Source organism: Oryx dammah, unplaced genomic scaffold, assembly GCF_014754425.2.
Source record: "Oryx dammah isolate SB20612 unplaced genomic scaffold, SCBI_Odam_1.1 HiC_scaffold_13, whole genome shotgun sequence".
NCBI classification, from domain to species: Eukaryota; Metazoa; Chordata; class Mammalia; order Artiodactyla; family Bovidae; genus Oryx; species Oryx dammah.
Window position 1 is genome coordinate 59,850,628 of NW_024070197.1, and position 287,168 is coordinate 60,137,795.

The following is a 287,168-nucleotide window of genomic DNA, read 5'->3' on the forward strand; positions in this document are numbered from 1 at the left end:
GATTTTCATTCGTTGGTCATTTAACAAAATCTCAAAATAAACCTTCCAAATAAATTGCATAAGAATTAAGGGGTTAAATATAAAATTATAAAGCAACAATTTGGATTTTAATTTAAAAGTAATATAGGTTCATTGTAAGTTGGGGGCAAAAATCAAAGGATCTAAAGAAGAGAACACAAATCAATCATGATTCAACCACCCAGGAATTTTCACTATTAGAGGGTGTCTTGTCTCCCTGCCTTCCAGGATGCAGTGTATCCATCCATCCATCTTTCTATCTCTCTAGCTCGCTTTGCCACACCCCATGTGTGTATCATGTATATAATTTTATTGCTATCCCCATTGTATAAAGTCGTTTGAAACCTGCTTTTTTCATCCAGCTTATCAAAAACACCTTTTAAAATCTTCTGGTTATGTTTTTAATTATTTTGTTGAAAACCCCATAAAATGAACAAACTTTAAACATTTTACATAATGAAGTGCTTAAAGTATCAATAACACTTTTTCATTTGATTAAATAGTCTCTGAAAACATCCTCTTGGTTAACTACCTGAGTGGATGAGCCACAGTTTTTACACGATAGCTCTGCTTGTTCCATGTCTAGCTTATTTCCAATGTTTATGCCAAAATAATAAACATTTTTCTATATATGTCTCTGTCTGAGTTTTCCCATTTTTGTTTTTTTTTTTTTTTGTCTGTGTGAATATTTTTGTTACATAGTACAGAGAGAGATGTTAAGTTTAATTTTCTTAGGATAGATTTGGGAAAATCACTGGGAAAAAACAAAAGACATCTTTTAAAGGATTTTATGCACATTATAAAATTATTTTCCAGATAATTTGTACCAATTTGCACTCCATGAGAAGGAAATCAGAGTATCTGTTTCAGTTCTCTTTTGCTAAAAAATGTTTGACTTTTAAGTTTAGTTGATTTGATAAGCAAAGAAGAAAATCTCATTTCAATTTGCATTTTCTAAAAATTCCTGATTAAGCTAAACACATTCATGTCATTAGTCATTTTTATTTATATTTTAGGTATTAGTTAAAGTTTTATTTCCTATGTAGGTCTTGTTTGAAGTGTCTGCATTTTAAGTCAAATTTTTCCAATGGAATTTTGAGGCTTTTCTTGTAAATTTTAATGAGCATATTTACTAGTTTACTTGTCTTTTAAATTTATTGACTGATTTTTAACACATGTTTTTGGATGGAATGCTCTGTCCCTAGTCTTCCATAGTTACTTTAAAAAATGCTTATGCCTGAGCACATCTTAGTGACACTTAGAAACAGATACTTTCTTTCTAATCTTCAAATACTACAAATTGGATATTGGACTTCTCTGTTGGTGCTCCCATATTTCTTAGAAAATACATACGTCTCATATTGTTTGTCTCTCTGTCTTCTCAGTTTGTTTTCTTGGAGATTTCCTCAATCTTCAGGTTTTTCTGGGGTATTCTTTCTTTGTACATGTTTTATGGATATTATAAGTTTTTAAAATTTCTTCAAAACCTTATTAAAACTTTGCTTTTTAGTTATCTTCTGTTCTCTGCGTCATCTTTATCTCCTCTAGGGTCATTTTTCTTTTTCTCTTTATCTTGTCTTCTCTAATTTCTATCATCAGCTATCTCATGATTGGTATTTAATATTAAGCTAGGGCTCTGTGTATCAAGCTGGGGTTTGTGCATGGTGAGCTTCACATTTGGGTGGCCAGAGGCATCAATACCAGGCTCTTCTGTTGCTTTTTCCTTTTTCTCTCCCTCTCCCTGGCCCCCTCACTGCTGATCCCTGGATTTCAATCTGTCTCAAGTTCTTATCTCAGGCTTTATTTTCAGGAGAACCCAAGAGTCCTCAGTAATTTCTCTTCCATCCCCTTCTTTCTTTGTTTTTCTATCTTTTCTGAAGACTGCTCTTCCGTTCTCTTTCATATTATGGAAATACCCTTAGAGACAGTGTTTGCTCTCATGTTAGTGTGAGCTCAGTAAGGAGAGTTTTGAGTATGCTATTAAATTATTGATATTTTCTATCAATGCATTTTAAAAATTGCTTTTGAGTTTAGAGTGCCTGCTGCTGTACTCCTTTTGAGGGTAGGATTTATATCAGTTTCTGCCTGCTTTATATCCAGTCTGCCTGATTCAGAAAATGTTTGTTGACCAAACAAACATACTCTCAATGTCCTTTGGTCAAAGGTCACCAGAAATAAACCTGAAGTTGAACCAAATAGGATTTATTAACTTGCTACTAATATGATGAGGTAGAATGCGTTAGGAATTGTGGGTTTTCTCTGTAAGAAAGAGTTACAAGGCTTGTGTTATTTGATGGTGGGAAAGTTCTAGGAAGCTAGAACTCTCTTCATGTCTAGGGCAAAGCCCTGGATGGATGCTGTCAGGATGTAAAGATAACTCTGTGATTACATATCTTAATAATTTCTAACTATTGATAGCAAGCAAGTGGAACAAAGCAAAGCCCAAACTAAAATTGTAAAGAAGTAGCAGTCACTTATATTTGCCAGGAGAGGTGATATTTGGTCTTCTTAAGGCGTGAATGAATATTACTATCATTACCACTTTTTGTTTGAAGAGTGTGGTGGTTTTTGTTTCTGCTCAGCCCTGATTATGGAGTGATCCATATGGAGTGATCATGTTTGTTTTGCTCCATTACGATCATTTCCCTAATGTTGGGGTTCTGTGAAATTGTTTTTTCTCAAGAAGAATATATCACAACCTTCTGCCAGTACCAGGAGGCTCTTACCAACACCAAGACATGGCTGACTGTTCCAGCCCAGTCCCCAGATGTCAGGACCTGCCTTTCTCTTTCTCAATCTTAATGAAAGTTCTTTGCAAATTCTGATGTGATGTAATGTCCATGCAAGTTTGCTAGAGAGGTAGTATTACTATATTATTGATGTCAGCAAGTTTTAGAGTCTATTACACTCAAAGTTTGAACTCTGGTTTTTCCATTTGCCAGCTGTGTCTTAATTCTATTAAACTATCAGACTGTTCCAGCCCATATAAATGGTGATAATGGTCCTCATGGAAATCTTGTATAAGATAGTCATTGATAGAATAGAATAGTAAAGCTTCTGGCAGACTGATCCCCAATAGACACATTCCCAATGTATCTTCTCTTCCTATCCTTTCTTTTCCCAGCTTTAATAAGAACATTCTCTTGAAAAACTATTGTTCCTAATAGATCCACCTGCCCTTGAATAGCTATGAAAACACCCCTCCCCACAAACTTCCTTTGCACCTCTCCTCCATCATCACCACCATCTTCCTCTTAGTCCTGCTTGTATGGTTGGTTTTCACTCTGGCATATGGTTGGAAAGCTGAGAATTTGTTTTCCCCAATTCAGATTTGTATTACATGTGAAATGTTTTGAATCTTTATTTTTTGTTTTGCTTTAGAAGGCTGGTTATAATTAATCCTGCTGTGCTTGCAACAATGGAAAAGCTGATAGACTCTTTAGAAGCTGCAAAAACCCAAACACAATCTAAAGTATTTTCTCAAAATAACGTACTTGTGACAATAATGTGTTATATTTAACTTTGAGCATCACCTTCATGGGCATAATTTTAGCTAATTAAAAAAATACAGAAGGGTTTAGAAAAATGGGTGTGATCCTACAATCATGTGACTGAATTTACAAACAGTGTGTACATGTAACAGCAAATTTGCTCTGGTGCTTTTGGGGTTGCACCAGAACCATATTCTGAGAAAGGATTTGAGTGTAAGCATTCCATGTGGGACAGGATAGTTGAGATAGGAAATGTGAAAGTGAAAGTCACTCAGTCGTGTCCAACTCTTTGGGACGCCATGGACTATACAGTTCATGGAATTCTCCAGGCCAGCATACTGCAGTAGGTAGCCTTTCCCTTCTCCAGGGGGCCTTCCCAACCTAGGGATTGAACCCAGGTCTCCCACATTGCAGGTGGATTCTTTACCAGCTGAGCCACCAGGGAAGCCCAAGAATACTGGAGTGGGTCGCCTATCCCTTCTCCAGCAGATCCTCCTGACTCAGGAATTGACCTGGGGTCCCCTGCATTGCAGGCAGATTCTTTACCAGCTGAGCTCTCAGGGAAGCTGAGACAGGAAATGGAAGACAGCTAATAACACACAATCGCCGTCAACAAATCTTGTGACCACTGGGTCTTAACTTCAGAGGAAGCCAGTGTGGAACAAATACCTCCACGTAGCTCTCCTGAGATGGAAGCACCTGGAGCACCTATTCACTGATTTCCTGAAGTCATTGGTTAATAGATGCTCCCGAGGGTAGCAGAAGCCAGTACTACTGTGGCAAGGGTCAGGGCGTAGAGTTGGAAACCAATTGCTCCAATGCTGAACATAAATTTACATTTGGGTCAGAAGTGACCTGATCAGATTGTCTTCTTGCAAATGGCTGACAGCTTTTGAAGACAGACTTTCAGGGAGTAGCCATGGTTGATGAGAAAGACCAGGATTGAAAGCCGAATGGACTTGTTTCCAGCTTTCTCATGTCGGCCACATCACTTGACTTCGCTGGGCTCTGGCTCCCTTCTGTCTTCCGAGGTCTTAGCCAATGTCATACGCAGGCACCATACCTGGTGTGGCGAGAGACACTTCCTAGGCACTCGAGAAGTTGTCATTTACTTTTTATTTTCTTCCCAGTAAAGTAAGGTTTTTTGCCATCAAACACATGAAATGATGCCCCATATGGCTAATTATTAGAGGAATTGCAAATCAAACCTGCAATGAGGTATCACCTCACACTGGCCATCATCAAAAAGTCTACAAATAATAAATGCTGAAAACTTGTTTCAAACTCCATGTTCTCCTTTAGTTTTCTCTCAATCAGTTCTGAAAGCTGTTGCTGGTGCTGCTGCTAAGTCGCTTCAGTCGTGTCCGACTCTGCAACCCCATAGACGGCAACCCACCATCCTCCCCCATCCCTGGGATTCTCCAGGCAAGAACAGTGGAGGGGGTTGCCATTTCCTTCTCCAATAATTCTGAAAGCAGATGGGGCCAAATAAACTTTCTTTTCTTCTTTTATTTATTAAACTATAGTTGATTTGCAATATTATGTTAGTTTCAGGTACACACCTTCAGATTCCTTTCCATTATAGGTTATTACAAGACAGTGAATATAGTTCCACATGCTACACAGTAAACCCTTGTTGTTTATTTCACAGAAATGATGTGTTATCTATTAATCCCATACTCCTAATTTCTTTCTTCCCTTCTTCCTTCCCTTTTAGTGACCATTAGCTTGTTTTTTATGTCTGTGAGTCTGTTTGGGAAATAAGCTGATTGTATTGGTTTTCAGATTTCACATGTAAGTGATGTCATACTTACATTTGTTTTTCTCTCTCTGACTTACTTCACTTAGTAGGATAATCTCTAGTTGCATCCATGCTGCTACCAGTGAATTATTTCATCCTTTTTATGGTTGAGTAGTATTCCATTGTATATATGCACTGCGTCTTTAGTCATTCATCTGTCGATGGACATTTAGGTTCTTTCTGTGTTTTGGCTCAGAGAAGGCAATGGCAACGCAGTCCAGTGTTCTTGCCTGGAGAATCCCAGGGACGGGGGAGCCTGGTGGGCTGCCATCTATGGGGTCGCACAGAGTCGGACACGACTGAAGCGACTTAGCAGCAGCAGCAGCAGCAGCATGTCTTGGCTATTGTGAATAGCGCTGCTGTGAACATAGAGGTGCATATATCTTTTTGAATTCTAGTTTTGTCCCGTTATATGCCCAGCGGTGGGATTGCTGGTTCATATGATAGCTCTATTTTCAGTTTTTTGAGGAGCCTCCAAACCGTTCTCTATAGCGGCAACACCAACATACCAACAGTGTAGGACGGTTCCCTTTTCTCCTCACCCTTTCCGGCATTTATCATTTGTACAGTTTTTAATGATGACCATTCTGACTGGTGTGAGGTGGTACCTCATTGCGGTTTTGGTCTGGGGCTTCCCTGGTGGCTCAGACGGTAAAGAACCTACCTGCAATGTGGGAGACCCGGGTTCAATCTCTGGGTTGGGAAGATCCCCTGGAGAAGGGAATGGCAACCCACTCCAGTATTCTTGCCTGGAGAATCCCATGGAGAGAAGAACCTGGCAGGCTACAATTTGCATAAAATTTAAAAATTAATTTCTAGTCTTTAACTATTTTATTTTAATCTGAAATGCAACCCATCTCTGTGTAATGGGGAAAAATCAGGTAATATTAAAGAAAGCATTTATTTTGCTTCCATTATTTAGATAAACAATTTATAGCTTGGTTAAAAAATATATCATCTTCTTAGTTAAGATGTAATTATGTCCCAAGATCTTCTAGTTTAAAAAAAAGTTACATTTTTTTATAGAGAAACCTGAGAAGATACAAGAGCACCTTTAGGACAATAATGACCAAAAGGTTTAACAAAATGTTTCTTTTTAAAAAATAATTTGTTTTAATTGGAGGATAATTACTTTACAATATTGTGATGATTTTTGCCTCAAAATTGCAACCTTACTCCCACGTTTCGAGATCTGGGACAGTCCAGTTTTGAAAAGAAGTATATAAGCTTGACAACAGAGTGGAAGCATATAAAAACTACAAACCTATTGAAGTTTTTCCCCATCAGAATCACTTTACAGATGAAGTTTCACAGACAAAATTTTGTATGAGGTCCAGACAGTGTCCAGCATGATTTTCAGGGCTAACAAGCAAAACTGACTGTGCATTTTTGCAGTTTGTCCCAGGCTACTTATGTGTGTTTCTTCATGTGTTCCAATGATCTCCTCTGTGGCACCTCCCTTGTTTGCTTAGCTTCCACTTCCAGCAAACAAAATAGCCAAGGGTCTCAGCTGCTTTGTGGTGCTTCTGGTTTCATTCACAAGCTCTGCTCACCCAACTGCCTTCCTCCTGAGTTAGAACCCTACCCCTGTGTTGGGCTGTAAATCACAGATGGACTTGTTAAATAACACAAAATGTAACACACGACACTTCTCTCCCCCAGCTACCAATTTGTCTTGCTCTTTATTAGAAGGTCCTGGGATGGGAAATCCTCTAAGATGTTGCCGAGGTCTGGGGGAGTTACGTTGCAGGAGGCTAAAAGGTCTGGCTGCCAAGAAGGGGACGAGAAAAATAAGTGCAATTTTATGACTTGGCTCTGCTGAGATTTTAAAGTGGGAGGACTTTCTGAAACTCCTGCACATTTCAGCAGGTAAGAATTCAGCTTCCAGTTATGACTAGGATCAAGAGATGCTTGGAGTCTTAGCAACCTTCTTGCCAAGGCATGGCTTTCTTTCTTTCTTTTTTTTTTAAAAAAAAATTTCTTGCAGTATATTTGATTTACAATGATGTGTTAGTTTCTGCTGTACAGTAAAGTGACTGTTACACATATACATGTATCCACTCTTTTTTAGATTCCATTCCCATACAGGGCACAACAAATGTAGAGTTCCCTGTGCTATGAGTGGGTCCAAATTAGTTATCTATTTTGTACATAGTAGTGTGATTATGTCAATCTCAGTCTCGCAATTTATCCCTCTCCCCCCTTACCCCCTGGTAACCATAAGTTTATTTCCTATACGTATAATTCTGTTTCTGCTTTGTAGACCTATTCACTTGTACCCTTTGTTAAGATTTCACATACAATTGATGTGATGCTTGTCTTTCTCTGTCAGACTGACTTCACCTAGTATGACAGTCTCTAGGTCCATCCACATTACTGCAGATGGCATTATTCTGTTTTTTTGTTTTTTTTTTTTTTTTATGGCTGAGTAATTCCCTGATAGCTTAGCTGGTAAAGAATCCGCCTGCAATGCAGGAGACCTGGGTCTGATCCCTGGGTTGGGAAGATCCCCTGGAGAAGGGAAAGGCTACCCACTCCAGTATTCTGGCCTGGAGAATCCCATGGCCGGTATAGTCCACGGGGTTGCAAAGAGTCGGACACGACTGAGCGACTCTCACTTTCACGTCAATATTCCATTGTTTATATGTACCACATCTTCTTTATGGCTTTACTAAATGGTGGATTTCCAGGTTCTGGTTAAATATAATCAAGGGTGAGAGTTCATTCTTTCTCCAAACCTCTTGAATGAGGATCATGCTCTCTGGTCGTAAGTGTTGTAATAAAAAGCATAATAGCTGACATTTATTGGGAGCATTTTTAATGTGTCCTACCCATCCTAAACTTTCTGTTTGTATTATTTATATACCGAGAAAGGTACTAATGCTATTTCTAGTTTACAGACAAGGAAACTGAAACTCACAGATGTCAAGTTATTCACCCAATGTCACACAAGTTCAGATTTCTTAAACCTAGTCTCTAAACTGGTCTCACGTATGGCCCAAATTCCTACTCATTTTTCCAAGCGAAGCCAAATTTCTCCTTTTCATCCTCTCCCATCCCTTCTGTGTCTGTTTTCACAACAAGCACATAAGCCTCTTCTCTTTCTTACCTTCATCCTAAACCTATTTACAGGACACATCTATGGACCAGCGCCTTTACAAATACCATCTGCTGCTGCTGCTGCTGCGTTGCTTCAATCGTGTCCGACTCTGCAACCACGTAGACAGCAGCCCACCAGGCTCCCCCGTCCCTGGGATTCTCCAGGCAGAACGCTGGAGTGGGTTGCCATTTCCTTCTCCAATGCATGAAAATGAAAAGTGAAAGCGAAGTCGCTCAGTCATGTCCGACTCTTCGCAACCCCATGGACTGCAGCCCGCCAGGCTCCTCCGTCCATGGGGTTTTTAGGCAAGAGGACTGGAGTGGGGTGCCGTTGCCTTCTCCAACATACATCATCTGGTTTAACCAATATGGCTGTCCTATGAGAAAGTTGCTAATACTTTCATATTTCAGAAAAATAACTTACAGTACTTTCTGTGCTCCCGGTTCTATGCAGAGATGACCAACAAACCCTTCGGCTCAAGCCTGAGTTCATCGAAGGGAAGGACTACCCTTGGTCCACAAGAAAAGATTCATTCCCATCTCTTCATTTGTTAAATATTGGATTTATTGTCTGGACAGCCTATGATAAAACCTTGGCTAATCATCTCAGAGTTGATGAATTTTTCGTGTACTTTGGGTGTTATTCACTTGGCACTTAATATACAGAGATATGCTTTTGCCAGGAACATATGTGGAAGATTCAGGCAACACCTGATTCCTTTCTGGGCTGTGGTTTGGCAGATCCTGATGTGTGAAATTGTTGTATTTCAAGGAATACACACTGGTTTTCTAGAGGTGTCTTCGATTCAGTTCAGTTCAGTTCAGTCGCTCAGTCGGGGGATAAAAAATGAAACACTGAAGTCTGTTTTCCCCTGTCCCCTCTTTGCGGGTCCTAGAAGTTCATTCTGGACTTGGCTGCTGAATCATATTCTGCAGTCCCTCTCTCTAGCGATGAACAATCTCTGCAAGTTTCAGGTCAGCGTGCAGAGGTAGTAAGTCATTTTCCCTGCTGCTTTTCTTGGATTCCCCCAGCAGGCTAAGCGACAGGAATTTCCCCTGAATGCATAATTTACAGTCTTCTCACCGATGATGGATTTACAGTTTCATGGTGAAAATGAAGCCCTCATCCCAGCTACCAACTGCTTGGCAATTACACTTTTGGAAAAAGACATGTATTTAAAATCACATTAAGCTTATTTTCCAACCTAGCTTTGCATTTCACAAATTACAAACTGTTTATGCTTACAGTTAAAATATTGGATTAACAAATTGTTAATACTTTAAATATTTTGATAACTCCTTGATAATGGTAAAGAGAAATTGTTCAAACAGGAAGAATCTACTGCAGATTCTCTTTTCATAGAACTTCATGATTTAAAAAAATGCCCAAGAAATGTACTTTGGCCTTAAAGTTTAAAAATCCAATATAGACATCATTTTAAATGATTTTTCCCCTTTAATGTTTCCTGTCATTAATTGACATGTTTATTTTTCTGTGTTCATCTTGAGATCAGCCCATATGTTCTTTAGTATATCATGGATATACACACCGTGGATACTTTATCATTCACCACTCAAACAATATTGAGTAAATGCATTCTGGGGCGGGGGGATGGGGGGAAGTGAGCTGCAAAGTGGATTTCTGTACATTGAAGTTCATTTTCTTATTTATTCTCAGCTTAGAGCAGGGACTCTCTCCTAGGAAAATACTGAGATCCTTCTCCCCCACCTACCACCCAATCCTTGAAAGCAGAGCAGCTCATAAGACTGGAAATAGCTCACCCTACACAGTGCAGAATTGTCTTGTATCAATGGGAAAAATATTTTCCTGTCCTTTATTCCTTCCTTTCTTCTATCATCCTAAGGACAGTTCATCTAAGCCAGAGTTTCTCGGCCTCAACACTGTTGACATTTGGGACCAAATACTTCTTTGCTGCAGGGTACTGTTCTGTGGCCTCTCCCCACTGAACACCAGTACCAACATCCTCTCCAGCTATGACAACAAAATATCCCCCCGACATTGCCAAAATCACCTTTGGTCAGGGGCTTCCCTGGTGTCTCAGACGGTAAAGAATCTGCTTGCAACTGGGGAGACCCGGGTTCAATCCCTGGGTTGGGAAGATTCCCCTGGAGAAGGGAATGGCAACCCACTCCGAGATCCTTGTCTGAAGAATCCCATGGACAGAGGAGCCTGGTGGGCTACAGTCCATGGGGTCGCAAAGAGTTGGACGTGACTGAGCAGCTAACACTGACTGACTGGCCTTTGGTCAAGAACCACTGGTTTAAGCTTGTGCTTCCTTCAGCATCTGGAGTTAGTAAGGGCAGCATTAAGAACCCCGTGGGTTGCTGGTTAGCTGAACTTGTGTGGTAAGGGTCTGTGTGTCAATGATTTCTCTTGGGCAGTGGTTGATGGAGAAGACAGTATGGTATAGTGGAAATAATACTGCCCTTGGAGTAGGCACCCCCTTCTTTTTTTTAAATTAATTTTTATTGGAGTATAGTTTCTTTACAATGTTATGTGTTTCTACTGCATAGCAAAATGAACCAGCCATCTGTATACATATACCCCTCCTCTCCTTTCAGATTTCCTTCCCATTTAGAAGTAGAGTTCTCTGTGCTATAAGGTATGTTCTCAATAGTTATATATTTTACACATAGTGTCCCTATCTTTTAATTGCAAAGTCTCTAACAGTTTTCCTAACCTTTCTGAGCCCAAGTTTCCTTTTCTGTAACCTGGAGATAATCATCCCTGCATTGATACTCCTGACTCAAAGTCCACTGTAAATATTTAAAAAAATGATGCATATGAAAGGCCTTGGCAAACCCTAAGGGGTTACATAAATGGGTCACTTGTCCAGCAATATATTGTCAGGTTGTAAATGCAAAAAAGATCATGACAATACATTCATTAAGCCCAACACTGTTTCTTCTGTTCTGGCAAAGCCATGTAGAAATTACTCACATGCCCAAATTACAGTTTTGCTGAGCTTCAAAACAAATGCACACGTATGAGTGCATATAATTCGGTGATTGTATAACTTGGACAACTATTTAGAAAACTGGGGAAGAATGGTAAAATCTGAATTTGACCATTTCTAGCAATGCTTCAGAAATCCTACACAGGGCTTATATATGTCCAGAAGTAAAGAAATCAGGCTTGCTCTTCATCAGAATGAACTCCTAGTGCACTGTGGAAAACAGTATGGAGGTTCCTCAGAGAACTAAAATAGAGTTACCATATGCCCCAGCAATCCCACTCCTGGGCAAATATCCAGATAAAAGTCTAATTTGAAAAGATATGTGCACCCCAGTATTCACAGCAGCCAAGACACGGAAGCAACCTAAATGTCCATCAGCAGATGGATGAATAAAGAAAATGTGGTACGTATATATGGTGGAATATTACTCAGCCGTAAAGAATGGAATAATGCCATTTGCAGTTACATAGATGCACCCAGATATTATCATACTAAGTGAAGTAAGTCAAAGACAAATATCATATGACATCACTTATATATGGAATCTGTTTTTTTAAAAAGAGTACACATAAACTTATTTACAAGAGGCATAGAAAACAAACTTGTGGTTCCCAAAGGGAAAAGAGGAGAGGGAAGGATAAGTTAGGAATATGGGATTAATAGATACACACCACTATATATAAAATAAGCAGTAAGGATTTACTGTATAGCACATGGAACAATATTCAATATCTTGTAATAACCTATAATGGTAAAGAATCTTAAAAATTATATATATGTGTATACACACACACACACACACATACCTGAGTCGCTTTGCTATACACCTGAAACTAACACAATATTGTATAATTTTTTTTAACAGTATAAATTTTTATTTGCTCAAGAAAGATTTTCTCCAATGAAACTATTAAAATTATAATCAACTGCTGTAATTGTATAATTTTTTAAGAAAAGATGTCTTTGGACTTCCCTGGTGGGCCAGTGGTTAAGACTCTGTACTTCCACGGTAGGAGGCCTGGGTTCCATCCCTGGTTGGGGAACTAAACTCCCCTGTGCCATAAGGGGTTTTTTGTTTTAAAGACTTTTTACTCCAAATGTAGTCTCTACTGCTGTCTTCCAAATTAACTGAAGGGAAAATGGCCTGGATTTTGCCATCTCCCATCTATTTAAAGCTGAGGGAGAGCTTCTTGAGAACGAATGGTTACCACTGTGCATTCACAGTTTAAAAAGACAAATCTGGGTTCAAATCCTGTTTCTCTGTTACTACTGGGAGGATGTCAACATGAACAAGTCACAGGAACTGTATAGCCATCAGTTTTCTCATTCATTACGTGGAGATAATAATGCATATTTGGGGGAGCTGTTGGGAGGATGAGAGGAGAAAAGAGCGTTAAAAGGCAGATGACTAATACCACAATAGGTACTCCTCAGGCCCTGGACTGTTTCTATGAGCGCATGGTTCTGAACTTCACACAATTGTAAAGGCAAATATGAGCGAGCATTTTATTCTTAACCCCAAACTTTCTTCATGTGACTGAGAGAGCAGAGAAACAGTCCATTCTGGTCATTCATCACTATTAACTGCACTTGTGTGGAAAAATAATCACAGCCCACCCGCCTCTTGACAATCCATGTCCCATGTTGCACCGAAGATGGGACAGAGCCTCTGCGATGGGAGGGCTTTGGAAAATTTGGAGGAAGAGACTTCTGGGGGTGCGGGGCAGTGAGGGGAGGCAAGGCCCTGAGTCAAACACTGCCCAGGCATCAGGTGCGCCGGGAAGCATTTCTGTGTGTTGTTTCTTGTTTTTAAGACAAAAATGAGTCATTGGGTGGTCAGCTGCATTCAACTCTTCATCTTCTGGGTGGTGGTTGTATTCTCTTTGTAGAGCTCTTTGAGGCAGAAAACGTAGGAAGTGCAGGGAAAATTCAGTACCTATCCTCACCTATCCCAATAGACTCCTTTGAGGACAAATATTTTCTCTCTGTGTGTGTACGTGTGCGCACGCACTCGTATCTAGTTGGTATAACACACAGACCCTGGAGTCAGATGGCCTGGGTTCGACTTTGCATCTTATCAACTCCATGTCTTGTTTTAGTTACTTCATCTTCCTCACCCTCTATTTCCTCTTCTTTCTAAACCTCTACTAATAGAAGCTACATTAGAGCACTTTGGGGGAAGATTCAGTGAACCAAGATATGCATAGTATATGGCACAGAGCCTTTAATAGATGTTTGTTGTTGTGATTATTTCACACGGCTTTGTTGTTCATGTTCCTGGAATGTCCTCCTTCCTCCCAGAAACCTACCAAATTCCTATCATTCTTCCAAACTGAGCTTGACTCTCGCCTCCTTAGAGAGGTCATTTCTGTCCCCACCGCCCTCTCCTTTGGCTCCCAGAGCACCCAGGGCTCATTGCTGTTTATGGAGTGTCTGTTGGACCATGGATCTGAGGATATGAAGCTCTGTAAAAGGTGATTGGCACAGAGCAGACAGTCCATCAGTAAATGCATGGACGAGTAAGTATGGAGGATGGTCCCAGTGAATTCTGTTCAGTTGATTCCATCAAATGGAAGGAAATGGATTGAGGCTAACGAGCAGGCAGTTCCTCCAACTGACTGTGGAAGAGTTTAAGAAATTGGCTCGGCAAAGGCATGCAATTTTTTACATTCATATACCTTTAAGAGAGCTAGCCAGCTAAACCCAGAGCAACAAGGATGCTAATTAACTCTGATTAGAGAATTTATTCTCAGTACTTTGTAGAGGAATAGATAATTGTAATGTTTGTAGTGAACAAATCACTTATTATCTCTTTGAGGCATTCCCTCTTGGCTAAGCGCTCTTTGATCATGGAGACACATACACACAGGCGATCATGTATTAGTTTTACATATGAAAGCCTTGGGTTCCTTTAATCCTTATGGGACAGAAAGATTTATCAGTGGAAAACAGATCTGAACCCTTCTGACCTCACCTCGACACAGAAATCCTTAATTCGGGTATAACGACAGGCTGGAAAGAGCAAATGCTTTTAACTAACGTCAACACACTCTGGCACTCTTTGTAATTAATCAGGGCAGAAAATTTGCAGACAAGAGAGTAACATAGGCCTCTGCAAGTCATATTCCTGTCTAATCAGCAATAGCACACACTTTTTCTTCACTCCACTTGGCGTTTCAAAAGGACCATCATTTGAAAATGACAACTGCTATTGTTAGGAATCACTGGAAACTTGGTCAGCCTTTGAAGACCTAGTGTTTATTGTTGCAGGCAAGGAATGGTAATGCACTTTGGTTTCAATTAGTTATCCCAAATAATTCCCCCCTAGAAACCACTAAATCCAGGCCTCTTACTGTGACAAAGCCTGTCTCCATTAAATCTACGTATTATTTTATAACAAGAGAGTGTAAAAGCATGAAAAAATGATGGCTGGGAATATAAATAAAAAACACAAATGTAAGAGTGGGAGTGTAAAAGTGAATGATTTTATTCACGTGCTCAAAGAGGCTGGCTCCACATTCCCAGCACGTGTGACTACAGTCCCCACCATAGTGAGAAGCCATCAGGCTCTCACCGGGATAGAGTTTGAATGCTTTTGCAGTCTTATAATGAGTTGGTAAATCCACTTAAGACGACATCTTAAAGGTAGCATTTTTTTAGTGAATCGGAACACTTGAGAATGGTTCTCAGATTTCTAGTTAAGCCATTTTTATTTTATTTTATTTTGGCCACACCACATGGCATGCAGAATCTTAGTTCCCTGCCCAGGGGTTCAACCAGTACCCTTTGTACTGGAGACACAGAATTTCAACCACTAGATGCCAGAGAAGTCCCAAGAGGTTATTTTTAAATATCTTCCGTTACCTTAGATCAGCAAAGAAACAGTGAGACTTGGTAGAAAGACTCACCATGAAGAAGCCCAAATGTTAGCTTTAAGGATGTTATTTATATTTATACTTTAAAAGGGTCTCAGGCTCTTAAAAAATCAGGGTAAAAAGCCCCCTCTGTAGGTTTCTTTGGGGATCAAACGGTATTGTACTCATAAAGAGTCAGAACACAGTAGACACTAAATGATAGTGGCTGTTATGTTTTGTTATAACCATGAGCAGCTCACGTGTATTCTAGGTAAAAGGTAGTGTCTGTAAGAATAGATTAGAATACATGGGCCAGAGATGTCAAGGAAGTGGGTTGTGTGAACTCAGATGTCTTCTCTAGCTTTTCTGTAGAAAGTGCTGATGGTAAACTATTTAACAACGGGTAGAACGTGGGCACCACTCAGAGTGGATGCTGCTCTCATCTCTGGGGGATGGGAATTGGGGGCCATCCGGGCCAGGCTTTAACCCTTCGGTTTCTGGATCACCTGGAGATGTTGTTTGGGGCACCAGGGGCATCTAGGGGCTGTAGAGAGAGGGCAAAAGCCTTGGAGGAAGTGACTCTTCATCAGACCACTCGGTTTCTATCAGATGTAGAAGCATTTCAATCCTTAAGTAACCAGTACAGACTTATCAGTGCCTATTGGCTGTGAAGAAGGCTGAGCGCCGAAGAATTGATGCTTCTGAACTGTGGTGTTGGAGAAGACTCTTGAGAGTCCCTTGGATTGCAAGGAGATCCAACCAGTCCATTCTGAAGGAGATCAGCCCTGGGATTTCTTTGGAGGGAATGATGCTAAAGCTGAAACTCCAGTACTTTGGCCACCTCATGCAAAGAGTTGACTCATTGGAAAAGACTCTGATGCTGGGAGGGATTAGGGGCAGGAGGAGAAGGGGACGACAGAGGATGAGATGGCTGGATGGCATCACGGACTCGATGAACGTGAGTCTGAGTGAACTCCGGGAGTTGGTGATGGACAGGGAGGGCTGGAGTGCTGCAATTCTTGGGGCTGCAAAGAGTCAGACACGACTGAATGACTGAACTGAACTGAACTGATTGGCTATCAGCCTTGTCTGTAGAGGAACTAATCATGAAAATACTGCCACCCAGGTGCCATCCGAGTCCTGTGACATGTGCTGTGTTACACGGTATGAGCTTAAGTCCATGTAAGGCTGCTGTGGCGGGGAGGGGCGACTTGTGAAGGGCAGGGAGCAGACTGCCAACTTCTGCTTATAATGGGCCAAGCCTGGGACCTAGACCTGACTCTGCTATGCTTTGCTTAAGTCAGACGGCTGCTGAGTTCGGATTCCTCTATCTGCTTGGGGCCCTTCGCAATCCAGAAGCTCCTGTGATTGCATCGCGTGGCAGCGCCACCTTCAAGATCACAGTTCATGGTGCCCAGGTAGGACTGGCATCACCTTAAGGACATTGTGTGCTCAGCTGCTAAGCTGTGTCTGACTTTTTGCGACCCCACGGGCTGTAGCCCACCAGACTCCTCTGTCCATGAGATTTCCCAGGCAAGAATACTGGAATGGGTTTTCATTTTCTTCACCAGGGATCTTCCCAACCCAGGGATCGAACCTGGGTCTCCTGCATTGCAGGCAGATTCTTTACCATTGAGCCCCCGAGAAGCTGTGAAGGACGCTGAACACAACCCAAATGCACAGCTTACAATTACACTTATTGGTCCTGCCTCCTCTTCCAGTCACGTTTCTTGTCCACTTTAGGATCCTTCTCTTAACTCCCCTGGTTGGAGGTCTATGTGTATGTACACGAAAGAAGGCAAGTACTGTAGGGAAAGTATGCTTTTCTTCCCCCAAAATGTTCAACAATTTTTTCTTTCTAGCTCTTTCAGCACTTTGTTGCTTGCCTCAAATTTATTTCTGGTGAGCAAGAAAAAAGGGAAGAGGATACTGAGCTGATACTCAAAATATTTTCTTTGGCTAGTAGGTTGAAAAAGGAAGACTAGGAGTGTAAAATGGTGCAACCACTTTTGAGAGCTGTTTCACACTTAATTGAAAAGTTAAACAGTCACATACACTACAACCCAACAATGCTACTCCTAGATACTCACCCAAGAGAAACACAAGCATACCTTCACGCAAAGACTTGTGCATAATGGTTCCTAGAAACTTTACTAGTAAACACCCCCCCAAAGGGAAATAATTCATTAAGAGATGAGAGGATCAACAAACTGTGGAATGTCTACGTAATGGAATACTACTCAGAAAGGAAAGAAGAGTGAAACAGAGACATTCTGCAACATGGATGAAGGTCAACAGCAGTATTTTAAGTGAAAGTCGGATGAGAACGGCTACCTGCAGTATAATTTCTTTTATGTGAAGTGTCCAGAAAGGGTAAACTCCTATAGAGATCAGTGATTGCCAGAACCTGGGGTTAGGAAAGCTGACTGTGAATGGAGAAGGAGGGAAGAAGTCTACACAGACTCTGCATTTTATGGCCTGTAAGTGACAGCTCATAAAGTTGATCTAGAATATTTGCACAAACAGTATTCAATGCACAAAAAATTTAATAGTATATTTTGTTCAGGGAGGCTGTGTACATGTTACCCAGAAAGGACCTGGAAAATTGCAGGCTCTCAGCTTGTCTTCCCTCTCCTTCATGGTCCTGCCAGCCTCCCACGCCCCTCCTTCCCTGTGTTCTTCCTCCCTCTTCCCTTCTCCATCCATCCATCCACCCCACATTATTTTCTGCTTGACAATTCACCAGTGCTAATCTTTGCTAAGGTGTGAATGGCCAACAGGTGTCAATGTGCAGTCGCTCTCAAGGGTCTCTTAATGAGGAACTCTTGAGATGGTCTCTCTGTGGCCTTTGTGAGGGATTGGTCCCTGGGGATAGAATTTTTTTCTATGTCATAGACTTTGAAAGAGGGCTGTTATTAATTAGCCCAATGTATTCTTGGCTGGGGAAATGTAACCATTTATTTAGTAGAAAAACAGACATAAATCTCCAGATAGGCACTCTGTATTAATCAGACAAGTGGAATTTCAGGCTTTATTTCCCATGTTGGCTCTTTGTTGCTATAGGAGGGAGGGTAGCATTTGTGGAAAGAACATCACCTTTTAAGTCAAGCAGACCTCAGTTTGAGTCATAACACTGCTTGTTAGCTAAGTGACAGGGAGCTCTGAACTTTGCATTCTTACCACAACTTGACATTTGGAAACCAAGCCTGAGAGAGCGACGTGAGCTCGGCTCAAGAAGTTCACCATGAAATAAAGAAAAGTCTCAGTCTCCGGGGTGAAACTAGAAACTCGTGATTGTGGTGCTCACTAGTCCGGGGACATCCAACTATTCTACAGGAATAGTGTCTGAATCTGTTGGTATTTTTATTATATTTTTTACATTTTTATTTATTTGATCTTGGCTGTGCTGGGTCTTCATTGCTGGTGGCCTCTTCTCTCACTGCGGCCAGCAGGATCTGTTCTCCAGGTGTGATGCACAGGCTTCTGGGGCACGTGGGCCTCAGGAGTTGCAGCATGAAGGCTCAGTGGTTGCAGCTCCTGGGTCCTAGAGGACAGGCTCAGGAGCTGTGCCTCGCGGGCTTCGTTGCTCCGCGGTGTGTGGGATCTTCCCAGATCAGGGATCGAACCCTTGTCTCCTGCCTTGGCAGGCGGATTTTTTTTTTTTTTTTTTTTTTACCACTGGGCCACCAGGGACTCCCCTCCTATGATATTCTTCATTAAGGTAATACAGACACAACCAAAAGTGAATTATAGTTAGGTTAGGTAATTGTCTGATTAGTTGCTTTGGGCTGGAACTAAAGATCCAGAATGCTTGTTAACACTTCTCACAACTGACAGTCATGAAGCACTACTTTGTTCTTCCAAATGTGTCTTGATGTATACTGTTCTGATAATCACAAAGGCCCATTGAGGAAGGGGTCTAATGATACCATGCATCTCTATTTTAAAGGAAGTAACAGGAGCCTCGGTATGTTAAGCAGTTATTCAAGATGCATAACTGGTTCATGGAGAAGGCTGGCCCACTTTCCTCATCTTCACTGAGCACTTTGTCACTGAATAATGCTCTCTGTCCTGCCAACCATGGATTTCCAGTGTCGTCCCTTGCTGTGGTCTTTGTGGTCATCAGCCAGGGCCCTTTGGGCTGTGTTGGACATTACAGGTCTGAGTCACATGTCACACACTAGGACATCTTTGCATTCAGATGCAGAAGCATCTTTGTGGCGCTCACACACCAGATCTTCCTGGTTTGGTGAAAAGCACTTGGGGCTTGGCTATAGCAGACAGACTCAGGTCGACCTCCCTGTCCTCATGTTCTCTATCTGGATTGTTGCTGTTCAGTTGCTCAGTCATGTTTGACTCTGCAACCCCATGGACTGCAGGCTTCCCTGTCCATCACCAACTCTTGGAGCTTACTCAAAGTCATGTCCATTGAGTCAGTGATGCCACCCAACCATCTCGGCCTCTGTCGTCCCCTTCTCCTCCTGCCTTCAATCTTTCCCAGCATCGGGGTCTTTTCTAATGAGTCAGCTTCTCTATTTGGATAATTTTATGCAAATTTCTTATCACCACCAAATCTCCATTTCCTCATCGTTCAAACAAATTCCATTGAGAAATGAAATAACATATGCACAACTCCTGGCCTGGAATAATCGCCAACAAATGATGACTCACCTTTTCTTCCTCCCTTCCTACGCATTCCTGGCCAGGCTTCATCCTACAAGAAAAGTAATCGTCAAGAGAGAGAGGAACAGGGTCAAGAGGGAACCTGCTTCTGCCTCCTCCTCGGGTGCTTTGAGAGATCTTTGCAGTTTATTATGGTTATTTTCTGCCAATGTTGATAATTTTGAGGAGTTTTTTAAGATGCAAGAATAGCTTTTAATTCTCAGAGGAGAGGCTGAGGGGAAAAATGAGACAGCTGGTTTGTTTTCAGTTCTCCATTGAAACAGCACCTCTGCTCCTTCTTGCTTTGTCTGCAGAAGGATTTTGCTCTTCTGTTCACGTAAAGATCAAAATTTAACCACTGATTTCTCTCCAGGGAAGACTTATCAGAATTTCTGGAGGGTCTGGGTTGGAAGCGTTCCTTCTCTCGTGAGCTGGAAGGAGTTTGAGAGATTAGAAGGCACAGTCTTTTTATTTCACAGATGAAGAAACCACTTGGAGAAGGGGAAATGTCTTGTCCGAGTTCACTCGGGGAGAAACTCAAGCAACCTTTTGGTTCCCTTGAAACCTGAGGAAAAATAATGAAGAATAAAAATCCCAGGGGTGATTCTTTGACATCATCTAATAAGCCTTTTTAATCACTTTATCAAAATTGGAACGTATCCAGAGGAAACAAAGCTCTTTAGAAGAAGTTTAGAGTCAGGACTTTTACTTACTTCTAAGAGTGATTGCTAAGCACAATTAATTTACTTTGCAAACCTTTTCTTTCTAGAGGAAGGCCCATGGATGTACTTCTAGGGAACTGTAAACCTCTGTAGAACTTTCTGTGTTTTTCCTGATGAGAGGGTCAGTTAGATTCTAGAGCCCCCAGATTCAGCCAAACATAACCTTCCTTCAAAGTCTGTTCTACAGGATAACAAAGAGACAATTTCTTGAATATCTTTGGTTTTTAATTCGAGAAACTTCTGGACATTTTTTTGTTAGACAAGCTTAAAATCAATTCATGTATGTGGTCATCAGTGGGAACTGCAGAATGTGCAATGGAAACTCCAGTAACTCATCTCCTCTCCTGAAGTTTGATTGGGCAGCAAAGAAGAATCTAGTAGAACCTTGCCCCTCACCTTGGACCAAGGGTCCATCCCAGGACCCTTGTCCATAGTCATCAGCAACACATCACTTCTGGCTACATGACATTACTTCCCCTCTTACTCAGCCTTCTCTTTTCTTCCTCCTTTAGGAAGTTTTCCAAGGGCATTTTTATATCACAAATGATTTATTTACATGGTGATTTAAAAATTCTACACTTAAACAATATGTGACCACAGTGTGTGTGTTTGTGTGTTTACCTTACAGACCACTCCAGTGTTCTGTCTTATTCCTGTCTCCTCTCCTAGGGCTGTCTTTATCCAACTTGCCCTATTCTTTTCAACACAAGAACCAATGCCACCTGATATACTTTGGGAATGATTAATCCATGGACATTTTGGATACTGGGGGCTTCCCTGGTGGCTTAGCAGTAAAGAACCCGCCTGCCAAAGCAGGAGACAGGGGTTTGATCCCTGGATCAGGAAGATACCCCGGAGAAGAAAATGGCAACGTAGGCCAGTGTTCTTGCTTAGAAAATCCCACAGACACAGGAGCTACAGTCCATGGGCTCACAGAAAGTCAGACACAGCTGAGTAACAGAACAACAGCAATAATTTTGGATACCTCATGTTTTTATTGGTAGTGACTGGAGCTGTGAAACACAAAGATGGACCAGATATGTTTTTTGGCTGCCATAAGGATTACAAGTTCATTTCCTGTCCCCCACCATTCACCAAGCACCCGGGATGCTCAAGGTGCTGGGGATATGAGAAAAAAAAAAAAAACTCCACTAGGCTTGCCTTCAACCCAGCCACCGTGTTCTGCGTATGTACGTTACAAAACAGGTGACTTGGATAGTTTAGGTTTCTCAAAGTCTGAAATGTAATTAGCATTTCTTATTTGAAAGATTTAAAGTGTGAGGAGCAGGGCGGCCTGTCGGCTGGTCATGATGAAAATCCCTTATAAGCTAGAGGTCCTGCTGAGGAGCCGTCCTCTTCAAGGAGCCTTGGCCTCTGAGTGTCTGCCAAGATCGGCAAAATCGGATCTCATAAATCTGTGCTGAGTCACCCTCCCAGCATCACTCTGGCCCCCCAAATTGGCAGGTCCGTGTTCCTTCCCCACCATCAGCTTGCCGGGAACCCCGCCTCTGTCTGCTGAGCTAGGCGTCTGTTTTCATGCAGGCTTCTGGGAAAAGGCTGGTGGTGTGTGGCTTGTCGCAGGTCCTGGAGAAAGTCCAGCAGCCTTGTTCATTTTTCTCCATTAGGTCTTTTGGCCAAAGGATCCGGTAACTGTGGATCAACTTTACCAGGAGAGCATTTCCACTTGCCAACGTGTGGAAGGTCAATTTCACAGCCGCCGCCTTCACAAAGGTATGGAGTCCTGTATAGCCCATTAAGCTTCTGAAGAGAGATCGGAGGGGTTTGATGGGAGAAATAGGATGTAGGAGAGAGCTGGCAAGAAGCTCCTTGCCTCCAAAGTAGAGCTCTAAACACACCAGCCAGGCACATCCCTTGGTTGTCTACCCACTGCCTGCCTCCCATCTCACCCCTAACTTCTCCTCTCCTTGTTCTCCAAACTTCCATTCTGAACTAGGGTTGTACCTTGGTATCCCTGGGGGATTTGTTCCAGGAGTCCCTCCCCCTCCACCCATGGATACCAAAATCCAGAGACACTTAGGTCCCTTGTATGAATGGTACAGTATTTTCATATAACTTATACACATCCTCTTGTATACTATAAATCATCTTTAGATTACCTATAATACCTAATACATGCACATCTATATAAGTACTTGTAACTACAATGCAGATAGTTGCTGGCACATGGAAAATTCAAGTTTTGTTTTTTTGGATTGTCCTGGAATTTTTCTTAAAATATTTTTTGGTCCGCAGTTGGTTGAACCCCTTGTGCAGAACGCAGATTGGAGGGCCGACTGTACGCCCATCTTGTTTGTTCTCAGTGCTAGGACTTGGCACGTGTATTAGCTTCATCTGGACGGTTTTCCTCTTCCTATTTGGCTAACTCGTGACTCTCTTTGTATGTTTTCTGCAGACCTTCTTGAACCCTTCAGATGAGATAAATATGCTTCTTCTGTGCTCTCGTAACCCTTGTTCTTCCCCTGATAGAAAATGTCTTTATCCCCCTTAAGGCAATTGCTTATTTTTCTTTGTAAACTCAATTGTTTTTAGTGCAGAATTCAATAAGTGCCTCTTGGGTATGTATGGAAGTAAGATAAGATACTGGAAGATATCTTGTGATATGGAGTCAGTATTTGAACCCTGTTTTCCTGCTGTGTGAGCTTGGGTATATTACTTCATGTCTCTAAAACTGCTTCCCTGTTTTCAAAATGGTTTTGGTACTGCCATCCTCGTAGGACTGTTGTCAAGATTAAAGGAAAACTTTAAGATGCAATTGATATGTTTTTTTTTTTGCAATTGATATGTTAATGGCATAGATGGCAGTGATAGTTTTCTTGGGTATATACTTATCTCCAAACTCATCAAATTGAACACATTCAATATGTACAGCTTTTTGTATGTCAATCATACCTCAGTAAAGTGGTTTAAAATAGTAAAAGGAGATAGTGGACATAATATAATGGATAGATATTATTCATAAATATTAAAGGTCCATTTGTATGGAATGGGCAGCAACAATTTTAAAGACTGTACCTCATCTTCTAAAGGGATAAAGGAAACAAGATCCTCAAAGGTAGGCATTATAGAAGTTAATCAGAAGTCTTAAAAGTAAGTAATTATTTTTATAAGTATTTGCTGAGCGTCTTCTGAGGACCCAGATCCAACGCGCTTAGCAAGCCTTTGTTGCAGTTGCTCAGTCCCTAAGTTGTATGTGACTCTTTGGGGACCCCACAGACTGTAGCCTGCCAGGCTCCCATGAAGACAAAGGGAGAAGACAGCCATCAATAAGCCAAGGACAGAGGCCTCGAGAAAAATCGGCCCTGTTGACACCTCGATCTCAGATTTCCGCCATCCAGACTTTATTAAGCCCCCCAGTCTGTGGTTGTTATGGCAGCTCATGTGGCTTAATTGTGTCTGACTCTTTTGCAGCCCCGTGGACGGCAGCCCACCAGGCTCGTCTGTCCCTGGGATTCTCCAGGCAAGAACACTGGAGTGGGTTGCCATTTCCTCCTCCAGGAGATCTTCCCGACCCAGGGATCGAACCTGTGTCTCCTGCATTGGCAGGCGGGTTCTTTACCGCTGAGCCACCAGGGAAGCCCCCATATGCACTATCTTGGCACAATTACTTTGCAAGTTAGGAATTAATATCTCCATCCTATACATGAGAAAGTGTCTAGAGGAGAGTATGCAACTTTCCCAAAGCCACGAAAGTTGTAGACTTAAGCATCTGGACCCGTGTCTGTCTAGTTTACTGTTTCACAATCCAGCCCCTCCCAAGGGAGCTGTGGCAGTATCGGCAGGCATTTCTCATTGTCACAGACTAGGGCAGGGGGCGCCACTAGGGATGCAGCGAAACATCCTGCAATGTGTGTGACAGCCCCTCCCCACCCACGGAATTATCCAGCCCCAAGCTCCAGCGGTGCTGAGGTCCAGAAACCCCGGTCTGGTTTCACTGCACTGAAGCTTTCCTTCTTGGCCCCCAGAGATAAAATGACATTTCATTAGTGTGACTCAGACCATGTGCAGTCATGTAAGAGGGCAGCGCCATTTCAGAAAGTCCTTTGCACCAATCAACTCAAATGACTCTCGTGCCCTCTATGAAGGGACGGAATAAAAACTGGCCATGTAGACATTTACACACTGAACAACCCTATGAGAACTTTGGCCTGTTTCTGGTTGTAAAGCTCCCCACCCAGGATTCTTGGATATAGGAGGGCTGTGGAGTGTTGGAAGAAGAAGGAATCCAGACAGAGGTTAGCTCCACCCCCTGCTCTACTTTAGTGGCTGATCATCCCTGGGAATCCTCACTGATCTCGCAGCATCCCTTTTCTGTATCTGCAAAGTTGGGGTGTTGATGGCTGACCCCAAGACATGCAGATGGTGTGGTATAGGCAACAGAAGGGTTACCCCAGAACACGGCAGGCACGCTGTAGGGCTTCCGTGTCCCCCCAGTGAACACGCCCCTGCTTCGTCCCCACGCTTCTTCTTTGTCAGACACCTATCCTCTCGGCCACGTAAGCAGCAGGCAGGCCCGTCTTTGCAGCCTGGCCTCGGTCCTGACTCCAGCATGAGCTTGAGGAGGTGGTTATATCTCTTGGCCCAGCAAAAGGCTTTTCACTGCCTAAGATTGTTGGCCTCACCACTTCTTTCCCTCCAAAAGGGTGAAAAAAAAACAGGGGGGGGGGGGGCGGTGGTTATGCAGACTGCATCCTCTCTGTGGGGAGGTTTGGATTACCCTAACATGGACTTCAGATAATTAAGGAGAAAAAATAAAGTTTCATTTGCCCTGGTGTACTTCTCTGCTTGAACAAGTGTTCCTCATTAACTAAGTAATTTTTTTCACCCTGAATGGCAACTGCCTCTTCACACTAGCACAGAGTTCCTCATCTAAAGAAGTGTTTTAAAGAATTGAAAGGGAATATATTTCAAGAATAATGGTGAATTCATTGTTAGCAGAAGAAGAGAGTCATCCTGGATGCAAACTGCAGGCATGGACTCCAGCAGCTGTGGGCACCAGCTATGTGATCCGGATGAGTTAGTGTCCTTTCTGAGAGCCAGAACTCCTAATTCATAGAGGCCTTTTCAAGATGTTCCTAAGTCTCTCAGAAGTGTCGCCATCCTTAAGCAGTTGCTCAAGTACCTCACTGTATTATAGATATATGGCAGTCTAGGTTTCCCTTTTGGCTCAGCTGGTAAAGTATCCGCCTACAAGGCAGGAGACCTGGGTTCGATCCCTGGATTGGGAAGGTCCCCTGGAGAAGGGAAAGGCTACCCACTGCAGTATTCTGGCCTGGAGAATTCCATAGACTGTATAGTCCATGGGGTTGCAAAGAGTCGGACAGTCGGACACAACTGAGTGACTTTCACTCACCCAGGGAGTTGAAGGTGTTGCCTCAGTAACTGGGACTGGTGGGAACGGCTGATCAGCATTCAGGATGTTTCCCAGGCTGCATTGCCTGCGGATGCATGAGGTACCAGAACGCTTTCTGATGGACCGCATGGGAGCACCTAGACTTCGTTTTGGAGCCAGGAGACAAGAAGGAAGATGTTCCTCTAGACTCCTCTGTTCAGTGTTGTGGGGGCTGAGATGTGACCCTACTTGCCAGTGAGTCTGTCAAAGTTTCATGGATGTTGGCAGCAAACGTGGTATTCCTGGGTCAGCGACCAAGGACTTCACGACTCCCGGCGTAGCAAGCTGTCTGAGCTCTGTGTTTGTGTCCACTTCCCTCGCCCTGGCACTCACAGGGCAGTGCGAGAGGGCCAGGTGACACGTACACCAGTTGTAGGGTTTGTCACAGAAGCAGAAGCTGATCTTTTCTGCTGGATAGTAAGCAAGCTGCCCCTTGCTGCCACGGGAGGTATTGTCTGTGTCTTCTGAATCTGTCTGCTGGACATCCTTTAGGAGATGCCGCATAAACAAAGGCAGTCAGTGCCCTTGCTCACAAGATGTAAGACTCGTGGAAGACTGCCTCCTAATGGACTGCCTACTCCTGCTCTGTGTTCAAGTTATAAAGCACTATGAAAGTGAAAGTGAAGTTGCTCAGCTGTGTCTGACTCTCTGTGACCCCATGGACTGTAGCCTACCAGGCTCCTCCGTCCATGGGATTTTTCAGGCAAGAGTATTGGAGTGGGCTGCCATTTCCTTCTCAAGGGGATCTTTCCGACCCATGGATCGAACCTGGGTCTTCCGCACTGTAGGCAGACACTTTACAGTCTGAGCCACCGGGGAAGCTATAAAGCACTATAGACGCAGTTTAGAGACCACTAAACTACTCTGCTCTCCTCCCTTTTGCCCAGCCCCTGTCCTGCTTTTAATTCAGAGACAAGAGTATGGTGGAAAGAACACAGTCCTTGGAACTTAGTGCAGCTGAGATAGCTGGTGTTCACACTTTGATCTGCCTCTGATTCATGATGGAGACTTGGGCGAGGGACTTATTACTTCATATTTATTTATTTTATTGTTTATTCAGTTGTGCCGGGTCTTAGCTGCGGCATACAGGCTCTTTAGTGGTGGCATGAGGACTCTCATTTCCGGCGTGTGGGATCTGGTCCAGGATCAAACCCGGACCCCCTGCATTCGGAGCACAGAGCCTTAGTCACCCGACCACCAGGCAAGTCCCAAGAGCAAGTGGCTTATTATCCCCGAGACTCAATGTTTTCATCTGTGAAATGGGGTTAAGAGTGCCTACCTCACAGGGTATATATGTGTGCATCTAAGAGGTGCTGAGAGAATCCTGCCTGTATTTATCACCTGCCTTGGCATGTGACTGCACTCTGGCCCTGGGTCAGTCAAAAGAGGACCAGATGTTTTCTTGTGTGGCCCTCATCTCTTCAGAGAGCATCAGGGTAAAGGCTGGCCTGAGAATGAGTGACATGTAATATTTTGAGCAAAGGTGCACAAACAGAAGCTGGCTTTCCCCAAGCTTCCCGCTGGGCTCCTTAAGGAGGAAGCTCACATGTCATCTTGGTGGGAGGCTCGTAGCGGGCCAACCTCTCCTCTTCCTCAGTCAAGTAATTTCTTTGATTTTTATGTGGAGCTAATATCCTCTGACCCGGGTATTCCTTTCTCTTTTGCACTAGGCCTCGATTTATCTCATGCAGAACGCGCTCCGCACTCCCAGCCTGCTCCTCCTCACTTATTTTCCCCGTCGTCTGCGCCTCCCCCGGGCCTGGCCCTCAGATGGCTCCCACTTGCCTCCACCTTTACTGTATCCGCAACTTATCAGTCACTGTCAGCGCCTTCCCCGCCTTCCTTCCCAGAGACGCCTGTCTTTCTTCACTTTGGAGGGCTGGGCGGAGCGGGAGGCGGAGAAACCGGACCTTCTGCTCCATGCCTGGCTCTCAGAATGGAGATAGCTGAACTCTCCTCCACTGGCCTGCTTCTGCTTTACCGATCCCTATTGTCTTTGATTTCTCAGGCAGGGCAAGGCAGATTGAACCTTTGGCTCCTTTGAAGGGTCCAGAGTCAAGAAGACTTAGAGGGCTGCTGTTGGCCAGGGCTCTGGCCCTACCTTCACCTTAATGAGTGGCCCTGCCCCATGAGTTTAGCATCTGTTTCCTCAGGTTCCACGTTACCATTCTGGCTGGTGACTGCACAAGGAGAAAAGGACACAGCTTCTCAGCCTAAAATCTCCTTTTTCATGTTTAGCTGGTCAGTCGTGTCAGATCCGTTTTTCTGACAACTTATGAGTATTGGTAGTGATGGAAAAGGAAAGTGTTAGTTTATTCAACAAAACGAATCGCCAGTTTATCTATCTCTCCATCTCTCAGTTTATGTATCTCACTACCTATTTGTCTACCTGCCCATCCATTCATCCATCATCTCTATATATCCATCCATCTATCATTTTATATATTTATCTACCTATTTGCCTATCAATCTATTTATCTGTCTCTGTATTCAGTTCAGTTCAGTCGCTTAGACATATATGACTCTTTGTGACCCCATGGACTGCAGCACGCCAGGCCTCCCTGTCCATCACCAACTCCTGGAGCTTGCTCAAATTCATGTCCATCAAGTCAGTTATTTCATCCAACCATCTCATCCTTTGTTATTACCTTCTCCTCCTGCCTTCAATCTTTCCCAGCATCAGGGTCTGTTCCAATGAATCAGTTCTTCACATCACGTACCAAAGTACTGGTGCTTCAGCTTCAGCATCAGTCTTTCCAGTGAATACTCAGGACTGATTTCCTTTAGGATGGACTGGTTGGATCTCCTTGCAGTCCAAGGGACTCTCAAGAGTCTTCTCCAACACCACAGTTCCAAAGCATCAATTCTTTGGCACTCAACCTTCTTTATGGTCCAACTCTCACATCCATACATGACTACTAGAAAAACCATAGCTTTGACTAGATGGACCTTTGTTGGAAAAATAATGTCTCTGCTTTTTAATGTGCTGTCTAGGTTGGTCATAGCTTTTCTTCTAAGGAGCAAGCATCTTTAAATTTCATGACTGCAATCATCATCTGCAGTGATTTTGGAGCCCAAGAAAATAAAGTCTCTCACTGTTTCCACTGTTTCCCATCTATTTGCCTTGAAGCGATGGGACCAGATGCCATGATCTTAGTTTTCTGAATGTTGAGCTTTAAGCCAACTTTTTTTACTCTCCTCTTTCACTTTCATCAAGAGGCTCTTTAGTTCTTCTTCACTTTCTGCCATAAGGGTGGTGTCATCTGCATATCTGAGGTTATTGACATTTCTCTCGACAATCTTGATTCCAACTTGTGCTTCATCCAGCCTAGCATTTCTCATGAGGCACTCTACATATAAGTTAAATAAGCAGGGTGACAATATACAGCCTTGACATACTCCTTTCCCAATTTGGAACCAGTCCATTGTTCCACATCCGGTTCTTACTGTTGCTTCTTGACCTGTATAAAGATTTCTCAGGAGGCAGGTCAGCTGGTCTGGTATTCCCATCTCTTTAAGAATTATCCACAATTTGTTGTGATCCACACAATCAAAGGTTTTGGCATAGTCAATAAAGCAGAAGTAGATGTTTTACTGGAACTCTTGCTTTTTCGATGATCCAATGGATATTGGCAATTTGACCTCTGGTTTCTCTGCCTTTCCTAAATCCAGTTTGAACATCTGGACATTTTCGGTTCATGTACTCTTGAAGCCTGGCTTGCAGAATTTTGAGTATTACTTTGCTAGCATGTGAGATGAGTGCAGTTGTGCAGTAGTTTGAACATTCTTTGGGGCTGAAATGAAAACTGACCTTTTCCAGTCCTGTGGCCACTGCTGTGTTTTCCAAATTTGCTGGCATATTGAGTGCAGCACTTTCACAGCATCTTCTTTTAGGATTTGAAAGAGCTCAGTTGGAATTCCATCACCACCACTAACTCTGTTCATAGAGATGCTTCCTAAGGCCCACTTGACTTCAGACTCTGGGGTTTCTTGCTCTAGGTGAGTGACCACACCATTGTGTTTATCTGGGTCATGGAAATCTTGTTTGTATAGTTCGCCTGTGTATTCTTGCCACCTTTTATTAATCTCTTCTGCTTCTCATAGGTCCATATCATTTCTGTCCTTTTTTGTGCCTTTATTGTATCTCTGTGTTGGACATTCTATTTCAGATGACCTAAATATTACTGATTGAAACAATGGCATTGAGGATGAATGTCTGTATACTCTGTTCTTTTATTTCTGGTGAGGAGATGTGTATGGTTCAAAGTTTTATGGACATTCATTAGTTTCCAGCTTCTAGAAATTCCTGGCATTCATGGCATTTGCTCTTTTGCCAAACATGGAATATCTATCCTGTGGGTTTCAGATCAACACTAACAAATAGTGATTGGCCAGTCAGGGTTTTGGTATTAGAATCTTAGGAGAGTTTTGGTGTTAGAATCTTAGGAGTCTCATTCAGAACCTTCTATTAACTGGAAGCTTTTCTTTTCTACTTCAAGAAGAAAGTTTCATTTTTGCTTTGGAGAAAGGTACAAAGCAGTTCTGAGGTCAGGGCATTTCTCCATTCTTTTGTCGGTGAAAGCGAGAGATGGCACGAAGGATCTGGCATTGCCGCAGTTCTTGTGAGAAGAGGCAGAATCGAGACATGCTAGCGGTGGGTAGCAACAAGTGGGAGAAGCCACTGCAGAGCAGAATAAAGAGGGAAGAATAGAGCAGAAGAGGGAAAGCAAAGGGAACGACAGCCGTCGTGGAAAGCCATGCCTTTATCAGAACAGTACTAGGGAGGAGTGCTGGGCCACGGGGCAGGGCAGGGCAGAAGGCTCACTTTCTGAGAAGAGTCAGATCTCAAGTGCTGAACTAAAGCTGCCTGAAATCCTGGTTTCACTGGTTCTGGAGCAGCACAAAACCCAGGGTGGCTCAAGTGACCCTGTCACACAAAGAGAAGGGGTATGAGGTTTAGAGGTGTGAGGTTGCAGATCTGCCCTTGGGCACTATAAAATTAAGAATTGTTACATGGGTTCATTGTTGTTTTTTGAACAATATCAAGACAGATTTTAAGCCATGAGTGTAGAAACAGAATAGGTTGCTGGTGACTTATTGAAGCACTTCATTTCTGGGAAACATCCATATGAGATGTGCAGGGGTATTTTTTTTTTTTTTACCTTAGGCGTTTTATCTAATGCCGTACAATGGACAGTCACAGCAGTACTTGCTGAAGGAATGAATACCAGGACCAGACTATAGGAGAAGTTCCCAGTTATTGATTTGCTTTCATCTTCAGTCTAATAACGCTTAGTTGTCTGGGTCATTTTCTAATAGTGGATGAGGTGAAATATACTCTGAAATACATTGGAGATTCCATTTCCAAGATGATTCATCGTACTGTAAGTTTGTACTTTAACGATTACAGAGAAACTTGGCAAGAAAGCAATTCTTTAAAGCATAATGATAATGAATCGAAACACCATTGGCCTGAGTGTTTAGCTTAGGGAAGTGATAGCTTCCCTAAACATAGGGAAGCTATCCTAACCAGACAGAGAAGTTCACACTCTGGGAACCCACCTTCCGATTACAAGGATGCCATTTTTCTCTTTGCCTCTCACGTTGGAATTGAAGTTCTTTTGAAGACAGATGTATCCAATTCAGACTCTTAACACATGAAACACTCTGAAGAGTCAAAGGTGTTCAGGTTTCTAATTTCTGGGTGAATATGTTGGAACGTCTCACCAACTACAGGATGGCTGGGTACTGCAAACATTCCTGCTGAGGTTCAGGCAGCCAGAAGTTCAGTTGGTATTTGCATGAGCTGAAAAGAAAGGTCAAGGTGAATCGGGACTAGCTTGAGCACTAGGGAAGGGCTTCTCTGCTCTTTCATGTACTCTTCCCAAGGGTTCACTGAGCATTGCTGGGGGGCCCTGTTGCTGTACCCACAGAAGAGGAAAACACAGCTAAGCACCAAGGGCTACAGAAGCACAGTGTATGTAGCTGCTTAAGTGTCGTAAGGATTCAGAGAAGGCTCTTAAAAGGAAGAGTTGTTATGGATGGACTGAATCCCTGTGTTCCCCCACCAAACATATGTTGAAGCCCTACCTCCACTCCCAGTGGGATGATATTTGATGATAGGGATTTTGGGAGGTAATTAGGCTTAGATGAGGTCATGCGGGTAGAGTCCTCATGATGAGTCCTTCTAAGAAGAGGAAGTGGAAAAGGAAATGGCAACCCACTCCAGTATTCTTGCCTGGGAAATCCCATGGACACAGGAGCCTGGCGGGCTACAGTCCACAGGGTCGCAAAGAGTCGGATAGGACTTAGCAGCAAAACAGCAGCAGCGAGAAGAGGAATAGACACCAGAATACCCTCTCTCTGCCAGAGGAAGTACAGCAAGAATATTGCTGTCTGCAAGCCAGGAAGAGGAGCCCCACCAAGATCAAATCCTCTGCCACTTTGAGCTTGGACTTCCCACCTTCCAGAACCATGAAGAATGAATGTCTGTTGATTAGCCCACCCAGTCTACGCTACTGTGCTGTAGCCCCTCAGCAGACCAAAGCAGGCTTAGCTTTTGATTTCAGTCTTTTAAAGATGCAGATACGTTTAACAAGCAAGAAGGAATATTTTTAACAGAGAGGAGAACACACGTAAGGGAGTGTGGACAAGCACAGCATGGACATCACATCTAACTCTATCCTCTTTGTGACTGGATGATATGGTGAGAAAAAGAAAAGAGGGGTGAAATGGTTCCAACTGTGGAGAGTTTCTGTGCCAACCCGAGGAGTGTGACTTTGACTTACGGGCGGCTTAGTGGGTTTCATCCAACCATGCCACACCCCTAGTTTACTCTTCTGCATCTGCACCTACATTTCTCATAGTAATTGCGACAGGGTGAGCTGAGGACAGCTTATTTATCTGTTTCTTCCACTAACAGAGAATTCTTGAGATCACAGATTGTATTTTTCTTTTCCTTGTGGGGGTGGGGTTCCAGGCAAAGCCTAACATCTAGTACCGTTGTTGTGTGTGCATGTCCAGTTGTGTTTGACTCTTTGCGACCCCATGGACTGACTGTAGCCCACCAGGCTCCTCTGTCCGTGGGATTTTTCCACGCAAATATACTGGAATGGGTTGCCATGCCTCCTCCAGGGGATCTTCCCGACCCAGGGATCGATCTCGCATCTCTATGTCTCCTGCATTGGCAGGCAGATTCTTTGATGCTAGTGCTGCCTGGTAGGAGTTCAATAAATAAGTATCCAATAGGTATTCATGTCAAGACTTGGAGGAGAGTTGACATCTCGACGGGGTCCTGGATAGAGCTGAGAGGAGAGCTTTGGAGGCAGTGAGAAAAGCAGGCATGATGGCCATAAAGCCTGTAGACATAATGTGTTTGAAGACAGAGAAGGCTTATAGAAGGGGAGTGGTCTATGGGAATGCTGGAGATATGGGGCTCGAATGCCTTATATGGAAATGCATTGATCTCAGATTCTTCCTTTGCTTCAAATGCATTCCTACAGCAAATAGTGATCGTGGCAGGTGGCCTTGTAGATGGCCCCCTAGGGTTCCCAGTTCCTGGTACTCACATCCTTGGATGATATTCCTCCATTGAGTGTGGGCAGGACTAATGACTTTATTCCAACAAATAGAATATGGCAGAGGTGGTGGTAGGTCACTGCGAAGGTGATTTTATAAGTAGATTGTGATTGCTTTCTCACATTCTCTGACCTGCTTCCTTGCTTTCGTAAAGCAGACTGCTCTATTGTGAGTTGCCCTCAAGGTGAGGCCTTATGGTGAGGCCTTATGGCAAGGTCCTGAGGATGACCTCTTGCCAACAGCCAGATAGGAACTAAAGGCCATCAATCCACCATCCTCCAGAACTAACTTCTGTCAACAACCACATGAGCTTGGAAGACAGTCTTTCTCCAGTTGATCTTTCAGATGAGATCTCAGCCCTGGCTGGTTCCTTGACTGCAGGCTTATAAGACAGAAGGCCCAGCTATGCTGTGCCTGGATTCTTGATCTATACAAACTGTTGTTTTAAGTCACTAAGTTTGTGGTCATTTGTTATGTAACAATAGATGACTTTCACACAGTGATGTTTCAAGGTCCACTGAGACAGAAGGGAGTTTATGGGACGAGATACAAGCTTCAGGGTGGCCTAGCCATTCATCAGCTGCTTCCAGGAGCTCTGGGCCTGGCAAATTTCTGGGTGTGACCCTGTTGTGATGTTAGCATAGACCCACGGCAGACAGCTCTGGCTTTGTGGAACTTGGGAAAGAAGCTTCTCCTAGAATGAGTCAACCACTCCAAATCTTTGTTCCAACTCTCATGATCTCTAATAAGGACGTCTTGTGGGATCTTTTAGCATCACACTGGAAAGGAAGCACCTGCTTACATTTAGCCAACATAACAAAAGAGCAACTGCTGTCAACCTAGCCTAGAGGGTTGAAGCAAGAACTTGGCAAGACCAGACAGAAGAAGTTTAAGACAAATATCACAGAACTCATACAGAAACTCGGTTTTCCAGTGACTCTTTTCTTGGGTCTGAAAGAGTCTGAAGATAAATGCAAATAGCAGAGGTCTTTTCCTCTTTCTCTTCTGTTCTGTCTCTAAAGTTCAGTGGAAGGGATCACTCAGGACTCAGCTTACTGTATAGTATGGCCTGAACTTGAAAGAAAACCAAAAACCTAGTGGATGCCAAATATTTCTTCCTGATTCGCCCTTAATGCACTTCTGAACTTGCCTAAAAGGCTGAGTTTCTCTATCCAAATCATGTCTAGTTGATACCTTAACATTTTAGTTGGAGTTTATTTAGAGTCATAGGGTTTGAATTTCGCTCCAAGTGAAGTATTTGGCTCTGACCTGTGTTTGGGAGCACGTGCTGGGGAGCTTTTCCCCATATAGCATATACGTAATTGCTTTGATCGCTTTTATATATTAGGGTTTCAGGTAAGACAACACTTGAAAAACGCAAAAAGACTTATAGTGAGACAAGAATAATAATAAAATTTAAAGTGCTCCCGAAACCACTGATTTTGAGCATCTGCAAAAGGTGCGGGCCCTTTATACCATGATGGAGTATACTTAACTCAATATTTAAAGTATACTTATTAATGTAATTTATTGAGTGCTTACTGTATACTGTTAGTAGCTCAGTTGCATCTGACTCTTTGCAACCCCATGGATTGTAGCCTGCCAGGCTCCTCTATCCATGGAATTCTCCAGGCCAGAATACTAGAGTGAGTAGTCATTCCCTTCTTCAGGGGATCTTTGAGACCCAAGAATCAAACCTGGATCTCTTGCACTACAGGTGGATTCCTTACCATCTGAGCAAGTGGCTTTTAGTAAAATCAGTCACGTTTTCTGCTTCCATTTAATGTAAACAAAAGTTGATCATCAGCATTTATATACTTAATTTACATACTGATAGCTTAGGTTAAATTCTAGAGGGTTTTACCCTGCCATCTATTATTGACAATTTTCAAACTCTTGACCAATATGTAAAATTAGTCTTGGTTTACCTAGGTCAAGGGAAACTTCTATTTAGATGGCTCACTTCTTCCAACTCGGACTGTTTCCCAGTTGCTGTGGACAGCGTTCATCCTTTGAAAAGCATGAATATCTGCTTTCCTATATGGAGATCATGACTATCATGGATTTTTGGGGTGGGAATCTGCCACCCACGCTGTACTTTCTTTTACTTTCTATTCCTCCAAGGAATAATTGTGAATCAGAGAATAACTATATGGAAATCAGAGCTAAAACAGCCTATAAATCATGCTTGTCATCGTTTCCCCAAACTCTAGTTGATTTATGATACACCCTAATGCTTCATTGATATGGCCACACCATTCTCATGATATGAAATCACATACGAACACCATCAGGGACCACTTAAACACTATACAGAGGGAGAACTAAAAACAAAACCCAGTCAAAGTTGGAGAGCTCTGAGACAAGTATGGGATGCAAAAACACAGGAGTGGAAAATCTGGGGGAGGCTGGAAATAAATATGCACATTGCAGAGAGCAAGGAGGGCAATCCTTTAGTCAACATGGGGTTATCTAAGCTAATGGAGAACGAAGGGGTTCACACCAGTGCTGAGATGATCGAATGCTCATCTCTAGGTACAAAGATGTCCCCCATGACTTCGTCCTGGGGCACTCTGCGTTGGCTCTAAGCCAGGGAACAGTCAAGATTAGCGCCCAATCAACACTGAGTGAAGGTTTCCCTTTGGCAGCAAAGCATGTTGGGAGAAAGCTAAGAGGAAGGAAGTGGGCTAGAGGAAGTGAAGCTGACCAATAGTCCTCCTCCACCCTTTTCTAAGCTAGGCCTTGGAGAGCTGAGGACGAACTGGGAGAATTGCCCCATATCCTTGTCCACCCAGATTAAAATTGCAGAGCTGGGATTCAGCTTCCAGCATCCATCAGCATTGCCCCAAGAACCCATTTCCTCTGATGAGTCAGTCTTGAGGCTTGCTTTCCAGTGGAATGTACTTCATTAAAATAAAATCTCCAAGTCTCATCTATTCCAGAAGTCTGTCTGGGGTAATTTTCTAAAATACTGCAACAAAGAGAAACAGTCAATGATGAAGTCATGAAGGGAGCTAATGGGAAACCTAACTGTCCTCCTTTTGGGTTGCCATGAATTTTCCCTCCCTCCAGGGCACGTCCGGCACCCACTAAAACCCATCACAGCAGCTCAGGAGCTGGGCAGAGGCACAGAGAGGAGGCATCTGGGTGCACTTGCCTTTGCCAGGGCAGCCCCGTCTCTTCCAGCAGTCTGTCATTTCCAATTGTGAATGATTTCACCGGTGATGATTATTGGGAGATGATTCCACACTTGTGGGTCTTCTCCCTTCACATATTCCGCCTCTTAATTTGTTTCATTTGCCTGGTTACTTGTCATCACTTCAGAAGCTGAGCAGAATGTCTTGGTCAGATGAGTTCAAGTCCTAGCTCTGTTTCTTAGGAGCTATGATCACGTTAGCTAATATTCTGAGTCTCAATTCTCTCACCTGTAAAATGGAGATCATAATAGCTGGTTCGTAATGTACTTATGGGAATTCAGCAGATATAAACAGTCTGGTGTGTGGCTCAACATTCAGTAGGTATGTAGTATGACTCTGTGTGTGTGCACGCGTGTGTATGTGTGCACGCATGTGTGTGCATCAGTCAGGGTTCTCCAGAAAAACAGAACCGATGGGGTGTGAATATCTTCCTTCTGTCGACTGAAAAAAAAAAAGCACAACATGAGAGCTGAGAGTTAAATTTTATTTGGGGCAAAATGAGGACTGCAGCCCAAGAGATAGCACCTCAGGTGTCTCTGAGAAACTGTCCCAAAGAGGCAGGGGGGAAAGGTCAGTGTACATGTGATTTTGGTGAAGGGGGAATACATACAATCAAGCATATATTTTTCCAGACAGTTTCTACTAGTCTTGTGAGGCTTTGGCTAGTCAAGAGGAACAGTTGTTACCGCAAAGGATTTCAGTACTTTTCTAGATACAGGGATATACAAGAATTGGGCTCATAAAATCAGCTCCTGAAACTATCTATCTGAAGACCTGTCCTGCCAGTTTTTTCCACATCCACAGAGTGCCTCATTTCTGCTTTCCACCCTGAACTCCTTTCAGGGGTTGTTGAAGGTCAGCAGCTGCAGTAGCACATGATTTAATCTTTAATCCTTGCAGAGGTAGATGGCAAGTGCCAATTTGTAGCTGACATTTCTTTTCTTTTCATCATCTGTCTAATCTGTCACCTAATTACCTAATCTATCCTCTATCGGTCTAAACTATCATCTATCCATCGAGGTATTTTTTTAAGGAGATGGCTTATGCAATTGTGGAGGCTTGGTGAATGAAAAACCTGCAGGGTAAGCTGGCAGGCTGAAAACCCAGGAAGAGTTGCACTTTGGGTCCAAACACAGACCCGGCAGAGTTCCTTCTTTCTTGGGGGAAGACAGCCTTTGTTCTATTAAGGCCTTCAACTGATGGGCCTTCAACGCCCAATCACATCATGGAAAGTCATCTGCTTTAAAGTCCATCACTTTAAATTGTTAATTTTGCCCAATAAACACCTTTGCAAAAACATCCTGAATAATGTTTGATCAAATATCTGGGCACCATAGCACAGCCACACTGACAAACGAAGTCAATCATCACGATGCACATGTATTTAAAATTAGGACACGTAGGGCTCCTTAAATGCATCAAATAATTATATGCATCAGATACTCATAGGCTTCCTAATAGCTTTAGAGTAGTCACTGACTTTGTGTGGGAAAAAAAAATTTTTTTTTTCAGTAACTCTGGCCGGTCATTTGACCCCACATTTTGGATCTTTTGAAATTTATTCCACTCTGGTTGTCTGATTTGTCCATGCCAAATCTTGAGTTAAGCAAAATCTCCTCTCTCCTGCTGACCTGAAGCAAATTTTTTTTTGGAGAAAAAACAGAAAAATGAAGCATGTCTAGGCAGAGATAGATGCTGAAGAGAAAGTAAACCCAGCCACTCTTTCCTCAAAGAGACATGTGATTGTTCTGGAACTGTAAACTCCTCATTTTGGCTTTGTTGGCATCAGGCCATGGCTTTGATGGAGAGACCAAGTGGCTTGCTGGTTCCTTGAGGTCTATGGGACTTCTCGGCCTGGATAGTGAGCTATCCACTTTATTACCACCCTGACCATGTGGAGTGTGTTTCCCTATCATGGTGGTCTTTGGACCCCCTTGAAATGAGCCTTTTACATATATAACAATAGGCTCAGTCAAAAAGATTCTCACACCTTCTGATAGAGTCACATACGTAACAAAGCCATTGTGTATTGTGGGTCTTAATCTCTATAACTTGCCTCTTGGCTTTTGAGACGTGCTTCTTGGCTTTTGAGACGTTCATCTTGGCTTCCTCACTTGTCTGTCTGAGATTATGGTGTCTCTTGGTGTCACTAAATTATATGTCTTTGACCACACCCTTGAGCTGCTTCCATAAAGAGATATGCTGAAGGAAATGCTGTTCTTCCCTGGCCCTCCCCATTCTTAGGGATTTTCAGGCTCTTCTTGATGCCAAAACCCATCTTGGAAGATGCGACTGATATGGAATGAGACAGGGCAAGTTCGATAGACAGGTTTTTAGATAGTTTTGGTTGCTGTAAGACAGTTATTCCAGATTGACCACATTTCCATATATTCCGCTGTGTGGGAGGTTTCCCACAGTCCCACATCGCAAATGTTCTTCTGGTGTAGTCAGTGTTCCTACCTTTTCAGCTATTTCCATCTCTTTTTAGCATGCATGTGAACAAGGGAAGATTTTCTCTCTCATCTGCACACGGCCTCTCACATGTTTGGGCCATTTTCCTAAATTGCCTCTGTCTTTCCTACAAGGCTGCCTAACAAACTCTTACTCATCCCACAAAGTGTAACTCCTGCCAGGGTGCCTTCCCTAGAAGTCCAACTACTGTCTTCTCTGTGTTTCCATAGAATCTATATATGCCTCTATTATAGTTCTTTGCAGATGAGTGTAATTATCAGGTTTGTGTTTCTCTCCCTTCTACACTATAAACTCTGCAAAGAGGCAACGGGGAGTCTTCATCTTTGAATCTCCATCATCTGGCACAGAGAACAGCAAGAAGATCTTTCACAAAAGTTTGTTGAATGGACAGATGTCTGGAAGGAAGGAGCTGTGTGACGATCTCAGCCAGTCAAAGTTCTAAGGCTGACTTTACCACCAATTTACTGTGTGACACTGAGCAATTTGCTTGCTTTCTCTGGTTTTCCTCATATGTCAAAATGAAGGTGACTTTTAGTTGATAGGCAAGTTCTTTCCAGTTCTAATAATCTGTACTTCCAGCATGCTACTAAATTTCTATGAGGCAGGTAGCTTCCAAACAAAGATTCCTCACTTTTGTATGGTCTTAGCATCCTTCAACAAGCCCATGCTGTTATACCACCTGGGACCCAAGAAAATACCTGGCTCTTTCAATGATGTATGTTTACTGCCTGATTCACTGGGATGAGAAAAAGCAATATTAAACTCTCAGAAAGCCTTCTCTTTAGAATTCACATATCTTGTGAAGGCAGCTTAGCAGTATAGTCAGCACCATATATACCTTGGTGATACCAACAGACACCAAAATCTGAGAAATACAAGTGGGGAAGCCAAAATGAGTGGATCAAAAGCCAAGGGGCAAGGCATGGAAAGCAAGTCTTGAGACTCATATACATCCAGTATTGGAAAAGACCTAAGGTCAGTGGCTTCACCCTGGAACAGACATCTTTTCCCAGTGGAAAAGATGTACCTACTCGGCTCCCCTCTGCGATGTTAAGCTCATTACATGCTGAAGCAGTCCATGCAATTGTTGAAACACTGGAAAGGAATGATGGTCAAATTCTACTCAAATTCTCCCAAAGCTGGAGCCCACATTGTTGGAGAGTGAAAACAGCTGTGGTCTTAGGTACTCATATGCTCCAGCAGTTACAAGTGTGTGTTCCACAACTAATTGCCATGAGCACTATCGCTGAGTGAGCCACATGCCAACTGTGTGGCTTTGTGCACAATGCTAAACCTCGCTTGACCTCAGTTTTCTCACCTGCAAAGTGGGGGTGATTGTAGTATAGCTATGAGGTTTAAATGAGATGATACATACAAAGTGCATAGGCAATGATTAGCATAAACCAATGACATTTACTGAAGACATACTACTTCTTGTAGCACATCAACTGCCATCCAGAGGCTCTTCATGTTTCTTTCTTCAGCCGATTAAGACAAACACCAAAATATGTAGCCATCACATGCATAAAGATTGTGAAAAGGGGGTTGCATTTGGAATCAGAGTAATTGGTTCCAAGTCTCAGCTCTCCCAGTGTCTGGGTTGCCCTTCATCAGTCATTCTGGGTATCAGTCTACCTGTAAATGTAATTTTCTTAAAAATTTTTAAAACAGATGAATGCATGTCTATGATAATTTTTGAATAATAAGTTCCATTGCTTGTTTTCCATGATCATAATGTGTGAAACTTCCTAGGCTGGAAAAGAAAACTCAGAGCTTCTGGTTATTGAACTGAACTTGTTGCTGGGTCAATGTTACCCATTTTGTAACAGCCTTGAACAGCTTGAACCTTGAACTTTCCACATAGAATAAGTTGCTTGAACAACACTAAATCTAAGCAGTAAGATAATTTAAAAATCATTCCAAGTGTGTGTGTGCGTTTCCCCTGAGAAAGTCTGGTCTACACATTCCCATTTTCCAGCCTCCTCACAATACTCATGTACCACAAGCTAAGAGTTACTGTCCTGTGAGTCCGTGCCAGTGAGGAGGATGAACCTAGAGCCTGTTATCCAGAGTGAAGTGTGTCAGAAGGGGAGAACAAAGTTTATGTATTAATGCGTACATGTGGAATCTAGAAAAATGGCACTGATGAACCAATCTGCGGGGCAGGAAGAGAGGTACTGAAACAGAACAGACTTGTGGACACAGCAAGGGAAGGAGACACTGGAAGGAGTTGCGAGAGTGGCACTGAAACGTATACCTTACCGTGTGGGAAGCAGATAGCGAGGGAGAAGTTGCTGTATAATACAGGGAGCTCAGCCCAGCGCCCTGTGACAGCCCAGAGGGGTGGGAGGGGGGTTCAAAAGTATAGGTACAGGGGCTGTACGTATATTTATGGCTGATTGATGTTGTTGTATGATATGACTCAGCACAACATTGTAGAGCAATTATCAGTTCAGTCAGTCATGTCCGAATCTTTTTGACCCCAGGGACTGTAGCACACCAGACTTCCATGTCCTTGACCAACTCCTGAAGCTTGCTCAAACTCATGTCCATCAAGTCGGTGATGCCATCCAACCGTCTCATCCTCTGCCGTCCCCTTCTCCTCTTGCCTTCAATCTTTCCCAGCATCAGGGGCTTTTCCAATGAGTCAGCTCTTCGTACCAGGTGGCCAAAGTACTGGAGTTTCAGCTTCAACATCAGTCCTTCCAATGAACACCCAGGACTGATCTCCTTTAGGATGGACTGGTTGGATCTCCTTGCAGTCCAAGGGACTCTCAGGAGTCTTCTCTAACACCACAGTTCAAAAGCATATATTCTTTGGCCCTCAGTTTTCTTTATAGTCCAACTCTCACATCCATACATGACTACTGGAAAAACCATAGCCTTGACTAGACAGACCTTTGTTGGCAAAGTAATGCCTCTTATCCTCCAAAAAAAAAAAAAAAAAAAAAATCACTGTCCTAGAAGCTCTGAATTTTCTTTTCCAGGCTAGAAAGGTTCACCTCATTATGCTCATGAAAAACAACCAATGGAAGTTGTTATTCAAAAATTATTGTGGACACATGTTCATCTGTTTAAAAAAATTACACAAGAAAATTACATTGGTGGGAACAGTGGTGCAAAATTTCATAAGCTGTTTTTGTAGTATATTTAAAAATAAGTGAAAGTCAACTAACAGTGGAATAAAAGCATGGTGGGTCATGATCAATACTCATTATCTTACAGAGCCTGGGCACGCACGGTATTATGGTGTATTCATATCCTCCACCCAACAAAGAATTGAAAAATCATTAGCCCACAAAAGTTCCATCTGTCCGTAGTGTCTGCAATAGTTTTTCCTTCTTCTCCACCCATTCATCAATGGCTGCATCTTTCCCGTCTTATCGGGATCTACTTTACCCCACTGCCCATCTCAGACTGGATTTTTTTTTTTTTTTTAAGAGGCTTGCAAATACCTGGACAATAGGCTTTGTGAGCTGGATGGCTTCTTACTTCCAGTCCGCCGAGACTGCATCTTTGCCCCAAATTTCCTTAGCTTCCACCACACACACCCCTACCCCGCCCCACCAAAGGAAACAATAGCTGTCAGCCTCACCAAGCTGTGTGTTTCTGAGATGCAGCTGAATAATCAATTACTGGGTGAGTGTATCTGAGTTTTCCCTGGCTGCCTTCCATGTGCCTTCCAAACTTCAAAGTGTCCAGGAGCAGGTCTGCAGGGCCCTCCTCCCAGACCTTCTCACCATCCTGTCTGTCACTCATCCCAAACCTCCGAGGCAGCTTCTGCCATCACCAGCCACAGTTTCGCTTGACCCATCCTTTCCACAAGGGGTCTGGAAAGAAAGACCACTGTTCCCCCGGAAAAGGGAGGAGCTGGAAAGGAGATGCGGCGCAGACAGCAGCATCTGGCAACTTTGTGGCTCAGGGCAAGAACCAGAAGCTATGAAATACAGACTTGAAAACAGGTTTTCTTTTCATTTTGGTAAGTTAAGTGGCTATGGTACAACAATGCAAATAGATCTGAACTGTGAAGACCTGTGAGGAAGCAGAACCTTGAATGCACTCCTGCTTGCATGAGCCCAGAGCCGGACACAGTTAGGAAGGGCAGGGTGTCTGTGCTTCTGGTTGTTTGCGGAGTTTACTGTAAGAAAAGTCGAAGAATATCAAGTGACTGAACAGAGGCAGCTTGCCAGCTGTGAGAGCAAGCTGGGAAACCACTTAAGGAACAGAAAAATTCTTGTCTGTGACGACGTCCAGTTTTTCTGAGTGTTGGTGTGGATATTTATGTCACTCTGGGGAAAATGATGGCACAGATCGAAGCCCTTATAGGAGGGTGGTTGGTGGGTGGATCAGACAGCAGGTTGTAATGGTTCGATTGAAAAACAAACACTGTTTATGTAACAGGTTGTGCACCCAGGCCAAAAGAGCCTTGTTAGGACAACATTTGCTAAGATGTATAGTTTAACAGTTTTTGCATTTTTCGCTAGTATTCTTGGGCTTCCCTTGGGGCTCAGCAGGTAAAGAATCCACCTGCAATGCAGGAGACCTGGGTTCGATCCCTGGGTTGGGAAGATCCCTTGAAGAAGGGAAAGGCTACCCACTCCAGTATTCTGGCCTGGAGAATTCCATGGACTCTATAGCCCATGGGGCCACAAAGAGTCGGACATGACTGAGTGACTTTCACTTTCACTTTCAAGCTGAGGATTCAGACAGACCTGTGTTGAGCAAGTTGGGTTAACGATTCTCAAAATCAGCCAGCTCTAGAGAAAAGCCAGACTCAAGGGTTTTCATCTGTCAAATGGGAGCTCTCCTTGTTCCCTTCACAGAGGTCTGGGGTGGAGGCAAAATGAGATAATTACCAGCTGCCCAATAGTGGGATTTTAAAAAATGTATTGGAGCACAGTTGCTTTACAATGTTGTTAGTTTCTACTGTGCAACGAAATGAACCAGCCATCTGTATACATGTATACCCTCCCTTTTGGGCTTCCTTCCCATCCAGGTCACTGCCAAGCACTACACAGGGCAGCTGTGCAGTATCTTCTCAGGAGTTGTCTATTTCATACACAGTACCAATAGTGTATGCATGTCAATCCTGATCTCCCAGTTCCTCCTACCCACCGCTTCCCCCCTTGGTATCCATACATTTTTCTCTATATCTGTATCTCTATTTCTGCTTTGTTAATAAGATCATCTATACCATTTCTCTAGATTCCACATATATGTGCTAGCATACGACATTTGTTTTTCTCTTTCTGGCTTACTTCACTCAGTCTGACTCTCCAGGCCCATCGATGTCTCTGCCAATGAACAAACTTCATTCCTTTTTACGGTTGAGTAATATTCTATTGTATATACGTGTACCACATCTTTATCCATTTCTCTGTTGATGGACATTTAAGTTGCTTCCACATTCTAGCTATTGTAAATAGTGCTGCTATGAACATTGGGTGCATGTATCTTTTTGAATTCTCTGAGTATATGCCTAGTAGTGGGATTGCTGGGTCATGTGGCAGTGGGATTTTGTTTGTTTATTCAGGGCTTCTAGAAAAAGTGATAAAGTCCACTAGGTAACATTATGTGTTTGAAAAATCTTTGGAAGGAATCTTTTTTTTTTTAGTGTCATTATTTGGCCTTTTTTTGCCACCTTATTTTTTTAATTGAAGGATAATTGCTTTACAGAATGCTGTGGTTTTCTGACATACACCATCAAGAATCAGCCATGGGCACACCCGTATCCCCTCCCTGCTGAAGCTCCCTCCCATACCCTCCTCATCCCACCCTTCTAGATTTCCACAGAGCCCCTGTTTGAGTTCCCTGAGTCATACAGCAAATTCCCATTGGCTATCTATTTTACATATGGTATCCTTAGAAGGTATAATAACAGCAAAAAGATTATAACTATAAACCAAGGACATAGTTACTGAGTTTCCACTAGATATATACAAGGCCCTGGGAACTAAGATTTCTTGCTATTTCATGCATCATAAAGCGTAAGAAGCAAATTAATTGTTTCCTAGGTTGAAACAGTGGAGGGGAAAATAGAGGGTGACTACTAATAGAGGGTGGGAGGTTTCTTTGAGGGTAGCAAAAAACGTCTAAAATTAGGTGATGGTATGGGTTGTATAATCCTCCAAATATAATTAAATACAATGAAATGTACACTTTCAGTGGGTGCACAGGATGGTGTGTGGAGTATATCTCAATAATGATGTTCAAAAGCAATGGAGAGAAACAGGATAAAGCTAAAAGAAACAAGAACAAAGCAAACAACCAAAAACAAGCATTGGGCAGGAATATACCATATTGGCTTGGTCCCTATCCCTATGGAGCGTCACGTCTTAAGGAGCAGCCACACATTTGCTAACTGGCCACATAAAGAGGGGCCTGGATAGAGAATAAATGAGTGTAAATCAACTATGCTTCAATGGAATAAATTTTTTAAAAAGAAAAACTGGGAATAGGGCCATGATTCTACTGTAGCTACTGGAAATCACCCCATAATAAACAGGTGCCTCTCCTTTGAGCAGTGGTCCTCCCTGAGGCTAAAGACTTACAGGCTTCATCACCAGCCAGTTTTGGCCCTGGGACTCAATTCTGGCCAGTGGCGTGTGAACAGAGGTCATGTGGACACGTTTTCACGTCATCCTCCTTAGAGCAAGATCTGCTTCCTTTTCTACTCTCCCCGTGGATGGGAAAACAGCTCCAACCTTGTGAACTTTGTAGATGGCAGAACCTCAAGTTGGCAGTATGACCTACTTACTGGTCTAGGAAGCCTCATTGACTTGTATTATTTCTGATGAGAAATCTGATACATCCTTATCTTAGTTTTTCTGTCCATACAGAGTTCATTTCCTCTGTGGCTGCTTTTAAGAGTTTCTGTTTATCTCTGATATAAGCACACTTTGTTTATGATTTTGATGAGTTTAAGCAAGTTTTGATTGAGATGTGCCCTTGTATAATTCTCATGTCTCTTGTGCTAGGGCAACACTGAGTTTCTCAGATCTATGGAATATAGTTTTCATTCAACTCAGTTCAGTTCAGTCGCTCAGTCGTGTCCAACTCTTTGCGACCCCATGAATCGCAGCACGCCAGGCCTCCCTGTCCATCAGCAACTCCCAGAGTTCACTCGGACTCACATCCATCAAGTCAGTGATGCCATCCAGCCATCTCATCCTCTGTCGTCCTCTTCTCCTCCTGCCCCCAATCCCTCCCAGCATCAGGGTCTTTTCCAATGAGTCAACTCTTCACATGAGGTGGCCAAAGTACTGGAGTTTCAGCTTGAGCATCATTCCTTCCAAAGAAATCCCAGGGCTGATCTCCTTCAGAATGGACTGGTTAGATCTCCTTGCAGTCCAAGGGACTCTCAAGAGTCTTCTCCAACACCACAGTTCAAAAGCATCAATTCTTCGGCGCTCAGCTTTCTTCATAGTTCAACTCTCACATCCATACATGACCACTGGAAAAACCATAGCCTTGACTAGACAGACCTTTATTGGCAAAGTAATGTCTCTGCTTTTGAATATGCTATCTAGGTTGGTCATAACTTTTCTTCCAAGGAGTAATCGTCTTTTAGTTTCATGGCTGCAATCACAATCTGCAGTGATTTTGGAGCCCAAAAAAATACAGTCTGACACTATTTCCACTGTTTCCCCATCTATTCGCCATGAAGTGATGGGACCAGATGACATGATCTTTGTTTTCTGAATGTTGAGCTTTAAGCCAACTTTTTCGCTCTCCTCTTTTACTTTCATCAAGAGGCTTTTTAGTTCCTCTTCACTTTCTGCCATAAGGATGGTGTCATCTGCATATCTGAGGTTACTGATATTTCTCCTGGCCATCTTGATTCCAGCTTGTGCTTCTTCCAGCCCAGCATTTCTCATGATGTACTCTGCATAGAAGTTAAATAAGCAGGGTGACAATATACAGCCTTGACGTACTCCTTTCCCTATTTGGAACCAGTCTGTTGTTCCATGTCCAGTTCTAACTGTTGCTTCCTGACTTGCATATAGGTTTCTCAAGAGGCAGGTTAGGTGGTCTGGTATTTCCATCTCTCTCAGAATTTTCCACAGTTTATTGTGATCCACACAGTCAAAGGCTTTGGCATAGTCAGTAAAGCAGAAATAGATGTTTTTCTGGATTAAGTTGGGATAAAAACACAACTGGCCATGATCGCTTCAAGTATCTTCTCCCACGTATCCTGTTAATTTTGCAGAATACAATCACACATCAAATAGGCTGCTTGAAGTTGTCCTTCAGTTCATTGATAATCTTTTCTTTTTCTCTTTTTTTCCTCTGAGTTTTATTTTGAAGAGTTTGTTTTGCTAGAGTTCCATGATCATTAATCTTTTCTCCTGTTACATCTAATCTGAAATCCATCTCATCCAGGGTTTATTTCATCTTATATACTATAGATTGCATCTCTACAAGTTCACTGTGGGTCATTTATCTATATATATATATATATAAATGTCTTTTTCAGTCAGAGTCATCTTCAATTAAAACCTAACTTCTGAACATCTGGAATATAGTTATAACTGCTTTAGTGTCTGTGTCTGCCAGTGTTAAACATCTGTGTTGGTTCTTGATCCATTTCAGCATATCGATTAGTCTCAATTCTGGCCCTATTTTCTGGTTTCATTGTGGGCCTGGGGATGTTTGGAAGCCAGCCATTGTAAATTTCACCTTCTTCGGTGATGGATAGTTTTGTCCTTCTCTAAGTGGTTTTGAGAGTTTTATAGGATGCCGTGAAGTTACTTGGGAACAACTTGATCACTTTGGAACTTGGCATGGATGGTTTCCTAGGCAGGTCTGGAGCAGCACTCAGTCTAGAGCTAATTAGCTCCCACTGTTAAAGCAAGATCTTCCTCTCCCCCATGCCCCATGAAGTATGAGTTCTCACTGGGGAAAAGGCCATTATTCCTGGCTCTGTGTGAGTACCAGGCAATGTTCCCTTTAATGCTTTCAGTGGTTCTTTGCCTGTCTTAGGCAGTTTTCTTATAGGCTTGTACTGAGTTTTACTCTATGGAACACGCAGGAATGAGTATCTCTTTGGGGGCTCTCTCTAAGTGCAGCTCTTCTCTCCCTGAAACTCTGCCCTGCATATACGAGTCCTGGTGGTCTGCATGCTGCAGCCGCCTTGGTCTCCCTGGACACTCAGCTCAATGGTCATCTAAAGAGTTAAAGGTTTCTCCAGGGTTCCCCCTCATCAGAAGCAGACTGAGGCAGTAACAGCATGAGCTTCATCTATCTCCCACTTCTCAGGGATCACTCTCTTTGGTCACTTGAGGTATAATGCCTTAAAAATAGTTTTTCTGTATATTTTGTCTTTTCGTTTGTCAGTTTTTTTTTTTTTTTTTTTCAGGTGGGTGGGTAAATCTTGTTCATCCATCTTGTCTGGAAGTAAAAGATATGCTTCCCAGGATCTTATTTAATCTTATCAATGAGCCTTTGAAAGAGCTAACCCCACCCCCATTTACCAGAAGAATACGAGGTTCAGACAGGTAGCATAACCTGTCTTATACCGTTTGTAAGCAGTAGGGCCCGGATTTCATCCCATTTGTCTCTTGGAAAGACTTGTTTATACAAGTCCATGTGCTGTGTATTCCCATCACTTAAAATGCTCTAGGGTGAAAGGAGAGGAATTGGGCTTGAAAATAGGCTCCAAGGTACTCTTTGGAACCCCAGAGGCCAGTTCCCTGCTCCTTTAGGACCTGGACATTAAGTCAGGATGGAAATTTGAACACATGGTCCAGACACAGGGACACTGGCTATCATCTCTTCCTTTCTCAGAGCAATCTTCTAGCTCAGTGGGTCTCAAAGTTGCAAACAAACAAATGAACTCTTGACTGGAGAGAATATGCAAAGTCTTGAGTTACGAAGAAAAAATTGAGAAAATAAAGAAAAGACTGAAAATTAAAATACTTGATTCTGGCATGTGCCCCCAGTAAGAACCACCAGCATCTAGAAATTAATCCTTCAACATGGAGAATTTCATACTGAGTGAAATTATCCAATGAATGGCTCAGCAGGTAAAGAATCTGCCCGCAGTGCAGGAGACACAAGAGATGCAGGTTCGATCCTGAGTCAGAAAAATCTTCTGGGGGAAGAAACGGCAACCCACTCCAGTATTTTTGCCTGGACAGTCCCCTGGACAGGGGAGTCTGGTGGACTACCACCCAAAGTGTCACAAGAGTCAGACACAACTGAGCGACTAAACACACTTGAATACAAGTGAAGGTGTACCATTAATTTTACTCTCAACACTCTCTTTTCTTCCTTGGATGTGCTCCCCTCCCTCCCTGTGGGGCAGCTGAGACACAGTCAGGCATATCCTTCAGACCCAGCTGAGCATAAGAATCGCTTTCCTCCAACTGTGGCCATTGGCTTTTAGTTCCATGCCCCGAGCTGAGACATTCCAAGTTCCTCCCTAGGACTTTGTTCATCTAGGGCTGGAAGAAAAGGGTTTTATCTGTGGGGACACAGAATTAGAAGACATGAATCTGAGTTATCTGGGAGCCATCTCTTAAACCATGCAAAGAAAACTTGTGTGCAGTAGAGAGGATCTGATGACAGGCAAGAGAAGCACAGCCAAAGACTGGAGTACAGCAGGGCTGGGGGTAAGACATCAGAAAATGTAGGTCCTCAGTTTACCCGTTCATCATCTCCAGGTCCCACAGTGCCTGCAGCCAGTGTTTGGACCTCCCAGTTGCCTGATCTGGTAAATCCTATTCTTTTTTTTTTTTTTATAATTTATTTTTTTTTTACTTTACAATTGTGTATTGGTTTTGCCATACATACTTTTTAAATTGGTTTCTGCTAGGTTTCTGTTACTTCTGACCAAGAGAGTCTTTGTGCATACAAAGGCGAATTTACTCCATTCAAAGACTGTGAATTAGTAGGGGAGCTGGAACGAGAATGCTGCTGTTTCAAATACCCTAGGCAAGAGCGACACTTTAGGACCTCTGTTTTTTTTTATGACAGGGTGAGCAAAGGCTGCCCCATGCACACAAACTGATGGTTTTTATTGTTGTTGGCATGTATATGTCAGAACCATAGCAGCTTAGTACCAGCTCATGCTAGAGGCATGGAAGATTCCTTGCACAACGTGTAGGGAAAGATCTTGTTACAGTCTCCCTTTGAAAGATGAAGAAGCGGAGGCTTGAAGAGGTGAAGGGCCTCAAGTCCAGAGCTGGTCGGTGTTAGAGCCAGGATTCTCGAGTGAGGGCAGCCTGACTTCCCAGCCCTGCTCTTGGGAGCTGCACTCTCTTGCCCCTGAGCGTGTGTATCCGAAGCCTTCTGCTGGAGCACCAGGTGACGTCAGGAAGTGATCTCTGGCTCGTCATCAACAGTCTAGTAGGAATTTTCTTTCCGTATCAGGCACTTTCATCCAGATTGCTTCCTTGAAGGATGAAAGAGGAAGTCTCACATCAGAGTAGAAGAGGAGAGAGACACAGGATTGCTCCCCTCTTTTCATAGCTCTTCAGCCAAATGATTCCTCATTTGATGTTGGCATCATGTAAGAGAGTGCCGGTCAAGACAGCTGAGAGTGAGCTCTGGTACACAAGGGAATATTCATAACATACTCTTCCAGAAAGATGTATTATCCCATCTCAGGTGTCATTCTGGCAGAATTTACATGTGATTCCTGCTGATCTAACGAATTGGAAACAAATCAATGTGCTTTTTCTTCAATGACACCAAAGCACTTATTTTTAGAAAATTGTCAGTTGCCCTGATTATCATCTGAGAAAAGAAAAGCCCAAAGGGAAAACACTGAGGTCAGTGCAATCTTTGCAGTGTTCCGTATCTGAATACATACACAGCATCCATGAGTCAGTCATATACATGTCACTCTCAGTGGAACGATGCCTGTTTGGACAAGTGAGACTGGGAAGCAATTTTCCTTAGGGTCATTTCTCATCTAAAAAAAAAAAATTGGAGTTGGGGAGAGGTGAAAACGTAAGTGGACTTTTAACAGTCAGTGGGACCAAATCTAATAAATAAAATGACACAGACCCCTCCGGCATTTGTTGTAACGGCTTTGGCTTTTATCAGCAGTAGGGTTCAGAACAGTCTTGCTGGGACAGCTGAGGAGAACTCAGTAGGGGCTGCGTGTTTAGACAGGGTGGGGCTGGGAACAGTCACAGAAGGCCCACCCTGGGTCTGGGCTGTGGGAACAGTAAACACAGCGGAGACTCCCATGTCCCAGGGAGGAAGAGGCCATCACCAGGCACTTGGGAAGAACAGAACTGCAGGCTCTCCTGTGGCTTCGGGTGCTCCTCCTCCCTGAGCGCATCGGCACGCGTCTTTCTCACACACCAGATGGTCTCTGCCTCGGAGCCGGCAAGCTGGGGCTCCTCCTCTCCCAGTTGGCCAATACCTACAGGCTAGAGTTCACAGGAAGAGTGGATTTGGAGCTGAGCAGAGTGGCAGAGTGCCCCAAACCTGCTTGGGCAGCTTTACTGGGCAGACGGTGAACAGGGAGCCATGAGTCCTTGGGTTGGCTCCACTGCTCACTATGTGAATCTGGGCAAATCTGATGACCTCTCTGAGCCCCAGGAATCTCATCTGAAAAATGAGCAGGTACCTCCTGAAGAAAAACCTTTGAGATGCTCTAATTAAAACAAGCCATAATTCTAAAAAAAAAAGAGAGAGAGAGAGAGAGAAAGGAACTGCCAAGAGACCATTGTTCTATTGTGTGTAGAATGTTCCAAAGATTCAAAATTCCCTTCATTTGTTTTTTGCCCTCGGGTTGGAAGTAAAGGAGCAAAAAGTAGATGAGAGGGAAACAAGAGAGTCCCTCAGGATTTGTCCAGAAGACCCTGTGTACTAATATTTACTTACTATTTGTCTTTAAATCAATTCACTTTTTTTTCCCCACAATAGAAGTACTTACAAAGTAATACTTATATCATTTGCTATAATAAAATTTTAAACATTGTATTATTTTCATTGTATTCCCCTCCTCCCCCATTACCTTCTGATGAGACAGTGTTGCCTGCCAAAGGTTCTAGCCCCAGGCTTGTTCTTTCTTTAATGCTTGCTAATCTCTCTTTTTAATGGAGAGGTATTAAACTCTACTAGTTCTGAGCCAAAACGCTTCCCGCTGGTGCAACCAGCAAGTAAGAAAAGGAGTCCCTTTTCAGCTCTGTGCAGTCCTTGAGATTTCACTGTTAACTTTGTTCATGTGCTTCTGAAAATCATCTGAGTCTGAAAATCACTACCAATGGTGCCTAGAAACCATTCTCCACATTAGGGAATGGAGACTGCAGGTTCCCCCATGCCTAACCAGAAGTCCAATTCAACAGTTTAAGCCTTGCTGGGTGAAATCAGTCCTGGCCATTAGAAGGATTTCCTTGCAAAGGGCAGGATGCCGTACTCTTATCACCATTTGCTTTGGTTTTTATACAGGTCTTCCATAGAAAGTAATTATTCTCAAACAATTCTGGTCTTGTCCAATACTTCCTGGAGAGTGACAGAACAGAAGCCTCAGTCGCTAGGACCACGCTTTTGGACAAGCCATCCCTCTGAGCCATTTTGGAAACTCATCAAGCTTCTTGGGAACTGGCAGAGCTTACATTCCTACATACCTGCTGAAGTCAGGTCCTTCCTAATCACACAAAACATATGTGAGAAAGTCCACAAATTGTCAAAATACTATACGCAGCAGTGAAACTTAGAAGCAGAGAGGTTTGATAGAAAAATTCCTGTTATTCTTTCTAAATAGTACACTTTAATATCAGAGTGTGTTGGTGGGCAGTTGAGGAGGATGATACTGTGAAATGTTTTGTTGATAACGGCAGGAAATACTGCTGATGGGTAATGAACTTCAAGTGAACAGGAATGCAAGGATGTGGGTCTTCAGGACTGTGGCTGCTATCTTTTCAATTCTTTTTGGAATTTCTGGATCTTTCTTTGTTTTTTCCTAGTCTAATCAATATTTTTAGAGTATTTTACCCAACAATAGAAAAATACACATTCTTTTCAAGTGTCTATGGAACATATATGAAAATAGACCAAACCACAGACCTGTTTTCAATTCCTGAAGGTATGTTGCTTCTTTAAATTTAATTTTTATTTCATATTAGAGTTGAATTGGGGCTTCCCAGGTGGCACATTGGTAAAGAATCTGCCTACCAATGCAGGAGATGAAGAGACGTGGGTTGGATCCCTGGGTCAAGAAGATCCTCTAGAGTGGCAAGCCACTCCAGCATTCTTGCTTGGAAAATTCCATGGACAGAGCGGCTTGGCGGGTTACGTCCATGGGGTCACAAAGGGTCAGACATGACTGAGCGACTGAGAATAGTTGATTCATAATGTTATTAGTTTCAAGTGTACAAGCAAAGTGATTCAATTATTCTAAACATATATCCATCCTTTTTCAGTTCTTTTCCCATATAGGCTATTACAGATTATTGAATAGAGTTCCCTGTGCCGTGCAATAGGTCTTTGTTGATTATTTTATATATATATATATATATAGTGTGTGTGTGTGTGTGAGTGTGTGTGTGTGTGTGTGAGTCCCAAAGCCATAATATATCCCTGAATATATTCCCTGGAATCTCTGAATCTTAATTCTATGTTCAGCTTTTTGGGGAAGCACCACTTTTCTTCACAGTAGCCTCAGTATTTTATGATCGCATAAATGATGAATGCAGGTTCTAATTTCTCTGTACTCTCACCAACACTTACTATTTTCCATTTTTGATTATAGCCATTCTAGTAGACATGAAGTCATATCTTTGTTTTTTTTTTTATGTACAAATCAAGCATTTATTATATAAATAAAAGCAGCACACTTTTATTTTCTATTTAAATACCATACACGAGATTTAAAATCACATTTGGCAGTGTACTGCAGGATGCTCAGACTTCACCCACATCACTTTGGATTTCTTGGTGTATCTCGTTATGCTTTCCATCGTCCACTGGAACAATTAGCTCAGCTTCCGGACGAAAAAGCATATCTTTGTTTTTGATGTGCATTTCCCTAGTGACTCTGTTGAACTTCTCTCCATGTGCTTGTTAGCCATGCATATATCTTCTTTTGAGAAACCTCTACTCAGGTATCTCAGCAACTGTTTAATTAGGCTGTTCGTCTTCTTGCCTTTCCCTGATGGCTCAGCAGGTAAAGAATCTGCCTGGAATGCAGGAGACACAGGAGACATGGGTTCAATCCCTGAGTCGGGAAGGGATCCTTTGGAGAAGAAAATGACAACCCACCCCAGTGTTCTTGCCTGGGAAATCCCACGGACAGAGGAGCCTGACGGGTTGTAGTCCATAGGATTGCAGAGTTGGACATGACTGACTATGCACGACCTGGCCAGTCTTCTTGTTGCTGAGTTTTAGAAATTCTTTATGGTGAGTACTAAGTCGCTTCAGTCATGTCTGACTCTTTGCGACCCTATAGACTGTAGCCCTCCAGGCTCCTCTGTCCATGGGATTCTCCAGGCAAGAATTCTGGAATGGGTTGCTATGCCCTCCTCCAGGAATTTTTATATATTTATTTTAATATATATTTAATATATTGTATGTATTATGTATGTTAAATCCTTACCAGATATATGATTTGCAATCCCCCAGCCCCCATTTTTTAGATTGTCTTCTCCCTTTCTTAACAGTACCCTTTGGCACCTGCTGCTGCTGCTGCTAAGTCACTTCAGTCGTGTCCGACTCTGTGCGGCCCCGTAGACGGCAGCCCACCAGGCTTCTCCTGTCCCTGGGATTCTCCAGGCAAGAGTACTGGAGTGGGGTGCCATTGCCTTCTCCAATCCTTTGGCACCTAGAAGTTCTTAATTCCGATGAAGTCCTATTTATCTATTTGTGGGTGTTGCTCATGCCTTTAGAGTCTGTATTAGTTTGCTAGGGCCGCCGCAACAAAGCACCTCTGGCTTTTTGTTTTGCCATAGCAAAAACACATTTGGTTTCCTCTGAGATCTCTCTTTGACTTGCAGATGGCTGCCCGCTTGCCACCTCTTTACCTGGCATTTCTCTGCACACACACATCCTGATGTCTCTGTGTGCCCAAATTTCCTTCTCTTGGAGAGATGCCGGTCATATTGAATGAGGGCCCACCTGTACAACCTCATTTAGCCTCTGTTACCACTTTACAGATTCTGTCTCTAAACAGAGTCAGATTTTGAGGTATCGGAAGTTAGAGCATCAGTGTTTGATTTGAGGTAGACACAATCCATCCCGTGACAGAGCCGTCACTAAGAATTCATTGCCAAATCCCATTCGTTGAATTTTACTTTCAACAGATTTATTGACTGCTTAGCCTATGGGAGATAATGTGCCGGATACTAGACACACAGAAAGGCTCCTGCCCACATGAAGCTTACTTATCTGTTAAAGGAGACAGGAAGTAAATAACAGTAGACAGCAACAAGTTGTATGATGAAAATAAAATAAACATACATTTAAGAAAAATAAATGCCAGAATATAAGAGGATAAAGAGTGACTGGAGAAGAGAGAAGCTAGTTAAACTGAATGATCAGGTGTCAACTCTGAGGAGTTGATATTGCCTCTGGTTCCTGCATGGCACCCCACTCCAGTATTCTGGCCTGGAGAATCCCATGGATGGAGGAGCCTGGTGGGCTACAGTCCATGGGGTCACAAAAGAGTTGGACACGACTGAAATGACTTAGTGCACGTGCGTGCGCGCGCGCGCGCACACACACACACACACACACACACACACCTGAATGATTAGACAGGACCCCTGATTGCAAGCCCTAGGAGAAAATTCAGTCTTACTCCCTTGAAAACCACACTCATATCCATACCACTTGCCCATAGTAGCAGAAGCAAGATTTGCACTCATGTCTCCCAATTTCCTTGTATTATGCATTTCAAGATTAATCACTCATGTTTGAACAATTGGGTAGTTTATCACTAGAAGGAGAAAAGGTAAAAGGTAAAAAGGGATGTGATTTCTATTTATTTATGGATCAAATTTAAGGAATCTTTGGCAGCCGTGAGGGGGGTAATCAAATGACATATTAACTTGAACAGTATTTTGACAAGCTGCCGTGGAATGTAGGTTCCCAGAATGACTTAAAATCAATAAACAACATTCCTTGCTGGGGAAGGTGGCAGGCACGCTAATCAGCTATCCTGGAAAGGAAAGCAATGCATATATTCCACGCTCCAGACCGAGGGCGGGCCACAGTGGGATTTCTGGGTGGCTGAGGAGAAACAAGAAGATGCAAGCGCACGGTCTTTGGTGAACTCGCCTGATAAATACCAAAAGGATGGGTTGACTCTCCTAGTCCCCAGTGCCCGACAGCAAAACATGGCGGCAGCTCAGTGTAGAAATTACACTGCACTCTTGCAGGATTGCGAGGACCCCAGCCCAGTTCTCAGCATCCTTCTGAGACCAGACCACACTCTCCTCCTTGGGAAAGCACCACCCAAGGCAGATCTGTGCAACATGCTGCCTTCTCCCACAGCTCACCTCCCAAGTCACTGCACTTCCCAGCACAGTCTTAGCACACTGCCGAATATAAAACAGACAAACAGCAAGCACCTACTTCAGAGCACAGGGAACTCTGCTCAGTACTCTCTAATAACCTCTATGGGAAAAAATCTGAAAATGAGTAGATTTATGTATGTGTATAACTGAGTCACATTTCTGTCCGCCTGAAACTAACACAGCACTGTAGATCAAGTATACTCCAACATCAAATTTAAAAAGATTTAAGAAAACAACAAATAACAAAGAGTGGGAGTAGATCCTTCAAGAGAGAGAGGGAGGGAGGGAGAGAGAGTTTATTTTTGATTCCCTAGCAATCCGTCTTATTTGCACCATTTTCTAACTTGAGCAGGAAAGACAATGTCTTTTTGGGATTTTTGCTAAATCTTAACCACCATGAACTCCACCACTTTGCCTTCCTGCCCCATGCAGAATGTTTTAATCCCAAATTCATTCCTCCAGCTTTTGCACATAGCATTTTGTACACTCAGGACATTTTTCCATATTCTGCCTCCTTTCTCTGTGGGTTTTTTTCCCCTTGTCCTCCACAATTACATGTCTCCGAACATAAGGGCCATGTCTTACTCATCTTTGCCTCTACCACTCCCTCTATCATGCTAGGAACAAACACATTCTCCATAATTTGTCTTTGGTTTTTGTTTGTTTTTTTTTTTTTTTTTTAGTGGCAGACAAATTCAGTGAATTTTAAAACTGTTTCACAGTTTGCGTTTAAAAAATTGAGAGCTGCGCTTGTGGGTTTCTGCATAACTCTCATAAACCAGCTGTCTGATAAATGTACAAAGTAGATACTGTAGAAAAAATGATGTAAGGTTGTCACATGAGAAAATCTAATTGCCCTATATCAAAATGAGAGGAACAAAGCTAAGTGAAACAATTTTTTAAAATTTACTCACTGGGGAAATTGATGTAAGAAATGTCTACTGTCTAGCCATCTACAAGCCACAAATCTAAGGCTTGATGGGACAAATATTCTACAGAGAGAAGGGTCTCCATTAGAATTAAGCATTTGAAAAATGAATAGTATGTATAACGCAAGAGTAGTTTTCAGCAATATATTTGTGCATGAGCACTATACGTTATTTTAAATATAAATAGTAATACAGTGGGGCTGCCCAGGTGGTGCTAGTGGTAAGGAACCTGCCTGCCAGTGCAGGAGACACAGGAGGCCTGGGTTTGAAGATCCCCTGGAGGAGGGCAGGGCAACCCACTCCAGTGTTCTTGCCTGGAGACTCCCACGGACAGAGGAGCCTGGAGCACTATGGTCAATAGAGTCGCAGAACCAGACATGACTGAAGCGACTTAGCATGCGTGCATGCAGTAATGTACCAGTGCACTAAGAGAAACGAAGATACTCATGAGAATACTTAGGCCCAATTCTCTGTCTCAAGGGAATTAAACTCAAGGAAATAATTAATTCAAGTAGATAAAAGGTAATTCTTAACTAGTACAGATGAGAGTTTTTCAGATTTATACAAAAACTGAATTTAAACATTATAATTGCTAGTCTTTCAGTGTTTTAAGATCTGCGTTATGATCCAGGTAGCTGATGTAGCCAACTTTGCTTAATTCTCCCGCTAGGGCATGAAACAGCACCAACAGGGATGTATTCTGATACTACTATAAAAATGCAAATGTAAAAGTGTATCAGTGATTACCAAATATGCTGGTCTGAAATGAAGCTTCATGGATCTGTCTTCTCACAGCAAAGAAAAGAGCAAACGTATTTTTGAAAAGAGGAAACTTTCCTTGATAGGGAAGAAGATAATGATCACATAGAGAAAAACAGGTATCTTCCTTCAGGGCTTGTGAAAACAATACGGAGATCTGAAATTTCATTAGCGTACTTTTCTACAACCTTTGAATTTTCGTAGAAACTAGGAAAGATGCCATTAGATTAGAAATATCCAAATGTTCTAAAGGGGAGACTGTCTATTGAAGTCATGTCCCGAATGCGAAGAAGCAACTTAATCTTTTTAAAAGGAAGGAATCTCTAAAGAGCCAGGTGCCTCTCATTAGACTGAGGAGTATTTACAAAGGTATGTTGATTCTACAGCAGCCTGTTTTTGCACCAAAATAGCTCTACATACATATCAGTGGTTTTCCTATGAGGCTGGTGGATCAGGGGACAAATGCGTCTTGGTGTCAGAGAAGGACTTGATAAAGTTGCCCTGATGGTTGTGTGTGCAGGATTATGACATGGGAACTAGATGCTGGGACCTCTGAGTAGAATCACAGATGATTGAGGAGGTTGATTAACGACTTCTTGTCAGCTTGGTAGGAGGTCTGCAGCAGGGTGACGTGGGATCACTCCCTTGGCTCCGTCTTATTTGTCATTTTTTTATCAGTTACTCGGGTCGAAAGTATGCTTCTCACATTTTCGGCTGCCGCAGAACAGGGAGGGATTGCTAATGGCACAGATGACAGAAGCAAGGCACAGGGAAATCAACAGGCAGGAGAGCTGTTCAAAAATGGAATGCAAATTGGGAGAAACGGGCATCTTGCTGTGGCGGCTATTTGTCAGATCAGTACGTTTACCATGGGAGGCATGAGAGTTTAAACTGAAAACAGTCAGGGATGTTTATGTTGTGGGGTCTGATGGGTCTACCTCTGCGTCAGAATCCTCCCTGGAGTTGTGTTTACAGATGGGCGCCTCTCATTTCAAGGGGTTCATTAAAGAGACTAGAGAGAAATCAGAGAAAGGTGAAAGGCAGCAGGAAGCCGACAGCACTAGCTTGCTATTCTGTAGTATGCTGGGAACTTTATATATTTTATTCCCTCAAAGCCCTACGATGTGTGTTCTGTGTTCATCAATTTGCAGATGAGGAGACAGGGTCAATTTAAGGGAAGTTATTTAGAGATTAAAGAGTAGCAAAGGGCCACACTAAGATTTGAATCTAGGGCTAATAAGTTGCCTAACCATAAACTATTTTCTGCTCCAGAGAAGCCATCCAAATTCATTGAGGACACAAGCATTGTCTACTTATATTTTAAGCCTCAGCATATGGAAGAGGAAACAGACTGAACGATGTGGGTTTCCAGTTATAAGAACTAAGGTATTTGTTGCAATTTTGTGGAGCAACTAACTCCTGCATAGTTTTTTTAATATTTATTTATTTGGCTGTGCTGAGTCATAGTCACAGCACGTGAGATATTTTGCTTGTGACATGTGGGATCTAATTCCCTGATCAGGGATCGAACTGAGGACCCTGCGTTGGGAGCTCAGAGTCTTAGCCACTGGACCAGCAGGGAAGTCCCTAATTTCTGCTGTTTTTAAGGAAGAAGTATGACCAAGAATTATCCCACCATGCAAAGACCCATGCACATAAAACCTGAATTTCCTTTCACTGGAGCTCTTGAAGCAAAGAATAGAAGGTCATCTGTCATGGATATGTGGAAAAGATTCCTGACTCTCTTTCTGAGCTCAAAGTCTTGCACCACCCTTTCCAGCACAAAAAATTCAATGAGTGAATAAGCCAAGCCCACAAGAAATGCAGCTATACTCAGAAAGGACCAATTTGCCAACTTCTCTGCTTTAGTACTTTTGAGCTCCTGCTGTTTAATCCCATGTAACATTCCAGATTGCTGGCATTTTATTTCCAGCCCTACAACTCACTAGCCCTGTGACTACAGATCAAGTTACCTACCTTTTTCAGGATCGTTTTCCCCACATGCAATCAGGGAGGAGCATACTGCCTTCTTCAAACAGTTGTACAACCATCAAGCAAGACATTTATTTTTTAAAATTGTAAGCCACCACCCCCAGATCCTAGCAAAATCTCAGTCAGTGTTAATGATAGATAGTAACAGCTTGGTGACCATAGCTGTGATCAACAGAGCTTACGTTTTCTTGTTCTTTTCTTTCTCTTTTCTATCTTTTCTTTCATCCAGCGAGGATATCAAACTGCTCGAGGAGGCGGTTTGAGGTTCAGATGGGCCAGAGGAGGCTCTGCCTTCCCTCTTACTCCACTGCAGAGTTTATCTTAGAATTGAGCCAGCCTCCAACAGGCAGAGGATCAGCAGTTCTGGACAGGGACCCAGACATTTAATTCCACTGTGTTTCAGAACAGAAGTCAAGAACCAGCATCTCCTTCCACAGGCACTTTCTATCTTCTTGCTATCTTTATTCTTGATCACTGACATTTATGTGTGAAGCATGTTCATCTTAACATACTCAGCTGGTTCGGAAGTGTGTAACATACAGAGTGGGAGCCCCCTGTCCTCCGTGTACTGACCCACCCCATTCCCCAACGCCCACCTCCACACGTGCACACTCCCAGTAGGAGAGCTTGGTTGAGAATGTGATGTGTTATCCGTCCAGATTTCTTCTCCTGTTCAGCCACAAGGATCCCCATTTCCTATTTCATTTATATGTTCAACAGTCATAAAACATTGCCCCTTTCCATATGATGACTATAAAGACCAGAACAGGCTATTCTTCCAAAGACAGTAGCCATTAGGGTTGGAACTGTGCTCTAAATTGGCTGATCCTTATCCCAACAAAGTCAGTCTTAAGGTTGTTGAAACAAGACTTCTGGCTTATGGCATAAAGAATCATCAAAAAGATTGTTAGCAAAATTGAATTCATTAGTATTTGCTTTGAAGCTTTTACATTGAAGAGACAATTAATTTATAGAGCTCTGTAAAGAAGTGTATAGCCAAAGGCTTTATCATCCAAGAATGTGTCATAACTATTTTCTTTAAAATGTAAGACAAAGAATAACACAAAGTTTTTAAAGGGGTGATTTAGATATTTGGATATGCTATGTTTGGAATAAAATGTGATGTGATAGATCCTCAATTTCTAGCTAGTTTAGTCTTTTCCTACCACCAACTCATGGGAGGGGTTCAAAACACTGCAATTCAGGGGAAGAAAATATTTGTCTTTCTCCATAACACCTCCTTTTTTGGGAGTTGTTTATTTAATAATCAGAATCAGACTTTTTTTTTGCGGTCTTGGCAAGTGGCTACCAAATTTAGATCCATTCTGATTTGATTAATTGGACCACAGAGAAGACACTGGAGCAGAACTGACTAGAGTTTCCTTATTTTGAAACTAAACATTTGGCTTTGCTGCATTTTTTTTGCCTGTATACATGTGACCACAGTGTTACATGTTCCTAAATCCACTGTTGAATTGAGAACACTGTGGGTTTTATTTGTGATACCTTCTCTTCCTGATGGATAACTTGTTGAATTTTAAATTCCGAGCTCACGGCACATGAAATGTTCAGACTTAGGATGACATGTCTGTGATGACTTGTCTGTGATGACATGTCTGTGATGGGTCCTTGGTGTGGCTGGCGGGCCCTTCCATATGTCACAGGATGCCATGTGATCAGGTTATGCAGACCATGGTTTCCCAGGCAACTGAATCAAGCCCCATGGGGATTCCTTGGGAAGCTGAAATCAAGCCCCATGGGGATTCCTTGGGAAGCTGAAATCAAGCCCCATGGGGATTCCTTGGGAAGCTGAAATCAAGCCCCATGGAGATTCCTTGGGAAGCTGAAAAAAGAAGTTGGAGATGAGAGGTCTGGAGCCACTCCATCTCGAAGCAATTGTTTGCTTCCTTTTGTCTTTCTCCCCAAACCCCCCATCATTCTACCTGAGTGCATTGTGGGGAATGCACCCCATCACTCATGCTCCAGAAGGTTCTTGGACACACAGAATTATTTCTTAATTGTACAGCTTTGAGCTTTAAACTAGTAAGATATTTACATTAGATAAAATAACTTTAAAGTGGATCATGGTAATTAGCTCATTTTTCTTAGTCCTTAACAATGATGATAACTAACACTTTATTTTCCTTCAAATTCACAAAAAGTTTCATATCTATCAATATCTATCTGTGTAATGGCCTGATCGTCCTTGACTTTTTTTTTTTTTCCAACAAGGATGAAGAATTATTATTTGTTGACTGGAGGGAGAGAGAGAGAGAGAGACCTACAAAACTGGCTCCTGGTTCATGTTTAAAAAAAGAGCTTAGTCTGCAGTCTGATAAGCCTTGTTCTGAACCCCAGCCTCATCATTCACTAGTCAAGTGGCCTTGAGAAGTTCTTTGACCTTTCTGTGTCTCAATTCCTTTCTCTGTACAGATTTTTCTTTGCAAGCGATGAGCTTGTGCACAGCACTTGGCATAATCCCTTCTGACATACGAATTACAGAGCAATACTTCTTAAGAGAATAGTCTCATAAAAGATAGTCTGATCTCTCTTTAAAAAAATACTTGCTATGTTGAAATCAAGCCTCGGTTGTTTTTGTGTTTTTTTTTTTTTCCTCCCAATTTCTTCAAAGAGGATTAGAGGCTCAAAATGAATGCCCAAGGTTACTGGTCAGAATGAAAAACTCAAACACATTCCCCCAACCCCTGATTCTATTACCATAAAGTGGATCTCAGTAAAATAGTCCTTTGAGAAAAAGGAGGGATTGACTCCTGTCAATAATTTCAAAACTAATATTAAGAGTCTTCTGTACCTTGCTCAGGGCAGGGGTCACTATGGTTGCTGCTCATTGCTATGTATGAAACATTATATCAGTAATTCTTGGATAGAGTGCCTGATTTTTGGACTGCTTTCCCCAGTGTTTTACAGATAGAGGAACTAAGGCTTGAAAGGAAACAGTAGCTGGTTCAAACGGCAGAACCCAAGCCTTATTAGCGGTGCAACCTGCCCTACCTGCCTCCTTCCCCGTTTCCCCCTCCTCTTCTTTCTTCTTCACGTCATCAAACTAACCTTTGGGGTCCCTGCAGGATGGGTCCCGAGACCTACTGTCTTCTCACTGTAGACTCCGTGGCTTCCCCCCGGGACACACATGTGTGAGTCACTTCACGTTTTGATATCTCCAGCCCGGATCTTTTCTCTGAGACTCGACTCCAGGCATGTACCTGTCAGTCTCAAGAACAGTCCAGACTCAACATGCGAAAAACTCCCTTCTTTGTGTCTCACCTCTCACCTCACCTTGTCTGAAACTTGAGGCTCCTCACTCAGGGTTGTCACCTCCTTGAACGACACCCCCATTCCTCTAGCTGTGAGGCCAGAAACAGAACTCTTCCCGCCCGCCCCCCATATCACTGATGGATTTTTTTAAACTTTGTTTTTTTTTTAAATAAATTTTTATTGAAGTAGAGTTGTTTACAAGGTTGTGCTAGTTTCTGCTGTACAGCAAAGGGAGCCAGCCCCCTCTGTTCTGGATTTCCTTCCCATTTAGGTCACCGCACAGCACGGAGCAATCCTCTGTGTTCCACAGTGGGCTCTCATCAGTTATCTATTTTATACACAGTAGTGTGTATGTTGGAGAAGGCGAGGGCACCCCACTCCAGTCCTCTTGCCTGGAAAATCCCATGGATGGAGGAGCCTGGTAGGCTGCAGTCCTTAGGGTCACAAAGAGTCGGACACGACTGAGCGACTTCACGTTCACTTTTCTCTTTCATGCATTGGAGAAGGCAATGGCAACCCACTCCAGTGTTCTTGCCTGGAGAATCCCAGGGACGGGGGAGCCTGGTGGGCTGCCGTCTATGGGGTCGCACAGTCGGACACGACCGAAGCGACTCAGCAGCAGCAGCAGCAGCAGCAGTATGTATGTGTCAGTTCTAGTCTGCCAATTCATCCCACCTCCCCTCTTTCCCCCTGGTGTCCATAGTTTGTTCTCTTCGTCTGTCTTTCTATTTCCTTTGCAAATATCATCTGTATCATTTTTCTAGATTCCACATGTGTATTAATACACGATACTTGTTTTTCTCTTTCTGACTTGCTTCACTTTGTGTGACAGTCTTTAGGTCCATCCACATCTCTACAAAGGACCCAATTTCATTCCTTTTTATGACTGAGCAATATTCTATTTTAAATCTCCACCACGTCTTCTTTATCCGTTCGTCTGTTGATGGGCCTTCAAGTTGCTTCTATGTCCTGGCTATTGTGAACATTGCTGCAATTAACACTGAGCTGCATGTGTCTTTTGGAATTACAGTTTTCTCTGGCTATATGCCCGATAGTGGGATTGCTGGGACTCTTTGCAAACACCTTTGTCTCCCGACCCCGTGGGATCAACTCTTCCCAGGAGCCTTTCAGCTCCTTCCCTGTCTCTAAACCTCCACCGTCACCCCCTGGCCTCCCAACCTCATCTGGGGCCTTGACAACTTCACTGCCATCCTAAGTGGACCCCCACCCCAAGCCCCTCCCCACCCATCCTCCGCGTCTCGATCACTGCTGATCTTCTCACGTTGCCCCACCCGTCTTCAGACTTTTCGGTGGATGCCATGGCTCTCCTAATAAAGACCAGCCTCTTAGCACAGCTTCAAGCCTCTTCTGTGCATCCCGTCTTCTCATCCTCTGCCCTTTGGCCTCTGCGTGTCAGTTGCCGTAATATTCTGTCAGCGCCTTAAATGACCCTCCTTCTTCCCAATGCCTTGATGCTTCTTCCTTTGCCCATAAAGCCACCTGCATCCCAAAGTTTACCAACCTAATGTCTGTGTTTCCTTTTTATTTCTAAGCAGAGCTCCCTCAGTGAAGCTTTTCTTCATCTCCCATACTGAATCAGGTGTGTCAGTTTTATTTATAGGAACTTAAGTAACTGGTTCTTATACACTCACTTGTGTATAAGTGATATCCACTCTCCTGGCTAGAATATGAACATGTGAGAACAAGACTGTGTGCCTTGAATTACTGTGACATCTTCCCATGCCAAGTCCAGAGCCTAGAACATAGTAGTAGCTCAATAACTATTTGAACCAGCACGCTGTGATGAAGCAGTTCTTACAAATGAAACTGTCTGGTGTTTTAGTTATTGCTGAAAACACAGTCACTGTTTCCAGAGCAGGGATGCTCACACTTTAGCGATGATCAGGATCACCTGCAAATCTTGATAAAACAGAGTGCTGGGTCCTATCCCCAGAGTTTTGGATTTAGTAGGTGGGGGTGTGTGCAAACTTTGCATTTCTTTCTTTTTTAAAAAAAGACTTATGTATGTATTTTTGGTTGTGCTTGGCCTTCACTGCTGCACATGGGCTTTCTCTGCTGCAGCGAGTGGGGCTACTCTTCATTGCAGAGTGTGGGCTTCTCGTTGTGGAAGCTTCTCTTGTGGAGCATGGGTTCCAAGGCTCCTGTCTCCAGTGCCTGTGGCACATGGCTCAGTAGCTGTGTCTCACGGGCTCTGGATCAGGGGCTTCAGTACTTACAGCATGTGGACTCAGTAGCTGTGTCTCATGGGCTCTGGATCAGGGGCTTCGGTACTTACAGCATGTGGACTCAGTAGCTGTGTCTCACGGGCTCTGGATCAGGGGCTTCAGTACTTACATCATGTGGACTCAGTAGTTGTGTCTCACGGGCTCTAGACCGTGGGCTTTGGTACTTACAGCATGTGGACTCAGTAGCTGTGGCCCATGGGCTTCGTTGTCCCACAGCATGTAGGATCTTCCTGGACCAGTGATGGAACCCGTGTCCCCTGCACTGGGAGGCAGATTCTTATCCACTGTACTACCAGGGAAGCCCCAGAACCTGCATTTCTAATGCATTTCCTGGCGATGCTGCTGCTGCTGGTGGTGGTCTGGGGACCATGCTTTGAGAGCCACTGTGCTACCCCATATACATTTTTGGAAGACAGTTTTTACTTGCACATAGTCCAGACATTTTTGAGCAATCCCCCTTTCTTCATTTACTGCTCTAGATAGCACAGCCTGGGATACTCTGGGGGGTGGACAGGTTTGCTCTTTCCTAGATCTGGGAGAAGCTTCCCCAGTTTTCAGCAGCTGTGCCTGGTGTTGCTCAGGCCTTCTGCATCCAGCAGGGATTTGCTTGCTAGCAGGACTCCTTACTCTCAACAGGGACAAGTGTCTGCAACTGACAATAAGTGGAGAGGGAGGTTGGGAAGGCTTAGGTTTCAAACATCTTTCACCGAGGAATTAGTTTTAAAGAGACACACAACAATAAAGCATGCTCTGAATCCAGACAACATCGTTCACAGCAAGCTTATACCCTCTTCCTCTGGCTCCCTGCCAGCCTGGAGCCAGGTGCCTCTCCTGGATCTGAGTCAAGCGCCCTGCGGCCACCTACAGAGCGCTCAGAGAGGATCCTGAAAGCCCCTAACCTCCATCTGCCCCGCTTGATCCCCGTTTCAGGTCCCACCAAAGGATTCTCAGCTGGCTGGCCGGGGTCCAGCAGCTCAGACATGCCCCTCCCATCATCCCTGTTGTCCCAGGAGGGTGGGCATAGCCCGAAGGAGAGGGGTGACAACCGGACCACCTCCTTTGCTCGGAGCTCATCTCGGAGAGGTGTTGTTTACACATGATTATGGTGTTTATAGCTTCTTATCCTGGGCCTCATGGCTTCAGAAAAAAAACAGAAGGGCCAGACAATCGAAGTGGAGATACAGATTGTGATAGGAAACAAAACCGCAGACTAGACCTTTCAGGGGCAAGCTGGGGTGGAGTGAGAGGGCGTGTGCACAGAGCAGGGCAGGTGTCACGTGTCCTGCAAGCAGGTGAGCGCACTGATTCCAAGACGGGAAGGTAAACAGATGCTCCAGCTCAGTTCCCAAGATCGGCAGGTGGCACACTGCTCGCCCGAACGGCGTGTGTTTGAGGACACGCGTGTCTAGTTGAACCGAAAGAGCATTTGTGAGTGTTTTGGGGGGAGAGGGAGGCTGTGCTGGAGCAGCTCTTGCTGTGGAGCACTGCTTGAGAGCACGTGGGCTCAGGGGTTGCAGGACTCGAGCTTATCTAGCCATAGCCTGGGGGCTCAGCTGCCCCAGAGAGTGTGGGATTTCCACTCCCCATCCAGGGCTTGAACCTGCATTCCCTGCATTTGAAAGCAGACTCCTAACCACAGGACCACTACGGATGTCCCACGGGTGTTTCATGAGACATTTACTAGACGTCAGCGTGGTGGCCATGGGAACACCTCTCACAAACATTGCACCGCGGGAAAGAGAGCCAGCTAAGCAAGGGCCCAGCTGCCGTGCCCTGAACCCCCTGGCTGCCTTCCTGCCAAGGCCACGCTTCTGGTGGGCTGCCTTTAGCCAGCAGCCAGTGCAGCGTGACACTAAAGCAGGCTCATCCCTAGGAAACACAAGACACACCTCTGATGGCTGGCTTTGGCTCAAGGCCTCTTCCAGGGTCTTTTGGAGGCTTCCTTAGGAGCTTTCTTAGGCTGCGCAGTGGGCTTTCCAGGTGGCTCGGATGGCTCACTTCCCTGCAGTGTGGGAGGCCCGGGTTTGACCCCTGGGTCGGGAAGATCCCCTAGAGAAGGAAATGGCAACCCACTGTTGCCTGGAAAATCCCATGGATGGAGGAGCCTGATGGGCTACAGTCCAAGGGGTGCAGAGTCGGACACGACTGAGCGGCTTCACTTCCCTTTCTTTAGACTGCACAGAGGTCTGAGCTGCTGCCCCTCCACCACCTTCCTTCTGTCCTTCCCTGGGGGTCAGACCCACATCAGGGGCCGAGGGGTGTTCCCGACTTCCTGGCTCCTCCCGTTTCTTTTGTGAAAGGGGAGGGTGCAGAGAACTCTTCACGCATGTGGAAAGGGAGAAACGTTTACTGGAAAGGGGTGGATTGAGATTCTGAGAAGTAGAGATGCTTCTTTTGTTGGTTGGTCCACACTCTCCTCATCAATAGTGTCTGTCGGGATTCTTTGTTCTCTGCCATCCACTAAGTCTCCCCAACACACACACACACACACACTCACACTCTCACACACACACACACACACTCTCACACACACACACACACACACATACACTCTCACACACAGTCACACACACACAAAACACACACACACTCACACACACTCACAAAACACACACACAGTCACACACACATACACAAAACACACACACTCACACAACACACACACACACAACAGACACACACACACTCTCACACACACACACTCTTACACACACACACTCTCATACACAGTCACACACACACATTCACACACACACACTCTCACACAGTCACACACACACACTCTCACACACAGTCACACACACACTCACACTCACTCACACACACACACAAAACACACACACACACTCACACACAGTCACACACACTCACACACACACACAAAACACACACACAGTCACACACACATACACAAAACACATACTCACACACAACACACACACACACACACACTCACACAAAAAACACACAAAACACACACACACAACACACACACACATATACACACACACATACACTCACACACACTCACACTCACACACAACATACACACACTTACACTCACACACACACAAAACACACACACACACTCACACTCTCACACACACTCACACACACACAAACTCCCACACTCACACATGCTCATTCTCCTAAAAAGGATCTTTGACAGAGGTTTATCATCCCTGGGGAATCATTTGGTATTCAGGATTTCCTGTAATCACAGACCCTTTTTAGACGTCCTGTCTTTTCTCCTCCCTCAAGTGACAGTCTAGCACCTCTCAAACCACCCACCATAGCGAAAGTCATTCTAAAGATTCTAGCCTTGAAAACCTACAATATTTGTGGAGTCACTAAATAAAAAAGATTACATAAATAATCTTTACAACACCCCTATGAGGTAGATACTATGATTCCTAATTGCTTTTTCTCTGGTAGCGATTGTATGCGATTGTCAGGAATCATAAAACCTGAGCCAGATGCTGTGCTGCCTTAGGAAAATTATGTAGCCTAACCTCTATGGACTTCTACTCTATCATCTGAGATGATGACATTACAGAGCTAGCGTGAGGATTGTAGGAGATAAGATTAGAAATGTGAAGAGTTAACATAGGACCCTACATCCTTTAACGTTCATTGGGTGTTGACTATTATTACACAAATAATTATGGTAAGAAAACAGGCATGGGTTTCTCAACTTTGGCACGATTGACATTTTGGACTGGATGAGTCTTTGTTACGGAGGTTCTGTTCTGTGCACTGTGGGATGTTTAGCAACACCTTGGCCTCTGAACAATAAATGTCAGTAGCAACCCCTAGCCCAGTGATGACAACCCCCAATGTCTCTAGACATTGCCACATAATGTCCCCTGGGTAGAGGGAATGTCCTCAGTTGAAAACCACCATTTAAGATAGAATTAGCATAGCCCCTCAGAGGTTAAAGCGTCTGCCTCCAATGCGGGAGACCTGGGTTCGATCCCTGGGTCGGGAAGATCCCCTGGAGAAGGAAATGGCAATCCACTCCAGTATTCTTGCCTGGAGAATCCCATGGACCGAGAATCCTAGTTGGTTACAGTCCATAGGGTCGCAAAGAGTCGGGCATGACTGAGCGACTTCACCTTCACCTAGATCTCAGAGGCTTGAACTCCAATAGGTTAACTGTCCCACTTTCTTTTAGCTTTTGGTTTAATTTTCTGTGCCATGACAGAGTGAAATGCTGTAACCCAGCATGACCCCCTGGGACCTTCCTTGGGGAGCCCCCTCTCCCAGGCCCTCTGCTTTAGCTCCTCTTGGAAGCACTGAGACAATAGTATCTGATGTTGCCTTCCTAAGTTGTTTTATAGATGCTAAAACCACCACCAAGTGGAAGGTTTAGGTACTTGATAATCATGAGCACCCAGATCACGATCTGAGACTGATCAGATCAGTAGCCCCCAAACCTGCTGCTGCAGATTAACCCCAGGGACGCCACTCTGTTTTCTCACCATCAACCAATCAGAGAATTGTGCACAAGCTGATCAGATACCTTGGGATACCCCTCCCTCACCTGGCCTTTAAAAACACTTTTGCTGAAATCCATCAGAGAGTTCAGGGTTTTAGAGCACAAGCTACCCCTTCTCCTTCTTTGTTGTTGTTCAGTTGCTAAGTCATGTCCAGCTCTTTGTGACCCCATGGACTGCAGCACGCCAGGCCTCTCAAACTCATGTCCATCGAATTGGTAATGCCATCCAACCATCTCATCCTCTGTCATCCCCTTCTCCTGCTTTCAATCTTTCCCAGCATTAGGGTCTTTTCCAATGAGTCGGTTCTTTGCATCAGGTGGCCATAGTATTGGAGCTTCAGCATCAGCCCTTCCAATGAATATTCAGGATTGATTTCCTTTAGGATTGACTGGTTTGATCTCCTTACTGTCCAAGGGACTGTCAAGAGTCTTCTCCAGCAGCACAGTTTGAAAGCATCAATTCTTTGGTGCTCAGTTTTCTTCATGGTCCAACTCTCTTGCAATAAACACTGCACTTTCCTTCAATCCAATGTCAGTAGATTCGCTTCACTGTGTATGGGCAAGTGGACCCAAGTTTGGTTTGATAACAATCTTGAGTGTTTAAAGATCAAACAGCAGGGTCATCAGTCCATTGCGGAGGGGTGGGGATAGTGTGGAAGGCTTCCCATTGAGAAATCAGAGCTCAGGCTCCTGTCAATCATGGTCTCTTGGGTCAACCTTTATGAATGGACTCTTTCGGTCAGTCTGAACTAAAGATGAGAGGATCTGGCTTGGTTTCACTCCTAGCTCCATGGTTGAGAGAATGGATTCCAGCTTTTATATTTTAAAAGTTTACAACAACAATAATTTTTTAATCTTAAGCTCAAACCAATGGTTAATCTTTCTTCCTTCTGAGGGAGACGACACCCTTCAGAGCCCTGAGGAAAGCCACCTCTTTCCAGCTTCTTTTTGAGCAGAGAAGGCATCTGAATCATCAGCACTTTGGTAATTCTGTTCTACTGAAGAGTGAAGCAGGGAATGAAGGACCTCCTGTTTCTGCAGGATCCATTCATGAGTTATTTGATCTGCTGGGGTAGGTCAGGCCTGCGGTGGAGGCTGAATTATTCCAAGCAAGAGATGGGAGAAAAGGAGAGGCCAGGAGAGAAGAGAAGTCTTTGGATTTAGGGAGATCTCACACCACTGGGTGGGTGACCTGGTGACTTGTAAGAAAACAATATCTGCTTTAAATCAGCTTAGGCCTCCATGATGTAAACCCCTCTGATGCTGGCGACGGCTTAATCACGTTGTGGATGCACGGCATGCCACTGAACTGCACAATTTCAAGTGGCTGAAACGCAAATTATATGTTGTGTGGACTCGCGATGCTTAATTTTAAGCCCAGCTTGACTGGGCTAAGGATGCCCTGATAAGCCATAAGACACTATTTCTCGGTATGTCGGTGACGCTGTTTCTGGAAGAGATTATCATTTGCCTGGGTAGCCCAGGTTCAGAGATCAGCTCCCACCAATGTGTGTACGCATTGTCCAAGCCACCAAGGGCCTAAAAAAAAAGAAAAAGTCCCCCAAGTGGAAGGAAGGGTAAATTCCTTCTCTGTGCTTGAGCGGGGACATGCACCTTCCCCTGCACTTGGACATCAGCGCTCCCGGTTCTCAGGCCTTTGGGCCAGAACTTAGACCCTGCCTGCGCGCCCACCCACACCCAGCAAGTTCCCGGGCCTTCAGGCTTGAACTGTAACTGTGGCAATGGCTTTCCTGAGCCTCCAGCTTGCAGATGGCAGCTGGTGGGACTTCTCAGCCTCTATAACTGGGCGAGCCAGTCCCTCGTACGAACTCTCCTTCTGTGTTTCTGTTTGTGTCCTATTGCTTCTGTCTCTCTGGAGAGTCCTGACCGAGACAGCATTTTTCCACAATCAAAAAGAAAAAGCATTTGGGTCTCCAAACTTCAGTGACAACTGCTGCACACACAAATGCCTTTCTTGAGCGGTTTTGGGCAAACAAGAGGTGCTGGGTTCCATGTCTGGGTTGATGCAGGACAGGGGAGAGGACAGTGGATGAGGGGAGAGACGGGAATGTGGAGAGTTCAGGAGGAGTCAGAAGAAACGTGTGGAGCAGATGTCTAGAAGTCTCTCCAGTTCTGGCAAGACCACTCGACTTCCAATAGCATTCAGTACAGAGGGTTCACGGGTCACATCACTGCGGTCACATTCTAGGGGACCGGGTAAGTCTAATCATCTGGCTTAACATAAAGATGGAGTTAAAAAGATTTCCTGGTGGTCCAGTGGTTAAGACTCTGCATTCCAATGCAGGGGGCACAGGTTCAATCCCTGGTCAGGGAACTAAGATCCCACATGCTAGGCAGTGCAGCCAAAAAAAGAGAAAAGATTCACAAAGACTATAATCTATGTGCTAGCTTAGAGTTTATCAATCGCTATTTATATTACCATCCTCACAGAGCTGTTGTAAGGGTCGAAGTTAAAGAGCTGTAAAAATCTAATGCCTACTAATTTTAATGTCTGAGGCTGCCTTTTCACACACCATTTCCTCTCTTTGCTCCTGTTCACGTTTCCTTGTCTTTACATGATACTGCATCCATTCAACAGATAATTGTCCTCAGTTGTGTTCCCTGTGTTTTTGTCCTCAGTTTCCTCCCTCCTCTAGCGGGCCTCAGAGTTTTGCTTCTCTCAACGGCTTTCCCCATTCATCTGAGCATAGCTATGCTATCTTGCCTCAGGCCCGTGACTTGCCTGGGTGAGTATTCTGGTACCCAGAGATAATCCGGGTGAATTATGAGTGTGTGTTACAATGTGCTGCTGAAAGTTCAAGATGAATTTGAAATGCTGTCCATTCCCAGCGGTGATCTTGTCTGGCTAAGCCTTCAGGGATGGGTCTATGGACATCTACTGCTAGACCCCAGGAATATAGTTCTTTCCTCCACTGAGGCCCCCTGGAACCTGAAATTCCTACTGGCATGATGGGGATGGGGGGATATTGTACCCCTGGTCCAAGGCTTCCTTTTCAGTCACTCAGTCACGTCTGGCTCTTTTCGACCCCGTGGACTGTAGCCTGCCAGACTCCCCTGTTCACGGAATTCACCAGGCAAGAACACTGAGGTGGGTTGCCATTTCCTTCTCTAGGAGATCTTCCCCACCCAGGGATTGAACCCAGGTCTTCTGCATTGCATGTAGATTTTTTACTGCTTGAGCCCCAGGGAAGCCCTTCATGCTTCATGCTACCCAGTAAAAGATGCTGAGATGGACCTTATATGTGTTTCTAGAAAGCAGACTCACTTTCAAATTCTGCCACTTGCCCAGATTTTGTCAGTGCTGGGGGTGGTGGTTGTCTGACTCTCTTGAGACCCCATGGACTGTAGCCCACCAGGCTCCTCTGGCCATGGGATTTCCCAGGCATGAATACTAGAGTGGGTTGCTGTTTTCTCAGTAGGGAATTACTTATTTCTTTGTGCATTAGACATTCTCACTTTCATTTTCTAGATTAGGCAACTATGCTACAGAATACTCTGATATTTCTGTTCTTGAAATAGTGCTTGCCCTACTGTAAGCAACCAGTTAGTGAGAGTAACTTTGATTATCATTATCATCCCTGCCATTTCTTTATCAACCAAACTCGAGGCTCTGTATACTGCAGTGGAACTTTCTGAGACACACATTTGCCTTTGTTCTGTTTTCCTAGTTGTACATTATTAACAACGTATGATATCTTTCATATGTAAAATCACAGTTTTCATTGGGAAAAGAGATGGCCTCGTGAATGTCATGTTTTGTGGGGTCAATCCCTAGGCTTGTGAGTGAGAGAACTTATGAGATTCAAAGAAGGATGAAGGCTATCTATGGAACATGTGTTCAATGGGTACTTATCTTTTGCGTGGTACTCACAAGCAAGGAGTAGACTCCAAATTCATGCTCTTCTGAGGAGATACTGCTTTTCATCTGCCAGCGGACGAGGGGGGAGGATGAAGGGAGAACTTGACGCCCTTGCGTTGTCTTCCTAGCTGTCTCACTAGCTCGGGAACTTTGGCCAGTGACCTCACCTATCAATGAACACCAGTTTCCTTCTATGTTAGAGGAGATTGGAATAACCCCTTGGAGTGTTGTTGGAGGATTAAATGAGGAACCCTATAGAACATTCCCTGGCATAATGTTTGGCCCAGTGTAACTCAGGAATATGAGTCCCTGACTCCCTTCCCCATTCTGGGCGTGATGGTGGCAGTATCCCCACCACTGCTACGATTATTATAGCTCAGCTGCCCCACAGCAAGAGAGCTTCCAAAGTTTTGCTAAGTGTGTGCTATGTTACACTCCTCTGATGGATTATGTCCCAGCTATTGACAGTGATGGTCCAGAGCATTTTAATACCTGCAGCGTATGCCATATATACTAGTAGTTACACAAAGCAGTTCACTATATCAGATGCAATCTCAACTATGCAAAATGGGCTTTCAGAAGGAAGATACTATGTTATCTGTAGTCATCTTTGAGGGGCGGGTGATAAATTACTTTCATTCTCTCATCATACTTTCTTTTTCAAGGTTTTCAAAAAGAATTCGTATTGGTTTTGTCACTATTCAAAAAAAAAAAAAAAACACTTATTACTGTTCTTAGAGTAAATCAAGATTTGCAGACACTCCATGCTAAGTCTGCTTTTCAGCTCTGTGGTGTATGTGGCAATTTATCTCCTTTTTTTTTTTTTTTAAGAGGGGGTTTGTTTTTGTTTTGTTTTTGTCTGCATTCCCTTTCTGTGCTTTTTAGACCAGAGAACTATTTGCTAATGAGAGCAGTGTGTTCAAAGCTGTATGTCTGTGAGAGATCTTTCATTTACTGTACAGCTAACTCATTGGGCAAAGCAATATTTAGGCAATTCTGAAGAAGGGTTGTTTTTTTTTTTTTTTTTTTAAGGCATGGGGGGGCATGGGGGTGGGGTGGGGGGACTCAACTGTAATGATTTTCCTCTGTGTCATTTAGCAGTTTTCCAGGGCTTTTCATTACGGCCACGCTGGGCCATTTGAGGTGCCTGCTTTCTAATCAGCCCTGGCCACCTTCCAGTCAGCCTCGGCGGAAACTCACTAGGCACAGGGTTTAATTGGGGCCACCCACCATGGAGGAGCTTCCCTGCTTTGTCCAGGGAGATGGAGGCTCTTAATGTGATGCACATAAAAACGTCCAGGATTGCAGGCCAGGCACCAGGGCTCTGATGTCCCGAGGCTGTTATTATGTCCCAATTCAATGTCAGCTTTTCAAAGAGACTCCATCCAATCGTGGGGGAGGCTTGACCTCTCCCAAAGAGAGCACTAGAGAACACTGGGCTGCAGACTGGACACAACCCCGATGTTTGGAACCTCCCTGAATAGATCCCAGGAGGCTTTAAACATTCAAAATCTCCCCCTCCCTGTCCTTTTTACGATGATCCCTCTGGCGTCTTGGATTCCTTCAATTAATTCCTTGCAAAAGCTAGTGGAGTTCCAATCGCTGGTTTTAAACAATCTGCCCCTTGAAACGGTGTCTGGCAGCCTTGCGGACATGCCAGCCTCAGGCGTGGTGGGGCCCAGTCACCACACAGCTTCTGGAAAGAGAACGCCTGTGTAACAGGGTGCAGGCATCACGGAGCGCTCTCGGCAGGTGGGTGAGTGTGTCATCGGGCAGCAGGGCCTCAGGAAGCCCAGCTCATGGTGGTTTTCGCTGATGCAGGTAAACCAAGGGAGCCGCCACCTCTCTGTGGGCTTCACATGGGAAATGTTTAATTTGGATGTGATTACGTCATCTGTAAGCCTTCTGTCAGCTCTGCTTCCCGGCATAACAGAGAAGGATCCTAGAAATTAAGAGTAGACCTGCTTTGGCCTCCTCTAACCACGAAGCAGGGAGAGACATGGAGTGAGGCAGAGAGAGATGAATGATAACGAGGCTGCCACTTATCAAGTGCTTCATCCAGCCCCTCCCCTGATGACCACGGTGACCCCTTTTACGCCCTCCTCCATGCCTGGGAGACAGCGCTATTTTTAGTGCCATCGTGTAGATGGGGAAACTGAGGCAGGGGACTACCTGCGTTCACCCAGTAGGTGTCAGTGTTGTATCCATTTGACTCTTCTGAAAAGTTCATGTGTGCACAGCCACCTGGGGACCTTGATCTCATGCAGGTTATCGACTGGTTCAGGATGCGATTCAGGTCCGAGGCGGGGTCTGAGATGCCGCTGGTCTGGGGACTGCACTCTGAGCATGCAGGGAACAGACAACAGTCTTAACTGGCTGCATTTCAGATTCACCTGGAGCCAGGGACCTTTAAAAATATTCCTGATGTACATTCAGACCCAGAATCTCTTGCAGGGGTCGGGGGGTGGGGGGCAGCCAGTGTGCACCCAGGTTGAGCACAGTTAAAATGGTCAGGGTGAGCCTCAAGCCCTTTAGACTTACTCAAACAGCAACAAATCGTCAGGTCTGATTAGGAAGGGAGGGAGAGACCACTGTGTGTTGGAAGGGGAGGAAAGGAATAAAAATGAGGCCAAGCTGGGGAATAAGGGAGGGGGTGAAATCAGTCAAAACAGCTGGCACTGGTTGGCAGGCAGACCTGTTGGGTGGTGGATTTTGTTCCTCGCAGGAGGCAGCGTTGATAAGGTTGATAAGGTTCCCGGGTCCAGGCTGGCCCAGAAGGTGGGATAGAGAGCCTGTCTCAGCAGGCCAGGTTGTTTTCCTTCCAGGAGAGGAGATTTCAATTCAACAACATTATTGTGACTTTTGGGCTTCCCTGGTGGCTCAGACAGTACAAATTCCACCTGCATTGCAGGAGACCGGGGTTAGATCCCTGGGTTGGAAAAATCCCCTGGAGAAGCGAATGGCACCTCACTCCAATATTCTTGCCTGTAGAATTCCTTGGACAGAGGAGCCTGGTGGGCTACAGTCTACAGGGTCACAAAGAGTTGGACACCACTGGGTCACACACACACACACACCATGAGTTTACCCTGTTCTTGGTACTGGAAACAAAGATTACAGGAGTGTCATCTCTGCTCTAAGCAGCAGAAGAGGTGGTGGGGGTCGGGGTGGGGTCACAGCCTCCACGCTTGTCTCATTGACCAATCAGAGGCCGAGGGAACACAGGGAGGTGGGTCTCGCCCAGCCCAGCCCAGCCCAGCTAGGATGATCAGGGGAGTGTGTCCTGGATGAGACACCCCATTCTCTAAGTCTCGGGGTGACACGCTGAGGGCCTGAGTTAAGGCAGTCATGATGAGGATGAAGGGCTAATCCAGAGGCATTTCTAAAGCAGGTTTGGTGACCAGTATATCCCCCTTCCCATCTGAAAAACCCAACAAATTTGTGGATATAACAAAACAGAAGAAGAATCACAGATACAGAGAGCAAGCTAGTGGCCTCCAGTGGGGAGGAGGGTGGTATAGGGGTTAGAGAGATGGAGGCACAAACTACTGGGTGTGAGACAGGCTACAGGGGTGGATTGTACAATGTGGAGAACACAGCCAATATTTTGTAATAACTTTAAATGAAAAGTGAGCTTCTAAAATTGTATTTAAAAAGTTTAAAAAGTTGATCAGTGGAAAAAAAATCTCCCCCTCCTCAGTTTGCCTCCTACATCTGAGGGAGGCACCCAAACTCCCCAGCTTGGGATTCTGGGCAGATGGTCATACACGGAGAGTGACTGATGGTTTATGTCTGGCACGTTGCTGAGTTTAGGTGCCTATGATACATACACTTTAAAATGCCCAGTAAGTGGCTGAGAGTATATATTTAGAGCTAGGAATAGAGATTTTGGCTGGAAAATGAGATCTGGGAGCCACCAGCACACCAGTTGGGATTTGTACATCCAGGAATGGAGGCGGTTCTCTTAAGAGAAAAGACAAGGGGAGGAATGAAAGTCTGTGGACACCAACATTGAAGAGAAAGCGAAAAAGTGAAAGTCGCTCAGTCGTGTCAGACTCTTTGTGACCCCATGGACTGTTGCCCCCCAGGCTCCTTTGTCCATGGGGATTCTCCAGGCAAGAATCCTAGAGTGGGTAGCCTTTCCCTTCTCCAGGGGATCTTTCCAACCCAGGGATTGAACCCAGTTCTCACACATTGCAGGTGGATTCTTTACCAACTGAGCCACCAGAGAAACCCAAGAATACTGGAGTGGGTAGCCTATACCTTCTCCAGGGGATCTTCCTGACCCAGGAATCGAATCGGGGTCTCCCGCATTGCAGGCGGATTCTTCACCAACTGAGCTGTCAACATTGAAGGGACAGAAAAAAAGCAGGGGGATTATTTGATGGAAAGGTTCCTATGCAATATTGCTCTCTACAGCATCGGACCTTGCTTCTATCATCAGTCACATCCACAGCTGGGTATTGTTTTTGCTTTGGCTCCATCCCTTCGTTCTTTCTGGAGTTATTTCTCCCCTGATCTCCAGTAGCATATTGGGCACCTACTGACCTGGGGAGTTCCTCTTTCAGTATCCTATCATTTTGCCTTTTCATACTGTTCATGGGGTTCTCAAGGCAAGAAGACTGAAGTGGTTTGCCATTCCCTTCTCCAGTGGACCACATTCTGTCAGACCTCTCCACCACGACCCACCCGTCTCGGGTGGCCCCATGGGCATGGCTTAGTTTCATTGAGTTAGACAAGGCTGTGGTCCTAGTGTGATCAGATTGACTAGTTTTCTGTGATTATGGTTTCAGTGTGTCTGCCCTCTGATGCCCTCTTGCAACACCTTCTGTCTTACTTGGGTTTCTCTTACCTTGGAAGTGGGGTATCTCTTCACGGCTGCTCCAGCAAAGCACAGCCGCTGCTCCTTACTTTGGATGAGGGATATATCCTCACCGCCACCCCTCCTGACCTTGAACGTGGAGTAGCTCCTCTAGGCCCTCCTGAGCCCACGCAGCCACTGCTCCTTGTCCCATCACTTCATGGGAAATAGATGGGGAAACAGTGGAAACAGTATCAGACTTTATTTTGGGGGGCTCCAAAATCACTGCAGATGGTGACTGCAGCCATGAAATTAAAAGACGCTTACTCCTTGAAGGAAAGTTATGACCAACCTAGATAGCATATTCAAAAGCAGAGACATTACTTTGCCAACTAAGGTCTGTCTAGTCAAGGCTATGGTTTTTCCAGTGGTCATGCATGGATGTGAGAGTTGGACTGTGAAGAAAGCTGAGCACCGAATTGATGCTTTTGAACTGTGGTGTTGGAGAAGACTCTTGAGAGTCCCTTGGATGGCAAGGAGATCCAACCGGTCCATTCTGAAGGAGATCAGCCCTGGGATTTCTTTGGAAGGAATGATGCTAAAGCTGAAACTCCAGTACTTTGGCCACCTCATGCAAAGAGTTGACTCATTGGAAAAGACTCTGATGCTGGGAGGGATTGGGGGCAGGAACAGAAGGGGACGACAGAGGATGAGATGGCTGGATGACGTCACCGACTCCATGGATGTGAGTCTGAGTGAACTCCAGGAGTTGGTGATGGACAGGGAGGCCTGGCGTGCTGCGATTCATGGGGTCACAAAGAGTCAGACACGACTGAGCGACTGATCTGAATCTGATCTGAAGTAAGAAAGGGAAAAACAGGACAAGGTAATGACCTCGAAGCTGAGCAGGTGATTTTTTGAGAAGGAGACGGTGATCGTGAATTTCAAATGCTACAACACTTTAAAGAAGACACACTGCCAAGGGTTCGGGTTCTCTTCCTCTTTGAGTGAAAGGAACAGGCCCACACATTTCATGTCTCTGTATTCTTAAATAGCTTTTGTCATCTCATGATTATGAGACGACCCTTTGGAGGCTGGCCTTGCTGGGGACAGTTTCAGGAGACTGGGGGCAGAAGCAGTGAAGGGTGAATGATGAAGGATGTCATGCCTGTACCTTCACTGGCAGGCTCCAGCCTTTTGACAGAGCACCTCGAGAGACGGGAACGCATGGGAAGGAGGCTGAGGAAATGGATGTGGGGGAATGATGAAATCAGTAATTTAGAAATTGAAATGCAGTACACAGCAGTGGAATGAATGAATGAATCAATCTCTGTTCCCAGTCACTTTCCCAAGCCAAGAGAAGAAAAAACCTAGAAGATTGCAACCCAGCCTGGCGGTGTGGATGGTCATGTCCTGTCTGGGCTTGAGTTGAAATGAAATCCAGTAGGTTATAGACTTCTTAATCCTGTCCCCAAAGGATTTAATAGCCCAGAAGGGTACTCTTGCCCTAATTTGCATAGCTTCCAAATTTTGGCTGCTTTGAATGCTGGTGCAGAAGGGTACATATGCAGAGAAAGACAGATCATATGATATCGCTTACATGTGGAATCTGAAAAGATGATACAAATGAATTTTACAAAACCAAGGCAGATGCACAGACTGAAACAAACCGATGGATGCACTCTTTTTGAAGGCACACCCAGGCACTGCATCTGGGAGCTGCAGCCCTGAAATTGAATGAAAGATATTGGGATCCAGCCTGGAGTTTGGATGAAAGAATATTCAGATGGCATCCGTCTCTGAGCCACAGTTCACAGCCTCAGAAAGTGGCACGTGAGTGAGTGAAAGTTACGCAGTTGTGTCCGACTCTTTGCGACCCCAGGAACTTTTCTGGGCCAGAATACTGGAGTGGGTAGCCTTTCCCTTCTCCAGGGGATCTTCCCAACCCAGGGATCGAACCCAGGTTTCCCGCATTGCAGGCGGATTCTTTACCAGCTGAGCCCCAAAGGAAGCCCAGGAAGTGAAGTGGCTACAGCAGGAAAGTTCAGAGAAGTTAAAAAAAGTGGGGGAAGTGGGTGGTGGAGAACAGCTATCATTTATCAAGCACAGGAGGTTTGGGGTTCTGTCTCAGACATTTTATACATTTTATTTCTACCATGATGAAAAAAAAGATGTAAAATAAGGATAGTTCACCATCTGTGAGAGATGAGCATGTAAAGACTTTGCATTCAAGGTCACATAACAAAAATACAGGCTACTTTGAAACCCAATACAGACCAACAGAAAGGGGAAAGGAGGTGGAAAGTATTTTCTTGGCTGAAATGGTGGTGGTTTAACTCAGACAACCATTATATCTACTACTGTGGGCAAGAATCCCTTAGAAGAAATGGAGTAGCCCTCATAGTCAACAGGAGTACAAAATGCAGTACTTGGATGCAATCTCAAAAATGACAGAATTATCTGTTTGTTTCCAAAGCAAACCATTCAATATCACAGTAATCCAAGTCTATGCCCTGACCAGTAACACTGAAGAAGCTGAAATTGAACTGTTCTATGAAGACCTACAAGACCTTCTAGAACTAACACCCAAAAAAGATGTCCTTTTCATTATAGGGGCCTGGAATACAAAAGTAGGAACACAAGAGATACCTGGAGTAACAAGCAAATTTGGCCTCGGAGTACAAAATGAAGCAGGGTAAAGTCTAACAGAGTTTTGCTAAGAGAATGCACAATCATAGCAAATACCCTTTTCCAACAGCACAAGAGAAGACTCTACACATGGACATCACCAGATGGTCAATACTGAAATCAGATTGATTATATTCTTTGCAGCCAAAGATGGAGAAGCTCTATACAGTCAGCAAAAACAAGACCAGTAGCTGACTGTGGCTCAGATCATGAACTCCTTATTGCCAAATTCAGACTGAAATGGAAGAAAGTAGGGAAAACCACTAGACCATTCAGGTATAACCTAAATCCAATCCCTTACAATTATAGAGTGGGCATGACAAATAGATTCAAGGGATTAGAACTGATAGAATGCCTGATGAACTATGGATGGAGGTTCGTGACATTGTACAGGAGGAAGTGATCAAGACCATCCCCAAAAACCTAGACGTCCATTGGCAGACGAATGGATAAGAAAGTTGTGCTATATATACACAATGGAATATCACTCAGCTATTAAAAAGAACACATTTGAATCAGTTCTAATGAATGAGGTAGATGAAACTGGAGCCTATTATACAGAGTGAAGTTAGTCAGAAAGAAAAACACCAATACAGTATATGAACACATATATATGAAATTTAGAAAGATGATAACGATGACCCTATATGCGAGACAGCAAAAGAGACACAGATTTATAGAACAGAATTTTGGACTCTGTGGGAGAAGGTGAGGGTGAGATGATTTGAGAGAATAGCATTGAAACATGTATATTACCATATGTGAAATAGATCGCCAGTCCAGGTTTGATGCATGAAACAGGGCACTCAAAGCTGGTACTCTGGGACAACCCTGAGGGATGGGAGGGGGAGGGAGGTGGAAGAGGGGTTCAGGATGGGGGACACATGTACACCTGTGGCTGACTAATGTCAATGTATGGCAAAACCACCACAATATTGTAAAGTAATTAGCCTCCAATTAAAATAATTAATTTTTAAAAAGACCATCCCCAAGAAAAAGAAATGCAAAAAGGCAAAATGAAAAGGCCTTAAAAATAGCTGAGAAAAGAAGGGAAGCGAAAAGCAAAGGAGAAAAGGAAAGATATACTCATTTGAATGCAGAGTTCCAAAGAATAGCAAGAAGAGATAAGAAAACCCTCCTCAGTGATCAGTGCAAAGAAATAGAGGAAAACAACAAAACGGGAAAGACTAGAGATCTCTTCAAGAAAATTAGAGATACCAAGGGAACAGTTCATGCAAACATGGGCTCAATAAAGGACAGAAGTAGTATGGACCTAACAGAAGCAGAAGATATTAAGAAGAGGTGGCAAGAATACCCAGAAGAACTGTACAAAAAAGAACTTGACGACCAAGATAATCACAATGGTGTGATCACTCACCTAGAGCCAGACATCTGAAATGGAAAGTCAAGTGGGCCTTAGGAAGCATCACTATGAACAAAGCTAGTAGAGGTGATGGGAATTCCAGTTGAGCTATTTCAAATCCTAAAAGATGACGCTGTGAAAGTGCTGCACTCAATATGGCAGCAAATTTGGAAACCTCAGCAGTGGCCACAGGACTGGAAAAGGTCAGTTTTCATTCCAATCCCAAAGAGAGGTAATACCAAAGAATGTTCAAACTACTGCACAATTGCACTCATCTCACACGCTAGTAAAGTAATGCTCAAAATTCTCCAAGCCAGGCTTCAACAGTATGTAAACAGAGAACTCCAGATGTTCAAACTGGATTTAGAAAAGGCAGAGAAATCAGAGATCAAATTGCCACATCCATTGGATCATCAAAAAAGCAAAAGAGTTCCAGAAAAACATCTATTTCTGCTTTCTTGACTACACCAAAGCCTTTGATTGTGTGGATCACAACAAACTGTGGAAAATTCTGAAAGAGATGGGAATATCAGACCACCTGACCTGCCTCCTGAGAAAGCTTTATGCAGGTCAGGAAGCAACAGTTAGAATTGGACATGGAACAACAGACTGGTTCCAAATAGGAAAAGGAATATGTCAAGGCTGTATATCGTCACCCTGCTTATTTCACTTCTATGCAGAGTACATCATGAGAAACACTGGGCTGGATGAAGCACAAGTTGGAAGGAAGATTGCCTGGAGAAATATCAATAACCTCAGATATGCAGATGACACCACCCTTACGGCAGAAAGTAAAAATCAACTAAAGAGCCTCTTGATAAAAGTGAAAGAGGAGAGTGAAAAAGTGGGCTTAAAACTCAACATTCAGAAAACTAAGATCATGGCATCCGATCCTATCACTTCATGGCAAATAGATGGAGAAACAATGGAAACAGTGACAGACTTTATTTTGGGGGGCTCCAAAATCGCTGCAGTTGGTGACTGCAGCCATGAAATAAAAAGATGCTTGCTGCTTGGAAGGAAAGTTATGACCAACATAGACAGCATATTAAAAAGCAAAGACATCACCTTGCCAACAAAGGTCAGTCTAGTCAAAGCTGTGGTTTTTCCAGTGGTCATGTATGTATGTGAGAGTTGGACCATAAAGAAAGTTGAGCACCGAAGAATTGATGCTTTTGAACTGTGGTGTTGGAGAAGACTCTTGAGAGTCCTTTGGACAGCAAGGAGATTCAAGTCCATCCTAAAGGAGATCAGTCCTGAATATTCATTGGAAGGACTGATGCTGAAGCTGAAACTCCAATACTTTGACCACCTGATGAGAAGAACTGACTCATTAGAAAAGACCCTGATGATCGGAAAGATTGAAGGCGGGAGTAAAAGAGTATGAAAGAGGATGAGATGGTTGAACGGCATCACCAACTCGATGGACGTGAGTTTGAGCAAGCTCTGGGAGTTGGTGATGGACAGGGAGGCCTGGCAAGCTGCAGGCCATGGGGTTGCAAAGAGTCAGACACAACTGAGCAAGTGAACTGAACTGAACTCAGGGATGAAAGGAGCAGGTACAAGAATCCTGATCTTAAACTGGAGCATGTTGATTTTCCTCTTCTTACTTGATGGAGTTCATTTTTACAGCTCAGGAAGATGGCTGTTGACAAACCCAGGCTTAATTACATATTGTGACAACCCCAGCTGGAAGATGGGTTCATTCTCCCAAACTGGGGATCAACAGCAGTGATAGTAGGTCACATGAGTCCAGACTCTACCTTTTTGGCCAATGATTTTTTGCCTGAAAGAAAGTGTTGACGTGTTCAGGCCTGTCTAAATCATGGATCAGAGGCTTCCCTGGTTGTTCAGTGGTAAAGAACCTGCCTGCCAGTGCAAGAGACACGAGTTCAATCCCAGGGTCAGGAAAATCTCCTGGAGAAGGAAATGGCAACCCACCCCAGTCTTCTTGCCTGGAAAATCTCATGGACAGAGAAGCCTGACAGGCAATAGTCCCTGGAGTTGCAACAGTGTCAGGCATGACTTAGCCACTGAACAACAAACCATGGATTAAACCAGAAGAAAAGAGATGGAGATGTTTAGGAGGCAAAGCACTGTCTCCAAAATTCAAAAATTGAATCAAACAGCAAATCCTTCCGGCTCATCACTCCATCAAGGATCCAATCTCAAGCCCGTCCTTGATTCTTTCTGTTATTCTTTACTTCCTCCATGAATAAGAAATGAGTCACAGGCATTCCAGAAGCTTTCAGTGCTGTCGGCTAGGCAGCAGCACTGGCATTCACATGGAGGTGTAAGTACAGTGGGCTGCAGCTACGGGCTTGTAATCTATTTAGTTACATCAGAAACACCCAGGTGTTAGTTCAATGACAGACGTCTGGGCCGCGTCCCAGCCCCGCGTAATTGGAATATGCATGGCGATGCCCGGGAATGTCAGTTCTAACAGCTGCCCAGATGTTTCTGATTAGCAGGGGTCGTTCCCTGTCTTGGCCATCCCAGGCTTTGGGCAGATGGGCTGGTGTTAAAGACGTGAGTTCGGGAGTCACGGGGGCAGGTGTCTAAGTCTGCGTGTGATGAGATCTGATGGCGGACGGGAGCGGATACTTCAGGTTGACCAAAGTCATTTCCCTTTCTCATGCAGCCTGAGCTTTTCCAGAGCTTTTGCAAAGTACATGTTCCGCCCTTCGCTGCGCAGAGAGTGCAGAACTTGGCCTCGAGTTTGCCTGTGGGAACAGGGAGTCTAGTTGTAATGCTGCCTCTTCAGCCTGGGGCAGACAAGCTACTTTTAATTGTAGGGCTTGGGAAAAGGCTGAAAATAGAGCTGGGGAGCAACTCATGTAGGCAAAGCAAGGGAAGCTGAGACGAATAGAGGAACCTCATCAGAGGGACAGGCACACGTGGCAAAGAGAAGAGATCAGCGCCGATGTCCCAGGAGAGCGCCATGAAAGACTGGACATAATTTGAGCTGAGGGAGCAGTTGGTAATTCCTAAACTGTGCTTGTGGATAATCTCCTGTTGCCAACAAAAATCAGCCTATGCATGTCATTTGTTGGAATTTCACTTTTTATTTCGTGCAGTAAAGGAAACACTTTACCTATCTGGATGTGTGTGTTAGTTGCTCAGTCGTGTCCGACTCTTTGCGACCCCATAGACCATAGCTCACCAGGCTCTTCTGTCCATGGATTTCGCAGGCAAGAATACTGGAGTGGGTATTCTCTTCTCCAGGGGATCTTCCCAACCCAGAGATTGAACCCGGATCTCTTGCATTGCAGGCAGATTCTTTACTGTCTGAGCCCCCAGGGAAGTCCATCTTTCTGGGCTTCTCCCCATCTCCACTGCTTCTGAGGACAGTGTGGTTAGCTGCACCTTGTTTCCTGAGACACTGGCCAGAAGGCGGCCCCCTTGCCTCTCAGGGTTCACAGCTTGAAATCCACGTCCATCTCTTTATTTTTCTTTTTGGCTACTCTGTTGAAATAAGTCAAGTCCTGTTCTCTGTTTCTCACGTCTCCCGTTCTAGGTTTGGACACATGGCTTTGGACATCTTACTTTCTACAGGAAACTGTCAGAAATCTGTTCAGTAAAACCTGCAGGCCACTCAGGGCAGCTGTAAAACTCCAGAGGAGAGACAGCGTTCCTCCTTGGAAGTCAGCTGAGCGGCGGGTGGAGGGGGCAGAGACGAAATGTTTCTTTCTTTCTGTGGGGGAGAACCTTGCATCCTACTACAGCAGAGATCAAAGGAAAAGTGAATCACCAACAGAGATCACTGTTTATTTCTTGCTCTGGCCAGAAGGAGGTGCTTGACTTGAAGCATATTATCTTGGGGAAAAAGGTTAAACTGATGTCCGTGTAAAAAGATGAAAAAACAACACCCAGAGCTGTGCTGTTGATTTTAAAGGATGGAAGTGGTGGTGATTGGCCGGGGGGTGGGGGTGGATGTTCTTAGGTGTGCCTCTTCATGTCCACTTCCCTACCATATCTTCCCGTCCTTCTTACAAGTATTTACTGAATGCCCGCTATGTGCATGGCTCTGGGCTTAGTTTGACAGAATACACTGAGACCGCGATTACTTTCTCTTTTCCCCATTGGTTCCTGCAATGTTTGTGCCCCTGCCCCTCACTCACATAGTGAATTCTAACGCCCAGCGTGAAGGCACTGGGAAGTGAGAACTTTGGGAGGTGACTGGGTCTTGAGAGCTGAGCCCCCATGAAAGGGATTAGTGCCCTTAGAAAAGAGACTGCAGAGAGCTCCCTGGCCTCTGCAACCACGTGAGGACACTGCAAAACAACGGCCGTCTATGAAGCAAAGCAGGATCTCACCAGACACCAATCAAACCTGCTGGAACCTTGATCTTGAACCCCCTACACTCCAGAACTGTAAGAAATACATTCTGTTGTTTTTAAGACACTGAGGCCGTGGCATTCTGTTACAACAGCTCAGATGGCCTGAGATGGATTAGTATGAACTTTAGACACTCTTTATGGTGTCTTAGAATTAAAGTTTTAAAATCAATTCAGATTTAGGCTTCCAAATATTTCAGAAGCTGATTGTTGTTTTGCAATCACTCGGTGTGTCTCACTCCTTGTGACCCCAGGGACTACAACACACCAGGCTTCCCTGTCCTTTGCTGTCTCCGCGACCTTGCCCAAACTCAGGTCCAATGATGCCGTCCAACCGTCTCACCCTCTGTCGTCCCCTTCTCCTCCTGCCCTCAATCTTTCCCAGCATCAGGGTCTTTTCCAATGAGTTGACTCTTCGCATCAGGTGGACAAAGTATTGGAGCTTCAGCATCAGTCCTTCCAAGGAATATTCAGGACTGATTTCCTTTAGAATGGACTGGTTGGATCTCCTTGCAGCCCAAGGGACTCTCAAGAGTCTTTTCCAGCACCAGAGTTCAAAAGCATCCATTCTTTGGCACTCAGCCTTCTTTATGGTCCAACTCTCACATCCGTACATCACTACTGGAAAAACCATAGCTTTGACTAGATGGACCTTTGTTGGCAAAGTGATGTCTCTCCTTTTTAATACGCTGTCTAGGTTGGTCACAGCTTTTCTTCTAAGAAGCAAGTGTCTTTTAATTTCATGGCTGCAATCACTGTCGAAGTGATTTTGGAGCCCAAGAAAATAAAATCTCTCACTGTTTCCATTTTTTCCCATCTATTTGCCATGAAGTGATGGGCCTGGATGCCATGATCTTAGTTTTTAGAATATTGGGTTCTAAGCCAGCTTGTTCACTCTTCTCTTTCACCTTCTTCAAGAGGTTCTTTAGTTCCTCTTCACTTTCTGCCATAAGGATGGTGTCATTTGCATATCTGAGGTTATTGATATTTCTTCCAGCAATCTTGATTGCAGCTTGAGCTTCATCCAGCCCAGCATTTCACATGATGTACTCTGCGTAGAAGTTAAATGCTCCTTCGCTATTCAGAACTGAAAGGACCATGGCTCCTGACTCTCTGTCACCATCTAGAGGCAATTTATACATATTGCAGGGCTAGTTCCTAGAATATAGAAAATCATCCCAGAAATCTTTGCAGTCTCGTGTATTGGCCCTACAGAAGAAAGTGGGCCCAGTCTTCTGCAAACGCACAGACACTTTGTCCTAAGTGTGGGAGTGCTACTGGCATTTAGTGAGTAGAGGCCACAGGTGCTGCTCAATATCCTACAACGTGTGGGACAGCCCCCACCCCAGAGGATTATCCAGCCCCCAAGGTCAAAGGTGCTACGGGTGAGAAGCACAGGCAAAAAGTGTTCTCTGAGACTCAAGCCCTGACCATGGAAAAGAACGTCTATTCTTGGCTGCAGAAAAGCAAGACCAAAGAGGGTGTGTATGACTTCGTACAAAGGTGTCTCCCTGGAGAAATGCTGATGAGGGACACGGTTTTATTGGGCTGAGTGTGGACAAGCCACATACCCCTCCAACTTTTAGAAGCACTGAAAGTCACCTCTGTCCGAATCATGTGCACCTGCTGGCTGCAAACACGTATGTGGGCCCAAGGCCAAGTCTACCCAATCAGAATGCCCATGGCTGGTGCCCCAGGCCTCTGCATTTCCAGCCAACATCAGGGATGACTTTCGTGCGTGTTCCAGTTTGACATAGAATGGATGAAGTAACAGGAATACAGAGTATCATCTAGTTTTTGTTTAACTGTTATTTTTATTTTTTTAGTTGTGCTGCACAGCCTGTAGGATGTTTGTTTCCTGACCAGGGATAGAAGCTGCACCCCCTGCAGTGAAAGCACGGAGTCTTTTTTTTTTTTTTTTTTTGACCTTTTATTTTGTATTGGGGTATAGTTGATTAACAAACAACGTAGTGATAGATGAACAGCAAAGGGACTCAGCCACACATGTATCCATACTCCCCCAACTTCCCCTCCCATCCAGGCTGTCGCATAAAACTGAGCACAGTCCCGTGTGCTATACAGGAGGACCTTGTTGGTTATCCATTTTAAATATAACATTGTGTACATGTCCATCGGAAACTCCCTAACTATCCCTTCCTCCTATCCTTCGCCCAGCAACCATAAGCTCATTCTTGAAGTCTGTTTCTGTTTGACGTAAGTTCATTTATATCATTTCTTTGTAGATTCCACGTATAAGGGACGTCATACACCATTTCTCCTCAGTCTGACTTAACTTCACTCAGTATAACACTCTCTCGGTCCATGCATTTTGCTGCAAATGGTATTATTTCCTTCTTTTAAATGGCTGAGTAGTATTCCATTGTATATATGTGTCATATCCTCTTTATCCATTCCTCTGTCCATGGACATTTAGATTGGGTAGCGTGGAGTCTTAGTCACTGGAAACGGAAGAAAGTGAAAGTGTCACTCAGTCATGTTCGACACTTTGCAAGTTCATGGACTGTAGCCTGCCAAGCTCCTCTGTCCATGGAATTCTGCAGGCGAGAATAATGGAGTGGGTTGCCATAACCACTGAACCGCCAGGGAATTCCCTGATCTTACTTTTAAAGCTCACTTAGAAAGGGCTCAGGAAAAAACATTCACTTAATCCTTGGCATTGGCCACCCAATGCGGCCACACTTTGGCCACCTGATGTGAAGAACTGACTCGTTGGAAAAGACCCCTGATGCTGGGAGAGATTGAAGGCAGAAGGAGAAGGGGACAACAGAGGATGGCATCTGTCAATTGACTCGATGGACATGAGTCTGAGCAAGCTCCAGGAGTTGGTGATGGACAGGGAAGCCTGGCGTCCTGCAGTCCATGGGGTCACAAAGAGTTGGACACGACTGAGCGACTGGACTGAACTGAACTGAATCCTTGGGAGAGCCTTTGGCTGTATTAATGTTTACTCCTGTTTTACAGATTATAAAATACAGGCCACAAGATCTTTAACAGATTGTTGTGAAACACAAGTGATTTGTTTAACCTGGATTTGTCTCACTGTGCTCAGTCATGTTTGATTCTTTGCAACCTCATGGACTGTATCCCGCCAGGCTCCTCTGTCCATGGGATTTCCCAGGCAAGAATACTAGAATAGATTGCCATTTCCTCCTCTGGGAGATCTTTCCAACCCAGGAATTGAACCTGTGTCTCCTGCATTGGCAGGCGGATTTTTTTTTTTTTTAACCACTGAGCCACCTGGGAAGCCCTTTCCAAAGTGTCCCCCACGCAGAAGGTGTATCACTTTCTCCACTTTTCTAGCCCCAGGTTTAGATTTTTACTGACGCATTTCAGGACTCTGAAAACACACACACACAGATACACACATACTGCTCTTAAACCTCAGTTTCCTATGTACATTACCCCCAGGCCAACAAGGTCCCCTTGATCTGACAGTCTACTGTTCCTGCATCTGGCCTGTAAGCCTTCCATCAAGGCAGGTGCTATGTGCTAAGTTGCTGCCGTCCTGAGTCTTTGCAATGCCATGGACTAGGGTGCCATGGACTACTCGTTGGGTGAGCGAGGCCATCGTGCACCTAGCCGTGCACCAGTCTCCTCTGTCCATGGGGCTTCTCCAGGCAAGAAAACTGGAGTGGGTTGCCATTTCTGCCTCCAGGGGTTCTTCCGGACCCCGGGATGGAACCCTGGTCTCTTATGTCTTCAGCATTGGCAGGCGAGTTCTTTACCACTAGCGCCACCTGGCAAGCCATGGCAGGTACATTTCCTACTTGGGGACCTTCTCTTAAGCTGACAGGCAAGACAGCACTCCTCTTTTCTTTATAAAACTGATCTTTGGTCTTACTTGAAATGTCAGCTCCTCACAGACATCTCACAGTCACACACACACAGTTTTAGCTCTCTCCCATCCCCTAACTACATCAGATTCTGCTAGTCTTCTCTCTAATTGAGGGGCCCATTCTTTTTCTGTAGGGGCTCTGTGATCATTTTTGTTCTCAGATGGTTGAGTTACCCCTCGAGGGTCTTTTCCATTAGCCTGTGAGGAGGATATATTTTGTTATCCCTGCCAACAGTGGGGATCAAAAGATCAGCTAAGTGTGGTGAGTACACGACTGGCACAGCGCAGATGGGCTGCACGTCCGTGGCGAAGGCAGCGGCTCACTTCGGAGGCTGTGGGGTCCGGGGCCAGTATGAGGAGCTGGAAGCGCGCTCACTGGTAAGGCAAGGCCACCGCCGGCCAGCCTGGGTTTTCACACGCCGCAGCCTTTACAAGGCTCTTGCTTGCAGCCCTCCAGGCCGCCGGAGATGTGCGAGTTGCCGGGACTACTCGTTGGGTGAGCGAGGCCATCGTGCACCTAGCCGGGCAGTTCCTCCTCCCCATCAAGGGGTTAGCGAGTCTCACCTGTGCAAGGAGAGGGCCCGTGGGAAGCGAGATGAAGCAGGGGAGGGTCCCTGGCCCTTTGGAGGCTCTGAGAACGCTCCGTACCTGGGCTGTCTCGCCAGACTTGCAAAAGAAACGTCTGCACAGGCAGCAGAGTGGCGCCCCTCACCTGAACGGCCCCCTCCCCGCGCTCGGCTCGTCCGTCCCCGCGCTCCGGTGACGCTTTCCCAGCTTGGCCCAGGGCGCTCCCCTCCCTCCCTGGGCGGCCCGTCCCTCCTCCTCCCCCTCCCTCCCCTCCAGCCTCCCCTCCCCCTGCGCCCCCTCCCTCGGAGCGGGAGCGGGGAATCCCACGCCCTCGCACCAGCCCGGGGGCTCGGACGGGCCCGGGAGCCGCTGGTCGCCAATCACCGTGCGGTGGAGAGGCGGGCGCTCGGCTCCGGCGCGCCGGGGGAGCCAGCTGGCGCTGCTGGCCCCGGGAGCCTCAGACGCTCACCCCGACACAGAGGGACGCGCGGACCGCAGGGCGGGCGCGGACACAGCGCCCCGGCCGTCTGCGCTCCGAGGCGCGCGCCCGCCCCGGCCCCGGGGCGCCCCCGGGAGGAGCAGGAGGCGCGGCACGAGCCGGCACCGGCGGGCGGGCGGGCACCGGGAGCCGGAGCCGGGGAGTCCCGAGGCGCCCGGCCCGCGATGTGAGCGGCGACGGCGGCTCCCACCTGGCGCCGCACCTGGAGCGCCGCGCTCCGGGGCGGCGGGGAGAATGCGCGCCGCCCGCAGCCGCCGCGCCCGCCCCTGACCATGGAGTGCGCCCTCCTGCTCGCGTGCGCCCTCCCCGCCGCCCGCTCGGGCCCGCCGTGGGGGCCGGCGGCGCGCGGGCGCGTGGCTAAGGCAGGTGCCGGGCGAGGGGCGCGCCGCCGGCGGGGAGGCCCGGGACGCCGGCCCCGCCGCGCCCTCACGCGCCGGGTCACCTTTTCCTTTGCAGGCGCTCCAGCTGTGCTGCCTCTGCTGCGCGTCGGTCGCCGCAGCCTTAGCCAGTGACAGCCGCGGCGGGGACGGCAGCGGATTAAATCACGGTTCGTATTCGCCCCCTCCCCGCTCCCAGAAGAGCTTTTCCAGGCACTTTGTCCCTTCTTTCCTTCCAAAGAAAGACAAAGTAGAACTCCCCTCCTCTCCCCCACGTGGCAGGTGTGCGCGTGTTCCTGGATACACGGGTCCTGTTTGGAGAGGGGGGATGTGGCCAGGACTTTGAATTTATCATGGGAATCAGGGCCTCAAGCTGCAAGTCGCCTAAAGGAGAAAACAGCCCTTTCCCCCTTTCCCTCGTTCACAGACTGGTGGTTAAAAAAAAAAAAAAAAAATCTGTGCTGCGGTGAGAAATTAGAAAGTGAATGGACATTGACCAGGTGGCTGATATCAAAAGGCACTTTCTCCATTTCCTTCTTCTTTCGAGAAAGAACAGGTCCCCTTCTTCCTCCATCTTCACACCCCCACCTCCCCTCTCCCCCACCTCCCCTCCCTCACCTCTCCACTCCTATTCCTTTTATCCTTTCCCCATCTTCTTACTCCCTTTTCTCTTCTCTTGTATCATTGATTCCCAAAGATCACCAGAGGAAAGCAGGTAGCTTCTCTGGGGGGGGGGAGGGGCGAGGGGTGGAGGAGGGGGGTTGCCTCTTCTGAGGTTTCCTGCCTGCAAACATCCAGAACACGCTTTACTTCTGTTATTTATTAACTTCTCCCTGGCACCTGGAAGGAAAATCCTTGTTTCCATTGTTCCCATCAGCTGCTGGAGAAGAGCTAATTCCTGACCCAAGGTTTCTACAGCAAGACCTTAATGTCCAGCTGGGGTTCTGTCACTTTTTCAGCCTTCCAGCGGCCTTACCTCCTCCTCTCGGGGAATCAGGGATCCTTTTGGGGAGGAGAGGATGGCAGAGTCATGGAGAAGGCTGTGCCACCCAGGAGTGGGTGGGTGAGGGGACCCAGGAGAGCCAGGAATTTGCCCTTGAGAAATTCACCATTTGTCCAACCAGAAAAGCTGGCTGCAGTTTCTAAAACAACCCTTCATTGTTTCATCACGGCCAAATGGCTTGAGATCCCCTCCATTCCAGTCGGCACCTGTAAGCACCTCCTGTTAGGCAGCCCTTGGGCGGATTAATCAGATCACTCACTGCAGGGGCTCTGACTGCCCCTCATCCCTTGAGGCACTGGATATTACCATCAGCCCACTGGTTCACCCTCCCTTTGCAAACAAACCAGCAGCAGGTGTCTGGGAAGGGGGCTTTGCAGGCTGATTTGAGGAAGGCTGGCTGGATAAGGCTCCTGCGTTTTCTCCCAGCTAAGAGCAGGCAGAGCTTCAGGTGGCTTTGCACAAGGAGGTAAGAATCAACATAGCATAGAGACTGTCTGGAGCCTGTGTGATTTTGACAGTTAGGTTTTAGCCTGGGGGAGGGAGGAGGTGTTTTCTTGCTGTGTTTCATCAAAAAGTCTTGTACACGGAAAGCACCATAGTAGAGGTTTTGAAGGGAAGTGGTATGTGTGCTGCTCAACTTTTTAAGGTTCAGAGAAAAACATTTTTTTCAACTGCTTTCTGTTACGCATGTCAATTAGATAGTATTTCTAGTTAAAGAAGTGAAGAAAAAATGGGAAGGATGGCAAGAACATTGTAAGAATGGGTTTCTCAAGCAGTTTGAGTCTCAGATGATTCATGTACAGAAGAACACCATTGAAAATTGCCATATTGGGATTTTTTTTTTAATTCAAATATAGGACCAAAAAGAATATCACTTATTGATCCCTGCTAGCTACAGGGCTTCTGTTCATTCTTTAGCTTTCTTTCTTTCCTTTTCAGTTGTTGACTATTTTGGGAAAAGGGAAATTCCTCTTGCTTTTCCTCCTCCAGTAACCAAGGACCCAAGTGACTCAAACATGCCTCTTAGTTATTTGGAATCTTTCTAAACACTATCCAAATTAGTTTCCCATTCTGTGCCTAGAAAGTGGAAACCCAGAGTGTTTTTTAATGCGCAGAGGGCATATTCCAAGTCACTTTGTGGACGATACTTTTCAGTTTCAATGTCCTGTGATACAAAACAGTGTGCTGGCCTCTTTTTTTTTCAAGCAGCAAATTGTTGTTTAACTTATGCTCTCCTGGACAAGCAGCAATTAGTGCTGCTCTAGGGAGCAATGGGGAAGGTATTTTTAAACACGTCTTTCCAGGTGTCCCCTGATCTGACATGCCCCCACCAACATGTCTGAGCAGTTTTCAACATCAGACGTAGAAGGAAGTCCTGACAATTCCGAGGCATTTTTATGTATCCACTCTATTTTATGCTTACAATTAAATGGAATTGTCCCAGAGAAAGCTCGCTGTAAAACATTCGGTGATACGAGTGCTGGAGTTTTATTATCACGTATAATTAATATTGGAAGCATAAAACGGCAGTTACTTGTTAATTACCTGAGATTTCATCTCAAGTTACTCAGCGCCATGAGCTATATTTGAAATTCAAGCTCTGTCCATCTTCCTCCCCTCCGCCCCACCCCCCACACAAATACTCCCAATGTATTTTAAACAGAGGTATTATCTTGGGGGAAAGTTCCTTTCTTTGACTTTATGGCTCCATGGTTATAATATTGTCTCCTCCAAGTCGACTTTGATGTGTGGATGACTCCATGACGGATATATAAAAAATCCACCTCTCTCTGCAGACCGTGGACGTCGTGGCATTTTCCACGAACATTCTTGACGTTCAGCAAGACGGTGCTTGACTCTTAGTTTCTGGAGGAATTACTGTGGCGGAGCTAATTGTCAAGATCACAAAATTCTCCCTGTCATGAGCTGCTCTGAGTGATATATCGCCTAGGTGCATGGCAGTGGAGACAAATATCTTTCAGCTGTGCGTTGCTCACTGCCAGCCTGTGGGAAAGGGGCCCCCGGGGCGTCCTGGGCTCGGGTGCTGACAGCCAAACCTTTCCCATTGCAGATTACGTCTTTGTCACGCCAGTAGAAGTGGACTCGGGCGGGTCATATATTTCCCACGACATTTTGCACAACGGCAGGAAAAAGCGGTCGGCGCAGAGTGCCAGCAGCTCCCTGCATTACCGATTTTCAGCATTTGGACAGGAACTACACTTAGAACTTAAGCCCTCGGCGATCTTGAGCAGTCACTTTATTGTCCAGGTACTTGGGAAAGATGGTGCCTCAGAGACTCGGGAACCCGCGGTGCCGAGATGTTTCTATCAGGGATTTATCAGAAACGACAGCTCGTCCTCCGTCGCTGTGTCTACGTGCGCCGGCTTGGTAAGCACCCCGACTCCCTCTTGCGTTTTGTGTAACTGGAATGAACAGATGTCTATAATACCGAGCGCTCTTGCAGCCAGCTCTGCATATTCACACTGTCAGCTCTGATACGTAGAATCTTCTCAGCTGAATTAATCTAAGCTGCTCCCAGAAAAAGAAAATCTAATAGAACTTCAATTACCATTTAAGAACGTTCTTTTGATGTTTATTGGTCTGGGCCTCTTCATTCTCCATGTTTGAGGCGATCCCTGAGGAAATTAATTTGATGGATGCCATTCGCTTTGGAAAGTCTTTGAGAGACCAGGCTTTATATAAATCTAGCAAGCTGCATGCCTCTACACTGCTCTGACACAAGGGAAACTGTTATTTAATGCAGGAGTACATTCACAGCCCTGAGAAGCCTGACCTTCCCTGTGGAAGGGAGGCCTCTTGTTTTCTTTCCACTAATCCGTAAGTGTTGTCCTGCAAGTAAGACATCCTTTTAGAATGTGATGTGGTGTGTTTGGGGGCCGGTGGGGTGAAGTGTGACATCCGGGAAGGCAGGGCATTTAAAAGCATTCGGGACAAGCAGTATTGCCTCCTGTGTAATCCTCACTGTTGAGCTCAAGACCCGTAATATTAGTATAAATGATACTTGTCTCAGGATTCAGGCATTTGTGCATTAGTAAATGGCGATTTGGGTTGATGCCATCTTGTGTTACAGTTGGGAAGTGTCTGTAACTGACAGAACTGTGTGTGTGTGGTGTGTGTGTGTGTGTGTTGAGAAGCACAGTGGTCTCGCTCTGGTGTGGCTAGAAGAAGGAAAATGGGAGGAAAGCTCAGTTCAGCATGTAGTTAGTAATATACATGATACGCTCTGACCGAGCAAGAGGGTGGGGCTTAGGCACTGGTTAATGAGGACTTCCATATTCTTGGCTAGCTGAAACTTTATTACGTTAACTTTTCCCGCTCTCTGCGCCGCCCCCCTCCCATGTTGTGGCTTGACACATAACTAAAACGGTTCATCAAATCAGAGTTACAATGTTTTGGTATGGTCTTTATAGAGTGAAGCAAAGATTTAACAGTTCTCAACTAAGCTGCATCTGTTTAAATGAATGATACAGCTTACTGGTGACTACATATTCTAACCTGGTTACACACACACAGGCAGCACACACACAGGCAGCACCCACACCTGTGAATATATCTTGTGTTGGTTGGTTGGTTGGTTTGGTGGTGATGAGTCTCCTGACCTTTTGGAAGCATCCTCCTCTCTTCTATTTCAGTATCCTGACATCTTCAGAAGAAGGTCAGGCCCTCCATCACAGTGGCTTACCCTACCCCATTCCACATAACCCAGCGGTTAGGAGCAGTCTGTCCAAGGTCATTTTCACACTGGCCCTTACTAGAAGGGCCTCGGGCAAGCTACGAACTTCCCTGTGTCAGCGTCTTCATCTCTGCAGTGGGAATGGCAAGAGGGTTTACACTTCAGGGCTGTGGGGGTGACGTGACTTCCTACATGCCAAGAGCTACAGCAGTTCTAGGAAGGTGCTTAGGTTCCTCACGTTGGATGAGCTCAGGATTCCACTCTCTGTGAGTGATAGGAAATCTGATCCTGATCATCTGATCCCGTATGCATAGACGTTGGGCTGTTTCTCCTAAGAAGGAAATTCACTTTAGAACAGGGAACAGAGAGCCACTTCATATGTAGAAAGAAGCAGGCTACACAGTTTCATCTTTGGGATGGAAGTGAAAGAAGTCCTCGGCAACCGCATCTGCCTGTGTATAAGGCCAATATACAGGTTTTCGCTGCATGCCAGTCTGCTTTTGTTTGTTTTTATGTTTTAAATTTGATTTTTATTTATGTTGGACTGTAGTTTGACTTACCAATGTTGTGTCAGTTTCAGGCATATAACAAAGTGATTGAGGGTTTTTTATATATATATACTTTGGCCACCTCATGCGAAGACTTGACTCATTGGAAAAGACTCTGGTGCTGGGAGGGATTGGGGGCAGGAGGAGGAGGGGATGACAGAGGATGAGATGGCTGGATGGCATCACTGTCTCAATGGACGTGAGTCTAAGTGAACCCCGGGAGTTGGTGATGGACAGGGAGGCCTGGCGTGCTGCGATTCATGGGGTCGCAAAGAGTCGGACATGACTGAGCGACTGAACTGAACTGACTGATATATATATACACACACACACATACAGACATACATACACGTTCTTTTTCAGATTTTTTCCCATATAGTTTATCACAGAATATTGAGTAGAGTTGCCTGTGCTCTGCAGTAGGTCCTTTGGGATGGAAGTGAAAGAAGTCATTGGAAACCACATCTGCCTATGTATAAGGCCAATATTCATTTGTTTTCTTTGCATGCCAGTCTGGTTTTGTTTGTTTTCAAATTGATTTTTATTTTATGTTGGACAATAGTTTGATTTACCAATGTTGTGTCCGTTTTAGGTGTATAGCAAAGTGATCGAGTTTATATATATATACACACACACATATACATATACACATGCATTCTTTTTCAGATTTTGTCCCGTATAGGTTATCACAGAATATTGAATAGAGTTGCCTATGCTATACAGTAGGTCCTTTGTGATTATCTATTTTATGCATAGAAGTGCATATATGTTAATCACAATCTCCTAATCTTTACCACTGCACTACCTGGGAAGCCCATACAGTTTTTCCTTTGCATACCAGTCTGATTTTTGTTTGTTTTTATTTTTTAATTCAATTTTTATGTGTTCAGTCACTCAGTCGTCTCCAACTCTTTGCGACCCCATGGACTGCAGCACACCAGGCTTCCCTGTCCATCACCAACTCCCTGAGCTTACTCAGACTCATGTTCATCGAGTCAGTGATGCCATCCAACCATCTCATCCTCTCTTGTCCCCTTTGGACTATAATTTGATTTACAATGTTGTATTTCAGGTGTATAGAAAAGTGATTGAGTTATATGTATATGTATTATCCATTCTTTTTCAGATTTTTTCCCATATAGGTTATCATAGAATATTGAGTAGAGTTGCCTGTGTTATACAGTAGGTCCTTGTTGATTTATCTGTTTTATACATAGTAGTATATACATGTTAATCCCAAACTCCTAATTTATCTCTGACCCCCTCCACACCTTTCCACTGTGGTAATCATAGATTTGTTTTCCAAGTCTGTGAGTCTTGGAAATAAGTTTGTATCATTTTGGATTCCACATATAAGTGGTATCATATGATATTTGCCTTGTTCCTTCCAACTTACTTCATTTACTATGATCATCTCTAGGTCAATCCATGTTGCTGCAAGTGGTATTACTTCATTCTTTTTTTATAATGACAATATAAGTTGAAACCATGGAATTCACATTGTTTCTTTTAACAAACCAGCCACATATACTTAATTAACTTTACTTCTCTAGGCCTCAGTTCCCTCTCCTGAACCGTGTGAAATGATTTCTAAGACTACTGCCATCTCTAGGCATCTGAGTCTAATTATCAGTTGGTTTACCCCATCAGGGCCCACTAGATATGGGGTGGGGAAGGTATCAGGCTTATCTCTCTTGCATCACACACCTCCCCATGTCCTGCCAAGAAATGCAAAATATAAACCCATACAGCCATCCTTAATCAACCAAAAAGAAAAACAGGGAAGAGGATCAAACCCCAAATGAAAAAGTTGAGACACTGCTCTGTAGTAATTTTTGTAACTTCTATTGAAGTATAGTGTATATACAGAAAGGTGCAAAAATCATGGTGTACAGCCTAATGAATTTTCACAAAGTTCACATCCCTGTAACCAACAGCCAGATCAAATAGGACATTACCATTGCCTGGAAAGACCACTCCCCATCCTTCATCCCCTTCCAGTCACTGCCCACCAGAAGTAACCACTATCCTGATTTGTAACATAGCTTGATGTCATCTATTTAAAACAATTTTACTTAAGAGAGGGGGTCATACAATATTCCTCTGTATGAATGTTCTGTGTTGTTTCTAATTGTTAATGGCTGTTGAAATTGTTTCCAGTTTGGGGCTCTTGTGAGAAGTACTACCAAACATTCTTGTCTCTGCCTTTTGGTAAACTTGCAGACATATTCTGTTGGAAACATACTGAAGACGGAAGTTTCCGGGTCATAGGGTAAAATATATGTGTTCTCCTTTGCTCGATTCTGCCAAACGGCTTTTCAGAGTGGTTGAACTAATTGACGCTGCCGTCAGCAGTGTGTGAAAGTTCCAGTTGCTTCAGATCCTTATCAACACTTGCTATTATCTCTCTTTTCCATTTGAGACACTCCCACTGATGGATGTGAAGCAGGACCACATTATGGGTTTTGTTTGAATTGTTCTGGTGGTTAACGAAGTCGAATCCTTTCCTATGCCTACTGGCCACTTCTATACCCTCTTCTATGCTCTATTAATAGATCATATATGGACAAGCAATCATATATAAGTTTTCTCTGTTATTTGAAAGTAGAGTCTTCTATGAAGCCTTCTGTGAGCCACAATGACAGAAGCAAAGAAGCAGTTACCTTAGGACACATCTTGGTAATGAGTGCACAGAAGAAACTGGCATGGGGCACAATGGCCCACAGACGCAATTCAGAGCTACAGTAGCTTGATGCACAGGTGCTGAGTGGAGTTCCCGGAGGGGGCTTGGTGGTGCCACTTCCCCTGCTGGGGGTGAGAGCTGCCTCTGTAAGGGCTCACTGGAAAACCAACAGATGAACACTCATCGCCATTTTTACTTTGGGGTTTTTGTTTTTGTTTTTTAATGTCTTTTGTAAAAGCAAAGTGGTGTAAAGCAAGCTTTTGAAAGTGGGGCATTTCTGCAAGTGTCTTCAGCCCAAATTGTGGCCCTTTTCCCTTTCTTTGTGAATAGAAGCAAGAATTCTGAGCAAAAACACCTTTGCCAACTTATCTTTGGTAGCATGGCTGTACCTCTAACAGTGCTGATCTGCGTATGAAACACTGTTGAGGGGCAATAGTGAGCGCTGGGAGATGACTTGAGGCTCCGACTGAGGAATCACCTCACTGAGGAGACAGAGAGATGACTCTTCTTCCCCCTGAAATGTCTACATCAGAGTTTCACTGAGAGTGGGGCTGGACAACTGGCAACAGAATGACTTTCAAGGTGCTGGCAACTTCCTAGAATGCATCAGTGTGTATTAAAAATGTAAGAAGTCACCTTTAAATAACAGAATACCGACAGGAAAGCTAATCATTCTCTTGATGGCTAGGAATCCCGGGAGTGGCTTAGAAAGGGTGGAAGGGTTAAAGTGTGTGTGTGTGTGTGTGCCTGTGTGTGCATGCAAGCGCGTGCGTGCACACACACTCCCTCAGTCCTGTCCAACTCTTGTGTGACCCCATGGACTGTAGCCCACAAGGCTCCTCCCGGCAAGAATATTGGAGTGGATTGCTGTTTCCTCCTTCAGGGGATCTTCCCGACCCAAGGATTGAGCCTGCATTGGCAGGCAGATTCTCTACTACTGATCCACCAGGGAAGCCCAAAGGTTTTAACAGTGAAATATATATGAATATATATGCATGTACACCTACTCCAGTAAGGATTTCTCAAGCAGGGAATTTAATAATTCATAATTGAATTCTGTTCAAAATATTGTCTTAAAATGTACCTGCCCCCATGATAGTGAGTGAAGTCGATCAGTCGTGTCAGACTCTTTGAGACCGCATGGATTGTAGCCCATGAGGTTCCTCCATCCATGGGATTTTCCAGGCAAGGGTACTGGAGTGGAGTGCCACTTCCCTCCACGATAGACCTCATTTTATTCATAAGTTCAGTGGGTGGTTTGTTGTTGTTCCTCAGTTGCTGTCATGTTCAGCTCTTTGTGACCTCATGAACCGCAGCACACCAGATCTCCCTGCCATTCACTCTATCTCAGAGTTTGCTCAAACGCATGTCCATGGAGTCCATGATGCCATCTAAACAGCTCATCCTCTGTTGCCCCCTTCCCCTCCCACCTTCAGCCTTTCCCAGCATCAGGGTCTTTTGCAATGAGTTGGCTCTTCGCATCAAGTGGCCAAAGTATTGGAGCTTCAGCATCAGTCCTTCCAATGAATATTCAGGGTTGATTTCCTTTAGGATTGACTGATTTAATCTCCTTGCAGTCCAAGGGACTCTCAAGAGTCACAATTCGAAAGTATCGATTCTTATTTACTTGGAATAACCCATCAAACAGGAGTTGCAAACTGCTATTTGTGAATCCTGCCTATCATTATTTCTGGAGGTGGTGTTTTTTTAAATTTTGAATTTCAGCAGGATCTAACTCTCTCCAGCCCATCACCGCCCCTTACGCCTGGTGGCCCTACAGCCTGTGAACATTATCTGAGTTTGCAAAACTGTGTCCCAGAATCTCAGGGTTGCAGATGAACTGGATCTAATCACCCTCTGCCATATGCATACGTTACACTATACCCAGCTTTCCCTGAGTACCACTTAGGTGAAATGCTTATCGCATCCAGGAAGCCCATGCATTGTCAGGAGACCCTTCATCTTAATGTTGAACTACATACAACCTCTCTTCTTATGACTTTCCTCTATTTTGTTTTCTGGGATGGTAGGAGAAACCTGTGTCTTTCTTCCTGCATATGAGGAGATCTAAGATATGCATCTGCCCCCAAGAGTGGAACTTTTGTGCTCTTTTTTCTGGAAGACAATAATTTTCAGAGTGTGATCAGCTACATTAGCTTCACTTGCATGCATGTGTGCTCAGTTGTGTCTGACTCTCTGCAACCCTGTGGACTGTGGCCCACCAGGCTCTTCTGTCCATGGAATTTCCCAGCCAAGAATACTGGAGTGAGTTGCCATTTCCTCCTCCAGGGGATCTTCCCAACCCAGTACTCAAACCCATGTCTTCTGCCTCTCTTGCATTACAGGCAGATTATTTACCATTAAGCCATCAGGGAAGCCCCAGCTTCACTTGAGGTATTGAAAATTTCAATGTCTTTATGTACAACAGAAGGTCAATGAGACTGAGCCCAGGAATATGTGTTTTTTAATTATCCAAATGATTCTAATACATACTAACATGAGAGAACCATTGGCTTAAGACATTGAACATGTAGGCAAATTGTTTTTACATTTGCTGTTGGTCTGACAGAGTGAGCCTGTTTCTAAAACTTAGTAGAAATGTCATATTTGGAGAACTGACTGGAAAGCTTATGTCCTTCAATTATTGATGAACTTCTGCTATGTCAGGCACTGTTTGGAGTACACGGTGGAGAAAGCTGCAAGCAAAGGAATGCTGTAGGAACTTCCCTGATGGTCCAGTGGTTAAGACTCCATGCTTCCCCTGCAGGGGTCATGGGTTTGATCCCGGGTCAGGGAACTAAGATCCTGCATGCCATGGGGGAAGAAAAGGTGGATGCTGTATTCTGCTTCATAGCATTTCATTCCAAGGGAGAAATGGAGTGGAGATGTGAGACCCAGAAATTGCTATTTGATTTTGAATTAAGCTATTATTCAACAGAGCCCTGTAACAAATGGTTCATGGAGTGTGGTTTTAGATTAGCATGTTAACAAGTCAGAAACACCCTGTGTTAGAGGTTTTGCCTAATCTGTTTAAACGTTTCCCTAACTAATTTGATCATGGAACCTGTTTTTCAGGGAACCTCTCTTCATAGTCTAGTAGATTTCTCTGGTAACCCAGATGGTAAAGAATGTGCCTGTAATACAGGAGACACTGGGTCAGGTAGATCCCCTGGAGATGGGAATGGCAACCCACTCCAGTATTCTTGCCCGGAGAAGTCCATGGACGGAGGAGCCTGGCTGGTTACAGTCCCTGGGATCACAAAAAGTCAGGCAGGACTAAACAACACACTCAGTGGCAAGAAAATCACCAAAGCAATGATTCCTAAAAGAGCTATTGTAATATTATGTATTGATTTCTGACTCTTAAGAGGTGTTGAGGCATAAAAGGGTGGTTTCATGGCCATATATTCCCATAAGGTTTGGGAAACTTTAAGCAAATGTCCTTGCTCTCATACATTTCTCACCTTTTAATGTGCTCACGTGCATGGTGCAGCTCCAAGAGGTCGAATTTTGACGAACTTGATGACTTCCCTGCCCACCTCCCTTTTAAGCCACACTTCCATCAACAACTTACCAGGGTTCCAGGCTTCACCCTGGAAGAGTAATCATTAGGTCTAAGATGATTTGCACTTTAATAGTACCTGATGAATCCAGTTACTATGTCCACCAGTTGGGAAAATGCACCTCTTGATTGAGGAGTCTGGAGACTCAGCTCCATTCACGACATGAAGATCCAGGGAAGAGGCATGCAAAGATGCTCCCTATGTTGCATTTCCACCCAGATCTAATTTTTACCTCTGATTAGTTACCTCTGCAGCAGACCTGGCTGGAAAGAATGGTAGAGAGCTGTGCTGTTCCTCTGGCGTCTTCTATCCAGTCTCGGATTAGGCTGTAGCCTCAGCATCACATCAGGGGCTCGGAGTGGAGTGGGTACCACAAGGTCCCTCCAGCCTTGGTTGCAATTTCGTCACTTGGTTTTCGTTTCTTGTTGCTTTGTTCCCAGCCGTGAAACCATAAGTGGTGTTTCTCCTCCATGGCTGGCTGCCCTCTTGTCCCCATTGTCTCCTTCCTGGTGGTGGTCTTTTTGGACTATGACTGAAGGGACCATTCTTTGGAGAGCCTGGGTCCCTGCAAGGAGCTTTGGAAGCAGTTGGATTTCAGTGGGGACACTTTGATCTCGCTCTTTTTTAGAAGTGTTTTATGACTCAAAGTTCCACCATTGAGTTGCTGTTGCTGGCTGCCCGGTAGCCTTTAGAAAGCTGATTTCCATTCATCAAAGGGCTGAAGTTAAATGACCTTAGTCTAGACAGGCAGAAAGAAAGCAGAGACTCTCCTGCTTTGGGAGGCCTCATTAACCAGCAGAGGTTTGCTGCCTGACACACACCCTCTTGCAACTTTTCAGTCATGTGAGAGCATCACGTGAAATTAAGGATTAGACTGGGTTCTATTTACAAGTTTTTGAACACCGGCTGACCCAAGTCAGAGATGTTTTCTTAGATTTTGACTTGTTTCATCAATGGCTAAAAGATTTTTTTGGTGGGGGGCGGGCCTCTTTTCTATAGGCCCTCTTCAGACATGGTTTGTGAAGATGATAATTTGCTCAGAACAACACTTTTTGCAAAATGGCAGCCAGTCTCCTTTTTTTTTAATTGCCAAGGTTCTTGCCAGAGAGCAGGATCCCCAGGCTGATCTGAAGGGTGCTCTCATGGGAAGGCAAAAGGCTGATCCTTCCTCCCTGTGTGCTCAGCCTGTTAAAGCATGGCTGCTGAGCATCAGTCTCCCAAGCACCAGAATTGTGAATCTTAGGTGCTGCACCTCAGTTTTCTCATCTGTAAAGTGGGCAGTGGTGACTGCCTCTTTCTCTCTCAGGATTGTGATGTTTTATGATGAATTCCTTCCTCGGTTACTCTTCTTTTACTTGTAGCTTGCTTTTTTAATTGAGTTGTAGTTGGTATACAGTGGGGCTTCCCTGTGGCTCAGATGGTGAAGAGTCTGCCTGCAATGTGAGAGATCTGGGTTCAATCCCTGGATCGGGAAGATCCCCTGGAGAAGGGAGAGCCAATCCACTCCAGTATTCTGGCCTTGAGAATCCCATGGACAGAGGAGCCTGGTGGGCTACAGTCCATGGGGTCACAAAGAGTCAGACACGACTTAGAGACTTAACAACGTGGGCTACCATAACAGAGAACCACAGACTGAAGGGCTTAATGCATTTTGGATGGCGGAAAGCTGAGATCAAGCTGTCAACAGGGTTGATTTTTCTCAAGGCCTCTGTCCTTGGCTTGTTGATGGCTGTCTTCTCCCTTTGTCTTCATGGGAGCCTGGCCGGCTACAGTCCGTGGGATCGCAAAGAGTCAGACACAACTGAGCGACTGACACACACACACTGGTGAACAGTATTATAAAGTTACAGGTGTATATGACAGTGATTCACAATTTTAAAAGGCTCTAGGCTCCATCCCCTATGTTGTGCAGTATGTCCTCACAGCTACTTTTATACATAAGAGCTTGTACCTCTCACGCCCCTTGCCCCCCAACCACTGATAACCACTAGCTTGTTCCCTATGTCTGTGAGCCTGCTTCTTTTCTGATATTCACTAGTTTCTTGTATTTTTCAGATTCCCTGTGTGATATCATATAGCATTTGTCTTTCTTTGTCTTACTTCACTAAGCATAATACCCTCTAAGTTCGTCCATGTTGCTACAAGTAGCAAACTTCCATTCTTTTTGAAAAGCATTCCATTGTGTGTTTATATGTATGTATACACACACACATACATACACACGCCGTTTCTTTATCCAGTCATCTGTTGATGGACACTTAGATTGCTGCCACATCTTGGCAGTTGTAAATAGTGCTGCTGTAAACATTGGGAGGCATGTATCTTTTTGCACTAGTGTTTTTGTTTCTTTCAGATATAGACCCAGGAGTACAACTGCTAGGTCACATGGTAGTTCCTTGAAGATTCTTGACTTTGGTCTAGGAGAGGATCTAGGAAGGAAATGGTCATTGAGACTCCTGGCCTGGAGCCTTTTCAGGCTCCTTAGAACAGGAAATGAGCCCTTGGATGTTGGCAGTCATGCTGGTGAGAATCCTGGGGATTTTATGGGGGAAGGTAGCTACCGCTTGATCAGTGATGAAGACATAAAGTCAGAAAATGGGAGGAAGATAAAGAATCAAAGAGGAAGGAGCTAAGAAATCAATAAAGATTGGGATCAAGGCACATATGATAAATCAGGGCAGTGGGGAATGGCTTTGAGCTCAGACTTTGAAACCCCAGTGCTGGCCTTTTCTATGTGACCCAGGTCAAAGTATTTACCCTCTCTGGGCTTGATTTTTACTGGCAAAATGAGGATAATGGTAGTTCCTTCCTCAGGGGGTTATGGATGCTTAATCAAAAGAAATAATGCTCTGTGTACAATGCTAGAACAGTGGCGGGCACTTAGTAATAACATGGGTGGTGGTGAAACATATCAAGCAGTAATTGGTATTATTAGTAGCAGAATTGGCTAGTGCCAGTCCTCCTGAGCACCCACAGGGAAGGAAGTTTTAGCCTAGATAATAATAACAGTTTATATTGATTGAGCACATATCAAATTTTTAAAAACTGGAGCCATGGAGTAGAAGATTCAGCTAAGACACAGACCGAGACCTTTATGATATTTAACTATCAGTTGGCATATTGCTATTCAAAGTCTGAAGTAGCAGTTTACTTCATGTACTTCAGAAAGACCTGGGCACTTTAGGAGGAAAAAAAAAAAACCCTACATATATTTATGCTCCACCTCTGAAAATTCAGGAGGTCCTGGGTAGAGCCTGGGTGTCCACTTAAATAAAGGCAGGAAAAGCTTCACAGATTGTTCTGGGGGCACCGGAGACTGTGAATCGTTGTCCTAAAGGAGTCTGCAAAGAAGCTTGCCTGCAGGAAAGGGAAGACCAGTGGGACGTCCTCTGGGAATTGCTTTTGCTCTTGGAACGTATCACACCTTCCAAGTGTCATTGGCGCTCTGTCTAGCGTGAGCCTGTGTGTGTGCTCTCAAGGCGGCAGGCAGGGGTCGCTGGGGTGAATCCAGATGTACAGAGGGTTCTTGGTTCTGTATCATAGAACTCTTCAATGGCAAGTACAAAAACTCCATCTTGAACTCACTTAGGCGTAAGAAAATGTGTATTTTTGGCTCTGGAGCAGTCTTTCTCATTCTTCCTCCTGTCTGTCTCTCCGTTTCTCCGCCTCGCTGTTTCTCCCCGCTCACCCCTTCCGCCCACCGCCGACCCCCTTCCTCCGCCCTCCTGCACTGGGATGACTAGCTTCCAGCAAGGCTGGACCCAAGCTACCAAATCCCATCATCACCGTCCTCTTTCTGTCGGCCTTTCAGCTCTTTCTCCTCCTGCTTGTTGCACCTCCACGTGCAGGACCCCCGAATTCCAGATGTGATTCAGACGCTGCCCTGGGAGCCTGGTGTCACACAGGACTTGCAGTGACTCCGCGGTTGTAACTGACATCATACGTGGGAACAAGCACGTGAGGCTCTTGGCTTGGTTTGCTCTCTCACCTGTCTGTAAGCCTCAGAGGGCCCCACTCAAACCCTCTGTGTCCAAGCAAGACTAAATCTGATTTTGGACTGTATATTGGCATGTGAATTAGTGCATAGAAGGCGGTCTGGGATGCACAGTAAGCCAAGGGCTTCACAGTTACCTGTCAGTCTGAAGCTCTTTTTGAAACCAGAGTTGATTCTTTCTGTTGTGTGTGGCCTTAAAATGCACACACATTGTGTTAGTCCATACTTCTTCTGAAGTTGTTTTTTTTTTTTTAATGAAGGAGTGCCTAAAAATAATGTGTCTTTAAGTTCCTTGTTATTCTCTTAATTCCTGTATATTTAATCACACCCTTATAATTAATGTTTGTTTCTAGTTTGTTTGCTATTGCTGAAAAAGTATGCATGTAAATGGGTCTTCTTAGTTGTATGCAATTCTATATTTTATGAGAGAGACAGAAAGACCCACCTTGTGAAAAGCTGGGATGCCAAACAGGCGGGATATTAGCTATGGCCAGAGATGGACTTACTGATATTGGCATTGATATTGACCCAACACCATGCTCACCTTGGTTGTATAACGTGCAGGGTTACGAGAACTCGTTTCGTTTCGTCTTCCATGAGCCTAAGACAGTCACTTAGGAAACCAGTTGTCTCCAGCAGAGCATGCGTGCTGGGGAAACTGCATGGTTTCCCACCGTCAACAGTAAACAATTTAAGAGAAAATGGTACTGATTAATTCCCGAAGGCCAAGTATAAACAGGACTAATGTTAACAGTGCACATGAAGGCTCTCAGGACCCAAAATATTTGCCTGGACTTCCTACACATCCCTGTCCACAAACCTGGGAGCTCCTCCTCGATTAGATCAAGTCATTCCCGTGGAAATCGGTTCCCACGGTTTTCCTATCCAATTATAGGGCCGCGTTCACTCAAATACCATAATGCAAGTCTGGTGAGCGTGTTCTGTCTGGACTACATGCTCACCTCTCCTGAAAGGATGCCTTTGATGTATGGGAGGATTTCAAGTTCAGCTGAATTCTTTTGATTGCTTATTCATGCCACTGAGCTTTGGAATATCTTATCTGCCCTTATTACCACTGCAAGTCAAGGGGGCATGCTTTCCAGTATAAATTATAAAGTGCACATCACTAATTTACTAGAAGGCAGCTATGCGCACACCCTTCTTTAGAACCAGCACTTGAAAGGGATTGAGATAAGCTCGTCAAAGGAGATTATCTCTCTGACGATTTACCGAGTTCTCCCACAGCGCCGTGCTGTTGCAGTGTCTGTGGGTTCATTCTGCTACTTCGCAGTTCAACCCCCTTTCGTATTTTACTCTGTCACTTGCAGGAGGCGAGTGAAGACTTACCCCAGATGAATTTCTCTGTGGATGAATAAGGCACACAGTTTTTATTTCCCGCTCGATGCCGAGTTTAGGTCTATTTTAGGCAGCACAGAGATGCGGCCAAAAGAAAATATTGCTGAAATGCATTCTCACTCTTTAAATACACTAATGTATTTCCCTAAGGCTTAGTCTTATCTCGGGGTTTTACAGTCATTGTTTTCCAGTAAAAGGCATTGAAGTAAAATGAATTCCAATCCCTTTAAAAGATCCTTTACTCGTGGTGAAGCAAATGCTAATTTCTGTTTAATGGTATATATTTAACACTGTCATTTGTGTTAAAATAATATCAAGATTAATGAGTCTTAGCATATAGAGCTTTAAAAAATACAAATGCCTAGATCCAGTTGAAAGCAGAATGGCTGCGAATGGGGGCCAGACACCTATGTTTTTAAAATACTCCCCAGTTTTTCAAAGACTCCCCAGTTGATTCTAATGTGCAGTCAAGTTTGAGGAGCCCTGCTCTAAATAAATGTCCCCAGAGGCTTTAGAGATGCTATCACCTTAGAAATGCTTCGTGCAGTAGTTTAAGAAGGCAGGATGGTATGTTAAAATGCATGGGATTTGAGAAGTTTATCTCTTTCACTTAAGAGTTAATGTGATCTCTGTGAAATTATCCTTTGTAGATACACTTTATTTTGAAATAGTTTTAGATTCACAAGCAGTTGCAAAGATAATAGAGAGTTCCCATGTATCCTTCACCCAGCTTTGGGACATCATCAAATTATCTGAGAATCTAGTTTCTTTGTCTGTAAAGCAGAGATGAAAAAACAACAACTTCAAAGTGAAACTGCACACTTCAGGTTCAGACTTGAACCCAGGGGTTGGGACTTGAACCCACTGTCTTTTCATTGAGGTCACACACCTGGCCTTAGGACTTAATGAAGCTTGAGTTCCTTCTCTCATCACAGAAAGAATTCAGTGAGAGACAAAGTGACAGGTAAGAAGTGGATTTATCTAGAGAGATACCTCATAGACAAAGTGTAGACCATCTCAAAAGGCGCGAGCGGCCCTGGGAGACACACACTCCAGACAGCGTGTGGGCCATCGCAGAAGGCAAGAGGCCCAGAGATACAGAGCTGTTAGTGTTTATGAGTTGGGTAAGTTCATAGGCTAATGAGTGGGAGGATTGTTCAACTGTCTGGAGAAAGGGGCAGAGATTTCCCTTAAGCAGTTGGGTCAGTGCCCATTTTTTGGTCTTTTATGGTTGGCCTGGGAGCTGTCGTGGCGCTGGTGGGTGTGTTGTCTAGCTCGTGCTAGTGTATTACAATGAGCCCCTGATGAGGCTCAGGCTCCACTAGAAGTCGAATCTTCCACCATCTTGGCCCTCGCTGGTTCTAACCAGGTTATGTTGTATCCTCAAGGGCTGTGTCATTCTTGTTCCCTGCCCCCTTTACTCCTATTTGAAAAGGGTTACTGTAAGAATTAAATGAGATAGTGATAAAGTGTAAAAGCTGTGGGAGATAGAGTTCTAAGTGGGCCCCCAAGCTTCCCAGCCCTCCAGTGATTTGCTCACTGGTGCTAATTTAGGTGCTGCTGGGAGGGGATTTTGCAGATGTGATGAAGGCATCAAATCACTTGACCTTACAACGGGGATATTGTCCAGGTAGGTGTGAGCGATCCTATGATCACACAGAGTCAGGAAAGTCAGAGAGCATCATAGCTAGAGGGATTTGACATGTGAAAAATTCTCCATGGCTGGTTTTGGAGGCGGAGGGGACCACATGGCGTCTAGTGATGACCAACCAGGAAATGAAGCCTCAGTTGTACAAATAGAAGGGACTGAATGCTGCCAACCACCTGAATGAACTTGAAAGCGTCCTTTTTCCCAGAGAAAGGAATGCAGCCTGGCTCAGGCAGGAGCCCTGAGCCTAGAACCCAGTCACACTGTGCCCAGACTTCTGACTTGCAGAACTGTGAGCTAATAAATTGAGATTATTTTTAAGCTGCTAAATATGTGGTATTTCTTCTAGAGCAGTAAAAAGAAAGAAAAACAAAGACAGAAAATGTCTAGAGGGCTTCCTCTGCAGCTGGTGTGAACACGTGATGACTCCCTTCCCATTGTAGAATCTGGGTGTCTGAGATTATCCATCAGCTCCTCATGGAGCAGGTGGGATAGTGGGGTTGAAGAGAAGAAGCAAGCATCCTTTGATATTCACTGTTCACAGTTGTGCAGTAAATTGTGATATTTAGCCCAGGGCTTCTCGGCACACCATTGATGGTATGGATGGACTCCTGGGGCTCACTGCAGGGGTGGGGAGGGGGTGGTCCGGGACATTGTAGGGTTCTCAGAAGCATCCCAGACCTCTACCCACGAGATGTTGGTAGTACCCCCCTGGCTGTATCCAAAACTGTTTCCAGACATGGCCAGGTATTCCCTGGGGACACCAGGAAGAACCAGTGATACTAAACTATCACAAACTGGCCTCTTTAACAGAATGCATTTGTGTAAGTCTATTTTTTTTCAGGGTATACTTGTTGATCTCAGTGCCATGAAGAATAACGATGTTAGGTACTTCATCTACTTTGGAGGAATTTAGCTAGGGAGACCAAGATGTATGATATATGGGGGCTGCAGAGTGAATTGACTGGAGGCAGAAAAACTGTCTGGAAATACATTTAAAAATGTGTATTTGTTTTGAATTTCACAGAATGCCAGCCTACCCTGCTGAAAATAGCTGGATCTCTGTTGGTGCAAAGATATCTTTATAAGAAAATTGACTCTTGCATTCTTATGCAGGAGGGAACCTAACCATGGAGGATGTAGGTTAGAAATGTGGATTCTGTTTCTGAATTTGCAGTTGAGCTTAGACAGAAGTTAAATATCCTGTGTGTTCTCTTGATCTATAAGGTTGGGGGCAGTGGGCAGTTCTGGGGATGAAGTGGGAATGTTCTCTGTGTTTTGTGATTGTGTGTTCAACCATTATGCTGAGAAAGATTGAGGGCAAGAGAAGGGGCAACAGCTGGATGAGATAGTTGGATGGCATCACTGACTCAACGGACCAGAGTTTGAGCAAGCTCCAGGAGATAGTGAAGGACAGGGAAGCCTGGCATGCTGCAGTTCATGGGGTCGCAAAGAGCCGGACGTGAGTTTGTGACTGAGCAATAACATTCAACCTAGGAACCTTGTAAAGATATATTAGATCTCTCTATGACCTGCATGGAATTGGGTGATTTATTATACATTAATTTCTTAGTACTTGGAGAGGCAAGGTACTTGGGGAAGTTTGGAGCTCTGTTTTTTTTTTTTTTTTAATTTTAACTGGAAGATAATAACTTTACAATATTGTGGTGATTTTTGCCATATTGCCATATGTTGAAAGAGACACAGATGTAAAGAACAGACTTTTGGACTCGGTGGGAGAAGGTGAGGGTGGGATGATTTGAGAGAATAGCATTGAAACATCTATATCACCATATGTAAAATAGGTGACCAGTGCAAGTTTGATGCATGAAGCAGGGCACTCAAAGCCAGTGCTCTGGAACTCTGTTTTAATTGGAATGCTAGGAAGGAACCTAAGTTTCTCATACACAGAGATTTACCAGCTTACCTGATCATTGAATCTATTTCTGTCATCCCTTCTTTGAATAGACCCTTCATCTAAGAAGGGTCCTATATAATTTGCAACATTCTTTAAATTACTCAGTCTCTTTATAAATATACCAGGTAAACAAAGCCAAGGTCACTTCAGGGCCTATATTTTTAGCTCTCAGTCATGAATTTGGAGAAGGCAATGGCACCCCACTCCAGTACTCTTGCCTGGAAAATCCCATGGATGGAGGAGCCTGGTAGGCTGCAGTCCATGGGGTCGCTAAGAATAGGACACGACTGAGCGACTTCCCTTTCACTTTTCACTTTCATGCATTGGAGGAGGAAATGGCAACCCACTCCAGTGTTCTTGCCTGGAGAATCCTGGGGACAGGGGAGCCTGGTGGGCTTCCGTCTGTGGGGTCGCACAGAGTCGGACATGACTGAAGCGACTTAGCAGCAGCAGCAGCAGTAATGAATTACTAGTATTTCTTCTCTCTTTCTATTTTAGTATTTCTTCTTTCTCTCTCTTCCTTCCTCTTTTCCACCCATCTACCCATCCTTCTGACCCAAAACATTTATTCCAAATAAATGTTTTGTGTGCCTAAGTCCTATCATAGATTTTAGAAATACCAAAATGATAATGTGGATCTTTAATCCTAGGATATTCTGTTGTCATTGTAGGGAGGACTGGTGGCAGGGATATATAGACACATAAGGACAGGGTAACAATGTAATTGCTAAGGTGTGTTTAAAGAACCATGAGAGTGCAAATAAGGTAAGACATTTTTCTTTAAAATTTGAGTATAGTTGCTTTACAGTGCTGAGTTTCGGCTGTACAGCAAAGTGAATGAGCCACACATATACATATATTTCCCCTTCCTTGGATTTCCTTACCATTTAGATCAGCACAGAACACTGAGTAGAGATCCCTGTGCCATACAGTAGGTTCTCATTGGTTATCTGTTTTATACACAGTAGCATAGTGTATCTCTTGACTTCCTACTTTTGCATTCCAGAATTTCATTCCTATAATGAAAAGGACATCTTTTATGGATGTTTGCTCTAGAAGGTCTTGTAGGTCTTAGGAAGTCAAGAAATACCTGGAGTAACAGGCAAATTTGGCCTTGGGGTACAAAATGAAGCAAGGCAAAGGCTAACAGAGTATTGCCAAGAGAAAGCACTGGTCATAGCAAACACTCTCTTCCAAGAACACAAGAGAAGACTCTACCCATGGACATCACCACATGGTCAATACCAAAATCAGATTGATTATATTCTTCGCAGCCAAAGATGGAGAAGCTCTATAGAGTCACCAAAAACAAGACCGGGAGCTGACTGTGGCTCAGATCATGAACTTGTTATTGCCAAATTCAGACTGAAATTGAAGAAAGTACGGAAAACCATTAGACCATTCAGGTATGACCTAAATCAAATCCCTTATGATTATACAGTGGAAGTGAGAAATAGATTCAAGGAATTATCTCTGATAGACAGAGTGCCTGATGAACTGTGGATGGAGGTTTGTGACATTGTTCAGGAGGCAGGTATCAAGACCATCCCCAAGAAAAAGAAATGCAAAAAGGCAAAATGGTTGTCTGAGGAGGCCTTACAAATAGCTGAGAAAAGAAGAAAAGCAAAAAGCAAAGGAGAAAAGGAAAGATATAAGCATCTGAATGCAGAGTTCCAAAGAATAGCAAGAAGAGATAAGAAAGCCTTCCTCAGTGATCAATGCAAAGAAATAGAGGAAAACAACAGAATGGGAAACACTAGAGATCTCTTCAAGAAAATTAGAGATGATACCACAAGGACAGAAGTGGTATGGACCTAACAGAAGCAGAAGATATTAAGAAGAGGTGGCAAGAATACCCAGAACTGTACAAAAAAGATCTTCACAACCCAGATAACCATGATGGTGTGATCACTCACCTAGAGCCAGACGTCCCGGAATGCAAAGTCAAGTGGGCCTTAGGAAGCATCACTACGAACAAAGCTAGTGGAGGTGATGGAATTCCAGTTGAGATATTTCAAATCCTGAAAGATGATGCTGTGAAAGTGCTGCACTCAATATGCTAGGAAATTTGGAAAACTCAGCAGTGGCCATAGGACTGGAAAAGGTCAATTTTTATTTCAATCCCAAAGAAAGGCAATGCCAAAGAATGCTCAAACTACTGCACAACTGCACTCATCTCACACACTAGCAAAGTAATGCTCAAAGTTCTCCAAGCCAGGCTTCAACAGTATGTGAACCATGAATTTCCAGATGTTCAAGCTAGAAAAGGCAGAGGAACTAGAGATCAAACTGCCACATCCACTGGATCATTGAAAAAGCAAGAGAGTTCCAGAAAAACATCTGCTTTCTTGACTACACCAAAGCCTTTGACTGTGTAGATCACTACAAACTGTGGAAAATTCTGAAAGAGATGGGAATACCAGACCACCTGACCTGCCTCCTGAGAATTCTGTATGCAGTTCAACAAGCAACAGTTAGAACTGGACATGGAACAACAGACTGCTTCCAAATGGGGAAGGGAATACATCAAGTTTGTATATTGTCACCCTGCTTATTTAACTTATATGCAGAGTATATCATGAGAAATGCTGGACTGGATGAAGCACAGCTGGAATCAAAGATTGCTGGGAGAAATATCAGTAACCTCGGATATGCAGATGACACCACCCTTATGGCAGAAAGTGAAGAAAATGTAAAGAGCCACTTGATGAGTTAGGAGAGTGAAAAAGCTGACTTAAAACTCAACATTCAGAAAACTAAGATCATGGCATCCGGTCCCATCACTTCACGGCAAATACATGGGGAAACAGTGGCTGACTTTATTTTTCTGGGCTCCAAAATCACTGCAGATGGTGACTGCAGCCATGAAATTAAAAGACACTTGCTCCTTGGAAGAAAACTTATGACGAACCTAGACAGCATATTAAAAAGCAGAGACATTACTTTGCCTACAAAGGTCTGTCTAGTCAAAGCTATAGGTTTTCCAGTAGTCATGTATGGATATGAGAGTTGAAATATAAAGAAAGTGAAGTGAAGTTGCTCAGTCATGTCCAACTCTTTGCAACCCCATGGACTGTAGCCTACCGTGCTCCTCCGTCCATGGGATTTTCCAGGCACGAGTACTGGAGTGGGGTGCCATTTCCTTCTCCAGAGGATCTTTTCGACCCAGGGATCAAACCCAGGTCTCCCGCATTGTAGGCAGATGCTTTACCATCTGAGCCACAAGGGAAGCCCGGTGGCTGAACGCCAAAGAATTGATGCTTTTGAACTGTGGTGTTGGAGAAGACTCTTGAGAGTCCCTTGGACTGCAAGGAGATCCAACCAGTCCATCCCAAAAGAAGTCAGTCCTGATATATTCATTGGAAGGACTGATGCTGAAGCTGAAATTCCAGTGCTTTGGCCACCTGATGTGAAGAACTAACTCATTTGAAAAGACCCTGATGCTGGGAAAGATTGAGGGCAGGAGGAAAAAGGGGCGACAGAGGATGAGATGGTTGGATGGCATCACCGACTCAATGGACGTGAGTTTGAGTAAAGTCCAGGAGTTGGTGATGGGCAGGGAGGCCTGGTGTGCTTCAGTCCATGGGGTCACAAAGAGTCGGGTGTGACTGAGCAACTCAACTGAACAGAACTGATCATAGTGTATATATGTGAATGCCAATCTCCCAGTTCATCTCACCTCTTTGTTTTTTATGTCTGTGTCTCTGTTTCCACTTTGCAAATAAGATCGGTTCAGTTCAGTCACTCAGTCATGTCTCACTCTTTGCGACCCCATGGACTACAACACACCAGGCTTCCCCGTCCATCACCAACTCCCAGAGCTTGCTTAAACTCATATCCCTCAAGTCGGTGATGCCATCCAACCATCTCATCCTCTGTCGTCCCCTTCTCCTCCTGCCCTCAATCTTTCCCAGCATCAGGGTCTTTTCCAAATAAGATAATCATTTTTCTAGATTCCACATACATGTGTTAATATACCATATTTTTCTCTTCCTGGCTTACTTCATTCTGTATGACAGTCCCTGGGTCCATTCTTGTCTACCAAATTTTGTTCTTTTGTATGGCTGGGTAATATTTCATTGTATATATGTGCCTCATCTTTTTTATCCTTTCCTCTGTTGATGGACATTTAGGTTGCTTCCATTTCTGGCCATTGTAAGTAGTGCTGCAGTGAACATTGGTCGGGGGTGTCTTTTTGAATTATGGTTTTCTCCGAGTGTATTCCCAGGAGTGGGATGAGACACAGTTTTAGTGTGATGGGCAGGCTATTTAAATGACCCCACTAGCTTGTGAGGATATGTAAACACTGGTGATCGTATACATAAGTCCAGGTAAGTGTCATCGCCCACAGGTCAGTTCAGTACCCAATTCCAGCCACTTACCACCTTCATTGTCACCACTGTGACCTGAGCCACCGTCATCTGAATTCCTGCAGCAGCTTCCATCCTGCTGATGCTCTTTTAACTCATATTCCTAGAAGCTGTTTTTCTCAAGTAGCCAGGTGATTTTACCTTCCTTTCCCCACCAGCGAATGGCTTTCCATGACCCATGGGATGCAATCCAAATGTCTTACCAAGGCCCTGTGTGGTCCGGCACCCTTGGCCTGAGGTCCATTCTCTCCTTCCGTCATCTGCTCCACCCCAGCCCTTCTGATGTCCAGGCCCTTTCAGCATTCCCAGAGGCCCCCACTCTTGTGCCTGCACTTTGTATGTTCTTCGCCCAGACACTCACCCAGTTGCTTTTACCACTTCCTGGCCCTTCCGTTCTCTGTGCAGAGGTCAGTATTGCAGAAAGCTCCTCCCTGACACCCCATCACGCACCATCCCCTGACCTTGCTTTATTTCATTCCTTCTCTTTATCACTACCCGACTGACTTGTTTACTACCTTGCATTTCTGCCTTCCCCTCTTAAATCTGGGTTCCAGAAGCCTGCAGCTTCATCTCTGCTGCTGCACAGCTGTGTCTCCAGTGGCCGGAATAGTCTCTGGCACATAGTAGACACTCGATGACCACTCATTACATGAATGCATGTACTTAATATCCTGGTGATTTAGAAATAGATACATCATTTCCATGTTTGACATACATCATGAATTAGATATTATGCATGTGTGCAGTCATTGATAATACTCATAAGTTATATGTCTTTTTATCCTTATATCAGATTAGAGATATAGATATAGAAACAGCACTGGTCACCTATACTTTTTTATCTGCCCAGCATCCCTTTCCCCAGTCTTTTGGTGAGAACATTGAAGTTTTCCTTGGGGACGAACCTTCCTTACCTGCACCTTGGAAGTGGATGGAGGTGACTTTGTTTTCCAGTTAGAACATCATCTGTCCTTGACTGCAATGATTGACTCAGGGACATCTAACAGCATCAGAGCCAATAAAAATAATTCTGGGGCACCCGGGGAAAGCGAAGAGGATTCCCTCTAACTCTGGAGGGGCAGCCGTCTTGTCACCTAGAATAAGGTCATCACAGCCTTGACGTCCAATTATGCCTGAAATGAAAGTATGTTGGCCTTTCCATGAGCCATAACTCCCCACCCCCCCACCTTTTTTTTTCCCTTTTTTCGGTTAATCTAATTTAACTCTTCTTACTTTGAACTGAAAGTCCTAACTACGATAGGGTTGAACAAATCCTGGACACTTTCTATGAAGAGCTCATAGACTCCCAGAGAACACAAGTTTAAGGCAAGCAGGCATTCGGCGTGAAGTAGCTGACGGGCCAGTCATTGAGCAGCTTGCCTTACACACTTGGTGATCAGCGTTCATTGTGTGCAGCGCCCACTGCACAGGGTCTGACTGTCTCTAGAGCAGTCAATATTTGTTCCTTACAGTGCATGTGGGTGCATTGTCTAGCTTGTTGATTCACTACTTTATCTGTCAGTTGTCTTGTTGCTACACACCTCTCCGTGTCTGCCGACCGTGACTGCACATGGCTTCCAAGCAGCCAGTACAAGTGAGCACATTAAATGCCTGTCAGTGAGCAACTGGAGGGAGACAGAGCCTCCACAGCTGGCTTAGAGGATGACTTCACACTGTGAAACCACTTTTCAGTGATTTGTTGGGACGATGACATGTGGGACAATGTTGTAAACCAGGACTGCTTATTGATGGATTATATGGTTCCACGCTCATATGCCATTCATTTGTGTCTTTGAAGATATTTATTTTGATGAATCTAATTTTAGTCTGCAGTGGATTTTTAATTTTGAGATGCTGACAGCAGAAGTGGTTTTTTCTCCCCCATGTAATCTTCTATTTCTTTCTTTCTTTTTTCTGATGCATGGAATTCCAATTGTGCTTTGGCACAGTGCTGTTTGGTAAAATATAATGCAAGTCAACATGTGTCACTTCAAATTTTCTAGTACTCATGTTAAAAAGAAGCAAAAGAAATGGATGAGATTTGTGTTGGTATTCTATTTTATTTAATCCAGTATATCAAAAATGTTACTGCAAAATATAACTAATACCAAAATGATTAATGAGATACTTTATTTTTATTTTACACACAAGTCTTCAAAATCAAGTTTGCATTTTACAGTTACTGCATGTTCAGTTCAGACCAGCTACTTTACAAGTGCCGGTAACAGCTACTGTATTGAACAAGATAGGGCTATTTGTCTTCTATCTTGAAGCTTCCTAACATACCCAATGAGAGCAAACCAAAAGGATTCCTTTTCTACTGACTGGTTGGCTAAAATGCCAAATTCCCCACTTTAGATCTACTGAATTAGAACCTCTGAGACTGGAATCCTTGACATCTACAGTTTCAATAATTCTCATGCTCACTACATTTGCAGAATCAGTGAAATTGAAAAAAAAAAAAAAGATAGCCTGGGATAGGAATGTACGGCATTCCTATGTATGCTGTAGTTAATAATGTAGTTAATAATATATATCATGTCTTTGAATGTTGCTAACAAAGTAAATCTTTAAAAAAAAATCATTTATTTGGCTGTGCCAGGTCTTAGTTGCAGCATGTAGGATCATTTGGTTGAAGCTGCAGGATCTTTACTTGCAGTGTATGTATTCTTAGTTGCTGTACGTGGGATCTAGTTCCTTGACCAGGGATCAAACCCAGGCCCCATGCATTGGGAGCACAGTGTCTTAGCCACTGGACCACCAGGGAAGTCCCAGAGTAAATCTTAAAAGATCTCATCACAAGAGAGAAAACGTAGCTGCGTGTGGTGATGGACATTAACCAGATGTATTGTGCTGAGCATTTTGCAATATATACATATATCACATCATTATGTTGTATACCTGAAACTAACATAATGTTATATGTCAGTTATATATATTAGTTTAGAAAAACATTGCCAGGCTCACCAATTTGGAAAAAAAATTCTGTTTCCTAGAGAAAATACCTTTTTCATACTTCTGAGTTGTGATCAATTAGTGGGTCATGAGTCAATTTAATTATTATAACAAACACTCGCAATGGCACCCCACTCCAATACTCTTGCCTGGAAAATCCCATGGACGGAGGAGCCTGATGGGCTGCAGTCCATGGGGTCGCTGAGAGTTGCACACGACTCAGTGACTTCACTTTGACTTTTCACTTTCACGAATTGGAGAAGGAAATGGCAACCCACTCCAGTGTTCTTGCCTGGAGAATCCCAGGAACGGCGGAGCCTGGTGGGCTGCCATCTATGGGGTCGCACAGAGTCAGACGCGACTGAAGTGACTTAGCAGCAGCAACAGCAGCAGTGAGAAAGGAAATATTACAGAGTAGCATAAAACTAGTGTAAAGAAACAATACCAGATTACTGATGTCTAGGAAGTGTGGTTCCTAAAATTTTTGCAGTGTGGACATGTATGTGTGCATACAATGAGGCAGCTTATAAAATGCATGCGGTGTGTATGCCAATTTTTTTAGACATGGCTTTTAGTCAAAATGGTTTAAAAAACACTGTTACAGAGCATTCATATTTAATGGCTATGATATAGTGTGTCATTGTCCCTCAAGAAAGCAGTATTGTGGATGCCACTTAGATCCAACCCAGACAGACACTGAATTGTGCTCTGGTAACATTCACAGAGGTGCTGCCCAGGTAGCACGGTGGTAAAAATCTGCCTGGCAAGCAACAGACACAAGAGATGCTGGTTCGATCCCTGGGTCGGGGAGATCCCTGGAGAAGGAAATGGCAACCCACTCTAGTATTCTTGCCTGGGAAATCCCATAAACAGAGGAACTTGGCGGGCTACAGTCCATGGGGTTCCAAGAGAGTCAGACATGACCAAGCACCACCACCACCATAGTAACAGCAGCTATGGGGTCATTGGATAAATGTCTTTTCTAACACTGATATGATAGGTCTGAAAAATTAAGTACATCTCTATACATTTATGCCATTTTTTTCTTTACTCCCATCATGCAAGCAAGATTTCCATTAAGCAGTTGAACAGAAATGGAGCTCTCGTCTTCTCCTGTTAGCAAATGCTTGCCTTTCATAGCCCAGCTTTTAGCTGAGCTCAGATTCAAGACAAGGCTTGTTTGACCAAGCAAGACCCGTCAGAGTGCTTTGCCGTAAATGCCATAAACGTGTTGATTTAAGGGTTTCAGTGTATACTGTAGGTCATCAAGCCCTAAACAGAGCACACAGTTTTTGATCTGAGGATTCAGGTCTCCATTGTAAATCTGTCAGCCTCGGCTGTTGAGTCAGCTACTGAGGGCAGAGTGTCTGTGGGGCTGTTTATCCTGTCATATCAGCTTAGGTGAACAGTTTTGTGTTATTCTCTGCAGAGTTAAGCCAGCCCCCCGTTAAATGCTCCTTTTGACTCTAATGTGGTTCTTATCTCTGCTTTCTGCTGTTGTCTGTGTCAGTAGGAACAGGGCTTCAGGCCATGTAGCTTTTTACTAAAATATTGCCATTCAGTTTACAAGGTGATTCTGAAATTCTGCATGCCTCTTCTCTCCTTGAGAGAATGTTTCCATTTTTTGCTTTATGGAAAAAAAAAAAAAAAAAGGAGGGGTGGGGGAAACAGCATAAATTAGAAAAATGTAGGAATCATGAATTTGTAGTTTAGTTAAATTTTGCAAAGTGGCCACTCATGTAGCTGTCAGCTATTAAATAAATGGAATTTAGAGGGTCACCAGCACCCCTGAAGCCCTTATCTGTCCCCTCGCTACCTAATTGCCTCACTCCTCAAACACTGTCGTTATCAGGATCTCTATCACAGAAGATTCCTTTTGCCTGATTTTGAACCTTGTTTAAACACACTCCATGGAATGTTCTTAGTTGACCAGCTTCCTTTTGTTCAGCAGTCTGTTGTGATAGCCACCCATCTGGTTGTACACAGCTGTCAATTATTTGCTTGCTTTGCTCCAATATGTGATGCCATTATGTTAATTGCCACACTTTATTGTTGAGGGACATTTGGGTTGTTTCTGGTTTGGGGTTATACAAGTAATGCTGCTGTCAGAATTCTTTTGTAGGACTTATGGTTTAAACGTGTAGTCATTTCTGCTGGACATCTAGAAAAATGGAATTTCTGGGTCATAATATATAGCAGGTGCAAATTCAGCATCATTAGGACCTGCCCGTTTTTGCAGTGGGCCTACCAATTGACATTGTTCCCGTGAGCTGTATATGTGTCCCTTGTTCCTCATCTTTGCCAACACTTGGTGTTGGTTTTTGTTTTCCTGTCTTTTTTCATTTGAACAAATCTGGAGTGTGTGGAGTATATCGTACTGCAATTTTGCATTTCCTTAGACCTTTAGATATCCTTTTATCAAATATCTCCATTGGGGTTGGTTTTTTTTCTTTTTGCCATTTTTCTATTGGTTTATCTGGAGATGGGAAACTCTTGGATAAATGTATTTCCTCTACCTTTCTGGGTCATCTTTTCATCCCATTCATGGTTTCTTTTGACAACATTCTTAATTTTAATGTCTCCCGATTGATCGTTCTTTGGCATGCTATATTAGACCCCTTTCCTACACCCAAGATCATAAAGATATTTTCCAGTGTAAAATTCTAGAAGCTTTATTTACCTTCACACTTAGTCTCTACTCTACTTGGAATTTGTTTTTGTGAATGGTATGAGGGGTGGGACAATATACCTTTTCTTCCCAGTTGGAGATATCAGCAGGCACTGTTCCTTGCAAAGATGATTCTTTTAAGTGTACTGTGTGGAAGTGGGATCTTTCTTATGAATCACGTGATAATGTATGTGCTGTTCTGTTCCTTCTCTATTTTATTCTATTTTTAAGTCCTTTTCTAATACCACACTTCATTGGTTATGATAGCTCTCTAACTTGTCTTGATATCTATCGATAGTAGTGTAAGTCCTACATCTTTATACTTCAAGACTGGCTTGGATTGTTTGCACCTTTATATGCATTTTAGGATCAGTTTGCCAGTTCCCCTTGGAATGCCACTGGGATATTTGCTTGGATTATGTTGCGTTTATAGGTTAATCTTGACAATGCTATTTTTCAATGCATAAATATGGTGTATCTCATTTGTTTAACTCTTTAAGTTCTTTCAGTAATGGTCTGTAATTTTCATAATAGAGGTTGTTAGATTATTCTTCTTGACTGATGTTTTCAATGCTGCCTAATATTTGCACTTATTTCATTTTCTAAACTTTTGCTGTTGATAAGTAGAAGTGAAATTGATGTTTGCATATAGAGGTTTGTCTGGAAATCCTTCATTTCTCAATTTTAGAAATTTACTTATAATTTTCTCACTTCTTTATATGAAATCATTTCTTTGACCGTTTCTCCCTATCTTTTTGAATTTATTATTATTTTATTATTATTTTGCCTCTTGCAAAGTCAAGGACCTTATGAATGATGTAGAATATAAGTGATAATATTAAACGTCTTGGTTTCAGTCCTGATCTTGAGGGGGTAATATTTTTGCTCTTTCACCAGCATGATGTTAACTGTAGGTTTCTTTGTCTGTATACGTCATCAGATTGATAATGTTCCTTTTATTTGTAGTTTGCTAATTTTATTTTTTTTAATTTAGCATCTGTTGAGATCATATGAATCTTTTTTTAATTAAACATATGGATTTCTTCAAGTATTAAGTCAACCTTGCTTTCCTGAAATAAACTTATACTTGGCCATGATGTACTATCACTTTCAATCATTGCTGAATATGATCTCAAAGTATTTGTTTAATTTTCTTATGGATGTTTGTGAGAAAAATTAGTCTGTAACTTTTCTTATTACATCCTTGGGTAATGAAGTTAGGCTGTTTTCATAAAATGAATTAAAAAAAATTTGCTACTACTTTCCTTGGGTTTAATTTGCTATTTTTTTTGTAATGGGGAATCTTAGGTCATTGCTTTGTAACCTTTTCCTTTTCTAATATATGCTTTTAAAACTAATCTAATGTATGCTTTTAAAACTAAACATTTAACATAAATATTACTTTATCTATACATCACAAATTTTAATATATTAAATCTTTATTGACATTTATTAAAAATATTTTATAATCCCCTTTGGATATCATTTTTAACTCAAGGATAATTTAGAAATGAATTAATTAATTGCAGACATTTGGAGATATTCAAGTTCTTTTTGCTTTTGATTGCTAATTTAGTTTCACAGTGATTTTTAGAACATCCATCCACTTTTCCACTCTTTGAAATTTATTGAATCTTGCTTTATGGTCTAGGATGTGGTCATTTTTTGGGTTCAAGATAACTGTCCCCTATGTATTTGGAATGAAAATGAATTCACTTATTATCGGGGCTTCCCTGGTGGCTCAGAGGTTAAAGCATCTGCCTGCAATGCGGGAGACCTGGGTTCGATTCCTGGGTCGGGAAGATCCCCTGGAGAAGGAAATGGCGCCCCACTCCAGTACTTTTGCCTGGGGAATCCCATGGACGGAGGAGCCGGGTGGGCTGCAGTCCATGGGGTCGCAGTTGGACACAACTGAGTGACTTCATTTTATTGTGTGTACAGTGTTTTATTCACCAATTCTGTCAAGTATGTTAACCATGGCTTCCCTCATAGCTCAGCTGGTAAAGAGCTGCCTGCAATGCAGGAGACCCTGGTTCGACTCCTGGGTTGGGAAGATCTGCTGGAGAAGGGATAGGCCACCCACACCAGTATCCTTGGGCTTCCTTGTGGCTCAGCTGGTAAAGAATCCACCTGCAGTGTGGGAGACCTGGGTTCTATCCCTGGGTTGGGAAGATCCCCTGGAGAAGGGAAAGGCTACCTACTCCAGTATTCTGGCCTGGAGAATTCCATGGACTGTATAGTTCATGAGGTCGCAAAGAGTCGGACACGACTGAGCAACTCTCACTTTCACTTTCATATTAACCTGCTAGTCAGATCGTTTCTGTCATTACTGATTTTTCTGGTTACTTGACTTGTCAGCTTTTGAGAGATGTATATTAAAGTCTCTCATTGTGGTTGTGAAGTTATCTGTTTTTTGTTAGTTTCACAAACTTTGCTTTATTTTGAATTTCTGATACAAATTTAAATACAGATTTAAATTTTTTATCTTTTCCTGATCAGTTAAGCTGTTTCAAACTATAAAATGTCTCTTTTTATCTATAAGTAACGCTTCTTGCCTTAGTCTATTTTTGATTAGTACAGCAGCAGTTTTGTTTTGTTAGATATATTTGTGGTATAACTTTGTTCCATCCTTTCACTTTCTACATATTTTTGTCCTTAGTTTTGAGGTGCGGTATTAATTTATTAATTTTTAATTGAAGTATAATTGGATTACAATATTATATTAGCTTCAGGTATGATAATTTAGTTACCATGTGTCACCATACTATTATTTAAGATATTCTCTATGCTGTACATTTCATTGCCCATGACATTTATTTTTTAACTAGAAATTTGTATCTTTTATTCTAAAATGAATCATTTATAAACAGCACATAGTAAAGTTTTTAAAGTTCATTCTGATATTTTGTTACTAGTTATTTGTTTTCAGATTGTTGCATTTTCTCAGCTTTGGTTTTTCTTCTTTCTCACCTTATTTTGGGTTAATCGTTATTTTTATCTCTACTGTTCTATTTTCTCTTTTTCAGCTTATTAGATGTGAATTATTTTTAATTCTTATAGTATTATCCTAGAGATTTCAACATGCATCTTTGATTTGTTAGAGCCTAACATAAATGAACACCTTTAGCACTTCAGTTATATTGTAGTTGAAATCCAACTGCCCTCTACTAGGTTATTATTAAGTATTTTAATTTTATATATACTTTATACCCAATAAGGTATTATCATTATTGCTTGCAGCATTAATATTCATTTAGATTTACCCACATGTACCTGTTTCACTTCATCATTCATTCTCTCTTATTTCCATTCTTCCATCTGGGAATAAATATGTGTCTGTGTGTGCATTTGTGTTGTAAGTGTGTGTATTCATTCCTCTATAGTATGCTTGAAGAAATTGCGTTAATATTTATTTTAGTATACATCTGATGGTGACAAATAATTCTCTCAGTGTTGATTTGTCTGGAAATGTGTTTGATTTCTGTTTGTTTCCAGTGGATTTAGAATTCTAGGGTGGCCAGTATTTTCCTTCAGCTCTTTAAAAATGTTAATCCATTATCTCCTGGCTTCTATTTTTTCTATCAAGTCAACTACTGTCTTTCTTACTGTTGCCTTTTTAAGGTAGTATGTCTATTGTCTTCATTTTAGCTGTTTAAAATATTTTTTACGCCTTTAGTGTGCAGCAGTATTACTATGCTGTGCCTGGATACTTTTTTCTTTTTTGTTTAAACTCTTGGGACTTATAATGCATCTTGATATGTGGTTTGAAGTCATGTTCAGCTTTGAAAAGTTTCTGATCATTATCTTTTCACATGTTTCATCTGCCTTATTGTCTGACCTCCTCCTCTGAGGCTTGAGTTGCATATATAGTACATATATATTTTCATTAAAATATACCAGTAACATGTATACTAAACATTTTCTATTTGCCTGTTTTCCAAAATGTTAATCCTCCTTTCAGCTGTGTCTGAATCTTTCTAAAACACATCTGAGTTCTTAATTTGAATCATAACTTCTCAAATTTGATTTTTAAAATAAATTTTTGTTTGCCAGTGAAATTTTCTCACTTGATGCATATTTTTTTGAACATGTTATCCACGGTTCTTTAAAGTCTGTGGCTAAAAACATCAATATTTACTTCCCTTGTGGATCTCTCTCTAGTTTCTGGGGCTTCCCCCTCTTTGGGCCTGCTGCTTGTGCCTTGTGATTTTAATTAAATACTGAAGGTTATACATGAGCAGTGATGCTAGGTGAACCTTTAACTTCGTGACACAGTTAGGTGAGGGTATGCTAATTTAATCCAATGAACTGTTTTCAGGATGAACTGCAGTCTTTCAGAGTCAGCTGTGTTTCCTGTTTTCCCCTATACCTAGGAGGCAAACCTCCAGGTGCTCCACTGAAGACTGGACGTTTTCACTAGTTTTCATCTTCTTTGGTGATTAATCAGCTCAGCCTTCTTTTTATCTCCGTATGAAACTACCAAGACCTTGGTTTAGTTCTTTCAAACTTTGAGTTGTTACTTTCTCTTTGGTTTCTCTAAATCATCTCCATTTATGACATAGCGAATCCCCCAAAGAGATAAGCATTTCAGACCATTGCACTCTCTTCTTTGTGCTCCTCTTCTGTATGGGATCTTGGCTCTTCAGGTCCTAGATATATTTATAAGCTCCAAACACAAGTTTTGGTCCTCCTCCTTTCTTGAAGCAGCAGAAAACTGGGCTATGGGTTTTGTCTCTTACCAGTTGCTTTTGTGTTTTTAGCCTATTGATGGAATGTTTTGAGGGGAAAATAGTGTAGGGTGCTGAGATCATTTAACAGCCTTTTCCTTCCCTCTGGAATCTTTGCCCTTTTGATTCTGAGTATCTTTATAGTTACATACTATCTTCAAATAGATTTTAAGGGGAGGTAGCCGGTTTCCCCCTCAGTCAGTTTCTCCCATCAGGAAGCTTCCGTAAGCCTCTTACCCTTCTCCATCAGAGGGCAGACAGACTGAAAACCACAATCACAGAAAACTAACCAATCTGATCACATGGACTGATCACAGTCTTGTCTAACTCAATGAAATTATGAGCCATGCCGTGTAGGGCCACCCAAGACGGACAGGTCATGGCAGAGAGGTCTGACAAAACGTGGTCCACTGGAGAAGGGAACGGCAAACCACTTCAGTATTCTTGCTTTGCTGCTGCTGCTAAGTCGCTTCAACCGTGTCCGACTCTGTGGGACTCCATAGAAAGCAGCCTACTAGGCTCCTCTGTCTCTGGGATTCTCCAGGCAAGAATACTAGAGTGGGTTGCCATTTCCTTCTCCAATGCATGAAAGTGAAAAGCGAAAGTGAAGTCGCTCAGTCATGCCTGACTCTTAGTGACCCCATGGACTGCAGCCTACCAGGCTCCTCCACCCATGGGATTTTCCAGGCAAGAGTGCTGGAGTGGGGTGCCACTGCCTTCTCCGATTCTTGCTTTGAGAACCCCATGAACAGTATGAAAAGGCAAAAAGATAGGACACTGAAAGATGAACTCCCCAGGTCGGTAGGTGCCTGATATGCTACTGGAGATCAGTGGGGAAATAACTCCAGAAAGAATGAAGAAACAGAGCCAAAGCAAAACCAACAACCATTTGTGGATATGATGGGTGATGGAGGTAAAGTCCGATGCTGTAAAGAGCAATATTGCATAAGAACCTGGAATGTTAGGTCCATGAATCAAGCCAATTGGAAGTGGTCAAACAGGAGATGTCAAGAGTGAACACTGACATTTTAAGAATCAGTGAGCTAAAATGGACTGGAATGGGTGAATTTAACTAAGATGACCTTTAAATCTACTACTGTGGGCAAGAATCCCTTAGAAGAAATGGAGTAGCCATCATAGTCAACAAAAGAGTCTGAAATGCAGTACTTGGATGCAGTCTCAAAAACAACAGAATGATTTCTGTTCGCTTCCAAGGCAAGCCATTCAATATCATGGTAATCCAAGTATATACCCTGACCAGTAATGCTGAAGAAGCTGAAGTTGAACAGTTCTATGAAGACCTACAAGACCTTCTAGAACTAATACCCAAAAAAGATGTCTTTTTCATTATAGTGGACTGGAATGCAAAAGTAGAAAGTCAAGAAACACCTGGAGTAACAGGCAAATTTGGCCTTGGAGTACAGAATGAAGTAGGGCAAAGGCTAATAGATTTTTACGAAGAGAACACACTGGTCATAGCAAACACCCTCTTCCAAGAACACAAAAGAAGAGTCTGCTGCTGCTACTGCTGCTAAGTCATTTCAGTCATGTCCGACTCTGTGCGACCCCGTATAGAGCAGCCCACCAGGCTCCCCCGTCCCTGGGATTCTCCAGGCAAGAACACTGAAGTGGGTTGCCATTTCTTCTCCAATGCATGAAAGTGAAAAGTGAAAGGGAAGTCTCGCAGTCGTATCTGATTCTTAGTGACCGCATGGACTGCAGCCTACCAGGCTCCTCCATCCATGGGATTTTCCAGGCAAGAGTACTGGAGTGGGGTGTCATGAACATTACCAGATGGTCAATACCGAAATCAGATTGATTATATTCTTTGCAGCCAAAGATGGAGAAGCTCTACACAGTCGGCAAAAATAAGACCGGGAGCTGACTGTGGCTCAGATCATGAACTCCTTATTGCCAAATTCAGACTGAAATTGAAGAAGGTAGGGAAAACCATTAGACTATTCAGGTATGACCTAAATCAAATCCCTTATGATTATACAGTGGAAGTGACAAATAGATTCAAGGAATTATATCTGATAGACAGAGTGCCTGATGAACTATGGATGGAGGTTCGTGACATTGTATAGGAGGCAGGTACCAAGACCATCCCCAAGAAAAAGAAGTGCAAAAAGGCAAAATGGTTGTCTGAGGAGGCCCTACAAATAGCTGAGAAAAGAAGAGACGTGAAAGGCAAAGGAGAAACGGAAAGATATACCCATTTGAATGCAGAGTTCCAAAGAATAGCAAGAAGAGATAAGAAAGCCTTCCTCAATGATCAATGCAAAGAAATAGAGGAAAATGATAGAAGGGGAAAGACTAGAGATTTCTTCAAGAAAATTAGAGATACCAAGGGAACAGTTCATGCAAAGATGGGCTCAATAAAGGACAGAAATGGTCTGGACCTAACAGAGGCAGAAGATATTAAGAAGAGGTGGCAAGAATACATAGAAGAACTGTACAAAAAAGATCTTCATGACCCAGATAACCATGATGGTGTGATCACTCACCTAGAGCCAGACATCCTGGAATGAGAAGTCAAGTGGGCCTTAGGAAGCATCACTACAAATAAAGCTAGTGATGGTGATGGAATTCCAGTTGAGCTCTTTCAAACCCTAAAAGATGATGCTGTGAAAGTGCTGCACTCAACGTGCTAGCAAATTTGGAAAACACAGGACTGGAAAAGGTCAGTTTTCATTCCAATCCCAAAGAAAGGCAATGCCAAGGAATGCTCAAACTACCACACAATTTCATTCATCTCATACGCTAGCAAAGTAATGCTCAAAATTCTGCAAGCCAGACTTCAACAGTACACCAACTGTGCATTTCCAGATGTTCAAACTGGATTTAGAAAAGGCAGAGGAACCAGAGATCAAAATTCCAACATCCGTTGGATCATCAAAAAAGTGAGAGTTCCAGATAAACATCTACTTCTGCTTTATTGACTATGCCAAAGCCTTTGACTGTGTGGATCACAACAAACTGGAAAGTTCTGAAAGAGATGGGAATACCAGACCACCTGACTTGCCTCCTGAGAAATCTGTATGCAGGTCAAGAAGCAACAGTTAGAACTGGACATGGAACAACAGACTGGTTCCAAATCAGGAAAGGAACATGTAAAGGCTGTATATTGTCACCCTGCTTATTTAACTTATATGCAGAGTACATCATGAGAAACGCTGGGCTGAATAAAGCACAAGCTGGAATCAAGATTGCTGGGAGAAATATCAATAATCTCAGATATGCAGATGCCACCACACTTATGACAAAAAGTGCAGAAGATCTTGATGAAATTGAGAGGAGAGTGAAAAAGTTGGCTTAAAACTCAACATTCAGGAAACTAAGATCATGACATCTGGTCCCATCACTTCATGGCAAATAGATGGGGAAACAATGGAAACAATGGCAGACTTTATTTTTTGGGCTCCAAAATTATTGCAGATGGTGACTGCAGCCATGAAATTAAGATGCTTGCTCCTTGGAAGAAAAGATATGACCAACCTAAACAGCATATTAAAAAGCAGAGACATCACTTTGCCAACAAAAGTCCATCTAGTCAAAGCTATGGTTTTTCCAGTAGTCATGTATGGATGTGAGAGTTGGACTATAAAGAAAGCTGAATGCCGAAGAATTAATGCTTTTGAACTGTGGTGTTGGAGAAGACTCTTGAGAGTCCCTTGGACTGCAAGGAGATCCAATCAGTCCATCCTAAAGGAGATCAGTCCTGAATATTCATTAGAAGGACTGATGCTGAAGCTGAAACTCCAATACTTTGGCCAGCTGATGTGAGGAACTGACTCATTTGAAAAGATCCTGATGCTGGGGAAGATTGAAGATGGGAAGAGAAGGGTCAACAGAGGATGAGACGGTGGGATGACATCACTGACTCAATAGACATGAGTTTGAGTAAACGCCGGGAGTTGGTGATAGACAGGGAGGCCTGGCGTGGTGCAGTCACGGGTCGCAAAGAGTTGGACACCACTGAGCAACTGAACTGAACTGAAGACATCTTAAAATGCTTTTCTAGTTGTTCTTAATGGAAAGGATGGTCTACTACAAGATTAACTAAATTTATGTCTTTATTGCTTTTCTATTGAATTATTGAAGACGCTGTAGAAAAGAAGGAAGAGGAGATTTGGGTATGATGGGACTAGACAACATAAATTTCTACCTAATACCTATTTTGTGGCTGGTTTTATGAGGTACTGAGAGACAAAGAAGCCACACAAGTACTGTAAAGAGGTATAATTATTTGGTATGTAATGCTGTTTTTATAATGAAGAGTTATACTTAATAAGACAGTAGGACATTTCATTTCCTCATCCAGATTACTTCTATATATAGCTAGTAATTTAAAGAGTGTTTCTTTTGGTCTAAGTTTCTTACAGAAGAAGAAATGAAGCATTAGGCATTAGGAACTGAATGTTTGTGTCTCCCTGCATCCCAGGATCCATATGTTGGAGGTCTAACCCTATAAATGATTATGTTTGGGGACAGGAAGTAATGAAGATTGAATGAAGTCATAAGAGTGGGACCCTAATCCGATAGAAATGTTGCCTTTATACAAAGAGGAAGAGACATCAGAGCTCTTTTTCTACCATATGAGGACCAAGCAGAAAGTGATTGTCTTCAAGCCAGTGGGAGAACTCTCACCAGGACCTGAACTGGCTGACATCTTGACTGGAAACTTCAGCCCCCAAAATTGTGAAAAGATAAATTTCTGTTGTTGAAGCAACTCAGTTGGTTATTTTGTTATGGCAGCCTTAGTTGCCTAATGTAAGGACTTTACCACTTAAAGCCTCTCAACTATTGAGGCAGGGGAATAACCATCATAGGAATAATACTGGCTTCTTCCCTGGTAGCTCAGACAGTAAAGCATCTGCCCGCAATGCGGAAGACCTGGGTCTGATCCCTGGGTCGGGAAGATCTGCTGGAGAAGGAAATGGCAACCCACTCCAGTACTCTTGCCTGGAAAATTCCATGGACAGAGGAGCCTTGTAAGCTACAGTCCACAGAGTCGCAAAGAGTCAGGCACGACAGAGCGACGTCACTTCACTTCAATTCTTGTTAATGACAAACTGGAAGAGTTCATTTCCTAAGCAGTATACATCAATGTTAAGTGAACTTGAAACCTGATTATAGCTTGTCTGCTCATTGAGAGCATTGAAATGGATCTGTTCTATTGATGATTGGAACTGGGGCTGCATTGGACGATGGATTGGGCATGATGTTCTCCCAAGTGGACTGGAGAGGTGCTCAAGATATTGAAAAGAATTCCATTATTTCAGTTTGATTTTCATTCAGGACTGAAAATTTTTGGATACGTTTTTCCAAGAGCTGCTTGTCTGGACATGGATTTCGGTCCACGTAGCTGTCAACACAACATTGGAACGCCCAGATTCTCTCTCCCAGTCTCAGCACAGGGGTGGCCAAATGCTGCTTCAAGACAAAATCTTAAATTAAGTCTCTCTTTTGCATTCCCCATGTCTGGATTTCAACGTCAGTTTTAGTCAGATCTGCTCCCAAAGCAGTTGGAATTTTGTCCTCACCCGTGGCTCAGGCAATTAACAGCCGTGTTTAAAAATGTTTTTCTGGAGGCTCTGGTGTTGTCTTTCATTAAGGCTTTGTTCAAACATCCTTTTCATCATGAAATCTCTGATGCTCCTGTGCTGAGTTAAGGACTCAAGCTTTGTGCTTTCAGGGCTTACCTTGGTCACCATGCTGCATGGCAATTACCTGTTTACTCCCTGATAGGTAACCCTTTGAGGAAAAAGGCCAGATTATAATCGGTGCGTAGAGTCAGTCACATTAGATGCAAAGGATCACAGAATGAATGGGTAAGAAATATGTAGAAAAGTAGGTGGACAGAATGACCTGAATTGAGCTTGGAGGGTTTATAGCTTTTCATTACACAAACAGGACAAATGGGAAACTCCAGCATTCTTAACTGCCCCATCTACATGTATTTGAGAGTCAAAGCATGATTGCTATTGTTTCCCAAATTGATTTTTAAACAATCATTAGCCTTGGAGTTTACTGTACATTTTCTGTGGCTTTGTTTCTTGTCTTCTTATAATTATGTTGCTGTTACTGGTTTTGTTATTAACTTAGAAGCCCTGGATCCATTTGACAATATAGTCGGGTGAAATTGAGGTTTGCGCTCAAAATCTGTTTTCTCTCAAACCTGATATTTTGTGACCCTGATGTTAATGGAGGTAATGTTAACCTCCAAATTTCTCTTCGTGTCTCTCAGAAGCACTTCCTTCTCCCTGGTCACAGGCATCCGTTGTCTTACGGAGCTTTATGACGGTTTTTGCAGTGCTGCAGAACTCAACTCAAGCTCTTGAGTCATTCCTTCCTAGCCCTTTGATCCACTACTTCCTCCTCTTTGTCCCACAAGGAGGCACAGTCTTCTTAGAGGCCAAGAATTAAGGCACAAGAACCAACATCTGAAGAACTGGCTGCAAATCTAACTCCGGTTCTCCTCCAGACCTCCTCTTTTCCAGGTCACACTCTTAGGAAAGCCTTCTTTCCAAACTAGATTTGTTCAAGGCCCTTTGTTTTATACCTTCGCACTTCCATGTCTCTTCCTTCCAAAATTCTGATCTCCATTTGTAATTAGTAGATTCTTCATTGTGTGATCCTTTGCTTATTGTTTCTCTGTTCTACTTGACCTCAAAAGACCTACTTGGCCTTAGAAAGCATCACTATGAACAAAGCTAGTGGAGTTGATGGAATTCCAGTTGAGCTGTTTCAAATCCTAAAAGATGATGCTATGAAAGTGCTGCACTCAATATGCCAGCAAATTTGGAAAACTCAGCAGTGGCCACAGGACTGGAAAGGGTCAGTTTTCATTCTAATCCCAAAGAAAGGCAATGCCAAAGAATGCTCAAACTACTGCACAGTTGCACTCATCTCACATGCTAGTAAAGTAATGCTCAAAATTCTCCAAGCCAGGCTTCAGCAATACGTGAACCGTGAACTCCCTCATGTTCAAGCTGGTTTTAGAAAAGGCAGAGGAACCAGAGATCAAATTGCCAACATCCGCTGGATCATGGAAAAAGCAAGAGAGTTCCAGAAAAACATCTATTTCTGCTCTATTGACTATGCCAAGGCCTTTGACTGTGTGGATCACAATAAACTGTGGAAAATTCTGAGAGAGATGGGAATACCAGACCACCTGACCTGCCTCCTGAGAAACCTATATGCAGGTCAGGAAGCAACAGTTAGACCTGGACACGGAACAACAGACTGCTTCCAAATAGGAAAAGGAGTACGTCAAGGCTGTATATTGTCACCCTGCTTATTTAACTTCTATGCAGAGTACATCATGAAAAACACTGGGCTGGAAGAAACACAGGCTGGAATCAAGATTGCCGGGAGAAATATCAATAACCTCAGATATGCAGATGACACCTCCCTTATGGCAGAAAGTGAAGAGGAACTAAAAAGCCTCTTGATGAAAGTGAAAGTGGAGAGTGAAAAAGTTGGCTTAAAGCTCAACATTCAGAAAACGAAGATCATAGCATCCGGTCCCATCACTTCATGGGAAATAGATGGGGAAACAGTGGAAACAGTGTCAGACTTTATTTTTTGGGCTCCAAAATCACTGCAGATGGTGACTGCAGCCATGAAATTAAAAGAGGCTTCCTCCTTGGAAGAAAAGTTATGACCAACCTAGATAGTATATTCAAAAGCAGAGACATTACTTTGCCGACTAAGGTCCGTCTAGTCAAGGCTATGGTTTTTCCTGTGGTCATGTATGGATGTGAGAGTTGGACTGTGAAGAAGGCTGAGTGCCGAAGAATTGATGCTTTTGAACTGTGGTGTTGGAGAAGACTCTTGAGAGTCCCTTGGACTGCAAGGAGATCCAACCAGTCCAATCTAAAGGACATCAGTCCTGGGTTTCTTTGGAAGGAATGATGCTAAAGCTGAAACTCCAGTACTTTGGCCACCTCATGCGAAGAGTTGACTCATTGGAAAAGACTCTGATGCTGGGAGGGATTGTGGGCAGGAGGAGAAGGGGACGACAGAGGATGAGATGGCTGGATGGCATCATGGACTCGATGGATGTGAGTCTGAGTGAACTTCGGGAGCTGGTGATGGACAGGGAGGCCTGGCGTGCTGCGATTCATGGGGTCACAAAGAGTTGGACATGACTGAGCGACTGAACTGAACTGAACTTGACCTCAAGAACTGTGAGGCAGGACTCGGTCTGTTTTACTCATATTATCTGGCATATACAAGTACCTACATTCATTGTTTTGAATGAAACAATGACTGTGTCCTGTAATAGAAAATAAACTGGCTGAGACATGAAGACCAGTTAGACATTGTTCAGAGGACCTGCTCAGATGGCAAAAGACTGTGTTCCAGACAGAGGTATCCAGATGCCCAGAAGCAAAAGAAATGTTGACTTCTAACACCTATGGGTCCCCAAGACCTCCAATCTATTTCCTCATATGTCATACATAGTGTGATGTAGTGGGTTTAAAGCACAGCCTCTGACTTTAGACAATCTTAAGTTCAAATCTTGTCTCTGCTAGTTAACAGAATTGTGACATTGGAAGAATGGCTTAAATCTTCAATTCCTCACAGCCTACCTCCAAATATGGACAACATATTCCTTCCATCTAGATATTATGTGGGTTAAATGAAGTGAGTCAAAGAAAGCATACTCAATAAGTGCTTGCATTATTATCCCCAATAATGTCAAATTTTAGCCCAGGGATAAAATCTCTCTACACTTGTATCTACCATTCTACCTCTTAATGGTATCAACACCTCTTAATGATAAATTCCTCTACTTTTCCTCTCTTTATCACTGTGATTTTTGTCCAAATTGCTTAGCTTCTTTGTGTATCATTGTCTTAACTATAAAGCTGAAGATTATTATTATCTATCTCATAGTCATATTGAATGTGAGATGGAGTTAATGCTTGTAGAGAGTTTTGAACACATAAGAAGCAGTTACGGTATTAGATTTCTTTGTAATAATTTATAGTAATTATGATAAAAAGAATTACTAATAATATATCACCACGTGACTCCTGCCCAGTGATTGCTTCATGTGCTTTGATAGAAACTATGTTTTTATGATATCCTGGGACATTTCCCAGGAGGAAGCCAGCTGCAGAGGTAAAGAATTTGGGGCATTCATCCATGGCTGGAGCCCTTGGTCTTGAGCCAGGCATCTCTTAAAACTGCAGAGAGTTGGGATGATTTTGTAAGAATATGAACTGGAAAGCTCAAACTCTGTTTTGGGGGAGCCAAGAGTGCTAATCCAGCCTTCATTTCTTTGTTTCATAAAAATGTATTTTCTACCCTGTCTTTAGTTTAATTATCCCTGTTGCTCAAAGGCAGGTTCATATATCAAGAAGATAAGAAGGCATGTAAACACTCTCCCACTTAAGGTTGCTTTTTAACATTGTTTACATCCTGCTTAAATCTGGAACTTAAAATTTACTCTCAGAACTTAAAGCCCCGTTAGGAACCTCAGACAGCACTCAAAAGTGGGCTCTGTTCTCTGCTCCCCATGCTGAATGCTTCAAGCTACACTCCGGGATTTGCAGGACCTAGAAGAGCCTCCTTTCTGCTAGAATATGTCTTTAGAAAGGGCTTCTCTGCACCGTCGGGGTAATGAACCCTGCTGGCCCCTATGGCTGCCTCCAGGAAAAGGACCAGTGTGATCAGACGAGGAGCGGCAGGCACCTTCCCATGCAATAGCTTTCTCTTTGGATGGGAAGCAAGTGTTGGGTCATACTTTGTGCTATAACAGGAAACTTAAGAAACTGAACATCTCATTAAATAACTAAAGTTCTTTTCTACCTGTTTTTTTTCTGACTGTTCTGGAAGAAGACAGAACTTGTGAATTCTAGAGTCTGATGGGAACAGTATAACACAGTTATTAAGGGTCTGGAGTCAAACCAGGTACAAACTCCAGTTCCACTATGTGGTGGCAAATGACTTAAATGCCCTGGGCCTCAGTGTCCACATCTCTAAAGCAGAGTTAAAATTATCACCTGCCTTGAAGGACTGGTGAATTGATTTAAGTACAGCTCTGGCATTGGCACCTGAAACAGTAAACACAGTAGCACTGATTATCTTGCATTGTTGTGCCTTTGTTGTTGTTCATCCCCAAGTCGTGTCCAACTCCTCATGACCCCATGCACTGCAGCACGCCAGGCTTCCCTGTCCTTCACCATCTCCCAGAGTTTGCTCAGACTCATGTCCATTGAGTTGGTGATGCCATCCAACCATCTCATCTTCCGTCACCCCCTTCTTCTCCTGCCTTCGATCTTTCCCGGCTTTTGAGTCTTTTCTGGTGAGTAGGGTCTTGGCATCAGGTGGTCAAAGTATTGAAGCTTCAGTGTCAGTCCTTTCCAGTGAATATTCAGGATTGAAGTGAAAGTTAAAGTATCTCAGTTGTGTCCATCTCTTTGCAACCCCATGGACTATACAGTCTTCTCCAGGTCAGAATACTGGATTGGGTAGCCCTTCCCTTCTCCAGGGGATCTTCCCAACCCAAGGATCAAATGCAGGTCTCCCACATTGCAGGCGGATTCTTTACCAACTGAGCCACAAGGGAAGCCCGAGAATACCGGAGTGGGTAGTCTATCCCTTCTCCAGCGGATCTTCCCGACCCAGGAATTGAACCGGGGTCCCCTGCATTGCAGGCAGATTCTCTACCAACTGAGCAATCAGGGAAGCCCATCCAGGGCTGGTAGTAGTTAAGTCACAGTCGAATGCCGCATAGTACCTATCGGCGTGTACTCCGTGCTGAGCATTGGTGTCACCCGGGCACTGTGTGCAGTGTCAGGCAGTGTTAACTTACTTACAGCCCAGGATAACTCTGTAAAAAAAAAAGCTGCACTGTCCGCTTTCCCATTTGATAATTGAAGCAACTGAAGGTCAGAGAAATTAACTAACTTTCCAGGGTCATAACACCTTATTTAGAGGGAGAAGAAACAACAGATACCACTTAGTTTGTTTGTGCTTTATTTTTTTTTTTTTAAGAAAACAAAACGTTGAAAATTTTAGAACTCTTAACTCTCCTGCAGCTTCCAAGAGCGAGAAGCTTGACTGCCCTGATTTGAGTGAACCAAGGAGTGTCTGGTTTGGGGTTCTGCTGGATTCGTGTGCTAGAGAGTGTCATCAGAACTGGGTCCCTCTCCATCTCTTGGGTCCACTTCCTTCCATGTTGCCTTCTTGCTTGGACCCCGCTAAGTTTGGCCAGAACAGTCCTGGTCTCACTTCATACCAGTTTAATGATCTCCGACTAGAGACAGCCTCTTTCCCACAAGATCCAGCTCCACGCCCGGGCTGACTGTCCGCAGCCAGGATCAAGATGGGTTCATCTCAGGACCCAGGTAAAGTGGCAGCTCCCAAAGAGAGTGGTGGGGCCACCTGGCCCCTGAACCACATGGAATGGAGGGGTTTGGAAGGCATTTGCCCCGAAGAGGTGTGGCTTCTGGCCCAGATGAAGGGACACCAGGCAGGTCAGAACACTGATGGCTGCTGCTCAGGTTCCTGTCACCGCTGTCTTTGCATCCGTACATAAATGAGCAATCATTCTGTACACCCCTTGTCTCCCTGTGGCTGTCACTCTATGCCTGCTTTTTCTTTATCAAATCCAAACTTCTAGATACATATTTTCAATCATCCTTCTCTTCAGGCTTGAATTTCTGCTCCTTAACTCACTTGCATCTGTTTTCAACCATGGACAAAATTGTCCCCCAGGAGACATTTGACAGTATCTAGAGACATTTGGGGCTTTCCTGGTGGCTCAGATGGTACAGAATCTGCTTGCAGATGCAGGAGACCCCAGTTCAATCCCTGAGTAAGGAAGCTTCTCTGGAGAAGGAAATGGCCACGCACTCCAATATTCTTGCCTGGAGAATTTCATGGACAGAGGAGCCTGGCAGGCTACACTCCATGGGGTTGCAAAGTCAGACACAACTGAGCAACTAACACACACACACAGACATTTTGGGTTGTCCCATCTGGGGAAAGGGTTACCATTAGTATCTAGCAGGCTGAGGCTGGGGTGGGGCTCAGCATCTTAGAGCACAGCACAGTCCCCAGCAAGTTTCATCTGGTCTAAAATATCAATAAGGCAGAGGCTGAGAACGTAAGATCTAGGTCAGTGCCTTAAAACTGTTGTGACACCGCTATATATTAAATAGATAAACAGCAAGGATCTACTGTATAGCGTAGGGAACTCTGTTCAATATCCTGTAATAAACACATGATGGAAAAGAATATGAAAAGGAACATGTATATAATGGTACGTATATAAGACATACACATATAAGTGATTCACTTTGCTGTACTCAGCATTGCAAATGAACTAAAATTAAAGTTTATAAAGACACCCAGGCAGAACCGTAATTTGAAAAGATACATGCAACACAATGTTCACTGCAGCGCTATGTACAGTAGCAAGACACGGAAGCAACCTAAATGTGCATCGACGGATGAAAGGGTAAAGAAGCGTGGTGTGTATAGACAGTGGAGTACTCCTCAGTCGTAAAACAGAGTGACGTAATGCCAGTTACAGCAACAAGCATGGAACGAGGGATGACCATACTGAGTGAGTCGGAAAGAGAAAGACAAGTACCGAACGATGTCACTTATATGTGGAATATGAAATATGAAGCACATCCACATATCTACAAGACAAAGACAGACAGACTGACAGAGAGCAGACCTGTGGTTGCCGGGGGGGCGGTGGGGGGGAGCGGGGAAGGGAAGGAGTAGGGGTTTGGGGTTAGCAGAGGCAAACTATTACATATGAATGCAGAAGCAGCAAAGTCCTGCTGTATAGGGAACTACGCTCAGTATCCTGCCACAAACCATAATGGGACAGATATGAAAAGGAACATATACCTGTGTGTGTGTATATATATATGATACTATATATTTATCTAAAACTAAATACTTATCATTTATATATATATATAAAACTGAGTCACCTTGTTGTACAGAAGAAATTGGCACAACGTTGTAAATCCACTATATTAAAGTAAAATTAAAAAAAAAAAACTTATGACCAAAGCGATCACATCCTCCCTGTTGCTAAAGCCAGCCCATTCCTCTCAGCCCTGAGATTATCCAGCCTTTCCAAAATGTTTGGCAGTTTTGACCATGACCATCTGGAAACCCTCCATTGCCTTGGAGTATGTGACTGTTGACTCAACGTGTGCCAATATACGTTGCTTTTTAAGGTACTTTATTCCAAATCTAATACTATTATTTCCACCAGTAAAGAAGGAGAAAAAGAGTTTTCAAATCCACTTGAAGACATGGGAAGCCTGTTTTAGTGGTTTTTCCCGACATAGTTTTAAGGCCCTGATTAGAGCCCGGGTGATATCGTAGTCCAGGTGAGATGTTGCCGTGGGGGCTGGGGCCGCTGCTGCGGGACATTTAGCTCCATCCCTGGCCTCCTCCCACTGAATGCTAGTAACCCCCCTTCCCTGGGTTTCCTGCTCTTCTTTCGACCCTTTCTTCCCAGTTTCCCACCCTTATCATTCTGTATATCAGGTGTCCCCCGTGCAAATCCTGGGCCCAGGCAGGAGGCACAAATCAAGCAAGCAAGCTCGGTGTACCAGTGCACGGAGGAGCCACACGGGAGACTGAGGCACAGAGGGGCTGGGGTCTCAGTTAAAGAGGCAGTTCCTGGTCATCTCTAGCTTCTCGGGAAGGTGGCCCAGTGTTGCTAGCTTCCTTGAGTTTCCCAGAAAACCCATGCACCTGGATAGTGTGAAATCTTTCTATGTTTAGTGTGGGTGACTTATTCTCTATCATCAGTATGTAACTTCCTCTGACTTCAATATCAGAATTTCCTGAGGATTTTTTTCTTTTTTTTAAACTCAGTTGGGACTTCCCTGGCAGTCTACTGGTTAGGACTCTGGGCTTCCTCTGCAGGGGACATGGGTTCGATCCCTGTTCGAGGAACTGAGATCCCACAGTGTGGCCAAATAAATAAATGAGCTCTGTTTTCTTCTCGTATTCTGTGCAGTCACAAACTTACTGACTTTCTTGGACTCAATTAGCATCAATAAACTAATGACTCCAAATTCTTCAAGGCTTGTATGTCTCATAACGATGATTTCATTCAGCTTGTCAAAGGGTGCTCTTTGGAATAGAGACACCTGTGCATTTCCGTGAATGTAATCTGCTGGGTGATGTTGTTGATGAAAATGATGACGGAGAAGAGACCCTATGATACAGTAATATCCTAGCCACAGCATTTGGGAACTCTGACATGTTTTTATAATTGTACTTAGGGTAAATTGGAAAAATGAGGATCCTGTCATCCTTCGTATATCTTTATATCTCTTTCTCTTTATTTATCTATCTATATATTTATATTTCACTTATGCAGGAATAGGTCTTCCCTGGTGACTTGGCAGTAAAGAATCCTCCTGCCAATGCAGGAGAATTGTGTTCAGTCCCTGGGTCGGGAAGATCCCCTGGAGAAGGAAATGGCAACCCACTCCAGTATTCTTGCCTGGGAAATCCCATGGATGGAGGAACCTGGTGGGCTACAGTCCATGGGGTCACAGAGAGTCAGACATGACTTGGCAACTAAGCCGAGACAGTGTGTCAGAATAGATAAGTGCACAGAGTTCCTCCTTTCCACACAGATAGGTTTTCTTCTTTTGCAAGCCCAAAACAGATTCGAAAATGACTTTCTCTTCTCTTCTCTGCTGATGGAAATAATAGTATTAGATCTGGCATAACGTGAGCATTTTAAAAGCAGTGCAGATCGACACAGGCTTAGCAAGCAAAGCTGGGGGTGTCCTTTAATATATTCACCTGGTCTTTGACTTTGGTTTACAAAATAAACCAGTCCCCGCTTCTGACACACTTCCTCGGAATCCAGCTTTCCCCTGGGCACTGAAATTTAGAGCTTGCACTTTGCAGGCTTTCTCTCGACCTGTTGCCTTACCTTCAACATTTGTTTTCCCATTAAGACTTTTCCCTTTGAATAGTTCCTGCGGTTTTAGTCGAAAATGATTTTTCAACCCTGCGGTTCTGGTAACAACTTCCTTCAAAAATTACACTAATAATGTGAAACTGGTCCATAATCCATATGGTGTCTGGAAATAGTTATTTTTAAATGACTTTATGCTGAAATGTAGTCATATTTTTGTAGAAAGGCGGTGATCTGTTTTTAATTTGCAGCAGTTTGAAGCCATATTGATACGGGGTTTTTTTTCTGCTGATATTTCAAATTTCTCTTTATGGCAAACACAGAATGTTGATTAACCTCTTGGCTTCTCTTGCTGTCCAGTGGCAGGAGCTTTATTTACCCAGTGGGGATGTCTAAAGATTAAAAACTCGCTGATCCCATGTAAAACTTAGACGGAGTGTGGTGGAAAGTTCTAGATTATTGTGGTTTAGTGCTCAAGCTTGGGGGTCCAATGGCTAGTGAACAGCCTGCCTTCCCCTACCAGCTGGGTGGCCCTGGGCAAGTGGCTAAACTTTTTCTGAGGCTCGGCTTTCTCATCTACAAAATATTAATGGTATTCTTCCCACCCAAGAGTGCTATTAGGAGAAGTAAATGAGATTAAGCAGCTTGGCACCCTGCCTAGCGCATTGTGATAAATGCTTCATCCATATAAAAAGAACTTCTGCTGGCCTTGGTACTTGTAGTAACAGTGGTAGGAATCATAATGCTGTCCATGACATTTCTCTAGAATGGTTCTAAATATGCCTAAGGGCTTTCCCAATGCTGATTTCTCCCCACTGGAGCCTAAACTCTAGTGGGAGGAAATGGACCCTAAGTAAATGCAGTGATAATCTAGCAGCAGGTCAAGTGTTAGGAAGGAAAGTAAAGGTGAGGGATGGCCATGGGGAAGGGGTGGGGCAGGAAGTTCATTCATGGGGGTCAGGGAAGGTCTTGCTGACACTGAGGTGAGCAGGAAGGAAAGGAGGGGGTATGCCAAGTTGGGAAGAGTGTTTTTGGCAGAATAAACAGGATCTACAAAGGCGCTAGACAGGAACATTATACTTCGTATATTTCAGTGTCAGCGATCAGGCCAGTATAGTGGCAGGTGGTCAGTTAGCGAAGGACAAGCATTAGGAAATGCAGTCAAAGAAGAATCACGAAAATCATGGAATTAACATGACACCCCCACGTAGGCTGTGATGAGTACCTTGACCTTTGCTCTGAGCAGAACAGGAACCACCCAAGTGTTCCGAGTAGAAAACGTTTGAGTGTTGACCTTGATTGTCTCCTTTCCCATAACATTACCAGTTGTGCCTGGCGTTTGGTATGTGATCAGCAATTCGACTAAACGCTTCTCATGTTTTGTTTGATTTGCTGTTCCACAATGGGCTTCCCAGGTGGCGCTAGTGGTAAAGAATCTGCCTGCAATGCAGGAGACCCAGGTTTGATCCCTGGGTCAGGAAGATTCCCTGGATGATGGCATGCAACCCACTCCAGTATTCTTGCCTGGAGAATCCCATAGCAGGCTATGGTCCATAGGGTCACAAAAAGTCAGACACAACTGAAGTGACTTAGCATGTGTGCATGCACTGTAGCATGACTGAGTATCCTTCATGTAGAAGGGACTGCTTTCCTGGTAGTAAAGTCTCCATGAACAAAGGTAGTCAATGGAACTATTTTCTTAGTTAACAGCAGTGTGAATTTACATTTTTCAAAGTGAAGCCACCTTTGTCCAGTTCCCCAAGCCACTTTCTCCAGCGATGTGGACTGATCTCTTCGTGAGGCTCTTTGGAAGCCCAAGAGGGTTGAGCTGTCAGCTGATCTGAAATGAAGTCCTGGGTCCCTTTGGCTGTCCCTCTGCATGAGGAAAACATTACCTTTACTTTCTGTGCAGCTTGAAATCAATACAGTTGTTGTAGTTTTTGTTACTGTTTTCAGATGCTGTAACTGGTGTTATTTCTAACCTCAGCAGGTTGTAGGTTGTCCATAAGGCTCTTTGCAGGTATTAAAAGGGATATTGACAGAATCTTCTTGCTGGATCCCGCTCTTCTCCCTTCCGTTGGCTATTGGTACTTTATCAGGAACACCCAAAGAATGACTTGTTGTTTGATGTTACAGGTCCCAGCTTGTTTGGAGCAAGCCTGTGCTAGTCTTCTCTGTTGGTTGGTGTCTAATCCTGCCACCATTCTCTTCCAAATGCACTTATGCGGTGGCATTTAATTTATGCAGGTAGGTAGATAGAGATTCTTGTCTTTAGAAGTAGCTTGACATCTTTTAGATTGAAAAGGAAAACAAAATATAAATGCGTGGGATTAAGGAAAATTTATTGGATAATGCTAATGTAAGGATGGTGGCGTGGTGTGTCCAACATCTTCCTGTGCTCTCCAAGACGGTAGCCGCTTCTGCATGTCATCAGTGAGCACTTAGAGTGTGCCGGTGGGACTGAGGAACTGTGCTTCTATTTCATGTTAATGAATTCAATTTAAATAGCTGGGGCTTCCCTGGCGGGCCAGTGGTTGGGGCTTCCCTGGTGGGCCAGTGGTTAGGACTTCCCCTTCTAATGCGGGGCATGCGGGTTCGATCCCTGGTTGGGGAGCTAGGATCCCGCATGCCTTGAGGCCAAAAAACCAAAAATGTAAAGCAGAAACAATATTGTAACAAATTCAGTAAAGACTTTCAGGGTGGCCACCTTGTAAATAGCCACATGTGGCCCGTGGTCCCCATATTGAGCAGTATAGATTTGACGGGTTTTAGGGGTTGTCTGTAGGAAGTTAGCAGGGCTGAATGACTCTTAAAAACTTGAGACCAAAGGCTCCTTATACCGCTGATCTACCCAGTTGCCTGCAAAAGAGTTACAAGTACTTTCCTTAATGACCCATTCCCAATTATTAAACCCTGGCAAGGACACGTTCTTTTTTGTTCTTATTGTTAACTTGTCTGCTTTATGCCGTCTTTACCACCATGACTTCATTTCTGTTGCCATTTACTCTTGCAAAACCCCAGACAGGCCCCTCTGTTGGGTTTCTTTGTCTCCATTCCTATCTTCGTTCCATCCACCCTCCGCATTGCAGCCACATTAACTCCTCCCAGGATTAAGTCCCTGATTAATCTCCATTTTTTTTTCTCAGGATAAAGCTCACAGACCTTAGCTTTAATGAGCTGAATGACATTTTCCCTTTGCAAGTTGTAAAGTTCTGGCTTTTTCTGTGTCAGCTGAATGTAAGTTTTCTTGATCGTGTTATTTTTGTTTGGAATCACACGTGTATACGCCAGCTTCTTCCTATTTGGGGACATGGAACAGTCTGCCCCTTTCCACTTCCAACAGCATAGGCATGCCGAAGCGCAGAACCGTTTTATGCATGACCTGTCAAATAGCTGCAGGCAAACGAATCTCTCTTCCCCTCTCTCTCTCTTCACCTTTGCTCCCTCACCTGGATATCCACCCCACCCCCACCCTGTTCATCTGGTCTCCGACTAGATTAAAGGCTAAGCTTAGAAATCCCTTCTTAGAAGCCTCTCTCAAGAATTTGTTGGTGCCCTCCAGAGGTTTCCAAGCTCCTTGGGGACATAGCGGGTGAGGAGGAGGAGACTGTCTTGGGATGTCTTTTTAGCTGTTGGTCTCCCTGGTGAAGAGCACCCGAGTCAGAGGCCAGAACTGTTTCATTCCTTATCCCCAAGGCCTCGGTCAGCATCGCACCCATTGTAAATACTCAGTATTTGTTGAATGACTTCATCTGACCGTCACATGCTGTCCTGTGGGGAGTTATCCAGACCCCACCCTGCGACCTCTCAACAAAAGTAGCACAGTAAAGCCCAGCTCCTCATACGGGCTATAATCTCATATACATTTTGTGAAACTAGCTAATACAAAGTCTGGGATGTGCTTGTTTTTATTTATTACCGAGTCACATCCCTGGCTCCCCACCTAATGACCACTCAGTTGACTTCTGCCAGCTTCATTACTGGATACTGCAGAAGCATCCTTTGGACATTACTCATTCAGTCAACAAATACTTATAATCTGCCATGTATCCACCACTGCTCTTGGTTTATTGAAGTATGGTTGCTGTACAGTATTATATGCAATAGATATATAGTATGAAGGTTGTATTTTGTTTACAGTTATTATAAAATGTTGGCTATATTCCCTGTATTATACAATATATCCTTGTAGCTTATTTTGTCCCTCATAGTTTGTGCCTCTAAATCCCTATATTTCCCCTCTCTCCTTTCCTCTCCCTACTGAAAGCGAAAGTGCAGGTTGCTCAGTTGTGTCCGACTCTTTGCAACCCCATGGACTATACAGTCTTTGGAATTCTCCAGGCCAGAATACTGGTGTGGGCAGCCATTCCCTTCAGGGGATCTTTCCAACCCAGGGATCGAACTCAGGTCTCCCACATTGCAGGCGGATTCTTTACCAGCTGAGCCGCTAGGGAAGCCCTCTCCCTACGGGTAGGCACTGATTTGTTCTTGATATCTGTGAGTCTGCTCTTTCATTATAGTCATGAGTGTGTTGAGTATACATGTGTACCACTTTGTCCCAATCCATTCATCTGCTGGTGGACACCCAGCTTGCTTTCATACATCAGATACTCTTGGTGCTGGGAAGCTTCGGGAATGAAAACCAGGACAAGAACATACAAGGCCCCTTGACTTTGCTACCCCCCATGCTAGTGGGAAAGACAACCGACCAGCCCACTGGGAAGCCCAGGACTTTGAGTGAAGCGGCACCTGAAATGAGCCAGCCAGGCCCTCCCTGTGTCCGCCACTGTCCTAGATGTTTCCCTATATTGTTGTCTGTGATGCTCAGAGCGTCTGTGTCCTTCATTTGTCCTCGGGAAACTGAGACAAAGGAGCCTGGTGGGCTACAGTCCATTGGGTCACACAGAGTCAGACACGACTAAAGTGACTTAGCCTGCACACGTAGTTCAATGACATTGTTGTGTTCCTTTCTGCCGTGCGGCGAACTGATTCAGTTAGGCATACATACACATTCTTTTTCATGTTCTTTTCCACTATGGCTTAATCACAGGATACTGAATATAGTTCCCTGTGCTATACAGTAGGACTATATAGCATTGTTATCCATTCTATACATAATAGTTTGCATCGGCTAACCTAGTTACCTGTTTTGATTAGGTATCTGGTTTATTGAAATACAGCTTATCTTAGTTCAAGGGCAGCCTGTGCCATCTGACAATTTGGATAACTTTGTAAACTGATCCTTGCCCCATCACAGACTAATCTGTGACTCCTGACAGTAGATGGAAGTGACCCAACCTTTGGCAAGAAAACCACTTCCTGTCTTCCTACCACTCTTGTGCTTGTAACAGGAAGAGAAGTTGCATGGTGGTTGGATGAGCCAAGAGAATCTGCAAGAGCGTGAGGAAAGCTTGGGAGTCATGGCACACACTCAGTTAATCCCCAGGCTGTATTAATGAGCTAACGGCGTGTGTGTTTGCCTTCCATTCTGTCTTGTTTATGTCTCTCTGGAGCTGAATCTGGATGGAGGGTATTCGTTTAATTGAAGGCAAACAGTGCTTTGCTATTTTTGCCCCAGGCTTCCTCCTCCATCCCCAGCATGTGTTTAGAGTAGGAATTTGAATGCTATGGAAGGCAAGTTAGGTTCACAGAGCAGAAATGTTTACCCAGTTACCGGCTTCTGTAGTTAGTTTCTGCATGAAGGCACCAAGTATTTGCAAACTCCCAGACCTCACAGAGTAAATAAACGCGACTTCTATTCCAGTTTTCTAAGAAGGCCGTGTTTACCTACCTGCCTCGCATGAACAGGGACCGTGCGTTGGTCTCTTCACGGATGTATGTCACCACGCAATGTGCTCTCCAGGTGTTTCCTAGCGGCACCCCAGGCAATGCTGAAAAATAGAATTCTGTGTTGTTCTCATTTTATAGATGAGGAGACTAAGACTAACGTAAGTCATGCAAATGGTCCAAGGTTACAGAAACCAGATAACTCAGAACTCTGTAACCAGACCAGACTCAGAATCCCAGGTCTTTTTCTTTTCTCCTCGATATAGACTCTTTATCGGGTTTCCTTTATGGCTCAGCTGGTAAAGAATCTGCCTGCAATGCGGGAGACCTGGGTTCGATCCCTGGGTTGGGAAGATCCCCTGGAGAAGGGAAAGGCTACCCACTCCAGGATTCTGGCCTGGAGAATTCCATGGACTGTATAGACCATGGGGTCACAAAGAGTCGGACACAGACTCTTTATAAGCAGGTGTTTTCCTTAATAGGCTTGTATGGGAAGTTAGCATTGTGCTAGGGGATTGGGCAGATATGAAAGAAGGAAAAAGAAGTGCCTTGGAAAACAAGGCCCGACTCTTTACAGAAGCTGCATGTCAAGTGTAAATTGGATTAGGGCAGAGGTCACAAAGCCAGATGCCCGCAGGAGCCAGGCTGTTGGTGTCATGAGAGACATGGGACAGTGGGGATGGTGGAGACTGTAATAAACTGGAAAAGTGTTCTAGAAGATTGCTTTTCAGACTCTAGAAATTTAGACTCTAGATGGGCTAAGTTGGGGACAGGTGTCTGCATCTGTAAGCTGAGTGTTCAGCCAGGTTGAAGATCAGATCTCAGGGCTGTGAATGGGCTCTGATATTAGCACCATCAGTAAACAGGCTTCCCTCATAGCTCAGTTTGTAAAGAATCTGCCTGTAAAAAAAAAAAAAAAAAAATTTGCCTGCAGTGCAGGAGACCCAGGTTCAATTCCTGGGTCAGGAAGTTCCCCTGGAGAAGGAAATGGCAATCCACTCCAGTATTCTTGCCTGGAGAATCCCATGGACAGAGGAGCCTGGTGGGCTACAGTCCATGGGGTCACAAGAGTTGGACACGACTTAGCGACTAAACTAATACTACTCTCAGTAAACACGTTTACTCTCACGTGTGTGCCAGGCTCTCAAGCCAGCTTATGCGATCTTACGCAGAAGTTGTTTTCAGCACGACAGTAAGTCACCTGCGTGTCATTCACGTTGTTTAGTTGCTCAGTCATGTCACATTTGTGACCCTGTGGACTGTGTCCTGCCAGGCTTCTCTGTCCATAGGATTTCCCAGGGAAGAGTACTGGAGCGGGTTGCCATTTCCTTCTCCAGGGGCTCTTCCCGACTCAGGGTTCAAACACACGTCTCCTGCACTGGCAGGCTCATCCTTTACTGCTGGGCCACCAGGGAAGCCCCCTGCGTGTCATACCAACTGATCAAAAGAATAGACTTTCAGATGTGGAAGGGCCCTTAAGTCTCCTCTCTTCGTGAAGGTGACGAGAAGCAGAACAACATGCTGCTCCTGAGTGGTGAGATTTGGGGTTCTCCCTTTGTTCTCCCTCTACCTCATTTCCTTTCCCTGTAAATCCAGGGGGATGAAGTACACGATCGCTAACATCCCGTAATCCTGTGATTATCTTCCTTGGTTTTACCTTAGGGTAGGGGGTGAGGAGGGAAAGGAGAAGATGAATAGTGGAGGAAAATTGGGACCAGGCGTTTCCAATATGGTGTCCACCCCTGGCTCTTACACTCCACCACCAGGAGAACTTGGGAAGTCCTGTCAATCACCTGGCTCCTCTGTGCAGCTGTCCAATGGGAGGCTGCCACGTGGCAGACCTCATCACTGTCACTAACAGCCGGTTACTGGCATGGCTTCCAGCTCCAGCTGTCTTTGTAACAAATGGATGCTGTCAGTTCCAAGTGAGGCAAGGGAAGGTGGGGCAGAGAGCTTGACATTAACGATCACCACTATAGAAGCAAGTAAAAACACGTGTCTTTCTGATCTGTGCATCAACAGGCAGCAGCCTTGGGAATAGAGGAGCATCACTTATTCCAGAAATGGTTGCTCCGCTGTCTTGCAATACAGTAGACATTATTTATACAGCTCCAGCTGAGTCATGAGACCCCTGTCGAGTGTTCCTTGTAGGAAAATCACTGTTTTACAGCAAACATGTATTAAGCACCAGCTACATAAATATATTGGGCTTCCCTCATAGCTCAGTTGGTAAAGAATCTGCCTGCCATGCAGGAAACCCAGGTTTAATTCCTGGGTCGGGAAGATCCCCTGGGAAAGGAAATGGCAGCCCACTCTAGTATTCTTGCCTGGTGAATCCCATGGACAGAGGAGCCTGGTGGGCTACAATCCATGGGGCCACAGGAGTCGGCCACGACTTATTGAGTAAACCACCACCACCACCACATAAATGCATTACTCTCCAAACTCAGAAACCAAATAAACTTGGATAGTGGTAATTTAAATAGCAAAAGTTATCAATAATATATTCGTTATTTTCAGATAGTGAGGAATTAAATTTTTGATAGTCTGGGATACTAACCTTATATGAAAATATTCATCTTAATTGATCCTGAGAGTTTAGGTTTCAATACTGGAATACCTCTAGCTATAATATTTAGGCTCTTTAAAAAATGAAAAAGAAATCCAAAGCCAAAGATGGTGTATAACACGAATTGACAAACTAGATAGATGTCAGCTAATGTGGGCTCACTTCTTGTCTAAATTTTTGGGACATTTCACAATAATGCCAGGCAGAATACAAAGGGTCAAGTCAGTTTATCCTTCGCTGTTACAGGAGGCCAAGAGTCCTGACAACTTGGGTCCAACTAGTTTTCTATTCCACAGATCAGTCCTTAGAGCTTTTTCCTTCAGAATCTTCAACCATCCCTCACTGTCCAATACAAGAGTTGGAATATTATCCTCAGAGGTGGTGTCCCCAGACTTTCTATTCCCACAGAATTTTTTATGTTATCTCATTCCTTGCGGAATGGTGAGAAGCCTACTTGAGAGGCAAGCCAGGAGGTAAATAAGGAAAAGAATACCTCTAGGTAATTGGTGACATGTTTGTCTCCTGTTGCAGCAGCGTCCTTGAGTGCAGGCATCAGTGTCTTGCTTGTTTTATTTATTTATTTTTTGTCTCTGATAGTACCAAGCATGTTGCCTTGTTTCTAGCTCATTACTTAATTCCACAATGCCACAATTCCATACTGTGTGTGTGCGCTCAGTCTTGTCCCACTTTTTGCTGTCTCATGGACTGTAGCCCACCAGGCTCCTCTGTTGATGAAATTCCCCAGGCAAGAATAGAGGAGCAGGTTGCCATTTCCTTCTCCAGAGGAGTTTCCTGGCCGAGGAACAGAACCTGTGTCTCTCACGTCTCCTGCATTGGCAGGTGGGTTCTATACCACTAACGCCACCATTGGCTTGTCCAAAAAGTTCATTCAGATTTTGGTAACATTGGACTGGAAAACCAGATGAACTTTTTGGCCAGTATTTACTGAGCACTCCTGGCTCAGACGGTAAAGAATCTGCCTGCAGTGTGGTAGACCCAGGTTTGATCCCTGGGTCAGGAAGATCCACTGAAGAAGGAAATGGCAACCCACTCCGGTATTCGTGCCTGGAGAATCCCACGGACAGAGGACCCTGGTGGGCTACAGTCTATGGGGTCACAAAGAGTCAGACACGACTGAGTGACTAACACTTTCACTTTTACAGTTGTGTGGTAAACACTGGTCACATGAAAATTAGCAAGAGAGAGACAAGACCTTGGCTTTAGGAAGCTAATAAGAAAAACAGACACTAAACAGATACAGAGACAACTACACAATAGACCATCAAGTAGGGATCAGGACTGTACAAAAAATGAAACTGAAATGAAGAATGACAAGGTCAGCTTTGTTTTTATGGAATAGTTTGAAGAGATCACCCTTAGGCAAAAAACACTAAATAAAGTGAAGTAACTGAGAAGAGATCATTTGAAACACCCCAGACAGCACTCACCACAGCCCTGGGAAGGGAGGGCTGTCTTGTTGGTGGACAGCAATGGAGCCATCGTACCTGCAGTTCAGTAGAAGAGGGTGGCAGATGAATAGACAGGCTACTGAGGGATGGCTTTAGAGTTCAGTTCAGTTCAGTCGCTCACTCATGGACTGAGCTTCGCAACCCCATGGACTGCAGCACTCCAGGCTTCCCTGTCCATCACCAACCCCCGGAGCTAACTCAAACTCATGTCCATTGAGTTGGTGATGCCATCCAACCATCTCATCCTCTGTCGTCCCCTTCTCCTCCCACCTTCAATCTTTCCCAGTACCAGGGTCTTTTCTAATAAGTCAGTTCTTCGCATCAGGTAGCCAAAGTATTGGAGTTTCAGCTTCAGCATCAGTCCTTCCAGTGAATATTCAGGACTGATTTCCTTTAGGATGGACTGGTTGGATCTCTTGGAGTCCAAGGGACTCTCAAACACCACAGTTGAAAAGCATTAATTCTTCAGTGCTCAGTTTTCTTTATGGCCCAACTCTCACATCCATACGTAACTACTGGAAAAACCATAGCTTTGACTAGACAGACCTTTGTTGGCAAAGTAATGTCTCTGCTGCTTAATATTCTGTCTAGGTTGATCATAACTTTTCTTCCAAGGAGTAAGCGTCTTTTAATTTCATGGCTGCAGTCACCATCTGCAGTGATTTTGGAGCCCAAGAAAATAAAGTCTGACACTGTTTCATTGTTTCCCCATCTATTTGCCATGAAGTGATGGGACCGGATGCCATGATCTTAGTTTTCTGAAGGTTGAGTGTTAACCCAACTTTTTCACTCTTCTCTTTCACTTTTATCAAGAGGCTCTTTAGTTCTTCTTCACTTTCTGCCAGAAGTATGGTGTCTGAGGTTGTTGATATTTCTCCAGGCAGTCTTGATTCCAGCTTGTGCTTCATCCAGCCCAGCATTTCTCATGATGTACTCTGCATATAAGTAAAATAAGCACAGTGACAATATACAGCCTTGACATACTCCTTTCCTGATTTGGAACCAGTCTGTTGTTCCATGTCCAGTTCTAACTGTTGCTTCTTGACCTGCATACAGATTTTTCAGGAGGCAAGTCAGGTGGTCTGGTATTCCCACCTCTTCAAGAATTTTCCAGTTTTTTGTGATCCACACAGTCAAAGTCTTTGGCCTAGTCAGTAAAGCAGAAGTAGATGTTTTTCTGGAACTCTCCCTTTTTCGATGATCCAGCGGATGTTGGCAATTTGTTCTCTGGTTCCTCTGCCTTTTCTAAATCCAGCTTGAACATCTGGAAGTTCTTGGTTCACATACTGTATGAAGACTTCCCACTTTTGCATTCCAGGCCCGTATAGTGAAAAGGGCATCCTTTTTGGGTGTTAGTTCTAGAAGGTCTTTGGGTCTTCATAGAACCATTCAACTTCAACTTCTTCAGCATTACTAGTTGGGGCATAGACTTGGATTACCTTGGTTTGCCTTGGAAACGAACAGAGATCATTCTTTCATTTTTGAGATTGCATCCAAATACTGCATTTCAGACTCTTGTTCACCATGATGGCTACTCCATTTCTTCTAAGGGATTCCTGCCAGCAGTAGTAGATATAATGGTCATCTGAGTTAAATTCACCCATTCCAGTCCATTTTAGTTCACTGATTCCTAGAATGTTGACATTCACTCTTGCCATCCCCTGTTATCACAAGGTAAGTGCCAGAATGTGAACCTCTTCAAACTGATGCTTGAGAAAAGTGTGTTCAGAGCAGAAGAGGGTAGGGATCGCCAACAGCGTGGTGAAATAGGAGACTACTGCTTTAGCTCTCCACCTGGGGTGAAACAGGACTGAGCTGGAGTGCTAAGGTCAGTGTTGTGAGAATTGTGAATGCCACAGAAATGTGAATGTCGGTAGGGTGCTGTTCGAAGAAGATGGAGTATTGAGCTTGGGAACACAGATTTCAATTCTGAAATTGCCGTTAAAAACACAAGTTGGGTGTTAGTTCTGAGCATCTGCTCCCAGATTTAGCCTACTCTCCTCCCCCATCTTGCAGGGGATGCTGACGTGATGTGTGAAGGAGGAGGACTGTTACTAGCAGACACAGCACCAAAGCCTCTGGTGATGTGGGGGAAGGGCTGGCCGCATGGTCCCATATGAAGTTTGCGGCAAGTCTGGTTTCTATGAAACCCAGACATGCCAGCTCTCCCCGCTTGGACCCTCACAATTCCCCAACAGCCGTTACAGCAGTCACGTGATTGCCAAATGGCATGCTTCCTTAAGCTTCCTTTGAAATGAGCTGATTCTTGAGGGCGGGCTGGAACAGAGGATCCCATGACGCGAGGCTGTCAGATGGCTCCTGCCTTGATCTTCATGACCGCACTACCTGTAAGGGCCATGCGGCTTCGTCATCTGTCCTTCCTGTCGGTTGTCAAGGTATAGGCTTGCCCGATGGCTCGGGGGTAAAGAATCTGCCTGCAGTGCAGGAGATGAAGGAGACGTGGGCTTGATTCCTGGGTTAGGAAGATCCTCTGGAGGAGTAAGTGGCAACCCAATCCAGTATTCTTGCCTGAAAAATCCCATCGATGGAGGAGCCTGGCAGGCTACAGTCCAAAGGGTCACAGAGTTAGACACGACTGAGCATAATTAGCTGTCTGAAGGGCTGGGAAGATATGGTTTCTTTTCCTTATTAATCTGTGTATACCTCTCCCAAAGAGTTGAGCACTACGTACCCTGACATCCATAGCTGTGCCGTAGTTGTTCCCCCCATTAAGTTTATATACCCATCACTTTACCTGTGTGTGTGTTTGTGTGTGTGTGTGTGAACATTAAAGTTGTACTCTCAGTACATTTCAATTCCGTGTTTCTGGAACTTTCCCTGACTCCTAATAGGATGTGTGTGCTTCCTTGGTGGCTCTGTGGTAAGTAAAACCTCCCGCCAATGCAGGAGACATGGCTTCAATCCCTGGGTCATAAAGATCCCTGGAGGAGCACACGGCAACCCAATCCAGTACTCTTGCCTGGAAAACCCCATGGACAGAGCAGCCTGGCGGCCTACAGTCCATAGCGTTGCAAAGAGTCGGACACGACTGAAAGAACTAAATGACAACAAATAGGATGAGTGTTTAAGACTGAGGAAAAGTTGAGTGCTGAGATGGCCCTGGAATACGAGCGGTAAAGCACCCATCAGACAGAACTGGTGTGAGAGTGCGATGAGATTTTGCAGGTAGAGTGCTTTGCAGAGTGTCTGGTATGCAGAAAATGGTGAAATGGTCTTCCAGATGGGTCCGGAAAGGACGATGGGGTGGCGGGGAGAGGATCTACTAATCGTGATTAAACCATTTGGATTAATTTATAAATGTTGAAACGCAGATCGTGGCTACTCACTCAAACTGAGCGCGTTTTTGAGCATGTGTGCATTTAGTCCTTTCATTGTTTTTTTATCAATAACAGAACACTGATACCACTTCCCAGAATTGCAGGTCCAATTGAAGGGGACAGTTATAATACACACTTGGAAAAAGGCTCTCTTTCCTCCTCTGATCAAATATAATCATTGTAACAGTAAACACACTTTGAGTGTTTTCTGTGCCAGGCACTGCTTTTAGCACTTTAAAAGTATTAACTCAGTTAATTCTCTAAAAACCTGCTAAGGGAGATGCTATTACTCTCCTTTTACAATCTGGGACTTGGGAAATGAGAGGTTTGTTCTTGAGAGGTATGTAAACTCCCTCAGGAGATAAATGCTGGAAAGGGCACTTCACTGGATTGAAAATACTGTGTGTCGTGGCTCTTGTTAGCTTCATACCCCCCTGTCTCCAGGCTGTGAGCAATGTGAGGGTATTGATGGTATCTGATTAAATGTTGATGGCCTGGGCTTTACAGATTTTTGAAGAAAGATTGCTGTGTATATGAATCTGGAAAGCATAAATCCCCTTCCACATTGTATTTGTATTGGAGTCCTGCTGATGTTCATATTAATATCAATGAATGGATGAGAAATGCTAGATTTTTGTTGACATAACTATTTTTTTCTTTTTGTCCCAAAGTATAGGAGATTTTTTTCCCCCTTTGACAGTAATGTGGAATCCTGAACACACATTCTTTTTTCAAAATGTGTCTACATGTGAGGGCCTGTCCCAGTTGTCTGTTAAACCAGCTCTGCGTGTGAAGATGCAGATGGCAGAAAATTCTATTTCAGTTTCTTAGAATGACGCACTTTATAGAGAACTGAGGAAGTTACTAGGGTCCATATGCTCTCAGCGTAGTGTCATCAGACTTTGACTCATCTCTGGCCATGGGACCAGAAATAGATCCACGGCTTTTCACCTGGAGTCTGTTTTTCTATTCCCCATATCCTCTCGAGTCTCTAATTTTCTTTTTTTAAAGCCATGACTCTATTTTTTTGTGTTTGCATTTACTGTGGGTGCATGCTTTCACTTCAGTCCTGTCCAACTCTTTGCAACCCTTTGGACTGTAGTCCGCCAGGCTCCTCTGTCCACAGGATTCTCCAGGCAAAAGTACTGGAGTGGGTTGCCATGCCTCCTCCAAGGACTGAACACCCACCCACTGCAGTATTCTTGCCTGGGAAATTCCATAGAGTCTACAGAGGAGTCTGGCAGGCTACATTCCATAGGGTCACAAAGTGTTGGACGTGACTGAGCAACTGAACATACACACATACATATGTGCATATACGTGTGTGTGTATATGTGGGTGCGTGTGTGTATGCATATGTATATTACTCAATCACTTTGCTATGCACCCAAAATATTGTAAATCAACTATATTTCAATTAAAAAATTTTTTTAAACTTCCAAAATCAGTCTCTCCTCTCTGCTTACTCTTTGATCTTATCTCTCCCATAGAATCATGGACTTTCCTTGTCACTCAGCTGGTAAAGAATCCACCTGCAATGCGAGAGACCCGAGCTCTATCCGTGGGTTGGGAAGATCCCTTGGAGAAGGGAAAGTCTGCCCACTCTAGCATTCTGGCCTGGAGAGTTCCATGGACTGGATAGTCCATGGGGTTGCAAAGAATCGGACACGACTGAGCGACTCTCACTCATAGAATCCGGCTTTTTTTTCCCTCCACACTTGACACAACGGAATGTTTGCTTGTGATCGTCCCTTGTTTCACCCCTGCTTTGCCCATTTAATTGGAAGCCTATTGGGATCAGAGGTCTTGTCTTCCAGGCCACATTTTGTCAAAAACATCACATGTGTTCAGTTCACTCAAAATGCTTCACACATTCTATAGTTAAATAGGTAGCTCCTCTTCAAGGTACTAGGTTTATGTTTTAAACCATAAAAAGTATTTTTGCTTAGACTTCATTATTTTCCACGAGACTAAACTCCCAGAAAGGAATATTTGTCTTCCTTAACATGCAGCCCTGTAAAATCCTTGTTTTGTTGTAAAGAATCGTTCTGGAGTTCTGTCCTTGTTGCCCAAAACTGGACTAAATATGGAGGGCTGTGTTGGTCCCAATATAAGAGGCTATTTTTTTTTTTAATTGCTTTCTTAGAAATCACTCTGCATTTGAGATGACTACAGTTCTCAAGAAATAAGGAGTAAAGAGAAAGCTTCCAAACCGGTTCCTCCAGTTAAGGCAGTTGAGTGGCTTAAGCCTTTGATATGAGTTGAACCAAGTCAGGAAGTTAGTAAGGCTGGAGGGCCTTCATGGATAGTTCACCATTTTTTTTTTCCTCTTTAACTGTTCACTCTGTCCTCTGGGCTATAAATGGGGTCTTTTGTCTTCATGCAGCTTGGAGAGGTGAGGGCATTGGGCGCCAGGGCTTAGATGTGAGGGCCCTGCTCAGAAGGGGGGCCTGAATTCTACCTGGACTTCCAGCTGAGCGCCCCATAGGTGACCTTGAAGTTTAAATAGGGGTTACAGGGTTGGGGAGCTCCTGGCTTCACACTGTTCCCCCAAAACTGGGTTTGCGTCTTGGTGGATATCCAGCCAATAGTCCCAGCCACACTGGGAGAAGATGGGGAGAAGGAAGGATTTTTTATTATTTGCAGCAAGTAAGGAGCACACTAAGGATCTTTCCCAAAGCATCAGGGATTTTGCTGCTGCTGCTGCTAAGTCGCTTCAGTCGTGTCTGACTCTGTGTGACCCCATGGATTGCAGCCCACCAGGCTCCCCCATCCCTGGGATTCTCCAGGCAAGAACACTGGAGTGGGTTGCCATTTCCTTCTCCAATGCATGAAAGTGAAAAGTGAAAGTGAAGTCGCTCAGTCGTGTCCAACTCTCAGCGACCCCATGGACTGCAGCCCACCAGGCTCCTCCATCCATGGGATTTTCCAGGCAAGAGTACTGGAGTGGGGTGCCATTGCCTTCTCTGCAGGGATCTTTCCCTGAACAGCAAAACTGGAGAAGTTGAAGCAAATGGTACATGCATATTCATGAGGGAGCTTGGGCAGAGAAGAATTCAGTATAGAACTGAGGCCAAGATCCATGCTTTAGTTGATTGAAGTCAAGAGGGTCAACGTCATCATTCCATCCTGCACCTGGGTGGGGGCCTTCAATCCCATAGACCTCAAAGATAAAGATTATACATATCCCTTGAGGAGGAACTAAGAGCCTGCTTTGTCACTGCAGTATTGTTTGGCCTCCTGCATTTCTTTATTCCTGTAAGATCATTGACTACTAAGACCTGTTCAAGGGCAAGCATGGTGACTGGGCTTAGATCATAAAATGCCTTAGGCCAAAATGGCTTCCCTTATGTCAAGAAAGCCACGCCTGGTTCTCTTTCTCTGGGAAACCCATAATCAGTCTGCTTACAACATCTGCAATAGAGAAGGAGTTCATGGTGTTTATGAATTTGAGCATGTCACTTCCTAGCTCTGGTTTCCCTGAATGGAAAGGGAGGAAGATATTGGCATGCCCAGCTTCAGCATCCGCTCCCTGCTGAGATTTTTCAGGTCACTTGTTCACTTATTCCACACATGTCTATGGCCTGATAGCCATTTATTTGTTGACTGATGATTTGTGGCGTACACCAGGGATGCCCATATACAATGTGGATGTTAAAACTCTGTCAGAGGTGATAGGAAGGTTGCATCTTCTTTGTTTCCTTCATGGAAGATGGATGCGCAGCACATAAACAGTAGCTGGAAATGGGGAAGGGTAGTTTTCAATAGGGTGCTGACTCCTGTCTCTCTGGGAAGATGTTGTTTAATCTGAGACAAAAGCAAAAAGCACCAGAAGGCCACGCCAGTGAGTCTCTGGGGGAAGAAGGTGGCCGGGCAAAGGAAAAGGATGTGCAAAATTGATTAAGAGTGTGTAGACAACGAAAAGAATTTTCCCTTTGCCCCTCTAGGTTCTTGGCTGTGACCAACAACCACCCCCACCACCCCGCCCTCATTGTAATAAAGGACAGATTAACAGGAAAAAAGCAGATAGATGTTTAATAACTTGTATATAGGCTTCCCTGGTAGCTCAGACAGTAAAGAATCTGCCTGCAATGCAGGAGAGCCACGTTGGATCCCTGGGTTGGGAAGATCCCCTGGAGAAGGGCATGGCAACCCACTCCAGTATCTGCCTGGAGAATCCCATGGACAGAGGAGTCTGGTGGGCTACAGTCCATGGGTCATAAAGCATCAGACATGGCTGAGCAGCCAACAATTCACTTCACATACCTCCTGTGTACCTGAGAGACCCAGGAAAGCTGAATAATTCCCCCCAGAAGACCCAAACCACCCCCCGTAAATACCTAAAGACCAAGGAAAGAATGGGGTAGGTGGCAGTTACGTGAGCCTGTCAGGCAAAGCCCAGAAAGTAAGGGTATGGTTGTTACACACATTTAAAGCGGACCCTTCTCAGCAGATAAAACTTTCTGGAGTTGTAGTCAACCTCTCCTTCCTGGTAGAAGAGGAAGCCCCCACCCCTGGCCCAACACATGGAGATTTCCCTTTGAAGGGAAATGCTCTCAGAAAAGGCTCCCGTCTGCTGGCTGCCCAGAGCTCCTCTGGTGTCTGCTGTTTAACCAGCTCAGGCTAACCCTTATGCCCAGGAGGTGCATTTGGGGGTGGCAAATGCTGCTTTCACCCCTTCAGGTGAAAGCATTTGTTGATTCAAGAAGTCACAGAAGTGTCCTGTTCAGAACAGTAGGAAGGAGAGGAGGGCAGACCCAGCTGCCAGGCTCCAGATGGGGCAGATGATGGAGGAGTCTGGGACCTGGGGAAAGGGGATCAGGTCTGAGATGAACGTCAGCACGTGTGAGGTGAGCTGATGCTCTTGGCTGAGGATGCTGGTCGGTGTCGGGGGGCCGTAGTGGAGAAGACGAGGGCCATTTGGAAGATGTGATAGAGTGCTCAAACGAGGGAGGAGCGTGTCTGCAGCTTGGCACTGGGCTGGGCAGAGAGGGCTAACTGCGCTGAGATCCATCCTGAGTGAAGGTACAGCGTGGGGGCAGGATTTCTGGGGTCGTGAGATTTTACCTCCTCAAATTTTTGTTGCCGATTAATTGTCCCATCATCTCCTCGAGAGCATGAATGTGGACTGTTTCCTGACTTTCTGCCTCTTCTCTTCATGCCAAGGCCTGGATCTGGGCTATGAGTTAGATACTCAGCGTGTATCTGCTGAACAAAGGAAAGCGAAATGCTGGCCCAACAGACCATCAGGCGGTCTTTGTTCTTTGTCTGTTGGTGGGTTTGTTTTGTATCGTTTGGGGATGTTTTTTCGTTTTTTGGCAGCACTGCATGGTAGGTGGGATCTTAGTCTCTGACTGGGAATCAAGCCTCTGCCCCCTGCAATGGAAGTACAGACTCTTACCCACTGGACCACCAGGGAAATCCCCATGAGACAGTCTTTAAGAAGGCAGCAGACTCCTAAACTTCAAGGAAAATCAGGATCACACACACACATCTCGGGGCTCCTTTTAGGAGGGAGAAACTGGATCCTAACAGAGGGTTACAGTACGGCTTGGGGACACCCCTGGTGATACCCCCCACACCTCTCTCTGTTCCCTTGGTAACCTGCCCTCACCCCAGCACCCCCTTACATACTTGAATATTTATGTCTGACTCCCCAGTAGGCCGCATGCTCTGCGTGTGTATGCGTGTGTATTTCCTGCACAGGTGCGTGTTAGCCCTTACCCAAGTGTGTAGCACCTCGCTGGCGCTCAGTGAATGCGGGTTAATTCAATCACTCATCATCATCAGTCATCTAAACTGGGACTGAAAGTGTATAAAGGGTTTCTGCAGTGGTTGCTTTATCTCCCCTTATTAGGCGGTCTGGGCAGGAAAATTTCTCTCTGTTTTGCACCTGAGGAAGATAGGACTTAGGTCATAAACTCGTTTGTACATTGGGATAACCATTGAGGCAGTTTAAACAATTCTGATGTGTGAATCACAAGAGTCACTCTTGGATAGGATGGAATTCCGCCTGGGAGTGAGTGGCCCTGTATGTGTGTGTGCACATATTTAAGATCTGCAGGCATTCTTACGTTCAACAGAGTTTAACACCTCCTGGCCTGTGTTATGCCTGTGTACACACGTGCTAAATCGCTTCAGTCGTGTCTGACTCTTTGCAACCCCATGGACTGCAGCCCGCCAGGCTCCTCTGTCCATGGGATTCTCCAGGCAAGAATACTGGAGTGGGTTGCCACGCCCTCCTCCAGGGGATCTTCCCGAACCAGGGATCGAACCCGCGGCTCTTATGTCTCCTGCGTCGGCAAGTGGGTTCTTCACCACTAGGGCCAGCTGGGAAGCCCTGTGGCCTGTGTCAGTGCTTCTCAAGGGTTAACGGGCAGACAGATCACCCAGGGATCTACAGAAATTCTGAGTCAGCCGGTCTGGGGAGAGACCTGAGAGTCCACATTTCTAACCAGCGTGCTGGTGAGGCTGAAGCTGCTGGTCCATAGACCACACTTTTCGCAGCAGTGCCTGGGGATCAGGGAAATTCTGAACAAATGCAGAGAAGAGAGAGTACAACACATGTTGGGGGAAAGGCAGGCGTGTATTGTCTGAAATTTCAGGTACAAAGACATATTGTGCCGTGAACTTGAAAGTGGCGTTGTGATTGGATGGGCTTGTCCCGGTCTCCTCTTTCTTCCTGACTTAGCTCATCTGTCTGTCCATGTTGGTGTAACCCTTCAGATTCCCCAGACCCTCACTTGAAGATAACCAAGAGTCACTCACTCCTCTCTCTCCCATCCTTGCTAGTTCTTTTTTGGAGCACTTATGAAGTCAAGATGGAATGTCTCTGTTTTTGCTGTCTATACCATGAGCTCTTGGAGGGTGGGGCTGCTTTTAAATACATCACTGTGTCCAGTGTTGACTATGGTATCTGCCCAGAATGTCACATGACTCAGACCTTCAGTCCCAAACATTGAGATTAGCTGCCTAGAACAGAAGTTAATAGCCCCACTACGTAGAGAATTCTGGGTACCAATACTAGCTTTCCTACTTACTGTCTTAGCCTCAGTTTTCTCACCTGTGAAATGGGGGTAATAACAGTTGCAGCTGCTCATGGTGCAGAGAAAATGACACGGCCTGTGCCCAGTACTTAGGGCGGTGCCTGCACACAGGAAGTTGCTGAAAGTCTACACACTCAACACAGGGATGCAAGGAATCCCTAATGTTTCCTTTGTGTTTGGCTTTTTAGTCAGGCCTCATAAGGACACAAAAAAATGAGTTCCTCATCTCGCCATTACCTCACCTCCTGGCCCAGGAACACAACTACAGCTCCCCTGCAGGCCACCATCCCCACGTGCTGTACAAAAGGACAGCGGAGGAGAAGGTCCAGCGTTGCCAAGGCTACCTGCGCTCGGGCCGGAGCCCTGCGGGTCACCCCCCAAGTCACACTCCCCACACCTCTTGGAGTCCCGAGAGAGAACCGGACCATGGAAGGTTGCAAAAGCAGCATTTTTGTGGACGACGCAAGAAATGTATGTAAGGAAACCTTTTCTTGTTCTCTTCCTCTCTGGGCGCTCGACGGGTTTTCCCAAGCATCACTGGGTGTGCTGACTTTGCAGGATAAAACTGGGCTATGCTCAGCCCCCACTGAAGTTAATCTTGGAGATGAGCTAGAAATCACTCCTGTCAGACAAAAACTAGGTGATCCTTTTTTTTTTTTTTCAGTTAAACTGGAAAGATTTTTTCCCCTCTTTTTATATCTTTTTAATTGTATGTCCCAATATTATTATAGTTTCTGTATCTTTTCTGTATGAGAAAAGGACCTAGTCTTCCAAATGATGAGAGAGATCAGAGGTGAATTCTCAGGTGTGATTAGGTATTCCTTTTGAAGATTTGAATCTTCCCTGGTGGCTCAGATGGTGAAGAATCTGCCTGCAATGCAAGACACATGGGTTCAATCCCTGGGTCGGGAAGATCCCCTGGAGAAGGGATTGGCAGCCCACTCCAGATGCTGTTCTCTTACCTAGAGAATTCCATGGACAGAGGAGCCTGGCGGGCTACAGTCCCTGGGGTTGCAGAGAGTCAGGCATGACTGAGCAACTAACTCAACAGACTTCCCAGTTAACGAGAATATTGGCACCTGATCAGAGGTGGCGATGGAACATAGGAGGCCTTGGACTTGGCTTGTGACCTGGGCACAACCATCTTCATTTTCCATACCAGCAATGTCTGACAGAAATATAACATCAGCCCCATATATAATTTTAAATTTCCTAATAGCCACATTAAAAAATGCTTAAGTAGGTAAATTAGCATGAATGATATATTTTATCTACAAAATATCATCTCAGTATGTCATCAGTATAACCAATGAAGTACCAATTTAAATGATGTATTTTATATTCTTTTTCATATTAAATTTTAGAAATCTATTTAGTTTACACTTAGAGAACAATTCCAAATCAGACAGTAAATTCTCATCAGAAATGCTTAATCTATATCTAGATTTTATAAAACTTAAAGGTGAAAAGTAGACGTACACAGTAAAATTGTTCCATATATAAAGTTTTTTTCAATAGCTGAATCAAATACTGTCTTTTAAATACAAAATAAAATTAATAAAAATTAAACAAAATTTAAAATCCCATTCCTTCCGTGGTAGCAGCCGCATTTCAGAGTCTCAGGAGCCGTGAGCAGCCTGTGACTACATAGCTGGACAGAGCAGCTGGGTGGTACCCAGGAGCAGAGGAAGTGGGTGATCACTAGCAGTCATGAAAGACAGGGTCTAGCACTTTAATTGGTTTCGGGGATTTGGTATTACTGAAATATCCTTTTTAAGGAACATCTATTTGGCGTGAATTTGTAATACTAGTGGTATTAAGGATTAGTGATATTCACAGTGGCAATAACACATACTTGATATGAAATATAAAAGCTAATCTTTAAAGCAACTTTATGATTAGATATTATACTCATTTCACAGATAAGGAAACTGAAACTCAGAGTCATTTATCAAAATGGCCAATTGAGGTTTTAAATCGAGCTCTAAATGATTGATCATTTCATTTTTCTCTGTGGAGAGCTGACTTCGCTATAATGACTGTACCAGTTGTTACAGTATTAAATGGATCTATAGTACATACAGTCCTGAGCTTTCCCAGCCAGCAACCCTCGAATCTGTCACTGTCCATTAACTAAAGGGATGGGGCCTAATCTAACAGGTACTTTGAGGTCTCTGCTCAGACACTATGGCCAATATCCATGCCTGCACCTTATCTATTACAAAGCATTTAATAGAATTTAAAAATATCACTTCTGACCATTCTGTTTCCACAGCAACTAAATTAATATTGGGTCAAAGAGTCCTATTGACCACTTATTTTGTACTATATTAAAGTTTGTCTTGATGAAACAAGAACGTGGGCAGCATTCTACAGGATACATATTTGTAAACTTTAGTTAGAAAATAACATACAAACTGTATATAGAAAAAAAGGAGAAGGGGGCAGCAGAGGATGAGATGGTTGGATAGCATCACCAACTCAATGGACATGACATTGAGCAAATTCTGGGAGATGGTGAAGGACAGGGAATCCTGGCCTGCTGTAACCTATGGAGTTGCCGAGAGTCAGATATGACTTAGCCACTGAACAAGAACAGCAGCAATACAAAGTGTGATAATGAATTCAGAAGCAAAGGAAAATGTCTGTGTCTGCAGTTTCTAAGCAATCAAATACAATGCGCATCGTATGTTTTTAAAGATTCTTCCCACAATACCAATTTTTCTTGACCCACTCTTCCAGCTGGAATTGTAGCTTCTTTTCTTTGACTCTTTGGAGAGCCACTTTTGAGTTACTCAATCCGTTTGTCTGTCCCTCCATTGCACCTTCTCCTGAAAGAGTCTCTCTTGACCACAGATTAGGTCCAGAGTCCCAGAACAGGGGCCGTGGCATCTTCTGCCAGGAGATGAGTGAAGTGCTCGTTACGCGGTCTCCCTCCTCCCCCAGTTTAGACGTCTGTCTGTCTCCCCCGCTGGTCTCTGCTGACGGCCCTTCCAAATGCTCTTCTGTTCCTTTCAGATGCCCCTAAGCCTCCCACAGAGGACACCTATCTCAGGTTTGATGAATATGGGAGCTCAGGACGGCCCAGAAGGTCAGCTGGCAAGTCACAGAAGGGCCTCAACGTGGAAACCCTTGTGGTGGCAGACAAGAAGATGGTGGAGAAGCACGGCAAGGCCAACGTCACCACATACATTCTCACGGTCATGAACATGGTACGGAGACAGTCAGGACCCCGGCCCTCTGCCTCCCTGAGACAGCTCAGAATCATGGAATTCCCATGTGCAAGTTAAACAGCAGATGCAGCCACGTGATTGTATTGAAAAAAATTAAGTTGGAAGGAAAATTGGCTTCCTACATAAATATATTTGGGCAAATCAATGCATACTTGCTCATAAATATGTTTTATTGATCTTCCCTTGCAGTTTTGGAAATTAAAAAAAAATTTTTTTTTAACTTTTCTCTGATTTTAATTCATTGCAACAGGTTTCCAGCCTCTTTAAAGATGGGACCATTGGAAGTGATATAAACATTGTCGTGGTGAGCCTCATTCTTCTGGAACAAGAACCTGTAGGTGCCACACTTGATTTCTTTTTTCTCCACTCATTCTGCCATTCAGGGTACACTTAGCGAACACCTGCTATGTTGCCACCCCATGGAACTGTCATTAGAAATTCAACTTTGAAAATTTCAAATTACCCTCAAGGAAATACAATCCAATAGGGTTGAGTATTTAAATACTAAAACCTGACAAAATGATAATTTATATATAAACATACAATATATGTGTAGATATACAATGATATAAAATATGGTTAAAAGTGCATATGTAATATGGCTATGAAAAAGTAAAATGAATACAAAAAGTAGAATATAGGCATTATGAAATATTATGCAGGCTTCACAAGGAAAGTACATTTGGTAAGAGATTTAAATGTTAGCTGGATTTGGCAAGTTGGAGATTCTGGGTAATTACAAAAGGATATTTTGAAAATATACTGAAAATAAGTCATCCGAAAATTCAGGTAAATAGCTTACTGTCTCCCAGCACCACCTTAGGTACTACAGAAAATAAACAAGGGATATTTAACTGCCCTTGACTTAGTTACAGGGAGATGCAAGCAGAACAAGTGTTAACTTGTACAGCATCTCCTGCTTTGTGGTGTTTTGAATACAACTGTATTTTCTGAGGTGGGAGTTACCAATCTGACTATTTTTAAGTCCCCTGAGGCATTTTTCTCTTCATCTGTAAACCCAGTAATGAATGGACAAAGCAGAGAGTCAGAGGTGAGGCAAAAATGAATATAATTGCCAGATCTCTAGTGCTCCAGAGGTTAACAATGTATCAAATTATTCTTAGAATTTTGGAAAAGAAGAAAAGGTGTATGTTGTTTGGGAGATACTTCTAATTTACTACTTATACTGTTCCCAAGGACTCAAAGTCAGCAGCATCCTAATTCACTGATAATTAAGGGTTTTGTCTAAAAACTCTCAACTTGACCCAAGTTAATAGTTCTTAGGAAAAATTTGATTAAAAAATTTAAGAGTAGATCCTTGCTTACCCTTTAGAATATTGTAATTATTTGTTTCTTCATCCATTCAGTGAGCTTTCAGTTTATTGATTGTTGTGATGTGCTGAGCCCTTTCCTGGAAATTTTGACATAGGAGTAAGCAAGCCATGATCAGTTCTGTCCTCATGCTCAACTGAAGGACCCACTGAACTTTACCCCACTAAGTAATAGTTATGTTGTAAACGCAGTAACAGTTCTATAAAGCTGGTACCAGTGTGAGACGGACAAAGGTGCTTCTAACTGATGCCAGTTTATTTGTAATAGAAATACAACTGGTCACAAAGCACACTACCAAAACTCTGTGGTTACTTCCAATATTGTGAACATTTACCTGCAACCGTTTTAAACACCAATTCCATCCAACCTTAGCTCAAGTGTTTTCCCCTGTTGACCCTTCCCCCAGAAACGTGATGCTTCTGTGTTTGCCTGTACAAATGGAGTGATGCAACATTCTCACACCTGTCACACATCCACACTTTGATTTGTGCGGTTTTCCTGTAGGGAGGATTACTGATCAACCATCATGCAGACCAGTCTCTGAATAGTTTCTGTCAGTGGCAGTCTGCCCTCGTTGGAAAGAACGGCAAGAGGCATGACCATGCTATCTTACTCACGGGATTTGATATCTGTTCCTGGAAGAATGAACCATGTGACACTCTAGGTATGATATGAACACGTACTTCATGCACACCCATGTCAGCTAAAAACACAGGCTGGAAACTTTCTGTTGGGTGAGTGGCTCTGGGGTTTCTTATTAAGGAGATAATCTTTAAATTGTGGAGTATCCTCATTGTACCCTCTCTGAATATTGTTCTGTTTAACTGAACAGTGTGGAATGGGGGCCCCTTTACTTTATTCCTGTTGTGTTTTTTTTTTTTATTAAACTTTGTAATGATCCTGCAGGCATGAGATCAATTATCGTTTAACTACACAAGTTGTAAGTTATTCCCAAAGCATCTTGAGTGCAGAGCTGGATAGCTGAAAAGAGCCTGCCTAGTCTCTGTGGCATTCAACTGTGCCCCTAAGTAAGCATGCTTTTTAAAAAAAGTTATTTGAACTTTGAAGGACTCAGCTGAAAGTATCTTTAAAAAGAAACAAAGTGTTAAGTTCTACTCTTATCTATAAGAGAGGACAGAGAGCCATATACCTTTAGCCTTTTTTCTGCAACAACAACAACAAAAAAACCCAATCATCTTTTAAACTAAAAGTGTGCACAGCATTTGGACATCAGAAATGATCAGGAGTGTTTCCTTTGGATTTGAAATTGCTCTCTCAACAGGGTTCGCCCCCATCAGTGGGATGTGCAGCAAGTACCGAAGCTGTACCATCAATGAGGACACAGGGCTTGGCCTGGCCTTCACCATCGCTCATGAGTCAGGGCACAAGTAAGTGACCCCTCGATGCACCGCTTTATATGAAAGCCAGTTGGGTGGTTCATTGGCTTTGCTCTATGATTATTACCGATCTGGGTGGAATAAATAGGACACATCTTATATAAGGTTTATGATAGTACTTGACTGTTTTTTCCATTTGTGGAAGTTGCTCAGTCGTGTCTGACTCTTTGAGACCCCATAGACTGGAGCCCGCGGGCTCCTCAGTCCATGCAGTTCTCCAGGCCAGAATACTGGAGTGGGTAGCTGTTCCCTTCTCCTTGGGATCTTCCAAACCCAGGTCTCCCACATTGCAGGCAGGTTCTTTACCATCTGAGCCACCAGGGAAGCCCCTGAATACTGGAGTGGGTAGCCTATCTCTACTCCAGGGGATCTTCCCAACCCAGGAATTGAATCAGGGTCTCCTGCAATGCAGGCAGATTCTTTACCAGCTGAGCTACCAGGGAAGATCACACTTGACTGAAAGAAGGGCCCAAACAAAGGCCAGTCATTGTCAAGGCTCTTGTTGAACAACATGTGATAGTTGTTGGATACTTGGTATTCCATTGTGTGTGTAAATGGACTTTGCTGTTGTTCAGACTGTAAGTAACGTGGCCTAATAGTTAAATTATGAAGGAGACAAGTCATAAGATTTTGATAAAACTTTTGACATGTACCAAAGAAAATGCATATTATCTTCTGATAGGCTGTCAAATCAAAGTTAGGAAATTTAAAAAAAATTTAAGCTCAAAATCCAATTCAATTGGATTTCTTATATCTGGAAAACTACACTAAGGTGCTGCTTTAATGACCTTTTCCTCTTAGAGGAATGGCCTTGATCTCTCCCCATCTTATCCCCATTTCTGTGACTCTTCCTCTTTCCTTTGGTGCTTTGTACATAAATTTCCCTCTGCTTTTGACTTTCACGAATATATTTAGAAAGACTGTCTCCCAAACAAACCCCTTAGCTTCTTGGTTAGGTACAAAGAAGAACCGAACTGGGCAAAGTGGAGCTTGGGAAACTGCTTTCCCTGAGTGTATGTTGAGGTTAATAAGTACCTATGTGTGGACCCATCACCTCCAATACCGTGTATTAACCCGTGTATGTTGAATCTAGGAAAGTAGCAGAGATCTTAGTTTTTACAAAGCCGAAATAGAGACATAGATGATGTAGAGAACAAATGTATGGACACCCAGGGGGAAGAGGCAGTGAGATGAACTGGGAGACTGAATTGATGTATGCACACCGCTGAGGATAAAACAGACAACTAGGGGACCCCTACTCAGTGCTCTACGGTGACCTAAAAGGGAAGGAAACCTAAAAAAGAGGGGACATGTGTATACGTATAGCTGATTCACTTTACAGTAAATACTAACACAGTATTGTGAAGCAACCAGTAAAAATTAATTAAAAAAATTTTTTTAAATCCCTGGGGCCCTTACTGATCAGCTCACAGTATATAGCCATCCTGCCATTACTAACCTGATAAATTGAGAGGAATGATGGGAAAATGGCTGGTTTGTAGACGAGAGTCACAACAGAATCGTTGTTGTTATTCAGTCATATCTAACTCTTTGCAACCCCATGGGCTGCAGCACATCAGGCTTCCCTGTCCTTCACTAATCTCCTGAGCTTACTCAGACTCATGTCCATTGAGTCGGTGATGCCATCCAACCATCTCATCCTCTGTCAGCTGCTTCTCCTTGCGCCTTCAATCTTTCCCAGCATCAGGGTCTTTTCCAATGAGTAGCCTCTTCGCTTCAGGTAGCCAAAAGTGTTGGAGTTTCAGCTTCAGCATCAGTCCTTCCAATGAATATTCAGGGTTGATTTCCTTTAGGATGGACTGGTTGGATCTCCTTGCAGTCCAGGGAACTCTCAAGAGTCTTCTCCAGCACCACAGTTCAAAAGCATCACTTCTTCGGCGCTCAGTCTTCTTTATGGTCCAGCTCTCTTTTCTTACAGTTTCAGTAACTCTGTCCCTCACTTGGGTTCCCTGATTCTCAGTACACCTTTTTCGTCCTCTGCTTATAGTTTGGAAAATGGGTTCACGGAAGCCTTTCTGTTTGCTTTCTGTCTTAGTTTCGGCATGGTTCATGATGGAGAAGGCAACCCCTGCAGGAAAACGGAAGGCAACATCATGTCACCCACGCTGACCGGAAACAATGGTGTGTTTTCATGGTCTTCGTGCAGCCGGCAGTACCTCAAGAAATTCCTTAGGTAAGAAGACAGGCCAGAGCCAAGGGCGCTCCCAGGTTCGGAGGAGTGACCGTGCATGGTACTCAGTAGACATGAAAACAAGTACTTGGTGGGTTGATGATGATGATGATATTGTCATGACTGTGGCTGAAAAAAATACATGGAAGGCCTAATACTGTGTTACATGTTCTCCACATAATGCCTCAGTCAGTCCTCACATCAGTCCTATTATTATCCTCATTTTAGAGTTGAGGAAATTGAGTCTTAGGGTGGTTAATAGTGTTACTGAAGGTTCTACAGCTGGTAAATTGAGGACAAAAGACACACTTAGATCTGTTATGATTCCAAAATCTGTGCTTAGAACTGTCTCCTCTAAGACATCCAGAGGTTGCTGGGTATATTATCTTTTTATTGTGACTGATTATTTTAATCTAGTCAATCAACTCGGTCATAAGAGTATTAAAAGTACTAAAATAGTATGCAAGACAGCAAAAAAGACACAGATGTGTATAGCGGACTTTTGGACTCAGAGGGAGAGGGAGAGGGTGAGATGATTTGGGAGAATGGCATTGAAACATGTATAATATCATGTAAGAATCGAATCGCCAGTCTATGTCCGATGCAGGATACGGCATGCTTGGGGCTGGTACACGGGGATGACCCAGAGAGATGTTGTGGGGAGGGGGGGTGGGAGGGGGGTTCATGTTTGGGAACACATGTACACCGTGGTGGATTCATGTCAATGTATGGCAAAACCAATACAGAATTGTAAAGTAAAATAAAAAATAAATAAATAATAAAAAAAATAAAAGTACTAAAATAGAGTGTTTGTTTTGCAATGAATGGAGCATTGTGGTGATTGGCTATTTTGTGTGAAATGGCCAGGAGCTAACTCGGTGTCCAAAAGACATCCAAAGGGCATGAAAGCTATGTAAAATTCCTCCAGTAACTCAGAACTCCTGGATTTATTTTATTAGTAAAATGGGAGTTAGGAATCTGTTTGATTGGTATTAAATGATGAACACCAGCTTGAAACTCTTTGAAGTTTCCTTTGATTTTATTAAATATAATACCTATTTAACCATTTGGACATTATACAACACTAGAGGCATTAGACATGTATGTATGTATCTCATTTTTCATATGTGTGTAGATATACCTTGTTAATCTATGTTGACGCACAAGAACACTCAGGTTCTAAAGGCATCTCCTCTTGACTGGGTATTAGGGAAACTAACCAAGTTTCTTTGGGAATTGATATTCTTAATACTTTTTCTTTAACCTGTACCATTGCATATTATTTGCAGATGTTTACAGAATTAGCCATATACACAGGCAAGGATGATTCAGTGGAAGGATGTCAAACCAAACGATGCCCCAAAGGACAGTGAGATATTGACAAAGCTTTTGTTATGTGACTTTGTCACATAGGAGATTTTCTTACTAGTTTTCAATTTATGGTCTGGGGCCTAAAGTTACCTTTCCTATCTCATGTGAGAATGAAATCAATAAATATGATAAATCAAGGTCAACTTAGTATAAATTGAATTTCTTACTATAAATTGAATGTCACGAATATGATATAGTTAAATTCTTTTGGCTGATGATGACAATAAGAACAACAAAAGCTAACTTTGAATGCTTCCTGTGCTGTGTTGAGCGTGTCACTTTGTCTTGCTTGATCTGTGAACAACTCTTACAGAAGTCAGATTACGTTAGTAATCAGATATGTAAGAGTTGGTCATATCGGCTTGGTTGACTAGGACCCCCATCTGTCTGACTCCAAAGTCATGTGTAACCACCATGCTGTTTTATCTCTAGTTTAATTATTTAAATAAGTGGAGATAAGGTGCATGAAAATCCATCCCATTTGGACTGTGTTTATTTCCAACACATCCCAGTTCAGTATACCTCGGGGAGATTGTTCTGCTTTGTTCCCATTGTATCCTTTCTCCTGATTTCTTTCAAAAACCTTATTCATTTGTTGCTCATAAAGATTACTGGAGGTAAAATATATCTTCGACCACACCCCATTATCTGTTTAAAACAAACACAGCATGACTTTCAACTTTGTGGAGACAGGTAATTGTCTCTAGTTTATTTAAATTATGACTTTAGTACTCACCACAGAGCAGGCACTCAGTAAAAATTTGTTGAATATTGTTGAATGAGACTGTTGGGGAAAGTTGACGTTTCCCATCTCCTTGCAGGTCAAGTTTAACCAATCAGATACCTGTAACTTCCAGTCCCACGTAAACACTTTGTGGTCCTGTAAATTTCATTTTCTTAGACAGGACAGGACTCACTCTTAATTTTAAGCGTGTGCCTATTGCTTTGCCATGTTACATTTTCCTTTGCGTGAACGCATTCAGAAGTATAATGTTCTGTGTGGTGAGATCACAGATAAACATGGTAACTAATAAGGATGTGTTATTGCAGCACTCCTCAGGCTGGGTGTCTGGTGGATGAGCCCAAGCAAACAGGACAGTATAAATATCCAGACAAACTACCAGGACAGATTTACGATGCTGACACACAGTGCAAGTGGCAGTTTGGAGCCAAAGCCAAGTTATGCAGCCTTGGTTTTGTGAAGGTATGTTTGCTTGTGATTTCAAACTTACTAAGATTCTATCGTGTGTCTGTGTACCTAACAGAAGTATAAACATTTGGTTTGCTAAGGCCAAGGGTTAGAGTCTGGGTTACCTCTGAAATGTCATTTGTTTGGCGTGATAATTAAGTGGCAATTTTACTGTCAATGAATTATCCAGACTTATCCCCTGTAGACCACGCCTGGTTTAAATACCAAATTCCTCCTCTGTAGACAACGATTTTATCACAAGTAGTAAATCTGGATACAATGGCTTTCACCTAATGCTCATAACTAATTTTGTTCATTTTGTTGTGTTTCATGCTCTTATTTTTTTAATTAATGAGTTTAATTGGAGGATAATTACTTTACAATTTTGTGATGGGCTTTAGCATACATCATCACGAAACAGCCGCAGATATGCGTGTGTCCCCCCATCCTGAACCCCTCCTCCCACCTCCCTCCCTACCCTATCCCTCTGGGTTGTCCCAGAGCACCAGCTTTGGGTGCCTTGCTGCATGCACAGAACTTGCTCTGGTCATCTATTTCACGTATGGAAATGTACATGCTTCAGTGTTATTCTCTTAAATCATCCTACCCTCGCCTTTAGTGTAATTCATATAAGACCATCACCCCTTCAAAATGCATACATATACCTTTTACAGTAATATGAACATGATCTTTGGCAGCTAACTTCTTTTGGTATGTAAAAATTCAAGGTGTATCTTGAGTAATTTTAAGATTACTCAAGATTACTCAAGATTTTTGGGTAAAGTCTTTCTTTCAAGGAACATTTACCTGTTTTATAAATAAGTTTGTATTATTTTTTTTAGATTCTGCATATAAGTGATATCATATGATATTTGTCTTTCTCTGGCTTACTTCACTTAGTATGATAAACTTCCCAGGTGGTCCAGTGTTAAAGAATCTGCCTACCAAATGCAGGAGACCCAAGAGACATGGGTTTGATCCCTGGGTCGGAAAGATCCCCTGGAGTAGGAAATGGCAATCCACTCTAGTATTCTTGCCTGGAGAATCCCCACGGACAGAGGAGCCTGGTAGGTTATAGTCCATGGGATCACAAAGAGTCAGACACAACTGAGCGACTAAGCACAGCACAGTATATGATAATCTCTAGGTCCGTCTGTGTTGTTGCAAATGGCACTACTTCATCTTTTTTTAATGGCTAAGTAATATTCCATTATGTATACACATACCACATCTTCTTTATCCATTCATCTTTGCTGCACACCTGAAAATAACACATTGTTAATCAACTGTGAAAGTGAAAGTTGCTCAGTCGTGCCCGACTCTTTGCGTCCCCATGGACTATACAGTCCTTGGAATGTGCCTCTGTCCATGCAATTCCCCAGGCCAGAATACTGGAGTGGGTAGCGGTTCCCTTCTCCAGGGGATCTTCCCAACCCAGGGATCGAACCCAGGTCTCCTGCATTGCAGGTGGATTCTTACCAGCTGAGCCACCAGGGAAGCCCAAGAATACGGGAGTGGGTCGCCTATCCCATCGCCAGGGGCCCTTCCTGATCCAGGAATCGAATTAGGGTGTTAATCAACTATACACCAATATAAAATTTAAAATTAAAAAAAGGAAGATGTATCTTTCTATGAAAAAGATACATGGGAAAAAGCAAAAGTCCAGGAGGTAGAAAGGGGAGAAACATTCTTTTAATTCATCAACAACCAGGCCACTGAACATCTCAATATCACTAAAAAGTAGAATCATTTTTAAGTTGGTTGCTTCCTAGTATCCAAAGAGAAATGTGGAAATCCTGGGTGTCTGGAGACCTGGAAATTATGGAGATTGGCAGCTGCCCTTCCCATCTCTGTGTCTGTTCCCTCCCCTCCTCTCTCCTCTCTCTTCTTTTCCTCTACCACCGTTCCCACCATGAGCAGCACCACCACTGCCCATCACTCTGTAGCAACTGCTCATCAAGCCTCTGCTCCACACGGTGTTCTGCTTAGAGACATATTTCACTTTTCCTCAACCTTCACAAAAGCCTTTTGAAGGGAGAATCATCACCTGCTTTTTAACTGGGGCTCAGAGAATTCCATTTGCCCAAAGCCACACAACTTTTAAATGGCAGAGGTTAAACAAATCTCCTCACCCATACTGATGAGTATGGGTGCTTCCTCCTCATTAGGTAATACCAGTGTTTCCTAAACTTCAGCATTAACATTCAGTCCTTAAGAACTACTTTTATTAGTTGTGCCATATCTCTGTATGATGACTCACTTGTTGCTTTTTTATGAATCAACCCACTTGAAAAAAAACAGAAGTCCAGTCCTAAGAAATAATAACCCCCAAATCACCGGTTTGATATGGGATTACGTGTGTTTCTAATGCAACTTAAGTGCATAACTATTAGAAAAATGTATGCATACACCAGCCACATTTTTTTTTTGTATATCCTCCATGGTGCATGGGTCTTAATTTGGCAAACACTAGTCTATCATATGTATAAATTAACAAATTCACAATCACTTCTAACTAAGGGGAAGCTTTTGGCAGAAAAAAGTAGCCATTCTTTTCTTGGAAAAAGCTTATCCGCTAACTTTGTCTCTTGTCATTCCATTCTTAAAGGTATTGCTAGCTTATTCCTTTGCTAATTGTATGTGCAGCACTAAATATGCCACAAATGCACAAAGGTAATGACTTTGATTTTCCTTAGAAATATAAAATGAACTCGTAAAATTACTAGTGGGAACTCTTTGGTGGGCCAATGGTTAGAGCTATTCATTTTCACTGTCAAGGGTGTTGATTCAATCCTTGACTGGGGGACTAAGATCCTGAAAGGCACACTATGCAGCCAAAAATAATAATAATAATAATAATAACTGTCATTACTTGAGGATCATATATTCAACAAGCATTTGTCAGATGCCTGTGCAAAGTTTAAACAACTATCCTGAAGTTATAGATCTTTCTCTGGAACCAAACCGTATTTTTGAAAGATAGCGTCTCAGTGTGATGGTGTTTCCTAGGTAGTGGTGCAGAGGCATGTGGAAGTTCTAGACTAAAAGACTACAGAAACTGAAGAAAGGCACAGACGTAGGGGTGTCTGGAGGGGTCGGAAGACCTGATATACAAATATCAAATCATTGTGTTGTATGTGTGTTCAGTTGGGTCTGACTGTGACACCCTGGACTGTAGCCCGCCAGGCTCCTCTATCCATGGGATTCTCCAGGCAAGAATACTGGAGTGGGTTGCCATTCCCTTCTCCAGGGGATCTTCCCGACCCAGGGATCAAACCCACGTCTCTTGTGTCTCCTGCACTGGCAAGCAGATTCCTTATCACCTGGGAATCCCATATGTCAGTTATTTTGTAGTTGTTGTTCATTCACTCAGTCCTGTCCGACTCTTTGTGACCCCATGAACTGTAGCACGCCAGGCATCCCTGTCCCTCACCATCTCCTGGAGTTTGCTCAAACTCATGTCCATTGAGTTGGTGATGCCATCTAACCATCTCATCCTCTGTCGTCCCCTTTTCCTCCTGCCTTCATTCTTTCCTACCATTAGGGTCTTTTCTGGTGAGTTAGCTCTTCGCATCAGGTGGCCAAAGTATTGGAGCTTCAGCTTCAGCATCAGTCCTTCTAATGAATATTCAGGATTTACTTCCCTTAGGATTGACTGGTTTGATCTCCTTGCAGTCCAAGGGACTCTCAAGAGTCTTCTCCAACACCACAGTTCAAAAGCATCAATTCTTTGGTGCTCAGCTTTCTTTATAGTCCCACACTCACATCCATACATGACTACTGGAAAAACCATAGATTTGACGAGGCAGACCTTTGTTGGCAAAGTAATGTCTCTGCTTTTTAATATGCTGTCTGGGTTTGTCATAGCTTTTCTTCCAAGGAGCAAGCATCTTTTAATTTCATGGCTGCAGTCACCATCTGCAGTGATTTGGGGACCCAAGAAAATAAAATCTGTCACTGTTTCCATTGTTTCCCCATCTATTTGCCATGAAGTGGTATATCAGTTATACCCCCAGTAAAAAATTATTTCAAAAAGAATTTGACGTTGGGAGGAATAAAGAGAAACTTTCTAGTATCTAAATACAGCTACTTTGCAATCTATTAAATTTACTACATCACATTTCAACTTCTAGTAACTCTCGCAGGGACTTAGATTCCAGCTGTATTGATGAGCTTGTAAGTTTCTCAGGCATTTCCTGGTTCCGTGTCCACAGGTCTTTGTGTGCTTTCCATCCTGAAATGCTGCATGGCCATGAGGACAAGTATCTCTCATTTTTTTATTACTATTGTTAAAGATTCAGCTCAAATATTACCTCCATTTTTCCCCCAAGGAAACTTAAACTCCACTTTCCCTGAGCTCTGTTTTCACCCTTTATGTCATCTTCATAGACCTGTGATCCTAATATTTTAACTGTCGGTGTATATCTCTTGCCTCAATAGATAGAGTGTCTGCAATGCCTGTCATGTACCTGAGTATTAGCAGATACTCAGTAATTGCTTATTGGATTTACAATGATAATCAAAGTCCATGTATTTCTTGTGGCTGTTCCACATAGCATGTGGGATCTTAGTTCCCTGAGCAGGGATCGAACCCACGTCCTCTGTATTGGGAGCATGAAATCTTAACCCTCGGACTACCAAGGAAGTCTGATCAAAGCCCACGTATTGTTAGCACTCCCATTTTCAGAACATGGACGATTTCGCCTCCATCTCTTTCTCATCACTCCTCAAGGAAGCAGGAGTGGCCTCTTGGAGAAAGAGAGGAACCAAAGATGACCCTGGGGCTTGAGGGGCTTGTGCAGCTAATAAGATGGGGGTGTCATAAATGAGCTGCTGAAGGCTGAACGTGGAACAGATTTGGGGGGACAGCTGGGGAATTGTGTTTCGGTTGTATTAAATTTGAGATGCTTGATAAAGTTGGATTGGCAGAGACCTTTAAGCTTTGTGCACCTCATACTTCCCTTAAAGGGGCGTCTGATCATTAGACACAGTAGGAGAAGGTGGGCCCTAGGGACCAGAGAGAACAACGGACAGCACTGAGACTCTTTCCTTAAAAGTCACATCCAGGCAACACGAGGCCTTTGGGGTCTCCATGGTTATTTTGTTCCCCTTAAATTATGACTTAAGTCTAAGGAATTATAGATAAGGAAAAGTTAGATGAATAGGCTGAACAAATAAAAAGAGGTAAGAACAAGGAAAAAGTGCAGACTCTGATTTCTGTTTCTCTTGAAAGGAAGCCTGCTCCGAAGGCTCTGGGTCGTCAGAGCGCGTCGTTGGCTATAATTACACTTGACTTCTGTGCTCCACCACAAAAGAAATAACGTGTTTGCACAGCCTGTCGTATTTCACTCTGGAATCCCTGTGTCTCTGTGTTTGGCTTGATGTTCCCGGTCTCCTCCGGCTGCCCCTTTTCTTCGGCCCTGTGGCTTGGCGTTGGCCAGGGAATGGGGCCTCCACTGCTTTGGTCCACTCTGGGGCCATTTTTGTGGCTGGCTCTGGGTGTGGGTTATGGCTTGACCTGGGCTGTAAGACAGAAAGCAGTTTAATTCTGAAAGCCTTTCTCGCTGCAGCTTTGTTTCCGTGGTGACCTCCCATCCCTCTGTTTTGATAGAGATGGGTTTTTTCCACCTTAACTGGTCCCTCTTGGATCCAGGGTGACCCAGATGGGAATGCATGGAGATGGTAAACTTCATCCATCTGGTAGGAAGGCTGCCTCGTGCTTTCTGCTAATGTCAGTGACAGGTCCATTTCCATGGGAAACGTTTCCATGTTGTGTCTTATGAGCTGTGTTGAGATTTGGAAATACTTTGTGCAAGCATGCTAAGTCACTTCAGTCGTGTCCAACTCTTTGTGACCCCACAGACTGTAGCCCACCAGGCTCCTCTGTCCATGGGATTCTTCAGGCAAGAGTACTGGAATAGTTTGCCATGCCCTCCTCCAGGAGATCTTCTCAACCCAGGGATCAAGAGGTCCTTCCCTTCTCTTTTTAAGAGACACGTTATACAACCCACAAGACGAGGCTCATTGCCTGCACCTCCTGTTTCCCTATGTTTTCTGTCTAATGGAACACTTTTGTTGTGAAAGATTTCTAAGTATGTTCTTGCCATGTTTTTCTAACCATGGAATCTCTGTTAACTGGAATGCTTGGAGAATTGGGTGCCTGGGTCATTGAATTTTCAGGGCTCCAACAAGTGACCATAAAAATCATGCTGTTTCCTCCCTCGTTGTTAATGTTTTCCCCAAAATGGACCTTGGTCAATAGAATGTGGCAAATGAAACAGAATGACTCTGGTGATTCATGATTTTGACCTTCCGTTTATGATGTCATTCTGAAAAGCAAGTTTACCTTTTGAACTGGAAGGAATCTGGTTCAGGCACTTTACTTTATAAGTAGACAGTCAAGGGGTAGAGAAGTTGAGAGCTTTTTGACATCAGTTCAGTTCAGTTCAGTTCAGTCACTCAGTCATGTCCGACTCTTCGCGACCCCATGAATTGCAGCACGCCAGGCCTCCCTGTCCATCACCAACTCCCAGAGTTCACTCAGACGCACGTCCATCGAGTCGGTGATGCCATCCAGCCATCTCATCCTCTGTCGTCCCCTTCTCCTCCTGCCCCCAATCCCTCCCAGCATCAGAGTCTTTTCCAATGAGTCAACTCTTCGCATGAGGTGGCCAAAGTGCTGGAGTTTCAGCTTTAGCATCATTCCTTCCAAAGAAATCCCAGGGCTGATCTCCTTCAGAATGGACTGGTTGGATCTCCTTGCAGTCCAGGGGACTCTCAAGAGTCTTCTCCAACACCACAGTTCAAAAGCATCAATTCTTCGGTGCTCAGCATTCTTCACAATCCAACACTTACATCCATACATGACCACAGGAAACACTATAGCCTTGACTAGACGGACCTTAGTCGGCAAAGTAATGTCTCTGCTTTTGAATATACTGTCTAGGTTGGTCATAACTTTTCTTCCAAGGAGCAAGCATCTTTTAATTTCATGGCTGCAGTCACCATCTGCAGTGATTTTGGAGTCCCCCCCAAAAAATGTCTGACACTGTTTCCACTGTTTCCCCATCTATTTCCCATGAAGTGATGGGACCAGATGCCATGATCTTCATTTTCTGAATGTTGAACTTTAGGCCAACTTTTTCACTCTCCACTTTCACTTTCATCAAGAGGCTTTTTAGCTCCTCTTCACTTTCTGCCATAAGGGTGGTGTCATCTGCATATCTGAGGTGATTGATATTTCTCCTGGCAATCTTGATTCCAGCTTGTGCTTCTTCCAGCCCAGCGTTTCTCAGGATGTACTCTGCATAGAAGTTAAATAAGCAGGGTTGGTAGTAAATGCAGATCCAGTGTGGTGGTCAAGGACCCAGACTCTGGAATCTGGCCCTTTTGCCACTTACCAGCTTGGTGACATGACAGCTTGAGGGTGTCCAGCATCTTACTCAGTTCCCTCATCTAAACGAGTTGATATAGGGCAGTGGCCCCCAGCCTTTTAGGCATGAGGGACTGGTTTCGTGGAAGACAATCTTTCCATGGAGCAGGGCAGTGGCAAGGGCGTAGATTCAGGATGATTCAAGCACATTGCATTTATTGTGCTCGTATGAGAATCTAATGTCACCACTGACCTGACTGGAGGCAGAGATCAAGCCGTAATGAGCATGATGGGAGCAGCTGTAAACACAGATGAGGCTTCGCTCACTCACCGCAGCTCACATCCTGCTGTGCATCCCAGGTCCTAACAGGCCTGTACTGGTCCGTGCCCTGGGGCTTGGGGGTCCCAATGTGAAGGACTAGTGTCCACCACTAAATGACTTTAATGACAGTAATCATTACCTGCGGCTGCTGTAATCAGTTTCCATGAACTGACTGAGTTAAAACAGCTCAAATGTATTTTATTGCAGTTCTGGAGGCAGACCTCTAAAATGCATCACACTGGTCTAACGTCAAGAGTTGGTGAGGTTGTGCTCCTTCTGGAAACTCTAGAAGAGCAGGCATTTTCTTGCCTTCTCCAGCCCCCCAAAGCTGCTTGTATCCCTTGATTCATGGCCTCCTCCTCCCTCTTCAAAAGCCTCCCTGAGTGCTCCCCATAGTGCCATCTCTTTGGTTCTCTTCTGGCACCCTCTTCTCTGTTTAAGGACCCTTGTGATTACCTAGGGTCCATCTGGAAAATCTAAGACCATCTCCATCCCAAAGGCAATGGATTAACACCATCAATTTAATTTGCAACTTTAGTTCTCCTTTGCTATATCACCTAGGACAGTCACAGGTTCCTGGAAGTAGGATGTGGTTGTTTGCATGGGGGGAGGGATCATTCTGCCTAGTACAATCCAGCTTGTTGTTGTTTAGTCACTCAGTTGTGTCCGACTCTGCGATCCCGTGAACTGTAGCCCGCCAGGCTCCTCAGTCCATGGGATTTCCCAGGCAAGAACACTGGAGTGGGGTGCCATGTCCTTCTCCCATCTTCTGCCATTCTTCTCAAGCAAATAAATTAGCTTGAGAGTTAATTTATCTCATAGGTCTGGTGTAAGAATGAAGTTGTCCAAATGCTTGAAAGTTATAAAGGTCAAGAAGGCAATGGTGATGACACTTCTATCCTTGGGAATAACCCTTCTGAGGCAAGTGCTGATTTTATCACTTATTTACAGATGAGGAAACTGCCGTTTAAAGGGCTTCTATAGCTTGTTCATAGGTCATGCGACCTGGGGAATACAGGACAAGGCTTTGAATCAGAGTTGCATTAATGCGGTCTTGATCTGTTCTGCTTTGACGATGATAGTGGTGATGATGGTGGTATGCCGAATCTCTTAGTTAAAAGTGTCTAAATTAGCTATTGTTACCTCCTAGTCCTTACCAAACACATACGAATATACAGATAATGTAGAAATGTCCTGCTTCTACGTTTGCTAGGATGTTTTACCAGTTACTTTGCCACCGCTAACTTTATTTGCCTCTCCTTTCCAGATAACATCCCATTTCAGCCACCTCAAAACAGAATATGGTGTACAACAGCTTTGGATATTTTAATTTTTATTGTATCATCACACTTACCAGCTCCTTCTTTCCTTTCAGGACATTTGCAAATCCCTTTGGTGCCACCGAGTGGGCCACAGGTGTGAGACCAAGTTCATGCCTGCCGCGGAAGGGACCGTTTGTGGCTTGAGTATGGTAAACTGCATACTTGCTAGTTTTTAGTTCTAGAGACTTAATAACGCAGTGGACCCAAACTATTTGTACCGTGACCTCAGAATGGAATGCTTTGGCTGCATCTATTTTCTGACTTTGCTTTAAATTAACTAGCTATTCTTTAGCAGCTCTTCTAAAACTCAATGCTAATATAACCGAGTTGGCTCCATTTTTTTTTAAGAAGGGGTTTTTCCTTTTGCCTTTGTTTTCCATTTTTAGATGGAGGCTTGGGCTCAAGTGTTTCTCTTTCAGGAGCTGGAGGGTTTCATTGTCTGTTTGCTGTTTTAACAATTTATATTTATTTATTTGGCTACGTCAGCTCTTAGCTGCGGCCCACAGAACCACCTTTGGGCCGTGCAGGCTCTTTATTGCAGCACATGGACTCTCTAGTGGAGGTGCCCAGACTCAGTGGTTGCAACGCATGGGCTTAATTGCTCCACAGCATGTGGGATCTTAGTTCCCCAGGCAAGGATTGAACCCATGCCCCCTGCATTGCAAGGCGGATTCTTAACCCCTGGACCACCAGGGGAGTCCCTCAACTGTTTGCTTTTTAAACTTGATTCAGTATAGACAAGTCTCAGGAAGCAGGTATTTCCTTTAGTAACAAAGAAAGGACTGTCCCTCCATGCAGCACATCTGAGACTCCCCTCCCAGGGCCATAACTGAGCTTCTGATATGCCCGATAGCGGCATTCTGTCCCTTATAGCAAATTCTCTTAGATTAGAAATACCTAAATGTTCTAATAGTTGTTGTTCAGTCACTAAGTCATGTCCCATTCTTTGTGACCCTATGGACTGCAGCACACCAGGCCTCCCTGTCCTTCACCATCTCCCGGAGCTTGCTCAGACTCATGTCCGTTGAGTCGGTGATGCCATCCAACCATCTCATCCTCTGTCATCCCCTTCTCTTCCTGTCCTCAATCTTTCCCAGCATCAGGGTCTTTTCCATTGAGCTGGCTCTTTCCATCCAGTGACCAAAGTATTGCCGCTTCAGCATCAGTCCTTCCGGTGAATATTCAGAGTTTATTTCCTTTAGGATCAGCTGTTTTGAGCTCCTTGCTGTCCAAGGGACTCTTCTAGCACCACAGTTCAAAAGCATCAATTCTTTGGTGCTCAGCCTTCTTATGGTCCAACTCTCACATCAGTACATGACTACTGGAAAAACCATAGCTTTCACTATATGGGCCTTTGTCAGCAGAGTGATGTCTCTGCTTTTTATTATGCTGTCTGGGTTTGTCATAACTCCTTCCAAGGAACAAGTGGTCTTTTAATTTCATGGCTGTAGTCATTGTCCACAGTGATTTTGGAGCCCAAGAAAATAAAATCTGTCACTGCTTCCACTTTTCCCCCATGTATTTATTTGCCATGAAGTGATGGGACTGGATACCATAATCTTAGTTTTTTGAATATTGAATTTTAAACTAGCTTTTTCACTTACTTCCTTCACGCTCATCAAGAGGCTCTTTTGTTCCTCTTTACTTTCTGCCATTAGAGCTTAGGTGACTGAGTTTAACCCCAGTCTCTGCTAATTGTGTTGCTAATTGGGTAGTTTGAGCAAGTTAGTTTTTCTTTGCTAAATTTCTCTCACTCAGTTATTCACTGCTACATGCTTTGTGAGAGTTGTATTATTGCTGTGGATCAAGTTTCCCCCACCCTGCTGTGGCATCCTTGTGGACCTATAAGCAACTTCATAAACTGTAGCTGCTTCTGTTATTGCTGTTGGCTCTTGTTATTTTGTCACAACCACTGAGCTTAGCCCAGGAAAATCATATTCCTGGTGGGGAAGCTTCAGATTCATGCTTATGGTTGACAAAATCCTCAAATGACCCACCGTCCCCCCTTCAAAGTTCTGAGGCATGCTGTGTGATTTCGTGCAAACTCTGAAGTGGCAACGAATCTGGGGAAAGAAAACTCGGGGAGCTCATCAGAACGTGGCAAGGAATTGAGAGGAAGTCCTCACTTGACCTCATCACAATACACTCGCAACCAAGCCTTCCAAACAGTAAACAGCCACGAAGCCAAGGTGTCACGGGGGAAAAGTGGAGATTTGAAAGAGAAAACTCCCTCCCCTTAATTCTGTAACCGAACCCCCACTCCTCGGTAGAACCTGGCATGATCCAAACCCCAACTCTTTGGATCTCATTGCAGCGGCTTTTGGGCAAGTGTGCAGTCATGCTAAGTCATGCAGAACTTGCTCAAAATAAAAGCACCACAGTGGGAAGAAAACCACTCCTTGGGGGCCCCCAAGGACAGAGGGAACCCGCATAACTGGGACTGGAGGACAAAGGAGAATGCAGACGGAAAGATCGGCACAGAAAACAGCTCTTGAACTTGAGCAGATCACCAGCCCAGGAGAGACCCAGAGCTAGTTTGGAAAGGACACTCCGCCCAAAGTCATCAGCCGGACCTTTCATACAGATGGAAGGGCAAAGGGTGTTACCTAGAAGCACAGTTTGTGTGGCCTGAAAGCTACTTGGTTTCATCAGAAATGCTCTTACGGGGATGGTTTGGAATAAAAATGTATGCGTAATTATACCTGTCTCTCTGGTGCGATAATCATCATGATAAATTCTGTGTTCCTGTCTGAAAAACTGATTCCCTTGGAAGCCATGAGCCTGGGGTTCTCTGCACCCCATTGTTTGCAAATGACAAGGCAGGCTCCGTGGTCATGTCTGTGCTGCCTCCCTGGGCTCTTGGGTGGACCCTTATCTGCACATGTCACCCGGACGGCTCACAAAGCCTACCCTACTCAGCCCGCTGGTGACACATGCCCTTTTCCGTAGGTGTCAGCCATTCAGACTGCACGTGGTGAGCACGGGGTCCCGGCAGGTGTGGCCAGCAGTGCCTTGAGGGCATCTGTAGCCTCGGGTTCGCCCCGTTGTCCCGCAGGTGTCTAACCTCCGCCCGCTTTCCCAGCTGGTCTCTGAATGTCACATATTGTTTTCACAGTGGTGTCGGCAAGGCCAGTGTGTCAAGCTGGGGGAGCTGGGGCCCCGGCCCGTCCATGGCCAGTGGTCTGCCTGGTCGAAGTGGTCAGAGTGTTCCCGAACATGTGGTGGAGGCGTCAGGTATCAGGAGAGGCATTGCAACAACCCCAAGTAAGGCTCCGACAGAAAGTCCGTGTTTGTAAGACGCAAACTTTCAACCTGCTCCATCTTGCCTATTTGTTTATCTTGCTTATGCCTGTTTTTAAGGGTGGTTTTCTTCTGTCTGGTTAATAGCAATCAACGAGGTCTTTACTGTTTGTATATAAACACTGTATGTACTTCCCTGGTGGCTCAGCGGTAAAGAACCCACCTGCCCATGCAGGAGACTCAAGTTCGATCCCTGGGTTGGGGAGATCCTCTGGAGGAGGAAGTGGCAACCCACTGCAGTATTCCTGCCTGGAGAATTCATGGACAGAGGAGCCTGGCGGGCTACAGTCCCTGCTGCTTAGTCGCTCAGTCGTGTCCAACTCTTTGCAGCCCCATGGACTGCAGCCTGCCAGACTTCCCTGTCCATGTGATTCTCCAGGCAAGAATACTGGAGTGGGTTGCCATTTCCTATACCAGGGGATCGTCCCAACCCAGGGATCGAACCCATGTCTCTTGTGTCTCCTGCATTGTAGGCAGATTCTTTACCTACTGAACCACCTGGGGGCTATAGTCCATGGGATTGCAAAAGAGTCGGACGCAGCTTATCGACTAAACAACAACAAATCTCACTGGGGGAGGTGTGCTGGGCAGAAATTTGAAAAGAGCAAAAGAGTTTATTCTTTGTATGACTCTGCTGATCACAGATTCCAGTAATGGAGTGGATTACTTTCGGCATCTAAATTAGAGCTGCGTGCCTGGGATACTGTAGAACATAGAAGCTTGGCTGGTAGACAGTGTGTAAGTGAACGTGTGTGTGTGTGTGAGAAACTGATGACCTGGAGAAAGCATGTGGAGTTTTGCCCTGCAGGAATGTACATCAACACGTGTTGACAGATATGCCTGACTTTTAAAGAGAAACCAGAAATCTGAAAAAAAATGTTGTGTGAAATTTCCCAATTTGTAAAATATCGACCACACATTCAATTTTCTTTAGAAAAATAAAAGGCTAGGAGGACTCATCAAATACCTCATGGGCGCCCTCTGATCTGTCTCTGTGCAGTGAAGGTGGTTTCGTGTTACTTTCATTGGCCCTAATTCCCGCCTGCAGCGTGTGTAAGATGTATGTTTCCTGATGGGCTGCATCATGTCAAAAGAGCTCAGGACTTGGAAACGGAAAGATCTGACTCCAAATTCTGGGTCCGCCACGTATTAATGGTGTCGCTCTGGGAAGGTCGCTTGAACTTGGAGGTTGGGTTGACATATAAGATGGAGATGACAACACCCACTTCAGATGGTTTGAGGAGATTAGAAATTGTGTCTGTAGAGTTTCTGGCACACTGGGGAGCATCCAGGGGACATTCAGCACAAGGTTCTGAGGTCCATGTGGTTTTTAATTATCTGTATCCTAAACTTGGGGGCTTTCCCGGTGGCACTAGTGGTAAAGAACCCACCTACCAGTGCAGGAGACGTGAGAAACCTGGGTTCGATCCCTGGGTTGGGAAGATCGCCTGGAGGGGGCAATGGCAACCCACTCCAGTATTCTTGCCTTGAGAATCTTATGGACAGAGGAGCCTGGTGGGCTATAGTCCATGGGGTTGCAAAGAGTTGGACACGATTGGGCACAAACACACACATGTCCTAAACTCACCAGGAATATGGGTAACAGAGGGTCAGTCCTCAGAAGCAATGGGGAGAGGGCCTCCTGATGAAGTTCGATGTGAGAGAAGGTGATGCAGTAAGAAGAAAGTGATGGGACCTTGGAAAACAGTGGGATTTAATTTTCCAGCGTGACTTGATATGGATGTTGAGAACAGAAGAACAGAAGCTCTTAGGCCCAGTACCTGAGTTTGGCTCCTAGTCCGCCCCTGCCTAGCTGGGTGCTTTGGATGACTGACTCTCCCTGCCCTGCCCTACGTCCCTCGTTTGTAAAAAATGAGATAATGACAGGATCTGCCTCATATGAGCTGGTATTTATAAGTGCTGGTATTTACAAAGTGCCTGGCACATTGTAAGCACTGATGTCTGGTAGGTTGAGAATGTAAATAAATAATGAAACTACAGCAAAGGGAAATTTTTGAAAAGACAAATAAATAGTCACCTGAGTCAGAATCTGAGCTGGATCAAGAGGCCAGTTTGTTCCCTAATATAAGGGAGGGTTTGGAGATTCTTTAACCAGGGTTTGTTAGGTGGCATTTGGGATATCTCAGAGGCTGATGTAGGATCTCTAAGCTTCAGCACTCTTCACATTTTAGGTTGAAAATTTTTCTGTTGTGAAGGTTTGTCCTGTATGTGGCAAGGTGTTTAGTAACAGTTCTGAGCTCTACCCACTCCATGCCAGTAAGATGACTCCCCCTCCCTACTCAACTTCCAAGTCATGACAATGAAAATATCTCCAGATGTGGCCCAGCATCCTGAGGGGGCACAGTCATTCCCAGTTAAGTCGTACTGCTCTAATCAGACCCAGTAACTCACTAGAATGAAAGGAAGACTTGTGATGCATTTACAGTTTAGACCAGATTATTAAAACCACCCTCCACATACACTGAGTATAGCCCATGTCTTGGATAGAATTGTTAGAATCATTCTATTACTCTTCATTTTTGCAGCATATTTCGTGGATCTGGTTTTCATACATCGCAACATTTTACAATCTCTATATTTTCCCAAGAATGAAAGAGATTATCTAATTCAATAGCTCTGCTGGTGAACTGCATGAATGACGCCTCTGAGATTTAAATTAAAGCCTCTCCCATATCTGTGGGATTGAGACCTCTCATTATAACAAGACATTGTTCTTGGAAATAGCATACTGTAATTTTAGAAACACCTAATACAAGAATCAGTCATTCAAGTGGTTCAGTTCGGTGCAATTTTATCATCTCAAACAAGATTGAGGCTAATCAGGATTTTGGTTAGTTATGCACAAAGTCACAAATAAAGCAAGTAAATGATCGGCTATTTTGAAACGGTTGAGTCAGCTCTCCATTCTTAGTTCATGTTGTTGCTGTAAAGCTGGTTTATTCCTCTTTCAGGTTACTGATTTCTTTCTCAATTCCATTGAAACCTTTGGTCTGTTCAGATCACTCAGCTTGAGTACTTTAATTTTTTCATGTGAAAAGAAGTGTGAGCTTTTTATTCCACATGATGATGGTTTTCCCAGAGCATATTTTGTTTCATAAAAAAATGAATTATTTCTGGTTGATTCATGGATTTATCAAACTTTTCAGCTTCAAAAAGACTGACAGGTTATCTGGTTCTGGAATGGCCTGACCCAGCACACGCGGCCCTTCGTCTTTGTCCCGTGTCTGTGACAGATCCATTCATCAAAGCCCCTGTGTTTTGCGGATCTCTACTCTGCCTCAGGAATCTTCTCAAAAGACTTTTCCAGGCATTTGCTGTCAATCAGGGTAGAACAGATACATGAGCTGGAACCTGTTGTTTCATCTGATGATTTTGCAAATGGGTAGCCAGAGGAGATGGCGGCTCCCACTCAGAGTGGCAGCCCTTGTTCAGGTCACCAGGCCAAGATCCCACTGTCTTCATCCTCACTGGGAACATTTTTTTCTGGTTCCTTGGAAGAGAGCCTAGTGAAATTCCTATACACTCTGTTCAAGAAAATGAATAATGAAAATTCAAATGGAACAATTCAAATCATGATAAGTAAACTTGCTAAAGCATTCTGTGTGTGCTTAGTCGCTCAGTCGTGTCTGACTGTTTGCATCCCACGGGCTGTAGTCCCCCAGGCTCCTCTGGCCATGGGATTCTCCAGGCCAGAATACTGGAGTGGGCTTGCCATGCCCTCCTCCAGGGGGTCTCTCCAACCCAGGGCTCCAACCCAGGTATCCCACATTGCAGGTGTATTCTTTACCAATCTGAGCCACCAGGGAAGCCCATGAATACAGAAGTGAGTAGCCTGTCTCTTCTCCAGGGGATCTTCCTGACCCAGGAATCAAACCTGGGTCTCCTGCATTGCAGGCAGATTCTTTACCAGCTGAGCTACCAGGGAAGGCATTCTAGAACTCTCTAGAACATTCTCGAACTCTCCTAAAATATGAGTCCATTTGAGAAAGACTAACAGAAGAATCATTGAATCATATCTCTGGCCCATTTTCCAACCAGTAAATTCCAGATTCAGCTGATTATCAGAATCACCAATTGTGCTTTAAAAAAAAACACTGATTTCTTGATACTCCTCATCATGTATTTTTATTGAGAAAGCCTTTGAAGAAGTCCAGGAATATTTATGTGTGTGTGTGTGTGTATCTGTGTCTGTGTATATTTACACATGTGTGATTGATTGTATATAAATATACATACACATATATACATGTAATATATTGTATATATACATATGTTTACATATATATACACACATTGTTGTTCAGTCACTAAGTATGTATTTTATATTTATATATACACATAGAACCACAAAATACATATGTAAATATGTATTTGTACATGTATAGTGTGTATGTGTCTATATGTATACATATGTAAATATGTTATATAAATATATGTGTGTGTATGTGTATATATGGAGGGAGAGTTACATATATAAATACTTATAAAACAGCTTCCCAACTGCTTGTAATGCTCAGCCATTGCAATATATAATGATCAACCAACAATATAACCATTTGTAGTCAGGACTGACTAAATTATTCAGAAGCAAATATGTATATACTTCATAGTAATCTAATATAAAGACAAAGTCTGCACCTAGATATTTGGGAGTTTTTTGTTTTTAATCATAAAGAACTCATTGTACCAAGGGACATCATGGTAGAATCTTCTGTTAATTTATCCTAATACTCATGTTCCAAGTTGCAGGAAAAAACGTATCTGTATTTGAAGATTTGATGGCAAAGTCCAAATTCTTGCCAGTCATTAAAAGTAGAAAGCACTTTGAAATAGTTGCAATTGATTTGTCCTCTGCCCAAAACTCTCTACCGGCGGTCTCTCAGGTAATCATCACAGCCGTCCTCATTCGACATGTCAGGAGGCTGACTGAAATTGCCTGCAGAAAAGCTGGCGAGGAGCAGAGTGTGCTTCCCTTCAGATCCGCTCCGCTGTCCGCAGGCCGCCCCCAAAGCACTGGGCGTCCTCGTCTCCCTCTTTGCCTTCCCGTGCCCAGCCCGCCTGCCGACCTCAGTTCTGTGCAGGCACCGCCGAGTTGGACCCTTATCCTGGGGAGCCCAAAGGTGTGAGGTGGAGCTCTGTTCTGGCTCTTTCTAGCCATGTGACCTCCACTCAGCACATCTGAGAAGCGCTGTCGGCCAGCTTTCACTTCATCTGTACACTGGGGGGATGGCTATGTGAGGCTTTTTGCTGGTTTTTTTATTTGACTACCCTGGGCCTTAGTTGCGGCACGCGAGATCTTAGCTGTGGCACCCAGGCTCGGTAGTTGTGGTACATGGACTTGGTTGCCCCGCGCATGTGGGATCTTCGTTCCCTGACCAGGGATCCAACCCACACCCCCTGCATTGGCAGGCGGAGTCTTAACCACCGGACCACCAGGGAAATCCCTGAATGAGTTTTGAGGTCTTTTCCATGTTACAGTTTCTGAACTGAAGAATTCACAGGTGGTCCTCTTTCACTTTGTTGAATTTGAATAGTCTAAATGAAGCTTATTTGTAAAATCTCAGACTAGAAAGGCTTATGCTGAGACAATTTTAATTCCGCACGACTTGTAAAGATGACCAGGAATAGAGGAAGGCTCTCATGTGGCACTTTAAGACTTTTCTAAATGCTTTTTTGGATAATGGTAAGAATTCTTGGGGGATTCGATCTAGCACAATAACTGCTAAATGCTTTAGTAGTTGTTCCAGAGTGTTTTGAAATAGCTTAAAAATCTCATTCTGGCGATGTGACACTTCCCTGTTCTGTTGAATCCATTTTCGCATAGGAGGATTTGATCAAATGTGCTGAAGCAAATCCAGAGGTGTTTTATAGCATTCCTGTGCTTCCTAAAGAGACAAGGAATTTTAATCACATATATTTATTAACTTGGATCCTTCTTCTATGTTATATGTTTGCATTGAGCTTTTGTAAGAGATCTATACATGGTTTTTAGTCCATTTCATGGAAATGAAAAGAGGCAATTTCTTTGTGCCTGGAGTATGCCGGAGAAGACATTATTGGTAACTTTTTTCAGTGGAGCTGACACTCCTTTTTATTTTGCTTTCTGGTTTTTACAGTCTACCTAGCAAGATCTTAAAGAGCTTGCCATTAGGTCATAATTATTTATGTTCTAATGGGATTCCTTACTCTGGAAACCCATTTCCCATTGTGCTTGGCAGGAAAGGAGCAGGCCACCTGCAATGTTAAAAAGTAATTATGCAGACACAAACAAGGGCATGTCCCCCCACCCCTGAGTTTAGAATCCTGGGAATAAAGTGCATATGAGTCTGACAAAGCTAGACTGGAAAATATGGCAAGTCATACGCTCAGTGTCCTAATGGACCTTCTACATCCCAGGAGGTGCTCTGCAAACTGTAGGGAGAGGAGAGGGGTTGGAGATGGGAGCCAGGCTGGGGAGGATGCTGGATCTGTGCTGGAAGAGCTTTGGCGCCAGCAAATGGGGCATGTGTGGCACACTGAACAAAAGCATTTAGGCGTGCTTGCAGACTTCCCTAACACATGAGGTAAGAGGACGCGCACCAAGGATATGCCTCTGCCAGTCTTTATGGAAGTCACCAGAATGTTCAAATTGGATTCAGAGGTAGCAAATACATTTCGTCTAACATGGCAATTGATGAGCGGTGGTTGTATCTACCCTAGGGCCATGTAGAGAAAAGAAAGCAGAGAACAAGAAAAATTGTTGGTTGATTAGTTATGCCTGCCATGGGTACAAGAAGGGTTGTGGGCCACATATTTCCACTGTTGTAATAGCCTGTTCCGACTGCCATACACTGTGACCACCATAATGATGGTCCCTCCCTGTAATATTGCCTGTGACTAATAGTGAGCCCTTTGCTTGACAGTATTTAAAGAGCTTTAATCTTCTTTTCAGGCCTCAGTATGGCGGCAAGTTCTGCCCTGGCTCTAGCCGTGTTTATCAGCTGTGCAGTATTAACCCTTGTGATAAAAACAGCTTGGATTTCCGAGCCCAGCAGTGTGCAGAGTATAACAGCAAACCTTTCCGTGGATGGTTCTACCAGTGGAAACCCTATATGAAAGTGGAAGGTAATTTGGTCTCTATGAACCTCAAACAAATATATCTCCATGTGAACAGTAATGTGAATGAACAGCACAGAAAAAATTGCTGCTTGTATAAAAGAGTTTCATTGTTTACCTTTCATTACCCAGGCCCATCCTGGCCCAGGTTTTCTTTCATTCAGTTCTGTGGGTTTGTTTATTTTTCCACTTTTTTTTTTTCACAAGATATCCCTTGCCTCCCACATGTATAAGTTGAAGAGGTCATGTGTTTGGAATGTACTTATGTTTCTAAACTTACTTTTGACATTTCAGCAATTAAGTCTCCCAGGAATGTTAATTGCAGTTGGTATGAACTGTCCAGACCAAAAACTCATGAAACCATATCTGCCCCATGGAGACACCATTCTCAGTAACTGACATGGTAGATGATAACAGACATGGGAAGACCTATTTTCAGAGTGTATGCACACACACACATCATGAATAAGAAATATCTCTACATTAAATTCTTGGTACTTACTATAGCAAAGTAATACCTTGTATTTGAACTTTTACATTGATTAGTTTTGATTTTCAGCTCAACATCAAAGTTTAGTTACCATGTGTATAAGTACCAGATTTAATGTACTTTCTGTTACAGAAACAGAATAATTCTGTGCAAAATAAGCTGAGACCATTCTGTTTGTTTCCTATCAATTTTTTTCCATTCACTCACTTGATCAAAACTCATCTACCCTCCCTTGGAAAAGGATAAATGTGAATCCCAGTCAGACATATGCAGAATGGGAAGAGACCAGATTTAATGATATTTCATGGGAAATAAGACAGAGGGCTGCTTCTGTACAAAAGCTCAAAATGAACCTATGTTATCAATAACCAAAAAGAACTGATGTAATCAGACCTCATTATAATAAATATTAAATAGTTTCTACAAATTAGAGGTGATACTACAACTTTGCTCAACATCAGCAAATGTTACAAAATATTTTCTGGTTTCAAATTTCTGTCACTAATATTATTGCAGCTTTACTAGGCAGAGCACTTGCCATTTCATTCACTCATTCAACAGATACTGATTGAGGACCTCCTCCTGGGAGACTCTCTGCTCCATGCAGAGGCGAGTACATTGAATAAAACAGAGACCCCAGCCATAGGGTCTCACGTCATACCGCAGGAGACACAAAAGTTAAGGCTTTCTCATCCTTTCCTCTTCTCTCTTTGATACTTACTTAAAATCATAGAAGACAGACCATGATTTGAAGGTCTGTGACATTCATGCTGCTTGGGAAGAATCAGGGAAAGACTTTTCATAAATCTAGACAGTCTTTGTCTTACACTGATTAGCTTTTTCTTCTGTATTCCTTTTTTTAAATTGAAGTATAGTTGATTTACAATGTCTGTTAGTTTTAAGTGTAAAGGAAAATGATTCAGTTATATATGTGTATATTCTTTTTCAGATTGTTTCCCCTTATAGGCTATTGCAAGATATTGAGTACAGCTGTCTGTGCTATACAGTAGGACCTTGCTGTTTATCTATTTTATATGCTGCTGCTAAGTCGCTTCAGTCATGTCCGACTCTGTGCGACCCCATAGACGGCAGCCTACCAGGCTCCCCCGTCCCTGGGATTTTCCAGGCAAGAACACTGGAGTAGGTTGCCATTTCCTTCTCCAATGCATGAAAGTGAAAAGTGAAAGTGAAGTCACTCAGTCGTGTCCGACTCTTAGCGACCCCATGGACTGCAGCCCACCAGGCTCCTCCGCCCATGGGATTTTTCCAGGCAAGAGTACTGGAGTGGGGTGCCATTGCCTTCTCCATCTATTTTATATATAGTAGTTCATATCTGTTAATCCCAAATTTAATGTATTAAATTAATTTATCCTAATTTATCCCCTACCCCAATTTCTGTGTTTCTAATAGACTAGTTCCTAAACTTTCTCAGGAACCTGTGTGGAAACACTGAACTTTCTAGAGCTTGTTAATTCTTGGGAATGATGGAGAAAAGAGAGGGTATATATGTTTTCTAGCTCCCTAATCTCACATGCACTGAGTGGGACTCATGAAATAAAAATGTTATTAGAAAAAATTCCTAGGTGAGAAAAAAAATGGAATCCATCCATACGGCTGCACATTTGGGCCATAGTGACTTCCCTTCTCTCCTGTCTTTGACTCTTTTATTGAGTGGTTTGTGAAATGCATCCTCTTGCGAACTGTTCACACGTTTGTTGTCAAACTGTTGTCAAGGATTTCACACAGCGTCGCCCACATCAAGTCTCATGTGAGCAGCATCATGTGGAATTTCTGGCCGAAAAGGACTCTTTCTATGGGAGAAATTGGCACAATAACGCCTTTCTGATAACAAGAGCTCTCTAAAGATAATACTTTATTTTTGCGTGTGATACCAAAAACTTCTCAGAGACCTAACATTGTTTTAGTCTTAATGTTTACTTTGTTTACGTCCTCTGCCTTTTCATGATTTGACTCTTTTCTGTATGTTTTGTAAACATTATTGACCATATGCCTTTTTTCCAAAGTGCCTAAAACGTTCCCTCTTAACAGACTGAATAAATATCTAAAATCATTGTGCCTGTCCTAAATCACAGTCAGAAACTTATGACCTAAGGGCCAAATCTGACCCTTTTTTAAAACATATTTTTTTTTTCAGCGGACCACTTTGAAAGTCTTTACTGCGTTTGTTACAATACTGCTTCTGCTTTATGACTTGATTTTTTTGGCCCAAAGGCACATGTGATCTTAGCTCTCAGACCAGGGAATGAACCCATACCCCCTGCACTGGAAGGCAAAGTCTCAACCACTGGACCACCAGGGAAGTCCCTAACCCGTCTTTTTAAATATTGCTTTATTGTGATCCAGCAATACTGCTTCGTTCACATGCTATTAATAGCTGACCTCAGGGTCTGTGAAGTCTTAAATATTTACTATCCAAGGAGGGTAGGGACAAAAGCCACCAATCACTTGTATTGTGGCTCTTAGGATTAGGAAAATAAAGTTTTCATGTATTAATGTTAAAGTGGATACAGTGTCAGACTTTATTTTTTGGGCTCCCAAATCACTGCAGATGGTGACTGCAGCCATGAAATTAAAAGACGCTTACTCCTTGGAAGAAAAGTTATGACCAACCTAGATAGCATATTCAAAAGCAGAGACACTACTTTGCCAACAAAGGTCCGTCTAGTCAAGGCTATGGTTTTTCTAGTGGTTATGTATGGATGTGAGAGTTGAACTGTGAAGAAAGCTGAGCACCGAAGAATTGATGCTTTTGAACTGTGGTGTTGGAGAAGACTCTTGAGAGTCCCTTGGACTGCAAGGAGATCCAACCAGTCCATTCTGAAGGAGATCAGCCCTGGGATTTCTTTGGAAGGAATGATGCTAAAGCTGAAACTCCAGTACTTTGGCCACCTCATGTGAAGAGTTGACTCATTGGAAAAGACTCTGATGCTGGGAGGGATTGGGGGCAGGAGGAGAAGGGGACAACAGAGGATGAGATGGCTGGATGGCATCACGGACTCGATGGACGTGAGTCTGAGTGGACTCCGGGAGTTGGTGATGGACAGGGAGGCCTGGCGTGCTGCGATTCATGGGGTGGCAAAGAGTCAGACACGACTGAGCGACTGAACTGAACTGAACTGAACTGATGATCAAGGTGGGAGGTGTCATAGTTTTCCGTGTGGGTGTGTGCGCACATGTCTGCCTGAGGGCAGATGTGTGTGGCTTTTAAAAACATGAACTCCTTTTAGTAATCTATATAATACTTTAACATTCAGTTCAGTTTAGTCGCTCAGTCGTGTCCGACTCTGCGACCCCATGAATCGCAGCACGCCAGGCCTCCCTGTCCATCACCAACTCCTGGAGTTCACTCAGACTCGCGTCCATCGAGTCAGTGATGCCATCCAGCCATCTCATCCTCAGTCGTCCCCTTCTCCTCCTGCCCCCAATCCCTCCCAGCACCAGAGTCTTTTCCAATGAGTCAACTCTTCGCATGAGGTGGCCAAAGTACTGGAGTTTCAGCTTTAGCATCAGTCCTTCCAAAGAAATCCCAGGGTTGATCTCCTTCAGAATGGACTGGTTGGATCTCCTTGCAGTCCAAGGGACTCTCAAGAGTCTTCTCCAACACCACAGTTCAAACGCGTCAATTCTTCGGCGCTCAGCTTTCTTCACAGTCCAACTCTCACATCCATACATGACCACTGGAAAAACCATAGCCTTGAGTAGACGGACCTTTGTTGGCAAAGTAATGTCTCTGCTTTTGAATATGCTGTCTAGGTTGGTCATAGCTTTTCTTCCAAGGAGTAAGTGTCTTTTAATTTCATGGCTTCAGTCACCATCTGCAGTGATTTGGGAGCCCAAAAAATAAAGTCTGACACTGTTTCCACTGTTTCCCCATCTATTTCCCATGAAGTGATGGGACCGGATGCCATGATCTTCGTTTTCTGAATGTTGAGTTTTAAGCCAACTTTTTCAGTCTCCTCTTTCACTTTCATCAAGAGGCTTTTTAGTTCCTCTTCACTTTCTGTATAAGGGTGGTGTTATCTGCATATCTGAGGTTATTAACCTTGATCATAGTAGCTTTCTAAATAAATTTAACTCATCTTTTCAGTAATCACGTCATTGTTCTAGGATTTCCTCTTGACCATGACCTCGTTTGATCTCTTTGCTTCTAGAGGAAGACCGATGTAAACTGTACTGCAAGGCTGAGAACTTTGAATTCTTTTTCGCCATGTCCAGCAAGGTGAAAGACGGGACTCCTTGTTCCCCAAACAAGAAAGACGTTTGCATTGATGGGATCTGTGAAGTAAGAGAACATTTCTGCTTTGGAACATGTGGTCATGCTTGTGCTGCCTCCTATTAAATGCATAGCGGGAGAAGTGTTGCAGGAGATTCTTATGTCTGGATAAGAGCAGCTGGTGAAGGGAAAAGGGTAACATTTCAAGTTGGATGTGAGTTTTTATCTCCAAGTCCCTGCTCACTTTCTGCATGACCTCTGTCCTGTGTTTTGAGTTTCTCTTTCACTCCCTTTCCACATATGGAGGTGCTGATATATCCTACTTTACATGAAGTTTGTAAAAATTAAATAAGAATGGAGATAACAGTAGCGGGAGACTTTTCTTGCGTGTTCACTAAGTACATGCTTAGAACCTTGTTAATGTGCTTGGAAATAGCATTTCTGTTTATTTGGGGTTAGTTTTTCTTTTTTTTCTGGTATCTACTTTCTCTTTTCAATTTGATTGTGAGCTCCGTGATCTTTTAACGGAGTGTGAGTGTCCTTGGGTTGGTGTTGGGGGGAGGGGGGCCAGTCCCAGCATTTTTATGTCTCACTGGTAGAACTGGCCTGAATAAATTCCTCTCCCATTAACAGCAGTGGTGGCTTTTCATTCCAGTTTTACAGATGAAGGCTCTAAGCCTTAGAGAAGTTTTGTGACTTCCCTGATCATATGTCTAGTGATGGCAGAGGAAGGATTTGAATCCCTAGTGAAACTTGAGACTCTGCTCTTAATCATAAAGCTGCATCACCTTCCTAATATTTAGTAAATACAGAAAACCACGTATATGTTTTGGTTATTCTAAGCCAGTGGCTTCTCAAATGTTTGATTTTCTCGCTCTTTTTTTTTTTTTTTGGTCACAGCCAGTGGGATGTGACCATGAACTTGGCTCTAAAGCAGTTTCAGATGCCTGTGGTGTTTGCAAAGGTGATAACTCAACTTGCAAGTTTTATAAAGGCCTGTACCTCAACCAGCACAAAGCAAATGGTAAGAAATACCGCAGATTCGGTGCTATGAGCGGTGGGACGTGTCCTTTGCTGCCAAATGAATTGGAGACTTGCTAAATATGATCCAGCTTTTCACTAGCTCCTATGATGCATGGAAGATGATGGCTTTTGATGCTTCGTTATTGTTCAGTCACTCAGTCGTGTCCAACTCTCGACACCATGAACTGCAGCATGCCAATCTTCCCTGTCCTTCACCATCTGGAGATTGCTCAAACTCATATCCATTGAGTAAACCATGCCATCCAACCATCTCATCCTCTGTCGTCCCCTTCTCCTCCCGCTTTCAATCTTTCCCAGCATCAGGGTCTTTTCTAATGAGTCAGTTCTTCACATCAGGTGGCCAAATTATTGGAGCTTCAGCTTCAGCATCAGTCCTTCCAATGAATATTCAGGACTAATTTCCTTTAGCATGGACTGGTTGGATCTCCTTGCAGTCCAAGGGACTCTCAAGAGTCTTCTTCAACACCACAGTTTAAAAGAATCAGTTCTTTAGCACTCAGCTTTCTTTATAGTCCAACTCTCACATCCACACATAACTACTGTAAAAAACATTGCTTTGACTAGATGGACCTTTGTTGGCCATGTCTCTGCTTTTTAATATGCTATCTAGGTTGGTCATAACTTCTTCCAAGGAGCAAGTGTCTTTTAATTTCATGTCTTCAGTCAGCATCTGCAGTGATTTTGGAACCCAAGAAAATAAAGTCTGTCACTGTTTCCAGTTTTTCCCATCTATTTGCCATGAAGTGATGGGACTGGATGCTATGATCTTTGTTTTTTGAATATTGAGTTTTAAGCCAGGCTTTTCACTCTCCTCTTTCACCTTCATTAAGTTCTTTAGTACCTCTTCACTTTCTGCCATAAGGGTGGTGTCATCTGCGTATCTGAGGTTATTGATATTTCTCCCAGCAGTCTTGATTCCAGCTTGTGCTTCATCCAGCCCAACATTTTGCATTATGTACTCTACATATAAGTTAAATAAGCAGGGTGACAATATACAGCCTTTTGTACTCCTTTCTCAATTTTGAACCAGTCCATTGTTCCATGTCCAGTTCTAACTGTTGCTTCTTGACCTGCATACAGATTTCTCAGGAGGCAGGTCAGGTCGTCTGCTATTCCCATCTCTCTAAGAATTTTCCACAGTTTGTTGTGATCCACACAGTCAAAGGCTTTAGCGTAGTCAATGAAGCAGATGTTTTTCTGGAATTCTCTTGCTTTTTCTATGATCCAGTGGATGTTGGCAATCTGATCTCTGGTTCCTCTGCCTTTTCTAAATCTGTCTTGAACATCTGGAAGTTGTCGGTTCATGTATTGTTACTTAGGCAAGAGCAAAGGAGGATGGGTAGTTTCAGCAATACAAACATCCAGAGGTGTGTTCAACAAATGCCTTTCTGCTGAGCAATTTCAATATGCTGTGACACCTGTATTTGTTAAACAAAGAACGTATTGTGGAACTTTTAAAAAATATATGTATTTATTTATTTGATTGTACCAGTCTTAGCTGTGGCATGTGAGATCTAATTCCCTGACCAGGGATCAAACCTAGGCCCCTTGCATTGGGAGTGCAGAGTCTTAGCCACTGGACCACCAGGGAAGTCCCTGTATTATGGAACTTAGATGGTCCACACTTAAAACGTAAGTATGCGTCTTACGTTTTAAGTGTGGACCATCTAAGATACTTGAAGCAGTTATCTCACCATCTTGAGTAGAACTGAGCTTTGAGCCCTGTCTTCTGCACACCACAGTTGAGATGAGGTGGCTCCAAGTTTTTTTCCAGATTGATTAAAAATAAAAAGCATCTTTGAGTTTCGTGGCCTTTGTTGTTCAGGAAAAGAGAAGCGTGTCTTTTGTCCACACGCATGTGCTTGGGGAAAGTATATCATTTTCTCTCTCGGGTGTTCCTACTACTTGAAAAATGGAATAACTGAGTGTTTTCACTGTGTAGAGTAGAAATGAGCCCCGCTCTGTAAGGAGGGCCGCTGCGTCTCTCTGACGGGGTCTCCCGCATGTGATGTGGATGACAAAAATGTTCTGCTCTCTCCACTTAGAGTATTATCCGGTGGTCACCATCCCGGCGGGCGCCCGCAGCATCGAGGTCCAGGAGCTGCAGACATCCTCCAGCTACCTTGCAGTCCGAAGCCTCAGTCACAAGTATTACCTCACGGGGGGCTGGAGCGTCGACTGGCCAGGGGAGTTTGCCTTTGCGGGGACCGTGTTTGAGTACCAGCGTGCCTTCAACCGTCCCGAATGCCTGTCTGCCCCGGGCCCCATCAATGAGACGCTGGTCTTTGAAGTAAGCCCCTTCTCTTTATTCAGCTCTCACTGTCTCTTGCTGCGTGTCTAGTGATAACCCCCATTTAAGCTAGCTTAAAGAACCACTAGTTCACACTGTGTCCTAACAGGCTAAAGCTCAAAGGGCAAAGACAGCCCCTTCATTTAGGGGAAGAGGGATCCAGTGGGTCCCCGGGAGAATGTGCCAACTTTCACATTTAGATGCCAGCCTTCCACCAGTCCACCTGTCTGTTCAGTTTGCTGAGGAATATCCCAGGGATCCTTTTTTACATGATTCCAGTTTGTCTGCATCTGCCATTTGGATAGTCTGTTCATAGTTATTCATTACATAGATCTACCAGCCTTGGAGGCAGAGCGACATAGTGGAAAGAACACTTGCTTGATGGCTAGACAGTTTTGGAAAAGGAAGTGGCAACCCACTCCAGTATTCTTGCTTGGAGAACCCAGTGGACAGAGGAGCCTGGTGGGCTGCCATCTATGGGGTCGCACATAGTCGGACACAACTGAAGCGACTTAGCAGCAGCAAGACAGTTTTATAGAGCAAGCCAACTCACTTTTTTGGCTGCCGTTTCTTTAGAGGTGAGAAGAGAAATAATGGATAACGACGAGGAGAGTGAAAACAGCCGCCGTATCTGCGAATGACTCTGTGACAGAATTGTCACGGAGACTTTGTCTTTGGTCCTCGTCACGTCTCGGGCTTTGCTTCCTCCAGTTTATAAGACAGGGCTGATCGTGTGCTTTCAGAGGCATGTGGTATGTCTGAGGTGTGTAGAAATCCCTGTGGCCACCGTGTACCGAGGGCTTAGGTAACCAAGCACTCCCGTTAGTCATTCAGCTTCAGTCTCTCACTTGCAAAACTGGGACAGGAACCCTGCCCCACTGACTTGCCAGAAAAATAAGCAATGAAGTGTGATGAAGAAATGTTAACAGATTTGCCTAGCTCACATAGCTAGGCAAAAAGCAGAGTTGACTTGGAGTCCAATCTTTTCCATCTACAAGTGTGATGTCTGCTGTCAGACTAGTCATATTGCTCTGCTTTTTTCAAATCAAAGAAACAAGTCTAATCCAACTGTTTCTATTATTATTATTTAAGGTACTAATCAAGTATTTACTAAGAAAGATGAATTAAAAGAGTTTAAAAGTATGACTACATGTAACTGCCCCCCTCCCCTGGAAAGACCTATTTTATTTTTCTTGCTTTTGCTGTGTGATGCATTTTTAATTTCTTTACTTTATATTGGAGTATAGTTGATTATCAATGTGTTAATTTGAGGTGTACAGCAAAGCGATTCAGTTATACATATAAATATATCTATTGCTGTTTTTTTTTTTTTTTTGGATTCTGTTCCCATTTAGGTTATTACAGAGTATTGAATAGAGTTCCCTGTGCTATAATTTTCTTTACCAGCTGAGCCACAAGGGAAGCCCAAGAATACTGAAGTGGGTAGCCTATCCCTTCTCCAGGGGATCCTCCCGACCCAGGAATCAAACTGGGATCTCCTGCAATGCAGGCAGATTCTTTACCAGCTGAGCTATCAGGGAAGCCTGCGTGCTATACAGTAGGTCCTTACTGGTATCTATGACTATTTTAAGTATAGCAGTATGTACACATTAATCCCAAACTTCCAAACATACAGCTCAACCTTCCCCGCTGATGACTGTAAGTTCATTCTCTAAATCTGTAAATCTGTTCCTGTTATGTAAATAAGTTCATTCACATCGTTTTTAAAGGTTCCACATATAAGTGATATCGTATGATATTTGCCTTTCTCAGCCTGACCTGCCTCACTCACATGACCATCTTTTGGTCAATCCATGTTGCTGTTGCTGCAAGTGGCATTACTTCATTCTTTTTTTTATGACTAATATTCCACTGTTTATATGTACCATTCCTCTGTCAGTGGACATTGAGATTGTTTCGTGCCTTGGCTGTTGTAAATAACGCTGCAGAGAAGGCTGGGGTGCGTGTGTCCTTTTTGAAGTAATGGTTTTCTCCAGATAAATGCCCAGGAGTGGGACTGCTGCACCATATGGTAGCTCTGGTTTTAGTGTTTTAAGCGAGCTCCGTACTGTTCTCCACAGTGGTTGTACCGATTTACGTTCCCACCACCAGTGAAGGGGCATTCTCATTTCTCCACACACTCTCCAGCATTTATTTTTTGTAGATTTTCTGGTAATGGCCTTTCTGACTGGTGTAATGTGATAGCTCATTGTACTTTTGGTTTGCATTTCTCTGATAATTAAATGTGGAGCATTTTTTCTTGTGCTTTTTGACAATCTGTATGTTTTCTATGGAGAAATGTCGCTTTCCATCTCTCCATTTTTTGATAGGGTTTTTTGCTGTTTTTGACATAGAGCTGTCAGGTCTTTTATTTCAGAAGATGAAATTAGGAACCCCAAATCAAACTGGTTTTATCTTAGGGCAGTTTGGAGCTCAACAATGAATCCAGCCCCTGAAATCAGCCTGTAATTACATGGAAGGCATAGGAACTGAACTTTCTGGTTAAAGATTTTGAGACTTGTTTTTCAGTCCTAATTTTTTAGATGGATATGTTTGTTTTCTTTTCTATCAAGCATCTGAGCAGCAAATGTCTTTTCTTTAGAAAAGGTATGTTTTCTTTAAAGATATGTTTAGCTTGCAAGGAATCAGTTTTAGAGCAACGTGGCTTCCTAAGTTTTACCATGAGGCCTTTGATCCATCTCTAAGTAAATGTACACAAACCAAGTTCTGTGGCTAGAAAATTACTGAATCAGAAGGTGGCTACCTCTCACAGCTTCTGCCACCAGTGACCGGAACCGAGTCCAGATGATTCCTCATGAGAAACACGTGTTTTCCTGCTTAATGACAAGCAACCATTTTTTGTTGTTGTTTCTCTGTCCAATTTTCTTCATAATTACAAAGCCCTTCTGGTAGGTTTTCACAGTTCTGTCTGTAATTTAAGGTTTGTTAACCATAAGTTATCTTCAGGAAAACCACAACAAAGAATGAGACAAGAAGTGATGGAAAGTGCAAAGCAGAATCACAGAGCTCCTTCTGACTTTCATCTTTAGAACCTGAATGTCCTCTGTCATTGTCTGTGTTGATCAAATTAAACAGACAATGGACACATTGTCACTGAACACTATGCCAGCCTCAAGCTGAGAATTTATATTTGTGCTTTGCTTAATTTAAGCACCCCTTCTTATCTCACTTATCTATGTTATTTAATTCTGATTAAAACTAAATCTTTGGACTGTTCACTGGGTCTAAACATTTTCCTAATGATTAGTGGCTATTTTTGAGAAACGAAAAGAATGATCTTCATTGGTGATGGAGTTCTACAAAAGCAGTCAGCTACATCATCTATCTCCTTGCAAATACATAGAATTCCTGGTCATCCAGTGGTTAGAATTCCATGTTCTCACTGCTGAGAGCCCAGGTTCAATCCCTGGTTGAGGAACTGAGATCCTAGCAGCCTCAGGGCACGGCTAAAAAACAAACCAACAAAAACAGCTGGATTGTCCTCGCAAAAACAGACAGATCCTTGGGTGCGGGTGGAAATCAAAATGTAAGGGGAAAAATTGGTTAGATCTAAATACAATTATAAAAACATAAAGCCTTTCCCAGATTCAACTGGGTATGTATGGTTTTCTAAAATTTCATTACTATATAAATGCGATTAAAACGACAATAAGATCTCTATTAATACACAATTGTGGTTTTACCACAGTGCAGTAAGGTCACATTCGCTTAGCTATTGTTTTTACAACAGCTTTATGTACACATTCTGCTTATAGATTCAGTGAAAGATCCAGTTGATGTCCTTGGAATGTGGCTTGTCTGAAAGTAATCCACAGGGAAACTTGTATGATTAATTGGTCATGCCTTGCTTGTATTCTTTAAAGGAGGCATGGTTTCATTCAAAACTAGCAACTATTTTTAAAAATCCAACTCAGTAACCTAGTATTATATCTATTTTATCTTTTAAAAGAATTTGGGTTAATGACTGTAATATTTAAATTGTACATTATTGCTCTCAGAAGAATATGGTCAAATTTGAGGTCAGTTTTTATCACATGCTCATGCCTCTCCAACACTGATAGAACACAGTGATTCTAAAAACTGAAAAATCACAATAAGCGATAAATTACATTTTCTAAAACTAGACTATGTATCAGTATCCAAGACATCCATCCACGGCCATCTTCTTTAAAGAAAGGAAGTTCAAGTTCATATGCCTTTCCATGCAACTACGAATTGAATCAAAATGAATACTTCTGGAGCCAAAAATATGTTCACTCCAATATGAATAGTTGAATGTGTTTTACAATCCCATAGCATGCTGAAATCGAAGTGTGGGAACCTAACAAAATGGAAAATGCTGTTCTACCCACATTGTTAGTTGCTCAGTCATGCCCGACTCTTTGCGACCCCAGGGACTGCAATCCACCAGGTTCCTCTGTCCATGAGATTTTCCAGGCAAGGATACTGGAGTGGGTTGCCATTTCCTTCTCCAGGGGATCTTCCCAACCCAGGGATTGAACCCAGGTCTTCTGCACTGCAGGCAGATTCTTTACCGACTGAGCTACCCACAGGAAGTACAAGTCTGTGAAAGAAAGTGCTTTCTCTCTTGGCCTCTTAAAATGACTGCATGGTCACTAAGCTCTTACTATAGTGTAAAATTCAGCAGAAGGCTGTGTTTGCCAAAAAACAAGAAGATGACAGTGTAAGGATAAGGTCCCTCTTTATATCTCACTCATTTATGTTAATCAGATCCTCCCAATATCTTAGCTAACTCCCATCTTCAACTACCTTGGCATGTATTGATTTAGGTAGCTACCTTCAAAGCAATATTCCTCTGTTTATTTCCTCTCAGTGTCTGACTTAAAAACAAAACAAAACAAAAAAACACTAAACTTTCTGTTGAGTGCCCATTCACTGCCCAGCCTTATGGACATTGGAGATACATAAATGTTTAAGACATAAATCATGCCTAGTCAAAGCTATGGTTTTTCCAGTAGTCACGTGTGGATGTGAGAGTTGGACCAAAAAGCAAGCTGAGCGCTGAAGAACTGATGCTTTTGAACTGTGGTGTTGACAAGACTCTTGGGAGTCTCTTGGACAACAGGGAGATCCAACTAGTCCATCCTAAAGGAAATCAGTCCTGAATAGTCATTGGAAGGACTCATGCTGAAGCTGAAACTCCAATACTTGGGTCACATGATGCAAAGAGAGCTGACTCATTGGAAAAGACCCTGATGCTGGGAAAGATTGAAGGCAGGAGGAGAAAGGGACGACAGACGAGATGGTTGGATGGCATCATGGACTCAATGGACATGACTTTGAGTAAATTCTGGGAGTTGGTCATGGACAGGGAGGCCTGGCATGCTGCAGTCCATGGGGTTGCAAAGAGTTGGACACGACCGAGCAACTGAACTGAACTGAACATGTCGCCAAATCATTATAGTTGCAGGTCTTTAAGGAATGTAAAGAGTGAGTTTTGGTATGTGGGTCCCATTCTTTTTGAAGCAACGTGAGTTTGAACAGGAAGCACCTCTTTAAACTGTTGGTGATACAGTTCCCTCTGATACTACTGTGTCACTCTGCATGAGGCACTTAAACTGTCTGATGATAGTTTATGATACTTTGGGAAATAATTTCCCCAGGCTAAACTAATATCTTCTGCTCTGTCCTGTAGCACTATCCTGAAGCACTTCTAAGCACCGGAAACCCTCTATTGCTGAGAGATCTTTGTAGCTTCCACAGTCAGCATAGTATCTAGAACATCAGTTCAGTTCAGTCGCTCAGTTGTGTCCGACTCTTTGCGACCCCATGAATCGCAGCACGCCAGGCCTCCCTGTCCATCACCAACTCCCGGAGTTCACTCAGATTCACGTCCATCAAGTAAGTCAGTGATACCATCCAGCCATCTCATCCTCTGTCGCCCCCTTCTCCTCCTGCCCCCAATCCCTCCCAGCATCAAAGTCTTCTCCAATGAGTCAACTCTTCGCATGAGGTGGCCAAAGTATACCAGAGTTTCAGCTTTAGCATCATTCCTTCCAAAGAAATCCCAGGGCTGATCTGCTTAAGAATGGACTGACTGGTTGGATCTCCTCGCAGTCCAAAGGACTCTGAAGAGTCTTCTCCAACACTATAGTTCAAAAGCATCAATTCTTTGGCGCTCAGCCTTCTTCACAGTCTAACTCTCACATTCACACGTGACTACTGGGAAAACCGTAGCCTTGACTAGATGGACCTTAGTCGGCAAAGTAATGTCTCTGCTTTTGAATACACTATCTAGGTTGATCATAACTTTTCTTCTAAGGAGTAAGCATCTTTTAATTTCATGGCTGCAGTCACCATCTGCAGTGATTTTGGAGCTCAAAAAAATAAAGTCTGACACTATTTCCACCGTTTCCCCATCTATTTCCCATGAAGTGATGGGACTGGCTGCCATGATCTTCATTTTCTGAGTGCTGAGTTTTACGCCAACTTTTCACTCTCCTCTTTCACTTTCATCAAGAGGCTTTTTTAGTTCCTCTTCACTTTCTGCCATAAGGGTGGTGTCATCTGCATATCTGAGGTTATTGATATTTCTCCCGGCAATCTTGATTCCGGCTTAGGCACTCAAAAAAAAAAAAAGTTAATGAATGACATCTGATGAGAAAATTCATTCATTCATTTAAAGAGTAGAATCTTCTTTCCAAGTTGAAAAATCATCCATGGAGACAACAAATAAATCAAGTGACAGGTGACTTTCTCTGACCCAAGTCAAGAGTGACAGGGCCAGCCTCTCCTCCCTATTTCTGTCCCAAACAACCATCATAATCTGAAGTTCTCTGAAATGCTTCTGTGGTACACATTTTTAAAACCACTGGATTTCCTCATCTTTTAGGACTAGTCTTAGAACTGTACCATTAAAAATTAAGTACAGTCAAAGGCATTCAAATATTGAAATTTGATCTCCTCAGTTGCATTTGAGGAATCAATCTGCTTTCTAAAAGGCTTGCCTTTCCCAAAGTGCATAATTTACGCATAAAAACTTGCTGACCAGTTAGCTCACAGTTGACTCACCTTGATCTGAGGGAACAGCAACTTGCCCTTCCAGGGTAGGGGATTAACTAGATCTTTTCACTTATTTCTGGGTGTTTCCTGGTACACAGCAGGAGTAATATAGTCCTGGGAAAGACTGACCGCTGTCAGTGAACCCCAAGAAATAAGTGCATGGCCTGACATTAAATAGAAGTGTCCTCTGCTCCTGGTTATCTTTATATGTCAGAACTTTATGGAATGCCTTCATAGGGAAGCTCAGTGTAAATGGAAAACAGACTTTCACTTTTATCACTGAATCACGTGCCTGCCCCGTTTTCAGATGGTCTCTTGGAAAGAATCTTCATTCTCCTTGGAACCCAGATCCCACAGGGTCCACCGTTTGCAACAGGTGGACATCAGTTTAGACTGTGCTGGCCTTCTTGATTTCCTTGGTGGCCAAGAGGAAATTCCTAAGGGAAATTAAGGATTTGTATGATTGTCTGAGTTCTTAAATATTTTAGGCATTATTTAAGTCCATCAATCAAATTTTTATTTCAAAGTACAAATATACATGTATTACATGTAAATGACTTGGAGAAACAGAGTTCATTTTCACGATCCTGTATCCTATTTCTGCCTCAGCCAGGGGAAAACAACTCATACACGTGCACACCCCAGATCAGAAAGACATCAATATTGATTTGGCAACTGCACACTTTCTGAGATCACTACAGACACAGCTATTATAAACTAGATAATTTCCATGTCTTTCTGTATGTCCACTTATCCCCCACGGCATGAGTCTGGCACAGAGTCTAAGGAATTTCTTATTGAACTAGTGCACTCATTAGTCATCTCAAAGATAGAAAAGTCAGCTTATATTTCAGTAGTTTTCAGTATATTATATATGGACCTACCATATTTTTTTTGACTGGGTTTGAGAACACAAGGAAAACTGGATCTTTGTTACTTGTGCACCCCAAATAGCTAAATTCTCTGTGTGTGTGTCTTGTATAAGGAATTAAATTTTGAAGTGGTTCAGTTCAGTCACTCAGTCGTGTCCCACTCTCTGCAACCCCATGGATTGCAATGCACCAGGCCTCCCTGTCCTTCACAAACTCCCAGAGTTCACTCAAACTCATGTCCATTGAGTCGATGAAGCCATCCAAACATCTCATCCTCTGTCGTCCCCTTCTTCTCCCACCTTCAATCTTTCCCAGCATCAGGGTTTTTTTCCAATGAGTCAGTTCTTCACATCAGGTGGCCAAAGTATTGGAGTTTCAGTTTCAGCATCAGTCCTTCCAATGAATATTCAGGACTGATTTCCTTTAGCATGGACTGGTTGGATCTCCTTGTAGGCCAAGGGACTCTCAAGAGTCTTCTCCAACACCACAGTTCAAAAGCATCAATTCTTCAGTGCTCAGCTTTCTTTATAGTCCAACTCTCACATCCACACATGACTACTGGGAAAATGATAGCTTTGACTAGACAGACTTTTGTTGGCAAAGTAATGTTTCTGCTTTCTAATATGCTGTCTAGACTGGTCATAACTTTTCTTCCAAGGAGCAAGCGTCTTTTAATTTCATGGCTGCAGTCACCATCTGCAGTGATTTTGGAGTCCAGAAAAATAAAGTCTGACACTGTTTCCACTGTTTCCCCATCTATTTCCTATGAAGTGACGGGACCAGATGCCATGATCTTAGTTTTCTAAATGTTGAGTTTTAAGCCAACTTTTTCAGTCTCTTAACACTTGCATGAAGAGGCTCTTTAGTTCTTCTTTGCTTTCTGCCACAAGGATGGTTTCATCTGCGTATCTGAGGTTATTGATATTTCTCCTGGCAATCTTGATTCCAGCTTGTGCTTCATCCAGCCCAGCGTTTCTCATCAAGTACTCTACATGTAAGTTAAATAAACAGGGTGACAATATACAGCCTTGACACACTCCTTTCTCGATTTGAAACCAGTCTGTTGTTCATGTCCAGTTCTAACTGTTGCTTCCTGACCTGCAAATAGGTTTCTCAGGAGGCACGTCAGGTGGTCTGCTATTCCCATCTCTTTAAAAATTTTCCACAATTTGTTGTGATACACAGAGTCTCTTGCTTTTTCGATGATCCAGCAGATGTTGGCAATTTGATCTCTGGCTCCTCTGCCTTTTCTAAAACCAGCTTGAACATCTGGAGTTCTCCGTTCACATACTGTTGAAGCCTGGCTTGGAGAATTTTGAGCATTACTTTGCTAGCATGTGAGATGAGTGCAATTGTGCAGTAGTTTGAGCATTCTTTCGCATTGCCTTTCTTTGGGATTGGAATGAAAACTGACCTTTTCCAGTCCTGTGGCCACAGCTGAGTTTTCCAAATTTGCTGGCACATTGAGTGCAGCACTTTCACAGCATCATCTTTTAGGATTTGAAACAGCTCAACTGGAATTCCATCACCTCCAGTAGCTTTGTTCATAGTGATGCTTCCTAAGGCCCACTTTACTTCGCATTCCAGGATGTCTGGCTCTAGGTGAGTGATCACACCATTGTGATTATCTGGGTTGTGAAGATCTTTTTTTGTATAGTTCTGTATATTCTTGCCACCTTTTCTTAATATCTTCTGCTTCTGTTAGGTCCTTAACATTTCTGACATGGTATAAATATGAAAACCAAAGTTCAGAGTTGAAATTGACACCTCCCTTTGTTGAAAAATAATCATTTAATCTGAAGTGTGTGTGTGTGTATACATACATATATATGTGAAAAGTGAAAGTGTTAGCTGCTCGGTCATGTCTGACTCTTTGCAACCCCTCAGACTGTAGCCCACCAGGGTCCTCTGTCCATGGGATTCTCCAGGCAAGAATAGTGGAGTGGGTTGCCATTCCCTTCTCCAGGGGATATTCTTGACTCAGGGATTGAACCCAGATCTCCTGCATTGCAGGCAGATTCTTTACCATCTAAGCCACTAGGGAAGCCCATATATACATATGTACACAAATTATATATATTTTTATATGTATGTATGTATGTGTGTATATATATCTGTGTATATGTATGTATATATATTATATATATATGTGCTGGGCGTTTGGAGTATGGCTGAAAACTTAATGTTTTTCCACTTCGAGATTGAGATATAGGTAACATAAAGTTGGTAATTTTGTCCTTTGTTTAAGTACAATGCAAAAGGCCCATTTAGTATATAATTTTAAAGGGCCTTGGCAATGAGAATTAAAACAAAAATTCTTTTTTTTTCATGATTAATGAAGGTGTCTACTTAGAGATGATAATGCTCTGTAGAAGTGACTGAAGATCAGCTGTTTTGTTAGCTGTTGCATGCTAGCTCTCTCCGCCAACCCTGCCCCTGTGCCCCCTGTGCCCTCCTCTTCCCTCCCAGCCGCCTCTCCCTTCTCTTCTTCCTCTGCTTTATTCTGTTTCTCCGTCTGTGTTTCTCTCTCACACGCAGTCACACACAAGCACACACAACAACGAATGAGTCATATTCTCCATCAAACTGTCGTGAAGTTGGAGGGTAGGTGAGGAAATTCATCATGAGTGTTTCATTATAAAGTAACTTCATCCCTGTCTGATAAACAGTGATTTAGGCTGACATGATAACACAGGTTGCTAGTCTAAGACTGAAATATGATCATCTGTATTTTTACAGCATTCCTTTTTTTTTTTGAAAAAAAAAAAGTCTTAAAAATAAAAGCTCTCCTTCACCTTAAGGGTTTTTTATTCCCCTCTCTGTTAAGAGGCCAGAAGGGAGTGTTTAACTCTTTGAAAGCCCATTCCCAATTAATCAAGTACCAGGGGAGAGTGCCGCTGACCCCTACAGCAGCGTTTGTAATGACAGCAAGTGAGAAATAGGTTAACCACAGGCCAGTTTCAAGGCAGAAAAAGACATCTCAAGAAAATTACTACCATAAACAACTTCCTCCACTCTTTGGCCAAAGGCAATGATGGGTGGGTTGGGGGGAGACCAGGTGGACGGACACGTTGATCACCAAGTTGACGGTGTGGGAGCGTCCTGGCCAGGGACGTCCCTTCTCATCCAGCCTCTTCCTCATGACCCTGCTGTCTGCACCCCTTCCCCCACGGGGCAGGGGCCGAGATGAGCAAAGATGTGCCTCAGGATAGAATCAGTGTCGAGGAGAGAGATTAGCCAAGGAGCAGGGATGGAGTGAAGACATGGCTCACGAGAGAGGCCGAGAAGCGGTGGAGGACTAATAGAGACCAGATGACGGAGAACCCCAGGCTCTGGAGGACGAGTCAGACGTGCTCCCGAGATGCCGCATCACTTCTCCCCGGGTTGCCGTTCTGTTTGAAGTGTGGGCCTCCAGTTAATTCGCAGCAAATACTTCTGTGACAGGTTGGAGCACGCTCTTTCTCTCCCCTAAACTCCTAGGAATGTGGATGAGTTGAATTAGAACTGTAGTCGAGGTTCAGTGTGTCAGCCCACACCTTTGAAGCCGCCTCGTAGATGGACTTCCAAGGCCCCGGTCAGGGTCTTTGTGGTGCTGCGTCCTGTCAAATCTGACTTACTCACACCTAATCCCAAGATGATACCTGCTCATGTTCTTCAGGCTTTGAAGCAAACAAGAAGCTGGGGACAAGTGGCTGATTTTTCACATCATGAGGCTTCCCAGAAACTCACAGGATCATACAGAATCATGAACTCACACCACAAAAACGATTCCTCCTCTGACTTAGTCAACATGTAACATACTGTGAAATCCATCTTTTATCAGAAGGGGTCGATCTGTAAAGTGGGTTGAATTTCCTTGATCTGTAAAGTGGGTTGAATTTCAGCTGTTGAAATGGTATTTAAAACAAACATTTCTGTAAATGAAGGGGGAAATGGATTGAGGATATTACAAATCACAAATCCTTAACTCAGATATTAGCATGTTCAAGAAGGAACATTTTCAGATTGGAACCCAATAGCACAATGTATGTGTTAGAGCATGTTATTGGATCCCAGTGACAATATCTTTTCAGTGTTCCTCCAGTCTTGAGAATTTTAAATTAGAATCCTAGACAGGACATTTCAGAGCTGGAGGTGCAGTGTCTTGAGAGCTAAGAGGTCAAGTTTGTGAGTCATGCAGTATCAGAAACTTGAGTTCCGCATGTTGCTACTTACTGCTGCTGCTGCTAAGTCACTTCAGTGACCTTTAGTGACCCCATGGACTGCAGCCTACCAGGCTCCTCCATCCACGGGATTTTCCAGGCAAGAGTACTGGAGTGGGTTGCCATTGCCTTCTCCGATTTCTACTTTCTAGCTGCATTCATCTACAAGACTAGGGTATTAATAGCACTGTGCCTTCCTCATGGTGTCATTATTAATTGTAAAAGAGATAATGCTATACAATGCTTTGCCTGGCATAAACACCATAAGTATGGCTATTATTTTTTAAAGCTATCAGGTACATTATTACATTATTAAAAATGAGAAATAAGCTTCCAAGCCTGCACTAATTAAAAAGCTGGTCTTTAGAACCTAACTATAACTCTTTAGTTTCCACGGGAGGGTTTGTGGTTCAGTCACTAAGTCATGTCCAACTCTTTGCAACCCCACAGACTGTAGCACACCAGGAGTTTCACTATGTCCTGGAGTTTTCTCAAACTCATGTCCATCAAGTCGGTGATGCCATCCAACCATCTCAACCTCTGTCATCCCCTTCTCCTCCTGCCCTCTATCTTTCCCAGCATGGGGGTCTTTTCCAATGAGTTGGCTCTTTCCATCACGTGGCCACAGTAATGGAGCTTCAGCTTCAGCATCAGTCCTTCCAATGAATATTCAGGATTGATTTCCTTTAGAATTGACTGGTTCAATCTCCTTGCAGTCCAAGGGACTCTCAAGAGTCTTCTCCAGCACCATGGTTTGAAAGCATCAGTTCTTCGGTGCTCAGCCTTCTTTATGGTCCAACTCTCACATCCATACATGACTACTGGAAAAACCATAGCTTTGACTAGATGGACCTTTGTCAGCAAAGTGATGTGTCTGCTTTTTAATACGCTGACTAGGTTTGTCACAGCTTTTCTTCCAAGGAGCAAGCATCTTTTAATTTCATAGGATCAGGATAACTTCTTTAAAAGAAAAACATAGGCCTTCAATGATGAAACAAAGATGAAGCTGGTTGAAGGCATTTTATAGTTTGCATATTAAAAAATAAAAGTGGGAGTGAAAGCAAGCTATTTACCCAAGATTACTCAGTGTGTCCTTTATTTTAACCCGTGTGCACCCCAAGCAGAACCTGCATGCCCTCCTTCGGAGGGGAACTGGTCGAGTCCAGCCCCGTCTGTGGTTTTCCAGCTTAAGCTGTAAATTTTATCACTCTGCACCCTGTGGTCAGAGCTGCTGGAGTGTTGTGTCTGAAGTCAGGTGGTTTGTGTGTTCAAGGTAGACATTAAAACAGTTCTACTGTGGACCTGGAAGCATTTAAGGAGGTTGCTTGCCAGCTATAAATTAAGAGACTCAATGCCAGTTGGCTGGAAAATTCTCTGGCCTGAGTCCATTTAAGTAGACTGAATTGCTGGCGATCTTTCTGAATGTGTGCACTTCACAGCCAGGCCACACGGTTCTCTGGGCCACATTGGGATGGTGTGCTGTGATGCCGCCAGAAGGGGGGGCAGCGGTGTTGGGGAACGGCGTCCGCAGGACCCGGGGGGTCTCCGTGTTCTCCACTAGTGCTGAAGAAAGTTACTGATGGCGCTTGACAGGACTGCTGAAAATATTTTAAAATAGATGTCAGTGACAGGGATGAGCATTTCCAGATGACGTGTTGTTTCAGAGGCACCTAGAATCTGGGCTGTGTGGTTATCGCACGTCGTCCTGAGGTCCCCTTGCTGCAGAGCTTCGGGTGGGACAGGCTGTCTGCGGTCGAGGTGATGGTCACGGTCACTCAGGTGTAGACAGACCTGCCAAATTCATTCTCCCTCTGAGAAGAGTGGTCAAAGCCAGCATTAGACCACAGGGCCATTTAGAACTTGGTACCTTTTTAATTGTGTCTTAAACTGATGCAGGTGACAAAACCTCGGCCTTAAGGTTGGGCTGAGGTGGCTTTGTGGCTGTGGACCCCGCAGAGTCACCGGGGACCTTGGGCTCAGAAGTGCCCTGTGATTGGTTTAATGCTCTGTTGTCACCAACTTGAAATCCTTAATCACTTTTTTAAACAAGAGGCCTTTCATTTCCGTTTTGCCCTGGGCACACACACCCCCCCACACACAAATTATGTAGCCATTCCTGAGGGTGGAATTCACTTTTTAAAAACAAAGTCTAGTCTTTTTTTAGAATGGGGTGAAGGACAGACTCACAGAGATTGTTTTAGCCAGACAGACAGTCTTGTTTCTAAAGGATTGGCTAGTACAGGCATAAGACGGTAAAAGATAAGATGACTGCTGTGTATTTCATTCTTGGTTACTTTGTTGCTCATACAGGATAAAGAAAAGGGCAGAGAATGCTTTAATTATCATTGAGAAGCAAATAATGTGATTGGCAAATACTCATCTTTTATGTATTTAATCTTGGCATTTATTTGTTTAAATAATTACTTTCTTTAAGAAGCCTTTATAAGCTGATGTTAAAATAAATTCTACAGTCAGCTTTCTGCTGGTTTATACAAATACTGTCTCTTAGCCTTACGTGATTACACATACAATTCTCCTGTGACCTTCCAGATTGTTGTTGTTTAGTCGCTCAGTCATGTCTGACTCTTGGCAACCCTATGGACTGTAGCCCCCCAGGCTCTTCTGCCCATGGGATGGAGTGGATTGCCATTTCCCTCTTTAGGGGAGGATCTTCCGAAATAAGAGAGGGAACCCGAATCTCCTGCTTGGCAGGCCGGTTCTTTACCACTACGCCTGGGAAGCCCAACCTTCCAGATGCACAGACATTATAATGGTGCTGTGAGCCCCTGGATTTGGGTTCCTTTTTTGGAATATGTATTTAGTTAGTTGGCTGCCTCGGGTCTTGGTTGTGGCACCCAGGACCTTTCACTCTAGTTGTGATGTGCGGGCTTTAGTAGCTGTAGCGCCAGGACCGAGTTACTCCATCCAAGGCATGTGGGATTTTAGTTCCCCAACCAGGAATCGAACCTGTGTTCCTTGTATTGCAAGGCAGATTCTTAACCACTGGACCACCAGGGAAGTCCCTGATTTTTTAAAGTTGAGAGTCATATTCATTTGTGCGTTCAATGAATGCATTAACACGTCCAACCAACAAAATAGAAACTGTATGTCCTATAGGCCGTTGGCTGTAAAACTGTAATAATAATACATTTGTTAGTTTTCCTTTTCTTTGCATTTCTACTGGGGATCCCTTTCCCCTGTGGGAGTGGAAGCCAGGAACCAGTTTGAATGCGGTGGGGAATGGGTGGTCCTAGAAAGTGGAGATAAGTGAGCGGATTTCTTTACCTGGAGCACCTGGACTTGAAATGTCTGTCTGAGAGGCATGTGTGATGCAACTCCACTGTGCTGGATTCTGGAGGGAGTACTAGGTGGCTGTAAGTGGGGGATTTAGTCTAAGGTTTTACGTGTGCTGATTTTATGCCTAACACCTGCTGACCTTGATTTTGAGAAGGTTTTCCTTGGTGATTAGTGAGAATCCGGCATTTGTCCGTTTTAATGGTTCTACCTGTTGTGTTTTGTTTGGGTTTTGCTTTGGATGGGGGTGCGGGAAACAAAGACCCATCTATTAACAGTTTGGTTTTTTTCTGGGAGGCACCAAGATTTTGTTTTGTTGGCTGACAAAGGATGACTGCACCATGGAATCTTCAGAGTAAGCCGTGATACTTCTGGAGACATTTAAGCTGATAGTAAAGTGGAAGCCGTTTTGTAGCAGCCCAAGGAGTGGTCTGGCACAATGGAGGTCCTTGAACCGCTGCCACCCACCCAGCTTTAATTGAGGTGGGATCCCACCAGACAGAGATAGAGCCAGGGGTTCCTATTTTTAACTGGAAATCTGCTTTGGGGGCATGAATGCCCAGCTCTGGTGGTAACAGATTTTCCGCAAGACTCATGGGATGGGAGAGAACCAGCTATTTTTACCCATGCTTTGAATTTGAAGGAAAAAAAGAGACATAGTTAGGAAAAGAGAGGATCAGCAAAGGAGGCCAATAATGTGTTTGCCCACACCAAAAAAAAAAAAAAAAGTGATCTCCAGACACAGAGAACAAATGTATGGTTAAAGGGGAAAGAGGGGAGGGATCAGCTGGGAGTTTGGGATTAATAGATACACACTGCTACATATAAAATAAATAAACAACAAGGACCTACTTATGGCACCAGAAACTATATTCAGTATCTTATAATAACCTATAATGGAAAAGAATCTGAAAAAGAATCTATCTATCTATCTATCTATCTATCTATATATCTATATCTATATATATAGAGAGAGTTATAGATATATGTGTGTGTATATGTATTGTACGTGTATGGCTAAATCACTTTGCTGAACATCTGAAATGAATACAACATTGTAACTCAACTATACTTCAATGAAAAGTAAATACAAAACAAGGTGATATCTAGCAGTCTTTAGGCACATTTTGTTGGCGTGTCTAAGTTCTCTTTTAAACTCATTTACCAGTCACCTGTGTGACCTTGCACAACTTCTTTCTTCTCAGGTTGGTTTTTTTTTTTCCCTGTGAAAAATTAGCTACATTCTAGAGTTGGAGAAGGCAATGGCACCCCACTCCAGTACTCTTGCCTGGAAAATCCCATGGACAGAGGAGCCTGGTGGGCTGCAGTCCATGGGGTCACTAAGTCCATGGGGTCGGACATGACTGAGAGACTTCACTTTCACTTTCATGCACTGGAGAAGGAAATGGCAGCCCACTCCAGTGTTCTTGCCTGGAGAATCCCAGGGACGAGGGAGCCTGGTGGGCTGCCGTCTATGGGGTCACACAGAGTTGGACACGAATGAAGCGACTTAGCAGCAGCAGCAGAGTTGTTAGAGGACTCTTGAGATAATGCAGCGCAAAAGCCCAACAGAGTGTCTGACATCCGCAAAGTGCCTAGAAATGATGGCTCTTTTAGTGGCCACACCTGTTAGGGTCAGATTTGTCCCAGATCCTTGCCCCTTTGAGGTCAAATCCATCCCAGTACCAACCCCTACTTCTGATCTTGTTTCTTTTTGTCCTATCTGCTCATCCTAGTACAGTTAACAGACATATACGCTTGGGCAAATTCTCTTTGGAAGTCCTATTGGACATCTGCCTGCATTCTGGAGTTGGTTTAGATGATTCTAAGTGGGGTGTTTATTCTAAGGTTTTATGTGTGCTTCTTTTGTGCCTAACACCTGCTGGCATCCTGGAGACGGGTTATAAGTTGTGGGCCAGAATCAATCATAAAAACTGATACATGTAGATTGAGTTTCAACTCCTGGTGGCTCAGATGATAATTTACCTGCAGTGCAGGAAACCCAGGTTTGATCCCGGGGCCAGGAAGATACCCTGGAGAAAGGGTTGGTTACCCACTCTAGTATTCTTGCCTGGAAAACCCCATGGACAAAGGAGCCTGGCGGGCTTGCAATCCACGGGGTCGCAAAGAGTCAGATGTGACTGAATGAAAAACTCTTTCATTATCTGTGGGGCACCAGTGTGTGTGAGAACCATGCTAGGCTTTCACGTTTCATGTGAAGGTTAAAACTTTATAGTTTGGCCTCCCTTCGACATAATGTAAAGATCTATTTTCTTGCTTTCTTAATTGGTTTTATCCAGAATTGAGGGTCATGGGCTTATAGCAAATGTACTGTTCCCTATTAGCTTTCCACAACACAGCTTTGACTCTGTGGAGCTACACGTTTTAAAGTGTCATGGGCAGGCTTCCAGTCAGCATAAAATGTACTTGGAAACAATGACATGAACCAGCTCTGAGATCAAAATGTCGTTCAGTTCAGTCTCTTAATCGTGTCCAACTCTGTGACCCCATGGACTGCAGCACGCCAGGGCTCCCTGTCCATCACCAACTCCCAGAGCTTACTCAAACTCATGTCCATCGAGTCGGTGATGCCATCCAAACATCCCATCCTCTGTCGTCCCCTTCTCCTCCCACCTTCAATCTTTCCTAGCATCAGGGTCTTTTCCATTGAGTCAGTTCTTTACATCAGGTGGTCAAAGCATTGGAGTTTCAGCTTCAGCATCAGTACTTCCAATGAATATTCAGGACTGATTTCCTTTAGGATGGACTGGTTGGATCTCCTTACAGTCCAAGAGACTCTCAAGAGTCTTTTCCAACACCATAGTTCAAAAGCATCAATTCTTTGGCATTCAGCTTTCTTTATTGTCCAACTCTCACATCCATACATGACTACTGGAAAAACCATAGCCTTGACTAGACAGACCTTTGTTGGCAAAGTAATGTCTCTGCTTTTTAATATGCTGTCTAGGTTGGTCATAGCTTTTCTTCCAAGGAGTAAGTGTCTTTTAATTTCATGGCTTCAGTCACCATCTGCAGTGATTTTGGAGCCCAAGAAAATAAAGTCTGTCACTGTTTCCATTGTTTCCCCATCTATTTCCCATGAAGTGATGGGACCAGATTTCATGATCTTCGTTTTCTGAATGTTGAGTTTTAAGCCAACTTTTTCACTTTCCTCATTCACTTTCATGAAGAGGCTCTTTAGTTCTTCTTTGCTTTCTGCCCTAAGGGTGGTGTCATCTGCATATCTGATGTTATTGATATTTCTCCCAGCAATCTTGATTCCAAAATGTTGTATAAATAGCTTTAAAATGTTCAGTGAGGTTTCTGGAATTCCAGGGTCTGACCTGCGTCTTGATCTCTGATTTGTATCTTATACTGTGCAGATTCTCATGCAAGGCAAAAACCCAGGAATAGCTTGGAAGTATGCACTTCCCAAGGTCACGAATGGAACTCTGCCAGCCTCAGAAAGACACAGCTACGCCTGGAGCACAGTGCAGACAGATTGTTCCGTCTCCTGTGGGGGAGGTAGGTTTCCCAATTCTGTCTTCCACGTCTTCTCTTAAAACAGGTTCTCCCACTCCAGACCTCTTTCGATTGTCTGGTTGAAATAAGCAAAAAAAGAACTATCTTTATGAGAACTGTCACTATTTAGAGGGAAAAAAATCAAATATTATTTGTACTCTTTGGGGATTTTCCTATGTATTAATAGAAAGGAACCAACTCAAGCAAATCTCAAGTCAACTACAACCAGGACTCGAAAGTGATGTATCTGAAACTTCCAGGGGGAAAAATATAAAACACGTGTCCCTTTATTATAAATATGAGGAGTGATGGGCTGCTGTGTCTGCTGACAGTTTTCTTTCTTTCTGTCCTGGCTTTTCTGTTGTTGTCAACTTTCCAGGGGGAGTTAGAGAAGGTAGGCGATAGGCAGTGAAAACACAGGCCAGGCGGGCATAAGGCAGCGAGCTCACACATGGAGGAGGTGTAGTCTGTCCCCCCAGGGGTGATGTCAGCAGAATCTCTGCAGGCAAGTGGATTCAATCTGAGAAATAACCCTTGTAAGGAAGGAAGAGTCACAGCCATCCCCTCAATGAGTAGAAGGGAGGCATTTTATTTAGACCTAAGAATATCACATATTTGTTGGTAAGTCAGTCTTTGTCACACTTGCCCCTTTGGGAAGAAGGCTGAAAGTCCGTAAATAAGTCCATGACATGGAACCAGCGTGTGAAGGTTGGTCTCTCACTTCCTCATGCTCAGAGTGCCCGGGGACAGCAGGGCTTTCTACGGCGTCCTTCCCGCTGGGCGAAACAGGGCGTCTTGGGACCAGAGACAGCAGAAGTAGAGAAAACAAAGAAATTCTTATGTCTCTGAGGCCTGGACTTTGGCTGCCCATGCTAGCTAACAAAGCAGGAGGATTACTCCTTTTTTTAAAAAGATAGAATAACTTAAATATATTTATAAATCTATATTTCATATGCATATTATATACATATATTTAATATATAAATGATTAATATTTTAATAATTATTAATAAACAGGAATGTATTTTTATTAATGCACATTTTAAAAGCAATATGCTATAAAGAAGAAAATAATCTCCCATAATCCTTTAATCAGCAGTAGCCAACGTTAATACTTTGGTCTATATCATTCTGTTCTTTTTCTCAAGCAAACATAAAAAATGCATGTGTTTTACGTACTCAGACACACGCCACACAAATCATTTGATCTTTTCTTAAGGAACAGAAACCATGCTATAGCCATACGTTTCTGCTCTTTTTCATGTAGTGTTTGAGTGTAATCAGTTGTTCATACATTGAATGGTCTTTAAGATCATTTTCAGTAATTTTTTGGTGTCCAGGGAATGCAGACTTTCTTGGAAAGGAGAGAGAGTCCATTTTCCACGTACAGGGAATAAATACAGTCAAAGGGATGATGGTGGACAAATGCACTGTGGGATTCTGCCTTGCCTTGAATTAGCAACCCCTGCATGTGACTCACAGACCATGGTGAGTCTGAGGCATAAGAGGAGTCCAAACGAATACATTCTCCAGAAGCAAACTCTCAACTGTAGAGAGTCCTGATGTGTTGATCAGTTCCTCCTGAACATAATGGAGAAGGAAATGGCAACCCACCCCAGTGCTCTTGCCTGGAAAATCCCTTGGACGGAGGAGCCTGGTAGGTTACAGTCCATAGGGTTGCAAAGAGCTGGACACGACTGAGCGACTTCACTTTCCTTTTCCGTTTCCTTTTCATGAATATAAACCCACTTCAACCTAATCATTCTAGCAGGAGTGACTTTTCATTGTTGCTCAGATTCCATTTTAAGGAAAAGTCCATGTGAATCAAAACAATTAAAAGAGGAGGCAGGCTTCCTCTATGGGGAGCTGTCAAATACAGTTACTCACAGAAAACTGTACACCTCTGATGAGAGGTCCTAAAATGAACACTGAAAGCCAGGCAGTAGGGTGAACCATCAGAAACAAAAAACGGAGTCGTATAAACAGGTATGAATACATGGTCGGTGAGAGCAAGTTTCTGTTTATATATGCACCACAGTCTTATGGAAGTAAAAGTTGCTTCATGAAAACGCAGAATCTTAGAGTTTCCACAGTTAATTCACCCGTGACTGTTCTTTGAAGAACATTTTTCATTAGATATGTGCAATGTAAGTTAAAGCTTGTGAGACATTTCCCTTTACAGCAGCCCTGTTTTCAGAAGGTCGTTTTTATCACTGTATGACTCTAGAATACATGGTGGTCTCGAAAACTAAGAAGCTGCATGTTAAAAATATTAAACTATGTAAGCAGTTATCTCGGGGGATGTGGAGATAGAAGTGGGATTCACATGTGTTGTAGATGTTTTCAAATAAAGCGTTTTCACATAATATTTGGATTCTATCTTCAGTAAAATATCAGAACCCTGGTACATGGGAAGCTAAACTTGGAAACTAAACGGCATTGGTTATCTGTAGCTTTCACTTGGTAACTTTTGATGTCTTATTAGGTTACATAAGTGTCAAGGCTGTTTGCTTACAAGATCAAAACACTCAAGTCAATTCCTCATTCTGCAATGCAAGAGCCAGGCCAGCAACTGAACCCAAAGTGTGCAACGCCTTCTCCTGCCCTGCCTAGTAAGTCATCTGGGGCTGTCTCTCTGGTTGCACTTGCACTTGTGTGCTTTCTTGTTGATATGCGATGATTGAAGCCACTGCCAATGCCTCTGGTCAAAATGATTCAAAGATAGAAAGAATAACCCTCACCCTCTAAAAAGTCAATAGAAGAAAGAGACGATAGTTGGCATTAAAATATGTAACTTGAAAAACACAAATTTACTTTAGACGTTCAGACCTGTCTATGCCAGTGTAATCCTGGGGTTAAAAGAAAAAAAGGCATAAAGGCATCTTTTTTTAACCTTTAGAGACCCCTCTTCTCTGAACTAAATCAAACAGATATTTAAATAACACAGAAACCTATATTAGCTAAATTTCCCTGTGGTTGTGCACTCAAGTTTTATAGAGTCATCCAAGAATTTAAAAATCGTATTACTGTGCAACCCGTGAAACCTCACATGCAAATTACACAGTAGCAAGATGCAAAGTCAAAACGCAGGACTGCAGCCCGAGTGGTAACCCCATTTTTGATGAGGACACTCTGTGGGGATCTCAGTGGGTTTGCGATGGGATTGATTTTAGCCACGCTATTGTTTGAACACTAATTTTAATGTTCCCAAGCCAAATGGAGTCTCTTCTGGTTTGAGTTATCTTCTGCCAAATGTATTTATATAGAGTTGACAGAGTTTCTTCTGAAGCAATGCTGGACTCATTGATCTCCCTGATCATCTTAATAAGCAGTGTTTGCTTTGTGGTGATTCAATTATATTGTGCAATCTATTTTTCCTTGTAAAGAGTGTATGTCATAATCGTTTGGGGCTTTAGCTACCCACCGATCCCCTATGCCCAACTGTCAACTCGGGTTTTCTCTTAGAATTTGGAACCAGCTGTATCCTGAACACAAAAAGGAGAAAGAAATTTGACGGGCTTCTGTGGATTTATCTTTTGCCAAGAAATGTCTGGCTCTAAACATATCCAGTGGCCCTAATAACCATATCAACCCTTGTGGAATAATCTGTCCTTTAGATGGGTTTGTGTATGTTTACATACATGTAGGGATTGTCAAAACACTTGAATGGCAAGCTACTGTCTTCTTATTTAGAGCCTCCTTTCCACCATTGTTGACCAACCCATGGACTATACAGTCTGTGGAACTCTCCAGGCCAGAATACTGGAGTGGGTAGCTGTTCCCTTCTCCAGGGGATCCTCCCAGCCCAGGGATCGAACCCAGGTCTCCTGCATTGCAGGGAGGTTCTTTACCAGCTGAGCCATGGGGAAGCCCAAGCAAAGACACAGGGACCCCGTTCGTATGTACATCCATGAAGAGGGAGAGCGTTGGTAATGCTTAACTCCTAGAACTTTCCTGATGACCCCATGTATTAACAGAAACAGTATTCTGTGCAGTGACAACGTTCTCTGGCTGTTTGGAAGCAGAGCTTCCCCTGCAATGACTACAGAGCTGGAGCGGTGGAATGGACAGGCTCTTTCGCTGTGTTTCCCTTTCTGCCACCTCTTACTTATCGCAGTATTTCCTGTTGAGTAATGGGATCTTTTAGGGACTGTTCTTCAGCAGGGATATACTAGGTATCAGGCCTTAGACCATTGGAATTCTAAGGACAGAGGCATTCATCTGATCTAAGCCCATTATTTTCTCTGTAACAACCATGTGATATGCCCTAAGAGCATGCCTGGTCCTCAGTTCAGGACTGGAAAATGGAGATGAGTAATTAGTAGTTGCTGCCACTGTTCTTGCCTGGAGAATCCCAGGGACGGGGGAGCCTGGTGGGCTGCCGTCTGTGGGATCGCACAGAGTCGGACACAACTGAAGCGACTCAGCCGCAGCAGCAGCAGCAGCAGCAGCAGCAGCAGCAGCAGGGAACCCACCATCTAATGGAAGAGGTGGATGTGCAGATAACTGAGATGCTGCAAGATGCATGCTGTAAGAGCGACAGGTGTGGAAAAAGCAGTAAGGGGGCTCCCCTGGTGGGCCAGTGGTCAGGACTCCACGCTTCCCTGGCAGGAGGCATCATAGTTTGATCCCTGGCTGGGGAAACTAAGATCCTGAAATGGAGAGTGAGCCTGGGGCCCGCGTGTGGAGAACCAAGTGTGTCACAAAAAAGTGTGTTACGCTCTTTCTAGTACTTTTCCAAATTCGTCATATTTGCCACGTAAAGAAAGAAACTTGAATCTGGCAGACAAAAATGCCACCCATATAGGCAAATGTTAAAACCAATACTCTCATGATAATAGATATCTTTCCTTTGCCTCTTACTGGAAGATAAAGTGTTGTACAAATGTAAGGAACCATTTGCTATCAGCTTTCTTTCACTAAATTAGATAACATGGATTATGCAGTGTTTTAGAATACTTGTAATCCTAGAACTTGTATGGCAAGTTCTCTAGACCAACAGAAAGGTGTTTAACCTCACAACTCAGGCTTGGGGGTCGGGGAGCCAGAGCAAAAATCACAGGACTAGGCAAATGCATGGAGAAGGCAATGGCACCTCACTCCAGTACTCTTGCCTGGAAAATCCCATGGATGGAGGAGCCTGGTAGGCTGCAGTCCATGGGGTCGCCAAGAGTCGGGCACGACTGAGCAACTTCACTTTCGCTTTTCACTTTTATGCATTGGAGAAGGAAATGGCAACCCACTCCAGTGTCCTTGCCTGGAGAATCCCAGGGACGAGGAAGCCTGGTGGGCTGCCATCTGTGGGGTCGCACAGAGTCGGACATGACTGAAGCGACTTAGCAGCAGCAGGCAAATGCAGTAATGCAGAGGTATAACAAAAACATATTTGGTCTTTGTGATGTTTTATGTTTTCAAATAATGCTTAGAACATTTGTGAACAGTTTTCGGACTCTGCTGCTTTGAAATGTGTCACCATCTTATCTGGTGGATCTTTTTAATGCTAGGCCTTCAAGTCAGACAATTTCAATTAATCCAAGGTGGTTGTTGAAAAGGATTCACGGTTTCAGATGATCACTCTTTAGTGTACACCAAGTCTCAGATACAACAGCTGTGAAAAAAGTGAGCTCAAAATATTGAAATAAGGAACTTGATAAAAATTAAAAAAAAAAAAAATCTAGTTAAATGTAAAAAAAAAAAAAAAAAAGGAACTTGAGGTTATTCCTCCAACGCAACCGTAGAGTTTAAGGCTAACCGGAAAAAAGAGGTTGGGGGAATGGCCTATTTAGAAACATTCTTGGTGAGACCTTCTCTCAATGTGTCTCTCTTTTGCATGTGTGAACGCACACACACGCACCTCTCCCTTCTTCATTGATCTTGTGTCAATAGTCTCACTATTATACTTTGTATTAACTTCTATTATAGAAATGATCAGAAAGTATTGCCTTGATGTGTTCACACGGCCACCACTTCCACAGGTAACTTCATGGGAAAGGCCTGGCTTCATTCATTTTTTCCAACCCTAATGCATGGGAGAGTCTCTGGCACAGGGTTTAAGATCCCAGTAAATTAGACTGAATCACTCAGAGTTCCAAACAGCACACATTTCTTCACCTGATGGCAGGAATGTATTTTTCCCCAGAACTATGGGGTAATAGACTGTGTAGGCTTGAAAATCTATAGAAGAAGAATCAGTTATTGGTTGTTGGTTCTGCGGTACAGTAAAGGCTTCCAGCAGGTGGCTAATCTTTCACAGTAACTGCTTTGGCATCGATGAGGCAGAGTCTTAGCTTCCCCGGAAGTAATCCCGTCTCTCCCTGAAAGCTGGAAGCCGGGCGAGTGGAGCGCCTGCAGCAGGTCGTGTGCGGGAGGCCAGCAGAGCCGGAAGGTGCAGTGCATCCAGAAGAAGCCCTTCCAGAAGGAGGCGGCGGTCCTGCACTCTCTCTGCCCGGTGAGCACGCCCACTCAGGTTCAAGCCTGCAACAGCCATGCCTGCCCTCCGGAATGGAGCCCTGGGCCCTGGTCTCAGGTAAGTGGGAATTACTGGAGTCGTGAGTCTCGTTCCCCGGGAAAATGGAGGGAGATGAAAATACAGGTGGTATCTCTGCTTCCCCCCAGAGGATCTCAGCTGTTTACACCTTCATGGGAATCACATCCAGTCATGTGAATGAGCATTTTAATTAGCATCGTTTATGATTTTTAGCCTTTTTGGTGATGGTCATCCATCCGGATAGGTGGCGCTAGTGGTAAAGGACCCACCCATTAGAGACCATGGCCCTGGATTCAGAAGCAGATGAAAATTTTTACCTTTCTGGTAAAAGAAAGTCACAAATATAAATAAGAATTCTATTGAATAAGAATTAACCACCTAGATGTTAGCACCATGGATGAATGGCGTTCTGTGGTGCAGAGCCATGGTCTGACGTCAGACATATTTGCTCATCTCCACAACTTGGCAGGTGGCTGACTCATCATGTGAGTCTCAGACACCTCCCCTTTAAAATGGGGTAATAGTAAGAGGACCACTGGGAAGTCTCATCCTTCCTATTTGTAAGGGAGATGGAGACAGGATGCTGATATTATCAGACTTAGCCAACCACAACAGAGAACATTCATTTAATGCCTTCTGCGTGATGATACACATAAGTATATACCAGAGCCTATATCACATAACCCTCTAACCACCCCATGAGGTAATTTCTGTCCTGGCTTTCAAAGCTGTGGTTCAAAAGCTGTTGAGATCACTTAGAAGACTTTTGAACCACAAACCTGAAAACCAGGGAATAATTTGCTGCCTTCCTTATTTCGCAGGTCTTATGAAGGTCAAGATGGTAGGAATAGAAGAGCATTAGCTGGCCATGCAGAGTTATTCCCAAACATTTGATGAGTGTTGACTTAATTTTCCCTGAGAGTTAGCACAGTGCCCAGCCTAGAGATAGCAGAGGATAAGACAGACAAGACAGACAGCAGGGCAAGAGGTGGACACCCCCAACCCATTGCTGTCAGACATACTTCTATGATTCCCCTCGTCCAAATCACTGAAAATCCTCTTTAGCCAAATGCCCAGACTGCCTCTGCTTTGTGCCAGAGACAGACACAGTTACAGCAACAAATAGGCCTTGGACCGTTTTCCAGATTGTTATGTGTGCTATGCACAGAAACCCTCTCTTCTCCATGAAGACTAAAACCTGTCTTCAGACCTGGGACAACACAGCAGCCCCTGGGTGTTCAGATTGTTGGAGATCTAATCTGGACTCAGAATCTCTGGATGGAGGAAAGATTTCTTCTGCTGACTACAGGGAATTTTACTGGGCATTTGGTCCTGGTGCTTAAAAATAGCTTTGTAAACCCCGCATCAATGCTTTTCCAAGCATTTACCTGCAACACGGTCACTGGAGACTGGCATCTAATGGCTTTTTCCTTTTTAATCTCAAGTGTTCTAAGACCTGTGGACGAGGAGTGCGGAAGCGTGAAGTCACGTGTAGACGCGCTGCTGTGGCAGAGGCCGTGCCCGAGAGCGCGTGCACCGGCGCCCCGAGACCGGACTCGCAGGAGGGCTGCGTGCTCGGACGCTGTCCCAAGAACAGCCGGCTCCAGTGGCTCATCTCTTCGTGGAGTGAGGTAGGAGGTCAGATTCACTCCTGGGGGGTTCTGAAATGCTCAGCCCATCCACCAGCCTCTGGAGGCTTGCGCACATACACCAGGTAGCTACTTACTGTTCATCCTTCCCCACTGATTTCTCCATAAAATCCCGATTATAAAGCACCCATCTCAGTGATGAGGCAATGCCTGGACGGTGGAGGTACCAAGCTAAAGAAAGTGTGTGTATAAAAGTACAGGTAAGGCGAGCAGAGTGCTGTGATGGGGTCTGTGATTGCCTTGGAGAGCTTAACCTTGGCAGAAGAGGTTCCCAGGGAGAGTGAGCCTGAGGGATGAGCAGGAATCTGGCAAAGATGGAGTCGGGGCTGTTCAGACAGAGGGTGCGCCCTGTATGGGCAGAGCTGGGAGAGAATGACACAGAAGGAATCAGTGGGGATGGGTAGAAGTGGAAGCTTCAACAAGCACAGACCATGACTGTGTGGGGTGGCAGACTAGAAATATATCCTGTTAACATTGGGGGAGCTAATTTAAAATTTAAATAAAGCAGTGGAACAATCAGGGTTTCATTTCAGAGAGAGAGGATCCCAAGCCCAGAGCCAGGAAAGGCGCCCGCATGGATATTGCAGGGCTGCAAACGAAAGATGAAATGTTTCAGGGATGGAGGAAAGCTGGGTCCTGGAGAGTCTGTCCTTCCTTTCTTTCCTTCTTTGAAGGATAATTACACTATTGTGATGGTTTTTGCCATACATCAGTATGAATCTGCCATCGGTTATATGTGTCACTTCCATCCTGGAACCTCTTTTCCGCCTCCCTGCCCACTCGACCCCTCCAGGTTGACAAAGCACCGGCTTTGGGTGCCCTGCATCATCCGTCAGACTCACGCTGGTTATCTCTTTTACATATGGTAATATTTATGTTTCAGTGCTGTTCTCTCAAATCATCCCACCCTCTTCTCCTCACCGAGTCCAAAAGTCTGTTCTTACATCTGGGTCTCCTTTGCTGCCCTGCACACACGATGGTCAGTACCATCTTTCTATTCCGTATATATGCGTTAATATACAGTGTTTGTCTTTTCTGAGAGTTCTTAAAGAGGCTGGTGGGCACTTTCAGGCATCTGTTGGGCAGGGAGAGAGGTCTTGAAGATGCCTCCTAGACTCCTAGCTTGGGACACTCATTTGAGTTCTTAGGCAGAGGAAAGGTGAGCAGAGATCAAACCGGAAGTACGCATCAGTAACCCCTAAGGCGAGGTCTCTGCTCTTACCGAGTCCACATCTAGTGAGCAAGACAGTGGCCAAGGAAGAAAAAGGTCACTGGTGGGGATTGGGGGCGGGGTTCCAGTGGAGGAGGGGCTGCTGTCCCAGCAGCTTTGGGTTTCTCCCATCAGTGCCCTTCCCTTCTGTGTGGCTAAGTGCAGAGCAGGGTGCCTGTCTCTCCCCTCCTCTCTCAGTTTCTTTAAGAGACGTTATAACCAAATGGCTAAAGGCTTGGGCTTGAGTCACCGGCAGCCTTCAGTGATGACTACAGATCCGACCTCGGGCTAAACCTCCCTTTCCTCATCTGCACAGTGGAGCGCGCACTTGCAGCTCCCGCACAGAGCTGCTGCAAGTACGAAGCTGAGTGTTATCCTTCTTTATTTATTGAAGTGTAGTTGATTTGCAGTGCTGCGCTAAGTTCTGCTGTACAGCAAAGTGACTCAGCCGTAAACACGTACACACTCTTTTCTATGTTCTTTTCCATTATGTTTATCCCGGGAGATTGGGTCTAGTTTTCTGTGCTGTATACCGTAGGCCCTTGTTTATCCATTCTAAATGTAACAGGTTGCATCTGTGAACCCCAGACTCTCAGTCCATCCCCCTTCCGCCCGCTTCCTTGTGGCAACCACAAGTCTGTGTCTGTGAGTCAGTTTCTCTTTTGTAGATATTCTTTTGTGCCATATTTTGGATTTCACGTGTAAATGATATTGTATGGTGGTTGCTTCTGTCTTTCTGACCTCACTTAGTAGGGTGATCTCTGTGTTCATCCGTGTTGCCACCAATGGCATGATTTCATTCTTTTTTATTGCTGGGTGGTATTCCATTATATAGATGGACCACATCTGCTTTATCCATTCTTTGTTCCTTTCCTTTTCTTCTGGTGGTTTAATGATTTCCTTTTAATTTATGCTTGTGTTCTTTTTGGTTTCTGTGAATTATACTATGGTTTTGATTTGTGGTTGCCCTGTTTTTCAAGTATGTTAACCCCTCCCTATATCTGCTTGCTTTAGACAGGTAGTCATATAGGCTCAAACACATTCCAAAAAAAAAATCACCTTCTTCCTCTCCTTCCCCACATTTTACGATTTTGATGTCCCTTTTTTTTCCATTTTCTTGTGTATCCTTTGTTGCTCGTGTGTGTCGCTGCTCTCACAGATAGTTTTTTCCTTTTGATCTGTATACTGGCTAATTTAGGTGGATTTACTTTCCGTTTGTGATTTCCTCCTTCCTCTAATCTTCTTGCTGCTTTTCTGTTTAGAGAAGACCTTTCAGAATTTCCTTTATGAGAGGGTTAGTATTGCAGTATCCTTTTAGCTTTTGCTTGTCTGAGAAATTTTCTTGAATTTGAAGTGGTAGCCTTGCAGGGTAGAGGATCCTAGGACTTTGCAGCCTGAGAAGACAGTGGGGAGAAGGACGCTCCCACGGCAGCCCGCCCGCTTCCGCGCCTGGCCGCGGTGGTGCCTCTCCTCTCCCGTGTAAGGCAGGCGGTGAGCCACGCCTCTTCCATCCTCCCGTGGCTGCGGTCCCCTTACCGTCTGCCCGTCACCACCCGGCCCTCCCCCGGGTCTGCCCTCGGGAGCCGAGCCTCAGCGCCTGCCCAGCCCCGCAGGGGAGCATCTGAGGCCGGCAGCGCCCAGCGGTCTCTCTCCGCTCTGCCCTCTACACCCTGCTTGCTGCGCCCTCCTTCAGAGCTCCCCTGGGTCCTGCTTGACCTCCCTGCTGGTGGAGGGCTTCCCAGGGTACAGAAAGCTTTCCCCTTTCACAGCGCCCTCCCCAGGTGCAGGTCCTGGCCCAATTCCTCTTTTTTTCCCTCCCTTTTGTCCTACCTGGTTTTGTGCAGATTTTCTTACCCTTTCGGAGGTCTGAGGTCTCCTGCCAGCGTTTGCTAGATGCTCGGTGAGACTCGTTCTCCACCTAACTCTAGTTTTGATGTCTCGGGGGAGAAGGGGCACACCGCCACGTCCTGCCTCTCTGCCATCTTGATCTGATCCCTAGCCTTCGTGATTGATGATGGTTACGCTGATGTCATTTCTTACTGCTTTCTGCAGCTCATCAAGGCCCTGTACAATATCCCATAATACTGTTTAAAATATTTAAAAACGGGTTTTCTCTAATGCCATTTGCAGCCACATGGGTGAACCTAGAGACTGTCGGGCTGAGTGAAGTAAGTCAGAGAAGAATATCCTGCGACACCCCTTCTATGTGGAATCTAAAGACAAATGAACTTACGAAATAGAAAGACTCACAGACTTAGAGAACAAGCTTCTGGGTGCCTAGGGAGAAGTGATAGTTAGGGGGTTGGGGACCAACCTGTACACACTGCTGTACTGAGAACAGATGACAGACAAGGACTTACTGTAGAGTACAGGGAACTGCTCAGTGTTCCGTGGCAGCCTGGATGGGAGGGGAGTTTGGGATACACATATACATATGGATACATGTATTTATTTATATGGCTGAGTTCCCTTGCTGTTTACCTGAAACTATCACAACATTGTTTATCAGCTGTACCCGATTACAAAATTAAAAGTTTTGAAAAAGAAAATGTGTATAGTGGAAGTAAGGAAATATTTAAATAAAATATCAGTCAGTCACATAAAAAAGCAAAACAGGTTTTCTCAGACTTATTTCATCAGCCCCCCATCCTCTTTTTGTTTTTTCCTGCCATAACGCAGCTTCAGTGTATATCCCAGCTGAAGAGAGAGGCAGGTAAAGATGAAGGACAGTTGCTTGTTATCTGTGGTTCTTCCCCTGAACTGCCTGTAAGCCCAGTCCCTGCGCCCTGCCTCCTGCCCTGGACATCCGACCACTCCACGGTGACCCTGACCTCATCGTCTGCTGGTCTTGTCTTTCCCTCGGGCTCTGTCTCACTCACCTTGTGTGCCGTGTCATGGCAGGGCCTGCCTTTATTTTGTGGGGCTGAGCCACGCTGTGGCCTTGGCAAAGTGACTCCAGTCCTCTGGCTTCTGTAGCATGTGGGACTTGAGGCCCTGCCTTCAGGAGCCTGGTGGGCTGTGGCTGACCTGCCCTAGGCCCATCCCTCTGATTACGCGTGGATGGTGGAGCCGGCACCCTGATGCCTCCTTTCTTGGCCCCCAGTGTTCCGTGAGCTGTGGTCTGGGAGTGAGGAAGAGGGAGATGAAATGCAGCGAGAAGGCCTTCCAAGGCAAGCTGATAACTTTCCCCGAGCGAAGGTGCCGCAATATTAAGAGACCAAACCTGGACTTGGAGGAAACCTGCAACCGGGGGCCGTGTCCAGCCCGTCCAGGGTACAGTCTGGCTGCTGGGTGGTATTCATCACCATGGCAACAGGTGAGCACGCAGAGATTGAGGGGGGCTAAGTTAAGCGAGATTCCGTTTACAACTGCTGCTGTTAGGGACCTGTCCGACCGACCTGAGTTCCTGGGCAGGTTCCAGCATCGGTGAGCCTCCATTTTCACATCTACAAAACTGAGATGATAATATTGTGCAGAGTTAGGTTTTTTCTCTTTTTTTTTTCAATGAATAAGTAGTACAAAGCAGTTAGTCCCAAGGTACGGCTAATGTTCATAGTTGTTGCTGCTATTAAAACCACCGCTAGAGTCTTCTGTGTTTTAGAAATGCTGCTCAAGAGTCTTGACTCACTTGGTTCTTGTGTTTCTGAGTGATATCAATAATGGCTGGCATTTGTCAAGCCATTCCTATGCACTGTGTTACGTCCTGTACACATATCTATCTCCTCCCTTCATCCTGGAGGTGATGTTGTATGCCTAGTCGCTCAGTTGTGCTTTATGACCCCATGAACTGTAGCCCACCAGGCTCCTCTGTTCAAGGGATTTTTCAGGCAAGAATATTGGAGTGAGTTTGCCATTTCCTCCTCCAGGGGATCTTTTGACCCAGGGATGGAACACACGTCTCTTGTATCTCAAGCACTGCAGGCAGATTCTTTACCAGCTGAGCCACTGGGGAAGTGGTCTTACTTGTGGGTATTATTGTCCCTGTTTTGTGGATGAGGCTGGTAAAGCTCAGAGTTAGGCAGTTGATCAGCCAAGGACACACAACTTTTAAACTCAGATGTTACGGCTGTCCTTTTCCTCAGAAGACTTGGAAGAAACTTTAGATGTGTTGGTTTGATGCTTATGAGCTGGGATTGGTTTGTGATGCTGAGTCTGAGAGAACATGTCCTCAGGAATCCAAAGCTATGGTTTGGTTCACCCTTGCATTGTTATAGCTAACAGCTCTTCAGAAAAAACAACTCTAGCTTGAGAGGTCGGAGAAGGCAATAGCACCCCACTCCAGCACTCTTGCCTGGAAAATCCCATGGACGGAGGAGCCTGGTAGGCTGCAGTCCATGGGGTCGCCAAGAGTTGGGCACGACTGAGCAACTTCACTTTCGATTTTCACTTTTATGCATTGGAGAAGGAAATGGCAACCCACTCCAGTGTTCTTGCCTGGAGAATCCCAGGGACAGGGGAGCCTAGTAGGCTGCCGTCTGTGGGGGTCGCACAGAGTTGGACACGACTGAAGCGACTCAGCAGCAGCAGCAGCAGCAGCTTGAGAGGTGCTGCCAGCCTCACCATGAAATTGGATTTCTTTTTAAATTTTCTACCATTATTTTACTCATTTAACAGACTTGGAAATTGATTCGTGCAGAATTATTTAGATCAGATATAAGCAAATAATTACCAGTGGCAAATCTTCTCCCCCTCCTGCGGCCTGATTTTGTGGATAAACTTCATTAGATGATAGCCATCCTCATTTCTGTGTTGTCTGTGGCTGCGTTAGTGCAGAGGCGAGTGGCTACAGCAAAGGTCATACGGCCCATAAAGCCTAAAATACCATTGTGCGACGGCAGAGTCGGGGTTTGCAGGCATGCCGAAATAATGGCTATTTGCAGAAGAGCAATTGAGGACCAAGACCAGAACCTACCCTGATGGCTCAGATGGTAAAGAATCTGCCTGCCATGCAGGAGACACAAGTCCCCTGGAGGAGGGCGTGGCACCCCACTCCAGTACTCTTGCCTGGAGAATCCCATGGACAGAGGAGCCTGGCGGGCTACAGTCTGCGGGGCTGCAAAGAATCAGACATGACGGACTAACACATTCACCGGAGAAGAGCTTCTACAACTGAAGATATGAGAAGGAACCATGATGAGATGGGTGGGAGAGACAAAGCCGCAGGGCACATTTCAGAGAAAAACCACAATTGCAGAGCTCGTCCCCAAGGAGCAGGGGGTCTGCACGAGGAAGACGAACCCTCAGAAGCTTTGGGCTTGCAGGCCAGTGGAGCTCACGTTCAGGCATCCCAGCGCGCTGTGGGAAACAGTCACACCGCTCTTACAGGATGTGCTTTGAGCTCTTGGGCAAAGCAACGCTGAGAAAGGCACAGACCTACCGCCGATCCTGCAGAGTCTTCTGGAGAAGACGTCAGCTGGAACACACCCTGGGGCAGAGACAGTGGCATCAGACTCTCTGGGGGCCCGTCCTTCCGCAAACACCATTCTGTAATCCCCGCTCCAGCTCATTAGCCCGGAGTCCCCACGCCAAGCCCAGCCTCCCAGTGAGCGTGCTGTAGCTGCAGACTCAGCCTCTCCCGCCAGCAGAGGGACCCCAGCCTTCCACAGCAGGACCCAGCCCGCTCACCAGCAGAGGGACTCCAGCCTCAGGACAACCACAGCCCCACCAGCGGCCTACACCAGCTCGGAGGCACCTTGGCTACCTGCAGCCCAGGGATCCAGCCCCACACAAGCTGCGAGACATGCTGGACCCCGCAGTGGCTGTGTCAGAAAACGGCCCCCTGACCACCATCTCCAGGGCTGGCCAGCCACTCTGGGCTCTGCCGCTGCACCCAGGACCCGGCCTTGCCTGCCCCGGGCTGGCACTCACTCCAGGACCTGGCTGAGTGCTTCAGGAGGCAGCATCTCCCTGACCCTGACCCCACCGCAATTAAACCCATGCACTTAGGGGCAATTAATCTACAATGGAGGAGGCTGTTGTATACAGTGGAGAAAATAGTATCGGTGGTTAGTGGCACTGGGGAAACTACCACAGCACGTAAAGGAAAGAAATGAGTGCATTTTCTCATACCATATACAACATAAGCTCAAAATGGATTAAAGACTGAACTGTCAGACCAGAAACCATAAACCTCCTAGAAGAAAACAAGGAACATCCGTGGATATAAAGTGGAGCAATATTTTCTTTGGATCTGCCTCCTCTGGCAAGAGAAACTAGAGCAAAACTAAATAAAGGGCGTCTAACTAAACTTAAAGACTTGTTCCCAGCAAAGAAATCCGTGGACAAAGTGAAATGACAACCTGCTGACTGGGAGAAAATATTTGCAAATGTTTGTGAAAAATAAGGGGATAATATCTGAAACATATAAACAACTCAGTGTCAAAAAAACAAAACAACCCAATTAAAAGGGAGGCAGGCCGAAGAATTGAATAAACATTTTTTCCAATGAGATGCAGATGGCCAAAAAGTGCACAAAAAGATGCTCAGCCTTGCTAATCATCAGAGAAATGCAAATCACAACCACAGGGAAACACCACCTGATACTTCTCAGTATGGTTATTGTCTCAAAGAACACAAAGAACAAATGTTGGTGAGGATGTGGAGAAAAGCCAGCCTCTGTGTACCGTTGGTGAGAGTGTAAACTGGTACACTGGGGAAAACTGTATGGACGTTCCTCAAAAAACTAAGACTAGAACTACCTGATGACACGGAGGTTCAACTCCTACGTCGTATGTATCCAGAGAAAATGAAGGCACCAGTCAAAACAGACACACACACCCAGCATTCGTGGCAGCATCGTTTACAGTAACCAAGACACGGAAGCAGACTAAGTGCCCATCAGCAGATATAATAAAGGATGAAATATTGTCATTTGCAACAACATCAAGGGACCAGGAGGGTATTAGGCCTGGTGAAATTAGTCAGATAGAGAAAATCAAATGCTGTTTATCACTTACGTGGAATAGAAAACATGTAGCTAACAAATCAGTGATTACTGCAGGGGGAGAGGCATTAAGAGGTACAGACTACTATGTATGATATGTATATATGTGTGTATATATATCAAAGACAAGGGATTAACCAATATTTTATAATAACCATAAATGGAATATGATCTATACAAATTTTGAACACTCTGTTGTATACCTGAGACTAACATAATATTGTATATCAACTATACCTCAATTAACAAATTAAAATAGTTACTGTCTTGTTCTTCACAAAGTTAGCCATCTTCTGACTGATATGATTTGGTAACAAGGATACGATACAGCTATCTTTGAATTTAGAGCTAATTCCAAAACTCATACTCTTTTTACCGCAACATATTTTTTCCTCTCAGAAGCCATTCTGCATAGCTATGCTTGTCCCAAGTGGACGTCCTCACCTGTCCACAATAAAATAGGAAAAAATAATAAGGATAATGAACTGGTAATGAACTTTTTTTAAAAGCAAAATACATGTAAAGATTAATTTAAAGGGCTATCTTTTCTCTGATAATATTTTCTTATTTGTTCTTTTGTTAGGAAATATATTTATGTGTGTGCCTGGAAAAAAATTACTAGACAATCTTTTTTAGTCTTTTTTATACATTTAGTTGGACAGTGAGATAATTGACTTTTCCAAAACACAATATCCACCACGCTATCTCAGAATTTGGCTGGGCAGGGAGGACATAATTCCTAAGCTGTCTCAGAGCATTATATTTCTTTGGCTGTCCAAGTTCTGAACCATCCCCTCCACTATTGTATCTGCAGAGGTTGCCTGGAATTCTTTAAATACTGTGATGAACTGGCTGGATGTGTGTGTATTCGCTTCTGCATTCCTGTGGCAGCTTCTGTATGCCTGGAACCTCTCTTCTGCCTGAGTTACTTGACTGGGAGACACAGGGTCTTGGGGGAAGCAGATGGCATTTGCTTCAGAGCCTTCTAATCAGATCAAACGGCTCCCAAAACGTGTTAGGAGAGTGGATTCATACGCCCAGCTCTGGACAGTCCCTGTTTCATCGCCAGGCGCCTTGGCAGTGTCCCGAGGCGCGGAGGTTTCTTTCCCATGGCGTCAGGAAGGGCCCACTCCTGACCGTTTCCTCCCCTCCTGCAGTGCACCGTTACCTGTGGCGGAGGGGTGCAGACACGCTCGGTCCACTGTGTCCAGCAGGGCCGGCCTTCCTCGAGTTGTCTGCTGCGGCAGAAGCCTCCAGTGCTGCGGGCCTGTAACACCAACTTCTGTCCAGCTCCTGCCAAGAGAGGTAAAGGACCCTGCCATGCACAAGTCCTCCCCTCTGGAGTACTTGTCCAACACCTGCTGTATTCAGTTACGCAGCTCCTGCCCAACCTCTAGGGGGTGCCTTTCACACCACAGTCGACGTGAGGAGCCCTCCTGAGAGGTGTGCCAGGCACACACATCCAGGGCAGTCCCTGATGGTGGTGAGCTCTAGCTGGTGCCAGGGATGGTGCAAGGAGGCTCTGGGGAAGGCTTCCCAGGAGAGGCCCTTGTCTCAGGCCTCCTGCCTGAGGCAGGTCTCCTTGGATCAAGAGGAGTAAAATGAGAAGGCGGACACGCAGGACGCAGGCCCAGGCATTTCTTCCTGGCCAAACGTGGGGCCTCTAGTTTTACTCAGGTGGGGATTCCTCCCAGTTCTCCCATCCCCATCCCCATGGCACGGGAGGATCCCTGGAAGTTACACTGAGGAGGGGGCCTAGAACAGAACGAGGACCTGTCTCCTCTCTGCAGGAGGCAGGTCCCACGTCCAGTGAGGGGACGAGGTCCCACAAGGGTAGTGGTGGTGGGAGTCGCTGGATGTGAAGATCCAGCCAATGATACTTGTCAATTGTTTGCATGTAGGATGTGACGCTCGCTCTGGGGTTGTCCTTAATAGTGTAAACAAAATACCAGACTCATAACAGAGGCTCAGATCATCAGCTGTTCAGTTCAGTTCAGTCGCTCAGTCATGTCCGACTCTTTGCGACCCCACAGACTGCAGCACACCGGCCTCCCTGTCCAACTCCCGGAGTTTACTCAAACTCATGTCCATTGAGTCAGTGATGCCATCCTCTATTACACTCATCCTCTATTACACTCAATAATCAGCTATTAGTAATCATTATTACAACTATAACCTAATGCAATACTGAACTCTGACAGCATTGTGAGACACCGCACGTCTGATTCCTGACTTGCATCTAGCTTCCAGCAGAAGCTAGATGTTGAAATTCCATGCTTATCTCAGGAGGGGTAAGTGGTGATAGTGCTGTGAGGCCCATGCTTTTTGTATCTTCCAATATTTCCACTGCATCAATAGGATCATCTCTACCGTCTAAATAGAAGCTGATCCAGACATACATTCTGACTGATTAGGGTACATGCTAAGACACTGGGGTGTAAGACACCGTATTGAAAAATAACTGAACTTGAAGATTATATACATATAGACACATAGGCAAAGTCTTCTTCTTATGTGGTGCTTGTATCTCTGTTGATATATCCTAAACTAGTCTCCTGGTGCCTACCTCCACCCCGCCCCCATCTCAGTAAACATGACCCCGTTCTTCTAGATGCCCAGGTCAAAATCCCATAGTCATTCTTGATGCTCCTCTCTCACACTCTTTACCTACCTGTCAGCTAATCCTCTAGACTCCACCTTCAGAATATAACCAGGTCTTACTAGTAGGAAAGAAAAGAACAACTCCATTTCATCCTTGTACACAAGCGGAGAGTTAGTGTGGCTTGAACTGGTTGTTTTGGCCGTGAGGTGGAGGGAATTTATTTTTTTCAACAAGTGCTTCTTGAGCAGCCGCGCTGTGGCAGGTGTTGGGAGCAGAGCAGTGAAAGTCGGTCAGATGTCTGCTCGAGGCTGCTGTGCTGGAGAGGAGGCGGCCATAGGTAAACACATGACGTGATAAATGCCAGTAAATCGCACGTAGGGAAACAAAGCAGGGAGAGGCAGTCCTTCCTGGGGGCCGACATTCTCATAGGGAGGTCAGAGAAGGCAGAACCGCGCGGGCACCTCTGAGCAGAGGCTTCAGGGAAACGAAAGGATGAGGTGGCACTGCCGTCTTGGGGACCAGATCCTGTGAGTCCCTGTAGAGACTGTACCTCTGACTCCAGGTGAGTGGGATCCAGGGGGAGGGTTAGGGGGAGGGGTGTGCCAGGGATGTGTGCCCATTTCAAAAGGATTCCGAGGGTACGCTGAGGGGGCGGGAGGAGTCAAGTGTGTGCGTGAAAGGAAGCTTTAGGCGGAAGAACCAAGGCTTAAGGAAGAAGCTGTTAGCAGTTCATAGGAAGACCAGATACAAACTGGGAGCAGCAGGCAAAGCAACAGAAAAAGAAGAGCCTTCTGAGCCGTGTCCCGGGGCTCAGAGGCGAGCCATGAGGGCGGATTCAGGAGGGACGTGACTGGGTGCCTGTGGGTGGTGTACAGTTTGCAGGGACTTGAGGGTGACTTTAAGACTGGCATACAGGAGGAAATTCCAGCATTTACTCACGTATAGGGGTAGACCCTAAATAGTTCTAAAGTTAAAAAAAAATCCTTGCAAATCCAGTCAAAGGACTGAGCCCTGACTCCTAAAACACACATTTATGCTTACAGAAGGAAAAATGGATGTGCACCCCCATGTGCGCTCTGTAACTCCTGGTGGCCTTTGGGGTAAAAGCCTCTGATGCCCCGTGTTCCGCTTCCAGTGGATAATCACACCTGTTATCCTACACAAGGAAGGAAGTTTAAAAAGACTGGTGCTGACTTCAATTCATGTCTTCACAAATTGGCCATGAGAGTTGATTTAAACTTGCACAGAATGTCACAGTTGGGCCTTCACTCTGGGTGTGGAACCCCCAATATATGAGATTTGTTGCTCCCCAAAGTAATGAGCCTGGAGTAGTGGCAACAACCCTGGGGTGTTTGTTAGAAATAGAAAAACATCTGGGCCCTCACCCCAGGCCTTCCGAAACAGAACCAGTGGCTTAACAACACCCTCGGGGATGTTGTTTTTAGGGGACATGCCTTGGAGGCACAACAGTAGTCTCCAGCTTATTCAGGAGGATCAGACCTTAAGCTCAGGCTGGAGATGACTTTTTTTTTTTTTTTTTAACATCCACTTGCAATCCAGTAACCCTAACCTGTTTACATTTTGTTAGTGGTTACAGTGCCTTAGGAGCCTGGCGGGCTACAGTCCATGGGCTCGCAAAGAGTCGGATCCTGCTGAGCGAATAACACGTTCACTTTCATGGTGCCTCTGGGTGCCTTCATCCTGCTTTTCCCCCCGCAAAGTCCTCACGTCTCATGTAAGAACCCCGGGGGGCCATAGGCAAGTCGACCCCAAGTCTCTGTCTGTAGGCCCTCACCTTAAGGTAAAGGCTGAGAACCTGTCCTAATGTGCCGAACGTCTCTTCTCACCTTAGAGGATCCATCCTGTGTAGACTTTTTTGGCTGGTGTCATCTTGTTCCTCAGCACGGCGTCTGCAACCACAAATTCTACGGCAAGCAGTGCTGCAGGTCATGTACCAGGAAGAGCTGATCTCGACGCCCTCCCCTCCTGGCAGGGCCAGGGTCTTACCTCGCAACCTCCGGAGAGACCTGCCCCTTTTCCATTGAAAGCTGAACACTGCAAACCCCATGTGAGCCGACCGCCGTGTTGGAGGGGCTGCTCTTGAGAACAGCCTTCTTGTTCATTTCCCTAACACACACGGTACTCGGAAGCACTTGAAAATGGGAAGCAATGACAAATCGGACTCACAAAAGACTCTGGCAAAAACAGACCAGCTTTGCTTTGCACTGTTACAGGAAGGAGGTGATGGCTTGCCATGAGAGAGAACAGGTTTGAATTTTGACCAAGGGAGATGATTGTGAACTTTGGGGACAGACCTCACCCCAGGGAACCTCAGAGTGTGGGTTTTGGAAATGTTCTTTCGGACTTCAAGTCACAGACTGAGACTTGGAGTAATCCGATGTGGGCGGAACACGCTGCCTAACTGTTGCTCAGAGCTCAGAGTTTGACCGGAACTGTGGATGCCCCGGACCAGGAGTTGTACAAACGCCAAATGGTGCTCACGATGGTGCTTGCTGCTGGACTAGCAAGCTTCATGTCCCGTTTCTCTGGTGTGTGTGTGTGTGTGTGTGTGTGTGTGTGTGTGTGTGTGGTGTTGTTTCTTATATCGTTTAAAGTATATTCTGCTTATATAGAGAGTCTCCAAGACTAAAATTCACAACTTGAAAAGTATTCTGAGGAATATTCTGAAAACAGGGCAACGTGGACAAGTTAAGATCTCCATTTAATTGGACTTCACACTCTGAAAAGAAAAAGAAAAAAAAAAATAACCACAAAACTTTGTTGCCCTACACACTCTGTCAACCTCGTCATTTTTGGTGCTAGCCGAACAAGTGGGAATCAGCATGTGCATTTCTGGTGGAAGCCTAGGAGGAGACAAAGAGCAAAACAGTCCTGTTTGGAAGGACAGGATGTCAGTCATGGTGCTCCCCGTGTATTATCAGAGATGCTTGGAAAATTAGAGGCCACTTGTGGGTTTTTTTCCCTAGCAACTGACATATTTAAATTTGCCCTAGGATCTGGTTAACAAGGGGAAAGTCACAGTGGCAATTGAGAAATCCATCCATCTTCTAGCTTTGTGAATATTAATAAATCATAATATGCCAAGACACTTCAACAAACAAAAGTGTTTCGTAATCTTCCAGATGATACGTTCAGTCTTCAGAAACCAGCTGTTGGTAGGCACCAATGAGCTTAAAATTGTTCTCCATGGGAAAAACACCACCCCATTTTGCCAAAACCAAAGTAACTTACAAGACAGTGTCCTTCTGTAATTTTTTGAGTTGTGGTTATAAAGGGCATATTTATATAATTCTACTCTTTCTCAATGTCTTTGATGAATGTAACCCAATTTTACTGCTTTTAAAAGTTTCAATTCAAACAGGGATTTGCCCACTCAGCATAACCAACCAGACAGTTGTTTGTTAAATTTAGAGCCTCCTTTATTCCATTCTAATTAAAATCATACATTCTCAAATCTCAGAGAAATGATTAGAATATTCTGTCTCCTGGACTTGGCCTAGAATAGTGGCCATTTTATCATAAAAATAAATATAGGGCTCCATATCACTACCCTCTTGCCCTCTGAAAAAAATTTCAACTTGTTTCTTTATATAATTATCATTTTATTATTTTATGGAAAATTAATTTATTAATAGCCTATTCTTATGTGTTCTCACTTGCTTCTTTGAGGAAGTGAATTAATTCTGAGGAAAAGTGTTGAATAAACATGGGTTATAGAGAAAAGTCAAAATATATGTGTAATATTTAATTATTTTATAAGTTTTATAATAAAGTGTTCTGTTTCTTTGCCTTTGAAACTTGTTAAGTTCTTGAATAAGTTAGCAAGAAGCTGGTCATTACCAAGGTGATCTAAATGTATAAATGTTGATTAAGAATCTCAGTAATTTCTCGAAAAGGTGAGAAAAGGTTGGAGGGAAGACATTAATCATTTTTCTTGTTTGTGCTTGAGGAAATTAGAAACCATTAAATACTGGGATGAGACACATGACATTTACCATCTCATGGAAATACTAAATTATTTTTTTCTACTCTTACTAGTCATGTAATCATTTATTTATGGAAATCATCCAAGTTAGATAAACCACAAATATAGTGGGTTTTCTTTTTTTTTTCCCTACTTGAAAATCTTTTTGCAGAAATAAAGGGGGAGGGAAAGGAGCAAGGAAAGGGAAAAAACCTAAGTAATAAATTAAAAAGCAAGTTATTCAAGTTTTCTAAATTTCAGATCTTCAGACCAGAGGGAAATAAAAAACTCTCTCAGCAAAGTCAGTCCAAATGACCTGAATAAACTATTTTTTCCTGCATATCTGAGATTATATGTGTGTGTGTGTATATATATATATAATGCATGCATATTTTAAATATATATAAGAGGATTTTAAAGTGAATGATCGTTATTTTGCAAACATAAAAATTATTGTCAATAATGAAAAGCAGAATAGATGGCAAAAAAGGTACCTTCCTACTTTCCACCTTTTGGTCATATTATTAATAAAAGCAATCATGTTATCTCATTTAATCCCCACATCAGGAGTGGAAGGAGTCAGGAACAACCACAGGATGGTGTCCTTTTTAAAAAGACAGGGAAGGCCATCTGAGCCTTAGAATTCTGTTATGGCCCCCAAGACACATGTGAAGAGGGTGTGACAAGAAATGACCCAGCAATTCTGGGCAGAAGAATTCTGGGCGGAGTGGGGATGACCCGAGGTGGGGAGTTGAAGATGGAGGCAACACGCTCCATCTTAGCCTGCCTTCTCAATAAAGGACATGCAGAGATGACGCTGTTCTTCTCTAGTAACCGTTTCTCTGTGGGACGGTAGTGTCTCCTGGGCAACAGGACCTGAGTATGGGAGCCTGCAACACGAAGTCCATTAGGATGGAGAGAGAGAGGAACAGTGGTCTCAGCGTGGATTCGGTATGTCAGCAGTGGGAAGGCTGATCTTACAGCGGCGTGTATCATGCAGGAGACAGTTTATAGAATTAACAGCACAGAACCCATGAATGCAATGTAGGGGAGGCTACTTACTTATGTCCTACATGGGTTTACTTTAGAACCTGTAAAAATCTGTATGCAGATTCCATGTTTCATCTGTCTCACCTTACCTTTCCCGAAGTAAGATCTTAAGTCCTCAATTCCTGCGTGGTCACCACTGAGGCTGAGGCTCGGAACATCTGAAGTGACGTCATCAGTACAACCTGGTTGGCTGTACCTTCCCCCTCCGGAAGGGACCAAGAATGAATTGATTCTTCAGCTACTGTCATCCATTTACTATAATCCTGAATTTCCCTGGAAATGCAAAACACCTCTACTAAATTTTTTTTATTTAACTGTATCTATTCAACTTAAAATGATGTGAACTAAAGAAAATAGTTTAAAAAGTAAACTTTTTATAATTGCTGTAAATGGAAAATTATATTATTTCCCATAATAGATGGCAAATAAAAGCCCACTGAATAGCATTCACATTTAATTTTAATTAAAAATAAAATACAGTCACTATAACTGCTTCACAGAATTTATACCTAAGAAATATTTCTCAGTAAGTGAACTGCACCTAGTCCCTCTGGAATATTCAGTTTAGCATTACTAAGCTTAAGATAAAATTCGTTGTCAAAAAGATGATTTTGGCCTTGAATACCAGTTCATATTTGTACATAGAAAAGGCAAATTATACCCATTTGATTGTACCTATGGTGATAGAGTTAGACATTTAGAATTGTTCAACGAGTTTTTGTGCACAGAGAGGCCATCAGGTGCAATATCCAGAATGCATTTTTCTAAATGTATCCAGTTATTTGTTAGTTTCTGCAAAGCAACAGTAAAGGCCTTACCTGTGCACAAAACCAGCATCCTCTTTGAACATTATGATGAGATACTTGCAAAGTATTTCTGCTTTCCTACTCTCTGTTTCATAAGGGACAGTGAGTTCATAATTAGTAATTTATACAGTTGTTGATTGGTGGAACAAATGAATGATATTCAAGAATTGTTCCCAGCATGCTAACTGGGATGAGAAAGAGGCGTCAAGGTCTAGGGAAAGGAAACCCTGTAGGACATTTCTCCCCAGCAGCCCAGATTCTTCCTAGCTCTCTTTTCTTCTATCACCTTGGCCTCCCAGTTTAGGCTCTCTCTGCCCCGAACAGGTTAGGACATCAGCTGACATTACCAAGTGTTGCCCTGCAGCGCCCATACCCCGGGTCGGAAAGCACTCCTCTAAATAAACACCTGGTACTCTGACTCCTCTGTCCTCTCAGCTGGCAGACTTGCTAAATGTGGTATGCTGTACAAAGAGTGGCCCTTTCTCTGTTACTGATCAGAGCCCTGGGGGAGATGGCCTTTGAAGATAAACCAGGGCCAGGAGCTGTTCCGGTGGAGACAAGGCCCAGACACCTTTCTCTCTCTGACCCCTCCTCTCCTTTCATGTGGCTGGAGCAGAGGAAGGATGGAGCAGCCCCCACCCCCAGCCCTTGGCAGAAGGTCTAGGAAGTCTTCCATTCTTGCAGACTTCCATTTCATATACCACGGGGCCTAGTGTCTCCTATTTCTTGGAAAGAGGGTCCACTCTCCCCTGCCCCACTTCCTTTGAAAGTCAAGTTGTGTCTAGAAATAAGTCTCAGGACAAGAATTTCTAACTAATTAGCTATGTTACCATCGCCTAAGGATGTATTTTACACAGAAACTTCCCAGGCCTCATTCCAGAAATTTAAGTAACCTGGGGGTAAGACCTGGGCATTTACATTTTTAAAGGCATTCGTGTTTCTTCAAGGAAGAGCTAGTTTAAGTCTAGGGCAAATAAAAAGCTGCCCTGGTTCTGTCTGCCCTGTGCAGGCAAAGGAGGCCCCTGGGCACCACTCGCTCCACTGCAGCTCTGCAGTGTGTGGCCCACAATCAGCTGAGAATGAAGGACTCTGGTGTATTCTCAGAGTGTATGTTTCAACTGGGAAGCTCTTGTGTTGGTAAATGCTGGGTCAAGCAAAGATATCTTGGGGGACTTCCCTGATGGTGCAGTAGCTAAGACTCTGCACTCCCGATCCAGGGGCCACGGGTTCGATCCCTGGTCAGGGAACTAGATCTGACGTGTGTGTGTGTGTGTGTGTGTGTGTGTGTGTGTGTGTGTGCGTGTGCGCGTGTGTGTGTGCATGTGTCACTCAGTCGTGTCCGACTCTGCGACCTCATGGATTGTAGCCCACCAGGCTCCTCTGTCCATGGAACTCTCCAGGCCAGAATACTGGAGCGGGTAGCTGTTCCCTTCTGCAAGGGATCTTCCCAACCCAGGGATCGAACCCAGGTCTTCTGCATTGCAGGCAGAATCTTTACCATCTGAGCCACCAGGGAAGCCTGCAACTCAGAGCCAGCATGCCACAAGTAACAGTTGGTATGCCTCGACTCAGACCCAGAACAGAGAAAGAGAACAAGCAAGCAAGAAAGAAAAGGATTTACAGGAAGGGACAAGGTCCTTGCTCGCCTCCTCTCTCTTCCTGTTCCTGAGCATGTCAGTAGTCTACGGAGGGGTTCAGAGGGCAATGGAACACGATTGAGGGAAATCGGCCATTTCTCTCAGCCAAGCACCCTTATGCAAGAGCTAGGGTACTGCAGTTTATTTTCTTAAAAATGGGTGGGAGGGTGCCTAAAAGAAGCCATTGAGTCCCCAACGGAAAGTGTCTTCTGGCAATCACTCCCAGGGCTCCTTGTGTATGAATTTAGAAACCCACAGTGCGTGGAGACAGTGGTACTCCTGAGAGCCAGAGTCAAGGGAGAAGGAAGACTTCCCTCCTGTTTCCTGCCCGGTCATTAGGTGCCAGAAGGTAAATCAATCATTTCTATGAATTAGGCCAACTGTCACTTCCTGACAGTTTGCCAGAAATCTACTGGCTGACTCGACTGAGTGAAAATAGGAGAAGCTTCAGCTTTGTCCAACGGAAGACAAAAGAAACATCTTTTGTAATATAGGGAAGACCTGCTGGAAGATGTTTTGGGGCTGTGCTAAAGAATAAACAGGTTAGTTCCATGGTTTGTGCTGTTCTGGGCCTTTGATTTCTCTGGTTTAATGACTAATTTTAAAAATTAAATTAAGGGTTTTTAAGATTAGTTCCAGATATTTAAAATGAACGTCTATTTATATATTGGCATTTTTTTTAAAGCAGTAAAAGAATAATTGTCTTCAGTAGATACCTTTGTTATGATGCCCACACGATGCAGAGCTTTTATTACAAGCAGAGAAGTCTGGTGAGGAGGCAAACTTTTCACACTGTCGAGGGAGTTAGCATTTGTGGGCTCACTAAGTCTCTAACATGTGATCATATGGGACCCTCTTATGTAGTTCGCTCTACCTAAACTAACATTATGTCCTGCATTTTTGCTATCTAAAATATATTCATTCTTCAACAAGCATTTATTGAGCGTTTACTGCATTTCAAGGTCTGAGCATGGAAACAGATCCTGTTCTTTACCCAAAAAGACTGATTCTTAAAAAATATGAGACATTCATTTGTGAAGCAATCTGGTGATAGTCCAAAATCATAGAGTCCTAAGATTTTTTTTTTTAAACTTCTTCACTTTTACATTCACCCCACTCAACCTTTGAAAATGCTTGTTTTCCCTGTTTTGTTACCAATATCGCATAATGCGAATCAGGATCATGTGAATGTGAAGGGGAGTCCTTCTAAAATAATAAAATCACCCAATTATATTTAAGCAGAGTACTCTGCTTTCAAATAAGTGTATAAAAGTTATGACCTGGAAGAGAAGGTAGTTATGATTTCATTCTCTCTCCCTCACAAATGTAGATACTGAGACCCAAATAGTTCAGGGCCTTTCCTAAAATTACCTAGCGAGTAATGGTAAGTCCAAGTGTAAAGTCAGAGATGATCATTTTCAGGCAAGTATTCTCTTAACTGTATTATATTTGATTTTTCACTTGATAAGCAAATGCTTTTATCGACAATTACTCTGGAGACATCAGAGAATTTTAATGAGTGCTGTGCTGTGCTAAGTCACTCAGTTGTGTCTGACTCTTGGCGACCCTATGGACGGTAGCCCACCAGGCTCCTCTCTCCAGGGGATTCTCCAGGCAAGAATACTGGAGTGGGTTGCCATGCCCTCCTCAGGGGATCTTCCCGACCCAGGGGTGGAACCTCTGTCTCTTATGTTGTCTGCTTTGGCAGGTGGGTTCTTTACCACTAGCGCCACCTGAGAAGAAGTCATTCTAATGAGTAGTGTTTCAAATAGAAGCCTAATAAACACTGCTAAGTTCATATGATATTAAGTTCCCCTTCCTCAAAAGAAATACTCTGGGACAATAAGAAGCATAAAAATGTTGTCATGCTTTCTCTACACAGGGCAAAGGTGACCTCATGAAAGATCCAGTTCTTTAAAATACCTGACCCCTTACCTTTCCAAAGGCTGCTATCTTCAGGGACTTTGCTTTGAGCCACAAATTAGGAAGGGTGTTGAAGGTGACAAAACCTTGTATTATAAATACACTAAAATACATTATATAGGACACTTTAAATGGGTGGATTTTCATGGCATGTAGATTATACCTCTTTGTAAAAATCTGTTTGAATAATGATATGCTTGAATTGAGGACTGTCTTTGATCACACCTATGATCACCTGGGAACTTTGCTATGTAGCACTAACTGTTCCTGTACTGTTCACACCCCCATCTACCTGGTTCAAGAGTGCCCTGAACAAATTTTGTGTACACAAGGGGCAACTTCATTCACGTATCTGCTATTTCACTCAACCAGAGAACAGGAACTTTCAGCCACTGTCCTTGGTACTGAAGACACAATTAGAATGGAAGGTCCATGAGGGTAGGGGATTTTTCTGTCTTGTTTAGTGTGCTCTTGTCTTTACCTACCATTTCTTGAGTGGATGATATATGGGGGAACAGGACAGACATAGTCTCTTGCCTCTTCACCCTTCACCCTCCAGGTGTGTGGTGGTTTTTTTTTGTTGTTGTTGTTGTTGTTTTTTTTAGGGATTTAGAAAATTCAATAGGACTCTTACTATAGAATTGAAATAATCTATGACTGAGAACTCTGGAGCCAGAAAAAGAGAACTAAATCAGATTGTTTCTAAAGGGTTTTTTTTTGTGATTGTTTACCTTGATGACTGAGATGAAAAGGATAAGCTCAATGTTAATGTTTATTTTAAACATTTTCTAAATGGATTCCCTATACTCTTTCCAAAAGGAGAAACATTCACAGCATCAGTATTTAGAACACAGATAGTAAGCATGTTTGGACCCAAGAAATATCATGAGTCAATATGTTTAAAATGGACATATATGCTGAAAGCATGTTTGACCTATGTTGTTGAGAAACATAGAACTGAAGTAACCATAAACCCCCCTGTCCCTGCTTGGATCGTGTGAGGATATTAAGCAGACTGGAATTCAGCCTTTCATTTTTATTGGGATGTCACTCAAGGATAAGGACCTATAAGGAGCTAGTCTGTTTCTGCTGGACAAGAGTAAGGTGGGAGGCATTGTTGAAGTTCTGAAATCTGGGACTTCCCTGGTGGTCCCCTGGCTGAGACTCCACACTCCCAATGCAGGGGCCCGGGTTCAACCCCTGGTCAGGGAACTAGATCCCACATGTAGCAACTAGACCTGGCACAGCCAAATAAATATTTTTCTTAAAGTTCTGAAATCTGGTTGTAGAAACAGGGAGATGGAGGCTGCCCATGGCATTTTGCCTCACTCATTCAATCTGCTCTTTAAGAGTCTGGCAGGCGTGGCTACATCTGGCACTTCCAGCCATCCCCCCCAAAATTACGATAAGGCTGGAGTTGGAGAGAGTGGAAGGAAGAAAAAAAAAATGAATTTAATGTTACTCCCTTCTATCCTACACACTCAAAGAGAAAAAGAGGTATACCCGAGGGAAGGTATTTTGGACACAGTATTCTTTCATATCATGTGCTTTCCATGAAACAGATCTTTTAAAATGTTTTAACACATTACTGACTGGAGGATTTTTGCAGAAGTTAATGGCTGTAGCCGTAATACGTCTCTGGTCCATAATGTGTTAAGAGTGATTGATGAAAAGTAAATGTTTTGCTTATTTTCATAAAATTTTCCTAGGGCCTACTTGGAAAACCAAAAACAACAATGTAATAAGATGATCAAGTGGGAACAGCAGGGAGAGGTAATGATGAAGCGCTGATGATGATGATAGTAACTAACAGTAACGCACAGCTGCTGCGTGCAAGGGGCGTGCTCGGTATTTTCCATATATTAATCTCAATTTCTAGAGTGATCTGAATCTTAAAACAACAATGTAAGATAATTATTATTAACTCTTCTAGTTTTTCATAAGAGCCAAGGCTCACAGACATTTTGTACAAAGGCATTATATTCACAAGGACACCCTTATGTTGCTTAAGAGCAAAGAATTTGCATTCACACACACCTCAAATTCAAATCTTAAATTCCCTCTGCGTACCCATCTGCTTACTGGCAGCATCACTTGATTTCTTTTGTGCTTTCATTTCAACATCTAGGAATAGGCATTGAAACATGTATTCAATGAAAGTTGGCACCACTTGTGCTGGATCCTGCAAGGTTGAAGAGAAACAGAGTTCTGCTCTCTTTGGGTTTATATTCATGGATGAGGACAGCTATTAACTAAGGCATCCCACAGACCAACCCAAAAAATTACAACCAGGATGAGTGCTCAGCAAAAGAGGCATAGGGTTAGAGTTAGGGTTAGGGTTCAGGTTCCGGTCGGGGTCGGGGTCAGGGTCAGGGTCAAGGTTAGGGTTAGGGAGCTGCAGCAGAGACCACATGCTGCTCTAGCCAGTACTTGAGATCCTGAGTCGTTTCTTCCACACCAGTCTGTGGTGGGAATTTATTCCCAAAGCCAGCACCTGCATTCTTGCTTTTAAGATCATGCTGTCACAATCTGCACCCACCTTGCCTGCCAGTACAGAAAACCACTGGAAAGTTACTCCCCAATTCAACCCTGCACAGACTCTCAACCCATATGTTCATTGGTGACTGACCTAATCAGGAGTAACTATAGCAACTAGAATTGTTTGAATGCTCAGTTAAGTATTGTGCCCTCAATACTCCCACAGTACAAATGGGAGTGCCTGGACCATAATACTCAACAAAGTGAAGTTGCTCAGTCATGTCCGAGTCTTTGCTACCCTGTGGACCATAGCCCACCAGGCTCCTCTGTCCATGGGATTCTCCAGGCAAGAGTACTGGAGTGGGGTGCCATTTCCTTCTCCAGGGGATCTCCCCAACCCAGGGATTGAAACCGGGTCTCCTGCACTGCAGGCAGATGCTTTGACCTCTGAGCCAACAGGGAAGCCTAATACTCAACAAATTGGTACCTAAACAAATGACAATCAAGAAAAAGAAGACGTGGCAACCCACTCCAGTATCCTTGCCAGGAGGACCCCATGGATAGAGGAGCCGAGCTGACTACACAGTCCATGGGGTCACAGAGAATCGGACATGACTTAGCAACTAAACAGCAACTGTATAGCATAGGGAACTATATTTAGTATTCTGTGATAAACCATTATGGAAAGGGATATTTAAAAAAAAGAATATGTATCTGAATTACTTTGCTGTACAGCAGAAATTAATATGTTATAAATCACCTATATTTCAGTAAAATTTAAGAAAAGAAAAAGAAGACAGAATCAGTATAAAGAAGGCCACAGATGCTCTTGCCAGAGCAAAGGAGATTTGAAGGGTAAAAGACAGGTTTATGGTTTTTGAAGCTCTCCAGGAAACAACCTGAGAACCACGTTTATTCAGGACTGAGATTTCATGAGGCTCAGGGTCGTTTGACCCTCAGCTGCCCGCCTCCTGGCACAAGTACACAGCTGAGGTCCACAAAGGCTGAGAGCTGGCAGCCTGCGGATGGCCGGCTGCCCAACTCCTCCTTCTCCCAGCGTGGGAGGAAGGCAGTTCCTGTGTGATTATTAATTAAATCCTGACCGGGTGGGCACTGCTAACGTCTTTTCCAGCAGCAGCCTTGCTAACGAGATCTCGTCACTGAACCGCGCCAGCCCTAGCCAAGGAGCAGGAAACCACCTTTGGCTGAGGCCAAAGCACTTGTTCCCCATCCAAATCCACTCACACAGGTAGAGAGCTGAGTTGGAGGCGAGCCTTCGACTCTCAATGGATCAATTGTTTCCACTCATCTCCCCTCTGCAGGTCCGGAAGACATGAAATAGGATTTGGGGGCAGATTAATGTGTTCCTTTGCCGTACTGTCTGTCTGGAAGGCACACTCTGGGTATTGTTTCCCAGCACAAAGCGTCTCTCAGAGTCACCCTGTGAAAACCTGCTTTTTGGAAGATGGTGTTCAGGAGTTAGGTGTCTCAGTTTCCCTGGTACCAAGTGGCAGGGAGATTTAGCAGGAATCGATTTAATCTTATCAACTCAGATGTTGGTTTTACAGCCTTCAAATGCAGTAGGCAGATAATCATCACCAGCCAGCTCAGTTCCTTTCCAAAGCCTTTACTGCTGCCCAGAGAAAAGTGGGTTGATAATTACCAAGCCCCAACCATGTGCCAGATATTGTCTGTCCCAGGCTCTGTATCTGCATTCTCTCCTTTAATTCTCACAGCAAACCCCTTACTATCACTTCCTCCCTTTTAAGGATGAGGAAATTGAGGTTCGATAAAGGTAAATAATTCTCTTAAGATCACAGAGCAAAACATGATATTACTTGGGTTTAGAATACAAGTCTGTTTCAGGTAATAAAAATCTTTGCACTTAGGAAAGAGAGGTGCGTGCGTGCTAAATCGCTTCAGTCGTGTCTGACTCCTTGTGACCCTATGGACTGTAGCCCGCCAGGCTCCTCTGTGCACGGGATTCTGCAGGCAAGGACACTGGAGTGGGTGCCATGCCCTCCACCAGGGCATCTTCCCGACCCAGGGATCGAACCTGCCTCTCATGTCTTGAGCACTGGCACGTAGGTTCTTTACCACTAGCGCCACCTGGGAAGAAAAGAGAGGAGTGTTGTTAAAAAAAAAAAAAAGCCAATAATAAGATTTGTTTTAAAATTGCCCTATGGTTTCCACTTATAAGATGATGATATGTCTCCTCAAGACTAACTCTCAATCAGACAAATTTTGGATGAAATAGGAAAATCAATTGCCTGACAATCTTGAGAGTAAACACAAACAGGCACATTGTCAAGGAGAGACAAGCAGGAAGAAGCTAATAGCCAAGGGATAACTTTCTTTTCTTTTCCTTTCTTTCCTTTCTGTGAAGAAACACAGATATTCACTTAAGTAAACAAAAGCTTTAAATTAGCTATTTCAAATATTTTTAAAAAGCAAAGAAGACTATGCCTAAAGAACTAAAGAAAACCATAAGAGTGATGGTTAGGAGAACAATTTCCAAATAGAGAATGTCATTAAAGATATACAAATTACCAAAAAAGAAGCAAATTCTGGAATTTTAAAAGTCCATTAACCAAAATGAAAAGCAATTTACTAGAGGAGCTGAGGAGGCAAAAGGAAGAAACAACAAACTTGAGCAAGAACCAACTGAGATGACTGTAGCTTGTGATATACTTCAGAGTCAGGAACTGATGACTCCAGCTTTGTGCTTTTTTCCTCAAGATTGGTTTGACTCTTTGGGGGGCTTTGGTTCCATATGAATATTAAATTATTTTTTCTATTTCTGTAGGGGAAAACATGCCATTGGAGTTTTGGTAGGGATTGCAATGAATCCATAGATTACTCTGTGTAGCATAAACATGTTTAACAATATTCTTCCAATCCATGAACATGGGGTATCTTTCTATTTGTATCTTCTATTTCTTTGATCAATGTCTTACACTTTTCAATACACAGGTCTTTTACATCCTTGGTTTAATCTATTCCTAAGTATTTTATTCACCTCCACCAGCTTTGTTCGTAGTGATGCTTTCTAAGGCCCACTTGACTTCACATTCCAGGATGTCTGGCTCTAGGATGGTGATCATACCATCATGATTATCCAGGTCATGAAGATCTTTTTTGTACAGTTCTTCTGTGTATTCTTGCCACTTCTTCTTAATATCTACTGCTTCTGTTAGGTCCATACCATTTCTGTCCTTTATTGAGCCCATCTTTGCATGAAAAGTTCCCTTGGTATCTCTAATTTTCTTGAAGAGATCTCTAGTCTTTCCGATTCTGTTGTTTTCCTCTATTTCTTTGCATTGATCACTGAGGAAGGCTTTCTTATGTCTCCTTGCTGTTCTTTGGAACTCTGCCTTCAAATGGGTATATCTTTCCTTTTCTCCTTTGCCTGTTGCTTCTCTTCTTTTCACAGCTATTTGTAAGACCTCCTCAGGCAACCATTTTGCCTTTTTGCATTTCTTCTTTTGGGGGATGGTCTTGATCACTGTATGCAGGTCAAGAAGCAACAGATAGAACTGAACATGGAACAACAGACTGGTTCCAAACTGTGAAAGAAGTATGTCAAGTCTAAATATTGTCACCCTGCTTAATTAACTTATATGCAGAGTACATCATGAGAAATGATGAGCTGGATGAAGCACAAGCTGGAATCAAGATTGCTGGGAGAAATATCAGTAACCTCAGATATGCAGATGACACCATCCTTATGGCAGAAAGTGAAGAACTAAAGAGCCTCTTGATGAAGATGAAAGAGGAGAGTGAAAAAGTGGGCTTAAAACTCAACATTCAGAAAACTAAGATTATGGCATCTGGTCCCACCACTTCATAGCAAATAGATGGGGAAACAGTGGAAACAGTGACAGACTTCATTTTCCTGGGCTCCAAAATCACTGCAGATAGTGACTGCAGCCATGAAATTAAAAGACCTTTTCTCCTTGGAAGAAAAGTTATGACCAGCCTAGATGGCATATTAAAAAGCAGAGACATTGCTTTGCCAAAAAAGGTCCATCTAGTCAAAGCTATGGTTTTTCCTGTGGTCATGTATGGATGTGAGAGTTGGACTATAAAGAAAGCTGTACGCTGAAGAATTGATTCTTTTGAACTGTGGTGTTGGAGAAGACTCTTGAGAGTCCCTTGGACTGCAAGGAGATCCAACCAGTCCATCCTAAACGAAATCAGTCCTGGGTGTTCATTGGAAGGACTGATATTGAATCTGAAACTCCGATACTTTGGCCACCTGATGTGAAGAACTGACTCATTAGAAAAGACCCTGATGCTAGGAAAGATTGAAGGCAGGAGGCGAAGGGGACGACAGAGGATGAGATGGTTGGATGGCATCACCAACTCAATGAACATGAGTTTGGATAAGCTCCAGGAGTTGGTGATGGACAGGGAGGCCTGGCGTGCTGCAGTCCCTGGGGTTGCAAAGAGTCAGACATGACTGACTGATTGAACTGAGCTGACTGAAGTATTCCATTGCTTGTGACAGTATTGTGAATAGAATTGGCTTTTTCAATTTCTTTTTCAGATAGTTTGTTGACAGTAGAGAAACACAACAAATTTGACCTGGTGAAAAGAGATGGTGGCAAAGTTGGTGGACACAGAGTTCACCTCCCCACACAAAAACATCAAAAGTACATCTACACATGGAGCAACTGTCACTGAAAAACCAGAGAATAGCAACTGGTTTACCTGACTTGCAGTCCAACATGCCTCCTAAGTGTTCTGCTGCCTCTGAAAATAAATTCAGTCTAATTCTCAACTATAAGTAATGGAATCCAGTGTTCTAGTGACTGAGGATTCTGAAGCCCTGAGTTTCACTACTTTAAGAAAGAGTTCTTAATATTTACTGTCTTAATTCCCTGAATTAAACAGACATTAATAAATCCTCAAAATTCTCCAAGCCAGGCTTCAGCAATACGTGAACTGTGAACTTCCAGATGTTCAAGCTGGATTTAGAAAAGGCAGAGGAACTAGAGCTCAAATTGCCAACATCTGCTGGATCATCAAAAAAGCAAGAGAGTCCAGAAAAACATCTATTTCTGCTTTATTGACTATGCCAAAGCCTTTGACTGTGTGGATCACAAGAAACTGTGGAAAATTCTGAAAGAGATGTGAATACCAGACCACCTGACCTGCCTCTTGAGAAACCTGTATGCAGGTCAGGAAGCAACAGTTAGAACTGGACATGGAACAACAGACTGGTTCCAAATAGGAAAAGGAGTATGTCAAGGCTGTATATTGTCACCCTGCTTATTTAACTTCTATGCAGAGTACATCAGGAGAAACGCTGGGCTGGAAAAAGCACAAGCTGGAATCAAGATTGCCGGGAGAGATATCAATAACCTCAGATATGCAGATGACACCACCCTTATGGCAGAAAGTGAAGAGGAACTAAAAAGCTTCTTGATGAAAGTGAAAGTGGAGAGTGAAAAAAGTTGGCTTAAAGCTCAACATTCAGAAAACGAAGATCATGGCATCTGGTCCCATCACTTCATGGGAAATAGATGGGGAAACAGTGGAAACAGTGTCAGACTTTATTTTTTTGGGCTCCAAAATCACTGCAGATGGTGACTGCAGCCATGAAATCAAAAGACGCTTACTCCTTGGAAGAAAAGTTATGACCAACCTAGATAGCATATTCAAAAGCAGAGACATTACTTTGCTGACTAAGGTCTGTCTAGTCAAGGCTATGGCTTTTCCAGTGGTCATGTATGGATGTGAGAGTTGGACTGTGAAGAAGGCTGAGTGCCGAAGAATTGATGCTTTTGAACTGTGGTGTTGGAGAAGACTCTTGAGAGTCCCTTGGATTGCAAGGAGATCCAACCAGTCAGTCCATTCTGAAGGAGATCAGTCCTGGGATTTCTTTGGAAGGAATGATGCTAAAGCTGAAACTCCAGTACTTTGGCCACCTCATGAGAAGAGTTGACTCATTGGAAAAGACTCTGATGCTGGGAGGGATTGGGGGCAGGAGGAGAAGGGGACAACAGAGGATAAGATGGCTGGATGGCATCACTGACTCGATGGACATGAGTCTGGGTGAACTCCAGGAGTTGGTGATGGACAGGGAGGCCTGGTGTGCTGTGATTCATGGGTTCGCAAAGAGTTGGACACGACTGAGTGACTGAGCTGAACTGAATAAATGCATTAATTACTAATATATTACAATAGTGCATTGAAAGGAAGACCACATTGGAAGCCAGAAAATCTAGGGTTTAGGTTTTACTCTGCGTTAATTCTCTCCATGAACTTATTTTCATACCCTCTGGAGCCCAGGATATCATTAGCTCTTGTGATTCCCAACCCTGGATGTACATTGCAGTAAGGTGGAGAGAATGTAAAAAAGGTTATGCCCATGCCTCATCTCCAGAGATTCTGGTTTCACTGATTGGGATAGAGCTTCAAGTTCTCCATGTTATTTTTATATTTGGTGGGACTTGGAACCATTGATCCAATTCCAACAACACTGTAGATGAGTCATTTAAGGGCTCTACAAGCCCTTGAATCTTCCCTAATTTTACGATGGTTTCCATTCTCACTGAAAATCTTAAGAATGACTTCAGCCTATTGTGTAAGTGGCCTGAAAGTGCAACTGGTGAAGAAATTTATTTATCTGCCCCGGGTGGGTTCAACAAGCTGAGTATTAGTCACTGTGGTGACATGGGGCACAATGAGGATGGGAGAAAGAGGTCTTCAGGGAGCTTGTTGGAAAACAACATCAAAGCCTTTTCACAGGTATGTCACTGTTGCTAGGAAGCTAGCACCAAATGCCCTGCCTACACACTATTTGTACATTTGATATCACAGGGCACTAGAGTTCACTAGCTCCACAAATACCTACTTCCCTTCTCCTCACCCAGGAACATCTGAAAACTCACATCGATATTGGCAAAACTCTTTTGACAATGAGAGCTATTGAAACCACTCTTGGATGGTGAACATCACAGAGCAATGAGACAGGGACATAAATGAGGGGGAAAATACAGCTTAAATTTACGATTGAATTTGAAAAGTTAGTGTTCTCTCTCTGGCCTCTTTCCAATTCCCTTGATGCCTTATTTCAAAAAGTCAGTTTTATTGTTGAATATGGATCTTCAGTACTTAGTTAGCAAGCCTCTGCCATTGCATTTATTTTTCTTTCTCCAGAGAAAAACCACCCCACTCTGGAAGTTAGGATTTAGCATTGAGAACAGAGAACACTGGGGCTCCAAGGAGAGGCAAATGAGGACACCTCCAAGATTGTTTTCTCTCTTTTTTAAAGAGCTTTTCTCTACGTAAGGCGGGTACCAAACCCTTGAGTCTTCTCTTAATGTTTTGGAGTTCATATCTGTTTTCAGTTCAGTTCAGTTCAGTCGCTCAGTAATGTCAGACTCTTTGTGACCCCATGAATCGCAGCATGCCAGGCCCCCCTGTCCATCACCAACTCCCAGAGTTCACTCAGACTCACGTCCATCGAGTCAGTGATGCCATACAGCCATCTCATCCTCGGTCGTCCCCTTCTCCTCCTGCCCCCAATCCCTCCCAGCATCAGAGTCTTTTCCAATGAGTCAACTCTTCTCATGAGGTGGCCAAAGTACTGGAGTTTCAGCTTTAGCATCATTCCTTCCAAAGAAATCCCAGGACTGATCTCCTTCAGAATGGACTAGTTGGATCTCCTTGCAATCCAAGGGACTCTCAAGAGTCTTCTCCAACACCACAGTTCAAAAGCATCAGTTCTTCGGTGTTCAGCCTTCTTCACAGTCCAACTCTCACATCCATACATGACCACTGGAAAAACCATAGCCTTGACTAGACAGACCTTAGTCAGCAAAGTAATGTCTCTGCTTTTGAATATGCTATCTAGGTTGGTCATAACTTTTCTTCCAAGGAGGAAGCATCTTTTAATTTCATGGCTGCAGTCACCATATGCAGTGATTTGGGAGCCCCCCCAAAATAAAGTCTGACACTAATTCTACTGTTTCCCCATCTATTTCCCATGAAGTGATGGGGCCGGATGACATGATCTTCGTTTTCTGAATGTTGAGCTTTAAGCCAACTTCTTCACTCTCCTCTTTCACTTTCATCAAGAAGCTTTTCAGTTCCTCTTCACTTTCTGCCATAAAGGTGGTATCATCTGCATATCTGAGGTTATTGATATCTCTCCCGGCAATCTTGATTCCAGTTTGTGTTTCTTCCAGCCCAGCGTTTCTCATGATGTACTCTGCATAGAAGTTAAATAAGCAGGGTGACAATATACAGCCTTGACGTACTCCTTTTCCTATTTGGAACCAGTCTGTTGTTCCATGTCCAGTTCTAACTGTTGCTTCCTGACCTCCATACAGCTTTCTCAAGAGGCAGGTCAGGTGGTCTGCTATTCCCATCTCTCTCAGAATTTTCCAGTTTCTTGTGATCCACACAGTCAAAGGCTTTGGCATAGCCAATAAAGCAGAAATAGATGTTTTTCTGGAACTCTCTTGCTTTTTCCATGATCCATCCAGTGGATGTTGGCAATTTGATCTCTGGTTCCTCTGCCTTTTCTAAATCCAGCTTGAACATCTGGAAGTTCACAGTTCACGTATTGCTGAAGCCTGGCTTGGAGAATTTTAAGCATGACTTTACTAGCATGTGAGATGAGTGCAATTGTGCAGTAGTTTGAGCATTCTTTGGCATTGCCTTTCTTTGGGATTGGAATGAAAACTGACCTTTTCCAGTCCTATGGCCACTGCTGAGTTTTCCAAATTTGCTGGCATATTGAGTGCAGCACTTTCACAGCATCATCTTTCAGGATTTGAAACAGCTCAACTGGAATTCCATCACCTCCACTAGCTTTGTTTGTCGTGATGCTTTCTAAGGCCCGCTTGACTTCACTTTCCAAGATGTCTGGCTCTAGATGAGTGATCACATCATCGTGATTATCTGGGTCGTGAAGATCTTTTTTGTACAGTTCTTCTGTGTATTCTTGCCACCCCTTCTTAATATCTTCTGCTTCTGTTAGGTCCATACCATTTCTGTCCTTTATCAAGCCCATCTTTGCATGAAATGTTCCCTTGGTATCTCTAATTTTCTTGAAGAGATCTCTAGTTTTTCTCATTCTGTTCTTTTCCTCTATTTCTTTGCATTGATCGCTGAAGAAGGCTTTCTTATCTCTTCTTGCTATTCTTTGGAACTCTGCATTCAGATGCTTATATCTTTCCTTTTCTCCTTTGCTTTTCACTTCTCTTCTTTTCACAGCTATTTGTAAGGCCTCCCCAGACAGCCATTTTGCTTTTTTGCATTTCTTTTCCATGGGGATGGTCTTGATCCCTGTCTCCTGTACAATGTCATGAACCTCATTCCATAGTTCATCAGGCACTCTATCTATCAGATCTAGGCCCTTAAATCTATTTCTCACTTCCACTGTATAATCATACGGGATTTGATTTAGGTCATGCCTGAATGGTCTAGCAGTTTTCCCTACTTTCTTCAATTTAAGTCTGAATTTGGCAATAAGGAGTTCATGATCTGAGATACAGTCAGCTCCCGATCTTGTTTTTGTTGATTGTATAGAGCTTCTCCATCTTTGGCTGCAAAGAATATAATCAGTCTGATTTCGGTGTTGACCATCTGGTGATGTCCATGTGTAGAGTCTTCTCTTGTGTTGTTGGAAGAGGGTGTTTGCTATGACCAGTGCATTTTCTTGGCAAAATTCTATTAGTCTTTGCCCTTCTTCATTCCGTATTCCAAAGCCAAATTTGCCTGTTACTCCAGGTGTTTCTTGATTTCCTACTTGGGAGGTCTTGGCAGCTGCAACCAGCGCACACTAAGCACGGTGGAGAGGAGCCACCCCGCATCCGAGGCCAGGGGCGGTGGCTGAGAGGAGCTACCCTGCATCCGAGGCCAGGGGCGGTGGCTGAGAGGAGCTACCCCGCATCTGAGGCCAGGGGCAGTGGCTGAGAGGAGCCACCCACATCCGAGGTCAGGGATGGTGGCCGAGAGGAGCTACCCCGCGTCTGAGGTCAGGGATGGTGGCTGAGAGGAGCCACCCCGCGTCCGAGGCCAGGGGCGGTGGCCGAGAGGAGCCAGCCCACCTCTGAAGCCAAGGACAGTGGCCGGGAGTAACAACCCCACGTCCAAGGAGTGGTGGCTGCTCAGGCGCAGGAGGGCCTAGAGGAGCCATCCCACATTCAAGGTCAGGAGGGGCAGCAGTAAGGAGATACCCCTCGTCCAAGGTAAGGAACAGTGGCTGTGCTTTGCTGGAGCAGCCATGAAGAGATACTCCTCGCCCAAGGTAAGAGAAACCCAAGTGAGATGGTAGGTGTTGCAAGAGGGCATCAGAGGGCAGACACACTGAAACCATACTCACAGAAAACTAGTCAATCTAATCACACTAGGACCACAGCCTTGTCTAACTCAATGAAACCAAGCCATGCCCGTGGGGCGACCCAAGATGGGCGGGTCATGGTGGAGAGGTCTGACAGAACATGGTCCACTGGAGAAGGGAATGGCAAGCCACTTCAGTATTCTTGCCTTGAGAATCCCATGAACAGTATGAAAAGGCAAAATGATAGGATACCAAAAGAGGAACTCCCCAGGTCAGTAGGTGCCCAATATGCTACTGGAGATCAGTGGAGAAATAAATCCAGAAAGAATGGAGGGATGGAGCCAAAGCAAAAACAATACCCAGCTGTGGATGTGACTGGTGATAGAAGCAAGGTCCGATGCTGTAAAGAGCAACATTGCATAGGAACCTGGAATGTCAGGTCCATGAATCAAGGCAAACTGGAAGTGGTCAAACAAGAGATGGCAAGGGTGAACGTCGACATTCTAGGAATTAGTGAACTAAAATGGACTGGAATGGGTGAATTTAACTCAGATGACCATTATATCTACTACCGCGGGCAGGAATCCCTCAGAAGTAATGGAGTAGCCATCATGGTCAACAAGAGTCCGAAATGCAGTACTAGGATACAATCTCAAAAACGACAGAACGATCTCTGTTCGTCTCCAAGGCAAACCATTCAATATTACAGTAATCCAAGTCTATGCCCCAACCAGTAACACTGAAGAAGCTGAAGTTTAACAGTTCTATGAAGATCTACAAGACCTTTTAGAACTAGCCTTGACTAGACAGACCTTAGTCAGCAAATTAATGTCTCTACTTTTGAATATGCTATCTAGGTTGGTCATAACTTCTTCCAAGGAGTAAGCGTCTTTTAATTTCATGGCTGCAATCACAATCTGCAGTGATTTTGGAGCCCCCAAAAATAAAGTCTGACACTGTTTCCACTGTTTCCCCATCTATTTCCCATGAAGTGATTTACCTGTCCCTTTTGACTCATTCAGTTTAATTCACTCTATGTTTCTCTTCTTTAAGGATAACTTACAGGGATGAAATTAGAGATTTTGGATATGAAAAGAATGAAGGAATAAAAACCAAATCTACTCAAGTTATTTAACTCTCTTTTTATCAAGGTTAGTTAACCCTCTTCTCTAGTTCCTGCCATGAAAAATCTGGCCTCAACTTTTCCCATACACAAAAAGACAAACTTGGACACTATAAGTTAAAAGGCTTTTTCCTGCTATAACAGTTAATTTTCGTTTTACCTCAACTTTTCCCTATAGAAAGTTGTTTCCTATTAAAACTACAGTTAGGTTTGGGCTTCCCTAGTGGCTCAGCTGGTAAAGAATCTGCCTGCAATTCTGGCCTGGAGAATTCCATGGACTATGTAGTCCATGGGGTTACAAAGAGTCAGACATGACTGAGCGAGTTTCACTTTCACTTAGGTTTAGGGTTTACATTTAAAAAATAATATGTGGTACCTTTTACTGTGTATTAGGTGCTATTTTGTACTTTCCTTCATTAGTATTAATTTTGTCCCCCAAAAGTAAGTTAGAGATGATAAGATGAAGGAAACACTACAAATTCATTGACATAGTCCATAAATATCCATTACTTGCCAAAGTGTAACTCATTATTAGAAACACTAGATAAGAAATGGTCCTTTCTTTTACATACCTTTTGGTTCTATCTTTTATATATCTCTTGGTGGAGAGATAAAACAATACTTTACAATAAAATGCATCTTTTTATAAGAGATAACACAGAAGTTATGGGAAAACAGAAAAGAAAAATTGGGGGTTTTGTTTAATGGATTCAGAAAAGAGTCCACGAAGGTGATGAGATCTGAGATCTTTCCAGAAGGATGGCTGGAAGAGAAATAGGTGGAGAAGAGGCCAAGGAAGTAAGCTGAGAGGACCAGCATGTCAGCGCTGTGGGCGCGGTGGCCACCTCCAGCAAAGCTCCCAGGGCCCTGCCTCCTGGTGTTCCTGCCTTTCTATAGTTGCCACACAGGTTGCCACTGACAAAAGGCAACCTGTGTAGCCTATAAGTTATTGCCAAAATGATGCGTGTTTCCAAGGCTTGTTGTTATGTTGTTTAGTGGCTAAGTCACATCCAACTCTTTTGCAACCCCATGGACTGTAAATCCCCAGATTCCTCTGTCCCTGGGGTTCTCCAGGCAAGAATCCTGGAGTGGGTTGCCATTTCCTTCTCCAGGGGAATCTTCCCAACCCCGGGTTCAAACCTCCATCTCCTAAGCCAGCAGGCAGGTTCTTTGCTGCTGAGCCGCCAGGGAAGCCCTGTTTCCAAGACCGTGTGAACTATGGTCTCGTCTGTCTTGGTCCCACTCTGAGGGAAGTCTGTAACCATGTTGTAAGGATGCTCAAGCAGCCCATAGAGAAGACCCCATGAAGAGACCGAGGCTTCCTGTTAATAAGCCAAACCATGTGAGTGAGCCGTCTGAGAGACTAATTCCCCAGCCCAGCCTTCAGATTAGTGAGACGGCCTGACCTCTTTCCCACAACCTCATGAGAGATCTCAAACCAGAACCACACTGCTGACCACTTCTGAATTCCTATGAGATAATACGTGTTTATTGCTGAGAGGCACTTTATTTGGGTGTAATTTGCATCACTGTAATAGACAGTTCATTTAGGTGGCATCCAAGTTTGTGTCATGCTCTAAGATAAGGCAGGGAATGATGAAGGATGGAGTCCAAATGTGAAGGGGATGATCTGATTGGAAAGATTTTATAGTCGGGGTGAAGCACAGGGAAATTTAAGGGGGAACTGTCATTGATTTTAGCAATGAAGTGATGCAACTGGATTTGTGAGTTAGAAAGTAAATGCCTAGGGACTTCCCTGGTGGCCCAGTGGTTAAGTCACCCTTGCAAGGCAAGATCTCACATGCCTCAGGGCAACTAAGCCCGTGGTCCACAGCACAAGAGCCACCACAATGAGAAGCCCGTGCATTGCAACTGGAGGAAAGTTTGTGTAGCAATGAAGACCCAGCACAGCCGTAAGTAAATAAATAAGTGTCTGCTGTATAGCAGAGAGAACTGTACTCAATACTCTGTAATGGGAAAAGAATCTTAAGAAGAGTGGATATATGTGTATGCATAACTGAATCACTTTTCTGTACACCTGAAACCATTCTGCTTACTTGCTCAGTCATGTGCAACTCTTTACAACCCCGTGGACTGCAGCCCATGGGCTCCTCTGTCCATGGGATTCTCCAAGCAAGAATACTGGAGTGGGTTGCCATGCCCTCCTCCAGAGGATCTTCCCAACCCAGGGACTGAACCCAGGTCTCCCACATTGCAGGCAGATTCTTTACCTACTGAGCCGCCAGGGAAACTATTACAACTCTGTAAATCCACTACACCCCAATAAAATTTTTTTAAAAAAGACTGCACTTCCAATGCAGGGCACGTGGGTTCCATCCCTGGTTAAGGAACTGAGATCCCACGTGCTGTGCAGTATAGTCAAAAGATGATGAAAAGAAAAAAGCAAATAAATGCCTAGGCACCAGAGCATGACCTGAAGAAAGGTGATAGCAGATGTGATATTAGTCTTGAATTATTGCGATGACTTTTTCCTACTGGATTTTATGAGTTTGGCTTCCAGAGGAGTTGCAAGCAAACTTACAGATTCCCACCTCCTTCGCTCTTCACAACTCTTCTATAGCCTACTTTGTTGATAACCTCCTTATATCTGTTTTATTACCTCCAGTGATGGGAAGCTCACCACCAGTTGAGTCAGCTGCCAACATGTTTTGAAGAGCTCTGACTCCTTATTTGAAGAGTCCAATTCCAGTGGACTACTGGGCTGGGATTTAGGCTTGTCTCTCCCACTGAACAACTGGTGACCTGGGGACTAGAACTCTTAAGATCAGTGTAGACTTGGATGGTGTTCAAGACTCTAGGACGTGCCTTTAGCCTGCTCCTTCTCTTGTGTGTGTACGTGCTAAGTTGCTTCAGTCATGTCTGACTCTTTGCGACCCTATGGAGTATAGCCTGCCAGGCTCCTCTGTTCCTGGGGATTCTCCAGGCAAGAATTCTGGAGTGGGTTGCCATGCTCTCTTCCAGGGGATCTTCCTGACCCAGGGATCCAACCCACATCTCTTATGTCTCCTGCATTGGCAGGTGGGTTCTTTACCACTAAGGCCACCTGGGAAGCTTGAGATGAGCTGAGACAGATCAGTAATAAAAGTAATCAGTAACTCTAGGTTGGGGTCTGAGAAGCAGAGTGATGGAGACTTTGCCATGCCTACCCTTTCTAGAGCTGACTTCCCCAGACTGAGCAATAGAACCCTCTGAGGGAAAGCAGAACCCATTTCACTCTAAGTCCACATCTAACTCTGCAGCTGTTTTGAAGCACTGGACTGAAAGATGAGGCTTTGAATCGATGTGTGGTTTTCTGAGGGCTCCCGAGAGCTCACGCTGTAACAGCTCGCATCCCCCTCACTCTGATGGCCCTCGTGGGCCTGAGAGGCAGCAGGAAGGCTGCAGTCCCGGGATGCCTGTGATGAAGATGAGGTCATGGTTAATCAGGGCTTGGTCGGACAAGCCCTGGTAGGGGAAGCACAGGAAGCTTCCCAGCTTTTGTTTAGCCCCCTGCCTTTCCCGCCCAGGGTTACAACACTTGGCCACCAAGAGGGGCCTGCTAAGTGCTTTGGATGTCCATACAGTTGCTTAATCAGTCAGTTCAATCATCTGGAGTTTTAATAACTTTTAAGTGTACTATACGATCCCTGTAGGTCCTGCCAAGACACAGGTTCAAGACAGAAGAAAACAGCAGGGGAAGCAAGACTGTGAACAAGCAGGTCACCCTGTCTCTTGTTTTGCATGGGCACTTAAACTTGAGAGTCGTGTTTGTTGCTGGTATTGTGCAGATGTTGGTCAACCAATAGATTTTTTAAACTTTGTTTCAGAATATGTAATAAGAGGCCCCTTAAATTTCAGGAGTATAGTGTAGTAAAAAAAAAAAAAGGACTTTAAAGTCAGAATGACCCAGTTGCAAATTGTGGCTTTGTTCGGACATCTGGATTCAACATGGCGGGAGCACAGATGGGAGAGAATGTTCAGCGGGATGACCCTCATTCCTCACATCAGCCTCTGAGCACAGCGGGGAGGCTAGGGGAGGACCGTTTCTGCTCAACGTGGGACATCCCTAATGGGCAACCATTGTTCTGCGGCTCCCTGGTGAATTGGCCCATACTTCATCAAAGCCCCTGCACCACCCCCCAGACCATACACATAAACACACACACACACAAAACCACTTGCCCTACTAGTTCCGTCTCAGTGTCTCCTTCCCAAGGGATCCAACTGACAGCATCAGTTAAACTCTCTGGGACCCCATTTCTCCCTCTTTCAGATTACACAGTTGGGAGGTCAGGTCTGGCCTGTCTGCACCAGCGTGTGTGAAATGGGTCGCGGGCGGAGCCTGCAGTGCGGCACAGGGAGCCGAGGGCGGTGCTCGTTGCACAGCTCTCGGGGAGGGCTGCTGGGGAAGGCATGTGTGTGCACGTGTCGCTGGCTCACTTGCTGTGCAGCAGAAACTAACAAGATTGTAAAGCAACTACACTCCAATAATAATACAGCCAAAAACAGGGCATTGTTACCGTATACATCATCAGAATGAAGAGGTGAAATGAAGTAGAATATGTGAATTATCCTGGCTCATGAGAGGCCAAGACTGCTTCCTTCTCTCACTAGAAAGAACTTCTCCACCACTGGTGTATAAAAACAAGACGTATTCTTATTTTACAGCTGAGCCCCGTCGCTGTCCCCCTGCAGCTCTCACAGCATTGTTAATCGGCTCTACCCCAATACAAAATGTTTTTGGTGTTAAAAAATATAATACAAATTTAAAAAACAAGATGCATTCTTCACCACGTCCGTTCACCAACTATAATATGCATGTGTGAGAGGTCAGTCGTGTCCAACTCTTTGCGACCCCATGGATTGTAGCCCGCCAGGCTCCCCTGTCCATGGAATTTTCCAGGCAGGAATGTTGGAGTGGGTTGCCATTTCATAGACTAACATTAACCATCCTAAGGAGAATGAATCCTGGAAATGACTGTAAAAAATCACAGGTCTATGGGCATCTTGGGGGTGGAAACGTGCAGTCTCCTAAGTGCTATGAGAGATGTAAATATGGGGTGTCCAAGGGGGTCACAGAGGAGGGAAACCTAGCCTGGAACATCAAGAAAAACTACCTAGGGTGAAAATACCTGATTTGCGCCTGGAAGAAAGAGTACATTTCAGGAAGCAAGAGAGGAAAGATGTTGTCAGAAGAGGGAGAGGCTCTTGCCACGTCTCCAAGACGCCAGAGAGCAAGGCGGAGTGAGACAAAGTCACGAGGCTCCACGGATATTATAGAGCAGATGGGGCAAGGAGGAGGCCCCAGCAGAGCTGTCCCATCCATGGGGGCTCATGGCAGGGGTTCTGTACCCGCTGCCCAGGAAAGGATGGTGAGCAGGGCCAGGAGGGGTTAAGGGTCTGGTCCACGGTCCCTGGGTGGTGAAGTCACCAACCACCCAGAGGCAGCCCAGATCTTTGATGCTTCTCCACCGGCAAGTGCTGAAGACCCCACCACCACCGGAAGTTACTACGGTGATCCAGACAAGCCCCAACCAGCGCTTAGTTAGCTGACTGCCAGTGGAGCAGGGAGAGGGACACAGTTGTTGCTGTTGTCCAGTGGCTCAGTCGTGTCTGACTCCTTGCGACCCCATGGACTGCAGCACGCCAGGCTCCCCGATCCGCCACCATCTCCTGGTGTTTGCTCAGATTCATGTCCGTGGAGTCGGTGATGCCATCCAGCCATCTCACCCTCTGCTGCCCCTTTCTCCTCCTGCCTTCCATCTTTCCCAGCATTGGGATCTTTTCCAGTGTGTCGACCAATCAACCTCAGAATCAACACTTCAGCCTTTTGTGGGGAGAGGAGCTCTGTGCTGTAGTGCAGGGAATTTGAGCTCACTGTTTGAAACCACAGTTTAGGGGAAACAGAAGCCAGAGTGCACATTCACAGGATTCAGTTCCCCCCGAGTCAGTTATGCCTAAGTGATGTCAAGAGCCTGCCCGAGCCACAAAAGAGAGAGCAATCTTTAACCTCAGAACTGAAGCTGATGCCCCTGCCTTAACCTAAGCCTTTGTGTCTGGCCCTCCTTGCAGACCCTGGTCTGGTTCTCATTGCTTTTGTGGATTAAACAAAATCCTTCCCATAACTTAAACTAGGGTTTGCATTAGGATTTCTTTTGTTACAATATTAAAAAAGCAGAACCACCCAAAGCCCTGCTACCATCTGGGCCATTGATCTAGTGGACACAGGCTCTCCTAATAGAAAGGACATTTTTCCCAAGAATGAAGATGACATCATGCCGGCATTGACACAAGGTGGGTGAAGTGAAGCCCCTTTTCAGAGAGCTGGAGGAATGACCTACATTGGGAAAAGACTCTTTTAAAAAGTGTGTATATATCTGTATGGGCATCCCTGGTGGCTCAGTGGTAAAGAATCTGCCTGCAGTGCAGGAGACACAGGAGACGCAGGTTCCATCCTGGGGTTGGGAAGATCCCCCGGAGAAGGGCGTGACAACCCACTCCAGTATTCTTGCCAGAAAAATCCCATGGACAGAGGAGCCTGACGGGCTGCAGTCCACGGGGTCACAGAGAGTCAGACACGACTGGAGCGACAGAGCACACGGCAGGTATCTTCTATCTGGTTCCCCTTGCTGCACACCTGAAACCAGCACAGCATTGTGAATCAGCTATTCTTCAGTTAAAACTCTAAAATAAAAAATAAATAACAGGACCAGAGGGACTCGAGCTGCTCCTATTCCCTGCTATTCCTTATTGGTACACGGAGGTTATTGCAATCCACACAGGATCAGAAGGGACAAACTGGACCCCAAAGTTGCCTTCAGATGACACTTCTCTAGAAGAAGACCCATCTCATGCAAGAACACATGGGCCAATCAAGTTCAGCCCCCTCTGTCTTGTAAACAGAGAGATGCCAGCTTTGACTGGACAGGTGACTCGCTCCAAAGCAAGGTCCAGTTCATGGCATGGTAGAATTGGAATCTGAGCCTTCCGGTTTCCAGACCATCACCGGTCTGGTCTCAGCTACTCAGAAAGCCATGAAAGACTCCCAGGTCCAAGCTTTTCCTTCCATGTGGGTGAGAAAACTGGGCACAATTCAAAAGAAAAGGCTGCCCCGGGAACAGTGCAAAGAATTTTTTTTTTTTTAATAAAAACCAAACAGTTCTGGCAGCAATAGAACGCTGTGAAACACATTTTTAGCTTTTTCACATTTTCATCATCTTGGTCCAGGCACTGATGGGTGTGTTTTGCCTGTGCAGCTCTGTGTGAATATAGACCTGTCAGACATCCATGCCACGTGGTTTGGGACTGACAGATGAGACCTCTAGCAACAAGGAGAGCATCCCCCTTGTACCTGGTGCTGACACTCAAGAAACAAACACCAGATGTAGGTGATGCTGGTAGAGGGAAAAGATGGTCAAAGTTGATAAGGCTCTTAGGAGGCTACACAGTTCAGTAGGTCCCAAAATAATCCACAGGAAACTGACCTGCTTTTATGTAGAGGGGTCCTGTGATCCCCTTAGTTTACTTCCAGTCCGACAGGATTCTTTATTACAGGACTCCTTCACTGCATGGGCTTTACTATGGTGGTGTGTACCGATGATCTCATTTGGGGTACAGACTCCCCCAAATGTTGGAGAAGAGATACATGTATATGAATGGCTGAGTCCCTGCACTGTTCACCTGAAACTGTCAAAACAGTGTTAATCAGCTACATCCCAATACAAAATAAAAACTTTTAAAATAAACCTCCTCAATCTTGTATGTCCACCAAACCCCTTTTCATTCTAAGGACAATCTCACAAGACTAATGTTTCTTAGAAAATAACCTTTCAATGTTGACCTTTCCCAATATCCTAATTTTACAGATGAGGGGAAAAAAACAGAAAAGTACAGTGACTTGGAACAGGTCACACTAGTCAGAATCACAAGCTGGAGTCAAGATTGCCGAGAGAAATATCAATAACCTCAGAGAGGCTGATGATACAACTCTAATGGCAGAAAGCAAAAAGGAACTAAAGAGCCTTTTGATGAAGGTAAAAGAGGAGAGTGAAAAAGCTGGCTTAAAACTCAACATTCAAAAAACTAAGACCATAGTATCTTATCCCATCACTCCATAGCAACTAGATGGGGAAAGATGGAAATAGTGACAGACTTTATTTCTTGGGCTTCAGAATTAATGAGGGCAGTGACTGCAGCCGCAAAGTTAAAAGACGCTTGCTCCTTGGAAGAAAAGCTATGATAAACCTAGACAGTGTATTAAAAAGCAGAGACATCACTTTGCTGACAAAGGTCCATCTAGTCAAAACTATGGTTTTTCCAGTAGTCATGTACGGATGTGAGAGTTGGACCATAAAGAAGGCTGAGCACTGATGCTTTCAAACTGTGGTGCCAGAGAAGACTCTTGAGAGTCTCTTGGACTGCAAGAAGATCCAACCAGTCAATCCTGAAGGAAATCAGTCCTGAATACTCATTGGAAGGACTCATGCTGAAGCTGAAACTCCAATACTTTGGCCACCTGATGCCAAGAGCCGACTCATTGGAATGGACCCAGATGCTGGGAAAGACTGAGGGCGGGAGGCGAAGGGGATGGCAGAGGATGAGATGGTGGATGGCAGCACTGACTCAGTGGATATGAATTTGATTAAACTCTGGGAGATAGTGAAGGACAGGGAGGCCTGTGTGCTGCAGTCCTTGGTCACAAAGAGTCAGACACAACTTAGCAACTGAACAGCAAAAAAGTAGAGTCAGGACTCAAACCTGAACCTTCAGACGGTAACCAGAGAGACCAAGTCTGTTCTTGCTGCTGTATCCGTAATGCATCTCTAACAGGGTTTTCATTGAGTAGTAAGCTGGAACTTCCCTGGTGGTCTAGTGGCTAAGACTTTACCTTCCAAAGCAGGAGGTGCAGGCCCCTGGTTGAGGAGCTAGGCTCCCACGTGCCTTGTGGCCAAAAAACCAAAACACAAGACAGAAGCAATTTTGTAGCCAATTCAATGAAGACTTTTAAAACGATCCACACCAAAATATATATATATTTTTTAAAAATTAGTAGAAAGTAAATGACTAATCAATAAGAGCTAAATGTTTTATCTACATTAGCTTATATGGATGGTCTTGAACACGGTCTTAAAGGATAGGTACTCTTACTACCAATTTTACAGGTGACGACATTGAAACCTACTCTATTGGCCATCTGACTTCAGGCAGAGGGCTCCCTGGTGGCTTAAACAGCAAAGAATCTGCTTGCAATGCAAGTGACTGGAGTTCAGTCCCTGGGTTGGGAAGATCCCCTGGAGATGGAAATGGCAGCCCACTCCAGCATCTTTACCGGGAGAATTCCATGGGCAGAGGAGCCTGGCGGGCTACAGTCCACGGGGTCGCAAAGAGGCGAACACGACTGAGCGACTCACACACGAGTGAGACAGAGAGTGAGTGAGTGCCTGAGTGACACAGGGTAGGACGCTTTCTCACTACAGCTATAAATGACCACCCCCAGACACTTTTCTGCAGGAGGAAGTCATAGGGACAAAGGGAGGAAAAATAAAGCAATGACGGTTTCCCTCTGACCGTAGCAGAGACCCCTCTCCCAACCTTGAGCCGAAGATCACATCCCAGATCCAAGAGCTCCACAACGCAGTCCGTGACCAACAACACAGTTTGTGCACAGACTACAGAGGTGACGTAGGTCTTGCAGGATGGCCTCATTTCTGAGCCTCCCTAATCAAAGCCCAAGAGGTCCCATCCTGCCCATAAGGAAGGCATTAGCCCAGCCCTCCCACACTTCCATTGTCTCTTGAAAGTTGCTCAATTCTTTTCTACCACCACAGAAACCTCATCCCGTGGGATTTCACATTGTTTCCCTTCCTTGCCCTTAATTCTGTGCTCCTGTCTCACATTAGCAAAACCTTACAGCTAAAGCTAGAATTCCTGCGATTGGACCCGGGCTCTGGACCTTACACGCTGTGTGAGCCTGGACAGATCATCCGGACAATGATCGCTACTATCGTCTTCATCACCTAAGTGCTGATTACGGGCTCTCCCTACCATTAAGGGCTTTAGGCGTTGCAGCAAACCACCGGGACAGCTGTTATAATCGCGCACATTTTCCAGATAAAAAAACATAGCACAGAAAAGTTAAACCAGTTCTTCAATTTATGACCTTTGGTAGACAGCAGATCTAGAGTTTGAACACAAACAGTTTGATCCCAGGGTCCACTGCTTATCAACCATTTGACAGAAGAAACACCTTTGAGCTGCATGTGTTGTGTCTGCGTGTGTAAGGTGAATGATGCTTTGCTGGCACAAGCCTGGGAGCTCGGTATTATTATCTCCATTATATTACAAAGATGAGGAGACTGAGAATCAGAGAGATTTTAAAATCTGCTCAATGTCAAGCTTGCAGCAAATGACTGGTGGAAACAGAACTGGGGCTCAGAGCTGTATGGCTGCCAAGACCCAAGCCCTTTTGCATCCGTGATTCTGATGCTCACAGTTTCCTGGCTTACACACGAAGGTAACGTGCAACCCCCCACCCCCTGCATGACTGCAGCACAGATACGGGGACATGAAAGTTCGCGTGAGCAGTATGCCCAGCGATGACTCCCTCTTCTCACCCCCGTCTACACAAACCAACACCGAGGAGTCTCACTGGCAGGCTGCCACGCGCTGACTCTGGGTTCATGTGTTGGCTGGATGTTAGATTCACTCACCTAATTTTTTTAGGGCCTTTTAAAACATATGAGGCAATTTGTCTTTGTTGGTTAAAAAAGAAAGGAAAAAAAAAAAAAGATTTAGGATGAATTCACCCTGCAGCATAATTAACCCCAGGCCTGTCTGTCCCTGAGGGAATCTTCCTATCTTAGCAAAACATAGGCAACCCGAGGCTCAGGGCACGTCACTTTATAGAGTCTAGCTAATCTAACACAAAATGCCTTGAATCATCAAGTTTTTATTCCTGCCACCTCTAAGAGCCTCTGTTTCTCCCCAAAGCAAAACAAAGGAAAAGTTTTTGCCAGCCTGAAGGTTGACCGAACAACATAAATTCCAACTGATAACTGTTAAGAAAGTCTGCAGTCCTGGTTTAGGCTGGAGTTTTGGTTTCTATTTCAAAAGATGCACCTTCGGGTTGGAAAGAACAAAGGCAGATGTGTAGGAAGCAGAAGACATTTGTTGTGCCTGCCATTGCTTCTAGAACTTGTCTCTGCTTGATTTTCACAAGGCTTTCTGAGCATAAAAGCTTGCTGACTGCCAGCGTACCTCCAAATGACGGAAGGATTCGCTCAAAACAGAGAGCTTGCACTTTAATTTTAAACTTTGCCTTTGTTCCTGCTCACAGTGCAACCAAAAATGTGAGGAAATTGTTTGCAGTCCACCCCCAGTGGTTTAGATCATTTAGCTATCATATGACCTTTGGTGATCTGAGTCACCTCTCTCTTGGCTTTGCTAAAAAAGTTGATTGCTATTCAGTTCTCCCTGTCTCACTGCCTGTTCAGCAATGCTTTCTCCCCACCGATTAAAGAAAAATGGTGAGGGGTGGGGCAGATCCTGTGGAGAAACAACTGTAAGTAGGTGTGTGTTGCTTTAGATGGCTTCTCTCTTCATGTGCTAAAGTCCACGTGCTTTCGCAATGGTCCTTGCAGTCATTGTCCACGAGGAAGCCAAAGGGAGTTTTACAGCCAGCTAAGAAAACAGCATCTGTCCTCTACTTCAGGCGAGATAACACGACCAAAACAAGGAAACAGAAGTCAAAGACACAATTGAACTAGGAGACACAGCTAGTGCTAGTAATTATAGTTCTGACCAAATCGATAGGAATGAAACGATTCTGAGGCCGCTTCACGCTTGTACTTAGTCTCTCGGTTGTGTCCAACACTTTGTATCTGACCCCGTAGACTGTAGTCCGCCAGGTGCCTCTGTCCATGGGGAATCTCCAGGCAAGAACACTGGAGTGGATTGCCATGCCCTCTTCCAGGGGATCTTCCCAACCCAGGGATCGAACCCAGGTCTCCCACATGGCAGGCAGATCCTTTACCTTCTGAACCACCAGGGAAGCCCATGAATACTGGAGTGGGTATCCTATCCCTTCTCCAAGGGATGTTCCTGACCCAGAGAATTGAACTGGGGTCTCCTGCATGGCAGGCAGATTCTTTACCAGCTGAGTCACTAGGGAAGCCCAAACAAGACTTATGGTCTAAGTCTCCTGGTGAAAATGTTACCTTGCTGAGCTCCTACCTGGATCATACAAGGTCCTTCATGATCTGATGCTCCTCCAAATAGGAAGGAAATTGATGGACCACTCCACAGGCATCCCAGTGCATTGTGGGCCATTGCTGAGACCTGAGGATACTCCCCTCCTGAGGTGCCTTCCCCACAGTGCCCCCCTGACTCTGGCACCCCATTCTGTGAACTCCAGACAGTCCAGGCATGTGCTCCAACCTCTCCCTGCCATGCACTGCTCACCTCTGCTCTGCTTAATAAAATCTTATCCTTAAAGACTGAGCTCAGACTTCACCTTTCTGGACTCAGTTTTAACTGACTCTACTTTGTGTCTGCCCAGCATGTTAGTGGTCAGTGGGAAAGCATGGCCCCAATATCTTGCAATGCTTTGTGTCAAAAGTAGGATTCTAGTTCCTCATGCTTTAGCCTCAAATTTGCTTTGCACAATAGGATGTGGTGGAAGTGACGCTATATGAATTCTGCCACCCAGTTCTCAAGATGCCTTGAAATGTCCTCTCTTGGTATCTGGAAATACTGGCCTGAGCGCGCCATAGCAAAAAAAAAAAAAAAAAAAAAAAATCAGTCTTTCCTACTGGAGGTTGTAAATCTATGTTGAGGAGATCCAAAGTACTCCCAGAGAATGCTAACATCAACTGCCATCTGGCCCACCCCCCTCCCACATCTGAACCAACAAGTGACAAAAGCCCCACGAGGGATCCCAGAGAAGATGTGAGAAGAACCACCCAGCTGAGCCCAGCCCAGACTGCAGAAACATGAGCGAGTAAATACGCAAGGTTTCCCACTCAAAAAATGGGCAGAAGACATACCAGTGACCAGCAGGCACATGAAAAGATGTTAGATATTGCTAATTATTAGGGAAATGCAAATCAAAGTGACAATGAGATATCACCTCACACAAGGCTATCATCAAAAAATTCATAAACGTCAAATGCTGGAGAGAGTGTAGAGAGAAGGGAACCCTCCTGCCTGTTGGTGGAAATGCAGATTGGTACAGCCACTATGGAGAACAGTATGGAGGTTCCTTAAAAAAACTAGAAATAGAGCTACCATATGACCCTGCAAGCCCACTCCTGGACATATAGCCAGAGAAAAACACAATCCAAGCAGATGCATGCACCCCAAGATTCACTGCAGCACTGTTTACAACAGCCAGGACATGGAAGAGACCTAAATGTCCCTCAGCAGAGAAGTGGGTGAGGAAGGTGTGGTGCATACGTACAATGGGATATTGCCCAGACCTTAGAAAGAATGAAGGAATGTCACGTGCAGCAGCACGGATGGGCCTAGAGTGCCACACTGAAGAAAGGAGTCAGACCGAGAAGGAGAAACACTGTACGACACCCCTTATATGTGGGTCTGAAAAGGAATGATGCCAATGAACTTACAAAACAGAAAGAGACTTTGAGAACCAGCTTATGGTTGCTGGTGGGAAGAACTGGGGAAGGGGTAGGTAGGGAGTTTGGCATGGGCATGCACACAGTGCTATGTTTAAAATGGGTGACCAACAAGGTCCTACTGTACAGCCCCAGGGGACTCCGCTCTGTTATGTGGCAGCCTGGATGGGAGGGGGCTTTGGGAGAGAATGAACACATGTATATGTACGGCTGAGTCCCTTTGCTGTTCACCTGAAACTACCACAACATTGTTTGCTAATCAATGAAAACCCAAAACAAAATTAAAAGGTTAAGGAGAAAAAGAATAGTCATGGTTTCAAGACACAACATTTTTACATTAGTTTATTAGGCAGCAGCAGATAATAGATAAAATATTTTTTCTAGGTGTTTCGGAAAGGTTCACGTACCTACAAGAAGTCATAGGCAACTTTGTTTTGGGGAAGGTGGGTTATTTCCATAGGAAGTTTCTCTCTCTCCCACTCTCTTTATCCAACTAACTCCTATTCACTATTCAGGTCTCAAATTAGACAACACTTCTGTGGGGCTTCTTTCCAGCTCCCTTGAGATGGGGTCAGGTGCTTCTCTGCTGGGCTCCTTGGCATCCTGCTGAGCACATTTCACACCCTAAGGCTGCAGTGCCCATTTGCCCATCCAACCAAAGGCTCCACAAGGCAAGCACAGAGCCTGTCTCAGCCACTGCTGCACTGTCAGCTTTGGTTTAGCGCGTGCCAAGCGTGGGATTTTCTGCTTATGTGTCTCGTCAGCTCACCTGGCCACACATTCCATTCAGGACAGCGGTCCATGTGATAAGGTTTTTCTTTAAATGGGACACACTCTGCCCCTATGTTTGTCTTCTGTTTACAGGCTTACCTGTCCTCACTGAGAGCTCGAGCCCCCAGCATCCCCTGCGTGCGTGCATATTTGAATATGAGTTCTCTACTCTCTTTAACCATCTTTTCTCCAGCCCACACTAAGAAACAGCTGAGAGCCCTGCAAAGGTCTCGGCCAGGGTAGTACCTGACCACACCATCTCTCCTCCCTTGACATTTTCCCTCTTGCCAAAATATTGCAACAAGAACTTCGCACCACCAGGAGTGGCCTGACCAAGGCAGAATAGAAGAGAATTACCACATCTATTATTTAGAACCGGATGCCACTCAAAGGCATGCAGGACGTTAATTCCGGCACCAAGGATCAGACCTGTGCCCCTGCAGTGGAGATGCGGTGTCTCAATCACTGGACCACCAGGGAAGTAAGTCCCTTAGACCCTTATTCTTTTGTTAATGCCAGGTTAGGCCCCTACGGATTTACTGGATGGATGCACTGTGGAGATTACGGCAGCTCTGCCGTGTTCAGCAGCCTGTGTGAAAAAGATGTTTGGATGAGGGTTCGTTCACATCTCACCTTGACTTGAGAGCATACAGTTGATTTCACTGATTAACATTTGACACAAGTAGAACAATTTTCATTTAGCCCTGTTTTAACATTTGTTTGGTAATTGGGTTTTTCAGATGCTACTGTGATCACAGAAAATTGCATATTATGCGACGTTCCTGTGAATTCAAGTGAAGCAGAATCCTATATTACATTCCATTGAATGAGAACATGCCTCTGGTAGAAAAGTTTCAATTTAGCACTTGGCAGAAGGCTTTGTTTAATTCACCTGCATTCTATTTGGAAAAGGGAAAACAAATGAAGTGATACTAAATTCCTTTCAGGGAACTGAATATTTCTTGTCCCTGTGTTGCAGGGGGAAACAGTAGAAAGAGGGTGCAGAAAGAACAGAGTGTTTGCCATCAGATAAATGTGGGGTTTAATCTGTTTTCCACCACTAGGGAGCTTATGACAATGCAGAAATAACTAAGAAACAACTAAGAAGTAACTGAGAATCAGCTGCCCAAGGTTTAAAGTGGGGGTAGAGTTACTTCTCTCACAGAATTAAACTGTAGGTAGTAAATGACGTTTTAGACATATATACCTTCACAACAAGGAAGCACCGTTGAGTCTAGCTCCTTATTTGCTGTTATTTCCTACTGGGATGCAATTTCTGCCCATCTGGTGCCCTGGCTGACCTTGCACTCTAATAAATCCTACCACTGAAACAGGTATTTAATGTAGAACTTCCTGCGATTGCCGAAGTGTAAAAGAAGACAAGCCGGCTTTTTCCGAACGATCGGATTGGGTGGCTCACTGGCCCTGTTGGGATTTTCCTGGTGGCTCAGACGGTAAGGCGTCTGCACAATGCGGGAGACTCCGGGTTCGATCCCTGGGTCAGGAAGATCCCCTGGAGAAGGAAACGGCAATCCACTCCAGTACTCTTGCCTGGAAAATCCCATGGACGGAGGAGCGTGCTAGGCTATAGTCCATGGAGTTGCAGAGTCGGACACGACTGAGTGACTCCACATTCTTTCTTTTCTTTTCTTTTCTGGTCCTGTTGGAAATTGTGAGTGTGTGTGTGTAATACTCACTCCTGAGCAGACAGCCACAGAACCCTCTTTGTGAACAGGTGTAAGTGGGGGAAAGGAAAGGAGGGTAGAGGCTTGGGGGAGTCTGTTCCCTACAACAGATGCTATGAACCAGCCGTCTCTGACCAGAGGTGGGGGCGCAGCGCCCTCTAGTGCTCCGTAAACGCCTTGCATGGTGTAGTGAGGCGGAGCCCACGGGTTGGTGCATCTCTAGGCAGATGCTGCCATCTGCTGGTTAAAATCACAATTTGCAACTCTCGAATGTTTCAAGTCAGGCTGGAGGCCATCAGGGCAAGGGCTGGGCCTATTTCATCTCAAGCCCCTAAATTGGCTTTTGAAAGGCATGAAAACAAAAAGGAAAAGCAAGCTGGCTGTTCAGAGGGCCCACAACTACCTCCAAATATACTCCGGGACCATCTCAATTCAGTTCAGTCACTCAGTCATGTCCAACTCTTTGCAACCCCATGAATCGCAGCATGCCAGGCCTCCCTGTCCATTACCAACTCCCAGAGTCCACCCAAACTCATGTCCATTGAGTTGGTGATGCCATCCAACCATCTCATCCTCTGTCGTCCCCTTCTCCTCCTGCCCTCACTCTTTCCCAGCATCAGGGTCTTTTCCAGGGAGTCAGTTCTTCATCTCGGGTGGCCAAAGTATTGGAGTTTCAGCTGCAGCATTAGTCCTTCCAGTGAATATTCAGGACTGATCTCTTTTAGGATGGACTGGTTGATCTTCTTGCAGTCGAAGGGACTCTCAAGAGTCTTCTCCAACATCACAGTTCAAAAGCATCAATTCTTTGGCACTCAGCTTTCTTTATACTCCAACTCTCACATTCATACATGACCACTGGAAAAACCATAGCCTTGACTAGATGGATCTTTGTTGGCCTCAGTTCAGTTCAGTCGCTCAGTCGTGTCCGACTCTTTGCCACCCCATGAATCGCAGCACACCAGGCCTCCCTGTCCATCACCAACTCCCGGAGTCCACTCAGACTCACGTCCATCGAGTCAGTGAGGCCATCCAGCCATCTCATCCTCTGTTGTCCCCTTCTCCTTCTGCCCCCAATCCCTCCCAGCATCAGAGTCTTTTCCAATGAGTCAACTCTTCTCATGAGGTGGCCAAAGTACTGGAGTTTCAGCTTTAGCATCATTCCTTCCAAAGAAATCCCAGGGTTGACCTCCTTCAGAATGGACTGGTTGGATCTCTTTGCAGTCCAAGGGACTCTCAAGAGTCTGCTCCAACACCACAGTTCAAAAGCATCAATTCTTCGGTGCTCAGCTTTCTTCACAGTCCAACTCTCACATCCATACATGACTACTGGAAAAACCATAGCCTTGACTAGATGGACCTTAGTCAGCAAAGTAACGTCTCTGCTTTTGAATATGCTATCTAGGTTGGTCATAACTTTTCTTCCAAGGAGTAAGCATCTTTTAATTTCATGGCTGCAGTCACCATCTGCAGTGATTTTGGAGCCCAAGAAAATAAAGTCTGACACTGTTTCATTGTTTCCCCATCTATTTGCCATGAAGTGATGGGACCGGATGCCATGATCTTTGTTTTCTGAATGTTGAACTTTAAGCCAACTTTTTCACTCTCCTCTTTCACTTTCATCAAGAGGCTTTTTAGTTCCTCTTCACTTTCTGCCATAAGGGTGGTGTCATCTGCATATCTGAGGTTATTGATATCTCTCCCAGCAATCTTGATTCCAGCTTGTGTTTCTTCCAGCCCAGCGTTTTTCATGATGTACTCTGCATATAAGTTAAATAAGCAGGGTGACAATATACAGCCTTGACATACTCCTTTTCCTATTTGGAACCAGTCTGTTGTTCCATGTCCAGTTCTAACTGTTGCTTCCTGACATGCATACAGGTTTCTCAAGAGGCAGGTCAGGTGGTCTGGTATTCCCATCTCTCTCAGAATTTTCCACAGTTTCTTGTGATCCACACAGTCAAAGGCTTTGGCATAGTCAATAAAGCAGAAATAGATGTTTTTCTGAAACTCTCTTGCTTTTTCCATGATCCAGTGGATGTTGGCAATTTGATCTCTGGTTCCTCTGCCTTTTCTAAATCCAGCTTGAACATCTGGAAGTTCACAGTCCACTTATTGCTGAAGCCTGGCTTGGAGAATTTTGAGCATGACTTTACTAGCATGTGAGATGAGTGCAATTGTGCGGTAGTTTGAGCATTCTTTGGCATTGCCTTTCTTTGTTGGCCTACCCCTTCCCAAACCTCTGCTCTTTCACTTTGCAAACTGGCTGGTGCTCCTAGCTTTTCTACTGATCTTTGAAGGCCCTGTATAAGAGGCATGGTTCTGAAGCTTTGATGTTATGTGAATATTTTGTTGTTGCTGTTGGGGGTGGGAATTAAGGGGTTTTAAACAGTGTCAGACTTTATTTTGGGGGGCTCCAAAATCACTGCAGATGGTGACTGCAGCCATGAAATTAAAAGATGCTTACTCCTTGGAAGGAAAGTTATGACCAACCTAGATAGCATATTCAAAAGCAGAGATATTACTTTGCTAACAAAGGTCCATCTAGTCAAGGCTATGGTTTTTCCAGTAGTCATGTGAGAGTTGGACTGTGAAGAAGGCTGAGCGCTGAAGAATTGATGCTTTTGAACTGTGGTGTTGGAGCAGACTCTTGAGAGTCCCTCAGACTGCAAGGAGATCCAACCAGTCCATTCTGAAGGAGATCAACCCTGGGATTTCTTTGGAGGGAATGATGCTGAAGCTGAAACTCCAGTACTTTGGCCACCTCATGTGAAGAGTTGACTCACTGGAAAAGACTCTGATGCTGGGAGGGATTGGGGGCAGGAGGAGAAGGGGATGACAGAGAGTGAGATGGCTGGATGGCATCTCTGACTCGATGGACGCGAGTCTGGGTGAACTCCAAGAGTTGGTGATGGACAGGGAGGCCTGGCGTGCTGTGATTCATGGGGTGGCAAAGAGTCGGACACGACTGAGCAATTGAACTGAACCGAACATGTGTAAAAGTAAATTTGAAACATTCTTCATACACTAAAACAGGTGATCCAAAATACTGGTTGGTAACTTGTAACATAGGTGTTCTTTTTCACTTACAAACTCCCTTTCTAAACCCTACCCTCAACACAACATATCCCAGTCATTTTACCTTAACACCCCCCAACTGCACACATCTCTGACTGCAAACTCATCAGCTACTACCTAACCTGTTTCATTACCTCTGCAGATGGAGCTCTCACTACCCAAGGTGTATGTTGGTTCTACTGCTGGACATTGGTGTGGTGGTGGTATGTCGCTTCAGTTGTGTCTGACTCTGTGCCACCCTGTGGATTGTAGGCTGCCAGGCTCCTCTGTCCTTGGGATTCTCCAGGCAAGAATACTGGAGTGGTTTGTCATGCCCTCTTCCAGGGGATCTTCCCAACCCAGGGATCAAAGCTGCATCTCTTACAGCTCCTGCATTGACAAGTGGGTTCTTTATCACCGTTGGACGTGGTTTGTTATCAAGCCCTCGTCTGCCTAGCTGGCTCCTTTTTCATGTATTACGTGTTGGGAAGTACAAAGAGGATTTCCATGTCCATGTTCCTCAGAGTAAATTTTCTTAAGATCTCCAGTCTCAACTCTCATGATATAGATTTCAAATCTTTATCATACTTCTTCTCCTTATTTGGATGTGCTTAATTTTGTTATTTGTGAATAACATCTCTGACTGAGTTTATCAGAATTTTAGAAAATGCCCTGAGCAGGGCTAAACCTGCATAAGCACAGTCTCCTTTTTCTGTACACCAGAGTTGTATCAATGTGTTTCAAGAAGCAAAAGCCTGGCTTGAAAGGGTTAATAAACATTATTATGCAATCTAGATCTCTTTCTTAGGAACTTCTACTAAAGTTTCTATATTCTGACCCTGGTCGTTCAGCCAGAATATAAATTATTCACAATTATGCCACAATGGGGTTGATTCTGGCTTCTGTTTTCAGAGTTCCCATCTACTCATCTTCCTCTGTGACTGTAAGTTAAAGGCTGTGGTTTCTGTTTCCCATCCCTGAAGTATGGAAAATATTGACTTTCAGGCATGCCTTCATTGGTCATAACTCATAAAAATGAGTGTAAAATATTAAAATATTTCTTTACATTTTTTACTTAAATATACCTTGATGTATATATCTTAAATATACTTCAAAATATAATTTGAAGCCCAAATAGTCTTTAAAAGAACCTTTTTTTATTACTATCATGAATGAAAACCTAGCACTATTTGTCCTTAGAAACAAAGTACAAAATTAATAGGGAGAAACTAATACTAAGTTCTAGAAAAATGTAGTTGCTTTCAAAGTCTTGATTGAAGAAGAGGGGAGCATTAGACATTTTAGAGATGTATTTTAGCCATTTTAAACCAAAGTAAGAGGTTTTTTGTTTTTTTTTTTTCTCTTAATGTATTTAACTCTTCTGAACACTTCTAAGCAAGGAATAACATCCCCACCCTGTGACTCAATGTTATTAAATGGGTCACCTGGGCCACACAGATCACAGGTAATATAAGTCTCACATGTCAGTGAAACACTGACCTCAGCCATGAATAAAGAATATTATATTCTGACCTATAAGGGAAAACAACCTGAAATATATATAAATATAACTGAATATATATATATATATATATATATATATGTATATATATTCAGGTGCTGTACACTTGAAACTTACACAATACTGTACATCAACTATACTTCAGTTAAAAATCAAAAGAGCTACCCAAAGCATGAAAAATAAATGTATTACATTCTAAGCAATGTGTTTAGCATTCACAGCTGCAATACAGAAATGCTTATCATTCCCATTAATACACAGACTGCATATCTACCTGCATGATTCTTGATCCCCTTCATAAGGATGGAAGGTAAACTGACACTACCTCATCCTTACAAGAACTTTATTCAAACCACTATCTCAATTTATAGGTGAGGCAATCAGAAATTAGGAAAATAATTTTTCCTGGGTCACACTTTTAGTTTTGAGGATTCCAGGTTGGGACTTGAAATGTTCTCCCTTCAAAGGCTGCCATCATTATTAATATCACTATCATTATGATCATGATTGATTCTACCACAAAATACACGAAGAACAAGGATTCAGAAGCTCTTCCTGTGGTAACACACTAGTTCTCAAACTTGGTGGGCAAGTGGCTTATAGATGCTGATATGTATCCCTCCCTTTTTCCTACATTGGAGGAAAAAGTGGACAAAAATGAAGTGATTGATGAAAGGTTGTAAGGGAAAATATGCATTAAAAACCAGAGGCTCTAATGGAAGTGATGGGTGTTTGCTCATCACCCAGATAGCTAAGCCCGTGGTGGCCCACAGAGCAGGTAGAAAGAGAGCTGGCAGCTCCACGCCTGAGAGCCTGAAGCTGGGTGTGTCGCTCAAGCCAACAGCCAGTCATGCGTCTGCACACGGAGGGCTCGGGAAAAGGAAAGTCAGACCTACAGGGGAGTAACTGCGAATCCAGCTGGATGCCTAATTGTCCTCTTTCAGCCAGATGCTCCCTGTCAGGAAGGCACCGTCAATAATGTATGAATCTCAAAGGCGGAGACAGATGTGGTTATTATTCCCTCTAGGCCTTTCCTGCCTTGGAGAAGACATATGACTGAGGAATGACGACAATTTTAAAAAATGTAAGTTGATACCGCCAGCTAGAGCAAACGTCTTGGCAGAATTCCAGTCATCGTCGTAGTTCAGTTTGGACTGTAAATTTTCACGGTAAACACTTCAGACAATAACACACAAGGGCTTCTTGAAGAGAACACAGCCTTCCTGCGGTGCTGGAGCAAGCAGCTTCCTCTGGGCTGCATCAGCCTCCAGAAGCCTATTTTTAACATTTGCTTTTATTTCTTAACCCTTCCAGACAATAAACATGAGTCATTATAAAAAAATAAATAAGAGGCTCAGTTCTTCCTGTTGAAAATAAGAAAAGAGACTTCACTTGCCTCTTCTTTCAGCATCTACTTTAGAAAACTTGTCTGTTCTAACTCTGTTTCTTTGCAATGCATATATATCTTACTAAAAACTAAATAAGACTCTTACCACCTTTATGACTGAGGAATGTCTTTCTCAAGAACCTAGGAACCATCTCTTTGAAATGTCACCATTAAGGAAGAGAGTACCTCTAGCTCTCATTTTCTGTGAGAAGGTTAAAGCCTGATTTCAGCAGGTGCCTTGTTCCAAAACAACCTATGGTCGCTTGATTTCCCTTTGGATAAATCCAGTTAGCTAACACAGAGGGTCACTCCACCCACCAAATGATTTTAGGTCGACCTACCTGGGACAAATGGTGCTGCCAAGCCTGCCATTTGAGGATGAGTTACTGTTTATCTGCTTTCTGTCTGCTCCTCATTCCAGAGAAAGTCACAGTTTGATAACCTCAACAACCACAGAAGCTCATCAGGAAGCCACTTGAGGCCAGATTAAAGGAGGACAGGCCCTGCCCACACCCTGGTGTTTATCAGCAACCCCACCCTTGAACCATTACTATAAAACTCCTCACCAAATCACCCCCCGCCAGGTTGGGACACAGTTTTTGAGGGCACAAGCCCGCTGTGTCGCACAACAAAACTATTATTTTCTACTTTCACCCAAAACTCTTAAGATTTGATTCGGCACCCAGAGACCTAGCTTCCTCATCAATAGGAGATGCTCTGAAAACTGAGTAGATCTTATCCTTTTGTAGGAGACAAAATCTTTGTCTCCTTTCTCTGCCTTTAGTTGGAGATGCTGTGGTGGTGATGGGCCATTTACAGGAGTTACTCAGTTTATCTCCCATGTATACAGGAGGCATACATGTTATTAAGCTTCTTCTTTCTCTCCTGTTGATCTTTTATTACAGGGTGTGTCTCAGCCAAGAACCTAGAAGGGAAGAGGAAAAATGACCCTTTCTGCCCCACAGGGGTTTGCTGCTGTTGACTGTATAAGTCTTTGCTCCCTCCAGTGAGTCTGTAAGTTCCTTGAGAGCAGAACTTGTGACTAATACATGCTCTGTTGTTTCCCTGATGACTCACAATGTGCCAGGGAGGTAGCAGAGACTCAACAAGGGCAAGCTGAGCCACTGAACTTGGAAGAATTAAGTCAGCTGGACTGTGATCTTTACTCACAAGATTGTGACAAGACAAGCTCAAACACAGTTGTTTATGCTAAGCCCCACAGCACCAAACTGAAACTTAATTACAGTTTTGGCTCTCCCAGAATTGGACTCTTAAAGCAGTCTGTTAGGGGTCACCCTGACAGATAGGCACTAGTTAGGTAACCAAAGGAAAGTGACCCTCCAATAAGCAGCGTTTTTGTCTTGTGGAACTTTCTTGTTCCTACTCGCTTCTGCCTATGAAAGTCTTTCCTTTTGTATAGCTCCTTGAAGTTCCTTTGTGTTTGCTAGATCAGATGCTGCCTGACAAGAATCACTGAGTAAAGCTAATCTTCAAATGTACTCGGCTGATTTCTTTTTTTTAACAGTTTAGTGGCAGTGATGGGATCTGGACACTTCTGATGGCTTTGAGGACAACAAGAAATGCAGGCATTGGTACCAGTGGACCTTCTGAGCTTTCTGTAGTTTTTGCTGTCTCCAAGGGCTGAGGGTAAGTTCCTGTTAGAGCTGAGCTCAGCTGTCTGTGTACTGATCTCCTGACCTACCTGGCTTTCCAGTCCAGGGTTAACCAGTCAGTCTAGATGGACAGGTGGCTCTAATCCAGCACCAGTCCTTAGCCCTGGGTTAGGGCACCATCCTAGTCCAGGGCTCGGTGGGGCAGCTTGAGCTAGCAGGCTGTTCCACCCAGAACCTGAGTCCCCTGCCTTTGGCTGGTCCACAGCTCCCATTTGTTGGGTTCTGCTGGTTCAGTCCATAGTCCCACTTTGGGAAATATTGGTGGTGAGCACATAAGGGCTTCTCTTGACCAGTCCACAGTGCCATCTCCTCGGCTACTGCTGAGGTCCACAGTTCCATTTCCTTGGTTGCTCTTGATTTCTGTTTATGAGCACAAGAGGTGCACGAATAACACATTGATTGTTAGTAGAAATCTCGGAAGCCAAAGCCACAAAATTGGTGGGCATGGATTGAACAGGTAAAAGCTGTTGTAGCACCTGCCACCAGACCCTAACACTCCCATGCTAGAGTAAGTCAGTCATGGGATAGGTTGGATTGACACTTGGTTACTGCCTCATGAAAACATCCATGCCATGAGCTACAGTGTGAAACACCAAAACAACCCCCAGCTCAGTGGCACATCCCTCTTGGGTAACAATTTGTCTTAGGAGAGACTTAAAACTTAGCTACAGAAACAGAATCCTCAAGTTTCAAAGAACCGAGCAGGGCATCATCTGGCACAATTGCTTCTTTTATATCTAAGAACTGTGGCCCTAGAAGCTTAGATGCCTATAACAATGGCAAAACCTTACCAAAACAACCTAGAATTACAGTGAGTTATCAGTAAACAAAGGAAGTCAGAGTCTTCAGAGACTGCAGCCACCACAGATGGTGAGCCAGTGAGCCCTGGGGCAACTCAGGGAGGAAAGAGTTCCTGCCTTCCAGCAGCCACCAGGCTGCAGCCCCTCCCTATGGTGAGCCCTGGGGGAAGTCAGGGAGGAAAGAGTTCCTGCCATCCAGCAGCCACCAGACTGCAGCCCCTCCCTA

General features: G+C 44.0%; 1 protein-coding gene, 1 long non-coding RNA gene and 1 other non-coding gene across 3 annotated transcripts; 1 reads left to right on the forward strand and 2 right to left on the reverse strand.

Annotated features, from left to right (window-relative positions):
- The first annotated feature begins 96,139 nt into the window (after positions 1-96,139).
- Positions 96,140-243,451, forward strand: ADAMTS18 (ADAM metallopeptidase with thrombospondin type 1 motif 18). Its single transcript, XM_040253487.1, has 21 exons — positions 96,140-96,209; positions 163,278-163,564; positions 166,108-166,301; positions 166,573-166,656; positions 168,159-168,318; positions 168,937-169,042; positions 171,108-171,245; positions 173,664-173,817; positions 182,872-182,967; positions 185,934-186,082; positions 193,071-193,243; positions 197,897-198,027; positions 198,859-198,982; positions 201,048-201,292; positions 220,088-220,229; positions 222,712-222,838; positions 226,548-226,752; positions 228,159-228,344; positions 232,676-232,888; positions 237,673-237,820; positions 240,970-243,451. Exons 2-21 carry the CDS (start codon positions 163,303-163,305, stop codon positions 241,083-241,085), a joined length of 3,153 nt encoding a protein of 1,050 aa, XP_040109421.1. The 5' UTR covers positions 96,140-96,209; positions 163,278-163,302; the 3' UTR covers positions 241,086-243,451.
- Positions 200,521-200,593, reverse strand: TRNAG-CCC. Its single transcript has one exon. It is a non-coding gene; the product is annotated as a tRNA-Gly (tRNA).
- Positions 236,649-241,210, reverse strand: LOC120872831. The gene is made up of 4 exons (XR_005723351.1): positions 241,125-241,210; positions 240,913-241,042; positions 237,684-237,808; positions 236,649-236,959 (listed from the first exon to the last, which is right to left on the reverse strand). It is a non-coding gene; the product is annotated as an uncharacterized LOC120872831 (long non-coding RNA).
- Positions 243,452-287,168: the final 43,717 nt, after the last annotated feature.

Excerpts from the sequence above, each read along its gene's own strand:
- ADAMTS18 (XM_040253487.1), top strand. The coding sequence starts at position 163,303 with ATGAGTTCCTCATCTCGCCATTACCTCACCTCCTGGCCCAGGAACACA. Across the intron at positions 168,319-168,936 it reads TGAACCATGTGACACTCTAG|GGTTCGCCCCCATCAGTGGG; the intron begins GTATGATATGAA and ends CTCTCTCAACAG. Across the intron at positions 182,968-185,933 it reads CCGTTTGTGGCTTGAGTATG|TGGTGTCGGCAAGGCCAGTG; the intron begins GTAAACTGCATA and ends TTGTTTTCACAG.